The following is a 288,358-nucleotide window of genomic DNA, read 5'->3' on the forward strand; positions in this document are numbered from 1 at the left end:
CAACTACCTTTGGCAATTATTTAAAAACAATATAAAATCGTCGTACCTGACGAACCTTAATTTACAATAATAATTAATTAAAATTGATCCCCTGGATCTATACACGCGCACACTCACTCTAGTCCCCTGGACTTATTTCCACACACACTGATTTTAAATAATAATAAAATGGCGTCTGACCATCAACTTTCCCGCCACACTTTTACAATAATAAATTAATTAATTTGAGAGTAAGAAAATTTATTCATTAATTTATTTTTAATCGACTTTATCACTTTTATCTTTTATCAATTTCCTCCCTTTAACAATTTTCCATATCACTAATAAATTTTCATCGGAGAACTCAACGTCGCGTTTACCCAATACTTCAAATTATGTTCTAATGACTACTTTGCATTTCCGACTCTTTCTTTTCGGTTCAAACCCTTTTATTGTTATTAATTTTAATTATGATAATTTATTAACTAGTTTTATCTAATGATTTTAATTATGAAATAATTTAATTTGATAATTTTATTTATTAATTAATTAAATTTCTCTCTCAGACTTCTCGCGTCTATTACTTTGTCTTAATTAATTTCTTTTTTTTTCGATAATTTTGGTTAAGTAATTTATTTAATTTTAATTATTTATTTTAATTAACGACTAATTTTAACGCGGACTCGACCACGAAATTTCTGGCTTGTGCTCAGCACAATGGGCCTAGAATTTTCTACGACGCAGTAATTCCGGCGATGGCCTGGAATTATCAACGACGCCTAGATCCGGCTAAAAGGCCTGGATCTGATTAGACAACCGTCTGGCTTAAATCAATTTTAGCAAATTTATTCTACGACTAATTAATTTATAACGGGCCTAGACGCGGATTACCCGACGAACGACTAAGTATTTTTACAAAATTAAATTAATATTCTGGCTTGGGCCTAGAACAGTTAATTTAATTAATACCTGAGGTTTATTACTGATGTTTTTCCTTCTGTTGCGGTGTCTCCAGTCCTTTTTCGTCAGGTTCCTTTGTCTCCTTGTTGGTTCCTTTGTCTCGTCTTTTCTCGTTCTCCGCTCTCTTTATCGTCTCCCAATTTCCAAATTTTTACTCCTTCACCTGCGTTTCCAGTATAATTAATAATAGTTATAAAGGATACCGGCTTATGGCCTGGTATCTATAATATTTAGAATTAATATCGCTTGGTTCCACAATTACAGAATCCAAGTAGAATAATTTTAATTACCTGTTTGCGTATTGCGCGTCTGCTGGCTTCGGAGGTCTGTCCGGTTGTGTTTCGGTCTCGATTCTCTTCGACACTTTTCACGGTGCACCCACTCGATTAATTTCGGCAACTTCCGGAAATCTGGAAACTCCTACTTACAACTAGAGAGGGGGATTGACGGACAAGCCCCTACAATTACCACTCCTGGTGACAAGTCGCGCTCTACCCCGGATAACCCTGGAGTAGTTATAGTTTTTACCGACGGCGCGTATACTAGGTAATCGTAGTAACGCGGAAAATTCAAATTTTCCCTGTTACACATATAACTGGAGAGACGCCACGTTGTTAAGTGTCGACTACACTCTATTACGTTATACCTTTGTATTCTCTCGTAATAAATATCACGTTAATGTTTAATCTGGACTTTTATTTATAATTTAAATAGTGATTTAATATATTCCTATAACAATAAATCTTACATATATATATGTATGGATCAGGGATAGGGATTAAAACCTACAGCAAGTCTTCTGAATACTCACTTCTGAAGGATATATTTAGTGACGATACTTTAGGATGAGATTGTAATAATCACTGCCTAAGTTGCCAAATACCAAAGAGCGAAACGTTGTGAGAAATAATAAAAAGAGGAAAGATGGAGAAAGGAACTTGTGGGGTGAGAGGCGTTTCGTCTGAGTACACGATAGCTGAGACTTCTCAGTTAGTGTGTCTATTGTATACCTCACCTAAGACGCCGTGTTAGAAGTTACATGTTGGAAATGTTATATATTGAAACAGGCATAGGGACGAGGTACTACGAGAGGCGCAAATTGTAAATGCCATCTCGCGGAGTAAAGCCGAACCACCACATATATGTATATATATATGCATGGATTATATAAAAATATCGATTAAAACCCTTCTCGGAACTTCAGAGTATCATGGAAGGTATCCTATGTTCTATTCTATCACAATATGTAACTCTATGTCAAATTTCACTAAAATCCCTTGACTCGGTAAGGCGTGATTGACGGACAAACATACAAAATTTCCCATTTATAATATCATACGGACATAAAAAAGTTAGATATAACATTCTTTTTCATGATACCAGCATCGAAACTTCAAGTTTCAGTGTCTCTACAGCCAGTCGGAACAAGCTAATTTCAAGTTGATGCTGCAAACAACTGCTAGCGAATTCGTAACTTACAAATACTTTGATACAGCGGGCATAAACACGCGTGTTTCTTCCGTTGGGAAGAAACATAATTGTTTCTGCCCAGTGTTTACTATATTTAATGTTCATTTGCAGCCTTATTACTCTAATTTGCTTACTTGTCACTTCAGTTTACTCATTTCATTTTTTAAGTGACCGTTTTATTCAACCAAATAAAATTATTAAAAAATGAGTGAAAATAATATTTTTGTCATATTTACTATTTAATAAGTGACTGTAAATTACATATTTCTTATTCTTTAACAGTTCTACGCATCATCAGCTTAAAATTAACTTGTTTCTTACTGACTGCTGACACTGAATCTTGAAGTTCTGATGCAGGTAATCAGGAAAAATATAGTGTGTGACTCAGGATAAAACACGATTTCAGACTGTGGGTGACATCAGCCCTCGCCTGTGGCTCGGGCAGCCAACCTCACCCTAATCTGAAACCGTCTTGTTTCATCCCTTGTCACACAATATACTATTACATACCTACGTATACACAGAAAAAACGAGTCTTGAAAATATTTTAATATTTAATATATTTGAGTAAAAAATACTAATGCAAATCAATAAGTGCATTACTTTTACTATTTATTAGTAAATGTATAGTAAAAATGACAAAACAGTAATTAATACTATATGCTTATTTGAATAATTGCTATTTTATTACTTTTATTACTAATTCATTCGTATTCTTTATTAATCGAATAGAAAATGTTATAAAGAAAATATTAAATTATTACCAAACGTTTAATAATACATTTTAGTATACGATTCGATCTGTACCCTGTAGAAATTTGAAAATTAACTAAAAATTTGCATTAAATACTCTACAGTATACAAAAATTACTAAACGGCTTATAGTTTTTCGGAAGCAGATCGATATAATTAAAAGATCGAGGGGATAGCCTAAACAATTATGTATTACAAGTTCAGAGAACTTCGTGCAAAGGAGATATCGGACCGTCAAACACAGGAAGGGACTCGCGCGCAGATAATCAGGGTTTGAATCTCGATTAAAACAAGTGATTTTTTAAAAATAAGAATTAACACCATTACCAATACAAATGGCACATATAACATTAATAATCAATATAATAACAATGATAGTAAATTGAAAAATTAATAAAAATTTTATTTTATTTATTCCCATTACCACATAGTGAAATTAAATAAATATATAATCAAGTTTACTAATGCAGTTCATATTTATTTCCAGATTTAAATAATAAAAATTACTAAAGGTTGCATGAAAATCAAATTCTTAAGATAGTAAAAATAACACAATTCCAATAGGGTTTTATAATTACAAAGTGAATTTAGTAATTTTAACTCATATTTTAAAGTGAAAGTTGCTAGATTTTTTAAAAATTATTAGAAATACTTGACTAGATCTAAAAACACAAAAAAAAAACATTAATAAAACAACGTGAAGAATATATTTATACCGTAAAATAATTATTATTCTAATAAAAAAAAAAAAAAAAAAATCTTTCACTGGTAAAAGAATATATTATTTTATGCTTACAGCGGCCAAAATACCTACACGGGAAATATAAGATGCTTTAAAGTCTTTCATATATTTTTTTTTTGAAAAAAATTATACATAGGATATCATATAATCTCCCCATATATTTTGGTTTCCATTTGACTAATCTTTGAATAGTTTTTTTGACCATTATGATTAACGTACTTGCAATACTATTCGACTTGCTTTTTAGAATCTCGATTTTGAAATAATGTGATAATTATACCGTTTAAGCGTATGGCATGAAATAAATATATTATTCAACGTGAACGAGACGGTCAAAAATCTCTAATTGTTTTAAGTTAATTATAGAACACTCTAAGTGCTCTGTGTTTGAATAGTGCAATAATTTTTTGTTTTTCAAACAAATTTTGAAGTTAAATTTGATTTTTTTAATTAAAGAATAAAGTTAGTGTCTATGGAGAGGTTACAAATTATCAACTAAAATCAACTACAGACGGTGGCTAAAGTGGAAATTGCGAATTGGTTACGGATACTATATTAATTTGAAAGTGGAAAATGAATTTGTGAAATATTAAAAAACATTTATAATTAAAATATACTTATTATGCTTTAAATGTTATAATTTACTTTTTTTTTATTTATTTACAATTTTTATTCTCAAAATACTTATTTTAAGGCTATATCTTCTCAGCTTCTTTCTATCCCTACCATCTAATTTCCCATACTCTATATCTCTTGATCAATATCCTAAAATCCTGTCCTCAACTCACCATCCTAATCGCAAGAGTGCCTTCTAATTTGCTTCAGGGCAATCCAGACAACTCGTTAACAACCTGACCAAACACTCGCCCGATAAGCGACAAGAAGCATCCAAACTTGGTAACTCTTTTTATCATTTCAGTTTCGAACCCCTTAAATTCTCTCATACTCTTCGATCCCAATCCCATTCAAACATCTTCCCTTTCAACTTTCTCGAAAGTAAAAGCCCCTTCCAACTTCACGCCTCTACATCTTCTACATCTGCAACAATTTCTACCTTCCCTTCTTGCTGTATCGAGAGCACGTTCATTCAACCGAACCTCTATTGCATTAGTTGTTTCATAAACATCAGTATTTACGGAACAACTCGATATTGTATCTCGTGTTAGATAGTTTCTGTTTGAACGTCTACTATCAACTACTTGTACACCTAGTGTTTAGAGATTATAGATTTGAGGTTCTGAATTCTAGGACATTACCAATTCAATTTAAACTTCAGTTACGCGGCAAATGCATTCTATACTCACGACCAAAATCGAGGACTTTGTGATCTTAAGACCTTGGGCCCCAACTGGGATACTCTTGATACTGTTACTAAATCGCGTGAAATTAATGTGGGTTATCAGTTTTATGATTTCCTCATAATTATTCAAAGGAACTTTGTATTGAGTTCTAAAATCGTATACGATATCTACAATTAAAAGATCAATACTTAAAAATAAATAAGTAAAAGTATTTAATTTATAATCATCAGCTATTGATTTTTAATCACCTAAATTATCTCTTTTCGACTATCAGTAAAATTTCAACTACTTCGTGTCAAGTAATCTATCATCAATAATGTGATTACCATCATCAAAAATCTACGGAACGAATTTATCTGTCCTATCCCCGCCATCAATCAACCCTATAAGGAATGTCTCACATTAACGCGAATATAGCGTGCAATAACGAAAGTTGATTTGCCAGAATACCCAAGTGGTATAGAACACATATTTCTTCTGGACCACGTGTACACGTTTTAGTCATGTGTATATATGCGTGATGTACAATGCTCTCCCTTCCCCACCTTACCACGTCACTCTTACCCACCTCGAGTTAAAGTCCTCGGGGATTCAACGTGACGTATGTGGCTACCTGACGAGAGAAAACAATCTTCAAGAACATATCGCCTTTATACCTGCACTATCGCTTGAGACCATGGGCATTCAAAAAGGAATGAAGCGCTTCCAATGTTGGTAAGCGGGACCGAGGGCTAGATATGTGTAGCTATTTTTTTACCCCTTATTGTAGCAATTCAATTTCAACCTTGTCTAAATTCTTATTGCACTCATTTTTCGTAATATATTTTACCCAACAGAAAAATGATAAATAATTCTAAGGTTATTTTGATATTATAGATGGCCATGACCCACATAACTAAATATATTAAATAAATTCCTATGAAATTATTTTTTATAATCTTTTAAACAGTAGAAACAAGTAGAGCACGTTGGATAAATCATACATATTCAGTCGACAACACTTCTACGAGTAGCGGTACCAGTGATCCGTCTAATTTATAGTTTAACTTATCTAAATGCGAACAGCGCTCGCGGTAAGGGTTGATGGGTAAAGGGGTTGCAAATAGGGGGATGGATAAAGGGGTTGAAAGGAAGAGTGGTTTAAGTCAGTGCAATAACTGTAGCAGTAGCTGTCGTAGTATGGGGTAGTAGGAGGTGAAACTTGTACATGGAGTTTGGTTCGATCGGTGAACCGACTAAGATGGTATTCAACCCTTTCGGCTATTTAGCATTCCATCTTCGATTTCCGACAAGCTACCTCCTGCTTCCATCATACCCTACGACACCCTTGTAAACTCGCACCTTGCTCTGAATTCACCGATCACTGTCATGATTTATAATTTTTAATTAATCAAAACACAATTTTATTTTACATTCAAATTTTTTATTATTAAAACAGTAGAGGGCAAAAGGGGGTAAGGTAGACAGTCGGGGGTAAGCAAAAAAATGAGACATTACTTCGTTCATCTTGTACGAGTTTCACTAATGGCGTCGTTATTTTAAAATACCGCGTTCATATTTTTCCGCGGGCTTGGTTAGAACTGCGTGGAGCATGAGGCGTGGGGTGGATGGGGTACTGGGGTTTCAGGGAGACGGGGATAAGAATATGGCGAGCGAATCGAACTTAATCTAAGCCATGCTTTGTCCTACCAAAGTTACCCTCTTATTTTTTTGTTTCCTCTTTACCCCGGTAACCTCAAACACCCAACCACTCCGTGCGACTAAAAACTACCCCTTGATTCTAAATCATGTACGGGATTATGGTGAAGCTTTCTCTACCGTATTTTGAGGGACATTTAAATTCTTATACGCGAATAAATGGCAAAAATTTTACGCGCAATAAAGTATAGATTTCCGTTGGTAGTTTTTTTAGTTTTTTTTTTTTTACGGAAATTAGGGGGGAGGGTGGAAAGCCTGGAGTTCTAATGTATCCAACGGATGGAAAAACGTGGTCATAAAATCATTGATATGAAAATATAATAATACGGTTTGATTCATAATTTATTTACTAATATTTCACCCCTCTCTTTCCTCCTGATACTCTAGAGAATTTTATTTCAAGCGACCTTTATCAAATTTTTTTTATAAAATAAAATTATTCGTTAGAAATTAATAATTGGAATAGAACTGATGAGAAAAGGTGAAAAAATAAAGGATGCTTAATTTTTTTCTCATTCTTTCTCACTCGATGTTGCATTCTTTGTCTTATTTCATTTAACCTTAATACAGAAATGTGTGTATATATTCACCCTAAGCCTCTCACCCCAAAAAACCACCCCCAAAGTTACAGCCGCTTCGGTGCCACAGGCTGTAACTCACCGCCACACGTAGCACCCTTACCGCGTACACATTTACATAAATTATTGATCTCTGAAACACTGGCGCGTCTGCAATGCCATTGCCACACGGTTTCATATATAGAACTTAAGAAAGAGAACAATGTATTTATCTAACTTTTTTTAAGGGTTAAAAAAAGGACACTCCTTAATAAGATAAAACTTAAAATACAAAATCATCTTTATTTCTCTGATATTATCGCAAATTTTTCCTTTGTTTAGATTAGTAATGAATTTAATGTCCATAAAGAACATAAATAATACCCAAGAATTTAACTATTGCAAAAAATCAAGATTATAAGAATTAAAGAAAAATTCTGTAATTATGAAAAATTGGATTTAATTTAAAAGTTGCTAAACGATGAAAAACAATCCGGTAATAAATTAATCAGATCTATGCATCAGATCTAAAATTTTTAAAAGATCTTAGAAGACCTTCGATACTTTCGGCAGATCATCGATGATTTTAGATCTATGGTGATCTCAAAAGATCCCTACACATCTCAGAAGATCATTGAAGACTTCACAATTACCACGCAGATTGAGAAGTTATAAACATCAATTAGTCTTATTAGGGCATCAAAGATTTTCGGAAAAATCAGATCACAGCTCGAACGTAGATCGATATCGATCTTAATCATTTCTTTTCGAGGGCACTGAATAATAAAAATATATTAAATGAATAATTATCAATTCATTGAGTGATTATAAGAATCACGATAGGATAATATTAGATGTAATTACAAATAAACATATAATATTTATTGGTAAATTCTTGTTTGATGAAAATGTAAGTGTCCAAAATTGCTGTAGAAGAAATCAGTTCATAATAAAGTTTTAAAATAAAGTTTGATTACATGAACTTGTATAAGTTAGTTCCTGATATTTGCGCGAGAGTACAGCACGTGTTGGGTATCAGTAGATTGACTTGAATGAATTGTTTTCGTTAACTATAGCATTTTGTTCCTAAAAAAAAATCAATGTCTTGTGTAAGCTTTCAAGAAACACCTCCCTGATTAAACAAAATGATTAAAAATGATTTAAAATGATTTGTTTTTTAATCATTTTAAATACTTTTTAATCCTTCAAATCATTTCTAATCCTGTCTCTTATGGACATTTAACGTGTGAAATCATTTTTAATCATTTTGTTTAATCAGGGCTATAAACTTAAAAAAAAGTTTTCTTTAATTACTTTTTTATTAATTTAATATTTTTTGAAGCATTCAGTCAGTTAAGAAATTTTGTCCAGAGCAGACAACTTATTAAGATATTCAGAAATTTCAATTTTTACCTAAAACAATTTTTATGTCATGCTGAAATTTGTTTACAAAAATAAAAGAAAAAAATGAATTTTTTTAATAAAACCACGTGTTTGGCGTGGGACGTTCTCATACTTATTCTTACTTATTTTCCGAAGTTGAATACTTGTAGTGGAAAGTCATTGCAAATTTTGAATATTGAAAAATATGAACAATTTCACGTCTACTGTTACGAAAAAAACTAATAAACACGACTGAAATTTCATTAGTTCCAAAAAGTGTTGATTAGCGATCTTTAATAGCCATTAATAGTACGATTAGTGAGTCTACTTCACGATTGAAAGAGATATCAGTGTCGATCATGTATCAGGTAAATAAAATTCAAACCTCCAAATTTTATATTTAATCTCTTTATAAACAAAGTAAAAATTTATAAATTGCTCAATTGTCGCGATTAACATTATTTGCATTGTTATGATTATTGAGATTCCTACGATAAATATATAGACATTGAAATTAATCTTAACTATTGAGTCTAAATTTGGCAGAGTGGTGCAAGCTTCAACATTTGCAGCAGAATCCAAGTTCAAGCCCCAGTGATGGTGCGTAATTTTGCATCAATAACAAAATAAATAAACATTAGTTAGTATAAATAGTTATCATAAGTGTATATGATTGGATCCTTTTTTTTGAATTGGGTTACACCGTTGATACTAAGGAATAAGTGCAATAAGCTCATGATACTAAAAATACCGAGAACATTAATTAAGAACACTGAACGCGCTCACTACACTAAAGCATTGGCACGTGAAAATAATAGATCATTAGTTTTTCATTAGTGTTTTCCAATAGTGTTCATTAGCATTTTTTCGTAAGGTTATATAACACAGAATTCATAAATTGTATCGTCACATTCACAACTATTTTGTCATTGACAAGATTTGTTTTTTCTTCTGCCGTCACATAACATAGTAATAAAAAACAAGGAAGAAATCCGATAACAGCTTGAAAGTACCCACCCTCGATATTTATATCACCTAGCTAATAAATCAATTCCAACGAAATGGCAGGGCTGATTCAATGGGTACAGTATAAGCGTGGTAGTAAGGAGGTTGAGTTTGGTTTTTGGTTGCGGGTGCATTCGATCTGAAAATAAGGATTTACATATTCATGCAAGGCTCTCTCATTCGTTGGATACAGAGAGTATGGGGACAAAGTCGAATAGTGAAGTGGTTTTAGGGGTTTCAGGGTTTCTAGGAAGTATGGGGAAGTCAAGCGCGGTTGGTATGAGGCAACTCAACGTGATGCTTTGGATATAGAAAATAAGGGGTTGGAGGTTTGTTGGGGGTTTTAGGAGGTTGTACAGGTTTGGGGGTGAAATTTTAGGCACAAGTGAGTGGGATGAGTATGAAAGAGACATCAACCTATTGGCATTTCCGTTAGATACATTCACACATATATACTAGCTCTTCTGCGCTCTCTCACACACACACACACACATACTCTTGCTCTTGTATCAAGAGTATAGTTTGTAATGGGATTTTCAGGGAAAGCCCGTTGGGAAAAGTGTCGAGTTGTCGCTCGTGACGTATCGGCGCTAAAGCACCTACACTCGAGTGGATTGGAAATGATATTGTACTGTACCAAGACATCCACATAATCCAGCATGTGAATGTGATGATATAAAACACATACCTACAAATCAAAGGAACGATACGAATTATCATTGAAATTCAAAACTCGTACCACTTATTTGAACTTTTTGTTGATTTCGTGGAGAAAAACTTTTTTAGATCTCGAGTGGATTTATTGTTCCCACTACAATTTGTATTATTTAATTTGATACAACGGAATGTGACTGTAAAAATAAAAATTGTCAATTAGACTAAGCGAGATGGAAAGAGCTAAATATTTGATGAACTGTCATACGATAAATATTGATAACATAGGCTGTGAAAATCGGGGTGAATACTGATTTAAACTTAATCCGAATTCACTCCGTCATTTAAGCTTCGGAGTTTCAAATATAAATCACTTTGCATGCGGAGTAAATAGGGATTTTTTTTGAGCGGAGTAGTGATGTGAAGCTGACCGTCACGTCATGGTCACAAGACCGTCAGTGGACCGTTCATAAAATGATGGACCGTCACAATTGTGGGGACATCTTACAAGCGCCCTTATAACTTTTCTATAAATCCAAATTTTGAAACCGCCATTTTCTTCAAAATACCACGAGACAAGAATACGGAAGGAAAAATAAATTTGTCAATCATTTACAAAAAAATCGGTCTATCGGTTAACCCTACGGGCCAGCCCCAAAACTTTCCGCTATTTTCGAGCTTCTTGAGCTCGAAAACTTTGTTGTAAATACATTCAATTTTTTTAGCGGAAAATTAAAAAAAAAAACAAGAGCTAAAAAAGTTGAAACATTTACAAGTAATAAAATACTAAATGCACGTTAGTTTATTTTTTTTTAGTAAATACATGACAAAACCTTAGCAAAAACAAATGTTATCCACGACTTTATACTTTAAATCCGCCCTATAAATATCACGCTCCTTTGGAGCTCTATCGTAGTAGAGAGGGTGGTTTTCCAAAAGATTGGCTCGCGGTATACGTAGAAATCGTTCGTCTCTACTTATTACCTCCAATGTATACATAATATACAAGGATAAGAAGACAACAACGATAACTTCAGTATTTCGTCCCATAGTATCCAGCTTTGAAATCCACCCCCATCTTATATTCTATTGGACTGTAAAAGCAACTGACTATTCGTCATCTTCCAAAGGTTTTTCTTTATTCTTATAAAACAGACCAGACGATTTCGAACTACTAAATATTCCGTTCAATAAGATGATATTTATTTTTATTAAAATTAAAAATATGCAGTCATGCATTTATATACACTGTAAAAAATCCGGAGTGAATCTGGAGTGTATTGGGAGTGAAATAAAATCCGGATTCACTCCGGATTCACTCCGCCACTCGGAGTTCCGGAGTTTAAAAAAAAATCACTCCGCATGCGAAGTGAATTGGGAGTTTTTTTTTAGCGGAGTGATCTCGGAGTGACGCGGATTTTATTTCGATCCCAATTCACTCCGGTCCGGAGTTTTAATACTTAAATAAATTTATATTAATTTATATGAAACTGCTAAACAATGTGTGTGTGTGTGCGAGTGTGTGCAGGTGTTTGTGTGCGTGTATGCAAATGTGTGCATGTGTGCAAATGTGTGCGTGTGTACAAATGTGCGCCTGTGTGCAAATGTGTGCGTGCGTGTGTGTTCGAGTGCGCGTGTGTGCCTAAATATGTATGTGTGTATGTGTGTGCATATCAGCTGATCAATAATGTAATACGCGAAGTTTTACTTCGATTTTATTGAGTGGAGTTATATTTTATTAATAATATTTTCAAAACTCCGCTCCGGAGTGAATTTCACTCCGGAGGGATTAAATTAATAAAAAATTATCTACTCCGCGAAAACTCCCCTGCGGAGTGAATTTCACTCCGAGGGGAGTGAATAATTAAAAATTCATTCACTCCGCATTCACTCCGGATTTAATCCGCATTCACTCCGCGAATTTTTTACAGTGTACAATCATATTAACGGAGATATTCCAATAAAAAAAAAAAGTTTTGTAGTGAATGGATGAAGTTTTCTCTACTGAATCTAGACAAAAGTACCATGCCTAATGATACATAATACATTATACATCTCATCCCTTGTTTTTATATATATTTTATGTTTCGTATACCACTTATGATTAGAAAAAAAGATCCTGTACTTGCATCATTATCACTCCGACAAATAATAATCACCTCTGCAATAGCGATTTTTCTAAAAGCCATGTATTTCACGCTCTGATTATTATCGTCTCGACATTCTTTCATCAAAATAAAAAAAAATTAGAGTTTAATATAAACGAAATGTGTAAATAGAAAAGATGTAAAAATATAGGAATACTGTTATTCATTTCTTTTTTATATTTATTTGGATTTGTTCATCTAAATCATTGAGTGTTTTGAGATATTTATTTGAAGAAATGTTGAAAAGTTCTTCTTTAGGAAACAAATAATTTAGATCTACTACTATAGATCGACGTAGATCTAAGATTCGTCATGGATCAATCTTAAAAGACCTTTGATGATTTCAGTAGATCATCAATGAGCTTAGACTCATGGTGAACTCTAAAGATCTCCAATGATCTTAACAGATCTTCGAAGATTTTACAGTAATATCAATGATGTATTTGAATTCCTGCGGATCTACGCAGATCAAAAAGTTACAAACATTAATTTTCGTTATTAGAGTAACAGATCTTGTCGATTTTCGTCATTTTCTGTGAATTTTCACAAATCTTTGTAGATTAGAAAAAAGTCCCGGCGACTATGAGATCTTCCTTGATCTGCTAGAAGTAACGGAAATCTGATTTTTTTAATAATCAGATCTTCGTAATTCTACTGCAGATCTCCATAGATTCCGGGGATCTCTATTTATAATGGGCGTGGAGTATCAAGTAGTATCCAAATACTTGGCATAAATCATCAGTTCCAGCATTAGCCAAGCAACGAGTAGAAGCAAAAACCGTAAGAATTCCAGTAGGTTTTGTTGGCTAAATCATAATTGAGTGATTTTTGGGGGTTGAAATGAAAAAGCTCGACCATGAGTGGAAAAGTTTTAGATGTGCACTTCGAAAAAATTGTCAGTTAGATGTGGTCACTTAAATACAAGTTACCGTACTAGAAAATGTATGAGAGCTGAATGTAGAATAGAGAGCGATAGTGAATAGAAGGTTTGAACGTTGTTAGAAGGGTTCGATAGTGAAACAAGGGTAGTGTGGGGTATGAAGTGATTGATATACAGACACGCCACAGAGTGCCAACTGGTATATTGCTGACTCTGTCATGTAGAAATGTTTCACTGTGATTTTTGACAATTGACAATGACGTATTTCGTAATTTTGATTTTTAGACGGTGATTTAAGATAATTTTGATTTATAGTTGGTGGATTTGAATTCATAAAATTTATCCTTCTCGATCGATTATTCTAATATATAAATTATGATTATGAAGATCATAACTACCAGAATGAGTTACCTTGAGTCTAATACTTAGATTTCAAATACACCAAGATAAAACAATAAATATTTTCAAGAAAAAATGCATGATTTATGTATTTTAGTTACTTAAATATTGCCAAGCAATTACTTTCTTCAATGAAGTAAAATTATTTTTTACCCAAGTATTTTATTTACTTGCTCAAAACTAAGAACAAACATTTATTTAATCAGCAAAGTATTATCAGACATCTCTTTTTGACTTCCTGCTAAGAAAATTGCGAATTTTCAAAAAAAGGGAAATTATTGCCCGTGTAAAAAAAATTCGTTCCAAAAAGATTCCAAAAAAGTTCCGCATGTGGAACTTCTAAACATGAGACAGATTAGAACTTCAAATGGAACTTTTTTGGAATATTAGTAATTTTGATAGTTAAAAAAAAGTTTTTATGAGCAAATTTAGAGTCAAAAATGGACGTTTTTGGAATTTTATATGGACTTTCCAATTAAAGCTCCAGAATCACCACTTTTGACTTTTTTATGAACTAAAAAAGGCGTTCCAAAAACTTTCCAAAATCACTACTTTTGCATCTTTTGAAGACTAAAGACATTCTAGAAACATGCCAAAATAGTTCAAAAATCAACTTTTGAATTTTTTATAGAACAAAAAAAAAGTCCATGATAACTTCCAAAAAAGTTCCAAGAACGTCCTGTTTTTACTCTAAATTTGCTCATAAAAACTTTTTTTTACTATCAAAATTACTAACGTTCCAAAAAAGTTCCATTCGAAGTTCTAATCTGTCTCACTTTTAGAAGTTCCACGTGCGGAACTTTTTTGGAATCTTTTTGGAACGAATTTTTTTTACACGGGTGGTTTCGGTCCGATTTTCAAAAATCGAATTTCCATCAGATGTCGACGTTTTGAGGTCCTGGGAAGCTATTCTGACTATTCCCAGATGGACGTCCGTGTGTATGTGTGTGCGTGTGTGTGTGTGTGTATGATCTTTTTTTTGTCCGACGATATCTTTGGACCGAATGAACCGATTTGAACGTTCTTGGTGGCAATCGAACGAGCTCACCAAAACTCAGAATTAATTAAATTTTGAGGTAGATCGGTCATGTAGTTTACAAGTTATACGAAGAATAAGAATTAAAAATTTTTTTTGTTTTTGGTTTTTTGCGTATAACTTATAAACCACTTGCCCGATTCACCTCAAAATGTAATCAGTTTTAAGTCTTGTTGAGCCCTTTCAATTGCCACCAAGAACGTTCAAATCGGTTCATTCGGTCCAAAGATATCGTCGGACAAAAATTATAATATTTCAGTAAAGGTATGGCTTACCGGCCTAACAAATTTTTGAGAAGAGTTCAAAAATTTACAAGTAATAATTTTTCCGAGCTCCCTGAGCGCGGAAACAGCGGGAAATTTTGGGGGTGGCCCACAGGGTCAGGCGGTTTTCTAATTTTTTATCTAATTTTCTTCAGATCAATTTTATACCTTAACGAACATTTATTTTTATAGATAAATAATTTTACCCTATCTAAGATTCGAATTTAAGCCGATCACGTGAAACTTATGGCACGCTTTAGGACGCTCAGCTCCGATTGCTGATCGAAAATCTTGTTTTTAATAAATTCTTAAGTTATTCGTCGATGTTTGTCATCGTAAATATTAATATACTCAACAATAATAAAATTTGAATATTTAATAGCTGATAGAAGTAGCTCTCGAAGAATTTAATATATTTTAATTTTTTATCAATACCAATAAGAAATTTCATTTTTACATAAGAACAAATTTTTTTCTTAGTGCACGAATTTTAAATTTTATCTTTCTTCAATTCTTTTTTTTATGTTTAAGCAAATATTAGCTTTCTTGAAGTCTTGATTGTAATGAATTTGAGAACGTATCAACAACATTGAAGAAATTTTTGCTTACCTTAAGTCATTCTTGCTTCTAAATATTGATTACGAAAGTAGAGCAATAGTTTCCTTAAAATAAGCTATCTATTTCATTTTAATAAAAATTAGGGGAGGGTGTGGCAGAGCGGCCCCCATGGGGCAGAGCGGCTCCCTTGAAATTTTGACCAAAAAAAAAATTTTTTTTTTTTCGACTAATTACTATAAATCCGATATGTTTGCGCATTTTTACCCCTACGCATGATATTTGGGGCAAAATGGACAAGCCCAAAATTTTGAACAAGTGATTTTTTCATATTTTTATCGTCAAATTAAAAAAAAATTATCATAATTCCACATTTGTAGCCCTACGCATAACACCTGGGGCAAAATGGACCAGCCGAAACTTCCGAAAAAATAATTTTTTCATATTTTTCGGCCGTTTCTCTATGTAAGAGGCAAATTCGGTCACTAAAAATTTATAAAAATTAAATTTTTTTTTTAGTTGATAAATTTTTGAAATAAAGTAAAATTATAGAATTGATTTTTTTTTTTATTAAATAACAATTAGTAATTAAGGTAATCGAGAGTGAACGATTTTTTACTCTTTAAAAAATTTTTTTCGAGTAATATAAAACCAAAAATAGTTGTCAAGAGAAAGAAATACATTCTTAATGATGAAAACAATTTAAAAAAAAAAAAAAACAAAAAAAAAATTTTTTTATCACTTTTTGAAGGGGGGCCGCTCTGCCCCACAAAAAAAAAAAATTTTTTCAGAATTTTGGCAAAATGTCCATAAATTTGTTCGAAATAGGACAAAAGTAAAGTGATCTTATGGTTGAAAGCCACAAAAAATAATAATTGGCTTAGGGGGGCCGCTCTGCCCCACCCTCCCCTACTTCGATTGAATTTTTTTTTTCTTTCACTGTTTAGAAAAAATTTCTAGCCTTAAAATTTGTGACACAGGCTATTATCGGATCACCCCATATTTATCGCGAACTTATTATCTAAAGTATAGAAATTTAGATTTTTAACTATAAGTTTCCGAGTTCAAGAGCTGAAGCTCTAAAATTATACCTTTCGTCTTATAAAGTATCATTCATAGTATCTTAACGGTCAAGATCTTAGATAGCTTTGCCAAAAGTTTAAGACTTGAGTACTAAAATTTTCGTAAGCTTAATTTAAGATGTTAAATAATTTTTATTTGTTGAAATATTTATTTTTTGAAAAAAAATAAAGCATTCTTAAATAAATATGTTTATCCACGTAAAAATATTCTGTTTAATCTACATTTATCACAAAAAAATCTCATTGATACTTCCCAACAATTTTTTCCATTAAAAAAAACTCTCCATGATAATGAGATACGCGAAGCCGTAGATAGTGAAACGGTTTCAAACGAACGAGCGTCTGACTTTAGCTTCAAGCGGATGACCGCTGTAGATGTATATATATATATATATATATGAAAGAGACTAAAGGTAGTATTAAAGGTTAGCCGGGATAGATGATGAAGAGGGAGACCTGTAGGACGGGGGATTGAGGACGAGATGAGGCCGGTGGGTAGATCCGATCCCCGATATTTGCGCCAGTCCGCTCACGGTACTCAACGAGTACCAGCGTATCTAGAGAAAAGAGTGGACGAGTCTGAGTAAGCTTACTCTCACGAACAATTATATATATATACATATACGTGCCTATGGTTTTATGCTTTAATTCCTTCGACGGATTTAATTCTCATATTCGTATTTGTGGGTATCTCCAACGTTCACCCACTTATCATAAAGCTTACACTACTACACTTTCATCTTCATCTAAAATGCTTTAGTCATACCACTATATCTCTTTTTATGTTAACCCCAAAAGTTCTATACCTCTCAATTCTCAAACCCTCATTTTATTCGTTGCGTCCCATCCTCAGACATCTAATGTGCCATGAGCTTTTAACTGATTTTTTCAATAATTTTTGTTTTAACGTTTTTCTTTGTCTTTCTTCAGTTTGACTTGTGATAATGGAAATTCATCTTTGAAGGTAATGCAATGAAAATGAAGAAAAAATCCTGTTTAGATAATAATTTCGCGAATTTGTTGTCATATTAGTTCGATGACCATGATTGGAAATCAATCAAAGAAATAAATCAGAGAAAATAATTTAGATCTACGTCGATCTGCAGTGGGTCTACGGAGATCTGATTTTCCCGAAATTTAGATGAACGTTACCTCTAGCAGGCCTACAGAGATTTATTTTTGCAGAAGGTCAATTTTATAGCTTTGAAGGCTTTTCTTTTCAAGAGATCTACGAAGATTTATGAAAATTCATCTAATCATCGAAAATCTCCGGTATCCTACAGCAGCCCTAATAAGGAAAACTGCACGGAAAGAATTTTTTGATAAAAATTACTCTGTAATTTCGAGTAATCCTGGGCCGTTGCAAAAAATTGGTATTTTTTGTTTTAAATTTAATATTTTTTGTTTAATTATTAACGTTGCTAGACCATGTTTTACTCTACTACTGAGTAATTTTTTAAAAGTATTATATTTAATCGATTATTGTGAATATCTCATCTTAATCTATCAATTTTTACTCCATGCGATTAATTTTTACTCCCCAATATACCATTCTTTTAAACCCATGAACTGTTTAATGAAAAACTGTTTATAACTCGAATAAATTTTTTTATCTATGGGAGTAATTTTTACTCTAAACTGCAGGGTAATATTTCAGTAGTCTCCGTTAATCTTCGGTTAATATCGGCTTCAATTAAATGTCTTTTATTTTGCTCGCGACAACTTACATGTTACGCACACAAACGTAGGCTTGGAAAAAAAGACGATCTCTGTATCTCTCTATAACTTAATATTTATTTTAAAATTAAAAAAAAATTTGTATCTTTTCTTTTTCAACACAATAAGAGTAATTTTTTTTTTTATTATTTTTCAAAATATTTATTTTAAGTCATATTCTAAGGCAATTAGATGGTTATTAGATTTTTTTATGGAAATTTCAGCCTATTAATTGTAATTTTTATTGTAATTCAATATAAATTTTATAAATCGAATCATCAACTTTTTATCATACTAGACATAACATGCTCGCTTCGCTCGCCTTCATTCTTTCAAAAATCCCGCCACTATCTCAGTCGACCAATCGACAAGCAAATAAAATAGTCACAGAAGTGACGTGAAACGATACGACATCCGGCCATCAACTTTTTAGAAGAGGAACCTACGAGTAAAAATTAAATTAGAGAGAATTTATTTAGACAGCCGCTAGGTGTAATTTTTACTCGCAATTGTGAGTAAAAATTAATCTGATTGATTTTTACTCACTAAAAGAGTAAAATTTCGTAATTCGAAAGTAAAAAGTCGTAATGGCCCAAAATTACTCGATTTAGAGTAATTTTTAGAATAAATAACATGGCAATATTCATACGAAAATTCTTTCCGTGTGGTGTTTATTACTTTTCAATCCTCTTAGATCTACGTAAATCCTAGACAGATCTTGATTGACATTATCGAGAAATCTTCGAAGATCTACTAAGGTCAGTAGAGATAATCAAAGATCACCATAGATCTAAATCATTGACTCTCTGCCTAAATCATTAGAGATATTCTGAGATCTATTCCAAGTTTGAGACGTAAAATCTTCAAAGACCTTCTAAGATCAGTAGAGATTTCTTGAGATCATCAATTCAACTTTTGCGAAAATTAAATTTAATTTAATTCTAAATTTAATCTTCCGTTGGTCGAAATCAACTATACCCTCATACCTTTCAATATCGTTTTTACTAGGTCATATACTCCGACCTGTCCAGTCTCAATGCTTTCTTATTTGAGCTTGTACTTTAGCTAAGTAGTTTCTATACTTATTAATGTATGCGAAAACCAGAATATCTCGACTTTCATACTCTGAACTACCATTTTTCGTTTTCTTTTTCCTTCAACCCTTTTCACCTTCATCCCATGCCACTCGAAATATTATTTCCGACATTGAAAATTCGATTTAATTATAACAAAAATACACGGAAAGAATTTTCGTATGAATATTGCCATGTTATTTATTCTAAAAATTACTCTAAATCGAGTAATTTTGGGCCATTACGACTTTTTACTTTCGAATTACGAAATTTTACTCTTTTAGTGAGTAAAAATCAATCAGATTAATTTTTACTCACAATTGCGAGTAAAAATTACACCTAGCGGCTGTCTAAATAAATTCTCTCTAATTTAATTTTTACTCGTAGGTTATGATAAAAAGTTGATTTAATTTATAAAATTTGTATTGAATTACAATAAAAATTACAATTAATAGGCTGAAATTTTCATAAAAAATCTAAAAATTATCTAATTGCTTTAGAATATGACTTAAAATAAATATTTTGAAAAATAATAAAAAAAAAATTACTCTTATTGTGTTGAAAAAGAAAAGATACAAATTTTTTTTTTAATTTTAAAATAAATATTAAGTTATAGAGAGATACAGAGATCGTCTTTTTTTCCAAGCCTACGTTTGTGTGCGTAACATGTAAGTTGTCGCGAGCAAAATAAAAGACATTTAATTGAAGCCGATATTAACCGAAGATTAACGGAGACTACTGAAATATTACCCTGCAGTTTAGAGTAAAAATTACTCCCATAGATAAAAAAATTTATTCGAGTTATAAACAGTTTTTCATTAAACAGTTCATGGGTTTAAAAGAATGGTATATTGGGGAGTAAAAATTAATCGCATGGAGTAAAAATTGATAGATTAAGATGAGATATTCACAATAATCGATTAAATATAAGACTTTTAAAAAATTACTCAGTAGTAGAGTAAAACATGGTCTAGCAACGTTAATATTTAAACAAAAAATATTAAATTTAAAACAAAAAATACCAATTTTTTGCAACGGCCCAGGATTACTCGAAATTACAGAGTAATTTTTATCAAAAAATTCTTTCCGTGTATGAAACCATTTTTAGTGTTGTAAAAAAAGCAAGTAATCTATTGATGTTGATAAAGTGAGCTGACATTATGACAATTTTTTTTCTAAAAGTGTCGAATAATTAAAAAAGGAAAACTGTCGTATTTTATTTAAAAGAGCGTCTGACGATCTGCAAAAAAAAAGAACAAAACAAAAACGATATACAAGCTTTCATACATTTCAGTAAAAAGGATAAGAGTCAGCAGCGTTAAAGCTGGAAGTAAAAAAAAACAACGAATAAAATAGAATAAAACAGAGATAGATATAAAACATACTCAGGTACATCAATAATATAAGTTTGCGTATAAAAAGCTTGAGTGGGGATGCCCCGGGATGTAAAATAGGATGGGGATGGTATGTGGAGGTATTGCAGAAGGCATTAGAGCTGGAGGAGTGGGAAAAGTATTTAAAGAAGGGTCGAAAGGATAACAAATATGACGTCAATTTTAAGGCACAAGGGAAAGAGAAAGCAATCAACTGCTGGACCCAGACATTTCATCTCTTTAGTTTTTTTAAATTTTTTCTCACTCCTTTCCTCATGCCACCCACCCTCGCACTTTGCTCCCTCTCTACTTGCGTTCCTCTCTACGTTACAAAGACTCGATGACGGTGAACCCACTGCGGCCGCCAAGCCAAGAGTACCGGCAATTTCAATCACCCCTCAGAATTCTAACCATTCTGTCGTGTGTGCGACGGACTTTGAGCTTTGACAAACCTAGAAAATTTACATCCGAAAGAATGATAACGAAAAATTGATGAGATGGGATCATATTATGTAGTTATATATTATTTGTACGAAATAAGGGGAAAATGACAAAACAAATACTCAACAATGCTGTTTTCCGATCTGATTGTGTATCAGATATTTCGTAGCATATAATATTTTTTTATAAGAAGATGCTCACCCAAAACAAACAGCTATTTTTTTTTTGTCATATAAAAATTTGTTGGTGTTAAAGTTTTAAGAACTCTCTCTGCAATAAATAAGTTCAATACAACATTTTTAAAAAGTTGCTCACAAATTTCGAAAATTACACCAATGATTGAAGCTCGGATTTGTTCTTTTATTTTTTCTTTCTCATATCAGCAGTAGTGTATATTTGTAAAATCTAAAATTTAAATATTTAAACTTCGCTTAAAAATTTTGAATTTTTCCGAGTACCGTTTTTGGACGTTTTCAAGTGACTCTAAAACTTACAGCTAAGGTTTGTTGATTTTTTCACCATCTGTTTGTATCATAATGATTGAAAATAGAATCCGAGACAGGAAAAATGAGTTATTTACATGCTTTTATTATTTTAATTGTTACACTGAGAAAAAAAAATAAATCGAAGTAATTATTATTTTCGTTTCCATAAATACTAAAAATAAGTCATTTTTAGTAAAATGATATTGGTAACTCTTCTTTTTGAAAAACTATTTCTTCACTTTAGTACTGATTTTCTGGAAGCATGGATTACGCAAGCAAATATTTTTTCAATTTAGTTGAACGTACTTCAATATATTACAGTTCAAAACTTCGCTAACATAATTATTTGGTTAAGAGGGGGGGGGGGGGGGGGGGTAGGGTTTTTAAATTATTTTTAAAAAAATTTTTTTTTAATTTTTTTTCTGAATGAACAATATGTCAAGAATATTGTGTACAAATTTTAAATCAATCCGAGTAAAACTAACGGAGTTACAGCATTTCAAATGACCGGCCGGTATATCTGATTCTTATACCTGCCCGACCTGCCCCTACATACCCCTAGTAGAAATCAGCTGCAATTTTCTTTGTTCTTCCGAATCCCTTTCTCCGGCAGTGTGTCTTTCAAAGGATGTAAACTGATGACTCAATATAAGTATAAAAATTCATATTCTTTGATTGATAGTTTATTTCAAATTTTCACGAATAAAAAATTTTAAATGGATTTTCCCGAAAACGTTATTTTTAAAGTCCGTGAACATCATAACTCAAAATGTACTGAACCGATCCCTTTGAAAATTTGAACATTACTTCTTCACATAAATCAACAGGTAACTACGAAGAGTTTTTTTTTGTTTTTCATTTTTTTCTATTTTTTAATAACAAATTAACCGCGATTTTTTGAGCTAAAATCGCGTTTTTCACTTCCAAGTGCTGCGAAAAACCGAAAAAAAAAAAAAAAAAAACTCTTCGTGGTTACCTCGAGAAATACATCAACTTTAAAATGCATATCAATTTTTTTTTTTCCGATGATCCGGTAACGAGTTATGATGTTCACCGCAAAACGACTTTTTTTCGAGGCGCCTCCGGAGATTCAACGTCACCAGCTTATTAATCAATATTTTTCGTTGAAAATTTTTTCTGATATTTTTTAAAAGTTGTACAATAATATGTAATTAAGTTTAATGAAATTATATTACTCATCTCGCCGGGAAAAAATCACAAAAATATGCTTTTTTTTCGCCTTTAAAATCCTACCCCTCCCCCCCTTTAAATGAAATAAAAAGAAATTGAGAAAAAATATAATAAAAAATTGAAAAAACATTTTCGATAAAAATTGATGAATAAGAATTTATTAAAATCATGATTGTCAATAAGCCACCGTTGCTGAGCGTGCTAAAGTATAGGTCATAAGTCTCGCGTGATCGATTAAGGTTCGAATCTTTGGTAGGTTAAAATTATTATTTATAAAAAAAAATTTGTTGAGATACGGAACTATTCTGAACAACATTAGATAAGAAAAAAGCATGTCTGATAATATTTTTTTGACAAATTCAAATTCTTTTTTTACAAGGAAGATATCCTAAGTGTCCCTCTTCGATTCCGATGAGACTGAGATATGTTATTCTCCGCCCAAATCTAAGGGACACGTATTTTTTTTTTTAGCTGCGGAAAAACATTTCTAGGGAGTGAAACCACCCCTCAAAGTTTAAGCTCCAAGGGGGGGTTTTTCAAGTTTCGCACACTAGCAGTTTGAATAATCGAATGAGACCAACGACATCATTTTTGTGGTGAAAAATGATGAAAAGTGCCATTGGTTATAATAAAAAATAATTAGAAGAAAAGTTATAAGGGTTGAAATTCACAAAACTTTTATTTTAAAAAAACTATCCAATGGATTTCAACGAAATAAACGGCAATCGACAGAGAAAAAAAAAGTAGAGGAGGATCAAAAGCGAATTCAGAGTATTACGGAATCTCTTGGTTGATTAATAAGAATTAAAGTCTGAAGAAATGTATTTGGACAATGATAATTCTGATTGCTAAAACCAAACATACGAATTAATCACGACTAATTATTTTATTTCGAATCATTAAATAGTAGTACGATATGTAACTTTGGTAAAGAATTTACTACTAAAGTTGTTTCCTACTAAAGCCCTAACGCGTTAGGGCCTCGATTTTATACTATCCCTGCTGCCAACATTACTCACCTCGACCGTATTGGCATAAGGTTCGCCCAAGATACATAAATAACTTTTAAACCTCAAATTCACGTATATGTATATATATATATATATATATATATATATATATATATATATATATATATATATATATATATATATATATATATATATATATATATTAGGGTGATCCAAAAAATAACAAATTTTTTTTTTTTTCTTCCAAACAGGTTCAAAAGTTTCATTTAGATAAAAAAAGACGCCTGTGAAAATTAGAGCTCTTAATATTAACATTAAGAGGTTCCTCATCGCACTTTTCTATTTTCCATAAGAATAACATGGGAAAAATTTTTTTTACGTCTTCTGATTTTTATAAGTAGCTAACGATGCGTCATAGGAATAATTGGCAGGCATATTTTTGAAGGGAATTGAATGCTCTACATAAAAAGATTCCTATCATTTTTTGAGGAATCTATTTGTTCAAAAGTTATTTGAGGTTAAAGTCGAATTCATATTCAATTTTGAGATCTTTTTACTTTTCCGGCGAAACTATCAGACCTATTACAAAATACCATCGGACCTTTTTTGTAGACAATTTTATTCCCTAAAAGTTATTTCGAATAAAGTTTTTTCGAATTCCGCATTGTTTTCTAGTTATTTTTATTTTAATGTGATGCTCATAAAAATATAGTCTTCTGATCGATTTTAAGAGCTTGACATTAAAATAAAAATAACTAGAAAGCAATGCGGAATTCGAAAAAACTTTATTAGAAATAACTTTTAGGGAATAAAATTGTCTACAAAAAAGGTCTGATAATATTTTGTAATAAGTCTGATAGTTTCACCGGAAAAGTAGAAAATCTCAAAATTTAATATGAATTCGACTTCAACCTCAAATAACTCTTGAACAAATAGATTCCGCAAAAAATGATAAGAATCTTTTTTTGTAGAGCATTCAATTCCCTACAAAAATATGCCTACCAATTATTCCTATGACGCATCGTTAGCTACTTATAAAAATCAGAAGACATAAAAAAAATTTTTCCCATGTTATTCTTATGGGAAATAGAAAAGTGCAATGCGGACAATGTTAATATTAATATTAAGAGCTCTAATTTTCACAGGCGTCTTTTTTTATCTAAAAAAAACTTTTGAACCTGTTTGGAAGAAAAAAAAAAAATTTGTTTGTTTTTTGAATCACCCTAATATATATATTCAACACCAAAGTACGTATCTACTGTTTCTTTCAACTCTTTTGAAGTTCTAGTTTTTTAAAATTTTATGTAGAATCACATATTTCAGTGGCAACGAAATCGAGGGTGATCACCTGAAATATCTTCCATGTATAATTAAAAATAAAAAGGTAAGTAAAATATAAAAGAATAATATTACTATTAGGTCCTCGCTGCTAAAAATGTATGAAAACATAATTATTGATGAATTAGAATCAACGCTAACAAAAATATTGATTTTTCTTATTGGTTAATGTAGATGGATTTAGGGTTCGTTTACCCCCTAAACTTGATTTTCAGGAAAAATTGAAAAAGATGTATCCTCTACTTTTTTTTCCTCTGTCGATTTCTGTTTGTTTCGTTAAAATCCATTGGATATAGTTTTTTTAAAATAAAAGTTTTGTGAATTCCAACCCTTTCAACTTTTGTTCTATTTATATTTTATTATAATATCTATGGCAATTCTCATTATTTTTTACCCCGACAATGATGCCGTTGGTCTCGTTTGAATATTCAAACTGCTAGTATGCGAAACTTGAAAAACACTTTTTAGGAGCCTAAACTTTGGGTGGTAGTTTGACCCCCTAGATTTGTTTTTCTGCAGCTAAAAAAAAAAAAAATACGTGTCCCTTAGATTTCGACGGAGAATAACATATCTCATTGAAATCGCCGAGGGACTTTGAGGATACCTTCCTTGTTAGCATCAAGCAAATAAATGAAATATTTGAATAGAGTAATTATATCAATTTATTGAAGAAAATAATTGCTTAGCACTATTTAATTAAATAACTGAAATACAGAAATTAAGTATATTTTTTGGAAATTGACATTTTTTTTTTCACTATATAGGGGAAGGGGGGGGGGGGCAAAACGGGATACTTACCGAAAAATTTAGTTTTTAGGGACATAAATATCGTAAATTGGCTTCATTTTGATTCTATTAGAAATAAATATACCGAATTTTAGACTGCCATCAGAAAAAAAATTTTTATTTTCTGCGGACCAAATGGGATACCCAAAAAAAAAGTAAATTTTTTTTTTTTTTTAAGTGAATAAAATTGATGTAATAATGTCTTTCTAAATTGATGTAAGTAATAAAATTTACGTGTTTCGGACGACGATACTCAATTTATCTGTGATTATTGTGAATAATTTTAGAGATATATCTTTCATTAACGATGAATCAGTTATATATCGTTATCGTTATTTATTATAAATTTTAATACTTATGTTAAAAATAATGATAGTTAGTTTTCATTCCAAAGAAATTATTTTTATAAGAGAAATAATTAAATATTGAATATTAAAAAATTAACATAACTGTTAATAATGTGATATTATAGCACTAAAGTTATAAAATATTACAAAATTATGAAAGTTATAATGTAACAGTTAAAATTATGATGATTACCAATGTTACAGTTTTAGAGTTTTTATTAGTATTATTGTTGTTATTGTTCTTGAGTTAATTAAAGAAATAAATTTCTTAATTTGTGATACTTCATGAAAATAAATTTGTAGTACGATAAAATTTGGACATTTTTTTCATTTATACTTTTCGCAAAAAATATAAAAATTTTTTTTTTTAGCTTTTAATAGTGTAAAATGATACTAGATGTCATTTTTGACCATTTTCGAAAGTTTTTCGAGAAAAAAAAATTTTGACGAAATTTTGAGGGTATCCCATTTTGCCGGCCTATCCCGTTTTGCCCTCCCCCCCCCCCTTCCCCTACAAAAGATGTATTTTAGTGGAATAATAATGATTGTGTTATTAAAATATACAATAATTAAAGTAGTAGCTAGAACCATGCACCGTTTTTATGCCTATGTTAAGGGGCCTTTTTTTGAGAAGGAACAAATGAAAAGTTTTGAATTTGCAATATGTTTTCACTGGAAAAAATAATCGCTAGCTGCTAGCGATTATTTTCATTAGCAGCTAACGATTAAGAATCGTTAGCTGCAAGCGATTATTTCGCTAGCAGTTAGCGATTATTTCTTTAGCAGCTAGCGATTAAAAATCGCTTGCCTGGAAGGGATTTTTTCGCTAGCCGGAAGCGATTTTTTCGCTAGCTGCTAACGATTTTTGCACTAGTAGCTAGTATGGTGTAGGTAGGGGAACCTGGGGCACGAAGGCCCCCCTCAAAAATTTGGTAAAAATTTTTTAACTTCCCGCTAAGAAAATTGAAAATTTTCAAAAATTCGGGAAGTTATTGGTTTCGGTCCGATTTGCAAAAACCGAATTTCTATCAGATTTTGACGTTTTGAGGTTCTAGGAAGCTATCCTGACTAATTTCACGATGATGTCCGAGTGTATGTATGTGTGTACGTACGTACGTATGTAAATATTCATAACTCTTGAACGGATGAACCGATTTTGATCTTTGAGGTGTCATTCGACGCGGCTTGTTAATATCTTGAAGCTGTAAAATTTGAGCTTAATCGGTAGGGTGCGTTCGGAGATATTTCAAAAATAAAATTTTTTCAAAAATGTTTTTTTTGGATAACTTTTAATGTGCTCGATGAATTGATCCCTAAATCGACTGGGCTCTAGAGCTTTATAAGCCGCGTCGAATGCTACCTCAACCATCAAAATCGGTTCATTCGTTCGCAAGATATCGTGGGAGAAAGAAATGCTAAAAAATGTTTTTTTTTAAGACAATGGCATACAAAAGTATTATCGAGCTCGAAGAGCTCGAAAATGTATTTACAATAATGTTTTCGAGCTCAACGAGCTCGAAAAAAGCGGGAAGTTTTGGGGCTGGCTCGCAGGGTTAACCGATAGACCGATTTCTTTTTCATTTTCGGTCAAATCATGATACCTCTGATGTTTTAAAGATGTTTGAAGTTGATCTGTGATATGTGGGGCACAATGGATCACTCGAAAAAAAAATTGTAACGAAAAAAAATTTTTTTTTCCTGGGCACGACGACCCCCTCTCCCGAAAAAGAATAAAAAAAAATTTTTTTGGAGGCCCTCGTGCCCCAGGTTCTCCTACCTACACCGTACTAGCTACTAGCGAAAAAATCGTTAGCAGCTAGTGAAAAAATCGCTTCCGGCTAGCGATTTTTAATTGCTGCCTGCTAACGAAAAAAACGCTTCCAGCAAGCAATTTTTAATCGCTACCTGCTAGCCAAAATATCGCTAGCTGCTAGCGAAATAATCGCTTGCAGCTAGCGATTTTTAATCGCTACCTGCTAGCGAAAATATCGCTAGCAGCTTGCGATTTTTTTTTTTACTGTTGATTTACATCTTACGGTAACTAACAAAAATTTTTTTGACGAAATTTAATAACGATTCATTATTATTATTATTATCACTTGAAGTTTGCGCCTTATAAAAAGAGCGTGGGTGGCCCAGGTGATCTTGACTCTTGAGGACATCTGAAAGCAAAAATTCTTATAATTATCCTTAGTATATATATATAGATATGTCATCTTTTAATATATATTTAAACGGCTATATTTAATATATACTTAAACGGATAAAATACATGCATGGAAAAATGTTAGGTATTATATACTTAGTCATTTGTTTTAATATTGTAAAAATGTACTGTAATATACATCGTTCCCATGTATATTTTTTTTTTTTTTTTAGGGGATTGTATTAGAAAATAATTACAATTTTTTTTGCTGAAGTTGATGGTAATAATCATATTTTTGCCGTGTAATTAATTAAAGATAAAAAAAAATCAGATACTTTGTGAGAATAAAAAGTAAATAAAATAAAACACTTAAAAGAGATGAAAAGATGATAAGTCAAGTAAGAAAATCATCTCTCCCTGAGGAGTAAGAATGAGAAGTCAATGGTGTAACGGCTATGGTGAAAATACCGTGTAAACATTTGCAATGGATTTGCGAGCTATTCAAATGGTTAAATTCTCTTAAGAATTCCGTTTGCACAACCAGGAATCGCAAACCCCTTCTACTACCATTTCACCTCTATCTCTTAAACTCTCTCACCCCTTCGTATTCTTATTCTTATTTTTCTTATTCTAAGGCGGAAATTCGAGCTTTTGTATTTCTAACAATTGATATTCTTTACTCTGTAAAGAAACAGATTTCATCCCTCGCTTGAACAAATACTCAACTTTCAACTCCCTTTTCTACCTTCCGTTCAACCCACCCTCGCTTCATGTCATAAACTGTTTAATATTTTTTTCTTATTTTTTATCATAATTATTGTCAATATTTTTAAAATAAGGCATTCAAGGAGATAAGTAGAAGGTAAAGAGTAATAAAATAAAAATAAAAAAAAATATTTGAATATGGCTTATTTGCGTGCAGCCAAAAAGTTCGATGCAGTATACTGTATTGCATGTTTGTAGGCATTGATAATTGCTTCGCAACTAATTTTTTTTACTTCTTTATATTGTTGTAATATTTTTTTGATAAGTGTGTCTGCATTGAGATAATAAAATTAAATACAAACTTATTCATAAAAAAAAAAAAAAAAATTTTTATCCAAACACCAAATTGCAAGTTATTAATCGGTACTAATAGGTAATTAGGAGGTGCTGGGCAAAACGTTTGCTTGAATTCAGTTTTGATCACTGACTTAAACTGTGAGTTATATGCTAGGAGAACTGAGCTGATTTGAGTCGTGGGAATAACTGAAACAACAGATCTTAGTTTAGTCGCATAGGGCTGCCAGCTTACTACTTGCAGTTCATCTAAATCTGAAAAATATACTGTAACGGAGGTTAAATTTTCTTTACGGAAAAATACTAATGTACACTTATGAAAAGTATTGAAAATTCATTACCTGTATGAAAAAACCATATACTGTCGATAATATAAAAAAAATATATGGTAAATAACTGAACATATATGGCGGCAAAATAATTAATATTGGTTAATATATGATTGATCATACATAATAATTTATACGTTCAATATTATAATAATCCATATCATTTATAATATATGTGATTATATACATGTGATATTGTATCAAAAATTATATGTCCGTTTTATATATTAATTTATAACGTAAAATATATGTTTCATCTTATAAATTAATTTATAATTTCAATATTATTATAATCCATATAATTTATAATATATGTAATTGTATACATATGATATTACATCTCAAATTATATTCTCGTTTTATATATAAACTTATAATTTCAATATTATAATAATTTCGATATTATTATACATAAATAATGTAAAAAATACACTCATACCAAAAATTAAAGGAACAAAAAAATTTTAGAAATTTTAGTGATTTTTGCAAGACTGTAACTTCATGAAAAATAATCGTATCAAGATTTACAAAAAAAACATTTTACAGCTCTTGAAATCTCTAGTTTTATATTTGTGCAAATATATATGAACATATATCTACATAAATATATATTTACATACATTTATACAAATATATGTGAACATATATTTATATAATTATATATTTACATGTATAAATATTATATGTCAGTCATATAATTAAATCATATATCTTATCATATAACTTGAAGTATAGTATAAAATATTATAAGCAATATTTATAAGTTAGCATGTAAAAAAAATCTATTACCGACATATATGTTGCAAATTATAAAATCATATAATATTTCGGCAAAACTTTGTATATGGCTCCATATATGTCTTCTTATAATTCCATATAATTTATCATATATTTCGAATTATACTGAAGCTCATATATTGCTTTTTCATACGGGTAGTGTTAATAAGCGTTTTATTAGTGATCATTAGTGACCATTAGTACTCTGAATAGTGAATCTTACAACAATATTGGATGTGATTAGTGTAAGATAGTGTTGTATTAGTGTCCATTAGTACTTTGACTAATCAATTTTTCAATACTATTGGAAGTGATTAGTGATAATAGTGTTGTATTAGTGTTCATAAGCTGGGGTACTAATCTTACAACACTATTGGAAATGATTAGTGTTAAATAGCGTCTTATAAGTAATCATTAGTAGTCTGAGTAGTGAATCTTACAACATTACTGGAAGTGATAAGTGCTGGCCAGGTTTCAATAGTGCTCGATAGTGATCCGAATAGCCGGTACTACTCTACTGTGAAATTCAAATTAATGTCACTAAACATACTAATGACACTAAACGCACTAATTGCACTAAACGCATTAGTGTTTCTCATTAGTTCTGATGAGTTTTTTTCCGTAAGGGATGAATCGAACGGTAGAACACAAACGACTAAGTTTCAACTTCCTGGATTTAGCACATAGAGTGTGATAGTTGAGCTGACAGCTGCTCTTATAAAAGTATTGAAATTATTGTAAATAATTTCAAAGTCAAAAATTGGAACTTTCTTAGCTATATTATTCTAAAAGAGTGAATCATTCTCTCATTAAGTGCACATTGTATTATACCTATAATTATAGCACGTATTTACTGCATCTCTTATAGATCACTATTAGAATTATTAGTAACTCACTTACATAATTATGATGATTATTGGATGATTTGTGCTGTTACAGACTTATAAAAGAGATTTTCAGAACCTTTACAAGTTACTCCCATATTCCGGGGATGCCTAATAAACCATTATTCCTTATACTTCTTGAAGAGCTCGAAAAAATCAATACATGGAAGAGTATGTTCGAGCTCAGAGAGCTCGAAATTGTATTTACAATACTGTTATTGTACTCAAGAAGCTCAAAAACAGCGGAAAGTTTTAGAGCTGGTCGGCAGGGTCAATCGTTTTTTAGATTTTTTTTTCTTTTTTTTGGTAGTGACGTTTTGTAGTAAACTCAAAATCGATGATTCATTTCCACAATTTATTACTGAATATTTAAAAGCCGACGATAAAAAATAAATCCGTTAAGACTGTGAACAGTAAGTAGACATTAAGCTTTGTTCTACAAAGGTTCTATAAAAATATGGCTTGTGCTTTTTCTTTACTTAATTTCATATACTTTCTACGTCAATTTTAAAAATAATCTTTTTATAGTATTTTAAAAATTTTCTATTTCGAATAATTCAAAAATCAATTACTCTTAGTAAAGACAGCGTCGGTTACCTAGAAATATTACCTTCATTGCATAACTTCTAGGCAGTGCTGCGCTCTAATGAGAAAGTCGCAAACGAATACACAAGCTTAGACGATCAATTTTAAATTTCTTAGCTGGCCAGTCCTCAAATGTCCTACTGTTTTGAAGTTTATAAAAATAAAAATTTATCTTTCTTTGAACTCTTTGAGCAATGAAAAAGATTTTTTAAATCGATAAACGTGAAAAACAGCTCACACTGCTACCGAAATCATACAATTTTCATTGTTTTCAAGCATTTAAAATCATAATTTTATTAATGCACCAATTTAAGCTCTGGAATTCGAATCTTCCTGAGACGAAAAATCGAAACTCATTTTAGCCTCCAACGTAGGTTGAAAAAATTGAAGTAAAACTCAATAAATTATCTTGCAAATGTATTCTAGAACTTTATTTGAACCTTAATACTGCGCTTATTTCTATTTCTTCAATATACACGGAAGAAGAAGAATTCTGACCAGCACGATACGATTTCCTGACTGGGACTAGGACTAGAATGGATCGTGATGGTAGCTACTCAGATCGGTATTTGAACGGTTTAAATCTTTGCATTGCCGAGGTTTTAAGACCTGAGCTAAAGTTTAATCTCTTTCCAGCTCTTTAAATCTCCGTTCTATGTATTAGCCCTGATTAAGAAATCTAATTTGAGATAAATTAAAAAATTTTAATTATCACATACTGTATCACGTCATACACTGTAAAAAATTCGCGGAGTGAATGCAGATTAAATCCGGACTGAATGCGGAGTGAATGAATTTTTAATTATTCACTCCCCTCGGAGCGAAATTCACTCCGCAGGGGAGTTTTCGCGGAGTAGATAATTTTTTATTAATTTAATCCCTCCGGAGTGAAATTCACTCCGGAGCGGAGTTTTAAAAATATTATTAATAAAATATAACTCCACATAATAAAATCGAAGTAAAAATTCGCGTATGACATTATTGATCAGCTGATATGCAAACACATACACACATAAATATTTAGGCACACACATACATATTTAGGCACACACGCACACATTTGCACACACGCACACATTTGCACACACGCACACATTTGCACACACGCACACATTTGCACACACGCACAAATTTGCACACGAGCACACATTTGCACACACGCACAAATTTGCACACACGCCCACATTTGTACACACGCACACATTTGCACACACGCACAAATTTGCACACACGCACAAATTTGCACACACGCACAAATTTGCACACACGCACACATTTGCACACACGCACACATTTGCACACACGCACAAAATTGCACACACGCACACAAACATCTGCACACACCCAAACACACACATGCATGCAAACACACACTCGCACACACACATATTGTTTAGCAGTTTCATATAAATTAATGTAATATATTGAAACTCTGGACAGGAGTGAATTGGGAGTGAAATAAAATCCGCGTCACTCCGAGATCACTCCGCTAAAAAAAAACTCCCAATTCACTCCGCATGCGGAGTGATTTTTTTTAAAACTCCGGAACTCCGAGTGGTGGAGTGAATTCGGATTTTATTTTACTCCCAATTCACTCCGGATTCACTCCGAATTTTTTACAGTGTAAGATTATGATTTAAATTTATTTGAAATAATTAAAAATTCTCAGCTTCGAATAATTTTTTGTCATGAAATTAAAATTTAAAAATATTTTAAAAGATTTGAACTCTCAAATTATTCTAAACCAACTTGAATGAGAACATAACATTGCATAGTTCTAGTTCCTCAGATGATTAGAAACTATTTTAAATGATTTGAACTCACGAATCATTTTTAACTTAATTGAATGACAAAATAATATCGCATATTTCTAGTTCCTCAGAAGATTTAAAACTATTCAAAATGATTTCAACTCTCGAATTATTTAAATTAACGAAGTACTGCTGTTAAGCCTGAAGCATGTGTACGTGCACACCCACATACGGAAATATATACGTGAAGCACACACTTTCGTATTATGAGGAAAGAGAATCAGAACAGGATAAGGAAGGAACTTTCTCTCGATTCCCGTGTAAAAAAAAAAATTCGAACTTCGAAATTTGAAACAATTTCGAACTTTTGAAATATCAAGTTGATGAGAACTATTGAACTATTGTAAACTTTGGTCATTTTTGTGACTAGAATTTAACTTTTTCAATTCCTAAAAAGTTCAAAAAAATTGAAACTTTTTGAACTTTTTTCGAACGTTGAAATTGATAAGACTAATAAAAGAATCTCTTGAAAATTGCAAATTCTAACCATTTCTTAATGGAATCTCAACATATTTGAGAAAAACTCCCAAAAGTCAAATATTCCAAACTTTAATACCAATTAGTAAGAAATGAGTATATTTTCTGAAGACGTCCTTGAAAAATTTTTATTCCGTCTTTCAATTCTATCCTATAATTTTTTTAAGTGTGTATTTTTATTAGCATTATGGTCTTACAAAAGTTCCAAAAATTTCGACAATGTCTCAAATTTTGAAGTTTATGACGAACTTTTCAAACTTCTATGAAATTTTTTTATTACACGGGTTATACCTGAAAAATCATTGCAAAAATCTTTTCCGAAAAGCAGACTGACCATCATTGAGAATGATATTGGCCACGTATTTCAAATCGCTCAGCCATTCCACGTGTATGATGTGTAACTTGTATTTTTTTGGTATTATTTTTGCAGAATAAAAAAAGCAGCCGTAGAGGTTCAAATGCGACTAAATAAAGAGAAAATATCTTACAGAGCAAAATAAAAACCAAATCAATTATTTTCTTGATCGACGCATAGCGTGATGTAATAAGTTCCCAATATACAGCACTCTTCACAATATCAAATAGAAAAGTAATATTTTTCCGATATACATTCGTTAATTGCCTTTGTTCACGTGATACCTTCGACAAAAAAAGTGGTTTATTGAGAATGATTTCAAAATTCATCAGGGACAGGTTTGAGAGTTGAAAAAAAGTTAGGGAGTGAGATCGCGTTTATATCCAATAATTGCATGTTACTTCAAGAATTCTCACAACAAATCGTTATTGTGAAACATTTTTCGTTAAAATACAGTTATTGACGTAAATATTTTGATTCTTCTAGAAAAATATGTCCGAATTCGAAATTTTCTGATTCATTACTTGTGTGATTCCGAAAATCGTTAAATAGCTAGTTCAAGAGGATGATTATTTTAAAACGTTCCGCTGTCTATCAAAGTCCCGGTACACAAACGTTAAGGATTGTTACTCACTTAGGCACAGTAGCAGTAGCAGAAGCAGTAGATAATCGAACAAAGTTAGTCCGACAAAGTTAATCAATCGCTCATGGACACTCGTCTGGCATCGGAGGGTCAGCGAGGTGAGGGTAAGGGGTGTAGAGGGTGAAGAAATAATTTCGTAATCCCGTGAGAATGAACCCAGATTCTGTGCATTTGGTCTCTTATACTGGCGTACCCGTATTTGATTGTTTCATTAGTAAGATGACCTTTGAATTTCTCTTGGGATACCGGTATAAAATTCAGTCTACAATGTCGTATAGGGAATATGTGACACTGAGAGTTTTTAAAGACGTTTTAAATTTGAGGGTTAAAATAAATTCTGGACCTTTATTTATTGGCCAAAAAAATAATTTCAGAGAATCCTTAAAGACTACTGAGAAGATATTAACATAATTCCGAATAATCATTTACAGTCAATACTAATATCTCAATATTTTACTGGGCGTTTTGGCAGGAATGCAGGGGAAGGCACCACGTCCCCTCTTGACCAAGTGATGTATTGACCAATACATGGAGTTGGTGCTATTGGCGAATCCTCTCCAAGCCGGCATAAGGGAAATCGAACGTTTAAAAAGGATCCTTGATCTGATCATTGATCCTAGAGAAACGCCAATAATGAGCTTATGCTCATGACTATATTATAGTAGAAAACACAGAACACTTGCAGTGCGTGTATGCCTGAAATAGGTGAGCAAACGGCCTTCTATAAAAAAAAATGTGAGATTCTGCTCCATTTCATTAATTAATTATCTCAGATCTTATACCAAAGATCTGGTACACAATGAATTAGACATCCGGGCTATCCTTCTTAGGTTTGTTACGCACAGGAGGAATGGGAAGCAGAGTCTAAGGTGGCGGGGTATAACAGGACAAATTTCTCGTCTTTATCCGGGTGTCCTTTTAGTTCTTGTGTCTTCCTGAGTCGGAGTAACGCGTTTCAAGCGTTGGGCCAGTGGTTCGAGTTCGCAGGGGGGTTTGTTTGGGTGGCTTGTGAATTTCTAGTGTATAGGGGTATTAATCCCTATTCTCAATTACCCTTTGTCTTAGGCACCGCTTAGTCCACTTGTTAAGACACCACTACTGTTTGTCTTGAGAAAGAGCAGATAGTACTAAGAAAGGGAGAGTAACTTGGGGGTCGTTTCTGAAGTGAGAAGACTAAGGAAGAGGTTGCTTGGCCGAAGAAAGGGGTAAGATACTAGAGTTGGGGTTACCAAGTGGTCGGTAAGGTTATTTCCGGGGGTTGGTTTACATACGTTTGTTAACCTGAGACGAAGTGCTATGCCGTGTACTACTGATCGTTGCGGTCCAGGGATTCATGTAATTTATATCTAAATAAAATAACTTACGTGTCAACTAAATTTTTTATTTTTTATAACTATAACGATATTACTGAACAGAAGTATTCTTACATAAATCTTAATGTAGTTCTTGCATTGATTTCATGCTGTAGAACCTTTTAATGAAAAATTATCAAATTATCAATGAAATATTCAAAAGCATGATGCGAATTTTTTGACTGAGAGATTTTAATATTACAATGACAAAAAAACATTCCGTATCAGACAGTTAAAGTTTATATCGAAGCCTCTCAAGAGAAAGGAGAGAGGAAAACTTGGTTGTTAGGGACGGAAACAAATTTTGATGCTGGAATTCAACAGTACGACATCATTCGTTCCGGTATTTATGTATGACAATATACTAAAAATATCATCTTATATCGTCTTGTCAACTTTCAATCCCGCGAACTCCCAAAACTTTTTTTTCAGCTTTGGCCAACATAGATTATTTTTTTTCAGTCTTACAAACTTTATAACTCGTTCAAATATATACTTTCAGAAATAATAAATAGAGGAATAAAATGTTTGTGTGTATAAATAATTTAGCGGATATAATATAAAGAAAAATGACGGTGGAGGGGCAAAAAAAGAATAGGGAATTATAATAAACGATCAGGATGTCCGATTAGCTATTGACATGGGACTATATAGTATAGTCTTCAGTCTATGACTCCAATGTAGTACAAGGTGCACCGAATAAATACCTTAAAGTACACATACCTCACCCCTGATAAAATGTTTTTACCCTTCATACGTGAGTGAAGGTTCATATAAATGAATACAGAGTGATGTCCCCGGGGTTAGATATCATTTGGGGTAGAGGTGTATCTTACGGGAATACGGAACATTAATAGTCGTTGTGAGTCTGTATTGCCGTGACAGAAACAAATGGAATGTGGCGATTGATCGATTTATTGTTTCTATATATACTTAGAAAAAGAGAGAGAGAGGAAGAAAGAGGAAATTGGATGCCCATTAATTCAATATCCCATGAGAAAATAAACGTGTTGAATATTGTAAGATACTTTTTATCTATTGATCAATGGTTGAATATGCTATTGAATTTTTCTCTCTTAAGATTAAATACAGAGTTTTGTTGTATAATGAGTGGTGAAGCTTAATATAAGACTTAACGAAACCGGCAATTCTTTTATGACACCTGCTAATTCATACTTTGTATATTTCGCTGAAAATCACGTTAAACTGTTGTGACACCCATAGTATTACGAGACTTGTTAATGACGTCGGTGTTAAAGATTTTTCTATCATTTTAAATAAGTTGACGGGTTTTTTTCACAATAATGTATACATGACTCGTATATGATATTTAAGGGGTTAGGGGCAGTCAGAGACACGAAAAAATGAGAATTTTCAGTAATTTTTTTTTGCTATTAAATCATTTTATTTTACAAAAGTAATAATATGGCATTATTAAACAATGTTTTGACTTGAAGTCACGAAAATTTGAAAAAAAAAAATTTATAATTTTCAAAGTTATAGCTGTCTCTGTTGACCCAGTTTAAAAAAAAGGTCCTTGCGGTGACTGTCATAAGTCCTTGGAGATTCATCTAAAATCAATCGGATGAAAAAAATTAGTTTTATAAATAGATAATCCTGGGCCTGATCGAAGCTTTTTTTTTTTTTTTCAAAAATTAACAAAATGGCGGCTTCAGAAATTTTTTCTAGATTTTTAGGAAAAAATCAACAGTTAATTAAGGCCGCCATTTTGTTAATTTTTGAAAAAAAAAAAAAGCTTCGATCAGGCCCAGGATTATCTATTTATAAAACTAATTTTTTTCATCCGATTGATTTTAGATGAATCTCCAAGGACTTATGACAGTCACCGCAAGGACCTTTTTTTTTAAACTGGGTCAACACAGACAGCTATAACTTTGAAAATTATAAATTTTTTTTTTTTCAAATTTTCGTGACTTCAAGTCAAAACATTGTTTAATAATGCCATATTATTACTTTTCTAAAATAAAATGATTTAATAGCAAAAAAAAATTGTAACTCAAGAATTTTTAGGCTTTCGAAATTAAAGTTGAACACTATATAAAAGAACTACTCTAGTAGTATTGTCAAGAAACTCTTACACAAATCTGTACTTTCAGTCTTCAGTGAGTCTGTATTATGTCTTGGACAAGTCTGAGGCAAGATACTTCCGTAAGATATGTTAAGTAAATCTGTAGTACTTTTTTAAGACAGAATACTTGCTTAGGATGCATTAGCTCAGACTTGCTGCGGAATTGCTTGAGATAGCTGGACATGGCTACTCTCTTCGTTACTTGGTGAACCGTCTATTCAGCATTAGTATAGGAAATTCAATGGCGCCCACTCAATGGTCAATATAATTTTATCCAGTGATATTGTTATTAATTTGTAGCGTTTCAAATTTAAATGATAACTACTGGGTTTGCTACAGGTACTGCGTTGGGCTTGGAGTGACTCGGAAATAATGAAACCCTATATCTTAGGAAATTCTGCAGCAACTCTGACTTAACATTGTTATATAGAATGTATATTGCTTAAGAATTGCTGCAGACTGTTTTTGCAGATTTCTATAAGTCTTTAAAAAGAATCTTAAGTAAGACTCGAATGTGCGATTCATTAAAAGTATACTCGTCATTCTCTTGCGTTTTGAATTAATTATTTCTCTCTCTCCAGTTTAAGTTTCTGATAAACTCATCAATACTCTATATTTAAATATATTCTCTACTTTATAAAATCGATTTAAGATTGAAATTTCTACTATTCAACAATCGATCAGTTCTGAAATAGAGTAACTACAGCCGGCTTCAATGAAAGTCGGATCATATAGTAATCCTCCGAAAACAGTTCATTGATTTAAAATAAATGAAATTTTTAGCTAAATTGTTAAGGAACCCGTTTATCCTCACCCCTTTTCAATTACCTGTTAGAAATACAGAAGTCGAAGCATCGTTCAAATGTAACGTCAAACGGAACGTACAAGTGAAATAGAGAAAGAGATGGAGAGTAAAATGATGCGTGGAAGGGATAAAGGGGTAGTGGCGTCTCCAGTAAGGGTCTGAGGAGGTTGGGGTAGGTTTTTGAACGCCCGGTCCACGGTTGATTTCGATTGAATAATTAATGTTTCATTACGGGGGTGCTCGGGCTTATAAGCGCCTTGCAAACGTTATTCCGTACATTTAGAAAGACTGTTATATATACACAAGCGTAATAGGGGGGTTTGTTTCACCCTCTCAGTATAGAAGTATAGAATTCAGTGAATCTCACAGTCTTTCACCTCCATATACCTATTTCCTATACATATTCAAGTTTAACGATGAAAAGAATTTTGTATCGAGGGTATTGAAGGTGCACCGATAGCACGAGTTTTCACCCCCTCCCATACATCTCACCAACCCTTACTACTTTCTACCTATTTTCAACCCCTTTAAAGATTCGACTACAAGCCTCTTTTTACCAGTATTTTTTCTTTTTTACATCGTCTCAACCGCAAAAAATAGCCGGCTTTAATCTTACTATTTAAGGGTTAAAAGTGATAAAAAAAATATTTGCTTTTGAACAACTAATTTTTTCATTTTTGTTCGTAAATAATTTATTCAGATGATTTTAATTATTAAGAAAATTTTTACTCTGACTAGCTTTCAACCCCTCTTTCTCCCACACGATTAAATATAAACGGTCGGATTATTCTCATTGGAGACTTGAATTGATTTTAAGGCTTCCAACAAAACGACTTTAGGCTTAAAAATTTTATTAGATCTAATTCACAAAAAAAATCCATTGTCCTCTACAGTAACCCTCCACCACATATTTCATAATCGATTTTACTTTCTACTAAATTCAACCCCCGAGAGACGATAGCATTTGAACATCGAGAAAAAACGCGAAAATCGAGGGTTGCATTATTAAAATGCCACCCCATGGCATCTTTTTTAAATGGCTGGGGGTAGTTGGTTGAGTTGGAGTAAAACGTTGGGGGAGAAAGAGGTAAGGGGGAGAGGAGTTCAAACGGGCTCATGTCACCTGAAAAGTCTGTAGGAAAGTAATGTTGGCGCACGTCAATAATTTAGAAAACGAGTTTTTTTTCCTCATCTCCATTGCAAGGAAATTGATAGGGAGACTGTGGTCTGGAGTGCATGAGAGTGAGGCAGAGGAAAATTACGTAAGAAGAGCTTTTGACTTGGAAGTTTTTTAATTTGATGCCATTCAATAATTTAACGTGCTTCTTTTGATTTACTGATCTATCTCATGAGGGCGCATTATATATTATTATTATTATTATTATTATTATTATTATTATTATTATTATTATTATTGTCATTCTATCTTATTGCGATTTTATCCCCTACATTTTCATGTCACTCATTTAAGTTTCTTCAAACTTATTTTTCATGCATCTAAATTGATAAATAATGACAAATGTCGTATTTTTTATCTTCTTTTGCTCTCCAGCCTCACCCCCTACGGTTTGAGAGTGTACGAAATAAATAATGAAAATTATCTGAAGCACGGTAATGCTGGTTTTAAAATAAAATAGTGGCATAAGTATAACTATTATAAGGTCGCGAGAAAGACTGGAGTGGGCGTGAGTTTCACAGGATTCAGGGGTTGGGGGTGTTTGGGAGGGAAGGGGGTGAAAAAAATGAACAAACGTACGAGAATGTCCGTATCAAAATCGCTGCTTGTGTAGGTGCTCATGGAGATTAAAGCGGGCGTGACGTTTAGAAATAGCATCCAGTAAGGTTGGAGAAGGTGGGTGACATGAGTACGTAGCTTACAGTACCGTTATCATGTATCGCGGGCCGAGAACACACGTTACGTGTATATTCCGTAACCCCGTTACACGTATTTTCTCACGGCTCAAGCCCCTGGGGGGTTGGCGTTCAAAGAGGGATGACCGCAGTTTGAGCTAATGTATGTATATTATTTATTTTAATTGTTGACGTTAAAATATCTTTATATCTGAATAGATATTGTGTTTTCTTTTATGTAATTCAAAAAAAATAAATTGGATGAGTTTTTTTCACAAAAAATTTTTACCCTAACTCGAGATGATTTGAAATTATTGAAATTTATTTGAAAGCCATCAGTTTAACTGCTTTTGAATCATCTATATAACACGAGCTCGATGATTTCTTTCAAAATTTGATCAATCGAGGAATAAAAATGGATGAAAAGATCGATTTAAAATTATGCTAGGCTTACGGTGATATATCGAGTCAGTACTATGTTCACTTATGACTCATTTAAGTTGATACGGACACTCCAAATTCATCTGTATTATTAGGTGGATTTTTCTAAAATCTAGCTATTGTATTTGTCCTCATGGTCGATTTTTCGAGGAATTTTGTCATAACCTACTACACGGAAAAAAAAATAGGTGCTGCAACAGGATTCAGTCCTGTGGGAGCAACAGGATAAAATCCTGTCACAGCAACGGGATTTTCAAGTTACAGCACCAGGACACATCCTGTGGGAGCAACAGGACAAAATCCTGTTGCAGCGCCTATTTTTTTTTCCGTGTGTAGTTGGTTGAGTAGGGTTCAAAAATACCATTCGTTAAAAGATTGATATATATATATATATATATATATATATATATTAGGGTGATCCAAAAAATAACAAATTTTTTTTTTTTCTTCCAAACAGGTTCAAAAGTTTTATTTAGATAAAAAATGACGCCTGTGAAAATTAAAGCTCTTAATATTAACATTAAGAGGTTCCTCATCGCACTTTTCTATTTTCCATAAGAATAACATGGAAAAAATTTTTTTTACGTCTTCTGATTTTTATAAGTAGCTAACGATGCGTCATAGGAATAAATGGCAGGCATATTTTTGTAGGGAATTGAATGCTCTACAAAAAAAGATTCTTATCATTTTTTGCGGAATCTATTTGTTCAAAAGTTATTTGAGGTTGAAGTCGAATTCATATTACATTTTGAGATTTTCTTACTTTTCCGGCGAAACTATCAGACCTATTACAAAATATTATTTGACCTTTTTTGTAGACAATTTTATTCCCTAAAAGTTATTTTGAATAAAGTTTTTTCGAATTCCGCATTGTTTTCTAGTTATTTTTATTTTAATGTCAAGCTCTTAAAATCGATCAGAAGACTATTTTTATAAAAATATTTACTATTTTTTATTACAATAAAAATAACTAGAAAACAATGTGGAATTCGAAAAAACTTTATTCAAAATAACTTTTAGGGAATAAAATTGTCTACAAAAAAGGTCCAATGATATTTTGTAATAAGTCTGATAGTTTCGCCGGAAAAGTAAGAAAATCTCAAAAATTAATATCAATTCGACTTCAACCTCAAATAACTTTTGAACAAATAGATTCCGCAAAAAATGATAAGAATCTTTTTTTGTAGATCATTCAATTCCCTACAAAATATGCCTACCAATTATTCCTATGACGCATCGTTAGCTACTTATAAAAATCAGAAGACGTAAAAAAAATTTTTTCCATGTTATTCTTATGGAAAATAGAAAAGTGCGATGAGGAACCTCTTAATGTTAATATTAAGAGCTCTAATTTTCACAGGCGTCTTTTTTTATCTAAATGAAACTTTTGAACCTGTTTGGAAGAAAAAAAAAAAGTTTGTTATTTTTTGGATCACCCTAATATATATATCATGGTTGAGGTAATATTATATTAAATCAATTAAACCAACTAATTATGTTGAATAATTATTCATATATATTATAATATATACACTCATGCCATAAATTGAAGGAACAGAAAAATTTTAGAAATTTTTTAGTGATTTTTGCAAGGCTGTAACTTCATGAAAAATAATCGCATTGAAAAATAAAAAAAGTGTTTTGTAGCTTGAAATCTCTAGTTTCGACGCATTTTTATCAATTTTGTTTTAGACCTTCAGCTATTGCGCAAACATGCACAGAAAAAAAAAAATCTTCTCTCAAGAAAATTTTTCTTCAACCAAGAAATTTTTCAGCGAGTGGAATGAAAACCGAAAATTTCTTGAACGAAGTGAAATAATTTCTTGAATTTTAAATCTTCAATTAAGAAAAAAAATTCTTAAGCCAATACATATTTCATACTTGGTCCAATAATAGAATTACTTGTTTTAAAAACTTGCAGTTTTTAGTTTAATAATAATTTTTCTTAATCTGAGTATGTTATTTACTTAAACCAAGAAATATAAATATTTAGTTCGAGAAAGTTATACACTTAATTAAAGAACTATGATGTTTTGAAACAATAAACGGTACGAACTCGAACTAAAAATAAAGGGAGTTGATTCAAGAAATTTAAACTCTTGGTTTGAGCATAGTGTACTTTCTCTGACCAATCACACGAAAAATCTCAAACCAAGATTACTAGAGTCTCAAGCCAAGAAAGTTTTCTCTTGGATTCTCACTCATAGATGCTCCCTCCTTCGCACCCGAAGGAATGAATACTCCCCACTCTCTCTCTTTCTCACACTAGCACAGCAAATGGATTTTGAGTTCACCTTTTTATTTTAAATAAATTAAAAATTAAATAACCAAATTATATTATTATAATAAATTAATTGATTAATGTCATTATATAATATTAAATAATTTCTCAATTTTTTTTGTAATTAAATTTTTTTTTTTTTTTTTTAACTTTTTTATATTTATGTCGAAATTCATTTATGAACGATTCATACAATCCGTTCAGTATTTTAGTAAAATGTCAAAACTAACATTTTTCTAAAATATTGGCGATAACATTTGTAATATTAATTCTGGGTTTAGGATTTAAAAATGTGACTGACCATAAGCCAGTGTGGTTCAGTATATGTGGGCAAAGTAAACGTAGCCTAGCAAAGGCTGGGATGGCTTAGTTGGGAAAGCTCTCGCGTGACGCCGAATCGATCTGGGTTCGATTCCTCGTTTAAGCGATAATTGTTTTTTCTCAATTTGTTTAAATATTAACTCATTGCGAAACTTGCCCATCCCTTATAAATGCTTCTGATACAGTATTTATTTACTTCACAGCATTGTTTGTAATATTTAAACAAAAAAAAAAATTGTTCATTAAAAAAATGAAACAAAAAAAATAAATTTTTTTAGCTCGATAGATTTATTTGCTTAATTAAAGAAATTAATTTCTTGGCTGAAAATTTTTTTTTTGTTTGCGACAAATAAAAAAATTCTTGGCCCAAGAAAGTTTCTTCTTGGTTTAAAAAATTTTTTTTCTTAGTACAAAAACTTTTTTTTTTAGCTCAAGACATTGTTTCTTGACCCGATAAGGTAACAGTCTTTAGATAAGAAACAAGTTTCTCGAGTTAAAAACAAACTTTCTTGGCCCGAGAAAATAATGCTTTAAACCAAGAACAAACTTTCTTGGGCCAAGAAAGTTTGTTCTTGGTTTAAAACATTATTTTTCATGGTTCAAAAACTTTTTCGTTTCAGCTCAAGATATTTTTTCTTGACTTAAAAACGTAAAAATTTTCAGGCAAAAAAAAAATTTGTTGAATTGAAAAAAAAATCTTCTCGAACCAAAAAAAAATTTTTTGGGACCAAGAAATTTTTTTCTTGGTTTAAAGAATTTATGTTTGAGACTAAGAAAATTATGTCTTCCGCGAAGGAAATAATTTCTTGATCCAAATAATTTTTTTACTTCAATAAAGTAAGAAATTTTGCTTGGTTCAAGAAAAAAATTTCGAAGACATTTTATTTCTTGTTTCAAGATTTCCTTTTTTTCTGTGTGAGAACTACCGCGAGACAAAAATGATCTAAATTTTTTCTTTTCTTTGAATTTTCAAATAAACGCTTCACATTTTCAAATACATTTATTTGAAAATTAAAAAGAAGGTATTTTAAAATTCATAAAAAAGTATTTGAATATTAAAAAACTTGTATTTGAAAATTCAAAAAGAAGTATTTGAAAATCCAAAGTGTTAATTTGAAAATTCAAAAACATGTACTTTAAATTCTATATGAAATTAGTAATGAAATTTCAAGCACAAATGTATGTGTTTATTACGTTATATACACTGGTCACAAAAATTAAGGGATAAAAAAAAAAATTGAAATTTTTTGATGATTTCCAACACACGGAGAAAAAAATATTGCGCTCACCACTCAACGGTATCGTGATATTCACTCTCCTCGGTTGGTTATCCGTTGTATACGGAAAGTGCTGGTCTATCGGATCGTGATTATCACGATCCAGGCGGATCCCGAAATCATAAGATCGTTTCGCTATAGTAACGATCCGTTTTGTTATTATAACTAATTTGAGGTTAAAATAGATAAATTTACAACTTTAACTTCATTACAATTTTATTTTTAGCTGTCATTAATAATCACATATTAATAATTCTAATAGGTGCAATAAAAAATTATTATTTAATATCAAGAAATGTAAAGTAATAGAATATACGTAATTAATTGATGTAAATTTTACCGTCTTTTTTTTGTTTCAAAGATAAATTAAAAAATTAATCGATAAAAAACAGAAATTCTTGCATTAAATAAATAATTAGTATTTTTTCATTGTCGTTGTGTGCGCTTATAATAATAATAATTTTATAAATAAACACTGTATAATTTGCAAGATATGCATTATGAAGTTTAATAATTTGGTTATGAGTGGTGGCGCTTGAGAAGTAGATCGCGATAATCACGATCCGTTTTGATACGATATGGATACGTTAACTGACGATCACTATACATTTAAGTATATGCACCATCCGTAGGATCATTATTATAAGTATCTAGTGTTTCATTCATATCGATATATATATCGTGGTAGTATAGCAATACAATTTAGAACTAATCACGATACACTTGTCGCTCTCCGTTGGTGAGCGATAAACACAATATTTTTTTTTTCCGTGCATGCTGTAACTCGGTGAAAAATAGTCGTAGAAAAAAAATAAAAAAAGGAAATTGTAGCCTCAAGTTAGAAAACGAGCCTAATTTTATATCACGACTTTACACTTTGATATATAACGATCGACTTGTTGAACACGCGAATAACAACGTTTCCAGTTGTCAAAATACAGCTAATATTAAAATAAAGTATAATTTCCACCTGAAACAGTTAACAGAACGTTAAAAACTCAATGTTATCTTGTACATAACGCAAAAAAGTCAACATTCAGTTAATATTTTCGGATAACAAATTATCAGCATTAAAATGGTAATTTTTATTTACGCCCAAATATTCATCATTTATTACACCATATTATAATAACTACTCGCTCACATTTTTTATATTATTTTTTGTTAATATTTTTTTGGTAACTTTAAAATAACTTTTAAAAGGTGATGATCCTGAAGTTAGCAGACATTTAAAAATTTTCGAATTTTCATTTTTCAACAAATCAATTGCAAAAAAATAAAATAAAAATATGCACATGTAAAAAATTTTAAAAACTACAGGTGCAATTTTTTCTAATATTTTTTTTTTTATGTTTTATCGTCTAAGAAAAAATCCAAAAATTATTAGACGTCTGCTAATTTCAGTATCATTAAAAGGTGACTTAAAAATTTCATTTGTCATCATTTTATTAACATTTTAGCATAGCAGACAGTTGACTTGGACCAAAACCTAAAAAAAAAAAAGCATGGCCACTTGAGGGGTATCAGAATTTTTTTCAAATTATTTAAAATTCCCGCGTTAAATATTTCAATTTACGCGCGAGAGTTGCGCAGAAAATGAGAATCCCGCAATGCTTGCGCATTTTCACACTCGCTAACTTCATTGTTGTGAACACACGATAAAGAAAACGTGTTTTGTAATTACACAAAGACATAAACATTTATTTACTGCTATTAAATTTGAAATCATTCATTATTTAAAATTAATAAAAATTAATTTCTATAATAAAAACTCGTATATTTCCTAATTTTTTTTTATCGAATGCTATTTATTTTCCGTGTGCACGTGGAAGTGTTTACATTTTTTCTTGGTTAGGTGATAACTTAAAAATAAATAAAAAAAACATTGACAATAAATAATTATAATGGCATCTTGTACCGATCGACTAAAATTAAATGATCATGAACTATTCAAATTATTAAAAAATGATTTGCCTAAAAGTGATAAAGAAACGCGTAATATTATTGAAATACGTGATGATATTTTGTATGTTTGGAATAACGACAAATGCTGCTTGTTTGTATTAATTATTGGGGATAATTTCAATATATCCGCTCCTTACCAAGTAAGTAAATAATTATTTAATTTACTGCTACTATTTTTATTGAGTAATTGTACATTTTTTTTATTTTATATTTTTTTTAAAAAAATAATTTTAGCAACTAAGGTAAAAAACCCAGTTATTGACCCTGGCCCAGTTTCTGACCTTTTAAACTTTTTTCTTACTCACTAAAAAAACTATAACTTTAAAAAGAAAATTAATTTTTTCTTAATTTATTGTAATTTATTCTGAGCCTAATTAATGACAATTCAAAAAACATAGAAAATATTAACTGAATAAAAACAAATATTTTAGCCATAAGTAGCTGGGAAAGCCATTTATTAAGTAGAGTCTAAACAGTTTACGTTAGGAGGTACGACGATTGAATCTGTGCACTAATTATCATGTAAGTAAAAAAAATTTAACTAAAAATAGATGGATCGATCAATATTTAATTGAAATTTATTTTCATACATTTATAAAACATATTAAATGAGTTTTGTTGTTGAAATGTGAGGGTCAATAACTAGGCTCACTTTTAAAGGTATGGTGGAATTGTTGACCCTAAAATTATAACTTACTGCGAGCGAGGTTGTCTGTTTGATTACATGTCTATAAAATGTAAAAATAGCAATATTTATAATTTTCTTAAATTATTTTCTACTATTATTCACAATACAGTGATAGATTGACATTTAATATTCATTTTTAAAAATAAAAGATCATAATTAGATCTTGAAAGTACGTATTCTTGGAGTGATAAAATTATTGTAAAAATAATGTCAATTTCGATAGTAATTAAATTGTTATGACTCTTTTAGTTAAATAATATTTTTATTATGACAAAATTAATTTTTTTATTGTTTTTTTATTCAAGAGTTTAAAAAAAAAGACAACGAGCTACGATGAAAAATAATGAGAACCGGCGCTAGCTAAAGTGACTTTAATTATTTATATTTTAAATGTTGAAAAATTATGTTTTTGCAATAAGAAATATTTAATTTATTTATCTAAATAATAGTTTTAGTTTATTGAAACTTAGTAAGTACTTCATAACCCAATCATGGTTTGTGTAATTTGAGGCCCAGAAACTAGGCCACTGTGAGAGCCAGAAACTGTGACCTGAAAAATTCTGAGGGTCAGAAACTGAGTCTTTGAATGTCAATCATTAAAACGTCAATTTAAATTATTAATTCAATTGAAATAATTATTTTACGCGCATGACTTTGTTTGACAAATCAAAAACTAGTCAATACTATTATTATTTTTCTCATTAAATTAAATCTTACATCAATTATTGTAGTACAACCCTAACCGGCGCTCTAAAATGTTCAGAAACTGGACCCTTTACCTTGAATATATTTTATCTTTGGTAACATTTGTTCAAATTTTAGGTATATATTAAATGTAAATTGTTAAGTAATTAAGTAATTAAATATTTCTAGCGCATTTATTATCTTTTTTTCAGTGACGATAATAAAACTTTAATATATTACTCAAATATATTTTTATTTTCAATAAAAGTTTGATAATTTTTAAATTTTACAAGATTATCTCTTAACTTGGCTAAGAAATTAATCCAACTTATTTTTTAAAGCCCAGAAAATTATTGGTTTGTATGCGATAAAAATTATTTATTATTTTTATTGAGATTTATTTCATATGCAGCGAAATTTTTCGGAAATTACATGTTGGGTATAAAATGTATACAATAAACCAGCTACCTGCAGTCACTACGTGACTGCCCAAATATCACTACTAAATTTATAAAATACTCAGAAAAAAAGGATTTCTTGCTGCAAAAAATTTTAATTTGCACCAAGAAATTTTATGCATTATTAATTAAATACAAAAATTGTCTTGGGGCGGAAAAGATTTTTTTGGTCAAGAAATAATTTCTTGCACCAAGTAATTTTTTCTAGTTGTAAATAAATTTTTGTTTTCAATTCACAATGCAAAAAATTTCTTGGGGTAAGTAAAAACTTTCTTTAGGCGTGTAAAGATTTTTTGTGTCAATGAATCCTTTTTCTTCTATACACACTTTTTTGGCTTTGAGAAGCTTCCTAAATCCAAAAAAGTATAAATATCTGTTATTTAGGAATAAGTAACGCGACATAAATAATATTGCAATATGTTCAATGACATTTAGTCATATTTAGTGACGGAATAATTAAATTATTAATTTATTTAAAGAAAATAAATACGATCGTCTTTTTCCCGCGAAATTTAAATGTTATTCGAATGATATAGATACATCTATTTATCTCAATACTTGGTAATTAAAAAGAGTTTAAACTATAAAAAGGCACAAATTCAAGTCAAGACCTATCTAATGATACCAATTTCAATAACATTAACTAATTCTATCATATAGATATGGCGGGAACAAAATTTTCCTTATCCTGTTAATAATATAGATAATAATTTGTATCTGTGTTACAAATGATGCTGAAAGTATCCGACACCTGACGACTTTAAGGGCATTCTCAAACAGTACCCTCCATTTTTTTAAAATATGCATTGACTTTAAACTGTCATAACCGTATTAAAATTTTATTAATTAATTAAAAAAAAAAATGAAAACATTAATTGAAAAAAGGACAACGTAGAAATAGTTTCGCCGAGATGTAAAATTAAAAAAAAAATACTTATAGTTGTTATCAATTAGGAGTTATTCGAAATTTGTTGAATAAATTTTAGCCAATGAAATTTAAAAATTCGAATTATAAAATTGACATGACGATTTTACTGGAATTTATTTAACGAATTTTTTTTTGAGAACTCCTAATTGATATCAAGTGTGAATAATTTTTTTTAAAATCTATATATCGAAAAAATTACTTATATGTTGTTTTTTTTTCAATGAACGCTTTATTTTTTTTTTATTTCATTAATAAAATTTTAATACGGTTATGACAGTTGAAAGTCATTGTAAATTTCGCGTGCCAAATGCCAAAAGGACGTATAAAAGTTATACGCCCTTTTGGCTTTGCAAAACCAAAAGGGCGTATAATTTTTTTTTTGGTGCCAATGGTTTTGTAAAGATGTTCTAAGCCTAAAAATGAAAAAAAAATTCCAAAGCCACAAGGGCGTATGTCTCAAATACTAGCTCTCCACCATACGCTCCGCGTGGCGTTGAATATAGGAACGAATATTAAACTTTATTATCTCTAGCTTATAATTATTAATTATTTGGGAATTTTCTAGTTGATTAAAAATTAAAGTTAATAATTATTTTAATTACATTGGACTGTCCAAGATGATGAAAAATTAAAGTTACTACCATTGAAAATGTTGACTTTTTCAAAATTTTTTTTTCATACAAACCTTTTCCGGACAACTTTGAAGACCGTTTTTCGAAATTTTTAAAAATCCTAATTTTTTTTTATACGCCCTTTTGGCTTTAGACCGACAATTTTCTATAGCCAAAAGGGCGTATATCTTGAGATACGCTTTTTTGGTGTTAGTACGTCAAAAATCTTTTTTCTGCAGATCTTTACACAGAAAAAAAAAAATCTTGACTCAAGAAAATTTTTCTTCAACCAAGAAATTTTTCAGCGAGTGGAATGAAAACCGAAAATTTCTTGAACGAAGTGAAATAATTTCTTGAATTTTAAATCTTCAATTAAGAAAAAAAATTCTTAAGCCAATACATATTTCATACTTGGTCCAATAATAGAATCACTTGTTTTAAAAACTTGCAGTTTTTAGTTTAATAATAATTTTTCTTAATCTGAGTATGTTACTTACTTAAACCAAGAAATAAAAATATTTCGTTCGAGAAAGTTATACACTTAATTAAAGAACTATGATGTTTTGAAATAATAAACGGTACGAACTCGAACTAAAAATAAAGGGAGTTGATTCAAGAAATTTAAACTCTTGGTTTGAGCATAGTGTACTTTCTCTGACCAATCACACGAAAAATCTCAAACCAAGATTTCTAGAGTCTCAAGCCAAGAAAGTTTTCTCTTGGATTCTCACTCATAGATGCTCCCTCCTTCGCACCCGAAGGAATGAATACTCCCCACTCTCTCTCTTTCTCACACTAGCGCAGCAAATGGATTTTGAGTTCACCTTTTTATTTTAGATAAATTCAAAATTAAATAACCAAATTATATTATTATAATAAATTAATAGATTAATGTAATTATATAATATTGAATAATTTCTCAATTTTTTTTGTAATTAAATTTTTTTTTTTTTTTAACTTTTTTATATTTATGTCGAAATTCATTTATGAATGATTCATACAATCCGTTCAGTATTTTGGTAAAATGTCAAAACTAACATTTTTCTAAATTATTAGCGATAACATTTGTAATATTAATTCTGGGTTTAGGATTTAAAAATGTGACTGACCATAAGCCAGTGTGGTTCAGTATATGTGGGCAAAGTAAACGTAGCCTAGCAAAGGCTGGGATGGCTTAGTTGGTAAAGCTCTCGCGTGGCGCCGAATCGATCTGGGTTCGATTCCTCGTTTAAGCGATAATTGTTTTTTCTCAATTTGTTTAAATATTTAGCTCATTGCGAAACTTGCCCATCCCTTATAAATGCTTCTGATACAGTATTTATTTGCTTCACAGCATTGTTTGTAATATTTAAACAAAAAAAAAATTGTTCATTAAAAAAATGAAACAAAAAAAATAAATTTTTTTAGCTCGATAGATTTATTTGCTTAATTAAAGAAACTAATTTCTTGGCTGAAAATTTTTTTTTTGTTTGCGACAAATAAAAAAATTCTTGGCCCAAGAAAGTTTCTTCTTGGTTTAAAAAATTTTTTTTCTCAGTACAAAAACTTTTTTTTTTAGCTCAAGACATTGTTTCTTGACTCGATAAGGTAACAGTCTTTAGACAAGAAACAAATTTCTCGAGTTAAAAACAAACTTTCTTGGCCCGAGAAAATAATGCTTTAAACCAAGAGCAAACTTTCTTGGGCCAAGAAAGTTTGTTCTTGGTTTAAAACATTATTTTTCATGGTTCAAAAACTTTTTCGTTTCAGCTCAAGATATTTTTTCTTGACTTAAAAACGTAAAAATTTTCAGCCAAAAAAAAAATTTGTTGAATTGAAAAAAAAATCTTCTCGAACCAAAAAAAAATTTTTTGGGACCAAAAAATTTTTTTCTTGGTTTAAAGAATTTATGTTTTAGACTAAGAAAATTATGTCTTCCGCGAAGGAAATAATTTCTTGATCCAAATAATTTTTTTACTTTAATAAAGTAAGAAATTTTGCTTGGTTCAAGAAAAAAATTTCGAAGACATTTTATTTCTTGTTTCAAGATTTCCTTTTTTTCTGTGTACATTTCGAGCGATTTTAAAAAGAATGGCAACAAAAAAATATTTTATACGCCCTTTTGGCATTGAACCCTATCTAACTGTTGTAATACGCCGTTTTGGCATTTGGCACGCGATTTCTAAAAGGTGGGGAGGGGGCTACTGTCTGAGAATGACCTTTATGTTTTTAATTATCAAATTAATTGTCATCAAAAAAATTAAAAGAAAATTTTGAAAATTCTTTACCTGTATACTTTCAATACAATATATAAATATAAAAAAAGATATACCAAGATATATGGGACATTCCACGTCCGATCGGCCACTTTGGAACCCGACCCTCTTTGAATTGGCTAAAAATTTTATAATTTCTACCCTATCAGAAATACAAAAAAATAATTTCTTAGCACAAGAAATTTTTTGTATTATAAATTGAAGAAAAATTTACTTATGACAAAAAAAAAGTGTTTGTTTTCAATTTATAGTATGTAATAATTTCTCATGACAAGTAAAAACTTTTAGGGACAAGTAAAAATTTCTCCTCCGAAGAAATCCTTTTTTTTTTTGTGAAGGTTTCTCGAAATTTTTAAAAACTTTTTTTACTTGACCAAACAAAAGTTTAGAATTTAAACAAAAAAGCGTTTTTTTTCAATAAGCTAAGGTAAAAAACCAAGTACTTGAACATTTCTGAAAATAGGACCAGTACTACTAGAACAAATTTATATGTTTAATAATTAAAAAATTTTTGCGTTCAATATGATAAATCTTTGTATTGCAATATTGTCTGAAAATTTAGGAAGTAATTGCAATAATTATAATTTTCTTGAATTTAATACTACCATACAATGAATGACCGATTGATGCTTCTTTTCTCATACAGACGATTCAAAGTGATTGAATAAATGACCGGCACGATGTAAGGTAAGGGGCCCAGTTTCTGACCTTTTTATAGAGTGCCGGTTAGGGTTATACTATAATAATTAATGTAAGATTTAATTTAATGAGAAAAATAATAATTCTATCGACTAGCTTATGATGTGTTAAATAAAGTCATGCGCGTAAAATAATTATTTCAATTGAATTAATATTTTAAATTGACGTTTTAAAAATTGACATTCAGAGACTTAGTTTTTGACCCTCAGAATTTTTTAGGTCGCAGTTTCTGATCCTCAAATTACATTAACCACGATTAGGTTATGAAGTACTTATCAAGTTTCAATACACTAAAACTATTATTTAGACAAATAAATTAAACATTTATTATTGCAAAAACACAATTCTTCAATATTTAAAATATAAATAATTAAAGTCACTTTAGCAAGCGCCTGTTCTCATTATTTTTCATCGTAGCTCTTTGTCTTTTCTTTTTAGTCTCTTGAATAAAAAAACAATAAAAAAATTAATTTTGTCATAATAAAAATATTATTCAACTAAAAGAGTTATAACAATTTAAATACTATAAAAATTGACATTATTTTTACAATAATTTTATCACTCCAAGAATACGTACTTTCAAGATCTAATTATGATCTTTTATTTTTAAAAATGAATATACAAAATTAATTTATCACTGTATTGTGAATAATAGTAGAAAATAACTTAATAAAATTATAAATATTGCTATTTTTACATTTTATAGACATGACAGTAAACAGACAACCTCGCTCGCAGTAAGTTATAATTTTAGGGTCAACAACTCCACCATACCTTTAAAATTGAGCCTAATTATTGACCCTCAAATTTCAACAACAAAACTCATTTAAATATGTTTTATAAATGTATGAAAATAAATTTCAATTAGATATTGATCGATCCATCTATTTTTAGTTAAATATTTTTTACTTACATGATAATTAGTGCACAGATTCAATCGTCGTACCTCCTAACGTAAACTGTTTAGACTCTACGTGACAAATGGCTCCCTCAGCCGCATATGGCTAAAATATTTGTTATTATTCAGTTAATATTTTCTATGTTTTTTAAATTGCCATTAATTAGGCTCAGAATAAATTACAATAAATTAAGAAAAAGTAGATTTTCTTTTTAAAGTTATAGTTTTTTAAGTAAATAAGAAAAAAGTTGGAAAGGTCAGAAACGGGGCCAGGGTCAATAACTGGGTATTTTACCTTACGTTACATAAACATTTTTATAATCCTCAAGTAAGTACATTTTTTTTAATTCTTTAAAACCATAAAATTGTCAATCTAAATTATTTTCGCTCAAAAAAATATAAAAATCCTGCAAGAAAAATACGCTGTTGTTTAAAATTTTTCACACTTCTGATTTTTTCAATGATCCAAAAATGTTCATTTTAAAGTTTCCAACTGTCCCAATTTGGGAATGTTCACCGTCATGAACATTTTTGTAACGTATTTTTTTTTTACACGGGAATTGACGTATTTTGCCATTCGAAAATGTTTTCGAGTCTACTTGATTAAATGATCTGAAATTTTTAGGAAAGTTGACTTTAGGAAACAGCCGACAAACTCCTTCGATTGTCCCAAGAACCATTCAAATCGGTTAATTAGTTTAAAAGTTATAAGAAGTTTACACACACACACACACACACACGGTCCGAATAGTTTCATAGGAACTCAAAATGTCGACATCTAATGGAATCTTGATTTTCGCAAATCGGAATGAAACCAATAATTTCCCGACTTTTTGAAAACTTTCAATTTCCATTGCGGAAAGTTGAAAATGTTCGCTTCAAACGGTGCACCCTAATACATCATGTACAATTATGAAAATAATACTGAATGAGTTCACTATCGTAGAAAAAACAAAAAAATATGACGGCGATAATAAAATAAAAATAGAATAATTAAAATAAAATGATATGAAATAAAGGAGAAACATATAAAGCAGAAAAGGTCAACGGGTTACATTAATACCATTGGTTGGTTGAAAGGAAAAGAGTGTGGTAAAGGTATAATTTATAGGAAATGGGTTGTTCGACGCTACTACATAGTAATTTAATTAAAATAAATGTTCTTGCATTCGGTGAATCCAAATGGAGAAACGAAAACTGCCTGGACCACACATATAAAATGCAAATTCAGACCCTCTAGCAAATGATCATAAGGGGTAGGTAGGTTTTATTCAAGGGTTTCGGGGAGATGAGAAACGTGGACAAAAGTTGTGTGTAAAGTATGAAAAAAAAAAAAAAATAATCATGAATCTATATATACCAGGAATTATTCGAGCGTTTTAAGTTGATAAGGAAATCACTTTTTAATATTAATTAGTTTTCTTCAGGTCCGAATAGATTTTTTGGGTCGAGGAAACTAGGGGAAACTGTTCATGAAGGTAATGATGTTCGAGCTATGTAGCGAGTCAGTCAATAATCTTGTTCCGTCAAAATTACACCGTTACTCAATTGAACAATAAAAATGAGGAAATTGTATCATCTGCATTAAAACTGCGAGTTTCAATGCCTGATTTGTCAGTCTAAATAAGCCAATTCCGGACCAATGCAATCTAGCGAACAGAAATTTTTTGAGCTTAAAAAACTCTCGGACTGACGGAAAATACATTGCGCTGAAAAAAAAAAAAAAAGTTTGTCCGACGATATCTCTGGAACGAATCAACCGATTTGAACGTTCTTCATCAAATCGACTTCAAAATCTAATCAGTCCTAGTGAGCCCTTGCGATTACCGCAAAATACATTAAAATCGGTCAACTTTCACGCACCGATGGACAGCCATTTGAAAGTGGTCAAAATAGCTTCCTCGGACCTCAAAAGATCTGATAAAAACTCGACTTTCAAAAATTGGACCGAAACCCAGAACTCACCTTTTTTAGAAAATTTTCAGTTTTCATAGTGGGAAGTTAGAAAAAAAACTGATACATATTTGGGTAAAAGTTGTGAAATAAACGTACGAGAAAATGAAGTCATCTAATGATATGACATCTATCAGCAATAACGAAAAAAACGGGATTGAATTCACCTCTAAGTGATCGATTGATGCGGAAAATCTAATTATGGAATGTTTAATAGTTTTTACGCGAAGTTTATGTTAAAAAAGCTACTTTGCTCGGTAAATATGAGATACTTAACTTGGTTCTTAAAAATAATTTTATGTATTAAACCATCCTGTCGTCATAAAAGAAAAAATTTTATCAAAGTATACCTTTTCTAATATTTTTTTTTTTCTTTTGCAAGTGCAAGCCACTTTAATTGTAATAAAATAACTGAAGCTCATACTTCAAGTGAAATATCAGTCATAAATAATAAAAGTTTGCTTGGGCATTCTCTTAAAACCGGAAGATAGGTGTCGCGATCTTGTTGGCCGCGAAGAATGGCGTCGCTTTTGTGGGGGTTGAATTAGCGGCGACGTAGCAAAGGTAAGGGGTGAAAGAGGAGGGATTTTGAGAGATCGCAGTGGATGTTGAGGGTGTTAGAGAGGACGTACGGGGATTTAAAAGTGTCACAAGGGGTTGGAGAATATACTCTTCGGCTAGTAGTAGTAGTAGAAGTAGATACGACTACTATGTAACGGGGAATAGAGTATTTTATGTTCAAAGAGAGTAGTAACGGAAAGGGGGTATGAAGACAAAGACACTCTCTATTGTCGTCAACTACCGCTATTACCCAACACCATCGGAACTTGCATCCGTTGCTATAACGCGGGAAACTTTGAATCATTTTTATTGCACTGTCTTCGCGAGGAGTTATCTTTGTTGATGTCGAAAAATATGTATTTTATTTCTTTATAGAGAATAAATTGCTGGCATAGACTCATGAAGAGAGTAATGCTGTTTTTATAGTTTCGTTTTACTAAATATTTATTTCTGATTCTCTTCTAATATAAGTGACTTTTATTGCACACCTCAAGCACGAAAACGCTGAGTGTATTCTACAGACGCTCGATTTTTATCGGGTACTTCACTCACTTTGATCATCTCTACGATTTTTAGAGTATATATTGAAATAGGTTGAAACTACATTATCATATAGAAAATTTATAAAGGAATAATTATAATACTGCATAAAAATAATTCTTTATTATTGTATTTTTAAAATAGAAAATATAGTTGAGAGGAGAACTGGTGTTAATTAATTAACTGATTTCTCGTGATCACTATTACTATCGAATAAAACGGTTCACGGACCTAATTTTTTTAACTTCCCGCTTAAAAAATCGACGATTTTCGAAAAATTGGGAAGTTATTGTTTTCAACCCGATTTGCGAAAATCGAAATTTCACCAGATGTCGACGTTTTGAGGTCCTAGGAAGCTATTCTGACTATTTTCAGAATGACGTCCGAGTGTCTGTATGTATGTATGTATGTATGTGTGTGTGTGTGAGTGAGTGTGTATGTATGTGTGAGACTGGTCTATAACTTTTTAACTAATGAACCGATTTGGATCATCAACTTTTCTGAAAATTTCAGATCATTTGATCAAGTAGACTCGAAAATATTGGCAAATTACGAAAAAAAAAATTTTTTTTTTTGGTTTTTCATTGATTTCTCAGAAACGACTTAAACGATCAACTTCAAAATCTAATCAGCTCTAGGACTCAATAAAACGCGTCGAGTGCCGCCTCAACCATCAAAATCGGTCAATTTGTTCGTGAGATATCGTGGGAGAAAGAAATGCTAAAAAACGGTTTTTTCAAAAACAATAGTATACAAAAGTATTTTCGAGCTCGAAGAGCTCGGAAATGTATCTACAACAATGTTTTCTAGCTCTTTGAGCTCAAGGAGCTCGAAAACAGCGGGAAGTTTTGGGGCTGGCCCGCAGGGTCAACCGACAGACAGATTTTTTTTATTATTGTTAGTTTGGTGAATACACGAGTCATTTCGTAAATCACTATCCAACTCTTGTGAGTTTAAGGCCGTCTTGCGTCAGGCTTACTATTAGATAAAATTTCAAATTTTATATTTTTGGCAAGAATAAATCAATAATTATCGTTCTTGGAAATTTCAGTGCATGTTATCAATCATTTGAAAAAGTTATTAACGATTGAAAATGAAAGTTTTAACACATAGTCTCATAGGAAACTATAACTTTTTCTGTCCAACTTTATTATTCTTTATTATTTTTCATAATTTGGAAAATAATCATTCAAACGTGGTATTGTTTTTATTATGGTATTTATTGATATAACTATAAAGACATATTGTAAAATCCAAGAGGTGCCATTTTTCCGTCGTAAATTTTTAGTTACTATTTTATCTATTTTGAATGAGAGTATGTCTCTTCTAGTATTTCATCGTGAGTCAGGCAAATTCCTTTCCCCATTCGATTACTACATTCATAACCCGGGCATTCGCAACTAAAGCCTCCAGAAGGATGACACTAAAAACAAATAAAAATAACAATTTTATAAATTTTAGCATTTGTCACTAACACATTTTTTAACTTTTTCACAAAATTCTTCAGAATTTATAATAATTGCTTACCCAAACACCGTGACATTCGTCGGCTCCATAAGCATAGAAACTACATAAAGCGAAAATTGTCAATAATAAAATTATTTTTGACATTTTGATTTTTAGTCTCTGAAAAATACAGTTAGTAGTTAGATTAAATTAAACTAAACTGCTAATCTATCAAGTCCACAGAAAAAATTAATATTCATTAAGAAAAAAAAAAAACATAAAAAATTTTAGTAAGAAATCGACCAAAATATTCATCTGATTTAAAAATCAATTATATATTTTTCAAGTTATTTAGAGTTTAAGTTATTTTTATACAAACGTTGGAATTTAAGACAATTGGCTTACGCTTAAATCAAGATTCGAGTATTTGCACGTTGGTAGTTCAAAAAACTAACTATGAAATATGATAAATCGCGATATTTGTAATGCGTTTGTTGGCCAATAGCACGCTGTTGTTGCATAATTGTTGTTTCAATTTTATGCTCGATAACTTAAAAAGAAATGCTATCTGCATGCGATGATCTTTGACAAACATTGAACTTATGCATAATGTTGACTTACATCACAATATTCTTGTGGATTACTCTGTCAGTATAATTATTGGAGAAAAGTACATTTAATCTGTGGAAAAATACGTCAAGTATATCGCACGGAAAAACAATCTGGAAAACAGTAGATCCTGCGGACAGGCCCAAAACTTCTCGCTGTTTTCGAGTACAAGCTGATCGAAAACATTATTGTCAAAACACTATTGAGCTCTGCGAAATCGAAAAAATTATTATTACCTTGCACTAAGACAATTTAAAAAATCAACAATAGTTTAAAAAAACAAGTAACTCTTAAATTTTTATATAGGATTATATTTAATGAAACGCATTGATTCGGGCACAAATAAATGAATAATATAATTAATTCAAATGGAAAGTAAAAAGAGTTTTGAATTCGATCATAACATTGAAATATGAAATATCCGAAGAAAATTCAGGAAACAGTCAGAAATTTCGTAAGCCAACAAATCGATTGCAATAGATTATGCGGTCATTACAATACGAGCTGTCGAAGTGCTTGTCCTGCTACAAAAGTTATGAGCCATATACGCGATAAGGGTAGGTTAGGTGTTAGTTAAAACGAAACATCGCTTTTGTTTGATACTGTACCCGTGAGAAAGTTACCTACACACTACTCATATATAAGTATACACAAATACTATTGAACATTTTCTTAAATTAAAATTTGACAACGTCGCATGTGATCTGCCAGTTGCTGTGTAGTGTACTGAGTATATGTTTAAATTTACCGCTCAAATAATTCTACGCATACTCGCGTACAGCGTTGTCAGATTGTTTTTTTCCAATTCACCGACATGTATATTTTTTCATTTATTGTTGAACTTCGCATTGCTATATCTCAACAATGAGATGGTGAATACCCTATTTTTTTTTTTTTTTAAATAAATTCAGGACAAATCCAGTAATTTTCTGTTAGTTTTTTAAAAGTTTCTGACAGTTAGGTTGTTTATTAGAATCACGAACGCGACTTGAAACGCATACTCCTTGTTTGCAATGTTAATGATCCGAATTTTAATTATAAATATTTTGAATTAGAGATGGTCAATCGACTTCAAATTTTAATGGTTATTTTATCTTAATACAGCTCTGTGAACCTGTTAATTGACCCTTGAATTTTTGACCGAAAATTCTTGGGATCGATTGTACTACACAGGTACCGAATCGTACCACCCATATCTCCGTTTGTACCATAATAACTATTGAGATACAGTGAGCCCTTAAAAGGGCTAAAAAGAAAAAAACATTTTTTTTGAAAAACGATCGCTTACAATCATTAATTAGTATTTGTACTCGATTGTACCGTTCTCAATTTTATCGTTTAATTACAATTATTAAGAAAGTTTAACGGCTGCTGAAGGAATATTCTTGCATTCCATTTAGGTCACTAAAAATTTGCAATAATCCATTATACTTTGTAAGTACTCAATTGTACCAGTCGTAAATGCTAACAAAATCCCGATCTAGAGAGCAAATAACACAAGGGTGACTGTAGATATTCTATTGCGATTTGACTGAAACTTTGTGCTCGCCATCAATCAATTGTACTCCGTTAGTACCCAATTGTACCACTTTTAATTGCCTTTTAGAGCACATTCTCATACGCAAACTACATAAGGGCCATAGCAAAAATTCTACTGCTATTCGTCTGGAACTATGCACTCCCCATCAATCGATTTTACTCTGTGAGTACCCAGTTGTACAACTCTCTATTGCGAATAGAAGCACGTTTAAATGGGTAAACGACATGAGGACCATAGTAAAGATTCTACTACTATTCGTCTGGAACTTTGTACTTGACACCAATCAATTGTACTCCGTTAGTACCCAATTGTACCACCTTTAATTGCCTTTTAGAGCACGTTCTCATACGCAAACTACATAAGGGCCATAGCAAAAATTCTACTGCTATTCGTCTGGAACTATGCACTCCCCATCAATCGATTTTACTCTGTGAGTACCCAGTTGTACAACTCTCTATTGCGAATAGAAGCACGTTTAAATGGGTAAACGACATGAGGACCATAGTAAAGATTCTACTACTATTCGTCTGGAACTTTGTACTTGACACCAATCAATTGTACTCCGTTAGTACCCAATTGTACCACCTTTAATTGCCTTTTAGAGCACGTTCTCATACGCAAACTACATAAGGGCCATAGCAAAAATTCTACTGCTATTCGTCTGGAACTATGCACTCCCCATCAATCGATTTTACTCTGTGAGTACCCAGTTGTACAACTCTCTATTGCGAATAGAAGCACGTTTAAATGGGTAAACGACATGAGGGCCATAGTAAAGATTCTACTACTATTCGTCTGGAACTTTGTACTTGACACCAATCAATTGTACTCCGTTAGTACCCAATTGTACCACCTTTAATTGCCTTTTAGAGCACGTTCTCATACGCAAACTACATAAGGGCCATAGCAAAAATTCTACTGCTATTCGTCTGGAACTATGCACTCCCCATCAATCGATTTTACTCTGTGAGTACCCAGTTGTACAACTCTATATTGCGAATGGAAGCACGTTTAAATGGGTAAACGACATGAGGGCCATAGTAAAGATTCTACTACTATTCGTCTGGAACTTTGTACTTGACACCAATCAATTGTACTCCGTAAGAACCCAACTGTACCACTCTCAAATGCAAATATAAGCACGTTTTAATTGGTCCAGAACATAATGGTCCTAGTAGAAGTTCTATTGCTATTTGTCTGGAAATTTGTTCTCGTTTTTTATCAGTTTTACGTCGTGAGAACTCAATTGTGCCACTCTACATTGCAAATAAGAGCACGATCAATCGAAGTGACTTGATAATATCTTTATTTCGTGAACGATTGAGCTTAATCGGTGCAGTGAGTTCGGAGTTGTTCTAAATATAAAATTTTCGAATAAGTTTTTGTTTAAATAACTTTGACCTTAATTATTGGATCGTTTCTAAAGTCTAATCAGCTTTCAAACTCTATAAGTTACGTTGAATACCACGCATCTTTCCGATTTGAAAATTCCAGTGATGACTGTTATATTTAATTATCAGCCAAAAGACAGATTTCATCTGTAAACAAAAATGCCAAGTAAAAAATAATGAAATTTGAAAGTAATACGGATGAATTTGACGAGTCACTATCGACTTAAGTAAGTCATAAATGAATATCGTCCCGACTCGCTAAGCTCATCCGTAACACTTTGAGATTTTATTTTTTTTTTATTACGAAAAAATTATGTTTCAGCTGACTCTAATTTACAACAAAATATCTTAATGCGACCAAAGCTTGCTTAGCAAAAAAATTCTAAAGAAAGCAAAAATGATAATAAATCTAATTATAATACTATAGACAAAGAAATTTTTACATTTTTATTTCACCACTTTCCATTAATTCATTTTAAAGTTCGTCTGTACGAGGAAAGGTATGTTATTTCTTTTATTTCTCATAAAACAACGTTTTTTTCCCTTGATTTTCTGTTTAGGCACTCTAGTGATAATAATAATTATCTTTTATTTCAACGATTGTATAGCCAAAAAAGGTAAAAATGAAAATAGAATTTAAAATATTATAGAATTGATAACAAACACAAGTTTAACGTTAACTAACTTTTGAAGGAGTTATTTTATGAAAAATTCATAAGATAACTTTTTTATAGAGCGTTCAATTTCCTATCAGAATATGCTTCGATCAAATTTTTACGCTCATTTGTTTCTGAGAAAAAAAATTAAAAGTCAAGAGTCTAAAAATTCCATGTTATTTAAATGGGAAATATAAAATGATTTCGGCACGGTTTAATGTGAAAATTAAGAGCCTGTTTGTGTTGGATTTTTTATTTTGTCATAAACTAAAGATTCAGGGGGCGATTGGTAAATAAAAATCGATTTAGGAAATAACGGACACCCTAATATAAATATATGATTTAGGTTAGATTTATCTATATCTATATCTGTCTGTTGCATACGAATTTTTGGTGTACTTTTGAGAAAGACACTTCATTTTGAATTAATTTATATTTGACTGAGTATTGTTTTAACAACTCTTTTTATTTTTCCAAGTATCTGACAATTTGGCTAACCTCAAAATCTAAAATTTAAAAGTGACAGTTTTTTCAAAGCTGTCATGTTTCATTGCTTCTTTAGTCAAATTGATCAATCACTTGACAGAAACTCGATATTATACTAGTCAATTTCTGGTTTAAATCCAGTCAAACTGGTCAGTTACTGGACAAAAACTCAATTTAATTTCTACCAGGGAATCGGTAATAATTATTTAAATCACTAGCAAAAACATCGTTAGTGTCAATAAAGGCTTACACACGGAAAAAAATAACTAGGTGGTGCTACATTAACCAGTCTAGGTGGGTAACCATGAAAAATCATGTTGTTGCAACATGATTTGTCATGTTACTATATACTGAAAAAAAGAAATGTTTGTCCCAAATAAATCATTTTATTTATAATTTGACGGAAATATATAATTTGTTTGAGATAAGTAATTGATATATTTGTGGTAAAGATATTAAATTTGTGACAAATAACCTAAAATTTAGCGATACTCTACATATACACTAGTCACAGAAATTAAAAGATAGAAAAAAAATCCGAAATTTTTAGGTGATTTTCAACATGCTGTAACTCAGTGAAAAATGGTCGTATAAGAAAATTAAAAAAAGCAAATTGTAGCCTCAAGTTTCTCGAAAAATCGCAGCGATTTGAAATTTTCAGGGTTTTTTCAGGACACTTTGAGGTTAAAAAAAAGATGAAGATATCCTTTGTTCATCCGTTATATCCAAAGTTATAGCAAGATTTCCGAATATCCTTAAATTTGTGAATTTTGACCTGTTTTTTACTAAACAATATCGCTTTAAAAAAAATTTTTCTATCAAATGCCACTAATTTTGCCTTATAGAGAATGTTTTCCAGTTTTGAAAACCCTGCTTTCATTCTCTGTACGACCAATACATCCGGAGTTATTGATTATCAAAGCCAAAATGGACTTTTTTGCTTTGATCAATGATAACTCGGCGCCAAATCGTCGTAGAGACTTTTTCAGGCCGCCAAATTAAAGGGCATAAAATTTTCTAGAAAAGTCATACGGTCGGATTATTCAAAAAAATTTATTGACGCCCATAGAGGTATTGAAAGACCAGCAAAAATTTTGAAAATTTTTTTTTCGTTGGTTTTCTTATGATTACTCCGGAACCGTACATGATAAAAAATTTTAAGCTCCAGATCTGAAAACTAGAAACTTGAGGCTACAATTTCCCTTTTTTCATTTTCTTATACGACCATTTTTTACCGAGTTACAGCATGTTGAAAATCACCTAAAAATTTCGGATTTTTTTTCTATCCCTTAATTTCTGTGACCAGTGTATTTGAAGCCCTTATTTATTTGTAGCAATTGGATCATTTCTTTACCACGAATAAATCACTTATTTCACGCAATTAAACTACTCAAATATATTATATCTTTCTTACAATTAAATATTTATTTGGCCATATCCAAATATACGAAATCTGTCGCTCAAATAAATCTTAGTTGGCTCAAATAAATCTTTTTTTCAGTGTAACATGAAAATTCATGTTGTCTCAACATGATTTTGTCATGTTGCGGTAACATGACATTCATGTTGCACCACCTAGTTATTTTTTTCCGTGTAGCATAAGTCGACTCTCTTAGAGTGAATTCGAATCCACCCCTTACTCTTCTCTCATCTGACCTTTTTCTGACCGATGATTTTTTACCTAGAATATCTTGAACCTTTTACTCATCTACGATAACCGCTTTTATCCACTAAATTTTCAAATTAAAGAAGTTATTCCATTTGGGCACCTAAAAGAGTGTAAACGTTCTTTCATTCGTATTATCTTGAAAACGAGCGCGCTTCGGGTAGGCGAGGGTATAGGGAAAAGCGTAGAAGACACTCGGGTTAGCCATTAGATGACAGTAAGGGTGAATTTAAAGTAATTCTTTACTTTTTACCCTTTATCTTTGTTTTTGAAAATCAAATTACGAGCGAAATTCTAATACGAACAAAAAAATATAAATGAGTCTTTACTAAATTGATACTCTTTAGATGGACTATATTTTCTATATTTAATTATTCAATATTTAATAATCAAAGAAAAGAATAAGAAAAAAAATTGTTCATTAAAAAAAAATTTATTACTTTAATTTTTTGTATACATAACATTGAACGGACTATGGCATAAGCTAGAATAGCTCAACTGAAAGAGCACTCGGCGCGTAGTCGACATGGTCTCGGTTCAACTTCCAGATTATTTTAAAGCTTTGAAATAAAAAAATTAATTTCAAATTTAAATTCAGAAAATTTTTCTAATTAGACGAGTTAAAAGTAAACTATAATCTCAAACACTTTGCAAGGGTTTCTTGATCTTGAATCATTTAAATTGTACAAAAATTTTGGGGGGCCCATTTTCCCCCAAATATTTTGAGGCATCCAAAATTTTAGGGGGCCTATTTTTCCCCGAGGCCCATTATGTCCCCCTCTCTCCTGAGAAATTAAAGTCTCAAGTAATGAGAATATAAAGTATACAAAATAATAAATTTAGTTAGCACGTTATTTTGTAAAGCCCTTTACATATAACAATTTCCTATAGGAAACTTGACCAGGAGATTTTTTAAAAATTTTGATATTAGTCACCAGTCAAATTTAATGATATAAAAGTGAATAAATAAATTTTCATGAATATTTATTATTAAAGCAAATATTAAATATTCCTACTGAAATCAATAAAGATTGACTACACGGAGAGAATTTTTTGACGAAAATTACTCTGCAATGTCAAGTAATCCTGGGCCATTCCAAAAAATTCGTATTTTTTATTTCAACTTTTAATATTTTTCATTAACATATTAATATCACTAGACTATATTTTACTCTACTAGTGAGTAATAGTTTAACATCAGATAAAGTGGTATAATTATAGGATTTTATATTCTGTTGGGATCCCATATTTAATCGGTTATCAAAATCGTTCTGATCTTCAGGTACACGGAAAGAAAATTATGGCAGCGGTTCCCACAATTTTGTGAAATTTTTTCCTATACCATCATAGGAATTACGACCATAAATTATGGGAGCGGTTCCTATAATTATAGGAATGTTTCCCATAATCATAGGAATAGTTCCTATAATTATGGGAATGATACCCATAACACTATAGGAATGATTCCTATAATTATAGGAATGATTCCTATAATTATAGGAATGGTTCCTATAATTTATAAGAATACTTTTTATAATATTATAGGACTCATTCCCATAATATTATGGGAATGGTTCCTATAATAGTATGGGAACTATTCCCATAATATTATGGGAATGATTCCCATAATGCAATTGGAATGGTTCCTATACCATTATGGGAATCATTCCCATAATATTATGGGAATAGTTCCCATACTATTATAGGAACCATTCCTATAATATTATGGGAATGGTTCCCATATTATCATGAAAAAATTATTTTAAAGAAGTGTGGTAATCACTTCTACAATACACAGAAATATTATTAAACATAAAAACAAAAATTCAAACATTGAAAAAAAAAATTGTATTTGGCAAAAAAATATTAAAATTTTTAACAAGAATTTTTTGTCAGCTCAAAACATTCAAGAAAATTTAAATTTTGGGAAATTTCTACACTATTGTGCAAAAAAATAATTTTATGATATTATAGGGATGGTTCCCATAACATTATGGGAATAGTTCCCATAATATTATAGGAATAGTTCCTATACCAATATGAGAACCATTCCCATAATGTTATAGGAACTATTCTCATACTATTATGGGAACTATCCCTATAGTAGTATAGGTACTATTCCCATACCATTATGGGAACAATTCCCATAATGCATAGCAAAACTTCCCATAATTTTCTTTCCGTGTACATCATGAAATAATAATTTCTACAGAAACATTTTTTCCTATATTTTTAATTATTTAATATTTAATAATTCAAAAATAATTAATGAAAAAATTGTTCATATGAAAAAAATTGAAATGATAATTTATTTACTAGTCGTTTTATAAAACGATAGAAATAAACACCGAATTTTTTTTGCCAATCCCCAGCGTTGAAATTTATAAGAAAATCGTATTATTCTCTATTTTCATTAACAAACACATTACTTTAATTTAAATAGTTACGGTAAATTAATATTTGTGTCCCTTATTTCATTAATTAGATTTTTTTATTTCTTATCAAATTACTAAAATGCATGTAATTATTCTTACTAATATAAAGCTAATTTGAAATCTCATGAACGTTGGGTTATTTTATAACGCTGGCTGATGATGACGGTAGATGCTTTTACCGTAAAATTAAAATAATAAACGACATCGTTATGAATTCATCTGATTTTCATTTCTATTTCGCAATGATTGCGTATTATCTCGGTAAATTTTATTGAGGGTCGTGTCTATGTTATCTTTTTTCTTTAGATTCCTTAAATCTTTCCGCGTCAAAAATTTTCATAAAATACCAGGATATTGTTTAATAATAAATCATATATGAACTAACATGTTACATTCTCAGTTTCATTAGTTGATTAATTTTAATCAGGGATATGGAGTAGGAGTTTTACTCTTTTTACGAAAAACTCCTCTAGCGAGTACTCCTGTGACTGAATAGCCGAAACTCACTCGCGAGCGATCCCCACTACTTCTCCATCTAGTTGAGCTCCGAGTAAGAGCGAAAGACATTTTTGGTATTTCGCTCCACTCAGGAGTTTTTCGTCGACTCCTTAGAAATGCTCGACTCGCGAGTCGAGTGAGAGCAAGAACTCGTGAAATTATTCCTGAGAGGAGCGAGTCGGTCCAAGACGCTTGACCAAAAACTCCCCCCACCTTTGTTCTTCTCTAAGCTGTCTATACGGAGAGAGAGGTATCTGCTTTACCATAATGAAACACCATATGCTAGCGCCCTAAACTTGTCTTCGTCATAAATTTCAACTTCTTTCTCATGTTCTCATCATATTCACAAAATTTTTTTTTCTTTTTTTGTATGAGCAATAATTTAAAAATTTTTTAAGAAATCGATCCGACAATGTGTTTATCAATAAGTTGCGAATTTCGTTAAATGGATAAATAGCTTATCGTGTCAAGAACGATTATGTAACTAAAATTAATTTTTTTTTCTATCATTAATTTATTAAACTACTTATTCTATTATTAATATTATTATCAATGAAAAAAACTTTAATAAAAAAAACGACTCGACAATGTATAAATGAATCGGAATTTTCATTCGATTCATGTAGAACTCGTCAAGACGATTTTTTTTTTTTATTGACTTACCGTAATGAAAAAAAAAAAAAACTTCATTTTGAAAACGTTGTCGTGATGATTTTTTAAAAAATTATTAATTTATTGTTAATAAAAAAAAAAATTTTACTGTGCGAACATTTTATGTTCATGAGGTCAAAAACGTTCTGAAATTTTGTGAGGTCATTTGAAACTACAAATTCAACGGGAAAAAAAATTTGTTACCAGACAAAAAATCCTACGCGAGTACTTTTTATTAACAAACAAACGCGTTTCACGATGCAACCGCGGAAATAAATGGCTCTAAAATAAAAACTGTTTACAGGATCAGGTCATCTAATAACTTTTATTTCGTAGAGGAAGAATCATAGAAACTGTGTACCGAATTTACCATCAAAATATTCGACACATTTCAATTTATTAATGTTTAAAGTCAAAAACGAAAATTTATGAACAGTGAGCCATAAGTATAACTATTAATAATATTTATATATATTGTATATGGGGCATTCCATGCCAAATCACCGCGGTTTTGACCCGACCCCCTTCGATTTCGCTGAAACTTTGTTATCATTTTTTATCTTACCAAAGACATTTTTCTGAATTTTTTCAGATTTTTTTACCCAACCCAAAAAAAGTTACGGATTTTTGAAAAAAAACCGCTCTTTTTTTTTTAATTGCTATAACTTTCTCACAAATTAACCTTTCGGCACTTTTTTTTTCAAAATTTGTGTTTTTTAATGTAGTTTTAAGAACAAAATACAAAAAAATTTCGGAAGTCACGATATATGAAATATTTCAGTTTTTTCAAAAAAAACCGTCATTTTTTCGAAGTCCGAAAGCGTCGATTCTCAATTTTTTTGTCTAAAAAAAAACTTCAACTAAAACAGTATTTAATCCCGCTATTCACATTTTGTGCCGACTTTCCTTTATATTTTTTTTTTTTTCGATTGAAAATAAAAACATTTCTAAATTTGGCTTATTTTTTATGACTTTGCGCTGAAGTTTTTTTGGATTGTTTTTAAAAGCTCAGAAGTTGAATAAAATTGTACAAAAACAATCGTAAAGTGTATTAGGGACAAGGATTAATTTTTACGCTAACAATATGGTGAAAAAAAATTTTTCAAAAATATTTAATTAATCCATTTGTTTATAAACAATTTATAAACAAATGGCAAGAAAAAATTTGAAAAGTAATCATATAATGCCTAACAAGAATATGAAATCAGTAATAGCTTAAAATTAAAAAAAAATTATTTAACATACATTATTTTTTAATTTTTAATTTTTTTGGTGGTTCTAAAATTAATAATTAATGAAATCAAAATATTGTATAAACTTTCATACTGCCATCTTGTTGAGTATGTTTATAAAAAGGGCTCCAAGAAACAAAAAATTTATAGATTAATTATTTAAACTTTTATGCCGCCTTTTATGACAACACAAACCCGTAAAAAAAATGTTGATTAACAATTGAATAACTTTTTGAATAATGGTGATGTAACTTTTATTACCGCAAAATCATATTCTTTGAAGTGTCTAGATGACTCTAGAATGTTTTCGAATTTTTTAATTGATATTTGATTGCAAAAAAAAATTATTTAAAAACTGCGCTCACTAGAGTGGCGCGCGCATGCCGAAACTGCCACGCAAAAGCTAATTTTTAACGTTAAATTAAAATTATAAATATTGGAACTACGATTCGGGAAGTCGAGAACTTTTTCACTAAAATTTTCTGCTCTTTCAGAAACTTTTCTAATATTTGAGCTAACGCTTATACTTTTTGAGATGTTGCTAAAAAGCTGGACGGCTAGTTTTTTTAATGGTTTTATGTTCATAACAATTGTAATTTTATTTTTCCAAAAAAAAACCAAAAAACGTCTTTTTCTAGACGCCATTCCAGATCGTTTAAGCCATCAAATATATTTTTAGGAGACTTGTAACTATTTTTCGCAGGAACTCATCTTCTCGACTAGACTAAAATAGAATAAAAATACATTATTTAGGTATTTTCATTGATTCGTTTATTAACCATTTGATACGGTATTAATCTTTTTCTTAGACTAGTAAGCCTTTAATTCTGTGCCTATTTAGACAGTCGATCTGAAGGAGTAAACTCCAATCGTGCGTCGGAGCTGACACACACACTTTTTTTTTTGCAATTTTTTGAGATTTTTCATCGTGCCCCTTTTTCCCACATATATGATTTATGGAACTATTTCGTAAATAAGAAAAATAAAATCATTTTATCTATCATATAATTGTTGAAGTAAATAATTATCTAAAAGTAATTAAATATTTTAGAATTGTTAACTATATTCTATACTTTAATATGAATTCTTATTCCCATATAAGAAAAAAAATAAAAAAATAATGGCCTAATCTGGCTCAATTACCAAGTATAGATTATAAATAGAATATTCTAATTTTTGATTCTGTAAGTTATTCGCTAAATAAAATATTCATTTTTTATTGTAATACAAATTTTTTTTGTTCGTATAAAAAAACATCATACAATTTGTATTTATCAACTATTAAAAAATAATAAAATTGAATAACTTATTTATCTAAAGAATAATTTGATAAATAAAATTATTCCACTTTTCTAATATATTTAACAGTTTTAAAAACATATGTATGATTTATCGTTTGTTTTAAAATTAATATTTTTTTCTTCACAAAAATAAATAAAAAAATACTTCAAAATTAAAACAATTTTTTTTTATTAACTGCAACGCCCCATAAATTAAAAAAAAATATATTTAAAACTATTTTCTGTTTATTAAGAACATTATATTAAATTTTCATCAGTGTAGATATAGTAGAATTCAGTGTAGATAAAGTAGAAGTCGCTCCCAAATAGCTATTTCTCAATTTTTACCCCACCACAATTTTAAAGAGTATTCAATTTAAGCATCCAAGTTTCGCTTCTTTCAGGAGTTTTTGCTAGAGGAGTCTCTCTTGAAAAACTCCTCAGTGAGTAACTCGTAGAAGGAGTATTACACCTGACGAGTTACTTTCTCTTGCTCTTCGTTAGAGTTACTCATCATCAGAGCGATGAGTAGGGAGAGTTTAGGCATCTAAACTCTCATGCGTCCGAATCCTACAATGAGTTTAACTCCTAAGGAGTGGGGAGTTATCGAGGAGCGAGTGGCTTTTGAGGAGTAACTCTCTATCCCTGATTTTAATCGTAATTTTTTTTCGATTACTCGAAAACTTTTAGACTTAAGAAAAAAGTAAGCAGAAAAAAAAAATCTTGGCTAAAGATAATTTTTCTTCAACTAAGAAATTTTTAAGCCGGTGGAATGAAATGCGAAAATTTCTTGAACAAAGTAATATAATTTCTTGAAGTTTAAATCTTGAACGAAGAAAAACGTTCTTAAGCCAAGACACATTTCATACTTGGTCCAATAATGGAATTACATGTTTTAAAAATTTGCTTTTCTTGTTGTAATACAAATTTTTCTTAACCTAAGTATGTTGCTTACTTGAACCAAGAAATAAAAATATTTGATTGAAGAAAGTTATACATGTAACTAAAGAACTATGATGTTTTGAAACAATAGACCGCATGAACTTGAACTAAAAATAAAGGTACACGGAAAAAACAATATAGTATACAGAAAAAATTTTTTTGTGACTACAAGATAAAATACCTTACGGTACCAAAACTCTACCTTAATATACGGATAACAAAGCATTCGTTGGGATTACAATGTTTTTATAATGCTAGCAAATTTGTTACATCGTACTTTTTAAATAGTAACTGGGTCCTCCGCAAGTCGTTTATATGGATCTTAAAAACAACATATAGTGTAGGCCCTTCAGTGTCCGAGTGGTCCAAGGCGTCGGACCCTTCGCACTCGAAAGGACTCGGGTTCGAATCCAACTGCCGAACGATTATTATTTTAATCTTTTATTTAAAATTTCTCTTCAAATTTTACGATGTTACATCGTAATTTATATTAAAGAGCTTAAGACTTCGTATTATTTGTCTGAAGTATTATTTCTTAAATGAAATTTCCAACCCTACATCGTAAAAATTACGATGTGAAAAGTCTAGTCCACCAATACAATAATTAATAGGACAAATTACGATGTTAGCATTGTAAATTTAACTAGAATTTTTTTTCCGTGTAGACTGAGTACTATCCCGGACAGTAGTGGATATAGTCTAGATAGTAGTGGATACAGTCTAGATAGCACACAGTACTGTCTGAAATTTTTTTTTTTACAGAAAGTACTCAGTACTATCCTAGAGAGTTGCCATTACTATATTGCTTTTTCTGCGTAGTTGGTTTAAAAAATTTTAACTCTTGGTTTGAGTACAACAATCTCAAACCAAAATTACTAGAGCCCCAAGTCAAGAAAGTTCTGTCTTTGATTCACTCATAGGTGCTCTCTCCTTTCCACTCTAAGGAATGAATACTACTTACGCTCTCTTTCTCGCACAAGCACAGTAAATGGATACTAAGTCCACATTTTTCTTTTAAATAAATTGAAAATTAAATATTTAAATTATATTATTATAATAAATTAATTTGTTAATGTATGTAAATAATATTAAATAATTTCTTAATTTTTTTTTGTGACCGAATTTGTTTTTGTTAAAAACTTTTTCATTTTTATATCGACATTGTTTTATGAAAGATTTATATGATTTGTTCAGTATTTTGCTAAAATGTCGTAACTAACATTTTTCCAAATTATTTCGACTACTCGTCATAGGCCTGGTCTAGGGGACGTAGAGGAAATGTTTCTTGCAATTTCGGTTTTCCCACTACCGTGCGTTTAGTTTTGTTCTCGTCTACCCATTATAAGCCTGTTTTATTTTATATGATTTCAAATGTTGTATTCACGTTCTGTTACATAGTCACAATCCCGATTGTTCTGGTGCTTATAGTGGTAAAATATATAATTCTTATTTTACACTAATAATAATTATAATGCAAAAAATTATAATGTTGACGGTATCAATTACAGTAATAGTAATAATAATTTTATTGATGAAAATAATGTTCAATCAAACCTTTCAATTGTAACAGAAGCTTCAAATGTAATTCATAATTATAATTATAAACAATCAATTATATTTTACTTAATATTGATTCCATTATTCTCCGCGAATAACAGATAGTAAATTTATATCATTAATTTGTCAATTTTTTCCTATTCTTAGTTTATAATTTTGACGATTTTACGAAACTTAAAAGAGTGGTTGAAGGAGAGAAGTTGTTTGGACTCAGTAACTGCTGGTTGAGAAGGAGACTTATTACGGGCAGGCTTATGGCGGGTAGTCGACTGTATAAAGATCAACTGAAAGTAGACAAAGTAACGCCATCTCTCGGTTTATACTTACGAAGGCTCTATAAAAATAGACAAAACAGCGCCATCTCTTAATTTAGTTTTACAAGCATTAACTAACAAGTAAACTAAGTAACGCCATCTTCCGAAAATTTTAATAAACAAAATTAAAATGAAAGAAGAAAACAATACCATCTTTTAACTCATGTATGTAAAAAACATTCAATAATATGTACACAAAAAAATTTCATCGCTCTGTAAATAAGAGAAGCTACTTTTTCTTTACTGCAATATATTAGATAGTGTTAAAAAAATTGACTATTTTTATTATTTTGGAAAACAAAAAATCGATGTAGTATATCTAAACATAAACTGTAAGAAAAAATTTATATAAAAAAAAAAAAATCGACGTATTGGAAAGAATTAATCATTTGAAAACTCCCCACTGTCGTGAATATTTAAAAAGTATAATCTTTTTTTTCAACATTAATAATAATAATAATAATAATAATAATAATAATGATAATGATAATAAATGCACTTGATTTATTATAACGTATACGTTTTAAAACTGAATACAGGTTTAACTTTGAGACTTCGTAATAATGTCGTAACAAATAAAAACCAAGTTATGAATATTTCCAGCAAAAGTTTCACAATTTATAATTTAATATTAAAAATAATTATTTATTGTAAATTACTCTGACGTAAAATGGCCACTTAGCAGAACAGTTATTGCTATGATCTGTGTATCATAAAAAATTGGATCCCGGATAAAGTAGCCTTGGAAAAAATTGTCCCGGAAAAATAGCCCTGATCCGTGATTTTTTTTTTTTTTTTTTTTTTTTTTTTTAAATTAAAAACCCATCCTCTTTCGCAAATAATAAAAAGTTTTATTTTCATCTGGGGCTTCACCCCTGGTCCCCACCAGGGCTTTGCTCCTGGACCCCTTTGGAATACCTTTTTTCCGCGAAAAAAAATTAACGAGGAATTGAAAGACAATGTAAAACATGATACGATCGAATAGTAAGGCAGAATATGAAGTTCCACGTGAGATCGGTAATCAGTTGAAAAATTGATTTTCGAGCCTACTTTTTCCGGGTCTATTTTTTCCTAGTCTTTTTTTTCGATTACCTAAAAAATTATATCATTTGTATATGCTATCGATAACTTTAATAATATGCATCACTAGGGTGGCCCAAGAAAACTCACTTTTTTTTGTGTCTTATGGAAATTCGTTGGTATAACATGTTTAAAGAACCCACTTCAAAAATCAGGTTGATAGAAAATTTTCAAGGAGTTGGTCTAGAATTTCGAAAATAATTGAAATTCGGATTTTTTATTTAATTTTTTCTTTCTCGTGGCAGCAATATTTTCTATCTGCAAAATCGATACCATGCTGCAAATTTTAACTCAAAATATAGATTTTTAAATTTCGCTCAAAAATTTTGAATATAAGTTCATAATATGTAACTAATGAAACTAATTTTATCATTTCACTAAAATATAACTTTTGCATAACCGAAAATATATGAGACAATCTTAAACAATAAAATTGGGTAAGATTTGGAAACCAAACAATCTCAAAATCAAATTAAATAAGAAAAAGTATGTAAATAACTAATTTCTTCTATGCCTCGTGTGCTTTTTTATTCAATACGACACAAATTGATGGTGAAAAAATGAAGTAGTATTAATATTCATCGAGAAATGTTGAAATTCAAGGGTCACTTGAAAACGTCCAAAAGGCAGTACTCGGAAACATTCAAAATTCTTGAGCGTCGATTACATATTTAAATTTTGGGCTGAATTTTTAGCATATTCACGATTTTACAAATCTCAACTATTGCTACTGTGAGAAAGAAAAAAATTTAGAAAATGAAAATCCGGACTTCAATCATTATTGGAATTTTCGAAATTTGTGAGCGAGCCTTTAAAACTTCTTTGTCGAAGATTTTTGAAGAGAGTTCTTAAAACATGTTAAACCAACTAATTTTCATGTGCGATTTAAAAAAAAAATAGTCGGTTTATTGGACCACCCTACGTATCGCGTTCAGTGATATATATTCCTATATCTACTTTAAACTTAGGATGGTGGTATTTACTTACTTAAATTCACTTACCTGTAGCGTCACCGCATCATCATCTCAGGTAATCACGAGTAACTCGACCCATTCTAAAAATCTAATTAAAAACCTCGTAATTCATTTATTTAAAAACCACCTCAACTTAACAATTTACCCATTTTGTCATCAGTGGTATTTTTATTTGTTTATAATCCCGTCTTTCAAATTTCTAAAAACGCCTTTTAATATTTCATCTCTCTTATGTTTACTTATTTCATCATTCCGTATATATTGACTTCATTCTATCCTAATAACCGTCTCTTTAACACCCGAATACGAGGATGAACTACTCATCTACTGAATCACCCAATCTTCATCCCGAGTAAATAAGAGTAACGTAACTCAATCTCGAGATTAAGTTATGAATTCATCAATTAATATCCATCTCTGAAAGTTTATCATGCCAATTCATTACGGCGACATTAAATATCAATAACTCACCCGATTACGTTAAGGGGGGGGGGGGTAGGGTTTTTAAATTATTAAAAAAAAATTTTTTTTTTAATTTTTTTTCTGAATGAACAATATGTCAAGAATATTGTGTACAAATTTTAAATCAATCCGAGTAAAACTAACGGAGTTACAGCGTTTCAAATGACCGGCCGGTATATCTGATTCTTATACCTGCCCGACCTGCCCCTACATACCCCTAGTAGAAATCAGCTGCAATTTTCTTTGTTCTTCCGAATCCCTTTCTCCGGCTGTGTGTCTTTCAAAGGATGTAAACTGATGACTCAATATAAGTATAAAAATTCATATTCTTTGATTGATAGTTTATTTTAAATTTTCACGAATAAAAAACTTTAAATGGATTTTCCCGAAAACGTTATTTTTAAAGTCCGTGAACATCATAACTCAAAATGTACTGAACCGATCCCTTTGAAAATTTGAACATTACTTCTTCACATAAATCAACAGGTAACTACGAAGAGTTTTTTTTTGTTTTTCATTTTTTTCTATTTTTTAATAACAAATTAACCGCGATTTTTTGAGCTAAAATCGCGTTTTTCACTTCCAAGTGCTGCAAAAAATCGAAAAAAAAAAAAAAAAAAAAAAAAAAAAAAAACTCTTCGTGGTTACCTCGAGAAATACATCAACTTTAAAATGCATATCAATTTTTTTTCCGATGATCCGGTAACGAGTTATGATGTTCACCGCAAAACGACTTTTTTTCGAGGCGCCTCCGGAGATTCAACGTCACCAGCTTATCAATCAATATTTTTCATTGAAAATTTTTTCTGATATTCTTTAAAAGTTGTACAATAATATGTGATTAAGTTAAATGAAATCATATTACTCATCTCGCCGGGAAAAAATCACAAAAATATGTTTTTTTTTCGCCTTTAAAACCCTACCCCCCCCCCTTAACGTCCGTTGACCGTTTATTTCAATCATTACTTTATTTTTCTCATGCCACCTCAGATACATGTGCTCCCATTTAGTCACCGCTCCCTCGTATCGCCAAAAGGGAATTATTCCGTTATAAAATCATAGAAGTATATACACAGGTACATAAGACTAGCGGGCCGCAACCTTAAGGTCAAGTAAAAATGACACATAAATCCATTTTCACTCCGGACATACAAATATTTCCATTCACCCTTCGTCCTTTGCCCTTCCCCTTTCATCCTACACTGAAAGACCCATTTAGTTTCGTGCTTTTCGTCTGTTTCCGTATGATACCGGATGTGCTCGAACTTTCTCCTTATTGACTACTATTCAATTTCTACAAGGCGAAATTTCTTCTGTTCAAATTAAGAGAAACTTGTCAAGAACAAGTACACATAATCTTGAAACGCTTAATTTTATTACCGTCTTCATTTATTTATACGATAAAGTTGAACAATGATCTCTTACCCAACAGCATTTCTCCTGAATTTCTTTCTGTATAGACTCAAGATTTTGAGCCTAGAAGACAGTCTGAACTTAAAAATAGCAGAAGCTTGAAGACAGTACAATGTAACAATCAGAGAAAATTAGACATCATATTATAAGATGTCAAAATTTGAAGTTGGAAGTCAATTCCATCTGAAATTGAAATTTGTAATGATCAGAACAAGGGCGCCATAATTAGGCGCGAATAGCTCAACGCGTAAGTCCTGTCGGATCCAACGTATTTTCCTCTACTGACCGCTCCCTCCAATCCACAGAACCTTTTCAGTCAGAACAACTTTTTCATCTAACTGATTCAGTGTACATCAATTATTTCATAAAATCCAGAATTGAATGTAAATATTTATTAGTATTCATTATTCACCCCTCAAGATTTCATAATTCACTTGTTTATCGCATCGACGAAATCTGTCACTCGAGTAAAGGATTAGTTCCTTGCCTCAAAATAAGACACTGCATGTGTTTCGTGCATATTTAATGTAACAACTACAGCCTAACCTCATTATAAGACTGCGTCGGCATGGTAGTGGAAAAATGCTTATAATTCGGGTTCTCGCACTATCGTGCTTTTGGCAGCGTTTTGTATCTGAACCTCGCTTTAAGACTATCGATGTTTTGTTTTGTAAAATAAAAATTTGTTGTATGTAATTGAATAAAGTTTTGAATAAATTTATTACTAATGTCGGGCTTGAAAACATTTTTGTATATGAAAGTAATGTGCGCAAAACGTAAATAAGACGATTGTTAGGGTAAGCGTTTTCGATATTTTTTAACAAATTAAGGGAATGAATTTTATAACGCGGAGTTTTATTATGAGTTGCATTGTGCTACAAAATGTCTAGCATAGAAATCACTTTTTTAAAGCTCAAGAAACTATAATTGTTCTGAGATAATAATTTCATTATTTTTAGTTGTTCTAATAGAGGATTGTAAAGAAAAAAAACAACGGGGCAAAATAGAATTCTATTTTGTAGACAAACAAAATTTGTTTTTGTTCAAAAATGTTTAGTTACGGTTTGTAGAAAAAAGTGAAGCAAGTTGATGAGCCCGGATAGTACGGCCAATTGAAAACTTTCAATAACAAGTAAGCTTTTTTTTTTCAACTGTTCGAAGACAAATAAAATAATAAAGCCAAGAAATAAATCAGAACATTCAAGTTCTAAAGTTCAAGAAGATGTAGTTTATTTTTCTTTCTTTGAAACCGAAATTATTTTGATTCAAATGACGATTAGATGCAGTCGAAGCTCGTTATAAGCGATCCCGTAATAAGCAACTTCCCCTATCGCGCTTTTCATTGCTACTTTAAAGCTCCCCTACTTCTTTTAGACGCTAAAATTTTGGATTGACGCTCGTTATAAGCATCACTCTTATTTGTTTTAAACAAATGTTTTACAAAAATCAATCTTCGTTACGATATTGAATTTCAATTCAATAATATTTGCATGTCATTAACTTTGATCTGTACAGAACATGTCATTGATCAATCTCCACTTATAACGACTAACTTGTGACCATTTACATACGTAACACATACATATAGAGCGTGTGCCGAGCACTAAGATTAAAAAGAAGCCTATCTCTATGATTTTTCTGAGAATTTTTTCCCCAACCCCTGACGGTTGCTTATAACGGGTTTGGACTACGTGTCGGTGGATTGAAGATACATTTGCTAAACAAAGTATTTTTTAAGCATTAATAATATAATTTTATTCGTAAAGAATAACATATGCTTAATTTCAATGTCAGCTAAGACTTCAAAGTTCATTGCAAACATACATCATTTGCTATAATGTATTTATTTTTCTATCTATTGATTATTAAGTCACCCAACTAAACTTGAGTAACATACATACTGTGCCATAATCAGTGATAGTCTCGTCCTGAGTCCGCCAACGGACTCATCAGTAAAACTATGTTAACGCATTATTGCCTTAGCCTAGTATTCGGCTTTTACTAGTACGAACGGAGCCGAAACTCTGTAGTAGGCTGCGCTACACTCCATGTTAATAGAGGGTGGCTGGCCTTTTCTAAACTACTTGCATCTTTATGTTAGGTCAGCTGTTTTACACCATATTATTGATGAAATAACAGAAATATGATTATTTTAATTTACTTAAGAAATTCAAATTATAGCGATGCAAATAGAAATAAAGTTGTAATTATATATTTTTACCCTCGACTGCACGCAATGAAAAGTTAGGGGTATATTTGCCTAACGAGTTCTATTAACTTTTTTTGTTCTATTCCATTTTTCTCGTAATCTAATTTACCTAAAATATTAGTTAACCATACAAAATAATCATAATTTATTGCATGGTTAGACTATCATTTTTCATTTGTAAGCTTATACTCTTAAACATTAAGTCGATTGAAAAATTGATAGGTCAAAAATCCCGCGCTAAAACGAAATAGGATAAATACACCAATAGATGGACACCCCCCAATAGATGGACGAATATTATTTTAATAACCGATTAAATGAAATTTAGGAATGAAAATGTAACATAAAATTTTTTTTTTTTTAACTATATATATTTCTGATGTTAGAAAATAATTTTTTTTCAATTTAATATATGTTATAATCATAAAAAAAATTATTTTTATTTTGACGTGACGACGTTTTGCTTCAAAAGCGCTACCATTACTAAGCATGTGACAGACAACCGGTAAACTATATTTGTTATAACTAATATAAATAAATAAAAAAATAAGATATGTATCATGTGATTATGTTCGTAGTTCATTAACAAATTCATCAATTTTATAATTAACTAATAAAATTGTAAAAATTTAATAAAATTTGCCGTCCATCTATTGGACATAAATTTCTGACCTTAACCGAATAGATGGACATTGGATTTATCGGGTAAATTTTCAATTTTTTTTTTTTTTTTTAAATGGCACGACGTGCCATTCGTCCCACGATTACAGTGAATATAACGGTAATTTTTAAAGAAAATTTCTTTCCGTGTACAAAACATCACTTTTTCGAGCTCGACGGACTCCTTGAGCTAAAAAATCGGAAAATATCGAGGTTCGCCTGCAAGGCAATCGTTTTCCACATTTTTTATGAAAATTTGTGCGATTTCTTGTTACTTTCTACAATTTTTGACTCTTCAAGTGCAAGGTCTGCTTAAGTATCCTCTGTGATTGACGAAATTCTAGTGAATATTTTCAATTCACTATGCAAATATACATGTGGAAAAAGTTTAATCATTGGTATTTACAATTAAGCAACTTGTACTTTTGTAAAATGGCAAGAGACCTTCTTCTGAAAAGTCATCTCAAAAATATTTCAATTATCAGCGTCATTCAAATAATTCCGAAATTTGAAAAAAATATGTAGAGAAAAAATGGCGAAATTTAATACTTAAAAATAACGTACTTAAAATACTGCAACGATGTTAATTAGACACGCGGTATTATTTTTATCCGCAGACTTGGAGTATAATTAAAAGCTCGAGTACGTAAATATCTGTATATACTTTTGGCCATTTCACCCCCTTATTTTTTTCCATAGCATAGTTTTTATCCCGTTATTATTATTAAATTATTTTTTTTTTTTATTTAATTTAGTGTTTACATTTTTTACTTTACAAGTAATGTAAGACTACATTATGAAAAGAAAAGGGCTGGAAATAAAGAAAAGATGTGAGATCCTTGAAAAAAGAACAGTGTATACGTATATACACAATCATATTTTTGTAAGTTAATTTAAAATAATATTTTCTCTAATTTTAATTAGCCCTAGACTAAGTATATATGTATTTTTTCATTTCATCCTGACTATTTTTTGGTATGAATATACACTTTTCTTATTATCCTGGCCCACGTCTTTTTTAATACGTTGTATAATAAGGATAAGTATATAAAGTAGACAGGGTGAATTTAATTAATAATAATTATTATTATTATAATTAGAAAAAAATATTCTCTTTTGGAGAGCAAGAAAAACATTTCTCGTTAGCGGAGATTTTTTAAAACACAGATATTAAATAATTGATATTTTTTTAATCTTCTGCTGAAAAAATTGAAAATGTTGAAAATAAAAATAAAAAAAGGGAATTTATCGATTTCGCTCCGATTTGTGAAAGCTCTGTTTTGAACAGATATCGATCCTTTTAAAGTCCAAGGAAATATTTTAGCTAATTTCAAGATGGTTTCCGAGTGTACCCGCATGGAAAAGCTATATATTGTTTAAAGTATATAAAAAAATATATGGTGAATATGTGATAACTATATAGCGGCAAAAATATCTATATTGAAAAATATATGTTTTTTACATATATTGGATTATATATTTATCATAATATATTTACTTGTATATAATGTTTTGTATTTTTCTACATATATTATCTCATATAATGCTCAATATATTCTTATCATATATGGATAGTATATATATAATTTATAAGTATAATATAATAAACTTGATATATATATATCCATATATTTTGACTTCTATAATTAGTGGTATATAGTCTCTATATAATTGATTATATATGAAAGAATTTATATGATTAAATATATAGTTCGCGGTATATTGGAATTATATTTTTCCAGTATATTAAAACTTATATTTTTCGCAATATATTGAAAATTTTATTTTTTAATATACTTTTTCAATTTCTACACAATTCCACAAAAAAAAGTCAAATTTATTATTTTTTCTCCTTCTTTTAATTGACCTTATATTTACTGGCAATAACCTAAGAAAAGTAAAAAAAGTGCCATATATTTTACAATATATTGGAAACCATATATTTTGCAATATATTGGAAAACATATATAAAAATATAAAAAATACTATATATTAATTAATATACTACTTTCAATATAATATATCAATATAAAAAATATATATTAAAATATATATATAAAACATACATAAAAAGTCATATATTGATAAATATATTGATAATATATTCTAGCAATATATTTTTTTTCAATATATTATCATATATTAATACGGCAAAAATATAAATATTATTTTATATATTGTACAATATATCACATTATAATATTCATATATTCTATCATATATGTTTTCACATATAAAGTTTTTTCATGCGGGTAAGTATGCATGTACGTCTGTACCTAAATAATCTATCACTTTTGAACGGATTGGCCGATTTATCTTTTTGATTCGGCATCCGAGACGGCTTATCAATTCCTAGATTCTGTGAGAAATTGAGTTTGATCGGTACAATATGATTCGAGTTATTACAAAACTAAAATTTTTGAAAAAATAACTTTTTCGAATAACTTTTATCATACTTTATGGATTGAAATGTATTTGTTTCACATCGTTGAACTGAATGATTTTTAAAAATTTTCTACGTTGAGGGCTGGAAAATTGCGTGGAACGTCGAATTAAACATCAGAATCGGTTGGTTGGTTCAAAAGATTCTGGCGACGAAAAATTAACAAAATAACGATTCGTGTCATTGTTTTCAAATAACTCACATTGTAATTTACCAAATGTTCCTAAAATTATACCGGCTCTTCGTCTTTATAGTCTTTTTCAATCGCCATGTGGCGGATTTTGTGTACACACTGTACTATAAATTGTCTTAGTGAAAAGGCTTGCATGTTTAGGTTTCCACTATATTTAAACCTAAACATGCAAATAACCTTTTCAATAAAACAATTTATAGATAAATTGAGAAAAATATAGATAGCCCGAACTGGGAATCGCAGTGCCGAATTATGCACCGCGGAATTATTTTCATTTAGGTTTCCATTTGCGGACATAAACCGCACCCGCACCGAAATGGGAATTCTGCAGAATTGGTTGCAATGGGTTCGTTTGTTTCAATAATATTATCAAAAAAAAATTTGAAAAATCTCGGATATTTCATATACTAACACTCCGATCTGAATTAAAAACTCATGTGACTCTTCTTGTTAATTACATCTATTGATTCTTGTTCGACTACAGTGATTTCATCAAGTATAATCGTAAATGAGAATTTAAAAAACACTCGTTTACCAATTATTTTCGGTTTATCGAACTTTTAAAGCTTATTATCGAAGATACCAATTACCTCAAGGACATTGTTATGCTTGAAAAGCTCTTAATGCTGTCAATAATGTTTTCGAGCTCCTTGGCTGGAAGTTTTGTTGCTGTCCCACAGACTCAACCGGTTTCCAAATTTTCTCAAACTGTTTTGCTGCGACATTCAAAATAACTTCAATCGAGCTCAAAAATGACAGTGTACCAGAGAGTATTTTCGAGCTCGAAGAGCTTGAAGGTGTACAGACAAAATCAATTCTGAGCTCCGTGATCGTAAAAATAGCGAGAACCTTTGAAGTTGACTTACAAAATCAACCGTATTCCAGATTTTGTAGAGTAAATTTGAGAATTATTTTTCCTGACGATAGTGAATTGTTTGGGATCAGTATTATAGAGATGAACCAAATGTTGATTTCTTAATAATTATATCTTGTATCTTCTAAACAAAGTGATTAATTCTAATGTTCATTACAACCAACAAAATTGATCATTATTTTTTAAGTTTCATTCTATTTTTTGATTCAATAATTTGATAGTTTTTGAATAATGAATTTTAAATAGCAAATTTATATCTAAAATACATGACATGATATTTTTTTAATCTCTGTCATACATCAGTATTGAAAAAAATAATATTTATCATTTATAATAAAATAAATCTGCTGCTAATTAGTTATCAGTTCTTGTGCGTCAAAGTCAATTTATTTTTTATTTTGCCTTGGGTAGTAAATGTTGATATTAATGAATGATGATAATAATTCTGAATAAAGAAAAAAAAACGAACCAATGCCACATTGAGAAATATGCTCAGAAAAAACGAATTTTGAAAATTTATAAATAATTAGCATGTCTAAGTGTTAAATACTAACGACATAATAATTATATAACAGACGACTACCAGTCATAAGCCTGAACTTAAGAACGTAGGGGAAATTTTTCTTGGAATTTCAGCCTCCCCACTACCGTGCGTTTTGTTTTGCTCTCGACTGTCCGTTATAAGCCCGTTTTACTTTGTATCATTTTAAGCCTTATATTACGTTTTATTACATACGCCACGATCCTGATTTTTTAGGGAAAAAGGTACAAGTGCTGCGAGAATTTTGTAAAAAAAATTATATCGCATCCATAGTAAGTGGAGATTTTGCTTATAATGTGCATATTTTCCGTAACTTCATCGGAAAGTTTTGTTATGATTTTGTTAGAACTTATCATGATTTTAATGCCAAATATTAGTAATTATATAATTTAACTGAACCCCAATAGTTCTTTCAAGGTATTTTTAAGTGAATTTTTAACTTCCCGCTAAGAAAATTGTAAATTTTCAAAAATTCGGGAAGTTATTGGTTTCAGTCCGATTTACGAAAATCGAATTTCCATCAGATGTCGACGTTTTGAGGTCCTAGGAAGCTATTCTGACTAATTTCAAGATGATGTCCGAGTGTATGTATGTATGTATGTACGTACGTACGTACGTATGTACGTACGTACGTATGTAAATACCTGTATCTTTTGAACGGATGAACCGATTTTGAACTTTAAGGTGCCATTCGACGCGGATTGTCAATATCTTGAAGCCGAGAGAAAATTGAGCTTGATCGGTAGGGCTCGTTCAGAGATATTCCAAAAATAAAGTTTTTTCAAAAATGTTTTTTTTGGATAACTTTTAATGTGCTCGATGGATTCATTCCAAAATGGACTGGGCTCTAGAGCTTTATAAGCCACGTCGAATGTCACCTCAACCATCAAAATCGGTTCATTCGTTCAAGAGAAACCGTTGTCGAAAGAATTAAAAAAAAAAATTTTTTTTATTTTTCCTGAAATATCTCAAAAACGACTCGATAAATCGAATCCAAAATTTTATCAGCTTTAGAACTTGACAAAACGCGTCGATTGCCGCCTCAACCATCAAAATCGGTTAATTCGTTCGCGAGATATCGTGGGAGAAAGAAATGCTAAAAAATGGTTTTTTACAAAACAATGGCATACAAAAGTATTTGCGAGCTCGTAGAGCTCGAAAATGTATTCACAATAGTGTTTTCGAGCTCAACGAGCTCGAAAACAGCGGGAAGTTTTGGGGCTGGCCCGCAGGGTCAACTGACAGACCGATTTTTTTTTTTTTTATTGAAAAGTTAACGAAAATGGAATGTATATAATTCAAAAGTTCATAGGTTGTTCTTTAGAAGAACCTATGCTTCGAAAATCCATAGAAAAATTATAATGTAATTTTTTATGTATCGATGCGTATAAAAATCATGTTGATAGTTATATAAAGTTTGAACACACACACACACACACACACACACACACACACACACACACACAGGTCTTCAGACATATTCTTGAAAATAGTTAGAATAGTTTCTGAGAACCTCAAAACGTCGACATTGATGAAAACTCGATTTGACCTCAAAACGTTGACTCTGATGAAAAAAACTGTACACCAACACCAAAATAAAACTTACTATACTAAAAATAATGAAATTTACTAAATATTTTGCGAAGTTACTAATGCAGCTTAAAATTTTCTTCTACTCTCTTTTTTTCAAAATACTAAATAAAAATAACAAATTTAATCATCATAATACTAAAAGTCTTGAATTTCAATGTCTTTTCTAGTTAACATTTTAGATTTAGTAATTTTAACTGCAATTTTCTAGTATAAATGCCCGACAAATCAAACTTCTTTTTTCCGTGTATATAATTAAAGAATTTCAACAATAGTCAGTACCTAAAGCCTAGTGATATATAGCTTATAAATTTAATCTTATATGAACAAGTGTATATCCGCCATGTTGACATATTTAGATGCATAAATAATACCCAAGACAATGGACAATGTCCAAAACACAAGATCTTGTACAAACCTACGTAGATTATGTATAATACTATATACCTTTAACTTGAGACTTTAGACTAGTACCAAGATTTCAACCCCTTAGTTTATTATCTTATCCCTTTATAAACTCACCACCATAACAACCATACAATTATAATCTTTCTTTCTAACAAATTACCATGATAATACTCACAGCATCTTAAACTTTATTATTATTATCTTCATCAGAAATTATGTATCTTTTAACAATAGAAGTTTTCGAATTCGGTTACTCACAGTAGATAATTGTATGAGCAGCTCACTATTTTTGTCAGAATGACAATTTTTCATTTTATAACCTATTCAGAAAATTGAAAAGTTTTTTAAAAAAAGGGATTAGGGTGCCTAAAAAAATCTACTACTTTTTTTTTAAGTCTCCTTCAAAAATTTGTTGGTTTAACACATTTTAATAACCCTCTTCCAAAATCAGCTGGATACAAAATTTTTAAGGGATCTCTCAAAAATTTTATAAATTTGTGTTTTTTTTCTTTCTCGTGGTATCAATAATTTAGATGTGTAAAATCACGACTATGCTGAAAATTTCAGCCTAAATTTAAAATTTCAAACGTCGCTCAATAATTTTGAATGTTTCCGAATACTGTCTTTTAGAAGTTTTCGAGCCACCCTTGGAATATTACTAATTAAGGATTTTTGATTTTGTCACCATCATTTTTTATCATAATGTATGAAAATAGAATCCGAGACATAGTAAAAATTAATTATTTACTTACTTTTTCTTATTTAATTTGATTTTTAAGTTTCTTGGGTTATTCAAATCTTACCCAATTTTATTATGCAAGCTTGTCTAGTATATTTTCGGTTATGCAAAAGTTATATTTTAGTGAAATGATAATAATTGAGTTATTAAAAAATACAAAAATCAATTCAAAGTATTAGTTACATATTATGAATTATGATATTTAAATTTCTTCAGCAATGTTTACAAGTCTGAATTTTTAGCTCAAATTTTCTGTATGGTATTGATTTTACAAATAGACAATATTTCTGCTTCGAAAATAGAAAAAATTTGAAATAAAAACTCCTAATTCCAATCATTAGTAGATTTAACGAAATTCCTAGATGACCACTTATAGTATATGACACTATAAGGGCAAAAAGTTGATATTACTGCACTACATGACGCGCAGTTCAGGGCTCTCAAATCTTTGCCCATGTAGTGAATAATATTTTTCTTGCTACCCGATCGAAAGTACGGGAAGTATGTTTTATGGAAACTAGATATTTTCCACCAAGGTCTTCAACGATAGCAACTTAGAGGTTTTAAGCTCGTCACATCTGGTAGCTCCACAAATACCAAAGATTAGCACAACCTTAAAATATAAAAATAAAGATAGAAATAAATAAATTAATTAAATACTTGATAAAAATGTTTATAAATACATACCTTATGAACTCAATGGTGGTAGTCCGGTGCATTATTTAAAAATTTCATAACCTCGTTCTATGTTAAGACGGCAGATTTTTGGGCTTATGACCTTTAGCATTATTTTTATTTAGGCCTATTAATTTATAATATTTGTTAATATCGATATTATCTCTGGCCCTCAACGTTGATTTTAGCATAGAACAGACACTCCACAAAGTAGATAGACTTAATCTTACGCTTAAACTTTTGAAATAAACAACTAGATTACTCTCCTCAGACTGTGATAAAGCATTTATATTTTCTTGTTTCCATTTTTGGTAAGTATCCTAGACCAGCATGTATCTGTCAGCGGACTTTTTCGGCAAGATGTCAGTTTCAACGATTAATTGTGCTTCAGTTTCAAAGTTTCTACTAACTTCTTCTTCATCTGTCGATTTATCAGATGATATGTCATTCATTTTTTTATTTTTGTTACACTCCAGTTTCTATTACTTCCTGAATAATATCCACTAATACACATTAGGATTAACTATTCGTAAACAAATTTTGAGGTTATATGAGTGAGAGTATAGCAAAGCTCCGGACTACGTAAGCCGCATCTTTGAATCGAGACTTTTACATGGAGGGCCATGGAGGTGGAGATATTTACAGAGGTTCCATGCGTTTTGAGCACCTGACAAAATATCCCCGACAAAATATCTCTGGACAAAATATCCTCAGTTTTGTGTCAGTTTTTTTGGCTTTTTTCACTATTTTTGCTTTCTTTTCATGGGGATATTTATGGGGACAAAATATCCCCCATAATATTATTATGTAATAGTTGCCACTTTCACTATTTTTGCTATCTTTTCATGGGGATATTTTGTCCGGAGATATTTTGTCGGGGATATTTTGTCAGGTGCTCAAAACGCCTGATACCATTTATAGGAGCTGTACTAGAGTAACCGAGTGGGTCGCGAACGGTAGCATAATCGAAGTCTCATGCATTGAGTACCGGTGCACGGGGCTAAATTTTTATCCCCGCTATAATAGAGGGCGTGCGTGTAGTTTGACTAATGCCTGAAAGTTAGACTTTCTGCCGTATAATCAGAGCCGAAACCACGGACCTTCGACCGAGGTAGTAAGAAAGAAATTTTTTGTTATTAACGCAATCTTATATCAAGGAGGATAGGTTTATATTTGATAGGTTTATATTTGATCACACCTTGACGATTGCTGCGAGAAGAGAGCGAGCCTTTTCTCGTTGCTCAGGCCCAAAATTTTCTTATCTGCCCCTCTATATTTTTCACTTTGGTCGGTGCACGCAGTAGCCTCCCCACTTCTAAGATTTTCTTGTTAACAGATGTTTTGACGTTCGTTTGACTGATTACAAGTTGTAAAATTTCTCTCATGAGTTGAAAAAAAATATTATTTCGAAAATTATAAAAATTAACCGGACGTAACATTACTGTAAACGATAAAAGATTCTAGTATAAGTTTCTATTTAATTATAATACACGTAACGTATTTAAAATTTACAATTATTTGAAAAAAATGACTATTACTAAGTAAACTATAATGAAATAAATAACTTTAGCTATTAGAAAATAAGTTTTATAGTTGTGATACAAATATATAGTCATGTTTATAAAATAAACACTCTTTCTTTTATAAGAGTGTGTCCCTATCTTTATTCATAGATTTGTTTGATGCCTGCCCCCGACCAGCAGCACTCGCTTCGTTCGTGCTGTAAATGCCTGGCAGGCATCGATGTCTTTCAATGCATACATGCAATTGTTTTCGTACTTTCGACCGGGTAGCAAGAAAAATAGTTTACACTTCATGGGCAGAACTTGAGAGCCCTGAACTGCGCGTTATGTTGCCCTCGGCTTCGCCTCCTGTATTGCAGGAATCTCAACTGTCTGCCCTTGTATTGTAATGTACTAATTTTATCAAGTTGATTTTTGACACGAAAAAAATAGTCGGTTTTTTTGGGCTAACCTATTATCTATATATCAATTTTTTAACTCATTTATTGCTCAATGAATCTTCTTATTGATAAAAATTAAACAAAATACTGAAAAGTAAATATAAAAATACACGGTGTGTGTACTCTTAATAACAGTCAGAACAATTAAGCCAACGTTTCCAAGTGATTTAACATTTAATATACCTCTCAAGAGGGTTGATAATAGAGACAGGGAGTGTAAAAAATCACCCCTATAAACTTTCAAGGTTCATCTTTAATTTCAAACATTTTTTTATTCAACTTGACACTACCTTTTTCTTCAAATTCAACTGTCGTTTCTTTCATTCCTTTTACGCTTAACAATTTTTTTTTTTTTCATGTTCTTCTACTCTTATTTAAACGTATTTTTATCCCTACTTATTCTCCTCGTCTCCCTATTTAACTCATCCCCGTTAGCTCATTTTTCTAGTTGTCTTACCGGTCATTAACCAGAAGTTTAAGAAGTAACTAAATGATGTTGACAATTTTTATTACTGAAACGAGTGGGAAAAAAAAATTTAGAAGGAGGTATACTTAAGTGTTAAAGAATGATGAAAAATTTCGAGAACTTGTTGAAGAAATTCGAAAGCTTTTAGATTTTTGAAGATTTTTTTTTCCGAGGCTGTAATTGATAAAAATACATTAATTACTAGATTAGTAGAATTAAATATATTAAGCAATCACCATATTGCTGTACAAGTGATATTGAATATTTTTCACAACCGACTTTCAAATATTCACTCATTGCCCAAATTTCTTTCATAAATTCGATAATGGATGCATTTCTGATCAAAACGCCAATATTGCAGAACTTTCTGCAGATCTGAATTAGTCTGCTAAGAAATTCGCAAGTAATCTATCTAATGGTTTATTAAGTTAACGCACCTAACTGGAGCCTAGTTCAATACATACAGGGGCTTTTTCCTTACTTGTTTTAGGTTAACACACGATGTGTACATTTCCACCTCCCGTCCCAGACAACATCCTTCTACGAAAAATATAATTAAGTGACCAAGGAAAGACGTTAGCAGGAGGTTAGCTTATAGAATCCATCTCATTGACATGCGGTGTCTAACCAAAACTATTACGACTCGAACCTCTTTAGGCCTAACGCTCCTTCCATCTTAGAAAATAAAGATAGTCTGGACAAAGTGAGTTTAGAAAAACCTTCCTTTGGTGCCAGCTTCCTAGACTAGTCACAAGGCCGCTTCAGAATAAAATGGTAACACGGGACTCTGACTTATTGTCCCGTTAAAGTTATTCGAGTGATAAACCCCTTTTCCGAGCTTTTCGGCACTCTGATTTTTCAAGCCAAAACGAAGATGGTGCCGACTCGAAAACCTTCTCATTCATGATTGATTGATGTAACCCAGCTAACTGGAGACCAGTTACTTTCGATGCTCATGCCTTTTTACGGAGGCAGTTTTCTGTGTTCATTTCAGTTATATATGTGTTGCATACATTCTCATCTCCGGTCCCAGACAACTCCTTCAGTCTAAAAATATAATCGCGACTAATGATGGACGTTACTCGGAGGTCAATTCAAAGAACCCGCAGCATCAACATTTGGTGGCTAACAATAACAACTATGACTCCCACCTCTGTGGGTCTAACGCTTTTTCCATCTCAGAAAACAAACAGTCTCTGGACAGGAGGCTCGAAAAAGTCCTCTCGTAGTGTCAGTTCTCTGGAGTGGTCCATGGGCCGCTTCGAGATAAAATTCAGGAAAGTTGACGGCCAATAAACTCTTTCGATTGCCGCAAGAACGGTTTGAATCGATTAATTAGTTTAAAAGTTATAAACGATTCACATGCACACATACACACGCACGCGCATACGTACATACATATATACACTTGGACGAAATTCTGAAAATAGTCAGAATAGCTTCTTAGGACCTCAAAACGAACGGTATGAAAAAGTAATATATGAGCTTCAGTATAATTCAAAATATATGATAACTATATGGAATTATAAGAAGTCATATATGGAGCCATATACAAAATTTTGCCGAAATATTATGTGATTTTATAATTTGCAACATATATATCGGTAATATATTTTTTTTACATGCTAACTTATAAATATTGCTTATAATATTATATACTATACGTTAAGTTATATGATAAGATATATGATTTAATTATATGACTGACATATAATATTTATACATGTAAATATATAATTATATAAATATATGTTCACATATATTTGTATAGATGTATGTAAATATATATTTATATAGATATATGTTTATATATATTTGCACAAATATAAAACTAGAGATTTAAAGCTATAAAATGCTTTTTTTAAAATCTCGATACGATTAATTTTCATGAAGTTACAGTTTTGCAAAAATCACTAAAAAATTTCTAAAATTCTTTTGTTCCTTTAATTTTTGGTATGAGTGTATTTTTAAAATTATTTTATTATAATATTGAAATTATAACTTTACATATAAAACGAGAATATAATTTGAGATGTAATATCATATGTATACAATTACATATATTATAAATTATATGGATTATAATAATATTGAAATTATAAATTAATTTATAAGATGAAACATATATTTTACGTTATAAATTGATATATAAAGCGGCCATATAATTTTTGATACAATATCACATGTATATAATCACATATATTATAAATGATATGGATTATTATAATATTAAACGTATTAATTATTATATATGATAAATCATATATTAATCAATATTCATAATTTTGCCGCCATATATGTTCAGTTATTTACCATATATTTTTTTATATATTATCGACAGTATATGGTTTTTTCATACGGGGATATCTGATGAAAATTTGATTTTCGACAATTGGGGTAAAAACAATAACTTCCCGAATTTTTGAAAATTTACAATTTTCTTAGCGGGAAGTTAAAAAAATTTGATAAACTTTTTATCCTAAGTCACATTTTGAATAATTAAAGAAAGTATAAGATAGTAATAAAAAATATGTGTTTTAAATTAGTAATAATAATGTTAAATATTAAGTATAAAAAAAATTATACTTTTTAATTTTTATTAGTTACCGTATTTTCTTGGTAAGCGTAATAAATGCATAATGCTATGAATATTTTCATCATAACTCTGCCAACTTGTCTCCAAAGGAATTAACCTCCTTAAATTAGCAGTTAGCTTACAGTTTTAGAGTAAAGTCCTTGCGTCTCGTTAAATTACCGTCTCTTAAATATTTTTACCCCTTTCTTATTATACTTTCTTTTTTTTCATCCTCACGTTTTTATTTTATTTCACTGTTTTTTATTCTTTTTTATTTTTTACTTCTGTCAGACTTTTAAATACATCTTGATCACGTGATAAAAAATTTTATAAACTATTTTTTAAAAATAAATAAATATTTAAAGTCAGACAATAAAATGAGAAACAAACAGGATAAAGCTTTTATTTAAGCTTGCAAGGTAAGTGCGCATACTAAATATCATAATATTGTAATGTTAAAAAATTCTAGCGGTATTTAGCTCACTTTAATTAGGAAATCGTGACTTGTTTCTTTAATTTTTTAGTTACGACGACATTTTGGATGTAATACTATTTTTTTTTTTTTTTTTAATTTTTTAAAATAAATTTTACTTTTTTGGCGTAAAAAAAAAATTTATTTGAACGAAAGAATAATGATAATCGATAGCAATTTTTCAGTCGATGTTTGTGGAAAAAAAACATCAACTTTCAGGTGTCTTTCGGTTTTTTAAAATAATTTATTTAATAAAAATTAATTATAAAAAATATCATAGAGACTACCCATAAATTACGTAATGCACTTTTTATACTTTCTAATGGATCCATCACTCTAAAAATAATCAAAATAGCTCCCTAGGATCTGAAAACGTCGACATGTAATGAAATTTCGATTTTTAAAAATCGGACTAAAAACGATAACTTTCTTTTTTTTTTGATAATTTTTAATTTTCTTAGCAGAAAGTTGAAAAAAGGTTACACGAAAAGTCAACAATCATTTGCGTTCCATTACACTATCTTTGATAAACTGCTTTCACACTGTGACAGATCATAACAAATTAGACCCTCCCCCCCACCCGAGGCTACAACAAACTAAACAAAACTGTTCTCTGAAAGAGTCGCCATCATTAGAATTACGGCTTCTTGTCAATGACCGACGTCATTTTTAAAATACATCGAACAGAATTGACAAGGTACATTGTAATTTTGACAAAGCAACAGATTAAGAAATTTAAATTTCTTAGATAAAATTTAATCTTTTCTTTGTCAAAATGCACCTTGTAAATTCTGTTCGATGTATTTTTAAAATTTCTACGTTATCGGTGATTTGTACAATAATTCCATACTGTCCTCATGTTACAATGACATAGTAATTTTTCTGTAAATTTTTGATGTAAAAAATACCGTAAAATTCTCTGAGTGTAATAAAAAAAAAAAAATTCTGCTAAGAAGTTAATTGATATACGTGACTCTGATTTCCCTGTTTAACGAAATCAAAATAAATAAAATTTAATGGTGACCCTCTTCCTCAGTTGAATAGACCTTTGATGGGAATGGGAGCAGGTTCAGGATGGGAACAGGAACTCCTTCTTCTACTCTTTTCAGGATTAGAAATAGTCTCTTTCTCTCCTTCCTCAATTCAATTGGAAATATTATCTGAATATAAAGAAACAAATCAAAATCTCTAATACTTTATTCAATTTCACACGGAAAAAACAGTTCTGTAAAAGTTACAGAAAAAAATCTGTAAAATTTACTGATGACACTATTTGTAAAATTTACAGATAAAATATGTTATTTTGACTAATTAATAAATGTTATTTTTATAAATAACATAATGTAATATTAGCAGATAATATTCTGCAAAAATTACATATTTTTTCTGTAGATTATACAATATTACTTTATGTAATATTTACTTATAGTTTATGTAAAATCTACATGAGTACACTGTAAAAAATCCGGAGTGAATCTGGAGTGAATTCGGATTGAAATTAAATCCGAATTCACTCCGCATTTACTCTGCCACTCGGAGTTCCGGAGTTTTGTGTGCGAGTGTGTATTTGCGTGCATGTGTGTGTTTAGGTGTGTGCAGGTGTGCGTGTGCGTGTGTGCAAATTTGTGCAAATGTGTGCGTGTGTGCAAATGTGTGGGTGTGCGCGTGTGTGCAAATGTGTGCGTGTGTGTACGTTTGCACGCATTTGCACACACGCACACACCCACACATTTGCACACACCCACACATTTGCACACACCCACACATTTGCACACACGCACACATTTGCACACACCCACACAATTGCACACACCCACACAAACACCTGCACACTGATGCACGCAAACACACACTCGCACACAAAACTCCGGATTTTTTACAGTGTATTTGGATAACTTGCTCTGTATTTTTTACATAAATACTTCTGTGAATTTCACAACACTATGTAACTTTTACAGCCTCAAAATGTAAAAATTACAGATTTAGGTTTACAGAACTCACAATGTAAAAATTACATTTTTGGTTCTGTAAAAATTACATAATTTAATTGACTGACAAACATCTGTAAATTTTACAGACTTTTCTGTAACTTTTACAGAACTGTTTTTTCCGTGCATGGTTAAAATTTTAACTTAAAGATGTAACATTTTTCTTATAATTTATCAGTTGTTAATTCACATACTTTATTCGTGATAAAATAATCAGTTTCAGTTTTGTAACAATAATTACGAACTGTAACATTGGATTTTTTAAAATTTCCAAACTTTTTCGGGCGAGCAAAGGGTACGTTAACAAATCATTACTTATTTTGTTTCGAACAATAAATCTGATTGAAATATTCTACAGAACGTCGTAATTAATGATTAATGAAAAAAAAATTTTAAAATAATTAGATAAAACATAAATTATTAAAGATCCAGAATGCGCATAATCGAGAAGTGCATTCAACCTGGGATTCACATTGGTGACGTAAAATCGTAAAACTCTGTGTTCGCACCTTCGGACACGCGCGATAGATATTGTGGGTGGTACCAGGAGACTTCGAAGTATTCTGGAAAGCCCAACCCCAACTGCATCGCTATTTTAGTTGCCAATTAGTATCCACCCCTCAATTTATTCATGAAAAATAATTAGTATCAATTGAAAATTCAAATTTAATTAATTCTTGTTTATTTTTCATTGAAATCAATAATCTATACTGATTTTATTGGTAACATTTTAGTAATTTTAATAATTCGAAAGTATACTATTGAAAAATAGTGGAAAATTTTGAAGCAAAATTATTAACAAGAATTTGAAAAAAAAATTCCAACTATGAGAACTGTGAATTATTTTTACAAATTTCTATGATTTCCCATTGATTAGTTTCTTTTATATTAATATGGGCACTCGGGCGGCCCAAAAACCGACTAATTTTTTTTCTTTAAGTCTTGTATGAAAATTTATTGGTTTAACATAATTTAAGAACCCTCTCCGAAAATCAGCTCGATAAAAAGTTTTCAAGAGGTCGTTGAAAATTTTCAAAGTTCCAAAAATGATTGAAATGCAGATTTTTTTAGTTCTCAATTTTTTCGTTTTCGGGGAAGCAATAGCTTACATTTGTAAAGTCATACATATGCCGAAAATTTCAGGTTAAAATTTTAAAATTCAAACGTAGCTCAAGAGTTTTGAACGTTGCCGAGCACTGCTTTTTGGACTTTTTCGAGCGACCATCGAATATTAATATTAGGGCTTCTCGATTTTCCCACCATTTATTTGTATCACAATGAATAAAAATAAAACCAGAGTGAAAAAAGTTAGTGATTTAAAAACTTTTTCTTTTTTAATTCAATTTATACGGTTTTTGATTAGGTATGGTTATATATAATCAGATATAATTACACGTATAAAATAAAATACATGGGAAAAATTCCTGGCAAAATATATTTTTACAACATAAAAATATGTACAATACCTTGTATTTTCTCATATAGGTTATTTATTATTATTAAAAAAGATTAATACTTTATGAAATTGGATACTTTGTTTAATATTATTCACTTAAAAAAACTTCACTCACGTTTCAATACACAGGTGTCTCTACACCCCTGTAGAAATGTATCACCAGAATTGAATAAATAATAAATACAAAAATGTTGGAAAATCCAAAACTGCACACCTTAATCGCTCATTTTATTTTTAATCACTACTTTTAATATATAATATTAATGTATTTTTCTTTATTATGAACTTTTATTCAACTTACAAATTATCAATTTGATTTTTTTATTTCTTATTTTCAGTTTAATATTTTTTTTTTAATATCCCGCCTTTTGTCTTAGATGTCGCTTTTTTTTCAAACATATTAATACGCTAGTGCTGCCACCAGTAGTTGATATAAAGAAACAATGAAAAAAATAATAACAACAGTAAAAAAATAGCAGCTAAATTGTTCACGAATAATCAGTGTTACGTCGTTAATGAATATCAATTAAACTAAAAGGATTCAGATAGTAATTTTCATAAGGGTTCTTGTGATAAAAAATACAAAGACAATAAAAAAAAAGTTAGGCTGATTAATGGTGTCTATCGAAAGTTATCGTGTTTACGAAGTTTCATACGTAACAATTGACAGCACTGGTTTCTTGAGTTAAAATAATTTATTTTAAACGAATAAAATGATGAATCGACTTAATGTTGGAATTAAATTGTTCCTTAATAAATTCTCGATATGCTAGTATATAATTTTACCTATTTTGGTGGGATAAAAATAGTGTAGAAAGATTTTTATGTGAGTAAAATAGTCGAATAAAAAAAACCGTCCATAAAGCACACCTGCGCTTTCGCGCTTGAGGTGTGCAAAAAAATTCATCTTTGGTGTCACGTCGTATCAATTCAGAAACATATGTAAGGTTATAAAATTCAACTGACATTGCCTTGATCTACACATGTGTGTGCTGAATAATCGAATGCGCGTGCGCAGTCTAGAGATTTTGGTTATGTTAATAAGGCAGCTAAATTCAAAGTGACATCATAAGATAGATAGATTAGTTGTTGGTTCGAATTATTGAGTAGGGATATACTCCGCCCATTTCACTTAAATTCAGTGGCTTAATATGAAAATGAGTGTTTAAATATATATTAAACCACTCGTTTGACCAATCAGAAAGGATTGTATTTTAATATAAAATTTTATGAGCCTGACTTCAGGGAATCAGCCGCGTATTCGTCGACATGAGTTACATACAATATATTTTATAACATACAATTATATTTGTATGGTTTACATATATAATTCATTTCGTTTTATCAATATTTTTTTACATTTTCAGATCCACGCGATGAAAAAAGATTTTATACAATTGTATAGAATTATATATCAATTATATATGGACTATATATAATTATATATAGACTATATATAATTGGATAGAAAAAATGGCCCGATCCAATTGTATACAATTTGTATAGAAAATTGTATACAATTCTATACAAATTGTATACAATTCTATATAATTATATACAATTCTATATATTGCAATTATATAGAAATGTATATAATTATATAGAATTGTATATAAGTTGTATAAAATTGTATATAATTATATAGACTTGTATACAATTTGTGTAGAATCGTATACAATTTCTATACAGTTATATACAATTGGATCGGGCCATTTTTTGTATATAATTTTATACAATTGTATAAAATCTTTTTTCATCGGGCAGTAAAACATTTCTGATAATTTTTAAATTAATTTTTTTTTGCAAGTATGTGTATGCAAGCACACATTCGCGTAAAAAGATGTCATATGTCATATCCTATTATATATATTCATTTCTTTTTGGTTTCAAGTGTCATATAAGATTGTATATAATTAGATATTATTTTCTATAATTGTAGACATGAATAGATATAGTCGAACATAACCATTTTTTCTCGGATAATTATTTATTATAATTTTCTTTTACATTTTCGTTCATGAAAAAGTGTTTGAATTTTTTTTCTTATAGAGCATAAAATTCTGAATGAAGAAAATTTGATGTAATTTTTTCATAAGCGTTGTTTTGAAAATATTAAAAAAAAAGGAATAACTAACGAAAAATCATGAGTCGCGAGGCACGGTATCTTATGCTCATTAAACACTAAAAAATTACTCTATCTCACAAGGAAAATAATTAAAAACCATTAATAACGACAAGTAACACACGAATGATAAAAAGATCATTTTAAATACTCAAAAAACTGTAAAAATCATATGTCTATTAAAAATATATATATATTCCCTAAACGTTTTTAAAAAAATAAATAAAAATATGTTTTTTCCTGTATATCTTGTTCTATTGCTTGAATGTAAAATGTATTTACACTTAGTTAATTTTAAATAAGTGTTGTTAAAACATTCGCATTTTATTTCAATGCCTCTTTATATCTTTACTATACTATCTTTCAAGTCTTTTATTTATTTTATATCCTTTATCTTTTATTACGAGGGTTGGTAAAATAAAAAAATATATTTCGTCTTTTCTTTCTTAGCAAAATGGCAAAAGACACTTACAGTTTTTTCGTTTTTTTTTTTTTTTTCATCTACAAGGGATGAGACTTTCAGTTGACAATTTGAAAGGTAATACGCATCTCTAACTCTGTTATAAATATATAAGTTATGTATGAAAATGTATCTTTTTTTTTAAGACTTTTGAGATTTATAACGTCGAATAAAATTGTTAAAGGTAAAGGAAAAAATTTTTTTTTCAATCTCTTTAGTTATTCATTTCAATATAAGTTAATGACGCTTTATTGTCGGTGGTACTTATGCGGCTTTTATGTGACACTATGGTATATTATTGTGAGGATTGATCAAAGGAAATAAAATAGTAGGCTTTTAAAATATTTTTTTTTCTGTTAAGTGGTTTTTGCTTCGGTATGAAAATCAAAATGGGTAAAATGGACCCTACCTTTATGGAAAAATATCAATGAATACTCTAAGAAAACACTAATGAAAAACTTATGATTTAACATTTTTGAACACTTACACGGAAAGAAAATTATGGCAGCGGTTCCCATAATTTTGTGAAATTTTTTCCTATACCATCATAGGAATTATGACCATAAATTATGGAAGCGGTTCCTATAATTATAGGAATGTTTCCCATAATTATAGGAATAGTTCCTATAATTATGGGAATGATACCCATAACACTACAGGAATGGTTCCTATAATTATAGGAATGGTTCCTATAATTTATAGGAATACTTTCTATAATATTATAGGAACCATTCCCATAATATTATGGGAATGGTTTCTATAATAGTATGGGAACTATTCCCATAATGTTATGGGAATGATTCCCATAATGCAATTGGAATGGTTCGTATACCATTATGGGAATCATTCCCATAATACTATGGGAATAGTTCCCATACTATTATAGGAACCATTCCTATAATATTATGGGAATGGTTCCCATATTATCATGAAAAAATTATTTTAAAGAAGTGTGGTAATCACTTCTACAATACACAGAAATATTATTAAACATAAAAACAAAAATTCAAACATTGAAAAAAAACATCGTATTTGGCAAAAGAACATTAAAATTTTTAACAAGAATTTTTTGTCAGCACAAAACATTCAAGAAAATTCAAATTTTGGGAAATTTATACACTATTGTGCAAAAAAAAAATTTTATGATATTATAGGGATGGTTCCCATAATATTATAGGAATAGTTCCTATACCAATATGGGAACCATTCCCATAATAGTATGGGAATGATTCCCATACCATTATGGGAATGGTTCCTATAATGATATGGGAATGGTTTCCATAGTGGTATGGGAACCATTCCCATATCATAATGGGAACCATTCCCATAATGGTATGGGAACTATTCTCATACTATTATGGGGATGGTTCCCATAATATATGGGAACCATCCCTATAGTAGTATAGGTACTATTCCCATACCATTATGGGAACCATTCCCATAATGCATAGCAAAACTTCCCATAATTTTCTTTCCGTGTTATACTTTACCTTCTTAGCATTCTTAAGGAAGTGTAGTTAGAAATAAAATAGATCAATAGGTTGTGTAATTTTTGAGTTTTTGTCGATACCAACATTCATACTGACGGACATCACAGGTTTTTTTTTTACATTTTTTTTTTTTTTCAATCATATTTTTAAAACAAGTACCGAAAAAATTACGTTCGTTTCATTCATGAACAAATTATCTTTTAAATAGTACGGATTTTGTTTTAGTTGAGCTAGGACCGAGTAAGCGTTAGTAGAAAATGTCTCATTGCTTCGCAATTGAGTTATGCAATAATAATTATTTCTTAATTATATTTATCAGCTCAACAATATAGTCATGAACATGTGATTTCAAAAATTGATTACAGATCACAATTTACACGTGATGAGAAACTGTAAAAAATATATATTAAATGTAAAAGCAATAATTGTCTTTGAAAAAGAAGTAAATGAGATCGAGTGAATGTACTTACTTATTTCAAAGTAACGTATTGTTTTTAGTTCCTTAGGGACCTCATTTTAATCAGTACAAGCCGCTCTATGTCTTATTCAAACTTTCTTGCTCAAGATGCATAAGCTCAGACTTGCTGCAAAATTACATAAGATACCGGGACATGACTGCCCTCTTCGTTACTTCATGAGCCGTCTATTCAGCATCAATACAGTAAATTCAGTGATAATGTTATTAATTTGAAGCACTTTCAATTTAAATGAGGACCACTGGGTTTACTGTAGGTACTGCGTTTGAGATTGGAGTGAGTCGGAGATAAATAAGCCCGATATCTTAAGCAATTCTGCAGCAACTCTGACCTAACATTTGTTTTATGGTACGTCTATTGCTTAAGAATTGCTGCAAACTGTTTATCCAGATTTCTGCAGGCCTTTAAGAAGAATCTTAAGCAAGGCTAGATTAAATCTTTAGCAAGCATACTTATATAATGCATTATTTCCAAATTTTGTTTAAATCTTCGGTAAAAAACTTGCCGAAGGATGTTCGTCAATAACTTGCTTAAGACAAAGTTACTAGAAAGGTGTCTTTTGTATGTTGAGTGTTTTTGGAGTCTTTAGTGTCACAATGCACTTATTCCTACACAAAAAAAAGAGGTTAATATAATTAATATAACCTTACAGGCTAAACCTAGAAATTTTTGTTATTTTCGAAGTCAGAAAACGCTTAGTTTTTTTATTAAACCAAAGAAAATAAATTCAACAAAGAAGTAATTTTTATTGTACGATATTTCTTAAATTAAACGATCGATTTGAACGTTCCTTTACAACAACCGAAAAAAATTTTCAACCTGTTACCATGGCCGAGAGGTAAGTAGGCTTACCGTTCGAACTTGGTAACTGACCAGACGTAGGTTCACATCCTAGTGTTAGCCGAAAAAATCGGTTCTCTGAGATTCGGCCTACCTTCGACCTTACAAAAAACCTCATAATCTCAACGTACCACTCCCAACAGCTTATAGTATATAGTTGCTAATGTTCCCGGAAGTCGAAAAATGACTTATAAATAGAAAAAAAAATTGCTGAGGTTGGACTTTCAATTGCATTAATTTCATTCATTGATAGAATTTATGCTTCTTAACTTAACATGTAACAAAAGTAAGGCTTTTTTTTTCTATAATAGGTATTTCAAGTTATAAAATCATTTTATATAATGGTTTGTAATTTTCTTGTAGTGGTCTAGCTTCAAATCAAATTATTTTTTTTCGAAACTACACGGAGAGAAAAATATCGCCAGATTAAGTATACGCATCGATATTCTGGCTATACGCTGTATAGTCATCTTACTTAACGATACGCCGTATAGCCAATTCAGCTATACAGAGTATCCTCACAGTTGATCGTCGAAATGACGATCCGTATCCTTATTTTAAGCATTTTATGAATCGCTGACATGACTATTGCGCAAACTCTGTATTTAGGTATCCGGCAACCGAGAACGACGATACGTATAGCCAATTTAGCTATACGGATCCTCACGCTGGCGATACAGATACCTATATCAACGAAACTACATATCGTTACAAAGGCTATTCGTCGTATTGTTAAATTTAATAAACGAATACTCAACCTAACCCAAATACGTATCTTTATTTTAACGATTCTATAGATAATTAAATTAATATGAGAGTATTCCTAAATTAGGTATACGAATCGTTATTCTGACGATACGCCAATTGAGGATACATTGGATAGTCATTCTGGCGATATTTTTCTCTCCGTGTAGTTCGATACATATAGCGAGTAACGTCTTTTTGAAGCAAATGTGATAAAAATTATATTCAGTTTGATTCTGAGCTAATGAAATTCTTAAATGGTCCATCTTGATACCACATATCCTTCATATGAAACTTATTTGCGAATAATTCTCTAAATGACTATTGATTCTTTGCAGCAGTTAAAGAACAATAACTTAAAAATTCCCATGTGGACCATTTCATCCCGGGTGTATGTAATTTCAAGTGTCCGGTCAAGTACGACACAATTAAAATAGCTACGTTTACCACGCGCAACCCTTGTCCAATTGTTGGGTGTATAACCCAAGCCGAAAACTCCCCCTTACACCCCCAGAATTCTCTATCCAACTCTTCCAGAAACAGCCCCAGCCCCTTTAAATTCACCTCGAACATCACTGGAGGTTGCATCAACCTCTCGCCCCGTTAAAGGTAAAACATAGAAGCTACTGGTAAGTTTCTTTCCGCTTGGTTGCATTCAGAAAGGGAATTATTTTAATTGCGGACAGCCTCGCTTGGCTACCTACTCGTCGTTGTTCTTCGTCGTATTTTCCATTCCTGGCCAACGTACGAATGTGGAAAAACCACCCTCTTATCCCACCCACACCCTCTTGGACGTCCAGAAAACCTTCTTGTACATGGTTACACGTGAATGTGGTTATTTCTACTTCAATTTAATGTACCCATTTATATTTTGATCGTTCTTTTATGTAATCATATTTTTTTAATAATTATTTTTCAATTCATACATTATTTTTGAATTCAAGTCTTGTATACTTTTTTTTTTTTTCCGTGTTACTTAATTTTTGAGAATGAGATACAAAAATATTAGTTCTCTCAAAGATAGATTCGAAATATTGAAAACTCAAAACGTGAATCAATTCAATTCGTTCAATTCGACGTCCCGTATGGAGAAACCATATACTGTCGATAATATATAAAAAAATATATGGTAAATAACTGAACATATATGGCGGCAAAATTATTAATATTGATTAATATATGATTTATCATATATAATAATTGATACGTTTAATATTATAATAATCCATATCATTTATAATATATGTGATTATATACATGTGATATTGTACCGAAAATTATATGTCCGCTTTATATATTAATTTCTAACGTAAAATATATGTTTCATCCTATAAATTAATTTATAATTTCAATATTATTATAATCCATATAATTTATAATATATGTAATTGTATACATATGATATTACATCTCAAATTATATTCTCGTTTTATATGTAAGCTTATAATTTCAATATTATAATGAAATAATTTTAAAAATACACTCATACCAAAAATTAAAGGAACAAAAGAATTTTAGAAATTTTTTAGTGATTTTTGCAAGACTGTAACTTCATGAAAATTAATCGTATCGAGATTTAAAAAAAAGCATTTTATAGCTTGAAATCTCTAGTTTTATATTTGTGCAAATATATAAACATATGTCTATATAAATATATATTTACATACATTTATACAAATATATGTGAACATATATTTATATAATTATATATTTACATGTATAAATATTATATGTCAGTCATATAATTAAATCATATATCTTATCATATAACTTAACGTATAGTATATAATATTACAAGCAATATTTATAAGTTAGCATGTAAAAAAAATATATTACCGATATATATGTTGCAAATTATAAAATCATATAATATTTCGGCAAAATTTTGTATGTGGCTCCATATATGACTTCTTATAATTCCATATAATTGATCATATATTTCGAATTATACTGAAGCTCATATATTGCTTTTTCGTACGGGATTAAAATAATTACTTAATTTGTTTCTTCAATTCCTTTTCTTTTATTTAACCAAATAATTGCTTTATTGAAGTTATAAATTGTGATAAATTTAAGAACGTATTAACTAAATTGAAGAAATTTTCGCTTGTCTTAAATAATTCATGCTTCTAGAAATTTATTACTAAAGTGTAGCAATAGTTTTCTTAATATAAGAACTGTTGTTAATAAAGCAATTTAATTTTAGAAAAAAAATTATTTATTTTGAGTATTTATGGAAACAAAAAAAAATAATTGCTTGAACTTTTTTTTCTCTCAGTGTGTGAAGTAGCTATACGAATAAATTTTAATGCTCTTTATTTCTTATATAAATTATCTACTTGTTCTCCGATTACCGACATTATTACCACAACATATTCTGTACAAAATTTTCCCCATGATATATTTAAGGTACTAGAGGGACCAGTAAGACAATAGAATTTTATGTCACGTCATGACGAGGTAGTACATATGGATATATACATTTGGCAGGTTACACATTGTTGTAAATTTACTTTTCGTCTTGAAGGTCTTGACAATTGACCAAAGTCGTTGGTAACGCGACTAATACACCCTAGATACTCTTAAATTTGGTAAGACCCTCTTACTGTGCATTATACCCTCATGGATCGTTACGAAATGTAAGCTAAGGGATGGATACCACAAAATACAATACTCTAAATTAGATTATAGTCCTTACTATGAAATAATTTTTTCATTTTCTTAATAATTAATTATTTATTTTGATCAATTCGGCGGCGTACTTTGAAAATATAAAATAGTTGTAAAATTTACGAATTATTTTATTCTGAAGAAAATATAACTGACGGAATTAGATTATAATGGAAAATACATAAGTTATCCGGAATGAAAACCATTTTTTTAAAAACAATTAACTTCATTTTTCTCGAATAATACAAATTGTAATTCCTTATATGTTTCAAAACTTATACCGGCCCTTCGGTTTTATAGTTTTTGATAATCGCTACATAAATTATTGCAATCAGTTGTTTAAATAATATCGTCATAAAAAATTTAGAAAAATCACCGTATTTAACATTTTATACCGGATGTTTCATATATTAACTCGCTGGCTTAATTCCAAGTTCACGTGACTCTTTCTATCGATCATTTCAACAAATTTCTGTTCAAAAAAATATCATTTATCAAGCATAATCGCATTTCAATTTTTTTAACTCTTGGAAATTGATACGAAATGCCACTTTTTCGAAGTCGACAATATCTTTAAAGATGTTGTCGAGCTCAAAAAGCTCGAACATTTATTGTAAACACTATTTTCGAGCTTCTTGAGCCTAGGAAGCTATTCTGACTATTCCCGGGTGGACGTCCGCGTGTGTGTGTGTGTGTGTGTGTGTGTGTGTGTATGTGATCTTTTTTTTGTCCGACGATATCTTTGGAACGAATCAACCGATTTGAACGTACTTGGTGGCAATTGAAAGAGCTCACCAAAACTTAGAATTGTTTAGATTTTGGGGTAGATCGGTCATGTAGTTTACAAGTTATACAAAGAATAAAAATTAAAAAATTTCTTTGTGTTTGGTTTTTTGCATATAACTCATAAACCACTTGCCCGATTTACCTCGAAATGTAATCAGTCTTAAGTCTTGTTGATCCCTTTCGATTGCTACCAAGAACGTTCGAATCGGTTCATTCGTTCCAAAGATATCGTCGGACAAAAATTGTAATTTTTAAGTGAAGGTACGTTTTATCGGCCTAAAAAATTTTTTAGCTCGAAGAGCTCAATAATTTACAAGTAATAATGTTTCCGAGCTCCCTGAGCTCGAAAACAGCGGGAAGTTTTTGGGCTGGCCCGCAGGGTCAGGTGGTTTTTAGTTTTTTTTTATTGGAACTCCGATTGTTTTTTCAATTTTCCAAATAGAACTGTCAGTTTCGTTGGTTATTATGATAACAGAAATTATTAAGAGGTCTACATTAAACAAATGCGATTATGACAGGGATGAAATCAAGTACGAAACTAATTTTTCAGACAGGAACTAATGAGATTTTTTGCTTAGGGAAGAAACTGATCAGTTTGTGCCCGATGAATTGCATCGGTCTGAAATTGACTTGTTTTGACCAGCTGTATACAGACACTGAAACTTTCAGTTTCGATGCTGGTATCAGGAAAATATTATTAAAAGTCGACTGAAAAAATAATGTAACAACGAGAAAATGTTAAATTTAGTGGCGTATAAATTTAAAATATCACGCAAACCATTAGTCGTGGACATAGTATAGCCTTATCCCGTTATCCTTATTCTCCAGAATCGCGACTTACTACTAAAGATACTGAGTAGAAGTAGCAACGTTGGTAATGGTAAGTAAGTAAGAAAACGAGAAAGAGAGTTAGTTATAGGGCGAGAGAAAGATCCGGTAGTTTCATAACTATACGAATATAACCAGGAGTTAAAACCACAGCATGAATGTCGTATCTTACTACTCTTACTCTTGCTGTGCTTTCTACATTTACTTTAAGGTTATATATATATAAATATAAATATATATGTGGCTGGTCGTCTTTAGAACAAGGAGGATCTTATTATCAGACTAAATCCTATTTCAAGAAAACAACAAATGTGTAGGTTGTGTTACATGAACTACAAGAACGTGTGTATACTTTATATCAACAAGACACTGTGGAATTTTAAGAAAAGTAATATTTGTTGCAGTTTTAATTTTTTTATTTATTTACAACAAGAAACAAACTCTGGAGTTTAAAAATATGATAGGGTCATTTAGTAAAATGAAAAAATACGATAACATGACAAATATGTGGGTAAGCGTTCGGCTGGTTTTCAATATGTAAATTCATTGAAGAATAAATTTGTTTATTATTTGAAAAAAATAAAATAAAGTGAACTATCAATGATTTTGGATTCGGAATAACGCCTCTGTTATTTCATTTAATCGAAAGCTACTTTAAATATTTTTTAGATGATTATATTATTATCACTGACGCTCGTGCGTATGCACCTTCGACTCGTCCTTGACGACTGATGATCAATTTAGCCTACTGGTTGCGCAAGTAACTCCTATTGATACAAGCACATAATTCCTTTTGGCTAGAAATACTACACTAATGGAAAAAATTAAAGGATCAAAAAAAAATTCCAAATATTTTTTTGAAAATTTGGTTTTGAAAAAAAACTTTTTTCTTTTTTGGAAATTTAAGCACTGCCTGCAATAAAATTGTAGACAAAGCTCCGAAAAATTTGTTTTTTTCATCCCGTTAAAGATTATGAGCTTTTCAGAGCAATAAACGTGATCCTTTAATTTTTTTTAAAATTTGATCGAGTGAAACAAAAAAACGGCTGGTTGGATTGATCTGGCTCTCTGTATGGTTTTTGTGGACATATTGAACTGTGAAATGCACAGTTAACATTATCGATTTCCACAATATTTTCGTTTCAGCGTTTGATTTTCCGAAAAACCACAAAAAGCCCTTTTTTTGTTGCATTTTTAAATTCATGTGACGATAGGAAAAAGTGTTGTTTTCGAAAAAGCAATGGCTAATCGTTAAAGGGAATTTATTCAAGTTTTTGGAACCCACCATTAACTTTCTGTGCGATCATTGGTTTCTGAGATATCGATAATCAAAGACAAAAGGATCCTTTTCCACTTGAAGCCCGATATCTCGGCGAGAAGTGGACGTATCAAGGTCCATAAAAAAAGAAATCAAAGCTGAATAATGAAGGTATCTGATCCTTATAGTGGTTAAGCAAAAAAAATTTTTTCCATGCCCGAAGACCAAAAAAAAAAAAAATTTTAAAAATTTTTTTGTCGCTTGTTTTTCTAAGATTACTCAAAAACCGCTGACGCTAAAAAATTTTGAAGTTCTAATCCAAAAAGTAGACACTTGGAGCTACAATTTCCTTTTTTTTAATTTCTTGTACGACCATTTCTCTCAAAGAAATGTTAGGGCCTGTTGAAAATCGCCCAAAAATTTGGAATTTTTTTTTATCTTTTAATTTTTTCCATTGGTATATTATTGTTGACTCTACTATTGATTTATCCAAACCCAACTCAAAAAATTGAACCTCCTTTCAGCCTTTAATTTAGACTGAAAAATTCAAATTGAGGCTCAATGAGGTATCTCGAAAATATATTCTAGATCCTCATTTGTACCTCAATACTGCGCTTATTTCCGTTTCTTCGGAGAGGGCAGTCATATCCAGATATCTTGAGCAATTCTGCAGCAAGTCAGAGCTAATGCATCTTGAGCAAGTATCTTGACTTAAGCAAGTATTATTACAGACTTACTTATAACCTATCATACAGAAGTATCTTACTTCAGATTAGTCTAAGATTGATAGTGCAGACTTGCTAAAGACTAAAGATACAGATTTACGTACGACTCCCTTAAAAATGCTACTAGGATTGCGTTAGTAGCCCATCCTTTTATTTCTGTGCAGCATGTAAGGTAAAAGACCTAGTACCTGATCAGGGAACTAGTAGGTGATCATTCCATGTATTTGTATATTGATATTTAGTAAATATAGATATACAAATAGATAAGTGGTCGGGTACTAGTTCACTAATTGGGTACTGGGTGTCTTACCTTACCAGTAGATTGTATCTGAAAACCTATCTATGAAATTCTTGCCCCGACGTAGGCTTGGTTCGCCGAGCATCATCGAGAACATTACTGGCGATGTATTTTAGATCGCTTTGCCACTCCATGTATTTAAAATACCTTGTATTTATTTCAATAATACTTCTGTAGAATAACAAAAATAAGATCCAAGAAGTTTAACTGCAGCTGAGCTTGTTGACTTGAGATCTTTATAAAACGATCGATGAGGCTCATGAGGGTCAAGGGAGATTATATTATGAAATCAAATTTGATAAGCGAATAACAACATGAGGCCATGAAAGCTTGAATAAGACTTAGAGCGGCTTGTACTGGTTCAAATGTGGTTCTATTTGTCGACCCGGGAATATTTATTTTACAACTGAAATTAATACATTAATTTGAAGTAAGTAAGTACACTTGCTCGAATTCAGTCATCTCTGTTTTAAAGACAATTATTGCTTTTACATTCAACTTTAATTTTTTACAGTCTCTCATCACGTGTAAATTGTAGATCTGTAATTAATTTTTGAAATCACATGTTCATGGCTACCCGCATGAAAAAACTTTATATGTGAAAACATATATGAATATTATAATGTGATATATTGTACAATATATAAAATAATATTTATATTTTTGCCGTATTAATATATGATAATATATTGAAAAAAAATATATTGCTAGAATGTATTATCAATATATTTATCAATATATGATTTTTTATGTATGTTTTACATATATATTTTAATATATCTTTTTTATATTGATATATTATATTGAAAGTAGTATATTAATTAATATATAGTATTTTTTATATTTTTTATATATGTTTTCCAATATATTGCAAAATATATGGTTTCCAATATATCGTAAAATATATGGCACTTTTTTTACTTTTCTTAGGTTATTGCCAGTAAATATAAGGTCAATAAAAAGAAGGAGAAAAAAGAATAAATTTGACTTTTTTTTGTGGAATTGTGTAGAAATTAAAAAAGTATATTGAAAAATAAAAATTTCAATATATTGCGAAAAATATAAGTTTTAATGTACTGGAAAAATATAATTCCAATATACCGCGAACCATATATTTAATCATATAAATTCTTTCATATATAATCAATTATATAGAGACCATATACCACTAATTATATGAGTCAAAATATATGGACATATATATCAAGTTTATTATATTATACTTATAAACTATATATATACTATCCATACATGACAAGAATATATTGAGCATTATATGAGATAATATACATAGAAAAATACAAAACATTATATACAAGTAAATATATTATGATAAATATATAATCCAATATATGTAAAAAACATATATTTTTCAATATAGATATTTTTGCCGCTATATATTTATCACATATTCACCATATATTTTGTTATATACTTTTAACAATATATAGCTTTTCCATGCGGGTATATTGTTGAGCTGATGAATGTAATTAAGAAATAATCATTATAATGTAAATACGAATAATATTTTATAATTACTTTAAGTTCGTTATAAATGTTAAAATATATACGTTAATAGCATCAATTATTGAAGATTATGAACGACATTAATAACTAGCTTACTGATAAAATAAAAAAATAAGTAACGTTAATATCGTTTTTAGTTTTTTATCATTCTAGTTATCACCAATTTTAATTATGGTTCGATGTTTAGTCTTCAACCAATTAATTAATTAATTAAGCTGATTCCAAGCTATGCCAATGTAACTGAGTATTAACATATGGAGATAAAAGGCCCGAAAAATATTTCAGAAAATTATACTTGGACGAATTTTGATGATAGTTTATCAGATAATAGTAAATAAATATAATAGTTTCCGTGTGAAAAGCATTCGTTCCAAAACGATTCCAAAAAAGTTCGACGTATGCAACTTCTTAAGGGGGTATTCTGGTCTAGAGACATAAATTTTAGGTAATTTTTGAAGTACTGTAAAAAAAAAGCAAGCAATATTTTTAGTATCAATTTTTTTATACATTATTTATTCACATTAGAAGCATACGGAAAAAAACTAAAGAGTAAAAAAATTCAAAATTCAGTTAGTTATCAGCTGATGAAGTAGGGAGTCTCAAAAATTTGGTGCGTGACCATACCCATGATCTTAACTCTCCTAGCAATCTGAAATTGAAAAATAAGGAAGATTATCAATCTATAATAATGTCGCAATGTCTGGAACTACGGAAAAGATGGAAAAAAATTTTTTTACAAAATGGCAACTGCCTAAAGAAAAAAAAAATTTTTGTACCACTTTTTTGGACATTCTTCGATTTTTTAAAAATAGTAAAAATGAAAATTTGGGGATGGCCGTAGTTCCGGATATAGACAAGTCCCTAAAGAAGACTCTCTTAAAATTTCAAGTAAATCGGTTCGGTAGAACTTGAGAAATCACGGGTATCAGATTCAAAAAGATAGTTCTGAGAAAAACGCATTTAAAGTTTCAAGTAAAATTTTTGCAGTCTAAGTCATAAAATTATATTTTTAACTTACATTTATTCAATCTGCCATTCCTGCTGCATACATCGGACCTTCCTCGACTTCGAAAAAACTATATTCGGCGTTTCTGTTTGACATTCGAGCAGTTCTGGCCTCTGGTTCGATTAGTTGCAGCTCAACCGGTTTGGATGCCAGCTCAGCAAAATACTTATTTTTCCGAAAATAATTTGAATTTTGAAAAATCCTCTCGTAGACATATTCTTAAATAGTTAAACTATGAAAATATGAAAAAAAAAAAATCGATTTTTTTTTATTTCTAGACCAGAATACCCCCTTAAGGGGTATTAACTTGAGACAGATTAGAACTTCGAGTAGTTGTTTTTTGAACTTTTGTGATTATAACATTTTATAACAATTTTCTGTAAAAAATGAATGTTTTTAAAACATATTTCTTAAAACGTAATTTTACTACATTTTACCCTCGTATCAAAAAAGTCCAAAAATCTTGGATTCAGAGCTTTTTGTGAACGTTTTTCAAATCCACAAAACATTTGTATTAGTGTTCGAAAAAAATTGTTAAGCTGTTTTCGGAGCATGAATTTTAATCGCGTTTATGAAAGGGTCAAAAGTGTTGATTTTGGAACTTTTCATAGACGTTATACGATACTTTTGAATTCAATGCTATCTAGTTAAATAACTATCTTTCAACTCACCCTTCAATAACATTTTCAATAATAAATTGCTATCATTAATAGTTGTCAGATCGATAGCACCCTCCCAATCATCACTTTGATACTTCTTCTTATATCGTAATAATCGTTATTTATTTCTATCGTGATATTTTCCTTGATATTGTTTCCCAGTGAGTGCATACGATGATTTTGATTACTATCACGTCTCAAAATATATTATTACGTCATATATATCTTATTTTTTTCGCCAATATATCATTTGTCAAAAGCCCGCAACAAAGAAAGCAGATTAATCTTGATAATTTTTCTTTTATGAATCGGTTCCAATTATTTATTTTCGTCTTTTGATTAATTTCAAAATATATGTTTCTAGTTTAAAACTTCCGAATGATTTAGTCACAAAAGACATCAAATGACCCGTTGGTACGTACAACTGTGAAACATGAAATTCCTAAATAGTCTACAGTCTCGCGGTTTCATCCCTTACTAAACTCTCTTTGCCAACCCAGTAGACCATAAACCCTGGCAACCTATTGCCCGACCCCATTAAAACGCAACAGGTGATTCGTTCTCAATATCAGACAATCCGGTTATTTCTTTTATTATTTTTTATTTCACCGAAAACATCAAATATGAAAACTTTTTTTGGGGGTGCGGGCCTATTTTGCTCCAAATTCAAAGATTTTTAATTTTCAATAGACACGGCATATTGAGATCAAAAACAAGGTAAGAGGCTAGAAAGAAGTTTAAAACAAGTGAGAACCACCAACGATTTAAACCCTTTTTTCTTGAGGGGCCCATTTTCCCCCTCCCCCGCTTCCCCCTATATACTCGCAGGGAAATTGTTAGTTAAAATTACCCAAAAAATTTGATACTGTGAGGACATGTAGTAAGTATCTAAATTTTTTCCATGCACATTGTAAAATATACTATTCGATAGCATGTAAATGAAGTGCAATTTCTACTAACAACATAGTAAAAATTTAGTTTCTGACTAGATGTCTTTACAGTACCAAACTTTATGGGTAATTTTTACTCAAAAATTCTCTGCATGTACCGTCAAAAAATGATTGGGGTATGATTAAAGTATATAATCGATGGTATTTGGCATCAAAATCACAAAAAGTTTAAAGAAAATCATAGCAAATATCTCCCATGAGCTTCTGGAAAGTATGTACAGTATCAGCAAAATCTCCACTTGCTATAGATGCGATGTAATTTTTTCAGAATTTTCACGGCACTTGTACTTTTGTCTTTGAAATTAATGTGTTCAAAAAAAAGACTGGTCAACATTCTTGACTGGCTTACAACCGAGGTTCAATATGCAGAACATCTTATAGATTCCGCAGTAAAATTTTTTTTTACACGGGATAGTAAATTATTTACATATATACATTAGACTGTCTCAAATTAAGCAACTATTTTTTTTTTTTTTTTGAAGAACTTTAAAAAATCGAAATGGTATCTCAAAATATTGTGACAGTTAAAATTTGAACTCTCAATATCGATATTTAGTGGTGGCTATTGATAGTTTTCGATTTTTCATTTAGTAACATGGTAAAAAATACATAACTTCCGAAAAAATCAAGATACAAAAAATTTTTTCCTAAACATTTTGTAGCAAATTTACTGATCTACAAAAAAGGTATTTTATGACTTTTGCATAAATCCAACCATTCACAAGACATCCGACGTCAAAGTTTGGTACAATTCGAAGAACTTGTTTTAAGCTTAAAGTAAAGTTAGAGTAAATTTCGAGATCTTTTTACTTTTCCGGCGAAACTATCGGACTTATCATAAAATGTCATAGAATCTTATATGTAAACAATTTTATTTCCTACAAATTATCACTGAAAAATTTTTTTCAAATTCTGCATTATCTTCTAGTTATTTCAATTTAAATGCCAAGCTCTTAAAATCGATCAGAACACTATTTTTTGGCATTTAAATTGAAATAACTAGAAGATAATGCAGAATTTGAAAAAAATTTTTCAGAGATAATTTGTAGAAAATAAAATTGTTTACATATAAGATTCTATGACATTTTATGATAAGTCCGATAGTTTCGCCGGAAAAGTAAAAAGATCTCGAAATTTACTCTAACTTTACTTTAAGCTCCAATAACTTTTGAACAGATGGATTTATCAAAAAATAATAAGAGATTTATTTTGTAGAGCATTCAATTTCCTACAAAAAACGGTATTGAAAATTGCTAAATTCTCATTAGTTGACATGGTATACAATTCAGAACGAGCAAAAACAAGTTCTTCGAATTGTACCAAACTTTGACGTCGGATATCTTGTGAATAGTTGGATTTATGCAAAAGTCATAAAATACCTTTTTTGTAGATCAGTAAATTTGCTACAAAATGTTTGGATAAAGATTTTTTGTATCTTGATTTTTTCGGAAGTTATGTATTTTTCACCATGATACTAAATGAAAAATCGAAAATTATCAACAGCCACCACTAAATATCAATATTAAGAGCTCAAATTTTAACTGTCACCATATTTTAAGATACCCTTTCGATTTTTTAGTTCTTCGAAAAAAAAAAAAAAATGCTTAATTTGAGACAGTCTAATATACATCTATGCACTCAAACATTATCTCAAAATTAATCAAGATAGCTTCCTAGAGCCTCAAAAATCGTTCAAAACGCAAGTTCTGAAAATCGGACCCAAAGCAATAACTTTTTATTTTTTTTAAATTTTCAATTTTCTTAGCAGAAAAAATTTAAGAATTTGAAATAACTTCATTTCTTCAAGTAACGATTTGAAATAATGAACATGAAACATTCTACATAAGCATAATCTGCATTTTTTTGTCATCCACGCCGATTTGAATAAGTTTTTGAGAGTCATATATTATGGGTTTATGTATATATTTTTTTTTTTTTTCTTTAGATTTATAGTCATTTTTTTTAGATGCTCTGTGTTCATTTGCCGACGGAATATTAACTGAAGTCGATTTATTTCGAGTGATCGTCACGTACCACTGAGACATTTCCGCGTAATCCCATGAGAGTTCGTGTCGTAGGCGTCAATCCCTCTTTTATATACTGATACATCAACGTAAATCCATCTTCAGAAAAAGATATTTTTACGTGGAATTTTATTTATTTCTCTGAATATTTACTAACTATGTTTATTTAACATTTTTTTTTTAATATTTCATAAATAAAACTGTTAATTTAATGATGAATGTCAATCGTGATTCGTCATCATATTGATTGTTTCTTAAATATTTCGGTTCACGCAGATGATTTTGTAGACAAAATTATCCAAATCTTTTAGGTATACACGGAAAGAAAATTATGGGAAGTTTTACTATGCATTATGGGAATAGTTCCCATAATGGTATGGGAATAGTACCTATACTACTATAGGGATGGTTCCCATCTATTATGGGAACCATCCCCATAGTAATATGAGAATAGTTCCCATACCATTATGGGAATGGTTCCCATATTGGTATAGGAACTATTCCTATAATATTATGGGAACTATTCCCATAATGTTATGGGAACCATCCCTATAATATCATAAAATTATTTTTTTGCACAATAGTGTCGAAATTTCCCAAAATTTGAATTTTCTTGAATGTTTTGTGCTGACAAAAAATTCTTGTTGAAAATTTTAATGTTTTTTTGTCAAATACGATTTTTTTTTTCAATGTTTGAATTTTTGTTTTTATGTTTAATAATATTTCTGTGTATTGTAGAAGTGATTACCACACTTTTCTTTAAATCAATTTTTTCATGATAGTATGGGAACCATTCCCATAATATTATAGGAATGGTTCCTATAATAGTATGGGAACTATTCCCATAATATTATGGGAATGATTCCCATAATGGTATACGAACCATTCCAATTGCATTATGGGAATCATTCCCATAATATTATGGGAATAGTTCCCATACTATTATAGGAACCATTCCCATAATATTATAGAAAGTATTCCTATAAATTATAGGAACCATTCCTATAATTATAGGAACCATTTCTATAGTGTTATGGGTATCATTCCCATAATTATAGGAACTATTCCTATAATTATGGGAAACATTCCTACAATTATAGGAACCGCTCCCATAATTTACGGTCGTAATTCCTATGATGGTATAGGAAAAAATTTCACAAAATTATGGGAACCGCTGCCATAATTTTCTTTCCGTGTAATGCTGGAAAAAATTCAGTATTCTTATAAATAAGACTACAGTCAACTACCCGTGATAAGTCTGCCTGCAATAAGTCTCTTTCCCTCAACCGATAGTAGGTTCAACCAACTTGCCTCACTCAACCACTGTTTTTAGTTTCATATAATTCCATATTGTCCTCATGTTGCTATTACTATCATAATTTTTCTATAAAGCTTTTACGTAAAAAATACCACAAAATTCTCTGAGTGTACCAATATAAGTGAATTAATGAATATCTTGATTGTAATTAAATGAAAATACTTATTATAGATGAATGAATAAATAGAATAGGTTAAATAGGATAATAGTATAAGAAGTAACATTGTGATTCTGGTCGTCTACAAACAGTACTAATGATCTAACAGCCAACGGCACTCGGTGACTTCATTTTTATTCTTATACAGAATAAAACGAGTGACTAAAGACACGAGTCACGAAAACTTACTCCAAGTACTACTAATACTAGTAGTAACTACCCGACTATGAGTACGCCATTTTGTCTAACACCCTCTTTTGTACTCAACTCTACACCTCTTAGCCAATATCCCACAATTAGCTTATTCTATTAAACCCGACGACGGTCTCTTGTACAAGTCAATTCATTAAAGTCCACCGTACAACCTCTTACTTGTACGAAATTTCACGTTTTTTGCTCATGGAATTACTTAAAGTAGAAAAAAAACTCTCGCAGTCATTCTATGTCTGCTAATTTAATTTCATTCATGTTTAATTGACTATTCATATTAATGTCTCACATATATTTATTTATTTATATATAAGCATTGACGTTCTAATTAGCAAATTGTCTAACTTAATATTTTACAGTAGGTGATTCTGTGCAACTTTCTGATACTAATAGTCTGAAAAAATATTATTTGAGTAACTTAGACACAAATACGATACATATATTAGATATGGACTCGATTTTTAAATAAAAAAAAATTTTTCAATTACTTTTTTTCGCATAAATGGAGGATTTTCTGAAATGGAGTTAGACCATTTGCTAATTAGAACGTTGACACGGCGGGTCATTCCATGTCGAATCGACCACTTTTGAACCCGTCACTTTTCGATTTGGCTGAAAATTTTTTTTCTTTTTCTACCCCATTATAAAACTATTTTTAAGAAATTTTCGAATTTTTTCTCCCAACCCAAAAAATGTTATGAATTAAAAAAAAAAGGCTTTTTTCCAAAAGCTGTAATTTCTTCAAAAATTGACTATTCGAGACGTTTGTTATTCAAAATTTTCGACTTCAAATGTACTTTCCGAAACAAATACAAAACAATTTTAAGATAAAAAATTCTATGAAATTTTTTACTTTTTGAGACAAATCGCATTTTTCTCGAAATTTGGGCTATTTGTGCAACGGCTAAAATAAACGGAATGACTGCATAAAATCATATGAATACAACATAAAATTGTAATTAACAAGCAAATATTTATTTAATATGATTGTTGCATACTTATATAATTATTATAACTTTGATATTTAAAATAAAATCAAATAAAATTAAAACTTCCCAATCTTGGATTATTATTACACTTTTGGTATTCAAAATTATATATTTAATAATAATTATTAAGTAAATAAATATCAAATTAAAGTAGTGACTAATTATGAGACCAAAAATATTGCTAGATGATCAATAATCCCAAATTAATAAATCATTTTTGTCACTATCACAATTGCTTGTATATATATATACAAACATATAGGTTAGATCAACGCTCGTCACGCATTTAATGCATTGAACGCGCCATGCTCAACTAGCCCCAAATGAGGCAACAAAGTAAAAGTTCAATTATAAAAAAATAATAAGAGTTAAAATAAATAATCACCCGAGTCGAAATATTAGACGTACATTGAACGTTCTTAACGTTTTGAACGTAAATTGAACATTTTGACCATTAAAAACTCAATTTGACAGCTTTCAACTCATTCAAAACGTAAATTGGAGTATCATAAATCGAAAACGTAACTAACACCTATTTAGACTTACAATAAGAAAACATAAGCATACCGAAAAATTTTTTTCATCGATTTTGTACTCCTGGATTATAATCACGTCGATTTCGTAAAATTTTGTTGTCCGCCTCTCTGGCTCTTAAATAAAAAAATTCGTATTTTGAAAAAAAATTTTTTTCAGTTTCATACTTCTATCTTTAACACTATTATATCTTTTCATATATTATGATATCAAGGTTATGAAAATTGTGATTACAAATATAGAAATAAATTAATTAATGTTATCATTAAACTAAAATCATAACTCATGAAATTACCAATTTTTTGTGAACCAAAATTCAAAACAATCGTTCAATTTACGTTTAAAACGTTAAGAACATTCAACTTACGTCTAATATTTCGACTCGGGCATATAGAATCGAAAAAGCAATAATTGAATTATCTTTGAATACTTACGTGATCACGAAAAAGTATTTTTACTCGAGTATAAGAGAAAAATTCTGAAGACCTGTTTTTTTTTTTGACGTAAAAAAAAACAAACCTTTCTATTAATAAGTCTGAGCACCGGGTGGCAATTGATAATCATGCAATGTCTTCTCCTCCCGTAACCCTTTCTTTTCACCATTTAAACTTTTGTTGTAAGTTGTTTAGTTTACGAGATATTTCGATTGCACAACTTGCCCCTATGATCAACTAGCCCCGCTCTACCCTACTATAGTCCAACCTCGTTATAAGACTAAGTCGGGACGGTAAGGAAAATAATTTTTAAAATTCAGGTACCTTTACTATCATTCTTGGAAGTGTTATGCGGCTCAATAATTTGCTGTAATAGAAGATCTGTTGACAAATAAATAGTTCAAAGAATTGAATACGCTAATGGAAAGTCAATTTCTGAGTTAATCATACCGGGCAGAGTAAAAAATAAAAAATATAAAATTTTGTTAATTGAATATTTAGATGAAATAAATTCTTACAGTCGTCTGGAATGAGGAGAAAAAAAAATTTATGTCTGTTATTTATCATTCTCTACTTATCGATACCCTCACAATATTAAAATAAAAAAAACATTAACAAAACTTTCTCGTCTCGTATATAAAATTCCGTTGGTTGTTTTTTTCCTTCTCATCCAGTCGCAAAAAAAAGTCATTACCCGCGAAAGGAAAACGATGGACTCAGTGCTTTATTCGAGGCTTAGATTAAGTCCAAAGAAAAATCTATCCAGTCTCTATAGTCCGTTAGATAGTGTGTATACTCCCGAAAGAAAAAAGAAATAAATAAAAAAAAATAAAAAAACAAGAACGTGGCAATATGGATGTTGTCTCGGAATATCCTCGCAGGATCTCTTTGAAGGGAATGAAGTGATCCAGAGCTGTTGGGTTAGGGTTTGCAGGGGGTATATAAGGATAGTCTCTAACTCAATTTAGATCGAGTGGCGGACATTTGTTATCACCAACACTTACCCATATATCCATCTACCTTTTTATTTCCTATTATTTATCTAGATAAATAAGTCAACTTCTTTAGTTTTATACCTTTAAATCATCATTTTTCTTTTTATCCGTATTCTTATTTAATTTTCTTTATTTTTTATTTAAGTGATGAATTATTCAATGAACAATTCTGCGTAAAAATTTACAGTCGATTAACTTTAAAATAATGTATTACTTACAACATGGGTAGATTGAAAAAATGCACTTTCTTTGGTAAATAAAAAATCTATCAGAAATCACAATGTCTCTAAGCTTAAAACCATTTTCAATCGGATGTTCCGTTGTGGACGAAAATTTTCATTTCTACACTTCAAGTACAGTTTTTTTCTGTACAGTCTCCCTATTCAAAAGTTCCTATGAAATCCACTCAAATGGGTCAAAAACCGCATAAAAAAGCAATGGAATTGTATTGGTTTCTATGTGGTTTTAGATCCATTTGATTGGGCTCTACAGCTAGGCACTTTGGGATACATTAATTAATGTGACGGGACCGAAGTTCACCTCCGTTTCAAGGGAGGCCGTTTCCTCGCTTATTTTAGACACACACGCACTGCGAATATCCTGTCTTTTCTACCTCAAATGTGATTGTAGCGAAATATTGAGCATAAGCGCATTATTGGCATAACCCTAGGATTGATGATCAGATAAAAGATCCTTTTGCGTGTGGATGCTGAGCCATCAGCCACTACGAGTCCGAACCCAGTGAATCCTAAGCACTTGGTTTTTCTTATGCTGGCATGGAGAGGAACCGCCCATAGTACCAATTCTATGTTTTAGTCGACATACCACATTTTGGTCAAGAGAGGACGTGGTTTCTTCCCCTGCCTTCCTTAGAAGATACCGTGTTAGGAACTTTTGGATAGAGCTGTTACGTTCCCGTTATATTTAATTGTGTTATTAAATTAATAATATCGATTGAATTATTCTTTTCAATCTATAGTTTCTGAGACGTTTGAAACGGAATTTTAGATAAGCGTCATAAGAATATCGACGCAGTCTATCCGTGGACACATCAAAGTGTCTAGGTAGATAAGAATTTAACTGCTTCGACATTCTCACAAAGAACCTGACATGCAACACTGTTTCAATTTTTATATATAATGATTGCAGTGTGACAAAAAAAAATCAGTTTTACATGAAGACGAGTTTGATCTGAATAACCTAATTTTGAATTCATTTCAGCATTATTAAAATAAAAATGCTTTCAATGGCATATTGACTTGATTAAATAAATATTTCTTTGAAACTTGATATTTTTTTAAAGTTTTATTCTAAAGTCTCCACTTCTAATACAATGGAATATAAAACCGTCACTTGTTACGTTTAAACGGCAAGAAATTTGAATGGAATATAATTAATAACAATTAATTCCTTGAAACAATAAAAGAAAAATTATAAAACATGAAGTTAAAAAGACGAATAGCGAACGAAATTCAAACGAGTGATGCTGATGATGGCGTTAATGGTTAGTGGTCTTGCTTAGTAATTACACTATAAGGGATTATAAAGGTCGTACAAGTGGCACATGAGAGTTGTTCACTCGAACTTGGCATTCACGCCATTTTCAAGACCCTCTATAATCCATCGTACCTACGTATATATATGAAAATATACATGGGTACTTATTTTTAATTTTTTTCGTCTCGCGGGAATACACAATATAATGTTAAGAGTCGGTATTTATTGTCATTAAATCATTGAATTTTTTTTTGTAACAATATAATAGGGGAGGCCGAAGCTAAAAGTTCCAATTTTAAGAAAATGTTAAATATTTCTGGAAAGTAATTAATTATTTAATCGATAAATAGTACATTTCTATAGGACTAGTTGTAATAGCGTGGGGACAAGTTATTTCGCATGAAATCAAGCTGTTCTCATACACTGAGAGACAGTTATAGTAACTGTTCCCAGTACACTTATGAAATGTCAACCCATAACGTTATGGTAATAATTACTTGGAATTATGAGATATACGCCCATAATTTCTGAGAATAGTTTCCATAATTATGAAACCTACTGCCATAATTATAGTGAAAGTTCTTATATCGTATGCTAATGAAATTATGGCAATGATTACCATGCTCATGGGAAAAGAGCCATAGTCACATAGAAATAAATCCTACATCCACATTGGAACAGTTCCTTGGTAAGTACAAAAGTGAACCCTATACTTCGTAGCAACCACTCCGATAACGTATGTGATATTTTCCTATAACATTGTGGTAATCGTTGCTATACATACGGTATAGTCATAGATGACATGGTAGTGTGGTAACGATTACCATAGTAGTACATGGTAAGAAATATTTTACGGATATCACTATGTCAGTATGGGCGTGAACGCCATACTGCATGGTATCGACGATTTTTATAGGTTATAAAATTTTATGCATAGCTGATTCAACCATTGCGGGAATAGTAACATTGGTGATAGTTGTCGCGGACGCCGCAATGTCAGTATGGCCGTCAGGCCCATACTGCATTGCCGTATCCACATTGCTTCTGGCCGATAAACCTAGTCTAACGACATCTATATAGTTTTGGTGGTAATACGATAGTATACATTGATTGACACGCCAGAAATTATGGCGGGAAAAACTAGTAGCATTGTGCCCTCAGCATTGTAGTATGGGTCTCAGGGCCATGCTGTTTCGCCGTGCCTGCTATGCATACGTGTGAGCAATACAATAGCTCCAGTACTATACAGTATAGTAAATAACGCCATACTTCTGGGGCTCGTTACAATACTATCTTGGAATATTTCACATAGTATTTTAGTATCTGTTTTGATACCATACTAGCATGGTGTTGAACGCCTTGCATTTCTTACCGTGTATGGGAACAGCTACCATAATATTATGGTAATAGTTCACATAATATGAAGAATTTCTGAATATTATGGTAACTATCACTATAAAATATGGTAACAATTGCCATAATATTATGACGCGATTAACATAATGCCATAAGAATAATTACTGTAATTTTATGAGAACTTCTTTGAGACTGGATAGGAATCTAAAACCATATAGATAGGAATAGTAACTATAATTTGTATGGGTGCTATTCTTATAATCGATATTTCAAGAAAACCTGTTACCATACAATTTGGATAACATTCTCATGATATGTTGTAATTATTACCGTAAATTTCTCTCTGCATTAGAGCAAGTCTTTTCCACATTGAGACAAGTTCTTAATTATGAAAAAATGTCAGAACCAAGTGCCCTTGAATCAACAGAACGATTATCGCCAATTTACGGATACAGATATTTAACCAAAATGTTAATTTATGTAGTAAAATATCGTAATAAATGCTCTTATATCTTTGTATGAAATACATAAGATTTATAAAATCCTAATAACTTACGCAAACCCTTACTTAAATTTTTCATCGATCTGATTTTTGAATAGGGTTCTTAAAATATGTTAAACCAACAAATTTTCATATGAGACTTGAAAAAAAAATCTGGAAAATGGTTTACTCTGCAGGATAGCCCCAAAAACTTCCCGTTGTGTTCGAGCTCAAGGAGCTTGAAAATAGTATTGTAAATACATTTTCCAGCTCGAAAATATCCTTCCGTGCATTGGTTGTTATGTCTTGCCATAATTTACACAAAATCGAAAAAATAAAAAACAGAATTTTTCGATCGTAAAGCACACTCTAATGCTTTACATTAAAAGTCATGCAAAAATAATTAGAGAAATTAGGATAATTATTGTTTTGTAAATTTTTTTTCGTTGATATATTCTGAGCTAATCAACTGATTTTGACATATATAAACGCTCGGACGTTATTTTGCAAGTAATCAAAATAATTTCCTAAGACCTCAAAACATCGAAATCTGATGGTAACTCAATTTTCGAAAATTGAACAAAATCAATAGTTTCCCAATTTTTCAAATATTTTCAATTTCCTAAGCCAGTAATTAAAATTTATTTCCATCATATCATTAATTTATTTCTATAAACTAAAAAATATCAATGAATAATAAAAAAATAAACGATAAAAGGGGTAAACGAAATGAGAGGGGTGGTTGTAAAGGGTTAAATTGAGGATTTAGTAGAGGATAGTTGCCTCGACCGAAGGTAGTAGTTAAATGTCGTATACGTGGGCTATAATGCGTTTATTAATGAACACCAAGAATTTCATTAAAGATTGTTTGTATATCAAACTGTCCACTAAATTATCCGATATAACACCCTCTGCTGCGACACTAGAAACTATTGGTTAATCTCATTTCTCACCTCCCTCCCCCTCACCCATCCCTCTTCTTCTCCTACCTCTTCACTCCCTTTTCTACTCCCACTTCTACTTCAGTTTTTATTCTTTTACGAGTCATCAACATTACGAATAATTCACTCTTTTTAATTATCAATGTATTTTATGAATTTATTTTTTATTCTTATTAATGATATACTAAAAATAGTCAAATATTTTATGCTTTATATTTTTTAAGACCTTTAGCAAAATAATGAGCTTCTTGATTATCACTGAGAAGATTAATATTATATAAAATATCTTCTGAAAATGTAACGGTAATTAACACTTGTAATATTGCACATACGAACAATATTTCATATTTATTAGACATTTTGTAAAAAAAATTATTTTTTTTACTTCTGTGCTTCAGTAACTCAGTGTAAATATTATTGATTGTCCATCTACAGTCGAAATTTATTATAAGGAACCGTCAGAGGTTTCGGGGGAAAAAATTCTTGGGAAAATCCAAAATTTAGGCTCCCCTCCATCTTAATTCTTGACGCACGTTCTACATGTGTGCGTTATGTATCTGACTCGTCGCGAGTCGCTCGTTATAAGTATCGTTGAAATTGCGTTAAAAAAACCAATGATCAGTGATAATTCTGTACAAATCGAAGTTAATAATATACAAATGATGTTTACAATCGATAACGTCATGATCCTGGTCTACAGGATGTAGAGGAAGTTTTTCTTGGAATTTCAGTCTCCCCACTACCGTGCGTTTAGTTTGGTTCTCGACTTATACCGCGTTATAAGCCTGTTTCATGTTGTATAATTTTAAACATTGTATTCAAGTTTCGTTACGTATGTCATTATCCTCATTTTTCTAGTGCTTATGGTACTAAAATAAACACATCTTTTTACACTAATAATAATTATAATGTTCAGGGTATTAATTACAATAGGGGAGACCGGGGCAAGACGGCCCACCTGGGGCAAGAAGGCCCACCTCAAAAATTAACCAAAATTTTTTTTTTCTTGTTTTCTTTTGATTATCACAAATTTAGATTATTTACTCATTTTTAGCCCGATACGTGAAACTTGGGGCAAAATGAACCACTCAAAAATTCTAAAAGAAAATGTATTTCATAGTATTATCACCTAGTCATGATTAATTTAATAGAAACATCATTTTTTGGTTAATTATATGGATTTGGATTAAAATAGAGCATTTGAAAAAGTTAAAAAAACCAATAATCAATTTTCTACAGAAGTGAAAAAATGACTCGCATTTGTTACGCGGGAAATTTTTTTACAATTAAAAAAAAAAAAATTTTTTTCAGGAGCTTCACCAAAATTTTGGTGAATTGAGTTCAAGTTGGACAAGAGTAAATCGACTTGATGGTTAAAAGCTACAAATAATCATAACCGGCTTAGGTGGGCCGTCTTGCCCCGGTCTCCCCTAATGATAATAGCAATTTTATTGATCTCAATCAAACCTTTCAATTATAACAGAAGCTTCAAATGTTTAATGTATGAGTAATTGAGTATAATTATGAGCAATGAATTATATTTTACTTAGTATCGATTCAATTATTCTCCGCGAACTATAAATAATAAATTTCCATCAGTGATTTGTCTATTTTTGTTCCTATTCTTAGTTTATTAATTTGACAATTTTAACGGTGGCTTATTACGAGATGTCTAGTACAAAACTCGAAAGAGAGGTTAAGTGGGGTAAGTTGTTTGGAGTCAGGTACTGCCGATCGGGGGGAAGAGGTTTATTACGAGTGGACTTATGACATGTAGTCGACTATAATTGAAATACCACGTATTTAAAAAAAATTTATTATTTTAGAAAATTTGTTTAAAAAAACAGTGATGCTTTTCACGAGCGTTGACATGAAATTTGAGTGTCTGAAACAGTGGGGGAGCTTCAAAATCGTAGCCAATAGCGTGATAGGAGAAGTTGTTTATAACAGGCGTCGACTATAGATTAACAGCAACGATTATTACTTGAGGACTATAAACGCTATCATCACTCAACTTACTGATAAAACAAAAAAATAGGTCACGTTAATTACATGAGAATTTCCGAATTGATTATACATCATTAACATTGTAATTATTTTAATTGTTTCGTAAAATTATTATATTATTTTATATGAATAAGACTTTGCTTGCTCTGTGGAGGAATAAGATTTGTCAATATAATAACCAAAGCAGACAAGCGATTTCCACGAATGCCATCGTGGGTCCGGAGCTTAAACCAATGACGACGAGTGAGGCGCGAGCCTTGGCATCATTCACTGGGGTAACCTAAAATGCAACGTTGACGATCTTTACTACACGGAGAAAAAAACAGTAACCATTGCGGCGCAGAACAGTAATCCAGTCAATGAACGTGTTTGGGCGAAAGATTAGGTATAGTAAGAGCATATTTTACTATACTTATATTTATTCAATTGACTGGATTACTGTTCTGCGCAGTAATGGTTACTGTTCTTTTTTCTCCGTGTATTGGATTTTTTAAAATCGTGCAGAAGACCTACAGAAGTCGAGTACTTTGTTCTAGCAAAGACAAGCTGCTCCTGACTCCTGATCTATTTTAATTAAATATTATACACATTTTGGATAATTGTTAACTTATTTATAACTGCGGAGGTAGGCACGTGAAAGCAAATCCCTCTGGTCTTCTGTCTTGAGCGCTGAAATTCAATATCTCAGATACTTCTTTCCTTCAGGACTAATAATTTGCGACCATACCCTACCTGGAGTCTGTCAACGACCAACCGAAACCAAAGATGGATTTAAAAATTTTAAATTATCTATAAATAACATAAATGGAATTTTATAGAACGTTATAATCGTTTTTTAACTTCCCACTGTAAAAATTTTCCAAAAAAGGGGAGTTCTTCGTTTCTGTCCGATTTTCGAAAACCAAGTTCATTAGATCTTGACGTTTTGAGGTACTAGAAAGCTATTTGAACCATTTTCCGGTGGACGTAAGTCCGCCTGCGTGTGCGTGTGTGTGTGGATGTGTGTAAGCAAACTTTTTTTGTACGACGATATCTCTTGAACGAATCAACAGATTCGAACGTACTTAGCGACAATCGAAAGAGCTCACCAAAACTGAGAACTGATCAGATTTTGAAGTCAATCAAAATATGTAACGTGATTTTCACTACCGGGGATCTACCGGAGTGAGGTCCGAATACACTTACAAGCTGGCAATCTTGTTCAGATCATTTAAAGTTGGGCGCCAGGTGATTCAATAATCACTAATAGACAATTTTCCTGTAATACGGCTCAGGGTATCGAATCGGGGAAAGGTCAGGTACTTACGATTATGTTTAAATAATTTTTCAGATTTAAAAAAAAACTAGCGTATATTCAACCAAATACCATCACGGACAAGATACAGATAATCCGCAGTTCTCCGAAATCTTCGAATTTAATAAAATAATATAACATTATCCTATTTCGATCACTCGTTCAAATCATTACCATTGACCTATTATACGTAATTAATTAAATAATATTCGTTATAATACATACACACATAACAACACACTTCGCTTGTGCATCACAAAAAAAACACGGTTTTGCGCGGTATTCACCACGTCACTTGATCACGTCGCGCCGATGCTTCGGCTAATTCAATTGTTCAATACCACAAACTCGGCTTATTGTTCACCATTCATTATTGTTTGCGACTTTATTCTTCCTTTCACAAATCGAAATTGTTCAAAAATTCAAAACGTGGCCGTTACGTTCAACGTCTCAACCGGATCTCTCTCAATCCATCCGTTCGATCAATTCCTCGATCAAAGTTCAAATTTTTATCATAGATGTCACCAAATTTATTGCTCAACGGAAAACCAGTCATTCTTTCAAATAATTTTAAACCACAGATCGACGTCGAATTTTCCACGTGTTACAATCAATCAGGTAGTTGACAAAGTTCTACGACAAATAGAAATTTGAAAAAATTTTCATTTAAAGTTTGTGTTGCATAAATCGTAAATCGCTCGACTGATTTGTTTCTTTGCATGTTTGCATGTTTAGGTTTCCACTATATTTAAATGGTGTATTACCGTACAATGGACGGTGTGGCTCAATAAGTTATAGATCAAATTGAACGGAATATAGTATAGTGCCGGATAGCTCAACTGGTAGAGCACTCGGCGCGATACCGAGTTGGTCTGGGTTCGATTCTCAGTTCGGGCTATCTATATTTTTCTCAATTTATCTATAAATTGTCTTATTGAGAAGGTTATTTGCATGTTTGCATGTTTAGGTTTCCACTATATTTAAATTAAATATAAATTCTAAGTTTGATAAAATTTAAGTCTTAACAGGCTCTTTCAATTGCCGCGAAGCACGTGTAAATCGGTCAGTTTGTTCCAAAGATATCTTTGGACAGAAATTACTTTTTTCAGTGAAATATATATATTTTTGGTCCAGCCGTTTTCTGAGCTCGAAGAGCTCAAAAGTTTACCTATAATAAGGTTTTCGAGCTCTTTGAGATTTTTTTCTTAACATGCCCCGAAATGACTATAAGTAGCAAGATAACTTTTAGTAATAAATTATATCTGTGAGTACTGTATATTAATTCGCGAATTATAATCATTTAGTAGACCGTACGAAATTAAGATTTTTTTCTTGAAAATATACATTTTTTTCTCTCATTGTACTACAAGTTCAGAGAGCTTCTTAAAGGAGACATATTGCACCGAGAGGCTAAAGTCGTGATTCGCGTGCGGGAGATCAGCGTTCGAATCTCGGTCAATCCAAATGATTTAAAAAAAAAAAAAAAATTGACCCCAACATTAACACACATTAGGGCAGCCCAAACAAACCGATTATTTTTTTCGATCCTCGTTTAAAAATTTTTTGGTTCAATGAATCAGACCAATAATTTTTTTCCATTGAAAAATTAATATTTTCCGAGTGCGACTTAACAAATAATTCTTCTATAAAAATTGATATGCATAAAATAAGTGTATTTGATGTATAAAATATTTAAATATAAAATATTTTTGCTGTAATTTAAATAATAATAATGATTTTTAGTGTTATGGCAATTTTATGTATATTTGTTGGATTTTCCTTGATATATCCCCTCTCAGTTCTCCTCCCACTACGATACTGTACCACCAGCCACCAGCATTACTCTATAATACACAGCACAACCGAGAAATATTATTTAAATTAAACGAGACTAAACTAAGCGAACGAAGAGCATCGAAGTGGGAATGTAGAATAAGAGTAAGTGGGTTGGGAATTATATTTTCTCGTATATCTATATACTAGTTGTTGTAGTAATAGACGGTACCTAAGTATAGTAGTTATAAGGGATGAAATAAGAGTAAGTAAGAGAGTGTAAGTATTAAAGTGTATAGGTGCCGCAATGCCGGCATGCAAATTATTATCGCCGTACGATAATTTAAATGCATATTTTAGCCGCACTATATCATTTTATTATTGCTTTAGCGGCCAAAGTTAAGTCATGGGATACAGAATACCCTGATACACATATATTTATTATAATATAATATTGCTTAATAAATTTTAATTCGATTTATTGTTTTGCACAACGGAAGCGCGAAAGCGTTGAGTGTGCTCTATTGACGCTCGAATTCTTTCAGGTACCTCACTCACTGTCAATCATCTCTATGTTTTTTAGAGTATACTAGCAGACCCGGCCACGCGTTGCTGTTGCTAGGGTTCTTGTCATATTAAACCGAATGGTGTGGCTCAATAAGTTATAGATCAAATTGAATGGAATATAGTATAGTGCTGGATAGCTCAACTGGTAGAGCACACTGCGCGATACCGAATTGGTCTGGGTTCGATTCCCAGTTCGGGCTATCTATATTTTTCTCAATTTATCTATAAATTGTCTTATTGAGAAGGTTAGTTGCATGTTTAGGTTTCCACTATTTTTAAATATAGTGGAAACCTCAACATGCAAACATGCAAATAACCTTCTCAATAAGACAATTTATAGATAAATTGAGAAAAATATAGATAGCCCGAACTGAGAATCGAACCCAGATCAATTCGAACCCACACCAAATTAAAATGAGGGCATGAGGCAAACCTTGCTTTTGCCACTCAATCGAATACAACCAACAACGTGTGATACCAAAAACTGAATATTTAACAATAAAATCAATTAAGGATTTCAATTTTTGTTTGAACACACGTGCAATTATGTCATGGCGATGAATTGCTTGTTGTCCTGGTAATAGTAAAGTTTGTACCTCTTTCCATTTCGGATTACATGTGAATGTAATACACAAATTGTAGCTTATATGAAGTCCTCCTACAGAATAAATCACCGTCGGAAATTGTCGGAAATTTTCGGTTTGTAATGTTAATGTGTAGTAACGGCGTGAGATTAGACTTCTTTTTCTATAGTGGGGGTAAAAACCGACGGCGACTTACTCTCTAGGAGGACTTTAAAACGTTTGTATTTCTAACATAGCGCCATCTATTGAATACTTACTCAATCCAGTCAACAGATATCGTCATCTGTTAGAATCGTTTGGAGCTTACAGATAATTGTGACTGACAAATAATAGACAAATAATTTGTAATAAAATAATATTGCGACTATAAATTGAGATGTAAGCTATCCTATCTTTCAAGTTGGATCAAATTGCACACGGTGTGCCAATCAAATTTAAAATCGGTTCAGTAAAATCGGAGTCCATCGCGGACAAACAACGTGACACGTAATTTTTATATATAAAGATTAAAACAGGTTGAAACTTATATCATCATATAGAGAATTTATTAAGAAGTAATTATAATACAACATAAAGTTGATTCCTTCATATGTTATTTCTTAAATAAATAATTTAGTTGTAGGGAGCCGTGATATCAACTAATTAACTTATTTCTTGTAATCACAATAACTCTTGAGTAGAATGGCTCACGAAGATAATTTTCAACTTCTCGCTAAGAAAATTGAAAATCTCGGGTCAAAAAATTAGATGTGTTTTAAAATAAATGATAAATTCAATTTTTTTTCGTTAATTCAAGTTTGTAAATTGAATTTATTCTATATAGGAATTTAATCTGTTTTTGTCCGTACTAGTCATCATCCAGGCCACACGGAGAAAAAAATATTGTTCTGAGAAGTATACTGTATAGTTACAGTAACAATACAAAAAAGTTATCTACTAGATTGTTACTGAAACGATATACTGCATCATTCTGACAACAATACAGTAGATAGCTCTGAGACCTATACCGTATCGTTCTGAGAGCTAAACCGTATCGTTCTGAGCCCTATCTTTTTTTTTTGGTTTTTTTGAAATTTCTCAAAAACGACTCGATCAATCAATTTCAAAATTTGATCAGCTTTAGAACTTGATAAAACACGTCGATTGCCGCCTCATCCGTCTTAATCGGTCAATTCGTTTACGAGATATCGTTGATTTAAAAAATAGTGAAAAACGTTTTTTTTTCGGATATCTACAAAAAAATTGAATTATTCGATTTCAAAATCTAATCAGCTCTAGAACTTAATAAAACGCGTCGATTGCCGCCTCAACCATCAAAATCGGTTAATTCGTTCGCGAGATATCGTGGGAGAAAGAAATGCTAAAAAATGTTTTTTTTTAAAACAATGGCATAACAAAGTATTATCGAGCTCGAAGAGCTCGAAAATGTATTCACAATAATGTTTTCGAGCTCAACGAGCCCGAAAATAGCGGGAAGTTTTGGGGCTGGCCCGCAGGGTTAACCGATAGACCGATTTTTTTTTAATAAAATCAAAAATGTTCAAGTGATTATTCCCAAAAATTATTTAGCGTTAGAGACTGAGAAAATATCGGCAATGAAATATTTAAAAAATAACAATTTTTCTCATTTTTCTTGGATGAAGCAATATATAATTTATCAAATATACCTAAAACTGAATTGAGTCTATCATTTAACCTTTCGTTACTCGCGTCCACTCGCCCGACGATTTTCATCGCGCGGCGAGCACTGTGCCGCCCATGCAAAAGGGAATGCGACGTTGTCAAATTATAATGCTATAATGAATTATTTCTTACAGTTACAACAGTAAGTTTGGCAACGTGGTCACAAAAATTGAATCGACGATTTAACTCGCATGATGAGCACGGTTCCGCTTTTTCACATTCTTGTAATACATAAATATACTTTTTTTATATTTAAAATGGATATTTATCAATTATAATCATATTTAACAAAAATATAGATTTCAAAAAGAGAATTGGTTAAGTATAAAGTCACAAATACCTATACAGTAATTTTTATTGCAATTTTAGTCAAAAAGGCGGCGTCACGCTCATAGCGCGAGTAACGAAAGGTCAATAAGTCTCTTTCGATCACAACAGATTGTATTACAATCGTCTTGTTAGTTTAAGTAATATTATCGAAAAAATATAAGAAAAATCACTCATTTTTATACTTTTCTTGGATATTTTATAAGCTAACGCTCTGATCTCATTCAAAATTCATTGAACTTCCTATTTAAATTGCATTCATTGATTTTTGTCCGAATTCATTGATTTCATTAAGTAAAGTAGTGAAGAAAACTTAAAAAACTGCTTGTTGAAGCTCAAAGAGCTCAAAAATACGAATATATTAAAAGATATTGCCGAGCTCGTCGAGCTCAAATAGGTATTTTAACGAAAGTGTTTCCGAGCTCGAAAACAGCGGGAAGTTTCTGAGCTGGCCTACAGGGTCAGCCGGTTTTCAGATTTTTTTAATTGCGTCAGTTTAGTGATTACAAGAACTCTGCCGTATATTACAATTCAGCTCTTTATGGTTTAATCGTAATTAAAAAAAACTCCAAAACTTGTAATTCATGAAAAATTCAGCTGCCATTTTTATTTTTACAATTGTTATCTTTTCTTCCTTTTTTCTCTCCATCAACTACTGGCAGCAGCACTAGCATAACAGTGGGATTGAAAAAAGAGCGACACCCAAGACAAAAAGGCGGGATATTTAAAAAAAAATTTTATTAAGAAAAAATAAAACTGAAAATAAGAAAAAAAAATCAAATTAATAATTTATAAGTTGAAATGAACTAAAAATAAAATGAGCGATCAAGGTGTGCACTTTTGGAGTTTACATTTTTCAAAAATATTCTTTATTTAAATTCACAAAAATTGTTGACTATTTGTCAAGTAAGTACATTGAGTAGAGTTTACGATCTGATTCGGATTTGAATTTCGGTACAAAATTAACTCTAACTATTTGAGAATACCCTTCATCTCTTTGTGGCTGGACGAAATTTTTACTGCAAAGAACAAAATTTTTATAAACTATCGAGTAGAATTATTCGTTTATTGGTTGATTGATACTTACTAATAAGAATTGATAATGATGTCACTGATGACAGTGTGGTTTTTATCAGTCAATTCTCGAAACTGAAACAAAAACATTTTTCGTTTTTTCGTTATTGTCATTTAATCGACATTTACTTCCATTCAGTACCGATAGATTATTAAGAATACTTAGAAATTAATAATCTATCGAATATATAGAGTACAATCTGGTTATTAACAACCGATCAGGGTTGTAAGGGACAATTTGTCGAAAATGGTTCTTCTCGCATGACAAAAAAAATAAATGGGACAAATATATGGTATCTTATATTTTTTTGAGATACCAACTGCGGAAGTTGGATTTTCGAGCTATAGGGGAGAGTGGGGTCAATTGAACCAAGGGGCAATTGAACCAGTAAGCTTAAAAAATCGAAAAAATAGAAAAATGAGTCGTTCCCTTAGAATTATATTTTAATACACCAAACCTTAGTCTGACCAAAATTCAGAACCAGTATGATAATTTAATTTTTAAAAATTCAAGTTTTTGTGTTTTTAGGCATCTGAACTTTTTTTTCAGCTCTTGACAAATTGTTCAATAAGTTTTTAAATTTCAAATGTAATCTTAAAATTTTTTTCTGTAATACCTTCTTTCATATATTAGTCATAAATTTCTAATTTTACATCTAGTAAAATAGTTCTTGGATATTTTTTTCTAAACTAATTATTTCAATAAAATCATATGGGGTCAATTGAACCAGTACTCTCGGGGACGGTTGAATCATACGGACCACACTGTGAGCATCAGACATGCGCGCGCATCTTGACTGAATGTGAAAAAAAGCTAAACTAACCAAGAAAAATAGTATATTGCATAGTTAGGATACTAAGATAGTCTTTATGTGGCTAGGGCAATGTTTTCAGCACGAGTCGTAGGGTTACATACACGGGCCGAAGGCAAATAATTGAATTATTTTTTGAAAAATATCTTACCTTATTATTGTGTTTGGCATGTTCTTTAGTTGTCGTGAGTACAAAACATCTTACAGTAACATTTTTTTTAACTGCAACGTCGATGAATCTTTTTCTGGAAGCCACATCTGGATTAGTATTATCAATTACGACAGATTTTCCCTCGTCTAACGACTTTTCCATCATCGTGATGCATTTTTGCCAACTTCCAAGTTTATCTCGATTAATATGATCATATTTTTGTAAATAATTAGCTACCACAAATGATTTTCCACTTCCGGGTCCACCTACCATTATAATTACCTATAAAAAATACGTGTAATTGTTGGCGAGACACTAATTTTAAAGGGATTATCCATGAAAAAGTAAAGAGAGTTTGTACCTCTTGTCCGGATGCCGTTTCGAGAGCATCCGAAGGTTCAAAAACGGTCAGATTTTTGGATTGTTTCGGATCAAATTTAGGCATATCATATTTAGCTTTTCCATAACCCAGAAAATGTTCTTCAGGCGTAAAAAATTTTAACCCAGCATTTATCGCAAATAAACGATCAGCAGATGAATGATCTTTTTTAGCTTTTAACATCCAATTTTTTGGGCGACCTGCAGCATCTCCGACATAAAAACTTGTGTCTTTATTTATTTCGATACCATCATTTTCGTACTCAGATAAATGTTGCAACATTCCTATTGATGGTTTTCGGTTAAGATCTCTAAAACCCGCTATAAAAACCTTTAAAAATGATACTTTTTTTTTAAATGTTCATTATTTTAGCTGACTTATATTCAATAGGAATAGAAAATACAGTAGCAGTAATAGATATTGATGTCGCTTGGCTGTAAAGTGGCGATTTTCCTGAATCTTGGTGTTGCGACATGAGTCAGGCTCATGCCGCGTGTTTATGAAAACTAGGGAAAAGTTTGTTGAACCGAAGGCAAGTGCGTTAACTGACATAAGATTTGGTAAAGAAGCGTCACAAGACTTATAATTAGGCAAATCTCGTAAAATTGTAACTATCTGATTTGTCAATTCGCAATCAAGTTGCATGTAATTTTACCCGGGAAAAAATAGTTGGATCTGATTATATATATATAATTATATTTGAACTGTCAGATATAATTAGATCTAAATAGTGGCAGGATCTTATATATAATTAGATATGATCAGATCTAATCATCAGATATTATCATTGTCTTTAACAAGTTGTTGACGAATGTCCTTCAGCAAGTTTACCACAGAAGATTTAAACAAAATGTTAAATTGGATACAAGTTTTTTTTTGTAAACGTATTTAAAATATAAGTTGATAAATAATATTTTTTTTACAGCTTTTTTCTATTTTTGTCCCACAATACGAAATTAGTCGGGTGTAAAGGCCGCGGTGTTTACTAGTTTGATACTCGATTAAAAAAGCTTCTAATGAATTATTATTGAAGAAATCATTCTTAAAATAACTATAAAAAAAAAATAATGTAAAAGTCTCACCTGGAATGGAACATCCAATTTTTCTGTAATCGCTTCAATTTTACGTTTAAATCCCGCTAGATTGGTGTATCCACTTTCAATACCATTTTGATTAGTAAATATAACAATTTTATGATCATTCTCGAATAGCTCTTTTAATTTTCTTGAAATATTTGGGTATAGTATTTTCCAATCACTTTCATTTTGCGGAAAAACATAACCCGATTTTGTTGTAATTAAAGTACCATCTAAATCATAAGCCGCTATTTTTGACTTGGCTTCACAATTTGAACTTGTCATAATAAACAAACTGTCATTAACTGATTTCCATTTAAATTTTGGGTTTTCAATGACTTGAGTGTTATTCAAATTTTGAGCGGTATTTTTTGAACTTTCACCAGCATCTTGATTCTTTTTATCGACATTTGATGCCCTCTGAACCTGATCACTTGAACTAGTATTTTTCATTTTTTTTGTATTTACTGTGAGATCATCGTCACTGTCGCTATCAAAACTACGTTTTTGACGAGTTGAAATTTTTTTTTCATTTTTATTATCATTTTCAGCAGGCTGGTGGGTATCAATTGAGACAGGGTCAGATGGTGGTGGAATAAATTCAAATTTATGTGGATAATTACCATAAGTCAATTCTAATGTATCGCCATGTTTAGCTATATACTTATGATTTTTTTGGGTTTTAACGCCATTTAATCCGCATGGCTTTTTACCTAATTGTTCGACGGTTATGTATTTGTCATTGTAGTTTGCGTTTAAACGGACTACAATTGATAAAATAAATATTGTTAATAACAGAAGTTGATTGGTCATCCTTTAAACAAAAAATATTCCTATTTTTTAATTCTCTCAAATAATTTAAAACTATAAATTTTTTGGGTGGTAAATTATTTATGAAAAAATAGTATCTTAGATGACTAGTGCCATCGAATCAAATACTCGAGTTTGGAACTTGGGAACCGAGCGTCGGTGACTGTTACCAACCGAACGAATATATAATATTGATGTCACTTATTGTTTACGAAGATTGAATTTTAATATTTCGATTTAAATCAAGAATGTATTCAAATATACGAGTGCGGACGCTCAAATATAACAAAATTTATTCATAAATATATAACACTGTTTTGAAATTATGATTACACGTCGTGCATAAAAAACGGAAAGTATTCTAACAAAATCAATTCAAATTTTTTTACTTAAATGCCTTGACTTCGTATCTGTTATATATAAAGCTGAATAACGTCATAGATGTTAACCGTAATCGTTACGATCCCTACTCCATTCTCATAACAGTTCTTATCTGAATATAAGAATTTTTTTATCTAGTGTCTGACGTCATAATAGCTGATTTAACAAGCAAGAACAAAAAACTATGAAGAAGTATTTAAAAAATCGAATACTAATTTTAGAGATAAAATATTTTTTAATGATTTGAAATGCTTGCTCACGTATTATTAATTTTTAAGTGCTGTATTTATCTTGTAGATAGCGGCTTAAAATTGTTTAAAACATTAGAGGTAAAATTAAATATTCGATATCTCGGGTTCTATTGGATAAAAAATAACGACAAAAAAAAATGATAATATTATTACACTGCAAAAAGAATGGTGTTAAAAATCGACTCAATTTAACACCGCGTGGTGTTAAAATTAAATAACATCGGTGTTATTTGGCGACGTTAAAATGCCGGTGTTAAATCGGTGTAAAAAAAAATCCACGCATAGAAATTAGAAAAAAAAAAAATCTGGGCATCGGTTGGCCCTGCGGGCCAGCCCCAAAACTTCCCGCTGTTTTCGAGCTCCAGGAACCATATAATTATAAATTAACTTATTAATATACTGTATTTTTGCATAACTTCAAATTGTGAAGTCAACAATTTTATAAAAATGTATTCTATTCTAATAATTTCCTGACTTACCCAGTAATTTCAGTCAAATAATTAAAAAATTCCCTGACCGTATGTAGCAATATTAAATCATTGGAAATATTTATTTAATTCAAAATAAAATGGTCTAAGTCAGTTCAATGAATAATCAATCATTGTCGTTAAATGAAACTTTGTTATATTATTTGACAATGTTCATAGGTTTTTTTTATTTATTAAATGAATAATTATTAACTGCCCGCTGAAAAAATTGAAAATTTTCAGAATTCGAGAAGTTATTGGTTTCGGTCCGATTTTCGAAAATCCAATTTCTATCAGATTTTGACGTTTTGAGGTCCCAGGAAGCTATTCTGACTAATTTCAAAATGATGTCCGAGTGTATGTATGTGTGTATGTACGTATGTATGTAAATATCTGTAGCTCTTGAACGGATGAACCGATTTTGATCGTCGAGGTGACATTGACGCGGCTTGTTAATATCTAGAAGCTGTGAAAAATAGAGTTTAATCCATCAAGTGCGTTCGGAGATATTCCAAAAATAAAATTTTTTCAAAAATGTTTTTTTTGTAATAACTTTTAATTTGCTTGATGGATTGATTCCAAAATCTAATCAGCTCTAAAACTTTATAAGCCGCGTCGAATGCCACTCCACCCATCAAAATCGGTCTATTCTTTCAAGAGAAACCGTTAACGAAAGAATTAAAAAAAAAAATTTTTTTTAGTTTTTTTGAAATTTCTCAAAAACGACTGGATAAATCAATTTTAAAATTTGATCAGCTTTAGAACTTGATAAAACGCGTCGATTGCCACCTCAACCGTCTCAATCGGTCAATTCGTTTGAGAGATGTGGTGGAGAAAAAATGGTAAAATACGTTTTTTTAACTTCCCGCTAAGAAAATCGATGATTTTCAAAAGTTTCGGGAAGTTCTTGTTTTCACCCCGATTTTGGAAAATCGAGTAAAAGAAATGGTGAAAAACGGGTTTTTCCAAATATTTTCGAAACGTCTGACCCGATCGATTTCGAATTTTAATCAGCTCTGGAATTCAAGATAACGCGCCGATTGCCACCTCAAACGTCAAAATCGGTTTATTAGTTCAAAAGCTATCGGCGTTAAAAAGTCAAAAAAATAATATTTTATGTTATTTTTTCCGGATGAATTAAATATAATGTACTAAATGTGTCTGAAATTATACTAACACTTCCTCTTAATAGTCTCTTTTGATCATCATATAATGAAATTTAACTTGTTTTTTAGTTTCAACCATATTATCAACAAAAAAGTTGAAAAAACAGTTTTTAATATTTTTCTCAGATATTTCATATATTATTGCTCTGACATGAGTCAAAACTTATTTAAATCTTGATTTTGATCACTGACAGTGATTTCTGCCTCGAAACATTTATTTTATTGAACATAATAGGGAATTAAAATTTAAAAACCGTTCTTCGTTAATAATATTAGATTCTTAAATTTTCAAACTTTAGCATAGAACGTTACTTGTTAGAGCTTGAAAAGCTCATAAAAAAACAATTGCATCCAAAAGTATTTTCGAGCTCGAGGAGCTCAAAAACGTATTCACACACGGAAAGAATTTTCGTATGAATATTGCCATGTTATTTATTCTAAAAATGACTCTAAATCGAGTAATCTTGGGCCATTACGACTTTTTACTTTCGAATTACGAACTTTTACTCTTTCAGTGAGTAAAAATCAATCAGATTAATTTTTACTCACAATTGCGAGTAAAAATTACCCCTAGCGGATGTCTAAATAAATTCTCTCTAATTCAATTTTTACTCGTAGGTTATGATAAAAAGTTGATTATTCAATTTATAAAATTTATATTGAATTACAATATAAATTACAATTAATAGGCTGAAATTTCTATAAAAAATCTAAAAACCATGTAATTGCCTTAGAATATGACTTAAAATAAATATTTTGAAAAAGAACAAAAAAAAATTTTACTCTTATTGTGTTGAAAAAGAAAAAATACAAATTTTTTTTTTTTTTAAATAAATATTAAGTTATAGAGAGATACAGAGATCGTCTTTTTTTCCAGCCCTACGTTTGTGTGCGTAACATGTAAGTTGTCGCGAGCAAAATAAAAGACATTTAATTGAAGCCGATATTAACCGAAGATTAACGGAGACTACTGAAATATTACTCTGCAGTTTAGAGTAAAAATTACTCCCATAGATAAGAAAATTTATTCGAGTTATAAGCAGTTTTTCATCAAACAGTTAATGGGTTTAAAAGAATGGTATATTGGGGAGTAAAAATTAATCGCATGGAGTAAAAATTAATAGATTAAGATGAGATATTCACAATAATCGATTAAATATAAGACTTTTAAAAAATTACTCAGTAGTAGAGTAAAACATAGTCCACACAGAAAAAAAGGATTTCTTGGCGCAAAAAATTTTTTCTTGTTCTAAGAAAATTTTTACTTAACCCAAGAAATTTTTTGTATTATAAAGTGAAAACAAAACTTTTCTTGGGGTAAGAAAAAATTTTCTCGGATCAAGAAAAAAATCTTTTAGGCGAGAAAAAAATTCTTGAGCTAAGAAAAATTTGTTTCTTCAATTTATAATTCAAAATATTTCTTGCGCCAAGAAATTCTTTTTTTCTGTGCAGCAACGTTAATATTGAAACAAAAAATATTAAATTTAAAACAAAAAATACCAATTTTTTGCAACGGCCCAGGATTACTCGAAATTAGAGAGTAATTTTTATCGAAAAATTCTTTCCGTGCAACAATGTTTTCGAGCTCAAGGAGATCGAAAACAGCGGGAAGTTTAAGGGCTGGCCCGCAGGGTCACCCGATAGACCGATTTTTTATTTTAAATTTATGTTTTTACATAACTTACTCTACAATAAAATACAAGCACACTTTTCATTTTCACTAGAATAAATTTCACAAATAAGAAAGTTTCATAGAATATTAATAAAATATTAATCAAGTACGCAAATAATAAATATAGTGAAACTTATTAGTTCAATGCTTATGTATACTTTCAATCTTTTGGTTTTATAACTTGTAGATATGCATGTTAATAGCTTGAAAATGTTGACGATTGGTTTCTATCAAGACTTTTTTTTTTCTAACAACCTTTAGAATTCTAACTGCTTCATTTTCTCGGTATTGGAATCAATTACAATTAATTTTTTTCAAGGCGGTATTACAGTCGCAGTCGTGCTGCGCCACTTTTGGATTAGTTTTGACAGAAAAAAAATTTATCGAATTTTTTCAGACAAAAAAAAAATAAAGTAAAAAAGCTCTTTGAGCTCGAAAACAGCGGAAAGATTTGGGGCTGGCCCGCAGAGCCAACTGTTACCCAAATTTTTTGTATGAAATATTTAAACGCAAATTAAAACTGCACTCAGAAATATATTTAAATTATTCAATTGAAATCTTTAATAGCAAAAATGATCAATCTTTTGTTTAATTAAAATAAAAGTGTTAAAAAAATGTCAAATACTATGATGCTCAAGTAAGTCAGCCAGCATTGGTTAATTTTTGAATTCTTTTTAGAAATGATAAATTATAAAAAAAAAAAAAAACATTGAAAAAAATCGCAGCTGTATTTTCTTCCATTCTCTACAAGTGCATTTTTTTTTTTTTTTAATTTATTTGAAAAAAAAATCCGAAAATTTTTAATTGTCTTTTAACTACAGGATCATAAAATATTTCCCAGACAATTTGTCGATGAAAATAATGAAAATAATAGACAAATAATATTTCAAAATAATATTTTTTTTTTGTCAATCTTTGCCTATTTTACAATATTTTTTTAAAAATTACCAAAATATTAGAATTTTCAAAAAAATTACTTTTGCTTATTACTGAATGTCCAAATAATAAGAAATTTTATTGCAGCTAGTTTTTAAATGTTATAATTAGAAATATTTTACGAGAGTGAAAATTTTGAAATTTTTATTTCTTGTTTTATTACATCCAATTTTTTTTATACTCAGCAATTAAATTTTACTTATCTTTCAATTTGCTTAAAAATTGTTATTTATTTTTTCTCAAATAATAGTTTTTATAGAATCTATAATTTCTATATTTTTTATTATTAAATAGTTAATAATTCAAAAATAAAAAAATAAATCGTTTCTTACAAGGAATTAAAATAAGAATTTAATGTATCAGTCATCTTACAAAAAAATAAAATTAATTATCGAAATTTCTTTCGTCAATTTCTTAAAAGTATTCAAGTAAAAAAAATTTTAATCGAAAATTTCAGTAATTATTTTTTCAAAACTCATATTTCGTAAACGTATAACATAATCTCTATATTTATATACAATACAAAAATTAAATGAAAAAAAAAAAAAAAAAAAACATAAATTTCAATCATAAAAAAAAATTCAATTTTTTTTGTAATAATTTATTATTAAATAATAATTATAAATTAACGATACAGTTTATTTATTTTGCTTTGAATTTAAGGTTATAAATGATATATATTATGTTAGTTTTTATCTGTTCTATGTAACGTAAACATAAAAATACTAACCTTGTTCCCGTGAACATTTCGTGTCAACTATTTTAGTATCGCAACTACGACCGACAGTTATCGATTTTTTATTTGGTAATAAAATTGGCGGATGTAAATTATTATCTGTATAAAAATAACAACTTTTTGTTTCTACACTCATTTTAAAATTTTGACATGTGCGACATTTAAAATATATTGCAAAATAATAATAACATGGATTGGAATGTTAGATATCGTCGAGTTACGGAGAAAATGTCATTCGGGTATCTTCGGTCTGTTTAGTAAACGTTCGAGTTTCAGCTCAAATGTGTTAAATGATTGGGTGACTGCTGTGTATTGAATTATGTGACGTCACAAAATGGCGGGCTTATTTAAATTTCAATATAATAAAAACGCGGGATTTTTTTAATTTATAAAAAGTCAATGAATGGTTGTACTTTTTTTTATCAAAGTTTCCTTTAATTATTCGTCTATACTTTTTCTTTTTTATATTTAAATTTTTCTACAGAAACAAAAACTTTGTTTGTTTTAAATTGTACTAAAATATAAAGAACAAAAATATCATGTAATTTCCAATGTCTTGTTCTACGTGAATTTTGTAACAATAAAATAAAGTTATTATAGATATTCAGGTCAGCTTCTTTGCTAAGTTGTGATAAATTAATTATGATACTGAAGTTAGCCGACGTCCAATAATTTTTGGATTTTTTTTTAAACAATAAATTATTTTAAAAAAATATTTGAAAAAATTGCACCTATAGTTTATTCAATTTTCTACATGTGCATATTTTTATATTTATTTTTTTTTTAAATTAAGTCGTTGAAACAAAAATTTGAAAATTTTTCACTGCCTGCTAACTTCAGGATCATAATTAATTTATAGATGATAATTATATGTAAACAAATATGGAATGGTCATTCTACACTAAGAGACATTTTTATTACATAGAAATAAAATTTATTTGTACTTAGTAAAACACGTATTATGGTCATGCGCAAATAAGAAGTTTACTAAATACGAATAAAAATTTTATTCAAATCCCGTTTCAAATTTTGTTAGTATTTAATACGTGTTTATTAGTACTGCGCACTACTGTTATATAACATTAAAAATTTTTGAAGCTAGTATAAATTCATGAAAAAATCATAAATACACAAATCATATCGAAGAAAACATAATTTTTATTGAAAATTTTCTATTATTAAAAGTCTCTCGTATATATTTTACAAACTTTTTTTTTTTTAATTAACAGCACCCGATGAAAAAAGATTTTATACAATTATATATATAGACTATATATAATTATATATAGACCATATATAATTGGATAGAAAAAATGGCCCGATCCAATTGTATACAATTTGTGTAGAAATTGTATTCAATTTTATACAATTCTATATATTGCAATTATATAGAATTGTATATAGTTATATAGAATTGTATATAATTTGTATAAAATTGTATATAATTATATAGACTTGTATACAGTTAGTATAGAATTGTATACAATTTCTATACAGTTGTATACAATTGGATCGGGCCATTTTTTCTATATAATTTTATACAACTGTATAAAATCTTTTTTCATCGGGCAGTCAGATTTGAAATTTTCATACGAATTAAAGATGGCCGTCATAAAACAAATCTTGCGGTGATTTTAGTAAACACATATTTGTATCTAGCAAAATTTTATTAAATACTAATAAAATTTGATTGAATACTAACGAAATTTTATTAAATGCTAATGAAATTTTATTTTTGATAAAACTCTCAATAAAAACTCAATAAAAATTCTTTTTTTTTCCGGGACACGACGGCCCCCTTCTAAAAAAGCTTATAAAAAGTTTTCGTTTTTTGTTTATTAAGAATAAAAGATTTTAAGCACAAATATACTATTTCCGTACCTGAATAATCCCATGGGCTTCAAATTTATTAAGAAAAAGTTTTATTCAACTGATATAACCTGTTTTTATCTCTCTCTACCCTGATTATGTTTAAAACAGCAAATTTACATCAAATGATTTTTGATTTGTAGTGGAAATAATGTAGTTTAGCTAAATTTAAATTTGAAATTACCGTTGAATAAGATGCAGCTTTATCGACAGTAGTTATAGTCATATGTTTTTAATTTTTCATAGGCTATGTAATTTTATTTTTCGTTACATTTCCCAGTTTTATTGAGATGTTTATTTTTCTATTTTAACCACGTGGTTATATTGTACAATATACGTGATGTATTGGCCTAAAAGAGCTTTAGTGAATACAGGGTGATCCAGAATTACTTTCACAGCGAGAAAATTTAGATAGAGGAGGTGATTCTAAGCATGAAGTTCCTTTGCCACTTTTGAAAATTTTGAGTAGTTTTTGAGTTATTCAACATTTTAATTGACCAATCATATGTGAGGACTGGAATTTAAAAAAAAGTAAAAAAGAATCAATATTAAGTTTGGCAACGACGCAATTATTAACTTCAAGTCATACATAAATTTTTTTTTTCAAAAAGTTCGAATTCTGCAAAAGTTCGAAGAACGAAAACAAAACACGCAATCGCAACCTCAAATATACTCTTATCATAAATTTTTTAAATTTAATTACTGAGAATTGTGAATAATAATAATGGTTTCATCATTAGAGTCAGGACCACGGACAATTAAAGCACAATTATGTTTTTGGGGCATTCCACGCTAAATCGATCACTTTTGAAACAAACCTCTTCTGATTTCACAGATAATTTTTTTTTATTTTCTATCTCACTAAAGGCGTTTCTCATAATTTTTTAAAATTATCTTACCCAATCAGAAAAAAAAAAGTTACTAATTTTTGAGAAAAATTTTTCTTTTATTTTCAAAATTGAAGCCTTATAAGAAATCAAAAATTCAAGATTGAGAATAAGATGAAACTTAAGACCAGAAATAAGACAAAATTTAAGACGAAATTCCGTCTTACTTTTAGTCTTGAATCTTGTCTTACTTTTTGTCTTGGATTTCGTCTTACTTTTTGTCTTGAATTTCGTTTTACTTTTTGTCTTGAATTTGGTCTTATTTTAAGTTCTGATTTTTATCTTATTTCTGGTCTTGAAATTTGTCCTATTCTCAACCTAGAATTTTGTCTTTGATTTTGACTTCTTATAAGTCTTAAATTTTGTCTTATTTCTGGTCTTAAGTTTCATCTTATTCTCAGTCTTGAATTTTTGATTTCTTAAAAGGCTTCAATTTTGAAAATAAAAGAAAAATTTTTCTCAAAAATTAGTAACTTTTTTTTTTCTGATTGGGTAAGATAATTTTAAAAAATTATGAGAAACGCCTTTAGTGAGATAGAAAATAAAAAAAAATTATCTGTGAAATCAGAAGGGGTTTGTTTCAAAAGTGATCGATTTAGCGTGGAATGCCCCAAAAACATAATTGTGCTTTAATTGTCCGTGGTCCTGACTCTAATGATGAAAGCATAATTATTATTCACAATTCTCAGTAATTAAATTTAAAAAATGTATGATAAGAGTATATTTGAGGTTGCGATTGCGTGTTTTGTTTTCGTTCTTCAAACTTTTGCAGAATTCGAACTTTTTGAAAAAAATATTTATGTATGACTTGAAGTTAATAATTGCGTCGTTGCCAAACTTAATATTGATTCTTTTTTACTTTTTTTTAAATTCCAGTCCTCACATATGATTGGTCAATTAAAATGTTGAATAACTCAAAAACTACTCAAAATTTTCAAAAGTGGCAAAGGAACTTCATGCTTAGAATTCCTTCCCGCTGTGAATGTAATTCTGGATCACCCTGTATATTTGATATTCATATATATCAACATATATTTATCCATATATCTTTAGATGTATGATGAAAAAGGATAAAGTTTAATAAATGGAAAATCATACATTTAGAAACATAGTTATCTTGGCCAGATATATATTGTTTGATACTCTTGCATATTGTCTGACATTAATTGAAGAATATAAATTGGTTATCAATTATTTTCGATTTCTCAGATTTTCAAAGCTTAATGTAGAAGGAGTTCGAAAATACCGATGTTTTTTAATGGATTTTTAAGCTCGAAGTACTTAAAAATTTGAACAATACTGTGTAGAAAATAAATGTGTAGAAAAGTTTACTCAAATATCTCCATATCATTTCCTTTCTTCGTTGTAATAAAAATTTTTTTAACTGAAATGAAGATAAATATTTTATTTTTAGTAAAAAGAAAACAAATTTCTCTAATTATTTCAGATTCTGCAGCTAACAGACCCGCCAATTTTTGAAGTAACAACCATTTCAATTAACGAAGCATCGACTCAATTAGTACTCTGGGGTAGCCTTGGTATTGTTATACTCGAATTACCTCGTCGTTGGGGTAAAAATAATTTATTTCAAGGTGGAAAGCAATCGATTTCATGCATGTGAGTATTAATTAATTTATTTAAATTATTTAAATATAAATTTATATTATTTATTATGTTAAAAAGACAAATTCACGCGTCACCTGTATTTTATGACGTTTTTACACTCGGACCTTTTACTTAGCGTAGAGTTAAGTTTAAAGTTCGTGCCAGGAAAGAGAAACGACAGTTAGTAAACTAGCTTCTTCGCCTTGGTGTCTCAAGTAAACTCGAGAGTTGCGCGAGAAAGTGGCCTAGTCTACCCCATCCTGGATATTACATTATTTTGAATACATTATGTCTTTTCTCCTGGAATTATTATACATATAAATTACCTTTATTATGATAATGCTAGACTGCAGATTAGCCGTGACTTTAATGATGAATTAAGTGAAAAAATATGTTTTATTCTTCAATTAAAAATTTATTTAATTAATTTCTTTAAAAAAAAAAAAAAAAATAGATATTTTAAAGAAAAGAAAGATCGACAATCCAAGCGTGCGTACCTCGAACTCACGTTACAATAAAAATGGAGCTTGATTTCTATTTTATATTGGTGTTACTTTTGTGCAGTCAAATGATATCCCTACGAAAAACTCCGTATAGGATTTCACAGGAACCCATTAGAATCCATGTAAGAAAGTATAGATTTATGTAAGAATACATAGGAATTTACATAGAAGTCTGTGGATTTATATAAGAATACATGTAGGAAACCATGGGTATCTGGACTTTTATATATATATGGGAAATCCATGTAGGAACCTGTGGATACTTGGATTTCCATATAGGAACTTGACATAGAAACTTGGATGTATGGATTACATTGTCAGAAATTCACATAGGAATCTGGGTTTCTATATAAGTAATTTCTATAGAATCTGCACGGAAAAAAATAATCAGTAGCAGCTACCGATCGGCGATCGGTTTTCTTGAAAAAAAAAAAAAAAAAAATTCCAAACCCGTAGACCAGAAAAACAAAACCAAAAATTTTAGAAAATTTTTTTCTCAAGCTTTATACTTAAGATTTTAAGCTTGAATTTTTTTTTTTTACTTTTCCGATACGACTACTTTTCACGAAAATGCAGCCTTCCAAAAATCACTAAGAAATTTATAAAAATTTTTTGTTCCTTTGATTTTTTGGATAAGTGTTTATAATTAGATACGATTATATATACTTGAACATGATTAAATATAATTATATATCACCATACAGAAATTCGGATAGAATCATATACTCATGCCAAAAATTAAAGGAACAAAAAAATTTTTTTAATTTTTTAGTGATTTTTGCAAGACTGTAACTTTGTGAAAAATATTCGTATCGAGATTTAAAACAAAAGCATTTTATAGCGTGAAATCTATAGTTTCAGTGCATTTTGATAAATAATTTTATAGATGTACGACTTTTGCGTAAACATGAGAAATATCGCGAGACAAAAATTTTCAAATTTTTTTTTTTTCCCAAAGAGTCCATGGGCCGTAGAAAAATTTTTTCCAGATAAACTAATGCACCAAAACTAGAGATTCTAAGCTATAAAACGCCTTTTTTAAATTCTCGATACGATTATTTTTCACGAAGTTACAGCCTTGCAAAAATCACTAAAAAATTTGTTTGTTCCTTAAATTTTTGGCATGAGTGTATATGGTCACTTCCAATTATATATAATTAGATGTGATCATTTTTTCTCGGGATTAGATAGAAAACTACAGAGTTATTGCTCAAACGAATCAGTATCCCTATGAATAAAACTCTTACTAGCAGCAATAGTGGTTTAGGCTACATGTGAACTAAGGAGCGAATAATTTGACGATCATATTGTCGCGAAATAAGCGTTAGGCTTATGATGCATTGACATGACTACGAGTGTGGTGATCGCTACGAGCCGACAATCGAGGTATCATAACCTTAAAGTAAATGACGTAATCATGATTGTTATGATCGCTTTCAAGTCCACCTGTAGAATACGTTATTTTTTGCAAGCCTTGCTATGAAAGTTCAATTTTCGAGAGATAAAAAATCAAAATTTTATTTTAAATCAAACTTTTCAAAGAAATTGCCTATCGCATACGATACATATCACATGGGCGACAAAAAGTAACACGTTGTCGCAACGTGTGGTGTCGTTTCACTCGCTTCAAGTACAATCACGTCGTTAATTATAGAGAGAAAAATTAAATGAAGTCACCGGTCGTGACACCTTATGACTACGTTAGTATCCCTGATTAAACAAAACGATTGGTGACGATGAAAACTGTTTTAATCGTTTTAAATCATCATGAATCGTCAATTGATGATTAAAGAGGATTAAAAACGATTAAATTTTTAACCGTTTTAAATCGTTTTTAATCTTCATGCAGGATCAGAAATTGCTATGTTTCATTTTACGATTAAAGACGATTTATAACGATTAAAAATTTCAAATCGTCTTAAATCGTCTTTAATCTTCGTGCGGAACCAGAAATTGCAATATTATTTTACGATTAAAAACGATTCATGACGATTTGAAATTTTCGATCGCATGAATCGTCTTTAATCGTGAAATAATATTGCAATTTCTGGTTCCGCATGCAGATTAAAAACGATTTATGACGATTCGACAGTTTAATCGCCATTAATCGTTTTTAATCGTAAAATAATAAATCTTCTTTTGACGATTAGAGACAATTAAATGTGAAAAACCATGACGATTATGACGATTAAAGACGATTAATAATGATTAAATTTTTAATCGTCACAAATCGTTTTGTTTAATCAGAGATAGTAAAGTTAAAAATGTAAAGTTATAGGCTATTTAGCGCGCAAGTGCAGTTAAGTAAATAAAATGTAAAGGCAAGGCTGAAAATATTTGGCGCTTCCAACACAACTTACAGCGCTCAGAAATTGAACTTTCAAATCAGGTGTTGCGAAAATAATATTGTCAAACAGATGGCTGTGGACTTTACCCTGATGTTACCGCCCTGGATATTTTACTACATTCGACGCGGCTTGTCAATATCTAAAAGCTGTGAAAAATTGAGCTAGATCGGTAGGGCTAGTTTCAAAAACAACTTATTTTTAGTATTTTTGAAATTTCTCAAAAACGACTAGATAAATCCATTCTAAAATCTGATCAGCTTTAGAACTGATTAAAACACGTCTATTGCCACCTCAACCGTCTCAATCGGTCAATTTATTTGAGAGATATCGTTGGAGAAAAAATGGTAAAAAAGTATTTTCGAGCCCGAAGAGTTCGACAATGTATTCACAACAATTTTTCGAGCTCCCTGAGCTCGAAAACAGCAGGAAGTTTTGGGGCTGGCCCGCAGGGTCAACCAATAGACCGATTTTGTAAGTTGTAAACTAATTAGTAGCATGATTTTAAAAATACTGGTGTAATTAAAGTGACGTATGTTTTTATCTTATCAATAAGCTAGACCTATATCACTTATTATTCTCAATTAATGTTCATAGCTACAAATATCTGTGTACAGTTGATACTTAAAGTAATTCAGTTACATTTAATTACTGAAGCACAAGATTAAAAAAATCATTTTTTACCAAAATGTGTAATAAATATAATATATTGTTCGTGTGTTCAATATTTCAAGTGTTAATTATCGCTACATTATCAGAAGATGTTCTATATACTATTCGCCTTCCTAATGATAATCAAGAAGCTCAATATTTTGCTAAAGAAGGTTTTAAAAAATTTATAGCGACCAAACGCCACTCCAAGGAATATGTGGTTAAAAAAATTTATAATACAGAATTAAAACTCACTCGTGATGAGAGACGGTACAGAATATTTTCTGAACATCGGATGACTAATTGTCCGAAAGGACAATATAGTGAGTCATGTGATTATAAGGATAGGCCAAGAAAATATTATTGTGAGATCGATGCTTGGACAAAAGCCGCTGAACCTATTCAAATTAAATGTGGAACCACGAAAATGTATACATATTATTACTATGAGTGGATAAACGAAGGAAAATTACCATAATGAACCCTTGGAACCGATAACAAAAACTCAATATAAATATCAATCCAATATGTAATATCAAGAATTGTAATAAAAGTTTATGAATCATTGCAATGAAAATTTTAACAAATGAGATTTTTTTCCTATTAATAAAGTTTTTGTTGCATGTAAAGTTCGATGATATTTTGGTTGGCATTGTTGGATTTTAAATTAAATTCTTATTCGCTTAAAAGCTCATGAGGGCATGGTATTTTTTTTTTGTTTGTAAATTATTGTGTATTGTTTTTTTAACATCCTGCTATGAAAATCGACGAAATAGGGTGTTATTTTAAACAATTTTAATAAAAAAATTTTAAAACAAACAATGAAGCACAGAACAATAATATATTTTGTTATGCCTTGGTAAACTTTTGGTATTTTCTTGAATAATAACGATACTCAAATTTTAATTTTAATAAAATTTCACTTATTTATTGAGAAATAACACAGAAAACTTCACTTCAAATGTATTACAAATATATTGGTAGTAAATTGATTTGAATGTCTTACAACTATAATAATAATATTTATAATTATAGAAACTAAGGAATGATACTTCTATTCTATTTAAATCAAAGTTATCCTTAATTAATAATTTTGTAATTATTCTTAATTCTTTCGGTCCTTCTTTGTGACTGACTACCGGCAGTCAGCGATTGCAGGTGAGCGAGCGTAAGAACATCACTGTCAGCACTTTTGGAAGTGACCGTGAAAATAATGTACGGAGGCATAACAATGTATCCTTTCTCTAAATAATGATTCTAATACATTAGATCACATTTCGGATCTAATTGAGTGTCTTATTTTATTATTTTTTTAACTTCCCGCTAAAAAAATCGACGATTTTCAAAAAATTCGGGAACTTATTGGTTTCACCCCGATTTTCAAAAACCGGGTTTTCATCATATGTCGACATTTAAAGGTGCTAGGATGCGATTCTGATCTTTTCAGAGCGATGTCTGCATGTGTGTGTGTGTTTGTGTGTGTATGTATTTGTGTGACCGGTCTATAACTTTTTCTGAAAATTTCAGATCATTTGATTAAGTAGACTCGAAAATATTGGCGAATTACGAAAAAAAAAATTTGTTTTTTTTGTTTTTTATTGATTTTTTAGAAACGACTTATACAATCAACTTCAAAATCTAATCAGCTCTAGAATTCAATGAAACGCGTCGATTGCCGCCTTAGCCACCTCAATCGGATAATTCGTTCGAGAGTTATCGTGGGAGAAAAAAATGGCACGAAACGGTTTTTTGCGAATATCTTTGAAACAACTAAACTAAACAATTCCAAAATCTGATCAGCTTTGGAATTTATTAAAACGCGTCGATTGTCACCACAACCATCAAAATCGGTCAATTCATTCACGAGATATCGTGGAAGAAAGAAATGCTAAACAACGGTTGTTTCGAAAACAATGGCTTACAAAAGTATTTTCGAGCTCATAGAGCTCAAAAACAGCGGGAAGTTTTGGGGCTGGCCCGCAGGGTCAACCGATAGATAGATTTTTTTTGCTATAAACTATTTTTTTTACCGCTCAAATCGGTAAATTCTCATATTCACTTTTTAATTCAGTGGATTCTAATATTCACATATTCATATAGTGAATATTCACTAATTCTGCGTGGTGCAATTCTAGCATTGACAATAAGTGAATATGCACTTGAAATTAGTGGAAAATCACTAATTCATGTCTATAGAGAGAAAGTAATGACTAAAACTAAAATGAGCCATTAAGGTTAGCACTTATGGATTTCCAAACATTTTATTTGAACTATTGAGATTCGAACTTCGTGTTATTAATTTTTTCATATTGCTTACTATTATAATAGTATCTTATACATCATATGGAATCGGTATTACATTCGATTGTGGGTTTGCGACACAAGCGAAGCGAGTGCTGCCAACACACAACAGTATATAATAAAAGTGTTTTTTCATGCTGACGCTTGACGCTGCTTTTTAGCGTCAAATTCGGTCCCGTGATGAGAATCCAACATGTACGCCATCCAGAAAAAATGTAGCGATAAATTATAGCGTTTAGCGTCAAATTTAAGCGACAAATAATACACGAGTATCGAAAGTCGATGTATCGATGTCAAGTCTTTCATATGTTATTATACTACAACCCGGACTAAAAAATTTGACCTGATTTTAGTCTGATTGGACTATTTGATCTGATTTTGATCTTTTATGGAAATTTTAAGCTGTTTTCGACCTGCTACTTTAAAAAACAAACGCGTTACGAGCAGACTAAATTAGATTAATTCATGAACTTTAAAAAATTTTAGTTCTGAAAATTTACAAGGACAAAACTAGATTAAATCATGGACTTATAAAATTTTTATTTATAGGCAATATTTATGAAAAAATATTAAGTTGCAGAATTGATTATGTTTTATTTACTATTTATTTACTATCTTTTGTTTAAAAATGTCGGCAGTTAATGACAATTTGATAGCTTAATTTTTTAGTTGTCTTCATTGAATATTTATATCATTGAATAAAAGTGATAAAACAACTCTTAAAATGTCAAGAATTTTCTCTTATTTACTGGATAAAATTGAAAATATTTTGGCATAAGAAAACATCAAAATTCTTGTGCTACGGAGAAAAATATTGGCTCGAAATCTACCAATTTTTGTTATGCTGTCGACCAAACTTGAAACAGAAAGTAAAGTATCCAAAAAGTTACTATATGCTCTTGTAAAAAATTATTATGCTGCATCAAAATTATTATAATGTATGGAAGTAATTGATATTGAAGCTCATCGATAAGTTTCTCGCGCGTAATAAGTAATGTGATACAGTATAATCATTTTTTGTAAGAGCACGATAATTTTTTAGATGCTTTACTCCCTGTTTCAAGTTCAGTCGACAGCATTGTAAAAATTGGTAGGTTTTGAGCCAACATTTTCTCTCTGTGACATATTATTATGGAAGCGCATTAGCATGTTTTAAATACCAAGAAAATTAAAATAAATTAATAAATCTAGATTATTATTATTATTTATATTTATCAAAAGTCCTGTATTTGTCCTTAAAAACAATTGATGTTTTTGGAAATAACAATGTAATTAAGTGATATGTTTTTATCTTATCAATAAGTTACACGTTGATATTATTTATTTTCCTGAAGTAATTCCTATTGTTACTTATATCTATATACAATTAATAATACTTACGGTAATTCAGTTACAATAAATTAGTCAAGCACAAGAGTAAAAATAATTTTCTGTCCGAAATGTGTAAAAAGTACAATATATTGTTCGTATGTACAATATTACAAGTGTTAATTATCGGTACATTGTCAGAAGATGTTTTATATACTGTTCGCCTTCCTAATACTAACCAAGAAGCTCAATATTTTACTAAAGAAAGTATGAAAAAATATTTATCAACCAAGTACCATTTCGGAGAATATGTGGTTGACAAAATATATAATACTGAATTAAAACTCACGCGTAATGAGAGACGGTATAGAATATTCTCCGGACTCCGACAGACTAGTTGTCCTAAAGGACAATATAGTGAATCATGTAATTATAAGGCCTGGCCAGTACAATATTATTGTGAAATCAATGTTTGGACAAAAGCCGCTGAACCTATTCAAATTAAATGTGGAACCACGAAAACGTTGACGTATTATTGGTTTGAGTGGGAAAACGAAGGTAAATTGCCGTACTGAATCCGTGAATCTGATAATGAAAACTCAAAATAAATATGTTGTATCAGAAATTACAATAAAAGAATCGAATCGTTGAAATGAAAATTTTAATAACTGAGATTTTTTATACTTTTTTTTTCCTATTCACAAAGTTTTTGTTAGGAGTAAAGTTTGATGATATTTTGGCTATCGTTGTTGTATTTTCAATCGAATTCTTATTCGCTCGAAAGTTCATGAGGGCGCAGTATTTTGTGAATTATTGTATATAATTTTTTTAACATCCCGCTATGAAAATCGACGATTTTTCCCAGTTTAAGGTAATTGTATAAAATTCTGTAATATTTTATACAATTTTATAGAATTTCACGACATGAAATTAATGAAATTCTATAAAACTTTATAAAGTTCGATTAAATTTTATAAATATTCATTCTATATCATAAAATTTCATTAAATGTAGATCCAGTTCTAACATAAAAATTTTTTAAAATTTTATAAAATTCTAACATTTTCTAAAAGTTCATAATGTTTCATAAAATTGTATAAACGTTTTATCAAGATTTATGAAATTTTATGAAATAATATCAAACTGCTTACCATATTTTTGCAGAAAATATATCAAGTCCAATAAAAATCTGTCGAATTTTATAAAATTTCAGAAAATTGTTAAAATTCTATAAATTTTTATAGAAATCTATGAGCTCGACTCCGCTATTGACATGAATGAATTTCTGAAAATTTTTTTAGTTTTGTAAAATTTAATAAAATTTAAATTCTTGGCAATAACGATTATGTTTTTTTCCATTTTATAAAAATTGGTGAAATTGTACAAAGTTCTGTAGAATTTTTACAAATTTTAGAAAATTCCATTAGACTTTACCTTAATTCCTTACATTAGATCGAAAATTTATTTTTTAAGCTTTGAAATTTTGTAGCTCTCGGTGGGACCAATAATTTCGAATGTTCAAGACACATTCTCATGGGAAATTTGACGCTCTACAAAAAAGGTCTCTAATAATTTTTCGATATTTTTATATCTTCAAAAGTAATTCGAAGTTAAAATTAGATTGACGATAAATTTTTACATTTTTTAAATTTTTTGACTCAACCATCAACTTTATCCGAAAATTTTAGAGGTCACTTTTTGTAGAGCATTTTATTTCCTACAACTTACCTTGGAGAAAATTTTCGATATTTCTCATAAGTCGTAAGTTATTCGCAATTAACTGAAAATTCAATGTAATTAATTTTGAGCAACAAAATTTAGATTATTTAAGAAAAATTCCAGTTAATTGCAAATAACATACGACCTAAGTGAAATATCGAAAATTTTCTTTGAGATAAGTTGTAGGAAATAAAATGTTCTACAAAAAATGTCCTCTAAAATTTTCGGATAAAGTTGATGGTTGAGTCAAAAAATTTAAAAAATGTAAAAATTTATCGTCAATCTAATTTTAACTTCGAATTACTTTTGAAGAAATAAAAATATCGAAAAATTATAAGAGACTTTTTTTGTAGAGCGTCAAATTTCCCATAAGAATATATCTTGAACATTCGAAAGTATTGGTCCCACCGTGAGCTACAAAATTCCAAAGCTTAACAAATAAATTTTCCCATGTTATTTAAACGGGAAATAGAAAATCGCGATGCGGCAGTTGTGTGAGATCGAAAAAAAATGTCTCTCAGAATTAGTTTCAGTGTGCAGTATTTTATTTTATTTTACTTTATTTTTAAGTGCCATAAATTCAAGGGTTAGGATAAGGAATATTGTCAAAATGTGCCGGACAGATTGTCGCCAGATTCGAGCGACGTAGTCGTAGGTTATAAAGTTATAGTTCACTGTAGTTACTTAGGATGAGAGGAAAAAATATTGTAAGTACGTACGAGCGGGGTAATAAACCCAGGTATGAGGATTTTAGATGTAAGTTGTAAGAGCGTTTTAGTTAGTAGTCTTCGACGAGAGCTGACCGACGTTGGTAGTCTCTGGATTGTATTTCTACTTTGCTTTTCAATAAATGCAACACACATTATAATTTACTCCCTGTCCTGTGATACCTTTTACTAACCAGTATCTAATACTTATATCACCATCAATAATACGATACTACAATTGGGGGCTCGTTCGGGATTACAGCGATCAGGAACATTATTTGTGTGTGTGAAAGTTAGTCAGTGAAGTTTGTTTCGATTTAGTGGAGTGCATAAACTTAGTGACACAATGGAAGAAGTGATTGACCAGGTCGCAAGAGATGTAGGTGCGATACAGTTGGATGAGAATCAACTGGAGCGAATGACGGTCGTTCAGCTCAAAGAGGAGCTCAGGCGGCGGCGTCTCCGGACGACAGGTCGAAAAGCTGAATTGATAGCTAAGTTAAGAGCAGCGTTGCTGGTCGAAAGAGAGCAAATGGCTGACGACGCCGAAGAGGAAGAGGAAGCCGACGAAGAAGACGAAGGTCATGAAGAAGACGACGCTGAAGAGGCCAACGCTATTAGACGCATAGACGAGCATATAGGAGGCAGACACCACCGAAACCCTGCTGTTGGTGGCCGCAGAATTAATCACAACGTTGACGACGACGATGCTGATGATGAGCGCATTCGTAACGCGACACCTGTGATTCGTAGACGAGAAAATGTATCACAACGTGTGCTGTTAACTTTTAAAGACGTGGAGGGTTCGTTGAAAAAATTCAATGGAGATAAACAGGAAAACGTTCGACGATGGTTGGAAGACTTCGAGGAGATGGCTTCCTTGTGCCAATGGAACGAGATCCAAAAAATTGCATATGCCAAACGGCTATTGGGGGGCTCAGCTAGGTTGTTTGTAGAGTATGAGCGTTGTGCGAAGACCTGGACTAAGCTGAAGGAGGCATTGACGGACGAGTTCGAGAAAACGGTGGATACTCTAAAAGTCCACCGAGAACTAACTAGAAGAAAGAAAAAGCCCGACGAAACATATCAGGAATACGCCTATAAAATGATGCAGATAGCCGATCAAGCGAGTTTCGACGCGCGAACCACCATTCGGTATATTATAGAAGGTATTCCTGATGACGCATCGAACAAACAAATGTTGTACGGTGCGAAAAATATGCGGCAATTGAAAGAAAAGCTAGAGGAGTACGAGGAAATGAAGGATGCGATGCCGAAGTCGAAGATGCGTCCAATAGACAAGAGAGACGACAAATCAGCGCACGACAGGAAGAAGGTCGGAGGACCAGCGGCCAAAGCTACAAAGCGTTGCTATAACTGCGGCGCTGAGGATCATGTGAGTGCGGTGTGTCCTGCTAAAGAAAAAGGCAAAAAGTGTTTTAAGTGCAGTGAGTTTGGGCACATTGCATCAGAGTGCCAGGCCAAACCTAAAGATGTATACACAGTGTCACGACCGAAGAAAGAAAAATATAAGAAACAGGTGGAGATTAAGGACCGTAAGATATTAGTTTTAGTTGACACTGGTAGCGATTTAACTTTAATGCGTGAGAGTGTGTATGAAAGTTTGGGAGCGCCTCGGTTGCAGAAAAAACAGGTATGTTTTGAGGGCCTTGGGTCCGAAATGAATGAAACAATAGGCATGTTTACCGCTAATATGCGGGTAGAAAAGGATAGGTTTACCGTAGATTTTCATGTTGTACCTGATACCATACTTAAATACTCTGTCCTGCTCGGCACCGATTTTCTTGACGAAATTGAATTGCGTGTGCGACGAGGAGAGGTAACATTTGTTAAACTAGACGACAATGACGACACTAACGCTGACGGGTCAAAGCGGCCCCACATTTTTAAGATTAATGTAATTAACGAGGGACCTGAAATAGACTTATCTCACATTGATAGCAAAGAATGCCAACTAGAAATTAATAAAATGGTCGAGACTTACAAACCGGTAGCAACTCGTGATGTTGGCATGCGAGCAAAAATTATTTTAAAGTCAGACCAAGTGGTAGCATCACGGCCTCGTAGACTAGCTCCGTCAGAACGCAAAGAAGTGAGTGACTTGATGCAGGTATGGACGAACGAAGGTATTATCCGACCGTCAAACTCTGAATACGCGAGTCCTATCGTTCTAGTAAAGAAAAAAGACGGTACAATTCGAGTATGTGTCGATTATAGAAAATTAAACCAGCTGATTCTGAGACCTTTGTCCCCATTGCCACTCATTGAAGACCAAATAGACGCGCTTGCCGAAGGCGTATACTTTACGGTGCTAGATTTGAAAAACGGATTTTTTCATGTACCTGTCGAAGAGGAGAGTCGGAAGTATACGGCGTTCGTAACACCAGACGGTCAATACGAATTTTTGAAATTGCCGTTCGGGTTGTGTATTTCTCCTGCCATTTTTCAACAGTATGTGAACGCGGTCTTCAAAGAGTTGTTACGATCAGGAATTATGGTAATTTACATGGATGACATTATAATTATCGCAGCTACACCAAAAGAAGCCCTCGACAGACTGAAGCGCGTGTTAGAAGTCGCGGCTCAGTATGGATTAATAATCAAGTGGGAAAAATGTCAGTTCTTAAAAACAACAGTAGAATATCTCGGGCATGTAATATCAAAGGGTACGGTGAAGCCATCGGAATATAAAACGTTGGCTGTAAGAAATTTTCCGCAGCCGAATACAATTAAGACAGTCCAGAGTTTTCTCGGCTTAACAGGGTACTTTCGGAAGTTCATACCTGGATACTCACTGATTGCTCGACCCTTGACTGACCTGCTTAAAAAGGACGTTAGATTCTACTTTGGAGAGAGAGAGACGAACGCATTTAAAACTTTAAAGGCTGCATTAACATGCGGACCTGTTCTGAAGATATATCGGGTGGGAGCAGAGACAGAGCTGCATACGGATGCGTCATGTTTGGGATATGGCGCTATCCTGATGCAGAAGGACAATGAAGACGGTAAATTTCACCCAGTGTATTTTGCAAGTGGTAAGACCACTGAGGCCGAATCTAAATACTGCAGTTATGAGTTAGAGGTACTGGCAATCGTGAAAGCGTTGGAAAAATTCAGAGTGTATTTGTTAGGTATTAAATTTAAAATTGTAACCGATTGTCAGGCATTCGCAGCTACGATGCGAAAAGAAAAATTATGTTTGCGAGTAGCAAGATGGGTGTTGCTGTTGGAGGATTTCGATTATGAAGTAGTGCATAGACCGGGAAAAAATATGCCGCATGTAGACGCACTGAGTCGAAACCCTCTACCAGTAACACTATTCATTGGTGAGAATGATAACGGCTTGATTGCGCGGTTGAGAAGTGCCCAAGAAAAAGATGAAGATTTGAAACCAGTTATAGAGGCCGCAACGCGCAATGAAGCCGATGATTTTATGATAAAAAATAAATTATTATATAAGAGTGTCGGAGGAGATGTATTAGTTGTAGTACCTAAGAGTATGGAAGTGCAAATTATTCGCCGAGCCCACGACCGGGGACATTTCGGAATCAACAAGACCGAGGCTATTGTCAAAAAGGATTTTTGGTTCAAAGGAATGCGGGAAAAAGTCGAGCAGGTAGTTTCGAGCTGTTTGGACTGTATCTTGGCAGAGCGGAAGCAAGGTAAACAAGAGGGACTGCTGCACTCCATAGACAAGGGTGATACTCCTCTCGATACCTACCATATTGACCACGTGGGTCCCATGGCTAATACAAAAAAAAGGTATAACCACATCTTCGTTGTTATCGATGCTTTCAGTAAGTTTGTGTGGTTGTATCCAACGAGGTCTACCGATGCTAGTGAAGTGATTGCTCGATTAAGTAGTCAAGCAAATATTTTTGGAAACCCAAGAAGGATCATCTCTGATCGTGGAGCAGCTTTTACATCTAATATGTTCCGGGAATACTGCGTGAGTCAAAATATAGAGCATGCACTAATTACCACCGGGCTCCCCCGAGGAAATGGCCAAGTGGAACGGGTTAATCGGACACTCATACCGTTGCTAACAAAGATGACGGCTCCTACACCTGAATACTGGTACAGGCATGTCGACGCGGTACAGAGATATTTGAACGCTACTCCAAATCGAAGCACCGGGAAAGCGCCGTGTCAATTGTTGTTGGGCGTAGCAATGAGGCTGAAAGAGGATCTGGACTTGAAAGAGTTGCTGGAACGCGAGTGGACTGCACAGTTCGAGGAAGAACGCGAGGAGTTAAGGAGAGCAGCACGGGAACAAATCAAGAAGACGCAGGAACAAAACCGTAAAGGGTACAATAAGAATCGCAAGCCAGCAAGTGACTATAAAGAAGGTGACTTAGTGGCTATCCAGCGTACCCAGTTTGGGCCTGGATTAAAATTAAAAGGGAAGTTCTTGGGTCCGTATCGCGTTTCTCGGGTGCTGCGTAATGATAGATACCTGGTCGAAAAGGTTGGAGAGCACGAGGGGCCAGCGCGGACATCTACATCAGCTGACCACATGAAAAGCTGGGGAATAGGTTCCCGAAACAGTGACAGTAAGGAATAGAACCCGTGCAACATTTGAGGACAAATGTATTATTGGATGGCCGAGTGTGAGATCGAAAAAAAATGTCTCTCAGAATTAGTTTCAGTGTGCAGTATTTTATTTTATTTTACTTTATTTTTAAGTGCCATAAATTCAAGGGTTAGGATAAGGAATATTGTCAAAATGTGCCGGACAGATTGTCGCCAGATTCGAGCGACGTAGTCGTAGGTTGTAAAGTTATAGTTCACTGTAGTTACTTAGGATGAGAGGAAAAAATATTGTAAGTACGTACGAGCGGGGTAATAAACCCAGGTATGAGGATTTTAGATGTAAGTTGTAAGAGCGTTTTAGTTAGTAGTCTTCGACGAGAGCTGACCGACGTTGGTAGTCTCTGGATTGTATTTCTACTTTGCTTTTCAATAAATGCAACACACATTATAATTTACTCCCTGTCCTGTGATACCTTTTACTAACCAGTATCTAATACTTATATCACCATCAATAATACGATACTACAGTTGTTTATATTAATATTAAGAGCTCAAACTTTCACAGTATTTTTTTTACGTCATTTCCAACAATATTTTCGATATAATGAAGAAAAAAAAATTAGTCGATTCTTTTGAATCAGTCTAATATATATATGAGACTGTGTGTTTAGTTAAATCCTTCCTTGCTTTTCAATTTTAGTTTTGTTCACATATAATGCTGAATGTTTTTGAAATAAGAAATATGTAATCAAAAAATTCTGCTGAGACTAGTCCACACTATGCTGCTGCGATGCTAAAGAAAAAAAAAAGGATGATAGACATACAGAATTGAAGAGACTTAAATTTAAATACACGACACGCATTTCACCCTCGTAACCAAATAAAACTCAACACCGAAAAGAGACATCTGTTGGTTCTTTTAATTACCATACTACGTGAACTAATTAACAAAAAATTTAAAAAATAATACAATAAATTGAGTCTTATAAAAATTTGCACTTCTTGATTTTCGAAACAATTGATTAAAGTCGACTGTAAAAAAAATTATCCGGTATGACTGACGATCAAATTTATTAAATGAAGTTTCCGCTGTTATCGAGCTCTTCGAGTTTGAAAAGACTCTTGAGTACATTCGTTTAGTTTGAGTTCTTCTAAACTAAAAACAGACTTTTTTATTATAATGATCGGTCTGTGTTCAATTGTTTCTAAGGACAAGAACAGAATTTACTTGCTATAATTTTTAGTCTGTTTTTAATCGCCTTTAGATCAAAAATAGGACTAATTTACAAATATAAATAATGATAATATAGATTCATAAATGTATTTCAATTTTATTGATATTTGAAATATGCTATTGCGCTTTCGTAATAAGATGTCACAAAAATTTTTATGGATACTAATGCCAAAATATTTTCGATTTTATCCAGTAAATAAGAAAAATTTCTTGACATTTTAAGAGTTATTTTATTACTTTTATTCAAAATTATAAATATTCAGACAAGACAACTAAAAAATAAAGCTGTCAAACTTTCATTAACTGCCGACATTTTTAAACGAAAAACATTAAATAAATATAGTAAACAAAACATAATCAATTCTGTAACTTAATATATTTTTTATAAATATTGCCCATAAATAAAAATGTTACAAGTCCATGACTGTTACGTGTGAGCTTACACCTTAATGTTCTTACTGCGTAACCGATCTTACCGTGCCTAGCTCAGCGTCTCTAGAAATTTAATAGGATGTTATAAAGGGTGTGGGTCGCTCAGTGAAGGAATGACTATATGTGAATTTAATGGATATTTGTTTATTGGGCGTCCCCAAAATATGGGAGTACCCAGAAAAGGCCCTGAGAGTCTCTTTTACAAATCTAAGATAGCATAAATGAATCGGATACTAATACAATATTTTCATTCAACAATAGCGGCATTAAACGTATTCTTATAGTGATCTGTAATTAAAGCGGTAAAATAAGAGAGATATAATATTTATGCACGAACAGACGACTATTGGAATCAGCTTAACTATGGTAACTAACTCTTCTTCTGCAATTGCATCCTCTGCTTCCAAAATATCACTCCGCCGTTTCCCATTAGAACTCTTTTCGTGCTGCATAAGAAAATATCCCTTCGCAGTCTCCAACGGAACTCTTTTTTTCCCACAGTCAAAACTGCTGACCACGCGAAACGTCTGCTCATCGCATTGTCTTTATAAAAGTAAGACTTAATACAACTAATGTAATGCGATATTTATGTGCAGCTGTGTAGCGCCTAATGAAACTACTATAAAATGTATTGCTTTCTGAACTAAAATATATCTATCTATTATTTGTTAATTAGTATTAGACGGATGGGCGTCAGCTCACCCGTCACAATGACTTAATCTAGTTTTGTCCTTGCAAATTTTCAGAACTAAAATTTTTTAAAGTTCAAGAAATAATATAGTTTTGTCTGCCCGTAACGCAATTGTTTTTTAAAACAACAGATCAAAAACAGCTTAAAATTTTTATAAAAGATCAAAAACAGATCAAATAGTTCAATTAGACTAAAATCAGATCAAATTTTTCGACTCGAGAGCGTCATCTCAAAAAGTTAAGTTATCTTCTACAATTACCCCTGAATACTTTGTCTTACGCACTTTTTCTATTTCGATATCATTTAATCTAATGTAAGGAATTAAGGTAAAGTCTGATGGAATTTCCTAAAATTTGTAAAAATTCTACAGAACTTTGTACAATTTCACCAATTTTTATAAAATGGAAAAAAACATAATCGTTATTGCCATGAATTTAAATTTTATTAAATTTTACAAAACTAAAAAAATTTCCAGAATTTCATTCATTTCAATAGCGGAGTCGAGCTCATAGATTTCTATAAAAATTTATGGAATTTTAACAATTTTCTGAAATTTTATAAAATTCGACAGATTTTTATTGGACTTGATATATTTTCTGCAAAAATATGGTAAGCAGTTTGATATTATTTCATAAAATTTCATAAATCTTGATAAAACGTTTATACAATTTTATGAAACATTATGAACTTTTAGAAAATGTTAGAATTTTATAAAATTTTAAAAAATTTTTATCTTAGGACTGGATCTACATTTTACGAAATTTTATGATATAGAATGAATATTTATAAAATTTTATCGAACTTTATAAAGTTTTATAGAATTTTATTAATTTCATGTCGTGAAATTCTATAAAATTGTATAAAATATTACAGAATTTTATACAATTACCTTAAACTGGAAAAAATCGTCGATTTTCATAGCGGGATATTAAAAAAATTATATACAATAATTCACAAAATACCGCGCCCTCATGAACTTTCGAGCGAATAAGAATTCGATTGAAAATACAATAACGATAGCCAAAATATCATCAAACTTTACTCCTAACAAAAACTTTGTGAATAGGAAAAAAAAAGTATAAAAAATCTCAGTTATTAAAATTTTCATTTCAACGATTTGATACTTTTATTGTAATTTCTGATACAACATATTTATTTTGAGTTTTCAATATCAGATTCACGAATCCAGGGCGGCAATTTACCTTCGATTTTCCACTCAAACCAATAATACTCCAACGTTTTCATGGTTCTACATTTAATTTGAATAGGTTCAGCGGCTTTTGTCCAAACATCGATCTTACAATAATGTCTTCGTTGCCGTTTGCCATTATCACATGACTCACTATATTGTCCTCTAGGACAATAAGTCATCCGATGTTCAGAAAATATTTTATACCGTCTCTCATCACGCGTGAGTCTTAATTCTATACTATATATTTTTTCAACCACATATTCCATGGAAGTGTGTTCGTATGCTCTATATTTTTTAAAACCTTCTGTAGCAAAATATTGAGCTTCTTGATTATCATTAGGAAGGCGAATATCATATAGAAAACTTTCTGTTAATGTAGCGATAATTAACACTGGAAATATTGAACACACGAACAATAAATTATATTTATTACACATTTTGGTCAAAAATTAATTTTTTACTCTTGTGCTTCAGTAATTAATTGGAACTGAATTACCTTAAGTATCCACTGTACACAGATATTTGTAGCAATGAACATTACTTGGGAATTCCCATTTTTCATAATAAGTGATATACGACTAGCTTATCGATAAGATAAAAACATACGTCGCTTCAATTACACCAGTATTTTTAAAATCATGCTAATTATTAGTTTACAACTTAAAAAAAATTTTACTGTCGTCAAACCATAACTGTGATGGGGTATGATGTAATATGTATTATATGCGATAGGCAATATCTTTGAAAAGTTTTATTTAAAATAAAATTTTGATTTTTTATTTCTCGAAAATTGAACTTTCATAGCAGGGTTTGCAAAAAATAACGTATTCTACGGGTGGACTTGAATGCGATCATGACAATCATAAACACGTCATTTACTTGAAGGTTATCCCGACTAGAAATTTTGGTGAGGCTTGCCGAAAAATCAGTTTGTCATAAACTAGGCTTGCCTAACTAAGACAAGCCTAATTCGTATCTTATCAGATCTTCATGAGGTAAAACGAACATTGGCATGTCGAAAAAATTCCAGATTCGATTGTGATCACCAAACTCTGTGGATTGCTGAAGTATGGCATATTATTGGAATTCCTGACTGGTAGGTAGCAACGATAACTATACTATATGTATCCCGACTGGAATTCCAGTGCGGCATGCCGAAATACCGATTTGGGACAAATGAGGCTTTCCGAAATACGGCAAGCCTAATTTGAACCTTGTCTGGTCTTTATGAGGAAAGTCGAAACTCGATATACCAACGCTTTTCCAAACATGGTTGTTATTAGGAAGTTTCGGTTGAGCGTAAGTTCAGTGTATCTTTGGAATTCCTGACTAAAACGCAATGAGGATGACCAAAGGCTTGCCAAAGCTAGGTATGTCAAATTTGGCTATTATTAGGAAAGTCTTCGTCATTGCCTAAATTAGGTATATCTTTGGAATTCCTGGCTGGTACCGAATAATATGTAAATAGCATAAATCAACTTCGGAGCCACAATCGGTAAAGTAGCGTAGTTATTAACAGTCAGACGGTTTTTCAAGAGTCTTCTATAGAGATCTTCGATACCATATGGGCGTTCACGCCCATACTGGCATAGTGATATCCGCAAAATATTTCTCACCGTGTACGGCTCGTAGCGACCACCACACTCGTCCTCATGTCAATGCATCATAAGCCTAACGCTTATTTCGCGACAATATGATTTTCAAATTATTCGCTCCTTAGTTCACATGTAGCATAAACTACTATTGCTGCAAGTAAGAGTTTTATTCATAGGGATTCTGATTCGTTTGAGCTATAACTCTGTAGTTTTGTATCCAACCCCGAGAAAAAATTATCATATCTAACTATGTATAATTGGAAGTGGCCATATACACTCATGCCAAAAATTGAAGGAACAAAAATTTTTTTTTAATTTTTTAGTGATTTTTGTCTCGCGATATTTTTCATGTTTACGCAAAAGTCGTACCTCTAAAAAAATATTTATCAAAATGCACAGAAACTAGAGATTTCAAGCTATAAAATGCTTTTTTTAAAATCTCGATACGATTATTTTTCACAAAGTTACAGCCTTGCAAAAATCACTAAAAAATTTAAAAAAATTTTTTGTTTTTTTAATTTTTGGCATGAGTGTATGATTAGATCCGAATTTCTGTATGGTAATATATGGTAATATATGAATATATTGAATCATGTCTAAGGATATATAATCGTATCTAATTATAATCACTTATCCAAAAAATCAAAGGAACAAATAATTTTTATAAATTTCTTAGTGATTTTTGGAAGGCCGCATTTTCGTGAAAAATGGTCGTATAACTTAAGCAAATTTTCTATAAGTCTCGTTTTCGATTTAGAATGAAAAAAAAAATTTTTTTCATCCTTAAAATTTATTTAAAAAACGTACAAAAAATTACTTTGTATGGTTTTTTAGTCAATCAACCGCTACTCTATAAATATTGATAGAGAGGTTAATGTTTCCAAGTGGTTTTACAGCTAAATATAATCCTAAAAGTTCTGAAAATTTTCAAATCGATCCATTGAACCATTTTTCCGGACCGATTGATCAAAGTTTTGCAAAACAATTGAATCTTTTATTTGTGAAACTTTGAGCAATTACCTCGGAAAAACGGTTCGATGGATCAATACGAAAATTAACAGGGTTATTAAGGGTAATATTTGGAGGTTAGTGAGAGTATTGTTACGTATAGTGCTGACAGCAATACGGATCGTGGATGGGACTAGAATGGATTGCGACGGTAGCTCTCCATATCGCACCTTCTACGATACTCAAATCACTTTCCAGTAGATCGTGCCAATCACAATATTTTATTCTTCGTGTAGGGAACTTATTAAAGTATTCAAAGCCGCCTTCCGATTTACCATGCGATCATTGGTAATTAATTAATTAATGTAACGGGGCTGTTAGACCCACCTCCGTTTGACGGGAGGCCAATACCTCGCCTTTTTGGGCATACTCGCGTTGCGTGGTCCCTATTTATATAATCAACTATAGATTATAAAAGCAAAATATGAGCATAAGCTCACATTAGCAGACCCCTTTAGAGATGCAGTGCATGTGGGTGCTTCACCAGCAGCCCCCACGAAGCCTACACCAACTGGACCCTTAAGCACTCCTCCCATCTCAGGAAATAGAGAGACTCTAGTCAGAGTGGGGCTTGGATGGTCCACCCGTGGTACCAGTATCCTGAACTGGTAGGCAGGCTACTACGACTAAGTGGTGGGTAGCAACGTCATCCCAAGCCTTCTAGCTGTCTCCACTTTATGAGCACTTGATATATGGACGACAACTAAAAGTTGTCTTCCTAGGCAATATCAAGTGCTTTTACTACCACCCACTGATGGTGTTATGTAAGGGTATTAATGAGCCTCTGTCCACCTGGTTACTGACCAACCAGCATGGGCTGGCCTGACCCTCGCAGCGGTAGCACTTAGCTTCGTAATGGTTTGTGCGCACGAATGCGCGCTACCAGAAGTACTAGTCCCAGAACCCACTAAGAGGGGGCTACATACTTGGAAAGGGTGCCCCTAGGGGGCGCGAGTGACCCTTTCTGGGGCGATAATTGGTAATTAATTAATTAATTAATGTAACGGGACCTAAGTCCACCTCCTCCACGGAAGCCGATACCTCGCCCTTTTGGGCATACTCGCGTTGTGTGTGGTTCCTATTTTTATAATCAACTCCACCATATATTATAAAAGCGAAATATGAACATAAGCCCACATTAGCTTACCCATTAGGCATGCATTGCATGTGGGTGCCTCATCGACAACCAGCACGAGACCGACCTCATTTGGACCCAAACACTCCTCCCATCTCAGGAAATAGAGAGACTCTGGTCGAAGTGGGGCTTGGAATGGATCCCCCATGGTACCAGACTTCAGCTCTGGTGAACTGCTTGCTTAGGATTAGTGGTGGGGTGCGCAAGTTCGTCCCCAACCCATAAGGGCTACCTCCACTTAGGAATATAATCACCAAGATTTCGAACATGCCATTATACAAACTTGCCCTCATCCATCACTTAGTGATCTCTTCTCTACGAGTTTTTTGTGGACGCCATGATGTTTTAAGGCACAAAATGGCGGAGGTAGGTCCCGTCGCCAGAAGCGATAATTGGTAGCTGAGATATCAATGATTAAAGTCAAAAGGATCCTTAATTAATTAAAGCTGCATAAAATCTCTAACTGACCTATGAATTGATTTAGCTGAATAAAAATTTCTAAGGCCCGTGGACTCTGAAAGAAGCAAAAGATTCTGAAAATTTTTATCTAGCGGTATTTATCATGATTGCGCAAGTTAATTTTCCGTATCTTTCTAAAAATTACAAATAATTTTAATAAACCACTATAGTGTAAAGAAGTTCGGAAATCCCGGCGGTGAGTCGGCAGAATTCCTAAGAAGTTCATATTTGTGTCAAAGTAGGACTTCCGGATGGAAACTATATTTTATCGCAACATATGTTGAGAATTTCAGTCTAAAGAAAGGAATATCATCAGAACTTCTATAATTGCAAAAAGATGTCCTGAAAAAAATAATGTGAAATTTCCCAGATAAAAGAAAAGATTTTATTACAAAACGGATTTCTCCCCGACTAGAAATTTCAGTCCGTTTTTTATTAGCTCCGGATTAGGCATGTCGAATTCCGAGTTCGCGCCAAATGAGGCAGCTGCATAAGGCTCGCATCACGAAAATAACAAAATTGGTCTTACGGCAAGCCTAACTGAAATTTCTAGTCGGGGCACATGGTTCCGTATACGGACCGCTATAGCGTAGCGGTATTATATCGTTGGTCTCTCGCGCATCTAGTGTGTTAGCCTAACACTGTTAGGTTCAAATCCTCCGTAGGGTAGTATCGAAAATCCAATTCTCAGAGAGAAGCCCGGGTCAAAAAATTAGATCTGTTTTAAAATAAATGATAAATTTAAATATTTTTTCTTTAATTCAAGTGTATAAGTCGTATTTATTTTATATAGAAATTTAATCTGTTTTTGTCCGTACTATTCCTTATCCAGGCCAATATCAGACTTAATTTCGTATGATATTTAGTCTGTTTTAAATCGGGTTTAGACTAAAAACAGACCTTTTTATTATAATTATTGGTCTGTGTTCAATTGTTTTTAAGGACAAATACAGGAATTTTTATAAATATAAATAATAATAATAATAATAATAATCGAAATTTATTCATTGGTTTTAATTTTCTTGGTATTTAAAACATGCTAATGCGCTTCCATAATAAGATGTCACACAGAGAAAAATGTTGGCTCGAAACCTACCAATTTTTACAATGCTGTCGACTAAACTTGAAACAGGAAGTAAAGCATCCGAAAAATTATCGTGCTCTTACAAAAAATGATTATACTGTATCACATTACTTATTACGCGCGAGAAACTTATCGATAAGCTTCAATATCAATTACTTTCATTCATTATAATAATTTTGATGCGGCATAATAATTTTTTACAAGAGCATATAGTAATTTTTTGGATACTTTACTTTCTGTTTCAAGTTTGGTCGACAGCATAATAAAAATTGGTAGATTTTGAGCCAACATTTTTCTCCGTAGCACAAGAATTTTGATGTTTTTTTCTGCCAAAATATTTTCAATTTTATCCAGTAAATAAGAAAAAATTCTTGACATTTTAAGAGTTGTTTTATCACTTTTATTCAATGATATAAATATTTAATGAAGACAACTAAAAAATTAAGCTGTCAAATTTTCATTAACTGCCGACATTTTTAAACAAAAGATAGTAAATAAATAGTAAATAAAACATTATCAATTCTGCAACTTAATATTTTTTCATAAATATTGCCTATAAATAAAAATTTTATAAGTCCATGATTTAATCTAGTTTTGTCCTTGTAAATTTTCAGAACTGAAATTTTTTGAAGTTCACGAATTAATCTAATTTAGTCTACTCGTAACGCAATTGTTTTTTAAAGCAGCAGGTCGAAAACAGCTTAAAGTTTTCATAAAAGATCAAAAACAGATCACATAGTCCAATTAGACTAAAATCAGGTCAAATTTTTCAGTCTGGGTAGATCAAAAACAGATTAAAATTTTTATATAAGTTCAATAACAGACCAAGTAGTCCAAATGCAGTCCAGTTAGACTAAAATCAGATCAAATTTTTCGACCCGGGAGGGCTAGACCATGTAGGTATGATATTAATATGTTAATGCAATACAAATGTAATTACCCTTGTACTTCACTTGAATTGAGAATTAATAAAAAAATAAATTAATTTTTTGAATTTACCATCATTAAACTAATTGCAGGCGCTCAACTAATATAACAGCTGAAACTATGAATTCTTAATAGTGGTTACTATATTTATATTGTGATGATAATTATATCGAATTAGGTTTGCTAACTATAGAAGTATGGTTGTCATAACAATTTTCTTCTGAACATGCTGAATAAGACACTATTAAATTTCCTTCTAAATAATCACCTTGACTATTTTTTTCTGTTATTGTTAACTAATATCATATCAGTTAACGAAACTGCAGTTAAGAGTTGAGGTCCTATTCAACTATAATTTTTATAGTTCAGAAAACTATTTTTTTCTCTCAGAGTGGACGAAGGGTTAATACTAAAAAAAATATTTTAGCGGGTAATCGCTGGAACTTTTACATTCTTATTTCTCTCTTTCGTTATTTGTTATTGTATATACACAACATGTAAAAATCGTTTATTATTTTATTTTGTTTTTCAAAGCTTGAGACATATAAGTATAATCGTTATTTGATATACTATCTATTTTTAATTAACATCATTGCCACGTATCTGTAATTACAAGTACATTAAATTATGTCACTTAGCTTATCTTGAAAATAAAGTAATTAGTTTTGTGATAAAATACATGTAAGTTATTATTTTCACAGAATAAAATAATAAAATTTGGAAAATCCAAAAGTGCACGACTCATAATGCTCATTTATTATGAAATAATAAAATAATAATAAAAAAATGGCGGAAAACACGAATAAATTAAAAATATATACAATTTGTAATGTTTTTTTTTAAACTTCCCGCTAAGAAAATTGCAAATTTTAAAAAAAAGGGAAGTTATTGGTTTCGTTCCGATTTTCGGAAATCGAGTTTTCATCAGATGTCAACGTTTTAAGGTCCTCGGAAGCTATTCTGACTATTCCCAGATGGACGTCCGTGTGTATGTGTGTGTGTGTGTGATCTTTTTTTGTCCGATGATATCTTTGGAACGAATCAACCGATTTGAACGTACTTGGTGGCAATCGAAAGAGCTCACCAAAGCTTAGAGTTGAATAGATTTTGGGGTAGATCGGTCATGTAGTTTACAAGTTATACGAAGAATAGAAATTGAAAATTTTTTTTGTTTTTGGTTTTTTGCATATAACTCATAAACCACTTGCTCGATTTACCTCAAAATATAATCAGTTCTAAATCTTGGTAAGCCTTTTCGATTGCTACCAATAACCTTCAAATCGATTGATTCGTTCCAAAGATATCGTCGGACAAAAATTATATATTTTCAGTAAAATCTGTGTTTTATTGGTACTAATATATTCCGTGTACACTGTAAAAAATCCGGAGTGAATCCGGAGTGAATTCGGATTGAAATTAAACCCGAATTCACTCCGCATTCACTCCGCCACTCGGAGTTCCGGAGTTTTTAAAAAAATCACTCCGCATGCGGAGTGAATTGGGAGTTTTTTTTTAGCGGAGTGATTGCGGAGTGACGCGGATTTTATTTCACTCTCAATTCACTCCGGTCCGGAGTTTTAATACTTAAATAAATTTATATTAATTTATATTAAACTGCTAAACAATGTGTGTGTGTGCATGTGTGTGTTTGAGAGTGTGCAGGTGTTTGTGTTTGTGTGTGCGAATGTGTGCTTGTGTGTGTTCGGATGTGTGCAAATATCTGCGTGTGAGTCCGCGTGTGTGCAAATGTGTGCATGAGTGCAAATGTGTGCGTGTGTACGTGTGTGCACATGTGGGCGTGTGTGCAAATGTGTGCATGTGTGTGCGTGTGTGTGCAAATGTGTGCATGCGTGCAAATGTGTGTGTGTGTGTGTGTGTGTGTGTGTGCAAATGTGTGCGGGCGTGTGTGTGCGAGTGCGCGTGTGTGCGAGTGCGCGTGTGTGTCTGAATATGTGTGCGCGTATCAGCTGATCAATTATGTAATACGCGAGTTTTTACTTCGATTTCATTGAGTGGAGTTATTTTTTATTAATAATATTTACAAAACTCCGCTCCGGAGTGAATCTCACTCCGGAGGGATTAAATTAATAAAAAATTATCTACTCCGCGAAAACTCCCCTGCGGAGTGAATTTCACTCCGAGGGGAGTGAATAATTAAAAATTCATTCACTCCGCATTCACTCCGGATTTAATCCGCATTCACTCCGCGAATTTTTTACAGTGTATATATATATATATATATACAGTGTATATATATATATATATATATCCTTTATTAATTTTAATTTGTGTTTTATACATTTTATTTAATGCGTGTAGATTTTTTTTATAGATAGAATAAATAATAAAAAGGGGGATGTGAAAAAGAGTGTGTAGGTATCATGAGTCAAGTGTGCGTGGTCGCGAGAGATTAGCCGCAAAGTTATATTGGGATTACACATGTAAACCATTAAGTTAAATCATTTTACGCTTTTTTTATTGTCGTTTTTTTAAATTAATGAGAGTGACAATTTAAAGAGTGGTTTTTCGTTGGACACGATTCAGAAAAAAAAGTTTTTATTACACTGTAAAAAATCACCGGGGTAAGTCCAAGCGGTGTAGGTGTTAAAATCGGGGGTGTTAAATTTCAACACCGAGAGCGGTGTGAAAATAACGCCGCCGCAGGTGTAAATATTCAGTACCGGCGCAGTTTACCCCGCTTTGACACTGGTTTAATACCGGTATTTTAACACCGCCGAATCACGCCTCCTACACTGGTGTAATTTCATTTTAACACCGGGCGGTGTTAAAATGTCCATTTTTAACACCGCTCTTTTTACTTCTTTATTGGAGCGTGAAAATACTAGACCATTAGTATTTTCTAATCATGGTCATTAGTATTTTTCCGTAAAGGTTATATTAGACTTCTCGGTCACACCGTTTCGATTATAAATTTTTCACGTAAAAAATACCGTAAAATTTTCTGTGTTTTTTCAAACTTAATTCAGATATTCTTTGAAAAAAGGCAAATCGTACAAAATTACTAATCGATCAGTCAATCATTAGATGGGCAATCCGGATACACGCTTTTTAAAAATCGATGGCGAGACGTCCCGAGTCGAAAAATTTGATCTGATTTTAGTCAGATTGGACTATTTGATCTGATTTTGATTTTTTATGAAAATTTTAAGCTGTTTTCGACCTGCTACTTTAAAAAACAAACGCGTTACGAGCAGACTAAATTAGATTAATTCGTGAACTTTAAAAAATTTTAGTTCTGAAAATTTGCAAGGACAAAACTAGATTAAATCATGGACTTATAAAATTTTTATTTATGGGCAATATTTATGAAAAAATATTAAGTTGCAGAATTGATTATGTTTTATTTACTAGTTATTTACTATCTTTTGTTTAAAAATGTCGGCAGTTAATGAAAATTTGACAGCTTAGTTTTTTAGTTGTCTTCATTGAATATTTATACCATTGAATAAAAGTGCTAAAACAACTTTTAAAGTGTCAAGAATTTTCTCTTATTTACTGGATAAAATTGAAAATATTTTGGCATAAGAAAACATCAAAATTCTTGTGCTATGGAGAAAAATGTTGGCTCGAAATCTACCAATTTTTATTATGCTGTCGACCAAACTTGAAACAGAAAGTAAAGTATCCAAAAAATTACTATACTCTTATAATAAATTATTATGCTGTATCAAAATTATCATAATGTATGGAAGTAATTAATATTGAAGCTCATTGATAAGTTTCTCGCGCGTAATAAGTAATGTGATACAGTATAATCATTTTTTGTAAGAGCACGATAATTTTTTGGATGCTTTACTCCCTGTTTCAAGTTTAGTCGACAGCATTGTAAAAATTGGTAGGTTTCGAGCCAACATTTTCTCTGTGTGACATCTTATTATGGAAGCGCATTAGCATGTTTTAAATACCAAGAAAATTAAAATAAATTAATAAATCTAGATTATTATTATTATTATTATTATTTATATTTATAAAAAGTCCTGTATTTGTCCTTAAAAACAATTGAACACAGGCCAATAATTATAATAAAAAAGTCTGTTTTTAGTCTAAACGCGATTTAAAACAGACTAAATATTATACGAAAATAAGTCTGATATTGGCCTGGATAAGGAATAGTACGGGCAAGAACAGATTAAATTCTTATATAAAATAAATACGATTTATAAACTTGAATTAAAGGAAAAATATTTGAATTTATCATTTATTTTAAAACAGATCAACTTTTTTGACCCGGGGTAATTACTCCATTAATAACGCAATTTATTCTTGAAGTTGGTTATGTGACCAAAAGAGAATAAATAAACCTTCTTCATAAGCTCTGTCGTCAATACTTATTATTTTGTATCATGAATTCGTACATTGTATAGTTGTAGTAAAGAGTGGTTGTGATATTGCTTAGGTCAGACATAATATGAGTCCAAGACATAGCGTTAATTTAGCGAATCTCTCAGCGTCGTCGAAATATCTTTGGCGCTCTCATCGTAGCTCACCGGCTGAGAATTAACGGTTTTAGTTGTGCCGACACACAAGTTGTCCCAAGTCTTCTCAACGAGTGAACAGCCTGGATGAGTGGGTGTGTGGGTATCAAAAGGTGTAGGGTGAAGTTGTGAGTAAGAAGAGTAAGAGTAAAGAGCAAAAGGGATGAAGAGTGAGTACGAAGAAGCTCGCGCGCACAACCCATGAATTACGACTGAAGCATCCGGGGATATCAACACAACCGCCGTACCTCGTTGTTGTTATTATTATTATTATTATTATTATTATTGTTATTATTATCATTATTATTATTACTATATATATTTTGCGCAACATCCCGATTTTATGGGCAACACAGTCACAAGACTTCCGTTCTACAGGCGTTACTTTTTATTTATTTATTTATTTTTTAAAAGAAGAAAAATAATTTGAAAACTGTACAGGATAAAATTATTTTTACTGATTAGTTTTTTATTATTAATTTAATTGTTTAAAGTCAATAATTTTTTTTTTAATTAACGAGGATGGTATTTGGTTCTTTGAACTTGTCTGTTATTTGAAATGAATTCTGCTTTTTGAATTCAAAGAAATTGAAATTTTACGCTAACAAATTTAGTTCTTAAAGCGGAAGTTGAGGCGTTGTTTAAATAACTATAGTTTCACAAAGTATAGATTTTTTTTACACAAAAGATTCGAATTCGACTCAAAGTTATAAATATTTGGACTTCATTAATAAATTCTATAAAAATAAAAACATAATTCTTAGAATAATCATAACATCATCAACTTAAACAAATTTAAATTGATTCAGTTTGTGTTTGTGATTTTCTAAAGTAATTTAGTTATTTAACTCGATAATTTTTTCTTTCCCATTGAAACCCGCATGGAAAAGTCATATATTGTTAAAAGTATATAAAAAAATATATGGTGAATATGTGATAAATATATAGCGGCCAAAATATCTATATTGAAAAATATATGTTTTTTACATATATTGGATTATATATTTATAATAATATATTTACTTGGATATAATGTTTTGTATTTTTCTATATATATTATCTCATATAATGCTCAATATATTTTTATCATATATGGATAGTATATATATAATTTATAAGTATAATATAATAAACTTGATATATATATCCATATATTTTGACTCCTATAATTAGTGGTATATGGTCTCTATATAATTGATTATATATGAAAGAATTTATATGATTAAATATATGGTTCGCGGTATATTGGAATTATATTTTTCCAGTATATTAAAATTTATATCTTTCGCAATATATTGAAATTTTATTTTTTCAATATACTTTTTCAATTTCTACACAATTCCACATAAAAAAGTCAAATTTATTATTTTTTCTCCTTCTTTTCATTGACCTTATAATTACTGGCAATAACCTAAGAAAAGTAAAAAAAGTGCCATATATTTTACAATATATTGGAAACCATATATTTTGCAATATATTAGAAAACATATATAAAAAATATAAAAAATACTATATATTAATTAATATACTACTTTCAATATAATATATCAATATAAAAAAGATATATTAAAATATATATGTAAAACATACATAAAAAGTCATAGATTGATAAATACATTGATAATATATTCTAGCAATATATTGTTTTTCAATATATTATCATATATTAATACGGAAAAAATATAAATATTATTTTATGTATTGTACAATATATCACATTATAATATTCATATATTCTATCATATATGTTTTCACATATAAAGTTTTTGCATGCGGGAACTCATATAACGTTGAAATAATTAAATTACTCCGTTGATTCAAATACTGACGAGTTGACTCAACTCTTCATAATGTTGAATGAACCACTGGTAATTTGGTGAATGATTATCAATAGGTTCGAATCGAAGACAGCTTAGTTTTTACAACGACATGGGTCGTTGATAACCGCAATTCCAAAAATGGCAATTCTTTCAAATAACTGCTTGTTTAATTCGCCGTATCTAGATTCCTACCGGCGTCCAGCCAATGGCGGCATCGCTTTTTTTTCGCAATTTAATATTATTTTAAAAATAATTACTAATAAAGCAACCCTGATAAGGATTTGATGAGGATATCCTAGTAAGGACCTGATGAGGTACTCCTTATAAGGATTCAATGAGGAAATCCTGGTAAGGACATGATAAGGCAATCCTGATAAGGACCTCATGGATCTTAAGCGTTATATCCATATCAGTTCCTCGTCAGGATAACCTGATCTGAACCTTATTTGAAATAAGGTTAACCTGATAAGGACCTCGTCAGGTCCTTATGAAAAATTCTAGTCGGGAAGTCTATGATTTTTCGAAGAAATTTCTCTCCTACAACTCTTGATAGTTGCTTACAACGAGATTGGACTCATTATCCGCATATATAGGGGAGGGGGGGGGGGCAAAAGGGGGTACCTAAGGAAATACTAAGTCTTCGAGGACTAAAATACGCTAAATCTTTTTGTTTTTAGTGATATTCGAGGTAAATAGACAAAATTTTTAGCTGCCGTTAAAAAATAAAATTTTTATTTTTGGCGGGCAAAACGGGGTACCCTCAAAAAAAGTTGAAAAAAAAAAATTTCTGAAAATTGATCAAATTTTATTACTTGAATCTTTTATATGTAATATACATAAAGAAAAATTACATTTCTCATCATTGGTGGACACGAAGGCAAAAAAAAAATTTTTTGTGGGGCAGAGAGGCTTCCCTCCAAAAAATGATATTTTTTTTTTTTTTTTTTTTTTTTAAATTGTTTTCATTATTAAGAATGTATTTCTTTCTCTTGACAACTATTTTTGGTTTTATAATACTCAAGAAAATTTTTTTTTAAGTGTAATAAATCGTTTCCCTTCGATTAGCTTAATTACTAATTGCTATTTAATAAAAAAAAACAATTCTGTATTTCTTATTTGACATTATTTTGAACCCAAAAAACGTGTTTTTTTATTTTTTAGATTGCAGATTATTTTGCATTATTTAAAATATTTTATCAATAAAACAATAAAATATTATTTTCGAATATCTTTAGTGGCCAAATTTGCCCCAGCTATAACAAATCAGCCGAAAAACGGATTAATGTATTATATTTTATTTAATTTGACGATAAAAATATAAAAGAATCATATTTTCAAAATTTTCGGCTGGTCCATTTTACCCTAGGTGTTATGGGTAAGGCTAAAAATGCGGAATTATATCAAATTTTTTTTAATTTAACGATAAAAATTTGAAAGAATCATTTTTTCAGGATTTTCAGCTGGTCCATTCTGCCCCAGGTGTCAAGCGTAGGGCTAAAAGTGCGCAAATATATCGGATTTATACTAATTAGACGAAAAAAAAAAATTTTTTTTTTTCATAAAATTTTGAGGGTACCCCGTTTTGCCCCCCCCCCCCCTTCCCCTATGTATTATAAAAATTAATTAAAAAATGCCACTATCGATTTCAAATAATTTTATTTATTTTACAAAAATAAACAACGAATAAATAAAAAAATAGTTTTCCATATTCGCAAATGGAGATTGACAACGTGATTTTTCTTCGTGTCCTTGTTATTATATTTTCATGCTCATTTTTTTCACTTTACCAATAATAAATCCTCTCTCGATATATTGTGTGCGTTACACACAATATACTGACATATCGTTCATTAAACACCGCCGCGAATGCGGTCTCAAATGTCCGTAGTCCGTGAGTTTAATAAATGCAAGAAAAACGAGTAAAGAGAAGTAAAGAGAAGAGTTTTTGTTTCCCGTTGGTAAAAATAAAAAGCAAATAAATAAATAAAAAAGATAAAAAATTGAGGGTTAGAGTTAACGAGTGGAATGAAGAGGATGTGAGCGAAATATATTCGAAGGGTGTAGTGGACTCTGTAGCAGTCAACACCAAGTATTATAAAATACTGTTTGATCGTGTTTGCGCGTGTCTTGTCTTTTTTTATCCTATTTTTGCTTTACTTTCTTTTTGTGTAATGGGTTTCTGTTCTCTTTTGTTTCATTTTTTTTTATGTGCGCGCGTGACAACGCGAGTCTATCGTAAATTTTTTTCCATCCCCTTGTATATTGTATGTCCACTACCAACTACCATCACTACTACAAGACCTGGCATTTACGCAGTGCATACGGTGCATTATCGAATTTGTCGTGGTTATTTTTATGATCCCACAGTCCTGTTATTTATTAGTCTTTGTTGCTGTTTTGATACTGCGATAGATGGGATTTAATAAATAAATTTTTTTTTTTTTAGTAATTTTATTTAATAAATCCTATTTTTTATTCTGTTAAATATATCAATTTATTTATATAAAAAAATAAATCATTTTAAATTTTATCAAAAAATCTTAAGTATAATAAATTTGATATATAGAGAACGAAGGGGGGGGGGGGTGCTGCCAAAATTTTATAAAAAATTTGAAAACCGGCTGACCCTTTAGGCCAGCCCGGAAACTTCCCGTTGTTTTCAAGAAGCTCGAAAACAATTTTCGTCCAAATACGTATTCGTGCTCGACGAGCTGGGCAATGTCTTTTTATATATTCGTATTTTTGAGCTCTTTGAGCTTCAATAAGCAGTTTTTTAAGTTTTCTTCACTACTTTACTTAATGAAATCAATGAATTGGGACAAAAATTAATGAATGCAATTTAAATAGAAAATTCAATGAGTTTTGAATCAGATCAGAGCGTTAATGTATTAACCCAGATAGCAAAATGACATCTTGATGAATTCTGAATGAATTCCTATTTATGATTCGGACGTCTCATCAACATCTTAAAGAAGTCTTTAAGAAGTTCTCAAGATGTCGAATCAGCCACCTGGCGAACTCAGTAAGACGTCTTTAAAAAGAGTTCTTTTTTCTGATTTCGCAAATAAGACTTCAGTATGAATATACCATGACGTCTTTAAGGAGCTCCTAACTTTGACTTCATAAAGAAGTTTAAAAAAGAATACATTTAGTCGTCACAAAACTGACGTCTTATTTATGGAGTATTCAAGAACTCTCAATTAAGAGTTCTTAAAAATGACACCTTTAAGATGTCATTTTAAGACTTCTTGAGGACGCCTTCAAAAAGAGGTCGTAAAGCTGTCATCGACTTGAATGCTGTCTGGGAAATATCCAAGAAAAGTATAAAAACGAGTGATTTTACTCATATTTTTTCGATAATATTACTTAAACTAACGAATCAATTGCAATAAAATCTGTAGTGATCGAAAGGGACTCAGTGATGGGCATACTTAAGTACATTTGTATTTTAAGTACTAATTAAGTAATAAATACTTTGATATATATTATAATTTTTTTTTTGTAGAGTAAAAATATGCAAGTAATTAATAATTCAAACAAGTGTTAAATACTACATACCAAAGTACTTAGTATTTTATTTATTATCTAATTACAAATACTTTTAATTTTTCCTAGTACTCAATACAGTAGTATTTAGTATTTGATTTTTCAACTCAATAAGAATACTTTTGTATTAGAACGGTTCAAATACTAAGTACATTTGTACTGAGATTAAAAGTTGTATTTAAGTACTAGATCATTGGTATTTCTGACAAAAAATAATTAAAAACTCCGAGAGTATTTTTTAGATTGACTATAGAAGTTAAACCAATAATAAATTAAAACGATTCAACTTTTTAACTCTAAAAGAACTTTTTATTTAAAATTTCATGTCAATAAAAAAAGTTTTTATTTTTTTAAGAACCCGTAAAGAAATGATGTTATAAAATTTCATATAATCATTTTTGCACGGGTATATAAAAATGATTGATTAGATTACTGCTTGAAGCTGAAACATAAACTGTACGCAAGTGCACTTATTTGAACTAAACAGTATAAATTTGACAATAATATATTAATATCATCTAATGAATAAATTTGAATATTAAAATCTTAGGAGTGCAATAATATATTCAAAAATTATAATTTTAAGTCTCAATCGTCGTATGTAAAGTTCTGGTAGTGATAGAATAAGTATTAAAATTTCTTTTTTTTTAAATAGATACTGTGGGAATTATAGTACTTATTCAATTTTAAGTCCTAATTACAATTATACTTAGTGCTTATATCAAATTTAAGTAAAAAGTACAATAGTCTTTAGTACTTACTAAAACTTTCAAGTACCAAGTACAATCTATTTAGTATAGATAAATCTTCAAAAATACTAAGTTACAAACTATTTAGTACTTTTTCTGTTTCTGAGGATAAGTATTTTTTAGACATGTACCAGGAATTAATTTGGGTTTCAAGTCAAATTTCACTTAAATACTCAGTATTTACTAAATCCTATTTTGCCCATCCGTGGTAGAGTCAATTCAATTTTCGGTATATTTAATAAATTATATATTGAGTTATCCAGAGAAAGTACACGGAAAAAAAAGTATAGCTCCTCGAACGATCTAAAGTATAGTAACTCGTAGATCGTTACTACAACGATACGTATACTTATGGTAACAATACCGTATCGTTCCTGTAACTATCTATTAGATAGCAGTGAGTCCTATACGACTTTCCGTAGTCGTCACCTCACACGGCACCGTCTAACCTAACTAAACATCTATTTTCGCGCCAACTGTTTTGAATATTGTATAATTGTTGCTAGCAGACGTTTAATAAAAAAAATAGTGTAAAAAATAATTGTGATGTTGAAATATGGACCCGTGGGTAATTGAAAAATTAACAGAGTAGAATCTCCATAACTATGTTGATACATTTATTGATAAGTATTTTTTTGTATTTTGTAATCAAATATACATTCATAACCAAAAATCTAAATATTATATATAGTCGATGTTTTATAATTTAAATGTGATACGTAAATAAAAGAAAAATAATTAATAGAAAAATGAGAACTAAATCATTATTTAATTCAAAATAAAATTACTAATAAATAAACTCAAACAATTGAAAGATATATTTATATTTAAAATTTATTTAGACTATAACTAACAAATAAATCAGTATTATAAATTATTTTTTTTAATCAAAGTTATTTGTTTATTATTTATTTATGAATGATGAAGGTTTTTAAATGTCTCATATAATTTGCAACGTGCGTGACGTCAGATAGGGCTCAGAACGATACCGTCTAGGTCTCAGAGCTATCTAACGTATTGTTGTCAGAGCGATACAGTAGATCGTCGCAATAACAATCTAGTAGATAAGTAATGCGTATTGTTACTGTAACTATACGGTATACTTCTGAGAACTATATTTATTTGTCCTTATGAGGACACTTGTTATTTTTTAAATATTTAATCGTCGATATTTTTTGAACTAGTAGACCGATCTTGACGTTTGAGATGGCATTTGATGTAGTTATCTGAAAAAAACATGTTGGAAATAATTTTATTTTTGGAATATCTCTGAACGTACCGTACCGATTATGCTCAATTATGCTTAAAGATCTTTATATGCTTTGCAATTAACAAAATAATAACGATGCACGATAATAAATTATCGGCCTAGTATCTAAGTTAATTGACAATTTACTTGAGGTCGGATTCCTAGTACCTTTATTAATGACGGATTACTTATCGCCACGTCGGAGTCGGATTTGTGCAATAAGATTGCGGTCTATCGACGTCGCTTACGCGGACCGTAGAAATCGAGAAACACTAAGGCCCTGAGCCACGGTGATCAGGCTTTTTTTAAACTTCGTTTTGGCAATTGATGGGGAGTTTGGGATGACCATTCATTGGTGAAAAGTGACAACAGTTTGTCATTTATTCGTTAAACTTATTGCAGATATTTTCCCACTATTCTTAGGCGCATAATAGGTGGAAAAGCTGACGCTGCGTTTTCGCGCGCTTTTAAAAAGAATCCTATGGGTTCAAATGCATCCCACATTGATTTTTTTGATAGGGGAGGCTTATAACAGATTGTCTAGTACAAAACTCAAAAGTGAGGTCAAGTGGGAGAATTTTTTTGGACTCAGTAACTACCGGTTGAGGGGAAGAGGCTTATTACAGGTGGACTTATGACAGGTAGTTAATTGAATACACGGACACCTATCAGAAATTAGTCATAATAGTTTCCTATAGGACCTCAAAACTTGATTTTCGAAAATCGGACTGAAACCAACAGCTGACCTTTTTTTGATACTATTCAATTTCCAAAGTGAGAAATTAAAAAAAAAGTTCATAGTATAAAATAAATATTTTTATACCCTACTGTGCTTATTAATCTGAAAACTACAGTAAAGCTAATAAAATTTATAATACCATTTATATTAGCTTGTGACTTAATCCAGAGAATAGTTAAAATTAAACAAAAACATTTGAATGAAATTCATAGACAATTGTCGTCGGGAAGTTTGTATATTTTCCCGCGTGTGGGATTTTAGTGTATTAATTCGACAACGAATTGCAAATAAAAGCAACAACGTAGTCAGCAAGATCGTGTCTCTCACGCTTAGATATGACGACAAGAAGAAAAGAAGAGTGAGGTATGCAGAGACACTGGAAGAGAAAGAGAAAGAATGAGGGAATGGAAATTCTCTGAGCTAATTATTGTTTTAAGGATTACCGTTTATGTGTTTATTATGCGACTGTTTCCTCTCTCCCAGTTTCTATCTCCTCCCGGTTTTCTTGCTTCAACGTATAATATTTGTTACTCTGATGCTTAAATTCAGCTGGCTGTGTGGCCAGAGAGTTCCAAATCCACCTCAAGCCGGCCTAAGGTTATGAATAATTCCTTGCTCACTTACTCGCTTTTCATATCATATAAATACTGTCAACTATTTATGATTAAAAAAAAATTAATTAAAAAAAAATGTTTTCTTCAATTTTTTCTAATTAAATTTTAATTTTATTTATTTTTATAGACAATTATCTACACTTCAAACAGAAATTAAGAGATATAAAAAAAAATTGTAAATTTTTTAGCGATTTTCAACATGCTGTGACTCAGAGGAAAATAGTCGCACAGCAGAAGAAAAAAAGCAAATCGTAGCTTCAAGTTTCTAGTTTTTAGATCTGACCTTTAAAATTTTTTATCATGCACGGTTCCAGAGTAATCCTAAGAAAACCACCGCAAAAAAAAATTTTCCGAATTTTAGCTCGTCTTAAAAAATGTCTATGGGCTTCAATAAACTTTTTTTTAATAATCTAACCTTCTGACTCTTTTAGGCAATTTTATGTCCTTTAATATGTCGCCCTCAAAAAGTCTTTACGATGATTTGGCGCGGAATTATCATTGATCAACCCATGCAGGAGCTGCCAGAGTTGAACGACGGGGCCTTACTCGGCCCAGCACTGGGGAACCTAGCTTTGGCACACCTATATTGGCCCATGCTTAGCTCAAGATTGGGTACTCAGTCCTGGCCGTTACAATGATTACCCGGGCTTGGACCAAGACTGGATTCCCCTGTCTTGGCTATCCAATGGCAAGCCAGGCTTGGGCCAAGGTAGGATTACCCAAGTTTGGCTATACCTATGGTTTAATAAGTAGATCATATAAATGTATCAGTTCAACATTAGTAGGTTCGTCCAGTAGCTACCGTTTGGACCTAACAATCAGAAGAACGGCAGTTAACGTCCAGAGCCCAGCAGAATTTTCACTGAGTTTTTCCACATCATTTACCCCCTTAAATAGTTTAAACGTTAATGATCATGAACTCTACGAGGTCCTGGGCCAGGACTGGCAACGAAGTATGGGCCAGGTCTGGCACCAAGCATGGGCCAGGTCTAGCAACCAGGACTCGCCCTGTGTTATCATTCCAGACTTCTTCTAAGGCTGGGCCAAGGCCGGCTTACAAGCTTGGCCCAAAGTTCTATATACTTGGGCCAAGTCTGGGCCCGTCGCACTTTCCTCCCTGGTAAAGCAAAAAAGTCTATTTTGGCTTTGACAATCAATAACTCAGGACATATTGGTCGTACAAGGAATGGAAGTAGGGTTTTGAAAATTTTAAAACATCCTCTATAAGACACATTAAGGAACATTTGGAAATCTTGGTATAACTTCGGATATAACGTATAAACAAAGGAAACCGTCGGTTTTTTTAACCTTAAAGTGTCCTGAAAAAACCCTGAAAATTTCAAAGCGCTGCGATTTTTCTTTCTTAGTGTTCCGAAGCTTCAAATTTATCGTTTTTGCCTAAAATCGCATAATGAGCGATTATTCGGTTTTCAATCATTTCTTCAATGTCAAAAAGTTTTTTTTAGTGACAAGCTTTATTTCTTTAATCAAAAATTAATTTTAAATTTTTGCATTAATTTCATGGGGTTTTCTTTCATATGAGACGTTTGTACACAAAGCGTGGAACTGCGATAACATATTTATCACTTTTTTCGCGGTTTACTCGACATTTAATTAAATAGTCGACAAATAAAATTCGTTCGGGATCATGTATTTTTTTTATTTAGAGTTTTTACCCATCCAAGATAATTTATCTATGAAATTTAATAACATTTCATTTATTTACCCTACTATCACATAGGTTGCGCATTTAAAAGTGTAAGCTATTGTCCAACATGCTTTTTTAACCGCGCCTCCGTGTCAGTTCCCAATTATTCGTAAATTTCCAAATGATATTGAAAAGCCAAATTATTAGTGGATTTTCAAATTATTTAAAAAATCTGAGTGTTCTTCAATTATTGTGACAATTTTTTTATAATTTATCATAAGTAAGATAAAAATTTAATGTCCGAAGTTTGAACCTAATTTCGAATTTAATCGAATAATGCAAAAGTTTTAAAATAATTCGGAAACTTCCGAATAATTTGATTTTTTTTTAATTCTAATTATTCGATTCAAATTTCGGATTAAATGTTTCTTGTTCGATCGGATTCAAACATCTCGAGTATTTAACTCATTTTTATCGGCCTTAAAAAATATTTTGGACACAGAAAAAATTATAGTTGAGAGATTTTTATTTAAAAAAAAATTTTTTAGTTTATTTACGGGAAAAAATGATTAAGGAATTAGTTTATAATTACCTTTATTCGAGAGGTTCGTCAACATAAAGTTTTTATTGCTTCTTGTCTATTTTTTCAGGCCCAATAAATTATTAATCACTTAATAACAACCTGTTTTTCTAAGGTCTCAAATTTTAAGTAACGCGAAATTTGATCGTCTAATAATAATTAAAGACAATTAGGTAATAACGATTACAGGAAAAAGTGTGTAAGTCCTAAAGAGACCTGTGAGAATAGATTAGATATGATAATGGCTTAAGTGTCGCATGTGTTGTTGATGAGATAATTAGTATTCACACCAGTACGTTTTGGTAACTTGGAACTTTTGTTTAAAAGCCTCCGATCTCTTCAGACGTTATGCCGTTCGCTAATTTTATAACCGTCTAAATGACGTAATAACATATTATTACTTTGTAATTTAATTTCTTCTTTACGCCTGGTATTATTTAAAGAAAACAAAAAAATTATATTTTTATTTCTAATTGCTCAAACTTAAAAAAATAATATTTATATGAATGAGTAGATATAAACACATTTAAAGTATAAATGCAGAGTCGCGGTATGAAGATTTTATAGGATTAACCAAATGGCGGCAATAATGGCGATTATTAGGATTATGATATCAGAGGCGTGAAGTAGCTTCACTTGGTATGATGATGCCACTTACCAGTCGAGCTGAATATAACTACTGCATCGCTGGCAAGCATAGAACACTATCCAACCGAAATCCTTACTTCAGGACAGTGGATTATAGTCATTACGTTATTCTCCGCCTGACTCTTTACACTTTTCTTGTACTCCCATTAAAAAATTTAACAAAAATAAGTCGTAAAATATTAGTTGATACAATTCAACTACACTGAGAGAAAAAAAATCTATCTTTTCAAGAAAAAATCCTTGATTTAAGTATTTTAGTTACTTAAATAGTTCCAAGCAATTATTTTCTTCAATCAAGTAAAAAAATCATTTTATTTAAGTATTTAATTTACTTGCTTAACACAAAAAAAAAGTCTGTCTATCGATTGACCCTGTGGACCAGCACTAAAACTTCCCGCTATTTTCGGGCTCTTTGAGCTCGAAAATATTTTTGTATGCCGTTGTTTTCGAAAAAAACGTTTTTTACCATTTTTTTCTCTAACAATATCTCTCGAACGAATTGACCAATTGAGACGGTTAAGGTGGCAACCGACGCGTCCCATACGAAAAAAATATATGGGGCATTCCACGCCAAATCGACCACTTTTGACTAGGGTTTCACACGAGACGAAACGAGGCGAGAATTTCAAACTCTCGTCTCGATCTCGTGAATTGAAAAAAATCAGACACTCGTCTCGATCTCGGTCTCGTCTCGTTACAGCCTGTCTCGTATCGTCTCGTCAAATCTCGTTAATTGCTGTTATGTGCGGAAAAAAATAAAAAATGTCAAATTACAATATAATGTCACGTTTATAAAATGATTCATTTGGAGAGGAGAGGGTGGGGCAAGAAGGCCCCCCTGAAAATTTGATCAAAAAAAATTTTTTTTTTCTTCTTATTACTGTAACTCGATATATGTGCGCATTTTTAGCCCTACACATGTAACCTGGGGCAAAATGAACCAGCCGAAAATTCTGAAAAAATGATTTTTTCATATTTTTATCACCAAGTTATAAAAAATGTAATATACTTATCCATTTCTATGCTGATTCTATATACCTGGGGTGAATTTGGCCACTGAAGATATTCGAAAATAATAATCTCGGTCTCTTATTGGGATTTTCACTGCTAGCATCTACACTCAACGACATTTTTGCTTGAACTAAATTTGAAAATATTTTAAAGCTAATATTTGTGTAGTTGGTTGAAAAAAAAAAAAAAAAAAATTACTCTCACGAAAAGACTTATAGGTAGTAACAGCAAAAAAAAAAGACAAAATGTGGCGATATTTTCCAAAGGGTTTTCTGAGGACGATTGGAAGACAAGAGTGATGTGTAGAAAAAAAAGTAAGAAAAAATTTTTCTATGGTATGTCAATTTTTTTTTAAATTGACATGTTTTCATCACGTACTTTTTTGATTTTGAATGAATTCGAATAAATAATTATTTTCAACCTTAGAAAAATGTTAAGCCTACATCATATGATTTTTCTTTTCCGTATTATTCGAATTTATATAATTTATATATTAATATATATGTATACGTATTAGAATGGCAAAAAAAACCAACTATTTTTTTTTTTTTTTTTAAGTATCGTATATAAGATTTTGTTGTTTATCACATTTTAAGAACCATTTCCAAAAAATCAATCAGCCTGATAAAAAATTTTCAAGAAGTCGCTCGCGAAATTAGAAAATTCGAAAAATGATCAATATTGGGATATTTCTCTAAGATTTTTTTTCTTGTAGCATCGATAGTTTCTATCCTCAAAACCAATACTATACTAGAAGTTTCAGCTCGAAAAATAAATTTTTGAATGTTGCTTATGAATTTCGAATGTTGATTCATAATATGTAACTACTCCATTGGATTAATTTTTTGAGTTTTTTATAATTCAATTATTATCATTGCACCGAAATACAACGTCCTGTATTAAAAAAAAAGAAATATGTAAATAATATATACTTTCTTTCATATCTCGAGTTTTATTTTTGTTTATCACGATACCAACGTGTAATAATAAAAATAATGAAAAAATAGAGGAGCTTTGATATTCGTATTTAAAAGTCGCTTACAAACATAAACTATTGCTGTCACAAGAAAGAAAATTACAAAAAAATAAAAATCTGTATTTTGAAATTTCCGAAATTCGTGGGCGACTTTTAAAAATTTTTTATCAAGCTAATTTTTTGAGAGGATTCTTAAAATGTGTTAAGTCAAGAAATTCTTATTCGAGACTAGAAAAAAAAAAAAAAAAAAAAAAAAAAAATAGTCCGTTTTTCGCCACCCTATATATTCAAAAATTCTTTACTTCAAAAATCGATGTGAAAAAATAGGTAAGAGAACATTGTATTGCGGTTCATTTTCACTTGAGATTTTATTTTTTCAAGTAAGTTAAATACTGAAAACGCAAAATTATAGCCTTGGATATTTTACAGATGGTCACCATATTTTACGTTTCATAAGTGTATAGTTACCTACAAACATTTTTTTTTGTTTAAGAAAAAAATTAACCGTTGATATTTCTTGTCTATTTATTTCCCGGCTGAAAAAATTTCGACGAGACAAAAAACGAGACTCTCGGGTCTCGCAGTATGTGGTCTCGGTATCGTCAAAATAATTTTGGAAGTGTATCGTCTCGGTCTCGTCTCGTAAAATCGAGACGAGACGAGACGAGACGAGAAAAATCTCGATCTCGTGTGAAACCCTACTTTTGACCCCGACCCCTCTAGATTTGCCTGAAAATTTTTTTTCCTTTTCTACCCTATTAAAATCATTTTACAGGAAATTAACAAATTTTTTTACTCAACCCAAAAAAAGTTATGGGTTTTTCAAAAATAAGGCTTTTATTTTTCCAAATAGCTATAACTTCTTCAAAAATTGACTAATTGGGACGTTTTTTTTTTTTTAATTTTTCTCTTCAAATGTATTTTTCAGAAAAAAATACAAAAAAATTAAAAAATATTAAACTCTACAAAATTTTCGGCTTTTTTGAGAAAAACCATAATTTTTTTAAAGTTCGTCATTTTTTATTTCCTCAAAAAAAAGTTCAATTTACTCTGCGATTTTTCCCGCCAATTCCAGAGTGGGCGGACTTTTTCTTCATTTTTTTTTTATCAATTGAAAAAAAAAAATTTGCCCAGTTGGGCTTATTTTACAAAATATCACTCTGGAAATTTTTGAGGATTTATGGACGACTTCAGTGTTTGACAAATTGAAATGAAGAAATTAATTGGAAGTGGTAATCCTCAAAAAAATTTGGATTTTTTTCAAAAAATTGAAAAAAAAAATAGAAGATACATATAAATAATTTTACTGTAATTTTTTTTAAAAACTACACCTGAAATTGAAGAGAAAAACAAAATTGCCATTTGGCTTATTTTTGACCATTTGGTTGATTTCGAAAAATAAATCTAACGCACATCGCTATTTCAAAAGCCTGTAACTTGGTCAAAAATACACCAAATGGCGATTTTATTTTTCATTCTCTTTAATTGCAGGTGTTTAACAAATTAATATTTTTCTTTCTTTTTCAATGCTCAAATTCGGTTATTAATTCAGCATTAATAGTTTTATTGTTTTGCAATGGAGAATTTATAAGATTGATTGATTTTCCGTCTTTGATTTTTAATACTTCGCATAAGCATCCACTTCTACATTCTTTTTTCGAAGATCATTTCCAGAAAATATTTAAGGTTATAAAACAAACGATGAAAAAAAAATTAATAAAATTTATTTTTATTGGAAGAATGGTGGTTGGAAGGTATAGAGAATATAATATTTGGGATCGAGAATAGGATAATATTTGTAACACTTTATTTAACTTTATTTAACAATGAATAACTATTGAAGCAATACAAAATACAATAATAATAACTGAATGAACTTGAATAAATGAATGTATATATTTAAGTAATGTGATCGTCACGAGAACAGGATTGACACTGAAGTTGACTATTGTTACTAGTAGACCTAAAAGTATAGAGAGTACCTGAGGTCATAAACTGGACCCTTTCCAGCCACTCTTTTACGCCTACACTTATATTAGTGTATATATAGATGTATATATATTAGGGTGATTCAAAAAACAAGCAAATTTTTTTTTTTCTTCCAAACAGGTTCAAAAGTTTCGTATAGATAAAAAAAGACTCCTATGAAAATTAGAGCTCTTAATATTAATATTAACATTGTCCGCATTGCACTTTTCTATTTCCCATAAGAATAACATGGAAAAAATTTTTTTTGTGTCTTCTGATTTTTATAAGTAGCTAACGATGCGTCATAGGAATAATTGGCAGGCATGTCTTTGTAGGGAATTGAATGCTCTACAAAAAAAGATTCTTATCATTTTTTGCGGAATCTATTTATTCAAAAGTTATTTGAGGTTGAAGTCGAATTCATATTAAATTTTGAGTTTTTCTTACTTTTCCGGCGAAACTATCAGACCTATTACAAAATATCATGGGACCTTTTTTGTAGACAATTTTATTCCCTAGAAGTTATACCGAATAAAGTTTTTTCGAATTCCGCATTGTTTTCTAGTTATTTTCATTTTAATGTCATGCTCATAAAAAAAATAGTCTTGTAATCGATTTTAAGAGCCCTAATATATATCGCGTTACAGATGCCATAAGGGCATATAACAAGTTATATGCCCTTATGGCACCCCGGAACCATAAGGGCATATAAATTTTTTTTTTTGCATTTCTGCACATTTCGGACGAAAATACATCGATTCCCGAAAAAAATTTTTTTTATATGCCCTTATGGCTCCCGGGACCCACCTCGGATGCCATAAGGGCATATAAAAAAAAATTCTGTTATTTTTTCTAAGTCCAAGAAAATTTTTAGTTAGGCAAAAATTTTTTTTTGCATTTCTGCACATTTCGGACAAAAATACATCAATTCCTGAAAAAAAATTTTTTTGATACGCCCTTATGGCTCCCGGGACTCACCTCGGATGCCATAAGGGCGTATCAAAAAAATTTTTTTTCAGGAATTGATGTATTTTTGTCCGAAATGTGCAGAAATGCAAAAAAAAATTTTTGCCTAACTAAAAATTTTCTTGGACTTAGAAAAAATAACAGAATTTTTTTTATATGCCCTTCTGGCATCCGAAGTGGGTCACGGAAGCCATAAGGGCATATAAAATTTTTTTTTAGCATTTCTCCACATTTCGGACAAAACTACGTCGATTCCCGAAAAAAAAATTTTTATATGCCCTTATGGCTTTTCACCAGGACCTTTTGCCGGTATATGCCCTTATGGCATCTGTAACGCGATATATATGTAGATGTATTGGTGTCGTTGCTTTATACCAACAATTTTTATTTACAGTAATCACAATCTGAATCGTCTTTCATCACAACTATCATCATCAGAAGTACGTCGTGTCCGTTGGCATCCAGGATCACCAAATGACTCACATCTACTTATTCTCACTTCGGAAAACTCATTCCAGTAATTAAATAATTTATTTTTTTATCAATTATTTACAAAACTAAAAATATTTATTTATAGATTGTTTGAATGTCCTTTGGGTAATAAACCAAAATTGATAAAAAATTGGAAAGTTGGACCCACCCCAATGCTATCTCCATCAAAAACACTTCCAAATATTGAATCACTTGGTGAGACTGCAGTTGATTTTGATTTTTCAACTCCGACAATTCCGTCTAATAATTATAATAAATACGGAAAGTTTGGAAATTTTACAAAAGAAACCCCACATTGGAGTGACATTGAATGGCCAATATTAGTATTACGTGGCGATGGAAATGTATTTTTGATTTACGGAAACATCTTATCAAACTCGTAAGTATCTTTTTGTTCTGTTCTTATCCCGGGTCACAAAATTAGATCTGTTTTAAAATAAATGATAAATTCGAATATTTTTTCTTTAATTCAAAATTATAAATCGTATTTATTTTATATAAGAATTTAATCTGTTTTTCCCCGTACTATTCCTTATCCAGGCTAATATCAGACTTATTTTCGTATGATATTTAGTCTGTTTTAAATCGCGTTTAAATTAAAAACAGACTTTTTTAACTTCCCGCTAAGAAAATTGTAAATTTTCAAAAATTCGGGAAGTTATTGGTTTCGGTCCGATTTTCGAAAATCGAATTTTCATCAGATGTCGCCGTTTTGAGGTCCTAGGAAACTATTCTGACTAATTTCACGATGATGTCCGAGTGTATGTATGTATGCATGTACGTACGTACGTACGTATGTAAATACCTGTATTTTTTGAACGGATGAACCGATTTTGAACTTTAAGGTGTCATTCGACGCGGCTTGTCAATATCTTGAAGCTGTAAGAAAATTGAGCTTGATCGGTAGGGCTCGTTCAGAGATATTCCAAAAATAAAATTTTTTCAAAAGTGTTTTTTTTGGATAACTTTTAATGGGCTCAATGGATGGATTCCAAAATGGACTGGGCTCTAGAGCTTTATAAGCCGCGTCGAATGCCACCCCAACCATCAAAATCGGTTCATTCGTTCAAGAGAAACCGTTGTCGAAAGAATTAAAAAAAAAATTTTTTTTTATTTTTTCTGAAATATCTCAAAAACGACTCGATCAATCGAATTCAAAATTTGATCAGCTTTAGAACTTGATAAAACGCGTCGATTGCCACCTCAACCGTCTCAATCGGTTTATTCGTTTGAGAGATATCGTTGGAGAAAAAATGGTGAAAAACTTTTCTTTTCGAAAACAACAGCATACAAACGTATTTTCGAGCTCGAAGAGCTTGAAAATGTATTCACACTAATGTTTTCGAGGTTTTTGAGCTCAAAAACAGCGGGAAGTTTTGGAGCTGGCCCGCGGGGTCAACTGACAGACCAATTTTTATTATAATTATTGGTCTGTGTTCAATTATTTTTAAGGACAAAAACAGACTTTATTTTCTATAATATTTAGTCTGTGTTCAATTGTTTTTAAGGACAAATACAGGACTTTTTATAAATATAAATAATAATAATAATAATAATTTAGATTTATTAATTTATTTTAATTTTCTTGGTATTTAAAACATGCTAATGCGCTTCCATAATAAGATGTCACAGAGAGAAAATGTTGGCTCGAAACCTACCAATTTTTACAATGCTGTCGACTAAACTTGAAACAGGGAGTAAAGCATCCAAAAAATTATCGTGCTCTTACAAAAAATGATTATACTGTATCACATTACTTATTACGCGCGAGAAACTTATCGATGAGCTTCAATATCAATTACTTCCATACATTATAATAATTTTGATGCAGCATAATAATTTTTTATAAGAGTATAGTAATTTTTTGGATACTTTACTTTCTGTTTCAAGTTTGGTCGACAGTATAATAAAAATTGGTAGATTTCGAGCCAACATTTTTCTCCGTAGCACAAGAATTTTGATGTTTTCTTATGCCAAAATATTTTCAATTTTATCCAGTAAATAAGAGAAAATTCTTGACATTTTAAGAGTTGTTTTATCACTTTTATTCAATGATATAAATATTCAATGAAGACAACTAAAAAATTAAGCTGTCAAATTTTCATTAACTGCCGACATTTTTAAACAAAAGATAGTAAATAAATAGTAAATAAAACATAATCAATTCTGCAACTTAATATTTTTTCATAAATATTGCCCATGAATAAAAATTTTATAAGTCCATGATTTAATCTAGTTTTGTCCTTGTAAATTTTCAGAACTAAAATTTTTTGAAGTTCACGAATTAATCTAATTCAGTCTGCTTGTAACGCATTTGTTTTTTAAAGTAGCAGGTCGAAAACAGCTTAAAATTTTCATAAAAGATCAAAATTAGATCAAATAGTCCAATCAGACTGAAATCAGGTCAAATTTTTCAGTCCGGGTAGATCAAAAACAGATTAAAATTTTTATCGAAGTTCAATAACAGAACAAGTAGTCCAAATACAGTCCAGTTAGACTAAAATCAGATCAAATTTTTCGACCCGGGTAATATTTTGTCGTTTTCAAGAAATATATCGCATCTCAGATGCCATAATATCTTATAGTTACATCCCTCATGGCATCCAAGAACCATAAGGGTGCACAAAAAAAAATTTTAATTGAATCAACGATTTTTGTTTGTTTATTTAAAATCAAAAAAATATTTAAAAATATAAATATCACGAAAGTCAAATTACACAAAGCACACATTTGACACTTGTGGTATCGATAGTACTACTTTAAACGTACATTAATTATTTCATAGTAAAATATCACAGGAGCACAATACTAATGTTAATTATTCGTTAACAGAAATCAAAAACCATTGGTGCAAGGCTCATTATCAATTTATCCCGCGTCATTCGACAATTACGGAGTCGATTCATGCTCAATAGTCTGTCTACCAACAAGTCCACCTCTGATAGCTATTGCCACGTCTACAGGTCTTATTCACCACGCAATTTTATTGCGTGATAATTCCAGTACCGCTAACATTGACAATCAAATTAAAAATATTTCATCAACTGAGGATTCAACTTTAAATCAGCAAGATGACGATTCACAAAAACAATTTGATAGAAAAAAAACTTGGTCCGAGTATGGATCTAATTACAGTCTTCACACTCCCGATGATGGTTTGTTTGTTTTCGAAACAATTGAAATGCAGTTGGGATTACTCTTTAGTGACAATGACAAAAAATACAATTGTTTTATTAATTTACACCGTGATCGTGGTAATAAGGGCCGTTATTTTTGCACGCATAATGCTGGAGTGCACATGATTACATTGCCTGTGGTATCGCAATTGATGGATTATTTAAATTGCTCTGAAGGCAAGTATATTTTTATTTCTTTTTGTGGATAATTTTCACGGAGTTGAATCTTAGTCGTTTGCCTTTTAAAAAAAAATCCTTAAAGAAACCCAGCTTAGATTCCTACATGTCGTCCCGCATGGAAAAGCTATATATTGTTAAAAGTATATAAAAAAATATATGGTGAATATGTGATAAATATATAGCGGCAAAAATATCTATATTGAAAAATATATGTTTTTTACATATATTGGATTATATATTTATCATAATATATTTACTTGTATATAATGTTTTGTATTTTTCTATATATATTATCTCATATAATGCTCAATATATTCTTATCATATATGGACAGTATATATATAATTTATAAGTATAATATAATAAACTTGATATATATATCCATATATTTTGACTCATATAATTAGTGGTATATGGTCTCTATGTAATTGATTATATATGAAAGAATTTATATGATTAAATATATGGTTCGCGGTATATTGGAATGATATTTTTCCAGTATATTAAAACTTATATTTTTCGCAATATATTGAAAATTTTATTTTTTCAATATACTTTTTCAATTTTTACACAATTCCACAAAAAAAAAGTCAAATTTATTATTTTTTCTCCTTCTTTTCATTGATCTTATTATTACTGGCAATAACCTAAGAAAAGTAAAAAAAGTGCCATATATTTTACGATATATTGGAAACCATATATTTTGCAATATATTGGAAAACATATATAAAAAATATAAAAAATACTATATATTAATTAATATACTACTTTCAATATAATATATCAATATAAAAAAGATATATTAAAATATATATATGTTAAACATACATAAAAAGTCATATATTGATAAATATATTGATAATATATTCTAGCAATATATTTTTTTTCAATATATTATCATATATTAATACGGCAAAAATATAAATATTATTTTATATATTGTACAATATATCACATTATAATATTCATATATTCTATCATATATGTTTTCACATATAAAGTTTTTTCATGCGGGGTTTACCGATGGATTTTCATATGGTTGCCTATAGGAATCCAGCATAGATTCCTGCCGTACTATGAACGGTGTGGCTCAGTGGAAATGGATAAATTGAATGAAATTCAGCATAAGCCTACACAGAAAAAAAGGATTTCGTGGCGCAAAAAATTTTTTCTTGTTCCAATAAATTTTTTGTATTATAAATAGAAAACAAAAATTTTCTTAACGTGAGAAAAAATTATTGAGCCAAGAAAAATTTTTGTCTTCAATTCATAATACAAAATATTTCTTGCGCCAAAAAATCCTTTTTCTCTGTGTCGATAGCTCAGCTAGTAGAACACTCGGCGCTTAACCGACACGGTCTGGATTCGATTCCCAGTTCGAGTTATCCAATTATCTTCCGCAATTTATTTATAAACTATTTGTTGAGAAGGCCCCTTATCCTTCCTAAGCCCCTCCTATCCTGTCTCTCCTTCCTTAGGGTACTTGAACACTTTGGAAAGCTAAAAAATACAACATTTTCAATTAGGATATTGCACACCTAGGGCAGAAAAGGAAGAAATGTCTCAGATCACATGTAATTATTGGCCGTGGTAAAGCCGAGGTCAACAAACGTGTGAACAAAACGGCGTCTTCAAAAGAAAGGTCCCTTACGTGACAATTTACCACAATTTGCCGAAAATAAAAAATGGCGGTTCTTCGAAAATAAGGTTGAAAAAGAAACCCCGTTTGTCACTATTCTCTGCTAAAAAAAAATGTTATAATTAATTATTTCTCGGCATGGTGTGGTAAATTGTCATACAAAACATCTAAATGAACAAAACAAGACCAAAAACATTGAAATCGGTCGAGTAGTTTCGGAGATTAACTATCCGCCATTTGAAAAAAAAGTAGTTTCGAGAAAAACGCGTTTAAAGTTATTACTCACTTTCACTAATTTCTTTATGTTAGAATTCGAATTTAAAAAAAAAAAAACATTTTTGGGGATGATTTTTAAAAATGAAAGGATTGAGAAAATGCAAAAAAAACCATTTTTTTTAATTTATAAAGTGGTCAAGTATCTTACTACAAGAATTTCGAAACGTTCTACGTATATATTCCCGTATATATATATATACTAGACTGGGCCAAAATAATTGACTATTTTTTTTTTTCATAGCTATATCGAAAATAGTATTCAGAATGACAAAAAAAAAATTTCATGAAAGTTTGAGCCCTTAAAATTAATTTTAAGAGGTCTATCATCGCAATTTTTAATTTTAATTCATAATTTGATGTTTTACGTCAGAACTGCTAAAACATTCGAGTAAAAAAAATTCATTTCCAATTATTCTTATGTAAAATTAAATTCCCTACAAAAAAGGTCTGATTAAAAATTTTCGTCAGACAAGCCGTTTCCGATTAATTAAGCTTAACAAATTGATATATTTTTTCGATTTAACATTTTTACTTTTGAATTTTGTAACTGACAAATCAATAAATATCTAATAAAGACCATGACAGATTTTCGAAAGAAATTTAAGGCTCTACAAAAAAGGCCTCTTAACATATTTTGCTAAATTCACTCCTTCGAAAGTTATTTACGTTATTGAAATCGTTTTGACTCAAATTCAACCTTGAATAACTTTCGAAGGAGTGAATTTAGCAAAAAATGTTAAGAGGCCTTTTTTGTAGAGCATTAAATTTCCTTTAAGAATCTGTCATGATCTTTTTTAGATATTTCTTGATTTGTCAGTTACAAAATTCAAAAGTAAAAATGTTAAATCGAAAAAATATATCAATTTATTAAGCTCAATTAATCGGAAACGGCTTGTCTGACGAAAATTTTCAATCAGACCTTTTTTGTAGGGAATTTAATTTTACATAAGAATAATTGGAAATGAATTTTTTTTACTCGAATGTTTTAGCAGTTCTGACGTAAAACATCAAATTATGAATTAAAATTAAAAATTGCGATGATAGACCTCTTAAAATTAATTTTAAGGGCTCAAACTTTCATGAAATTTTTTTTTTGTCATTCTGAATACTATTTTCGATATAGCTATGAAAAAAAAAAAATAGTCAATTTTTTTGGCCCAGTCTAATATATACACTGTAAAAAATTCGCGGAGTGAATGCGGATTAAATCCGGAGTGAATGCGGAGTGAATGAATTTTTGATTATTCACTCCCCTCGGAGTGAATTTCACTCCGAAGCGGAGTTTTGTAAATATTATTGATAAAAAATAACTCCACTCAATAAAATCGAAGTAAAAACTCGCGAATTACATAATTGATCAGCTGATACGTACACACATACGCACACACATATTTAGACACACACGCGCACTCGCACACACACGCACGCACACATTTGCACACACACACATTTGTACACACATGCACACATTTGCACACACACGCACACACGCACACATTTGCACACACACACACACACACACACACGCACACACATTTGCACACATGCACACATTTGCATACACGCGGACACACACGCAGATATTTGCACACATCCGAACACACACAAGCACACATTCGCACACACGCACACAAACACCTGCACACACCCAAACACACATGCACGCAAACACACACTCGCACACACACACACATTGTTTAGCAGTTTAATATAAATTCATTTAACCGTTCAGCACCCGCGTTAGAGCAACGTAAAACATTACCCGCGTGATGAGAGAAAGTCTCACGCTTCGGCGCACCGTAAATTTTAAGTTAAATAAAACAAAAATATTATGCACTTTCCTAGTTATGACGTATTTATAATTTATTTGAATATTTCGCTTATTTTTATTTTTAAATTTTCTATAATGTACTTGTTTTTTAACTTTTTAATTTTGTAAGTAATGACAGATGTAACGGCTGAAAAAAATGGCGGTGATTGCCGAAAAGATTCGGAACTGTCCGAACTGAGCCGAACCGTATTAATTTTTACGCCTTACTTTACTCGCGTGATGAGAAAAAGTCTCATGGCTTTTTCAAATAAATCTTTTAAAAATATTTTTTATGTTCGAAATAATTTTCAAATTTCAAAATCATAAAAAGCATGAAATTTTATTAAGATAAAAAAAATTTCACTAGGTCATTCCATTTGAAATTACTTTGAAAAAAATATTCGAAGTCAAGTGTGAGAAAAAAACTCATAGCGCGGGTGCTGAAGGGTTAAGTATTAAAACTCCGGACCGGGGTGAATTGGGAGTGAAATAAAATCCGTGTCACTCCGCAATCACTCCGCTAAAAAAAACTCTCAATTCACTCCGCATGCGGAGTGATTTTTTTTTAAAACTCCGGAACTTCGAGTGGCGGAGTGAATTCGGATTTAATTTCACTCCGAATCCACTCCGGATTCACTCCAGATTTTTTACAGAGTATATACATATAGGGGAAAGGGGGGCAAAAGGGGATAGGGTAGGCAAAACGGGGTACCCCCAAAATTTGATAAAAAAAAATTTTATATTTTAAATGGTTTTTAAACATTCCAAAATCACTTCTGTAAATATAATTAAGCGTTACTTTGAATTTTTTTTGGTAAACTTTTTCAAAAATCAATTGTCAGTTAAAAAATATTAATGACGTTTGTTTTATGATAAAAACTATTAAAAATTTTTTTTCTTATTTTGTATCCAATAAATATGTAAAATATAATTTTTCTTCATGTAAATTACTTTTAAAAAAATTCAACTTAATCAAATTCGTTTAAAATCCAGAAATTTTTTTTTTTTACCTTTCTTAGGGGGTACCCTACTTTGCCCGCAGAAATGAAAAATTTTTTTTTTCAACCGTAGCTGAAAATTTCTTCTATTTACTTTGAATATCATTAAAAAAAAAAGATTTAGCGTATTTGAGTCCTCGAAAACTTGGTATTTCCTTAAGTACCCCTTTTTGCCCTTCCTTCCCCTATATATATATATATATATATATATATATATATATATATATATATATATATATATTAGACTGGGCCAAAAAAATTGACTATTTTTTTTTTTCATAGCTATATCGAAAATAGTATTCAGAATGACAAAAAAAAAATTTCATGAAAGTTTGAGCCCTTAAAATTAATTTTAAGAGGTCTATCATCGCAATTTTTAATTTTAATTCATAATTTGATGTTTTACGTCAGAACTGCTAAAACATTCGAGTAAAAAAAATTCATTTCCAATTATTCTTATGTAAAATTAAATTCCCTACAAAAAAGGTCTGATTGAAAATTTTCGTCAGACAAGCCGTTTCCGATTAATTGAGCTTAATAAATTGATATATTTTTTCGATTTAACATTTTTACTTTTGAATTTTGTAACTGACAAATCAAGAAATATCTAAAAAAGATCATGACAGATTCTTAAAGGAAATTTAATGCTCTACAAAAAAGGCCTCTTAACATTTTTTGCTAAATTCACTCCTTCGAAAGTTATTCAAGGTTGAATTTGAGTCAAAACGATTTCAATAACGTAAATAACTTTCGAAGGAGTGAATTTAGCAAAATATGTTAAGAGGCCTTTTTTGTAGAGCCTTAAATTTCTTTCGAAAATCTGTCATGGTCTTTATTAGATATTTATTGATTTGTCAGTTACAAAATTCAAAAGTAAAAATGTTAAATCGAAAAAATATATCAATTTGTTAAGCTTAATTAATCGGAAACGGCTTGTCTGACGAAAATTTTTAATCAGACCTTTTTTGTAGGGAATTTAATTTTACATAAGAATAATTGGAAATGAATTTTTTTTACTCGAATGTTTTAGCAGTTCTGACGTAAAACATCAAATTATGAATTAAAATTAAAAATTGCGATGATAGACCTCTTAAAATTAATTTTAAGGGCTCAAACTTTCATGAAATTTTTTTTTTGTCATTCTGAATAATATTTTCGATATAGCTATGAAAAAAAAAAATAGTCAATTATTTTGGCCCAGTCTAGTATATATATATATATGTGTGTGTGTGTGTGTGTGAATACACACTTTTCTGCTTTACATCATCATTTAATATAATTTTTTCTCAGTACCCCACATAAAAAAATATATATCTGAAAATACATGCCAGCAAAATAGCATACATACGACAATACTAAAGATATTATAAGCCGCACATGTACTATTTTACCGCAATATATTTTTTTTCGTGCGGGATGGATTCCTATACAATTTTACATGGGTTTTTTTTATTGGCTTATCAATTTTGTAAATTCATTACATATATTTTTATTTGTTTTCATTAATTCATTACAGAAAATATCGATTTATATTTACCGTCGTCAATTAAACCATCAACATCGCAGTATTTGATCTGCACACGTACGAAACATACGGAAGCTGATGAAGCAACACCAGTATTAGGATTTGGATTGCTACAACAACCAACCCCGATTGTTATCGCTCTACTGTATTCTGGAATTGTCGTTAATTTTTCTGTCATAGATTTTGACTGCCCGTCTGCTGTCGATAGCGATGAACCAGTTATTAATTCAAATAACACGGTGTGTATGAACATTTCAATACGTTTTTGTATTCCGGTAATCAAGTTCTTTTATTTAAATACTCACATACTTTTATTACAATTCAAATAATTTTATCTGAACTTAAATTTTTGAATTTTTGACAAAATTTATACTTTCGAAAAAGTAATCATGTGGGTATTCAAATTAAAGAGCTGAGTGAACTGAACCTGAAAACGATACCGCTTATGAGAAATTTATTAGGAAGTAAAATGTATATAAAATGACAAACAACTTTTAATTTTAGGTAACACGAGAATCTTTTGAGAATCATATTAAAAATCTTTTGAAACATAATTCGACATCACAACCGATCACTAAATTGGGCATGACATCAACTTTAAATGGAAAAGAATGTTTTGAGGTAAATTATTTATGAAGCAATTCAATATATATAAATATATATAGGGTGGCCCAAAGAAACCAACTATTGGGGCCTTATGAGAGATCTAAATAAAATGTAGGCAACGCAACAAATGCAAGCTAATCTTAAAACAAACTCAGACAATAATGAAATATATACATCCAATAGCTTATACATTAGGGTGTTTCAGAAAAAACAATTTTTTTTTTTGGTATTCAAAAATTGAAAGTATAGCTGAAAATAAAAATTTTGGTGCCAATCCGAGCTCTTAATAATAATATTAAGGTTTGCCTCAATCCATTTTTCTATTTTCCATTTAAATAACACGGGAAAAAAAATTTTTTTTTTTTAGAATTTTCCAGCTCATAAACCAATTAACGGATTTTTATGTACACCAAATGGTTTTGTAGGAAATTGAACGCTCTACAAAAAAAGTCTCTTATTATTTTTTGATAAATCCTACTGTTCAAAAGTTATTTAAGTTTCCAGTCAAATTTATAGTAAATTTTGAGATTTTTTTACTTTTCCGGCGAAACCATCAGTCTTATTACAAAATGTCATGAATACTTTTTTGTAGGTAATTTTATTCCTAACAAATTATTACGAATAAAATTTTTCGAAATTCCGCATTGTTTTCAATTTGTTGTCATTTCAATGTCAAGCTCTTAAAATTAATCAGAAATCTATTTTTTTAAGAGCTTGACATTGAAATGGATATAACTTGAAAACAACGTAGAATTTCGAAAAATTTTATTCGTAATAATTTGTAAGGAATAAAATTATCTACAAAAAAGTTCTTATGATATGTTTTGATAAGACTGATAGTTTCACCGGAAAAGTAAAAAAATCTCAAAATTTACTATAAATTTGACTGGAAACTTAAATAACTTTTGAATAGTAGAATTTATCAAAAAATGATAAGAGACATTTTTTGTAGAGCGTTCAATTTCCGATAAAAACAATTGTTGTGCATAAAAATCCGTAAGTTGGTTTATGAGCTGGAAAATTCTAAAAAAAAAATTTTTTTTTTCCGAGTTATTTAAATGGAAAATAGAAAAATGGATTGAGGCAAACCTTAATATCATTATTAAGAGCTTGGAATGATACCAAAATTTTAATTTTTAGTTATACTTTCAATTTTTGGATACCATAAAAAAAAAAATTGTTTTTTTTTTTTTGAAACACTCTATTATACATTACATTAAATAAAGTACAAATCGAAATAAAAATTTTTAATTTATGTAGCATTCTCACTGTAATAGTAAAATGTTATATTTAAACAAAAACCCAGTTAAAAAGATGAAAAAAAACAAATAGTATGGCTGACAAACTCTTTAAAAGTATCTACGTTTAATTTTGCAATAAATGGACGATTCACATTATGCTACGATGTGAACAGAAATTCAGCCATCGGTAAGGTAAATCTTGTTAGGTAAATAACTAAGTAATGGAGCAAGCTACCCTGATAGCCTGAGTTGGTCGTCAAAAAGCTGGTATTCAATAGTTTCCCTGCTTAAAAAAATCCGATAGATTCTTATAGCTGTATGTATAAGGCCCTATATTATTCAACTACACTTATCCAAAAAATTAAAGGAACAAAAAAATTTTATAAATTCTTTAGTGATTTTTGGAAGGCTGTTTCGTGAAAAATGATCGTATCGAAAAAATAAAAAAAGCAAATTGAAGTTTAAAATCTCTAATTCAAAGATTTTCCAGAAAAATAATTTTTTGAGCCGCGATTTTTGCGGAATCATAAGAAATAGGTCGATACAAAATTTTTCTAAATTTTTTGGTTTTGTTTTTTAAATCTACGGGGCCGGGAAAATTTTTTTCGAAAAAACCAATTCATGGTTCGTTTAGGAAAATTATTCATCTAAAATTTGCTTTTTTTGTTTCTCTGTACGACAATTCGCTGCTGAGATATCAGCCTTCAAATGAAAAAGGATTCTTTTGTTTCTGATTATCGATATCTCAGCAAAAATCTTTGAAATCCGATTAGGATCCGATTGAGTTTAATTAGAATGAATCGGTTAAATTATTTAAACTTCATTAAGTCAAAAAAATTTGTAATTTTATTCTATATATAATTAATTATCAGATAATTTAAACAATTGTATGGTTACTGGAAATAAAGAAATTGTTTAAATCCAATTATATCTTAACCCAGGAAACCAGAGTTTCAGCTGAAAAATTTAAATGAAACTTTTGACATCTCGATGACGTACAGTATATATAAAAAATTCAGTTCAACGTTTTAGCTCTTTTATACGTAAAATAACATATAAATTTGACGTAAAATTGAAGCTGCTATTTTACATTAAGTTTACATGTAATTTTACGTCTGAGAGAGAGCAAATAATTGAAATAAAATTTTTTATGTGTACTATCGGTCATCGAGATGTCAAATGTTTCATCTCAATTTTTGAGTGACATGATGATGTTGATCATCTAGAGAGTTCTCATGGAAGTTAATTTTTGATTTCACGTATACGTTAAATATCTGTTTAAATTTAACTGTTGGTTGAGCTCAACTGGCCATTTGGGTAAGCTTGCTCCATTACTGAGTTAGTTACCTAACAAGATTTACCTTACTGACGGTTGAATTACTGTTCGCATTGTCCCTGATAGCCAAATTGGCCGCAACTTGTCGACAACCTACTGCCGTTATCTGTCGCCAAGTTGGCCGCCAAAATTGGTATTTCCAAAGTTGATAGACACTTTCTGAGAAAGTTGGTGGCCAAAAGTTGGCAATCCATAAGTTGACGGAACGTTGCCTTCAATTTTCTTAGAAACCTGTCTTCGAATTGCGACTCTTCACTGGCAATTCTGAGAAAGTTGGCAGTAACCTGTAGCCAAAAGTTGCAAAAGCTAGAGTTGTTGACAACTTGTCGTCAAGATGATCGCAAACTGATGAATACCAACTTTTTGACGAGCAACTCGTGCTGTTGAGGCAAATTGGCAAGCAATTTGGTGGCAATCTATTGCCGCAACCTGTCGCCAAGTTGCCCGCAAAAGTTGGCATTTCCATAAATTGATGGCAACTTTCTGAGAAAGTTGGTGACAAAAGTTGGCATTACGTTATTTGAAAAAAAAGTTGCCTACAATTTTGTTAGACTGTTGTCGACAGGTTGCGACAGTATATTGTTGTCAACTTTCGGGGAAACTTATATAGTCAACAGTTACAAAAGCTGAAAGTTGTCGACAACTTGTCATTAATTTGGTCGCAACTCATGTACACCAACTTTCTGATTAAAAACTCTGGCTATCAGGGAATGTGAATCGTCCATTTATTGCAAAATTAAACTTAGATGGTTGAGAAATCCGATTTACTTCAATAGGATTTAATCGAAAATTTCCGATTGAATCCTATTAGAGTGAATCGAAAATTTCCGAAAAATATATTATTTTCCGATTGAAATCTATTGATTCATATTCAAAATTTTTATCGGAATGAATCGGTTCCAATCGGGAAATGATAACGAAATAAAAGTATTATTTTCCGATTGGAACCGATTCATTCCGATTAAAAATTTTGAATGGGATTCAATCGGAAAATAATATTTGTATTTTTATGCATTTTTCCGATTGAAACCGATTCATTGCGATTATACTCAATCGGATATTTCAATCGGAATTCTTAACCAGGGGTGACATATAAGCTATTGGATGTATATTAGACCGGTTCAAAAAAATCGACTATTTTTTTTTTTTCAAAACCCGCAGTGAAATATCTTCCTAGTCATGAAAAAAGAAGCCTGTGGAAACGGGAGCTCTTAATATCAATTTTGAAAGGTCGCTCATCTTAAATTTCTATTTTACGTTTAAATATAACATGGAAAAAAAAACTTTTATAGTTTGGAATTTTTCACCTTGGCAATGGCTCATTGTACGAATAAGCCCAGCATATATTTTTATAGAGAATTTAACGCTCTACAAAAAAAGTCTCGTATCATTTTTCGACAAATCCATCTGTTCAAAAGTTATTGGAGCTCGAATTCAAGTAAGAGTAAATTTTGAGATCTTTTTACTTTTCCGGCAAAACTATCATACTTATTATAAAATGTCATCAAATCATTTTTGTAGACAATTTTATTTTTTACAAATTATCATTGATAAATTTTTTTCAAATTCTGCATTGTTTTCTAGTTATTTCCATTTCGATACCAAGCTCTTAAAATCGATCAGAACACCATTTTTATAGGAGCTCGGCATTAAAATGGAAATAACTAGAAAAAAATGGAGAATTTGAAAAAAATTTATCAATGATAATTTGTAGAAAATAAAATTGTCTACAAAAATGAATCAATGACATTTTATAATAAGTATGATAGTTTTGCCGGAAAAGTAAAAAGATCTCAAAATTTACTCTTACTTGAATTCGAGCTCCAATAACTTTTGAACAGATGGATTTGTCGAAAAATGATACGAGACTTTTTTTGTAGAGCGTTAAATTTCCTACAAAAATATATGCTGGGCTTATTCGTACAATGAGCCATTGCCGAGGTGAAAAATTCCAAACTATAAAAGTTTTTTCTTCCATGTTATTTAAACGTAAAATAGAAATTTACGATGATCGACCTTTCAAAATTGATATTAAGAGCTCCCGTTTCCACAGGCTTCTTTTTTCATGACTAGGAAGATATTTCACTGCGGGTTTTGAAAAAAAAAAAATAGTCGATTTTTTTGAACTGGTCTAATGTATATATTTTATTATTGTCTAAGTTTGTTTTAAGATTAGCTTGCATTTGTTGCGCTGCCTACATTTTCTTTAGATCTCTCATATGGCTCCCAACTATTTACACACCTCAAGCCCGAACGCAATTTTACTTTGAGTTTTGTAAAAGTTTTGATTTTTTTTAACGTTTCGAGATTATTTCTCGGATTGAAATTTTTTTTTTTTCAAATTTAGTTCAAAATTGTTTAATTTTTTTCTCCGTGGCATATAAAAAAAAATATATATTCGGTTATTTTGGGCCACCTCAATTTATATTTTTGTAATTCAAAACTTTAATATTTTTTTGCATAGACAAAATATTAGACTAATAATAATTTTAATAATCAACAGTTCCTCGATTGTGTAACAAATGTATTACGTGGAAATTATTTCGTAAAACACGATCGTGTTCGCAATGAAATTGGTAAAAAAGTACGAGCTTTAAAGGCTTTAAAAATTCATCAATTAAATGAATTAAATAATTTGATGCAAATAAAAGCCGAATTACACGATAAAGCTCAACATTTAGCCGAACGTTATGAAGACATAAAAGAACATCAAGAAGAATTAACTCGACGGTAATATTTCATTTTTATTTCATAAACAAACCGAAAAAAAAGTAAACATAATTTTTTACTACAGTAATTGATTATTGTAATAATTTTTTTTTTTTTTAGATCAAGAGAAGTTTTGAGGCAAATTAATCACAAAGAATTAACAGCTGCTGAACGTACAGAAGCTTTAGAATTGAAAGAGTTAAACAGTAAAGTCGATGAATTTAAAGGAAAATTTGACCGATTGAAAAATAAAGTTGATAATCAATTGATCAAAAACGACTTGTCTATTGACGAAAGTAATCAAGATATTAGTAATGTTGTTGGTGTTAATAAAAAAACTCAGTTGATTTTGGGGGAAAAACAGGAGGAAGTTATTAAAAAAAGTTTACGTAAAATGTAAGTATACGGAGAAAAAAAAACAGTAACCATTGCTGCGCAATGCAATAAAACTGCATTAAATAAAAAAAGATCGATTTTCAATTTATGTGACATTTAAAAAAATTATAAAATTTTATTTCAGGGGTGACAGTATTGCTGAATTGATTGGACAAGTCAAAATACTTGAAGAAGATTTAGAAGTTTGAATAAAAAAATTTTTTTACTTTTCATTTTTTTTTTATACGTTTGAAATAAAAATATAATCAATAATTACATCAATGTATCCTCAATAATAAATATTCTTTTGACAAAAAAACGTGTTTTATTTATTCATTACTATTATTATTATTTTAATATCTAAAAAAAAAAATCTGAGAAACGATTGACCCTGCGAGCCAGTCCCAATACTTCCCGCGGTTTTCGAGCTCTTTGAGCTCGACAATACCTTCATATACATTGGTATTTTTGAGCTCTTCGAGCTCGAAAAAAGTGACTGTTAAAACCAGAATAGAGAAAACAAAAAAAATAATAAGAAAAAAAAAATTATTTATAAAATATAATAAAAAAGAAAAAAATTTAGAACACAAAAAAAAGTTTCAATTTTTTTTTTTCTTCGATTTTTTTTGACATTTTTTGGAAATTTTCTATTTTTTATGTTATTTCCTTGCATTTGCTGAGTCACCAACGCAAAAATTTGAGAAAAGTCCAAAAAAAATAATTTTTTCATTTTGATTATGATTACACAATTAAAGGAACAAAACTTGCTCCTTTAATTGTTTAGCTAAACTTTGATCGATGATTCCCAAAAAACGGTTCGATAGATCAATTTAAAAATTTACAGGGGTCTTGAAGGTACATTAAGCTAAAAAAGTCCCTGGCAACATTATTTTTTTTATCAATATTTGCAGAGTAGCGTTGATTTACTAAAACACCAAAAAAAGTCATTTTTTTGTACTTACTTCTAATGGGTGTTAGAAATAAAAAAAATTTTTTTTTTTCAAAAAATGATGACAGAGTCTTGTAGGGAATTTATTCAAGTTTTCACCGCCGCCCTTCAACTTTCTGTGCGATCATTGGTACCTGAAATATCGATGATCAAAGCCAAAAGGATCATTTTCTGTTTGTAGGCTGATATCTCTGCGACAATTCGTCCTACGAGGTTAAAAAAAAAACCAAATTGAAGCTGAATAAATTTGCTAAACGAACTATGCATTCGTTTAGTTAAAAGAATTTTTTCGCGGTCCGTGGGCTCTTCGGAAAAAAAAAAAATTCAGAAATTTTTTGTCTCGCGGTCTTTCTCATGTTTGCGCAATAATCGGAGATTTTAAAAAATTTTGAAAAAATGCACAAAAACTAGAGATTTCAAGCTGTAAAATGCATTTTTTGAAATCTCGATACGATCATTTTTCACCAAGTTACAGCCTTCCAAAAATCACTAGAAAATTTATGAAATTTTTTTGCTACTTTAGTTTTTTGCATTAGTGTAGAACATAAAAAATAATTAATAAACATACTAAAACCCTTAGTGTGAAGATTAGATTAGATTAGATTAGATAGTAAATTTATTGTCCAGGGTTGTTGAACAAAATACAGAATATATAAAGTAGGTAATAATAATAAGCAGATAATTAACATAAAAAAAAGTATAAAGAGATTTCCGTACATAGAAAAAAAATTTTATATCATTCATACATCATACAGGATTGTATGATGTGAGTGTGGTCACGTAATGAAGAATTTCGTCGCCCATGGCTCATCAGTTTTCAGCAGCCAAGAGTCCAGATCACGCTTGAACGTAGAAGTAGGGATGGTAAAGTCGACTTCGATTTTAATCGAAAATCGATTTTTCACTCAAAATAATCGATTTTTTACAATCGAACTATCGTCATCGAAATCGATTGATAATCGACTTCAAGCTTCCGACTTTAGTACGGTTGACGTCGCAACAGCAGCGCACCAAAGTCCGCAGATGCTATTTTCATGCAAATGGAAAATATAAAGACGAGATCTGTTCACGCAGAGAATTTTACAGTATTTTTTGCATCAAAAATTTATACACAAATTACTATAGTCATAGTAACATGAGGACAGTATGGAATTATTGTACAAATTATCAATACTGTAGAAATTTTTGAAATACATCGAACAGAATTCACAAGGTGCATTGTAATTTTGACAAAGCAACAAGTAAAATTCATACCAACTGCATAGTCAAATTTACCAGGCTAAATCAGAATATTTAGTATGCAGTTGGTATAAATTTTGTTTGTTGCTTTTTCAAAATTACAAATGCACCTTGTAAATTCTGTTCGATGTATTTTAAAAATTTCTACAGTATCATTTGTTACTATGATCAAAATGTCCTCATGTTACTATGACTATAGTAATTTTTCTATAAATTTTTGATGCAAAAAATACCGTAAAATTCTCTGTGTGTGATTATGCCTAATAACTTATCGCTAGTAACACATAACTGTTTACATTTTTTTAATAACTCTCTCATGACTACATATTTTTTAGTACTAATAGTCTTTTTTACCGCTGTTTGCAATTTAAATTTCCAAATAAGTTCCTGTGATTCATAACAAACACCAAATCAACAAATATGTCAAGTATAAACGATAAGTACGGAGAAATCATTTAGATCTAATAGGTTTGAGTGTTTGTTTTCGAATATTTTAAATTGTTGTTCTTGTATGTTGATATAGCTTAAAAGTATGGATATGTTGAAATAAAAGTTACAATATAAATATAAGTTTTGAATCTTTGTCTTTTAAGTAAATTATCATATTGTATGCAATAGTTTGCTTGAATGATAGAATAACCGAAAAAATCGATTAAAATCGATTGTGAACAACGATTAATCGATTCTTATAATTACAAAAATTACGATTAATCGAAAAATCGAAAATCGATTTTTTGAATTCCGTTTCCATCCTTACGTAGAAGCACTACGTACTGACCTCAGTGCATCAGGTAGGTAATTCCATAAGTATGGGGCAGCAGCAGCAAATGAGTATTTGTAAGCCTGAGTGCGATGGTTGGGAATAACCAGTCTATTAAAACTGCGGTTTGATTCTTGAGTGGCCTAGAGGCAGAATACACTGCCAGAAGTTCAGTTAGGTAAGATGGGGCACGTTCAATAAAAGCTTTGCGCACAATTATTAAAACTCCACGTGCTCTGGCCATGCTGACAGTAGGCCAACCCAGATTTATTCTAGCCTGAGTGATAGGAGAGTCCCAGGGCAGACCCAGTATAGATCTATGTCTTTGTTTACCAATCGCTGCAGCTTAAGATCAAGTCCCGAGCCGATACCAAGATATACAGCAGCACAATAATTAACATGTGGAAGCAGAAGAGCATTTACCAGAGTTTCCCGCATGAAAATAACATATATTTTGATTATATATAAAAAAATATACCGTAAATATATAATTTTATAAAACGGCAAAAATGTATAATAAAATATAATATTTATATAAATTCAAAGTTATACTTTGATTTATAATTTAAATTATAAAAAAATATATACATATTTTCATAATATGTAATATAATTATAAAATATAATTTTTAACTTATAAAATTCATTATAAATTTACATATATTGGAATGATATATAATAGAATATATTTTTTTATATATTAAATATTATATTGTTAAATATATTTTTTTATATAATTGACGTTGGAGAATCTCAAGATATTGAATTGTATATTGTATTATATAGTACATTATATATCTAAAAATATAAAATAAAATATGAAAAATAAAGACTTTCAGTTTGACGATGATTGTGAGTATCAATGAGAATATATTTTATTCGAGTAAATTAAGTATGTAGATCGAACTTGAAAGGAAGTTTGTAGAGAGAGTCGTTATGACTATAAATTTTCATTTATATGATTAATTTTTAATATAAAAAAATAATTACTCAAAATAAAATAAGTTTTAGAGGATACCGAAAGAGCATTCATGGAACTGAAAATTTTTCGAAGCACAAAAGTGTCATGTATATCTTTTAATATATACAAGCTTATATACGAGCATTATATATTATATTATACTGTTAATAATATAATTTGAATTATAAAATCATAATATATATAAACCTATAAATGAATACTATATAATGACATATATTTTTTTTATATAATCTAATATTATATGGAGTTTTTATAATGATAATATATGCCAAAATATAAAATTATATATTATATTGATATACTTTTAAAATATAAAATTTTATATTGAAAACGGCAAAAAAGTAGTTATTTTTAAATATATAATTATTTATATTCTAAATTATACTATAATATAATATAATAAATATTAGTTTTTTTCATGCGGGTTTCCTCATGTTTACGTCGATGTAGTTGCGTAGGCCATATAGGGTAAGAGAACCAGTACCCCCTGATTAAAAAAAGTGATTTAAAACGATTCGAAATAAAAAATTTTAAATACTTTTTAATGCTTTTGAATACCTTGAATACTTTTGAATCTCTCTTCTTATGGGCATTTAACATTGCAAATCTTTTTAAATCGCTTTTTTTAATCAGGGCCCAGCCCCAAACCAGTAGCCAGCCACTTTATGTTGAATTACATCTATATATATTTTTAGCCAATGTTAAAGTATATCCCCGGCTGGCTACTTGTTACGGGCTGGGTACTGGTGCTCTTACCCTATGTGGGGCATTCCACGCCAAATCGAACGGTTTCAAAAATTGTTTTTTCCGATTTTCTTAATTTTTTTGTATTTTTTAGTAGCCCTCAAAAAGGCGTCCTGGTAAATTTTGAGATTTTTTTTATTAATGGTTCAAAAAATATCGAATTATCAAAAAAACCGCTCCCTGATTAAACAAAACGATATGTGACGATTAAAAATTTAATCTTCATTAATCGTCATGGTTTTTTTTCACATTTAATCGTCAAAAGACGTTTTATTATTTTACGATTAAAAACGATTAATGACGATTAAAATTTCAAATCGTCATAAATGGTTTTTAATCTCCATACGAAACCAGAAATTGCAATATTATTTTACGATTAAATACGATTTGAAATTTTTAATCATAATTAAATCAGAAATGAATTGTAATTACAATTGATTTCTGTTTTATTGTAAATTTTTTTTTGTTATTAATGCGAAATAAATGTTGGATTTCAAAAATTTTTGATGAATAATGAAGTATATTGTTATTTAAATAGGAAAGGAGACCCCCCTTTGCGTCAGCTCAATTTTTGAGATATTTACCTCAAACTTTAGGAAAATTTTTTTTAACTTCCCGCTAAGAAAATTGAAAATTTTCAAAAATTCGGGAAGTTATTGGTTTCGGTCCGATTTGCAAAAATCGAATTTCCATCAGATGTCGACGTTTTGAGGTTCTAGGAAACTATTCTGACTAATTTCACGATGATGTCCGAGTGTATGTATGTGTGTACGTACGTACGTACGTATGTATGTTTGTAAATATTCATAACTCTTGAACGGATGAAACGATTTTGATCTTTGAGGTGTCATTCGACGCGGCTTGTTAATGTCTTGAAGCCGTAAAAATTTGAACTTAATCGGTAGGGTGCGTTCAGAGATATTTCAAAAATAAAATTTTTTCGAAAATGTTTTATTTGGATAACTTTTAATTTGCTCGATGGATTGATTCCAAAATCTAATCAGCTCTAAAACTCTATAAGCCGCGTCGAATGCCACCTCAACCATCAAAATCGGTTAATTCGATCGCGAGATATCGTGGGAGAAAGAAATGCTAAAAAACGTTTTTTTTCAAAAACGACAGCACACAAACGTATTTTCGAGCTCGATCCGCTTTTTTCATTGAATAAAATAATAATTACTGAACAAAATTACTCAAAACTAATATGTTCTTCTTTATATAAGTCATTGAAAGTGATTGCTAAAAAATCGTCATGTTCGCTGGTATTACGATATACTTACACGATGTAGATACAACGTATCACGTAAATACTTATTTTTGAGCTAATGATTGAACATAATTGTAAATAAATATATAAAAAACGCTCATTCATTCATTATTTTGGATTCTAAATTTTTAAACTTTGACATAAACCCTAACCCTTTTGAGCTTGAAAAGCTCTTAAAAAAGGGAAACAAAGGTATCTTCGAGCTTGAAGAGCTCGAAAATATATTCACAACAAAGTTTTAAAGATCAAGGAGCTCGAAAACGGCATGAAGTTTTAGGGCTGGCCCGCAGGGTCAACCGATAGACAGATTTCTTTTTTAAATTTATGATTTTTTTCAACAACAAATACTATCTCTAAAATTTTTTGGAATTCAATGAAAACTTATGAAATTTTATCAGATCATTTTTAGAACAAAATATTGTGGAATTATTCTTTCACCAAATGGATTTTCATAAACGTTTAAATACTAATTTAATTACCAATTTTCCACTACTGACGCCAGACAGATAAAGTACTTAAGTTATATACGAAAGTGTTTGGTATATATGTATTTTAGTTAATAGATAATACTATACAAACATTGTACTTAATATTTAATGCTTCAAAAATGTCATTACCTTAAATGATATATTTATATCTATACCTGTACCTGAATACACTCTATGCTAGAGAAAGCAGTAGACATACGGGTGTAATTATATGTCTCCAAATAGTCCCTTTGTCTTTTCTTATCTACACAAACTCTTAGGATTAATTTTAAGATGGGTCTAAATGGGAAGGTCATGAATGATCTAAAGTATTCATTGACCCTTACCATTAAAATCTAATTACCGATATTTGAGTACAACTGGATACAAAATCCCCTCCCTAAAGTATGTTGCAGTATATTCAAACCCCGGTCCCAAAAATTTTAACATCATTCAGTTTCATACTTTCAACCGAGTTGTCTCTGGGTTCAAATAAAATTTTCAAAACTCTAAACCACAAGTTTTTACACTTTAAAAGTTAATATTCATCATGAGTGTTCAGTGTTCTGGTTCAAGTCCGTGTGACGTGGAAACTGGGTTCAAACGAAGTGCGGATACTTTCGAAGTTGAGCCTGATGCTCAATCAAAAAGAGCCAAAACTGAAGAAGTAAGTGAACCGGCAACAACTTCTTCACTTCATTGTGGAATCGACGGAAATATAAACTTCCGCCCAGTGAGCTGCCAAAGGGTTAGGCCGACAATTACCATCAATATCAAGACAAAAATGGTGCCTATCCAGAGGAAGGTTCCGGTGCCACAACCCGTCATCGTGGAGAAGGAGGTGGAACTGATCACGGTTCCGAAGGCAGTGAAGCCAGCTCTGCAGAATCGAGATTTGAGAATATTGAAACCAGTTGTCCATAGCCACGAAATGTCTGGCCTTTGCTCAGTAATGTAAACAACCATGTTGTTTACTTGTAAATATTTTTTTGTATGTATGAATATTATACCTTTTAGAAAATTATTCAACACGCGATAAAAGAGTTGAGTCGTTAATTGGGTTCAGTAAAAATTTAATTATTTTTACTTAAAACAATCATTGACTAATCTTCTTTTCTCGAGTGTGCGGAACGCAATTGATGATACCTCCTCGTGGTGCGTTCTGGGCATTGATAAATTTTTTTATAAAATGTTTTATAAATTAATTTATCTTTGGCAAAATCATCAAACTTAATTTTAATATGTAGTTTTAACTAAATTTTAATAACGTTACATTTGAAGCGTTTAAAAATCTTTTTTTTGAAAAAAAAAACGTCCCAAAGAGTCAATTTTTAAAGAAGTTAATAGTTATTTCAAAAAATGAAAGCCTTTTTTTTTAAAAAAAACTCATCATTTTTCTCGGGTATTTAACTAAATGCTGTTCAATATATCTTGCAAAACATCGTTTGTTGATAGGACATCATTTTACATCGAATTTGTTAATTTCCGTACTGTTCGCATTCTATCTCATCGTAGATATTTTCGATTAAATTTAGGTTTGGTACCATTCCGAGCTCTTCATAATTATATTAAGGTTTGCCTCAATCCATTTTTCTATTTTCCATTTAAATAACACGGGAAAAAAATAATTTTTTTTTTTAGAATTCTCCAGCTCATAAACCAATCAACGGATTTTCATGCACACCTAATGTTTTCGTAGGAAATTGAACGCTCTACAAAAAAAGTATCCTATATAGTAAATTTTGAGATCTTTTACTTTTCCGGCAAAACTATCAGTCTTATCAAAAAATATAACAGGAGTTTTTTTGTAGATAATTTTATTTTTTACAAATTACTACGAATAAAGTTTTTCATTATTCTGCGTTGTTTTCAAGTTATTTCTATTTCAATGTCAAGCTCTTAAAAAAATAGATTTCTGATTGATCGGAACAGTAAATAAATCCCAAAATTTATTATAAATTTGACTTGAAGCGTAAATAAATTTTGAACATAATCGGGAATAAAAATTTAGAAACCGCTTCTTCATTAATAATTTTCGATCCTTAACTTGTCTAACTCTAGCAAAAAACGTAACATGGTAGAAATAGAAAAGCTCATAAAAAATAATCGCGGTTAATAGAATTTTCGAGCTCGACGAGCTCGAAAATATATTCGCAGTAATGTTTTCAAGCTCCTTGAGCTCGAAAACAGCGGGAAGTTTGGGGCTGGCCCGCAGATTCGACCGACGCCCAGATTTTTTTTGCATGTTATTCAAATGGGAAATTTCAAATGGCTACCGAAACCTTTTAAAACTGAGCTAAAAATTTGGCCCAAAGGGAGAATTTTTTTCTCGATACATAAGTCCTTTTTAAGACATGAATTCGATAGGTTGGTTTTTTTGGCTCACCCTAATGTATATATATTTTAATCATTGATACGTACAGAGTAATACCACATTCAAATCTATGTATTTACTATGTACATATTAGGGTGGTCCTTATTTTGGACATTTTCGAATTTTTATGCTCCCAGAGGTTCATGTGGTTCGAAATAAATAAAAAAAAATATCCTCAAAGTTTCAGGTCTCTATCTCAATTTTAACCCGTGCCGCACAGCGATGCAAGTTTCCCATTTAAATAACACGGGGTTTTAGGCATTGAACAATTAATTTTTTATTCCGGCTAAAGTAATTGTTCGAAAAATTTGAAACTCTGTAAAATTTATCCTTATATTACCAGCTGCTCCTCAGAATTTTTACAGATTTTCAGCTACTATAAATTTGGGGGTACAGCATGATGAAAAAAAAGAAAAAAATTATTTTTTTATTTTTAGCTAAAATTTTTTCAAATAACATATGAAATCACTCTGCATCTTTATGAGAAGTTCTTATTTTTTTTCATTCTCGCAACTAAGTGGGTGAACGGCATATCTTTGTTGCACTAATACAGTAATCAGGAACTTTGCATTAGTGTGCAGTAAAGTGTTTCTTAAAAGGATTTTTTGAATTTATTACGATCACTTTACAAACGGCTTCAATTGCGATAGAAAAAAATTCCCTCGCAGATTTGAATCACGGTGGAAACACCGTGGAAGTGTAAACACCGTGGATCCACCGTGGTTACACGGTGGGTTTGTTCCATTTCACCACCGGGTATACACCGTGTATCCACTGTGATTACGCGGTGTATCCACCGTGATTCCACGGTGTTTCCACTGTGATTACGCGGTGCATCCACCGTGATTCCACGGTGGCTTTGTGCTATTTCACCACCGTGGTTCCACGGTGTATCCACCGCGTAATCACAGTGGAAACACCGTGTATACACAGTGGTCAAGCCACCGTAGAATCACGGTGGATACACCGCGTAATCACAGTGGTAAAATGGAACAAACCCACCGTGTTTCCACCGTGATTCAAATCTGCGAGGGTTCCCTTAAAAAGTTTGAGCTCTTAATTCCAACGGGATCACGTGCCGCAAATTTTGTTTTTGTGATTTTTCAAGTTTATTATATTTATTTATAGAAGAGATCTATTTTATTAATAATTTATTATAGTTAGAAAATTGTAAATAAATAATTATTACGATATTATAATACACAAAACTATCAACCTTTTGTTTATTATTTATTGCTTAAAACAAATAATAAACTTAAAGGTGACCAACTTATTTAAGCAAATATTGAAAGAAATTTAATTTATTGATAATATTTATTGAATGTTAAACTAAGGCGTAATATGATTAGTGGCATAGATATACCGATCTCAGATATTAATTGAATGCATTATGTATTTATGAAAAAGACACAAAGTCAAATAACATAAAAAATAAAATTTCTTGAAAAAATCCCAAAAAAAATTTTGCGGTAACTCTTCCCGTTAGAATTAAGAGCCTAAACTTTAAGGGAATTGTTTCTGTTGTAATTGAAACCATTTTGAGAGGTGATCGTAATAAATTCGAAAAATTTTTTAAAGATACACTCTACTGCACATCAACGCACTATTGTCTTATTTAGCGAAGTGCGCTTTAATTTTTTGAAAATATTTGTTTGTTCATAAGAAAAACTCGTCCAAAGCTCCTGATTACTGTATTAGTGCAACAAAGATATACCGTTCACCCACTTAGGTGCGAGAGTGAAAAAAAGTAAGAACTTCTGATAAGGATGCAGAGTGGTTTGATATGTTATTTGAAAAAAATTTCAGAAAGAAATAAAAAAAATTTTTTTTCTTTTTTTTCATTATGCTGTACACCCAAAATTATAGTCGCTGAAAATCTGTAAAAATTCTGAGGAGCAGCTGCTAATATAAGGATAAAGTCTACAGAGTTTCAAATTTTTCGAACAATTACTTTAGCCGGAGTAAAAAATTAATTGTTCAATGCCAAAAACCCCGTGTTATTTAAATGAGAAACTTACATCGCTGTGCGGCACGGGTTAAAATTAAGAAAGAGACCTGAAACTTTGAGGATATTTTTTTTTATTTATTTCGAACCACATAAGCCTCTGGGAGCATAAAAATTCGAAAATGTCCAAAATAAGGACCACCCTAGTATATATGTATATAAAAAAAAAAATATATATATTTTGTCATGGTCAGCTAATTTATAACCAATCATACAACAAAAAAAATATAAAAATAATAGTGAATGCAGTATGCACATATGTATATATGTATATTAGAATGAGCCAAAAAAACCAACCTATCGAATTTACGTCTTAAAAAGGACTTATATATCGAGAAAGAAATTCTCCCATTGGGCAAAATTTTTAGCTCAATTTTAAAAGGTGTCGGTAGCCATTTGAAATTTCCCATTTAAATAACATGCAAAAAAAATTTTTTTGATTAAAAATATCATAACTTTTGAACCATGTGACACGAAAATTCGGCTCTAGAATATTCTTGTAGAGCATAAAATTTCTCAAAAGAAAGTCCTGGGAGTCGAATTTGTAAACTTGATATTTCGTATACTAACAGGCTATCAAAATCTAGAGTAAACAGAATCATACAAATTTAAGGCTTTATTTGGATTTTCCAAATACTTGTCTGTTATTGTGATCGATAACAAAATATTATTTGTTGCAACGTGGATATTGCTGGTGATTTCATTGCACTACATGTAGAACAAATTTTCTCGCAGTATTAATATTTTTAATAATAAAGCCTTAAATTTTTATGATTCTATTTACTCTAAACTTCGATGGCCTGTTAGTATACGAAATATCAAGTTTACAAATTCGACTCCCAGGACTTTTTTTTAAGAAATTTGATGCCACACCAGAATATTCTAGAGCCGAATTTTTATCTAACACGGTTCAAAAGCTATAATATTTCTAATCAAAAAAATTTTTAACTTCCCGCAAAGAAATTGTAAATTTTCAAAAATTCGGGAAGTTATTGGTTTCGGTCCGATTTACGAAAATCGTATTTCCATCAGATGTCGACGTTTTGAGGTCCTAGGAAGCTATTCTGATTAATTTCAAGATGATGTCCGAGTGTATGTATGTATATATGTACATACGTACGTATGTATCTTTTGAACGAATGAACCGATTTTGAACTTTAAGGTATCATTCGATGCGGCTTGTCAATATCTTGAAGCTGTAAGAAAATTGAGCTTGATCGGTAGGGTTTGTTCAGAGATATTCCAAAAATAGAATTTTTTCAAAAATGTTTTTTTTCAATAACTTTTAATGTGCTCAATGGATTGATTCCAAAATAGACTGAGCTCTAGAAGTATATAAGCCGCGTCGAATGCCACTTCAACCATCAAAATCGGTTCATTCGTTCAAGAGAAACCGTTGTCGAAACAATTAAAAAAAAAAATTTTTTTTATTTTTTCTGAAATATCTCAAAAACGACTCGATAAATCGAATTCAAAATTTGATCAGCTTTAGAACTTAATTAAACGCGTCGATTTCCACCTCAACCGTCTCAATCGGTTTATTCGTTTGAGAGATATCATTGGAGAAAAAATGGTAAAAAACGTTTTTTTTCAAAAACGACAGCACACAAACGTATTTTCGAGCTCGATCCGCTTTTTTCATTGAATAAAATAATAATTACTGAACAAAATTACTCAAAACTAATATGTTCTTCTTTATATAAGTCATTGAAAGTGATTGCTAAAAAATCGTCATGTTCGCTGGTATCACGATATACTTACACGATGTAGATACAACGTATCACGTAAATACTTATTTTTGAGCTAATTATTGAACATAATTGTAAATAAATATATAAAAAACGCTCATTCATTCATTATTTTGGATTCTAAATTTTTAAACTTCAACATAAACCCTAACCCTTTTGAGCTTGAAAAGCTCTTAAAAAAGGGAAACAAAGGTATCTTCGAGCTTAAAGAGCTCGAAAATATATTCACAACAAAGTTTTAAAGATCAAGGAGCTCGAAAACGGCGTGAAGTTTTAGGGCTGGCCCGCAGGGTCAACCGATAGACAGATTTCTTTTTTAAATTTATGATTTTTTTCAACAACAAATACTATCTCTAAATTTTTTTGGAATTCAATGAAAACTTATGAAATTTTATCAGATCATTTTTAGAACAAAATATTGTGGAATTATTCTTTCACCGAATGGATTTTCATAAACGTTTAAATACTAATTTAATTACCAATTTTCCACTACTGACGCCAGACAGATAAAGTATTTAAGTTATATACGAAAGTGTTTGGTATATTTGTATTTTAGTTAATAGATAATACTATACAAACATTGTACTTAATATTTAATGCTTCAAAAATGTCATTACCTTAAATGATATATTTATATCTATACCTGTACCTGAATACACTCTTTGCCAGAGAAAGCAGCAGATATACGGGTGTAATTATATGTCTCCAAATAGTCCCTTTGTCTTTTCTAATCTACACAAACTCTTAGGATTAATTTTAAGATGGGTCTAAATGGGAAGGTCATGAATGATCTAAAGTATTCATTGACCCTTACCATTAAAATCTAATTACCGATATCTGAGTACAACTGGATACAAAATCCCCTCCCTAAAGTATGTTGCAGTATATTCAAACCCCGGTCCCAAAAATTTTAACATCATTCAGTTTCATACTTTCAACCGAGTTGTCTCTGGGTTCAAATAAAATTTTCAAAACTCTAAACCACAAGTTTTTACACTTTAAAAGTTAATATTCATCATGAGTGTTCAGTGTTCTGGTTCAAGTCCGTGTGATGTGGAAACTGGGTTCAAACGAAGTGCGGATACTTTCGAAGTTGAGCCTGATGCTGAATCAAAAAGAGCCAAAACTGAAGAAGTAAGTGAACCGGCAACAACTTCTTCACTTCATTGTGGAATCGACGGAAATATAAACTTCCGCCCAGTGAGCTGCCAAAGGGTTAGGCCGACAATTACCATCAATATCAAGACAAAAATGGTGCCTATCCAGAGGAAGGTTCCGGTGCCACAACCCGTCATCGTGGAGAAGGAGGTGGAATTGATCACGGTTCCGAAGGGAGTGAAGCCAGCTCTGCAGAATCGAGATTTAAGAATATTGAAACCAGTTGTCCATAGCCACGAAATGTCTGGCCTTTGCTCAGTAATGTAAACAACCATGTTGTTTACTTGTAAATATTTTATGTATGTATGAATATTATACCTTTTAGAAAATTATTCAACACGCGATAAAAGAGTTGAGTCGTTAATTGGGTTCAGTAAAAATTTAATTATTTTTACTTAAAACAATCATTGACTAATCTTCTTTTCTCGAGTGTGCGGAACGCAATTGATGATACCTCCTCGTGGTGCGTTCTGGGCATTGATAAATTTTTTTATAAAATGTTTTATAAATTAATTAATCTTTGGCAAAATCATCAAACTTAATTTTAGTATGTAGTTTTAACTAAAATTTAATAACGTTACATCTGAAGCGTTTAAAAATCTTTTTTTTTGAAAAAAAAATGTCCCAAAGAGTCAATTTTTAAAGAAGTTAATAGCTATTTCAAAAAATGAAAGCCTTTTTTTTTAAAAAAAACTCATCATTTTTCTCGGGTATTTAACTAAATGCTGTTCAATATATTTTGCAAAACATCGTTTGTTGATAGGACATCATTTTACATCGAATTTGTTAATTTCCGTACTGTTCGCATTCTATCTCATCGTAGATATTTTCGATTAAATTTAGGTTTGGTACCATTCCGAGCTCTTCATAATTATATTAAGGTTTGCCTCAATCCATTTTCTATTTTCCATTTAAATAACACGGGAAAAAAATAATTTTTTTTTTAGAATTCTCCAGCTCATAAACCAATCAACGGATTTTCATGCACACCCAATGTTTTCGTAGGAAATTGAACGCTCTACAAAAAAAGTATCCCATCATTTTTTGATAAATCCTACTGTTCAAAAGTTATTTAAGCTTAATGTCAAATTTATAGTAAATTTTGAGATCTTTTACTTTTCCGGCAAAACTATCAGTCTTATCAAAAAATATAACAGGAGTTTTTTTGTAGATAATTTTATTTTTTACAAATTACTACGAATAAAGTTTTTCAATATTCTGCGTTGTTTTCAAGTTATTTCTATTTCAATGTCAAGCTCTTAAAAAAATAGATTTCTGATTGATCGGAACAGTAAATAAATCCCAAAATTTACTATAAGTTTGACTTGAAGCGTAAATAAATTTTGAACATAATCGGGAATAAAAATTTAGAAACCGCTTCTTCATTAATAATTTTCGATCCTTAACTTGTCAAACTTTAGCAAAAAACGTAACATGGTAGAACTTGAAAAGCTCATAAAAAATAATCGCAGTTAATAGAATTTTCGAGCTCGACGAGTTCGAAAATATATTCGCAGTAATGTTTTCAAGCTCCTTGAGCTCGAAAACAGCGGGAAGTTTGGGGCTGGCCCGCAGAGTCAACCGACGCCCAGATTTTTTTTGCATGTTATTCAAATGGGAAATTTCAAATGGCTACCGACACCTTTTAAATCTGAGCTAAAAATTTGGCCAAAAGGGAGAATTTTTTTCTCGATATATAGGTCCTTTTTAAGACATAAATTTGATAGGTTGGTTTTTTTGGCTCACCCTAATGTATATATATTTTAATCATTGATACGTACAGAGTAATACCACATTCAAATCTATGTATTTACTATGTACATTTACTTTCAGTTTAGGCATACCCCACACCGGCACTTCTCTTTCTAACGCCGAAGAGGGAGGGGCAAGAGAGGATCCCCAATTTCACGAGTAAGACTAAAACACATCAGTATTAGTCCTCCTATTTCTTTATTTTTTTATTTCCATTCGAGACCCGCAGTCGCGTGATTTATGAGCTATAAGAACTCGGTGCTGACATCATTCTTTGTCACCGAACAATTTTGGCTGTTCACCGAAAGCTCTCGTTTTAATTACCAAACGATTCCTTTTTCTATTTGCTTACAATTGTGACCGGTAGCAGCACTAACGCTTTAGAACTCTTTTTTTAACGACAATGATCGCAATTTTACTTTTCGGAATTCACCATTTTATGTACTCTTTGTAGACGTCCGAACTAATTCTCTACTACCTCTGGTGCTCAACGGTACCCCTTAAATGTCACCCTTCCATCCGTCGACTTGGAGGTCAAGCCAAGGTGACGCGTGTCGTTGTACCAGAAAAGACAAGCTATTTGTTTGACCAACTAAGGCGACAGCTTCCAGAACCTTCTTACGCTAAAATTGCATAACTTCTTACCCTTCCAAGGGAATGCTGAACCCTTCGGATAACTGTCATCCGTAATAAAAATATTTTATATGAAAAGAAATAACTAAATACTGAATAATTAGAAGATATAATTTAGATATTAACTATTTTTTCTCTCACCTTGATTTAACCTTTATTTAACCTCAGCTACCACACGTGCGGTATAGAACCGCAAGAGGAGAAGTACGTCAGAAGTCACTCGAAAACCCATAAAAACTAAGCTCTAGTACAGCTTGCATTTGTATTTTTGTACAAGAGCAAGGACTCGGGCCATGATTTATGATATTTCCCCTCGATTTCGGACTATATAAACTCGCGGTTTTTCAGTCTAATTTTCCAGTCCACTCGGTTCAGTCGAGTCTAAGCCTCAGTCGCGATTTAACATCTTCGCTCGTCTCTTTTAAAATGTTACTCTGTGAACCTCTCAACGCTCCAAATATTATTAATCCACGCAGTCAGCCTAGAGGCACTAATCAAATAGAAATCGAACGTGGAATCCCTGTCTTGCTCATCATACGATTTGCAATAACTGAACGATCTTCCAACCAATACCCGGGTCGAAAAATTTGATCTGATTTTAGTCTAACTGGACTGTTTTTGGACTACTTGGTCTGTTATTGAAGTTCGATAAAAATTTTAATCTGTTTTTGATCTACCCGGACTGAAAAATTTAACCTGATTTTAGTCTGATTGGACTATTTGATCTGATTTTGATCTTTTATGAAAATTATAAGCTGTTTTCGACCTGCTACTTTAAAAAACAAACGCGTTACGAGCAGACTAAATTAGATTAATTCGTGAACTTTAAAAAATTTTAGTTCTGAAAATTTACAAGTACAAAACTAGATTAAATCATGGACTTATAAAATTTTTATTTATGGGCAATATTTATGAAAAAATATTAAGTTGCAGAATTGATTATGTTTTATTTACTATTTATTTACTATCTTTTGTTTAAAAATGTCGGCAGTTAATGAAAATTTGACAGCTTAATTTTTTAGTTGTCTTCAATGAATATTTATATCATTGAATAAAAGTGATAAAACAACTCTAAAAATGTCAAGAATTTTCTCTTATTTACTGGATAAAATTGAAAATATTTTGGCATAAGAAAACATCAAAATTCTTGTGCTACGGAGAAAAATGTTGGCTCGAAATCTACCAATATTTATTATGCTGTCGACCAAACTTGAAACAGAAATTAAAGTATCCAAAAAATTACTATACTCTTATAAAAAATTATTATGCTGCATTAAAATTATTATAATGTATGGAAGTAATTGATATCAAAGCTCATCGATAAGTTTCTCGCGCGTAATAAGTAATGTGATACAGTATAATCATTTTTTGTAAGAGCACGATAATTTTTCGGATGCTTTACTTCCTGTTTCAAGTTTAGTCGACAGCAGTGTAAAAATTGGTAGGTTTCGAGCCAACATTTTCTCTGTGTGACATCTTATTATGGAAGCGCATTAGCATGTTTTAAATACCAAGAAAATTAAAATAAATTAATAAATCTAGATTATTATTATTTATATTTATAAAAAATCCTGTATTTGTCCTTAAAAACAATTGAACACAGACCTTTAATTATAATAAAAAAGTCTGTTTTTAGTCTAAACGCGATTTAAAACAGACTAAATATCATACGAAAATAAGTCTGATATTAGCCTGGATAAGGAATAGTACAGGCAAAAACAGATTAAATTCTTATATAAAATAAATACGATTTATAAACTTGAATTAAAGGAAAAATATTTGAATTTATCATTTATTTTAAAACAGATCTAATTTTTTGACCCGGGTAACAACTTAATTATACAACAAAAGCTGAATAAAATTCGGGCGGGCCCCGATCACACAGAAGTATATTGCACAGAGAGGTAATTGCGCAGATTCAATTTACACATGTAAATATTGCACAAAAACCTTTAGCACAGATGAAGATTGCTCATAGCATTTTTTTACGCAGATCCCGTTTGCACATAATTAATTATAATTTTACCATCTGTGATATAGATTATATAAACAACTTCACGAAAATGACATTAGATGGATAAGAATCGTCAAATGATCCATCATCAAGATTTTCAAATCATTAAAAACCCAATATTCAAATTTTGAATTGATTTTTAAATTAAAAATCCAAAACTTTCAATTCAAATTTATAGTAAATTGAAAATTTTTTCACTTTGCTGGCGAAACTATTAGATGTATCACAAATTTTCACAAATTCTTAAATAAAATTGATCGATTTATCAAGACCTGCGACAGCGCCATGAGAACTTCACGACACTCTCAAGTGATAATAAGTCAGAAGTTCGAAACCTCAGTCAATTATCGCTTTTTTTTAATTATTTATTAAAAAAACATATAAATAAATTATTCAACTAATATACTTAAATACGTTAAATATATCAATATTTAAAACATTATTTTCTTATCTCAGTATAACTTCGGTATAAATTGTTCAAAAACATACCTAAATTATTATTATGGATGAGTATAGTTTGAGTATACTTTTAGAATTCTACTGGAAACATACCGAAGTCATACTCAAATACCAGGTATGATTTAGACATTTTTCGTCGTAACCGAATTCGCTAGGGATTTCAGAAATTTTATAACTTTATTGTAATATGTATATGGAGTAGGGTTGAAAATTTATTAACGCAAAAACCTTTAATAAAATATTGAAAATTGAATTTTAATTTCAAATCATTAAATTAAAAATTTGTCAATTCATATGGGATTGAAAATTGGAGACATTATAATTTTGAATTGAAAGGTTTGGATTTTTAATTTAAAAATCAATTCAAAATTTTAATAATGGGTTTGTAATAATTTGAAATTTTTTATAATGGAATATTTGACAATTCTTATCCATCTAATGTCATTTTCGTGAAGTTATTTATATAATCTGTATCACAGATGGTTAAATTATAATTAATTCTGTGCGAACGGGATCTGTGTAAAAAAATGCTGTGGGCAATCTTCATTTGTGCTAAAGGTTTTTGTGCAATCATTCCATGTGTAAATTGATTCTCCGTAATTACCCCTCTGTGCAATATACTTCTGTGTGATCGGGGCCCGCCCTAAAATTCGTAAAATCAACTGTAAGTTCTCAAGTTCTTGTTTATTTTTTTAAAACAATTCTTCAAACTGATTACTATTTCATACTCGTTACAGTAACGACGAGGTCTCCGTCGCCCGTAAAGGACTTAAGTGTCTTGACTCAAAATAAGAGACTGAACATTAGACTGATTCAAAAAAAATCGACTAATTTTTTTTTCTTCATTATATCGAAAATATTGTTGGAAATGACGAAAAGAAAATACTGTGAAAGTTTGAGCTCTTAATATTAATATAAACAACTGCCGCATCGCGATTTTCTATTTCCCGTTTAAATAACATGGGAAAATTTATTTTTTAAGCTTTGGAATTTTGTAGCTCACGGTGGGACCGATACTTTCAAATGTTCAAGACATATTCTTATGGGAAATTTGACGCTCTACAAAAAAGGTCTCTTATAATTTTTCGATATTTTTATTTCTTCTAAAGTAATTCGAAGTTAAAGTTAGATTGACGATAAATTCCCACATTTTTCAATTTTTTTGACGCAACCATCAACTTTATCCGAAAATTTTAGAGGACATTTTTTGTAGAGCATTTTATTTCCTACAACTTATCTCGGAAAAAATTTTCGATACATCGCTCAAGTCGTATGTTATTTGCAATTAACTGAAAATTTTCTTAAATAATCTAAATTTTGTTGCTCAAAATTAATTATATTAAATTTTCAGTTAATTGTGAATAACTTACGACTTATGCGAAATATCGAAAATTTTCTCTGAGATAAGTTGTAGGAAATAAAATACTCTACAAAAAATGTTCTCTGAAATTTTCGGATAAAGTTGATAGTTGCGTCAAAAAAATTAAAAAATGTGGGAATTTATCGTCAATCTAACTTTAACTTCGAATTACTTTGGAAGAAATAAAAATATCGAAAAATTATAAGACCTTTTTTGTAGAGCGTCAAATTTCCCATAAGAATATGTCTTGAACATTTGAAAGTATCGGTCCCACCGTGAGCTACAAAATTCCAAAGCTTAAAAAATAAATTTTCCCATGATATTTAAACGGGAAATAGAAAATCGCGATGCGGCAGTTATTTATATTAATATTAAGAGCTCAAACTTTCACAGTATTTTTTTTTCGTCATTTCTAACAATATTTTCGATATAATGAAGAAAAAAAAAATTAGTCGATTTTTTTAAATCAGTCTACTGTACATCGCGTTACTAAAACCATAAGGGCGTATCTTAAAATATACGCCCTTTTGGTTCTGCAGAACCAAAAGGGCGTATAAAAAATTTTTTTTTCTCCAATCAATGTAAAAATGTTCAAAACATTAAAATCTATAGAAAAGACGAAAAAAAATTTTTTTTTTGTTATACGCCCTTTTGGTTTTAAGAAAAAAATTTTTTAAAGTCATAAGGGCGTATCCTGTTTTTTCGATTTATTATTAATTATAGGTCAGAGTAAGAAAAAAAATTGTCAAGGTAATAAAAATTATCACTCCACAACTAAATTTATCTCAACAAATATTTATTTAAGTGAAAAAACGAATGAAAAATAAAGAAAAACAAATTCATCAGGGTATTAGTCCTATGCCATCTCCATCGTCAGGATCATCTATACCTAAGATTATAAAAAAAAAAGACTTTTTTCATTCTTGAATTATACATATTTTTTACATTAATTGTTGAATTAAAAAAATTATAATAAACTTAAGATTCAATCAAAATTAAATAAAAAAATTCATTTTTTTACTTAAATAAATATTTTTTGAGATAAATTAAGTTGTGGACTGATAATTTTTATTACCCTGGCAATTTTTTTTTTAACTCTGACCTATAATTGATAATAAATCGAAAAAACAGGATACGCCCTTATGACTTTAAAAAATTTTTTTCTTAAAACCAAAAGGGCGTATAACAAAAAAAATTTTTTTTTTCGTTTTTCCATAGATTTTAATGTTTTCAGCATTTTTACATTGATTGGAGCAAAAAAAAATTTTTTTATACGCTCTTTTGGTTCTGCAGAACCAAAAGGCCGTATATTTTGAGATACGCCCTTATGGTTTTAGTAACGCGACATGATAATTGTCTTTATTTAGCATGTTAGAAGTAACAGTGGCATTTCGTATTAACCTCCGAGAACTCGAAAAATTTAAAATCATCAATAGTGATCGTTTTTTCAAGTTTTGCTCACGATTGTGCTTGATAAATTAAATGTTTTTGAACAGAAATTAATAGCCATAATCAATAGGAAGAATTACATGAACTTCGAATTGAACCAACGAGTTAATATATGAAACACCGGAACAAACGTCGGAAATAGTGATTTTTCAAAAATTTTGATGATGATATTATTTAACCCTTAGCGGTCACATGGAGTAACTAGTTACTCCAGACTCAAAAAAAGTAAGATTAGAGGTCTAAAACCTTTGAATTTGTGGCGGACTCGTAGCCTCACTCACGCCTCTGCTGCCGAGTACACCAACGAAAGCTACCAAGACGCATCGAGCCGCAATAACGCCTGCACTTACCATAGCTTAGAAATTATGTTAATAAATACACAATTATTTTTTTATGAGAGTAAAAACCGTAATTTATTTATTGAATATCATTATAACTTTTGAAGTTAAAAAAAAAAATTATTTATGGCAATTAACTAAATTTTATAAATTCGATTTTGATCAGTTGAAAAATGGCGATTCGAATGATAAAAAATGATGAAAATAATTTATATGAACAACAAATTAGAAATAATAAATAACTAAATTTGTTTATTTTTTATTTTAATTAATTATTGAAAAATAATTAAATATTTAAATATTGATGCCGGCAGATTGGAGATAATTTTTCAGATGCATTGCATTAGCTGGAGGAAGTTGTTGTAATATATTGTTCAATTGTGCTGGTTGTAATTTACTGAGTCCTTGGACTAAATGTAATCGTACATCAACAATTGCTGCAACAAAATAATTTTGTTAAATTTTTAATATTTCTTTTGTACAGTCGTATCCAATTAACTTGGACAGTTAGTCTACAAAGAAGCGGAATAAATTATAAATATTACTTTAATTTCCATCAAATCAAGAAATACTTAATTCAATTTTGCATTAAATAATTAAACAGTTAAGTTATTTTTTTTATAATTGAGTAAATAAGTTGAACAAAATGAATAACACATTGATATTTATGAAGACAAATTTTTCGGATAATTGCGACTGCATGGCGCTGACTTTAGGAATTCATAGTCTACTTGCCCTACTACAAAACTTTGTGGCGAAAAATTGCCGTAGTCAAATAAAAAACTGAATAAAATAGAGAAAAATCTCGTGAATCTTCCGGTACAAAAACCCGGCAAAAAAAGGTGTAATTTTTTTTGTTTTTAACAAAAACGTTTTGCAAGTAAAGCCTCAGTCTACTTTAACGGAATACTGGATAAAGATTTTTCTCATGCAGTTAATGAAATGTACAAAATAAAATAATTCAATCTTTTATAAATCGTTTGGTCACAAAGTTTATACGAAAATGTTAATTATTAATTATGAAAATAATTATTTAATTTAATCAACACAAAAAAATACTAGCCTAACAGCTGCTGTTTGTACCGACGTGGTCTGCGCATCTCCATAGTGAGGAGAAGTTGCGCGCGTCGCCATGACTTATTTAAAATTCCAAGCACAATATATATTAATAATTTTATCAATTGTTATAAAAATTTCTCATTTATTAATTGAATTTATAGTATTAAAATAAATAATTGCCTGAAATAAAATAATTCACGCGCTTGGAATCTTAAATAAATCATGGCGACGCGCGCAACTTCTCCCCACTATGGATATGCGCAGACCACATCGGTACAAACAGCAGCTGTTAGGCTAGTATTTTTTTGTGTTGATTAAATTAAATAATTATTTTCATAATTACTAATTAATATTTTCGTATGAACTTTGTGATCAAACGATTTATAGAAGATTGAATTATTTTATTTTGTACATTTCATTAACTGCATGAGAAAAATCTTTATCCAGTATTCCGTTAAAGTAGACTGAGGCTTTACTTGCAAAACGTTTTTGTTAATAACAAAAAAATTACACCTTTTTTTGCCGAGTTTTTGTACCGGGAGATTAACGAGATTTTTCTCTATTTTATCCAATTTTTTATTTGACTACGGCAATTTTTCGCCACAAAGTTTCGTAGTAGGGCAAGTAGACTATTCAATGGCGTTTTAATCTTGCTTGTTAATTGTGTAAAATGTTGAAGACAACTAGCGACATCGAGTATAATACTCTCGTTTGGTTGGTAGCGGTCGCTGACGCTTGGGTTCCCAAAACCCGAAGTCAAGTATAATACTCGATGTCACTAGTTATTAAAAATACTATTTTAAGTCACAAACAGCAAAAAATAATTAAACTATTACTAAAAAAAAAAAAAAATGCCTACCTTCCAATGGATCTTTCTTAGGATTTTTAGCACAAATTAATTGACTGTAAGCAGCTTGATAACCAGGATTATCGTCAACTTCTGGTATAAAATCATCACCATTAACAGTATTGTCTTGTGGTAATTCAAAAAATTCGATCAAACTTGCCAGTAATTTTGGATAAAAAATATTATATGAACTTTCAATCATTGCCGGACAATCAGTTAATATATTTGAAATACCAACGGCTGCTATTTTACGTTCGATATCACCGGATACTTTTTGTAAGTCGGCTATAATTACACGTTCGACGACCATACCAAACATTTGAGGCTGAATATCGTCAATTATTTGGATGAAATTTGTTGCTCCGTATTTAATTATGTAGTATGCAAAGAAAACAATCAAATTTTTTACAAATTTTGTTGTTTTGCTGGATGACAACCGTTGAAATAGTAAGACAAAGATTTGTTTTACATATGGTTGAAGTGTTTCACTGTGGAAAAATTAAAATATATATTAGTAAGCAGTAATCGGCACTAACGATATTTTCACTAGTGATTTAAATATTTATTGAGTACGATTATTACCAAAATAATATTGATAAATTTTTTGAATTGTAATTTTTTAAAAATTTAAATTCGATAACAAAAACCATTTTGATTATTTATGAAATAACTAATCACTTCAGGAACATCACTGATTTCATAAAAAATTTATCAAAAGTATTAAAAATTTTAAATATTTATACGTTTTCTAATTGTGTGAAAATAAATACGAAATGTTTGAATAATAAGTAATTTGCAATAAAAATATTCCTAACCATTTAGATCGTTAGTAATTAAAAAAAAAATTTTATTAATTATGTCGATACTCGATAGTCAGCAAAAAATATACTACTGGTTATTCAAATATTTAGTAAATTAAAAAAAATATTTTCTCTTTACAAAAATAAGTATTCAAGTTTAGCAGAATTTTGAACAAACAAAATGCGCTGAGCTAAAAGTTATTTTTTTAAATCGTTTAATTATGACCATTTTTTTTAATTACTACTTTTTAGATTTTAAATTAAAATTTGAACGCAAATTAAAACTGCACTCAGAACTATATTTACATTATTCAATTGAATTCTTTATTAGCAAAAATGATCAATCTCCTGTTTAAATAAAATAAAAGTGTTAAAAAAAATATCAAATATTTCAAAATAATTATTTTTTTCTGTAAATGTTTGAGTACTTGACAATGTTTTTTAAATATTTTTCAAATATTAGAATTTTAAAAAATACTATTTTTTTTTATTACTGAATATTTAACTAATTAAATATTATGTTGTGTGACAAGGGATGAAACAAGACGATTTCAGACTAGGGTGAAGTTGGCTGACATCACCCGCAGTCTGAAATCGTGTTTTTTCCTGAGTCACACACTATATTTTTCATGATTACCTGTATCGGAACTTCACGATTTAGTGTCCACAGTAAGGTGTTTCAGAAAAAACAAATTTTTTTTTGGTATTCAAAAATTGAAAGTATACCTGAAAATAAAAATTTTGGTGCCAATCTGAGCTCTTAATAATAATATTAAGGTTTGCCTCAATCCACTTTTCTATTTTCCATTTAAATAACACGGGAAAAAAAAATTTTTTTTTTTTAGAATTATCCAGCTCATAAACCAATTAACGGATTTTTATACCCAACAAATTTTTTTGTAGTAAATTGAACGCTCTACAAAAAATGTCTCTTATAATTTTTTGATAAATCCCACTGTTCAAAAGTTATTTAAGCTTCAAGTCAAATTTATAGTAAATTTGGAGATTTTTTTACTTTTTGGCGAAACTATCAGTCTTATTACAAAATGTCATAGAAACTTTTTTGTAGGTAATTTTATTCCTAACAAATTATTATGAATAAAATTTTTCGAAATTCCGCATTGTTTTCAATTTATTTTAATTTCAATGTCAAGCTCTTAAAATTAATCAGGAATCTATTTTTTTAAGAGCTTGACATTGAAATGGAAATAACTTGAAAACAACGCAGAATTTCGAAAAACTTTATTGGTAATAATTTGTAAGGAATAAAATTATCTACAAAAAAGTTTCTATGATATTTTTTGATAAGACTGATAGTTTCGCCGGAAAAGTAAAAAAATCTCAAAATTTACTTTAAATTTGACTTGAAGCTTAAATAACTTTTGAACAGTGGGATTTATCAAAAAATGATAAGAGACTTTTTTTGTAGAGCGTTCAATTTCCTACAAAAAAATTAGGTGTGCATGAAAATCCGTTGATTGGTTTATGAGCTGGAGAATTCTAAAAAAAAAATTATTTTTTTCCCGTGTTATTTAAATGGAAAATAGAAAAATGGATTGAGGCAAACCTTAATATCATTATTAAGAGCTCGGAATGGTACCAAAATTTTTATTTTTTGTTATACTTTCAATTTTTGGATACCATAAAAAAAAAATTGTTTTTTTTTTTATGAAACACCCTAGTCCACAGCCAGTAAAAAACAAGTTAATTTCAAGCCGATGATGCGGAGAACTGTTAGAGTATGAGAAATTTGTGATTTACAGTCACTTATTAAATAATAAATAAGACAAAAATATTATTTTTACTCATTTTTTATTAATTTTATTTGGCTAATTAAAACTGTCACTTAAAAAATAAAATGAGTAAACTAAAGTGACAAGTAAACAAATGAGAGTAATAACAATAGTCGTTCCGATGAAAGCTTGGGATTTTTTCCCACCACGGTTTCTTCCCTCACCCTTTAAATGTTGGTTTGGCACATGCGCACATTTAATGACGCATGCGCCCATTCTAATATTATGGTGGTGGCGGAAGAAACTGGAGCTTTTGTTGGGACCACTATAACGCTGGGCAGAAACAATTGTTTTTTTCCTAAGGGAAGAAACACGCATGTTTCTGCCTGCTGTATGCAGGTATTTGTGAATTAAGAATTCGCTAGCAGTCGTTTGCAGTATCGGCTTGAAATGAGCTTGTTTCGACTGGCTGTAGAGACATTAAAACTCTAAGTTTCGAAGCTGATATCATGAAAAATATTTTACGAGAATAGTGAAAATTTTATAGTACTTTTTATTTCTTGTTTTACTAAATCTAATTTAACACTAATCACTTTCAATAGTGTTGCAAAATTCACTAGTCGGAGTACTAATGATCACTAACAAACACTGATTGACCCTAATGAATTTCCAATAGCGTTCATTAGTTTTTTTCCGTAAGAATATGTCGCTGACTTCAGACATTTCATAGCGTTTTTCTTTGTGCATTTTTTACGTAAATTATTGTATACATCTGGTGACATCGAGTATTATATTTTCGTGTGTTGGCACACGCGAGTATAATACCGATTCTACAATATGTATAAGATACCATTAATGCATTAGTCGTTTTACAAAATAATAAAATTCAATACCGAAAATTATTTCTGCCAAAATCTGCTAGTATTATTAACTTTTTTAATACGACTCAAAATAATTTTATTGGTGATATAAATGTTATGTTTTTTTTCTTAAAATGATCAACTTACGGTGGAAAATGCTGTATGATTGCTTGCATTAACAAAAATCCCTCATTGTCATTTGCTTTAGATGCAATTAATTTCTGGAAAACTCCCAATAATCCACTGGTTTTATCCTGCGCAATTATTTGATGTGCCCCTAAATTAACGTAAGCTTGCAGTAAACGATTTAATGGATGTATATTTCCCTGACGATCAAACAAAGACGGTGCCAAAAGACAGGGGAATAATGACATGTAACTTTCAGGAACTTCAGAGCCTGCTCTTAATTCCAGTAACAATGCAAGTATTTGAAAAACATATGGAATAAATTCTTGAATATCTTGAGTAAGTATTCCTTGAAATATTGGAAATAATACAGCTTCAAATGATTCTATGGCAGCCATATTTGACTTACAAACAATTCTATAATTACAAAAAATAAGTAAATTTTAATTATTCATTTCTGTAATATTTTATGGTTTTTCTTTTTTTTCACGAAACGATTGAATTTATGCAAATTATAAAAACTTTTTTTTGCAGAGAATTTAACGATTTACAGAAAAAGAACCAATAGCATTTTTACGCACAATTAATATTTACAAAGATATTTTACTGCGAAATTAATTTTAAAAAAACGTTCATTAAATTTACACTAAAAAAAATAACGAATCAAGAAAAATTTATTCGAGTCAAAAATATCATTATCAAAAAAAAATTTTCTTGGTTCGAAAACATTTTTTTTCTGAAAGTTTATATATTCTTGGGTCAAGGAAGTATTTCCTCAATTGAGAAATTTTAACCCTTCGTCACTCGCTCAATGAGCGCAGCGCCGCCTTTTTTACAATTATGCGATTTTCTCATAATTACGGTGACGGATGACGTCGAAAAAATTAGAATACTTGAATTAGACATTCTAAAAGAATTTCTAGCATTAGCCGCTCCTAAGAAATAAATTATTTTGTTAAAAAAAAATATTTTCATGCGAAAGAAATTGAAAAGCGGCGCGACGCCGCCCAGTGCGAGTTAGTAACCGGTAAATGTCCGCCGCGCGCTGCTGCCAACTTGTGTGTGGTAATATTCTCTTGTACGATATAGATATATAAATATTTAGGTTTGACATTTAGGTATTCTCTCTTAATGGAGATACATTTTTTATTAATAATTAAGAATAATTCTACGCGTAATAAGTATTTTGTCACAAACAAAAATATGTTATTTAAATATTAATTATTATATTTATAAATATATATTTATATTATATGTAATTTGTGTATAATATTCAAGAAGAATTTCGAGGTTACAACCACAACAGGTAATTGAATTTTATTTTGTTTTTAATTAATTTTGAGTTAAAATAATGAAAAAATTCTAGTAACAATAGAAGCATTATTAATAGTTATAGAATTAATAATATTAACAATAATAATAATAATAATAATATCAACAATAAATAATTTATTTAAATACATTTGAGTAATAATTTTATGAGCAAGCGATTTTTTAATAAAATTGTTGTTAAAAAAGATTTAATTTTAATTGAAACGGAGTAATTCCTAATAAAAAAAATTAAAAACAAAATGGGAAATCTATCTTTTATTTTTTAATTTCGATAAATTAATTACTAAAAAAAATTTCATTTAGATTATTTTTTATATAGATTTAGCAATCTGAAAAAAGTGGCAACAGCGCGCTTGATTTAACACGGCGGCGCAGCGCTCACCGCGCAAGTGACGAAGAATGAAAAAGTGATGCGGGTGACGAAGGGTTAATTCTCGACTCGAGTATAATTTTCTTTAGAGAACTTCAAACTATTGTTCCAATAGTATTACTGACTTAAATGAAGAGTAGTAAAAACTCAGTTCAAGAAAATCAGTCTTTTGAAATTTTAGTTTTAAAATACCCCCGGTTGGCTGTCCAAATCATGGAGAATAAAGAGGCCTCTACACCGGTTTCCATAGTATTTAAAGTTAAAATTCTATTTGCTAATATTTCGGAACTATGTTAGCCTAGTGAATAGCAAACACGTTTCGTAACTCAAAGAACGCGAGTTCAATCCAGTTCGAAGTCGATATTTTTAAAAAATAAAGTTGGAACGTAAAAATATTGATAGATAGTACAATTTCGTAACATAGTATTGAGATTTTACGAGATATAATCTAAAAATATGATCAGAAATTGAAGAAGTGACAAATTCGGATTTAAGTCTCAAAGTTCTCAATGAGGTTTTAGAGGATCAATTTAGAATTTGAAGATTGACAACAGTATAGAAAGTTATCTTAGTTTAGTCCTCAAAGTAGTAGTTATGACCAACTTTACCACTTTGAGGACTAAACTGGAATAACATAACCTAGATTAGAGCCTCAAAAGACTCAAAATATGAAGGAATACTTTTATCCGCATTTGAATCTCAAAAGTCTCATTCGAAGTATTCTCTCGCTTCTCTTTTCTTATCTAAAATTTTCAAAATTCGGAATATAACTTTTAATTCGTTGAGGATTTTGAGGACTTAATTATAATTTAAAATCGATAAATTATTCGCATTTACATCCATAGTTATCAGTGAGGATTTTTAGTACTAAGGTAAAAGCATTAATTATTGACGGGGGTCCAATTATTGACGCCCTATCCTATTTTAGAACATATTTAATTACCTACTATATTAATAATGATCGTATGCATTTTTAAACAATCTGTATAATTTAAGAAATCGAAAAAAAATTATTGTTAGTGAAAAATATTAAATATTCATTAATAAAAAAAAATAAAATTCATTCGAGTCTATCGAAACAGCTTGTGAGCGTCAATTTTCTTAACTATTGCGGTTAGAAAAGCAGTATTTTGAAATGATGATTTTCAAGTATTTTTTCCATCTAATCACATCAACTTTTTTTTTATAAATAAATAAAATATAAAAAATTAACAATATCATCTATTTACAGTAAATTATATGCTTTTTAATTTTAAAATAGTGGATGTCAATAATTAGTACATAATATTGAAGTTGTATCTCATATTGACAGGTCAGTACACAGCACCATAACGTGTTTTTTTTTCAAACATAAATCCATTAAAAACTTAAACCATAATATTCGAGAACCCACGCTGTCATATGTATAATATTAAATTGTTATAAAAAAAATGATTAATTGATTTTTATTTAATTAAAAAACATTTTTATTAGTTTCGTATTTAAAATAAAGGTGATTGAAAAATATTATAAAATAAATATTTATTTAATTAAATTAAAAATTAACCTCATTTTCAAAAAGTAAATATAAAGTTCAACAGATCAGTGACGTATGCGCATTAAGGGTGTCAATAATTGGAGCAACAGCATGTCAATAGTTAGATCAGTCGGGTTTTTAACCTGTCAATAATTGGTGTATCCGGGTAACTTATTTTATCGCTTTAAATTAATTAGTAAATGTAATTTATTATTATAAAAAAATATGAATTTGTTTAGTTAAAAGACTAAATAAGAATGTTAAAATTAAAATTCAATTATATTAATCGTTAATATGTTTAAAAAAATGGAATTACAATCTTGTCTCTTATAGTGTCAATAATTGGTGCTTTTACCTTAGAGTTACTTTCTGGGCGCCAATTAAAACATCAAAGGAATTGAGACTTTTGAGGACTAAACAAGAATTTGTTTTTTGACTTGGGTATTCCTCAAAACTTGTATTTAATAACTTATATGTAGGATCCGGAAGTTGAAAATAAATAAAAATTGTTACCTTATAGATAAACTGAGAGTTTCAAATAAAAAGTGATTGAAATTAGGACGACTTGGATTACCCGCAACAATTGTCAATTTCTCAGTCAATTTTGGTAGTAATTCACCAAGATAAGGTAATATATTGTCTTTCAAAACACCAAAGCTACGCATTATTGCTTTCATCGCGTATTCATTTTCATCTGAATTTGGCATTGACAAAATATTAAATAATCCATTCAATAAATTTGACGCTAATGGCAGTACTTCTTCAACTTTAACTCTGTAATAAATAGTATTTATTAATTAATTTTGATTATTTATTTAATTATAATAATTACAATAATAAAACTTACAGTGACGAATGATCAGGATTTTTGAGTGACAATATTTTATCAATTGCACACGCTGCGTAAGTATGCACAACGATACTTGATGCTCCTAAATGTCTAATAATATCCGGAAGACAACTGACAACAATTTCACGGGGTAAAATTGAACGGAATGTCATTATAAATTTAATTGAACTCGCTTTAATAACTGGCAATTCATTAACTGCAATCAATAATCAATTTTTTACTTTTGATTTCATTTTGTTTCATTTAGGGTAAGTTTGGGTATTACTGCGGACGCCGTTATAACTGTGGTTTACATTTAAAATTAAATAATTTAATAAGATACAAGCAACCTACAATTACGTGACTGCTCGATTAATCGATAATTATCATTACTAAATTTATTGAATACTGTTTTAATTTAATTGTTTATTAAAGCCTTAGTTTAGTAAGAAAAGTCTTATAATTAATCCACATGCTTATTGATTTCGATAATTGTATAATCATGGGATTTAAAAAAAACTACACACGGTCAAATTTTCTTACTAGTCGCCTGTAATACATATTTTTATTTTTTTTCTAAAATACACTTATCCAAAAAATTAAAGGAACAAAAAAATTTTGTAAATTTTTTAGTGATTTTTGTTTTTTTCTTTGCTTTTTTTGTTTTTTCGATACGATCATTTTTCACGAAAATACAGCCTTCCAAAAATCACTAAAAAATTTATAAAATTTTTTTGTTCCTTTAATTTTTTGGATAAGTGTATTTTACCTACGATGAAAATACGACAAAGTGATCAAAAATTTTAAGGGTTAATCAAAAGACTTTTGCCTGTCAGTGATTCAAAAAAATTAATTGTCTAATCTCAAAATTTTTTTTATTTTTTATGCCTATAGATAGGCAAGAGGATTAAGGTATCTTATACGCTCCAGACATTGACGATTAATGTAAGTAAGAGTTTATTTATGAAAGTCTGTTGCTGAAACTTTGAACGCGTTTTTCGAAAACAGCATTTTTACGGTCAGCTCGGGTCATAACTTTTTTTCTATTCAACCTATTGGTCTGAAACTTAAACTGGTTATTCTACACACTTGTAGTTTTCGTCGGAACTAGAATTAATTTTTTTCACCCCTAACTTTCCATTTTACAACCGTTTTTGTGCGAGAAGAAATGACTTTTTTTTCATTTTGTTCGCCATTTTGTTTTTCGTTGATAAAATTTCATAATTGTTCTAACCAGAATGACATATCTATAGATTAAGACTAATTAAGAATTTGTGATTTCAGATGTCCGCAAGAGTCAAAATCACCCGGGCCATCCATGCACTTTTTTTTTAGGCACCAACTTCAAGTGATAATAATAATAATTTTATTTATAAAAAAAAATGTTTGTTAAGGTAAAAAACTATTCTGATCAATATTAGAAAAAAGAAGCATGACTAATAAAATTTTCTCGACAAAAACAAATTTTTTTCTTAGTATTAAGGGGGGGGGGGTAGGGTTTTTAAATTATTTAAAAAATTTTTTTTTTTCTGAATGAACAATATGTCAAGAATATTGTGTACAAATTTTAAATCAATCCGAGTAAAACTAACGGAATTATGGCGTTTCAAATGACCGGTCGGTATATCTGATTCTTATACCTGCCCGACCTGCCCCTACATACCCCTAGTAGAAATCAGCTGCAATTTTCTTTGTTCTTCCGAATCCCTATCTCCGGCTGTGTGTCTTTCAAAGGATGTAAACTGATGACTCAATATAAGTATAAAAATTCATATTCTTTGATTGATAGTTTATTTCAAATTTTCACGAATAAAAAACTTTAAATGGATTTTCCCGAAAACGTTATTTTTAAAGTCCGTGAACATCATAACTCAAAATGTACTGAACCGATCCCTTTGAAAATTTGAACATTACTTCTTCACATAAATCAACAGGTAACTACGAAGAGTTTTTTTTTGTTTTTCATTTTTTTCTATTTTTTAATAACAAATTAATCGCGATTTTTTGAGCTAAAATCGCGTTTTTCACTTCCAAGTGCTGCAAAAAATAAAAAAAAAAAAAAAAAAAACTCTTCGTGGTTACCTCGAGAAATACGTCAACTTTAAAATGCATATCAATTTTTTTTTTTCCGATGATCCGGTAACGAGTTATAATGTTCACCGCAAAACGACTTTTTTTCGAGGCGCCTCCGGAGATTCAACGTCACCAGCTTATTAATCAATATTTTTCGTTGAAAATTTTTTCTGATATTCTTTAAAAGTTGTACAATAATATGTGATTAAGTTTAATGAAATTATATTACTCATCTCGCCGGGAAAAAAATCACAAAAATATGCTTTTTTTTCACCTTTAAATCGCTACCCCCCCCCCCCCTTAAGTAAAAAAAATACTTGAATAAAGTAATTATTTTACTTGATTAAAGAAAATAATTGCTTGTTAATATTTGGGTAACTAAAATACCTAAATCAAGCATTTTTTCTTAAAAACATAAAGTTTTTTCTCCCAGTGTGGTTAGCTAATAAAATATCAGCTATTAGAAATAAAAAAAAAACAATTATTACCATTAGGTTTGGCTAGTTCTGTTAAAATATGCTGACTTGCAAACTGAGGAATCGGCACGAATTCATTACTCTGAGTGACACCATGTTTTTGTGTTTGGCCTTTACTCGCAGAACTGGTAACCAAATATATGACAGCATCTTTTTTACGCCAATTTTCAACTGGTTTTATGGCATACTCTTCTAATCTTTGCATAACATAAACGCCGAAAATGTCCATAACTTTAGCGCCAAAATATTTGGCAAGTACTTTAACTAAATCACAAGCAGCACGACGTCTTGTATCGACGTCACTTCCTTCAACATCACGACGAATATATTCTTCGGGATTGTCTTCAAATAATTCATTGTCTGATTCACGGAATTCAATGTTTGGAGTTATTAAGTTTGTACAGATATTGCGAAGTGTTTCAGGATCTTCGAAGAGAGTACGGTAATGAGCACGATCGGCAACAGTTACAAGAAATTGCAATGAATTAGATATTACCTGCAAATAATATAAACTAATTAGAAATTAGAGAAATAAAAATTTTTTGGCATTTGGTTTTTTTTTTTTTACTATAACTGACATATTAAATTATTATATTAATTTATTAATGAAAAACAGTATTGCACACCTCAAGCGCGAAAGCACTGAGGGTGCTTTCTGAACGGTTTTTTTTTTTACACTGATAGAAAAACTATCTTGATTCAAGAAAAATTTTTTCTTCAAAATGTGGTTCTTGTTTCAAAATTTTTAATTGTTTTAATTCAAGAAATAAGTCCTTGAACCAAAAAATTGAAATTCTCGGATAGAGAAAAAAAATTCTTTGTTTGAGAATTTGATTTTTCGACGAAGCCTTTTTTGTTTTGAAACAAAATTCTGACATATTTCGTTCAAGAATTTCTTGCTCTTGGATTAAGATAGGCAAAATCTAGGTTTAACACATTACTGACTCGTTTCGAGAATGGCGCGGTTTTTAAATCAAGATATCAATTTACTCAGCTTGAAAAAAAACTTTTTTTTTTATTTTAAAAATAAAAAGTTTTAAAGTGATTTTTTAGGACTACATTCATTTACTTCAGATATGTTAAAGTAGAAATTTATTTTTAAAAAAATTTTTTTTTCATTACTTTAAAAACATCTTCTATCAAGGAATTATTACTTGAACCAAAAATTTAAAGTTCTTAAAATAATAATACGACATTTTTAGTTGAAGACAAGTGGTCTTGCTTGAAGAATTCGATAGTATCGATTGAAGATAATATAGTTTCGGATCAAGACACGAGAGTTATCTATCGAAGATACAAAATCTATAGAGCCAAGAAAATCTAAATCAAGACAAGAATTTCTTGAAGCAAGACAATTGGTTTTCTTTAGAAATAAATTCTTGGCTCAAGAAAATATTTCTTGAGTCAATATAAATTTTCTATCAGTGTATGTTCAAGTTATCAAATATTTTATAATTAAAAATTTTAAAAACTATAATTTAAAAAATTGATTATAATTAAACGACTTGAAAAAATAACTTTTAGTCCGCGCATTTCGTTTGTTTAAAATCCTGCTAGTTTTGAATACTTATTTTTTGGAGAGGAAATATTTTTTATCAAATATCCATATAATTAATAAAATTTATTTTCTAGTTACTAATTATCGAAATTTTTAGGAATATTTTATTGCAAATTACTTATCATTGGCAATTTAATAAAAAATCAAAATAGCTTTTGTTGTTCAATTAAAATTTAAAGAAACGAGCAACCTGCAGTCACTACGTGGCTGCCCAAATATCACTACTAAATTTATAAAATACTCAGAAAAAAAAGATTTCTTGCCGCAAAAAATTTTATGCATTATGAATTAAATACAAAAATTGTCTTGGGGCGAGAAAAGATTTCTTTGGTCAAGAAATAATTACTTGCAGTAAGTAATTTTTTCTAGTTTTAAATAAATTTTGGTTTTCAATTCACAATGCAAAAAATTTCTTGGGGTAAGTAAAAATTTTCTTTAGGCGAGTAAAGATTTTTTGTGTCAATGAATCCTTTTTTTTTTTATGTACACTTTTTTGGCTTTGAGAAGCTTCCTAAATCCAAAAAGGAGTATAAAAATCTGTTATTTTGGAATAAGTAACGCGATATAAATAATATAGCTATAAATTCAGTGACCTTCAGTCATATTTAGTGACAGAATAATTAAAGTATTAATTTATTTAAAGAAAATAAATACGATCTTTTTTTTCGCGTAATTTAAATGTAATTCGAATGATATAGATAAATCTATTTATCTCAATACTTGGCAATTAAAAAGAGTTTAAACTATGAAAGGGTACAAATTCAAGTCAATACCTATCTAAAGATACCAATTTCAATAACCCGACTAGAATTTCTTCCTGATTTGCCTGAAGTACCATAAGGACCTTATCAGGTTAATATAAGGTTTGCCTTATTAGGACAAACCTGACAAGTTCCTTGTCAGGACCTCGTCAGGATATCCCTATCCGAAAAAAAGTTATTTGCTATCGGGTCAACCTGATGAGTTCCTGATCAGGGCCTCGTCAGGATATTCTTATTCAAAAAAAAGTTATTTGCCATCGGGTCAACCTGACGAGTTCCAGATCAGGACCTCGTCAGGATATCCTTATTCAAAAAATAGTATATTACACACCGAGGGAAGTAAAGTAAGAAATGTCTCAGATCACATGTAATTGTTGGCCGAGGCGAAGCCTAGGATAGGTCAGGATATCCTTATTCAAAAAAAAGTTATTTGTCATCGGGTTAACCTGACGAGTTCCTGATCAGGACCTTATCTGGATATCTTTATTCAAAAAAAAGTTATCCCATCCCTTTAAATATTTCATTTACAGGCTAAAAATTGAAAAAAGTACAAAAGAATATTATATAAAAATCACGTCAATCATTGTAGCACAGATTTTTTACCTCTTCATTAGTTTTTCTTTGACATCATAATGAATATTATATTTACACTTTCAAGATCACTTGTGTATGTCAGCCCAGTGGATAGCATCGAGGACTTTGATTCGAAAGGACGCAGGTTCGAGCTCAGCAGTTATCGGGATTTTTTCATCAATAATAAATATGTTTACTCCCTCTAATTAATGCTCTCAATACAATAGATAACGTTCTCGATCGAATTAAAATTCTCTTATTTTTTTTTTTGCAATTAAATATTTTTTTAAAAATAATTACTAATAAGGTAATCCTGATAAGGATTTGATGAGGATCTCATGGTAAGGACCTGATAAGGCAATCCTGATAAGGACGTGATGAGGATATCCTGGTAAGGTCCTGATAAGGCAATCCCGATAAGGACCTCATGGGTCTTAAGCGTTACATCCATATCAGGATCCTCGTCAGGATACCCTGATCGGGACCTTATTTGAAATAAGGTTAACCCGATAAGGACCTCATCAGGCCCTTATAAAAAATTCTAGTCGGGAACATTAACTAATTCTATCATATAGATATGGCGGGAACAAAATTTTCCTTATTCTCTTAATAATGTAGATTATAATTCAAAAAATTTATCAATATTATTTTAGTAATAATCGGTAATAATTATATAAATCAATAGCAAAAATATCGTTAGTGCCGATTACTGCAATCTGTTATGTATCAGCACTAGAGCGATTCGTTTTGAACGACTATTTTTTTTTTTCACTCCCACTTGAAAATATTGTTACAGACATGGAAAAAAAAATTCCCTGCAAGTTTCAGCCCTTAATTTTAACTTTGAGTACTTTATATTTGATTTTGAAGTTTTCCCATTTAAAATACATAGGAAAGTTGGGATTTTTTTTTTAACTCTCTATAACTCAGCCGCATTTCAAGTTATCGGGTCGCCGTTTGCGGCATTTTGTAGTTAATTTAATACTCTTCAAAAGTATCCGTAATAATTTTACTCGGACTCTAATTGTTTTTTCTGTATTCGTTCTGAAAATAAATTTTTTAATAATAATTTTGGTTATTAGTTGATATTAACTAAATAACGAAATTTACAGAAAAAGTGCAGATAACGATTTTTTAGGAAATTTTATTCGCTACAAAAAAGGTCCTCTTAGTTAAGTGGCTTAAGTTCTTCGTTCACGTGATACAGGGATTTTAGTAATTTTGTAAATAAAATATTTGTCAAAAAATTCCACCAAATGTTATTTCATTTCAATTTTAAATCAGTAAATAATTTTCCTTTCATTAATTTGATCCAGTCATTAAAATCAGAAGGGGTCAAATTGATGAACTTCGGAAAAATTTTTGACATATATTTTATTTACAAAATTACTAAAATCCCTATATTACGTGAACGGAGAACTTGAGCCACTTAACTAAGAGGACCTTTCTGTAGCGAATAAAATTTCCTAAAAAATCGTTATCTGCACTTTTTCTGTAAATTTCGTTATTTAGTTAATATCAACTAATAACCAAAATTATTATTAAAAAATTTATTTTCAGAACGAATACAGAAAAAACAATTAGAGTCCGAGTAAAATTATTACGGATACTTTTGAAGAGTATTAAATTAACTACAAAATGCCGCAAACGGCGACCCGATAACTTGAAATGCGGCTGAGTTATAGAGAGTTAAAAAAAAAATCCCAACTTTCCTATGTATTTTAAATGGGAAAACTTCAAAATCAAATATAAAGTACTTAAAATTAAAATTAAGGGCTGCAACTTGCAGGGAATTTTTTTTTCAATGTCTATAACAATATTTTCAAGTGGGAGTGAAAAAAACAAATAGTCGTTCAAAACGAATCACCCTAATCAGCACCAATGATTATTAACTTTATTTATTGGTTGATCTATTTTCTTATTACAGATAAGTTATTAAGGGGGGGGGGGGTAGGGTTTTTAGTAGAAATCAGCTGCAATTTTCTTTGTTCTTCCGAATCCCTTTCTTCGACTGTGTGTCTTTCAAAGGATGTAAACTGATGACTCAATATAAGTATAAAAATTCATATTCTTTTATTGATAGTTTATTTCAAATTTTCACTAATAAAAAACGTCAAATGGATTTTCCCGAAAACGTTATTTTTAAAGTCCGTGAACATCATAACTCAAAATGTACTGAACCGATCCTTTTGAAAATTTGAACATTACTTCTTCACATAAATCAACAGGTAACATCGAGGAGTTTTTTTTTGTTTTTCATTTTTTTCTATTTTTTAATAATAAATTAACCGTGATTTTTTGAGCTAAAATAGCGTTTTTCACTTCCAAGTGTTGCAAAAAATCGAAAAAAAAAAACTCTTCGTGGTTACCTCGAGAAATACATCAACTGTAAAATGCATATCAATTTTTTTTTTTTCCGATGATCCGGTAACGAGTTATGATGTTCACCGCAAAACGACTTTTTTTCGAGGCGCCTCCGGAGATCCAACGTCACCGGCTTATTAATCAATATTTTTCGTTGAAAATTTTTTCTGATATTCTTTAAAAGTTGTACAATAATATGTGATTAAGTTTAATGAAATTATATGACTCATCTCGGCGGGAAAAAAATCACAAAAATGTGATTTTTTCGCCTTTAAAACTCTACCCCCCCCCTTAAGGAATTATAAAAAAAATGTAAATAAAATAATTTACCGTATCATTTTTCGCTTGTTGCCCAGTAGTATTTAGTAATTTCCAAATAGCATCCAAAAATTGTGGGACGTATTTTTGGAACTCTTCATCGTATTTTTGTGCGTACAAAACAATATTATCACAAACTTGTGATTTTAATTGTTCAATAACACCAGGTTCATCATCATCATCTGTTTGTAATGCTGGTACATTAACTGTTAATAAACGATGGAAATTTCTCATCCATGGATCCATATTATCTTCGAAAAATTCTGGTAAATCTTGAAAATTTAGTGAATAAAATACTTTTGACAATATAGTTAATGAATTATAAATCACTTTAAGTGCTTCGTTATTATTTGCATGGACATCTGTTAAATTCATTGTTGCCTAAATAATAATAACGATAGTTACATTAATAATAATAATAGTATTGCATAGTAATAAAAATATAATTATTAATTCTAAAAGTGTATTTTTATTGTGCCGGTAAAACAAAAAGTAGATTTTATGAATTTATTCTTATTTTTGAAAACTTAAATATGGCAGGAGTGCAAAAAGAAACAATACACAGAACAAAAGAATTTCTTGGCGCAAGAAAAATTTTGCATTATAAATAGAAATCAAAAATTCTAGGACTTGAAAAAATTTTTTGCGCCAAGAAATTCTTTTTGTTGGTGTAAATGAAAAGTAATCTATTATTAATTGTTTTTTCAATGAGTAATTTAACTTATTGAGAATATTAATTTAAAAAAACAAAAAAAATTAATCCGTAATGTAAAATTTGGGATTCTTATAAAAAAAAATTAATAATGTAAATTTTAGGAATATAAAAAAGAAAATAATCCATAATAGAAATTTTGTACATAAATAAATAATACATGTATTTATATAAAAAATATAAATAAATTCATAAAATAAAATTTTATAATTACGATAAAAAAAAAAATCTGTTCATTGGTTGGCCCTGCGGGCTAGCCCCAAAACTTCGGAGGAGCTCGAAAACATTAGTGTAATTATATTTTCGAGCTCAAAGATACTCTTGCGTACGATTGTTTTTTATGAGCATTTCAAGTTATAACAAGTTACGTTTTAAGTTAAAGTTTATAAATTTATGAATCGGAAACCATTAATAAAAACGTGTTTTTTAATTTTTATTCTATTATATTCAATAAAATAAATGGATTCCCTCAGAAATCAATGTAAGTGATCAAAATAAAGATTGAAATTAGTTTTGACTCAAATCAGAGCGTTAATATACAAAATATCGGAAAAAAATATTAAAAACGGTGTTTTTTTAATTTTTTGTGGATAATATGATTTGAACTAAAGAACGAGTTACATTACTGTACGTAGTGATCCAAAGAGACTATAAGCACAAAGAGTTAGCATGATTTAGAATATATTTTAGTACATTATATGTCCGTATGAAAAAACAATATATGATTAAAATATATAAAAATTATATATCGGAAAGCTATTGTTTCCACCCCGATTTTCAAAAATCGAGTTTTCATCAGATCTCGATGTTTTGAGGTCCTAGGAAGCTCCTATTCTGACTATTTTTAGAATGATGTCCGAGTGTATGTATGTGTGTGCGTGTGTGTGTGTAAAGTCTGTAACTTTTTAACTAATGAATCGATTTGGATGGTTAAGGTGGCAATCGAAAGAGCTTGTTGGCCATCAAGTTTCCTGAAAATTTCAGATCATTTGATCAAGTAGACTCGAAAATATTTGCGAATTATGAAAAAAACAATTCTTTTTTTCGGTTTGTTTTTATTTCTCAGAGACGCCTTGAACGATTGACTTCAAAATCTAGTCCGCTCTAGAATTCAATTAAACGCGCCGATCGCCACCTCAAACGTCAAAATCAGTTAATTAGTTCAAAATATATCGGCGTTGAAAAGTTAAAAAAATAACATTTAATGTTAATTTTTCCGGATGAATCAAAATATAATGTACTGAAATGTGTCTGAAATCATATCAACTCTTCCTCTTTATAGTCTCTTTCGATCATCATATAATGTCAGCTAACTTTTTTTTTACACGCAGAGAATTTTACGGTATTTTTTGCATCAAAAATTTATAGAAAAATTACTATAGTCATTAGGGTGTGTCATTTTAAGGCTGTATTTTTTTTTTCTACTGCTATACCAGAAAATCTGGTAGTATAAAGAAAATAAAAAATTATGCTGCTGGGCTGAAGGGTTTAAGTCCAATAGCGGCTTAGTTCATCAAAAAATTCGATTTCCCATTTAAATAACACGGGAAATTTTTTTTTTTAACTTTGAGTATTTTTAACTCGTGAACAAATCAATAGATCGAATTGACTAATACATATTTTTATAGGAAATTGAACGCTCTACAAAAAATGTTTCTTATCATTTTTCGATCAATCCATCTGTTTTAAAGTTATAAAAGTTCGAAGTCAAGTTGTAGTAAATTTCGAGATCTTTTTACTTTTCCGGCAAAAATATCATACTTATCACAAAATATTGTAGGATCTTTTTTGTAGACAATTTTATTTCCTACAAATTATTATCAGTAAAATTTTTTCAAATTCCGCATTGTTTTCTAGTTATTTTCATTTCAATGTCAAGCTCCTGAAATCGATCAGAACACTACTTTTCTAAGTATAGTCATAGTAACATAAGGACAGTATGGAATTATTGTACAAATTACTGATACTGTAGAAATTTTTAAAATACATCGAACAGAATTTACAAGGTGCATTGTAATTTTGACAAAGCAACAGATAAAATTTATACCAACTGCGTAGTAAAATTTATTAGGTTAAATCAGAATATTTAGTATGCAGTTGGTATAAATTTAATCTGTTGCTTTGTCAAAATTACAATGCACCTTGTAAATTCTGTTCGATGTATTTTAAAAATTTCTACAGTATCGGTAATTTTCACAATAATTCCATACTGTCGTCATGTCAAAACTCATTCAAATCTTGATTTTTTCCACTGACATTGATTTCTGCCTCAATACATTTATTTTATTGAACATAATGAAATGAATATTCGGCAGTGCAGGATCCTAAAATCCACCAAATTCAACAAAAACTATGTGATAAATGGACCTAAAAATAGGATATGCAATCTAGTCAACTCTATGCATAGTAGGGTGTTTCAGAAAAAACAAATTTTTTTTTGGTATTCAAAAATTGTAAGTATACCTGAAAATAAAAATTTTGGTGCCAATCCGAGCTCTTAATAATAATATTAAGGTTTGCCTCAATCCATTTTTCTATTTTTCATTTAAATAACATAGGAAAAAATTTTTTTTTTTTTAGAATTTTCTAGCTTATAGACCAACTCAACGGATTTATATGCGCAATGAAACTTTGTGTAGAAAATTGAATGCTCTACAAAAAAAGTCTCTTATCATTTTTCGATAAATCCCACTGTTCAAAAGTTATTTAAGTTTCAAATCAAATTTATAGTAAATTTTGAGATCTTTTCCCTTTCTGGCGAAACTATCAGTCTTATTACAAAATGTCATATAAACTTTTTTGTAGGTAATTTTATTCATTACAAATTATTACGAATAAAATTTTTCGAAATTCCGCATTGTCTTCAATTTATTTTCATTTCAATGTCAAGCTCTTAAAATTAATCAGAAATCTACTTTTTTAAGAGCTTGACATTGAAATGGAAATAACTTGAAAACAACGCAGAATTTCGAAAAACTTTATTTTTAATCATTTGTAAGGAATAAAATTATCTACAAAAAAATTAATGTGACATTTTTTGATAAGACTGATAGTTTCGCCGGAAAAGTAAAAAAATCTCAAAATTTACTATAAGTTTGACTTGAAGCTTAAATAACTTTTGAACCGTGGGATTTATCGAAAAATGATAAGAGACTTTTTTTGTAGTGCGTTCAATTTCCTACAAAAAAATTTGTTGTGCATAAAAATCCGTTGATTGGCTTATGAGCTGGAAAATTCTAAAAAAAAAAAATTTTTTTTCCCGTGTTATTTAAATGGAAAATAGAAAAATGGATTGAGACAAACCTTAATATCATTATTAAGAGCTCGGAATGGTACCAAAATTTTTATTTTTAGTTATACTTTCAATTTTTGGATACCATAAAAAAAAAAATTGTTTTTTTTTTTTGAAACACCCTAATGCATAGTGATGTCAACTTCTTCCAAGGGTCATACCAGAATTTTCGCTCTTTTATTAGAGAACGATTACTAAAATACTAGCTGTTCACACACAGTAACTTTCAAGCAACCAATTTTCTTTATTTTCTTTCACAAACAGTTAGATTCGATATTGTATAGCAATCTAGCTCTATTATCTCATATATTGTACATTGTATTAAAGTTAACCTATGTTAAGATGATGTATAGTGCCGATTGGCGTAATAAGTAAATAAATAAATAAATAATCGGGAATAAAAATTAAAAAACTGCTTCTTCATTAATGATTTTCGATTCTTAAATTTTTAAACTTTAGCATAAAACGTAACTTGTTAGAGCTTGAAAACCTAAAAAAAATCGCATGTAATAGCATTTTCGAGCTCCTTGAGCTCGAAAATAGCAGGAAGTTTCGGGCCAGCCGACGCCCAGATTTTTTTATATACTTTAGCCGTCTCGTTAATGATAGTTAATAATTCTAATGAACTTAAATTCTTATGATTTTCAAAAAGACTTTTAATTAACTCTATGAATCCGTTATATTTTTTTTTCTCTTTTGCTAGGCTTTAATGCCTAGGTGGCCTATGATTAGATCCCGTACAGCCAATACAGGATATGTTACTATCAAATTTTTTTTAGAAGAATCAACAGGCGACTGATTGAATATGTTTATTAAATTTATCAACTATTTCGAGGTCAGACCATAAGTTTCTATTAAATTGTTAATTTATACGTACGAGAAATAAATCAGTGAGAGGCTTAGCAAATTTGTCAAGAACAAATTTAATTTCTGTCCATAAACTCTGACTTTTAAATTCATAACGATAACGTTTGAATAGTGAATGTGCTGTATGAAGTACACCATTGATAATATGAAAATCTCCAGTATTAAATTTTTCCACCATCTGATCAATTAAATCAGGCCACTTGTCCGGGAAATCATAACGTCCAATTATTGATACGGCGTCTGATAATTGTTTTTGTATTGAATCAGGCGAATGTAACATTAAATTTACAATTAATTTTTTAATTGCATCACGATCTGCTGCATGTATTCGATCTGGCATGTCTTCTTCCTGTAATAATTAATTTAAAAATTAAGTATTTAATTATGAATCAAATAAATTGATTTATGACTTAAATTTCCATGGTGTTTTTATAGAGAATAAAAAAAACAAAAGCTATCGATTAGAGTTTTGATACTATTTTTGAAATTTTAACTCTAACTAAAAATTACTGTCTGTTGATTGAGTAGAAAATGATCACCCCGATAACCAGTTGAGTTCACCCTGATAGCCACACTTTGCTCAGCAAACCCTGATACCCAGAGTTTCTGATCAGAAAGTTGGTGTACCTGAGTTGCGACCAACTTGACGACAACTTTCAGCTTGTGTAACTGTTGCCGACAATCTACTGCCGCAACCTGTCACCAAGTTTCTGAGCAACTTGTAGCCAAGTTGTCGGCAACAGTTACACGAGCTGAAAGTTGTCGACAAGTTGCTCGGAAAGTTGCCATCAACTTATGGAAATGCTGACTTTTGCGGCCAACTTGGCGACAGGTTGCGGAAGTAGATTGTCGGCAAGTTGCGGGCAACTTGGCTATCAGGGTGAGTTCTACAGTGAAATATTTTCGGCTAACTTAACAAATTTCTGGCATGCCTTGGCTGGATAATACTTGCGTGCAAGTTGATGCAAATCAACTGCTGACATCTGAATGTAATTTGACAGAAAAACTTGCCGTCAATTTGAAGTAAAATTTTTAATTAACTTAACGTCATTGTTTGACAGTAACACTTGTAGTCAAATTGAATTCAAATTACAGACAATTTACTGTAACTGTTTGCTCTCCAACACTTTCCTTAAAGTTGGCTTCAGAATACAGCAGTAGCTTAAAGCTTAGCTTGTGGTTAAAGTGGCTGTCAGTGTACGTTAAATTGCCTTGATAGCCGCCTTAACCATAAGTTAAATTTAAGCTACTGCTGTATTCTGAAGCCAATTTAAAGGAAAGTGTTGGAGAGCGAACAGTTACGGTTAAGTTGACAGCAAATTGTCTGTAACTTGAATTCAATTTGACTACAAGTGTTACTGTCAAACAATGACGTTAAGTTGATTAAAAATTTAACTTAAAATTGACGGCAAGTTTTTCTGTCAAATTACATTCAGACGGCAGTTGATTAGCATCAACTTGCACGCAAGTATTTTTCAGCCAAGGCATGCCAGAAACTTGTTAAGTTAGCCGAAAATGTTTCACTGTAGAACTTGCTGAGCAAAATGTAGCTATCAGGGATGAAATCCTGATAGCCAAATTGACCTTAATTTAACGTAAATTTACTGCCGCAACTTGAATGTCAAATATTTGAAGCGCATGATACATGTCAACTTGCTGTCGATTTAAAAGTAACTTTTACTCTTTAAATTTTCTTTTGGAAGAAGTTGATGGCAATTTTCAGTACCAATTTGCCTTCAAATTGCGGCAGCAAGTTGACGTTATGTAAGTTAACTTGTATCATTCAGTTCCAGTTGTTGTCAGAAGTAAATATTTCGGAAATCTTAAGTTGACAGAAATTTGACGTCAAAGAGATTGAAATTGCCTAGTCCAAATTTTTTCATGATTAAGTCAATTTATCAAGGACTTTAAAAAAAATTTACATTTGAAATAAAAAAATTTTTACTCTGATCGCAAAGTTGGCGTCAATTTACTGCCGCAATTTAATGTCAAAATGATTTAAATAATTGGGCGTGGTCAGTTTAAAGAATTTTCTAATCTATGGGCGTATTTGACCGAACTAAGTCCTTAGAAAACTTAGTAAGATTGACGTCAATCTACTGCCTCAACTTGTTGCCAAGTTGACAATAAAAGTTTTCTTCAAGTTGGCGTCAACTTATGACATCGCCAAAGATCAATATTTAATTGAAATTTATTTTAATACATTTATAAAACATATTAAAATGAGTTTTGTTGTTGAAATTTAAGGGTCAATAACTAGGCTCAATTTTAAAGGTATGGTGGAGTTGTTGACCCTAAAATTATAACTTACTGCTAGCGAGGTTGTCTATTTGATTACATGTCTATAAAATGTAAAAATAGCAATATTTATAATTTTCTTAAATTATTTCCTACTATTATTCATAATACAGTAATTAATTAACATTTAATATTCATTTTTAAAAATAAAAGATCATAATTAGATCTTGAAAGTACGTATTCCTGGAGTGATAAAATTATTGTGAAAATAATGTCAATTTCGATAGTATTTAAATTGTTATGACTCTTTTAGTTAAATAATATTTTTATTATGACAAAATTAATTTTTTTATTATTTTTTTATTCAAGAGTTCAAACAAAAAGACAACGAGCTACGATGAAAAATAATGAGAACAGGCGCTAGCTAAAGTGACTTTAATTATTTATATTTTAAATGTTGAAAAATTATGTTTTTGCAATAAGAAATATTTAATTTATTTATCTAAATAATAGTTTTAGTTTATTAAAACTTGGTAAGTACTTCATAACGTAATCATGGTTAATGTAATTTGAGGGTCAGAAACTAGGCCACTGTGAGGTTCTGAAACTGACCTAAGAAATTCCGAGGGTCAGAAACTAAGTCTCTGAATGTCAATTTTTATAACGTCAATTTAAAATGTTAATTCAATTGAAATAATTATTTTACGCGCATGAATTTATTTGACAAATCATAAACTAGATAGAATTATTATTTTTCTCATAAATTAAATCTAATATTAATTATTATAGTATAGCCTAGGGCGTTTCAAAAAAAACAAGAATTTTTTTTTTTCTCGGAACCAGACTCAAAAGCTTTGTTTAGATGCCAAAATAGGCCTCTGAAAATATGAGCCCTTAATATTAATATTAAGGTAGTCCGCATTGCACTTTTTGATTTCCCATAAGGAGAACACAGGAAAAAAAAATTTTTTTTCTTCTGATTTTTGAAACTAATGAACCGTAAATTACATTGTAATGTCCATCACATATTTTTGTAGAGAATTGAACGCTCTACAAAAAAAGTCTCTTATCATTTTTTGATAAATTCGTCTGCACGAAAGTTATTGGAGCTGGAAGTCAAATCTACAGAAAATTTCAAGATCTTTTTACTTTTCCAGCAAAACTATCAGACTTATCAAAAAATGTCATAGGACTTTTTTTGTAGACAACTTTATTCCCTACAAATTATTTTCAATAAAGTTAATTCAAATTCCGCATTGTTTTCTAGTTATTTTCATTTTAATGCCAAGCTCATAAAAATAATAGTTTTCTAATCGATTTTGAGAACTTAACGTTAAAATGAAAATAACTAGAAAACAATGCGGAATTTGAATTAACTTTATTGAAAATAATTTGTAGGGAATAAAGTTGTCTACAAAAAAAAGTCCTATGACATTTTTTGATAAGTCTGATAGTTTTGCTGGAAAAGTAAAAAGATCTCGAAATTTTCTGTAGATTTGACTTCCAGCTCCAATAACTTTCGTGCAGACGAATTTATCAAAAAATGATAAGAGACTTTTTTTGTAGAGCGTTCAATTCCCTACAAAAATATGTGATGGACATTACAATGTAATTTACGGTTCATTAGTTTCAAAAATCAGAAGAAAAAAAATTTTTTTTTCCTGTGTTATTCTTATGGAAAATCAAAAAGTGCAATGCGGACTACCTTAATATTAATATTAAGGGCTCATATTTTCAGAGGCCTATTTTGGCATCTAAACGAAACTTTTGAGTCTGGTTCCGAGAAAAAAAAAAATTCTTGTTTTTTTTTAAACGCCCTAGTATAGCCCCAACCTGCACTCTAAAAAGGTCAGAAACTGGGCCCTTTACCTTACAACTTTAGTACCATACTTTTAGCACCATAAATATTTCGAATGCTACTGAGTATTTGTGTATAAAAATAAAATGCAATACTTACAACTTTCCAATTACGTTTTATGTAATTTTTAAATGCAACAGCACCAGCAACTCGTATTGTTGAATCATAATCTTGTTTACCAATCAAATGTAACAGTAAAGCTGGATAATTTTGATTTGTTTCTATTGATTCTAAAAATTTTTCAGCTTAAAAAAAAATAAAATTTTCATTATTAACGATGTCACTTTTTTTTATTATTCATAACTAATCATTAAGATTAAACTTTATAGTAATTATTAATATTATTAGTGACTGTCACTATTATTTATCGTTAAATTTAATTTTACTATAAAAAAAAATTATGGAAGAAAAAAAATTGTATTTTATTTACTGATGCTATTAATAAAATTATAATTATAATATATAATTGCGTTTAAATATAAAGAATCATTAAAATATAGTATTTAGAGGTTACTCATACCTGGACGACGAATATTTACGTCAGGACTAAGTGTCTGTTTTAAGTAATTACTTAAAGTTAGTATATTACGTTCTTCTATTTCCATTTTAATTATTTAATAATAATTGAGTATTTATTTCAATTAAATCTAATTTGTGTATCTAAATAATTTGTTTTTAATGCAAGAATAGTATAAAATAATAAAACATACGAATACGAGTAATTTGTGTAAAATTAAGCCGGCATTTTGCGCCAAATTTTTTTTTTTCGAGGTCGCGGCTGTTGTGCGACACGGGCGCGACCTAGTTAAAAATTTATTGCGCGCGCTTTTGTAATTGGCGCGTAATTTGAATTTTTGTAATGGAGGATTTATTTATATATTAGGGGCTCCAAAAAAAATCGATATTTTTTTTTCTATTGGCCGTTATAAAAAAAGTTTCTATAGGACGTCAAAAGGACGATTTTTTTTTTAATTTTAAAAGGTGGCGCTCGCTCTTTGATTTTTCCTATGCATGGGAATTTAATTTTTTTTATAAAAAATCTTATAACTTCATTTGCCCCCTGATAGCCAGTTGAGCTCAACCAACAGTCAAATTGAGCGTAAATTTGACGTCAGATATCTGATTAAAAAAGTGAATTGAAAAGTATTGAAAAAGATGAGAAATGAATCCTTTCGAATACTTTCTATACCCCAAGGTTTTCATTTTGACATAAAATGAATACTTTTCAATCCCAAAATAATAAAAGAATTTCTGAACTTCCGAGGAATTGAAAAAGATTCAAATGAATTGATATTTTTAATCTTTCTGAATCCTTCTCAATACCTAAATAATCCGACATTTCGGATCAAGTGTGGGATTGAAAAAGATTGAAATGAATTGAAATTTTTTAATCTTTCTGAATCCTTCTCAATGCCTAAATAATCCTATATTTCGGGTCATGTGTGGGATTGAAAAAGATTGAAATGAATTGAACTTTTTGAATCTTTCCGAATCCTTCTCAATACCTAAATAATCCGACATTCGGATCAAGTGTGGGATTGAAAAAGATTGAAATGAATTGAAATTTTTGAATCTTTCCGAATCCTTCTCAATACCTAAATTGGAATGATGAAATATTGAATTCTTTTCAATACTTTCGAATTCCACTTTGGAATTGGAAAGTATTCAAACGATCGAAACTTCAATTCCATTCAATACTTTCCAAAACCGCCGAGGGATTGAAAAGAATTGAAATAATTTTCAATACTTTTCAATTCACTTTTTTAATCAGGGATTAAAGCCGCTATTTGACGTACTCAAGACATCAAAAATTGAGTAGCAAAATTTGACTGCAGTACCCTGATAGCTACACCTTACTCAGTAAATTCAAGTTACAGACAATTTACTGTCAACTTAAAGGTAACTGCTTGCACTCCAACACTTTCCTTTAAATTACCTTTAGAATACGGCAGTAATAGCTTATAGTTAACTTACGGTTAGGGTGGCTATCAGGATTGTTTAGATTCGATTTTACCATTTCAGAAGATAATTTTGACGTTCACTAGATAATGCTGTTTTGTAAATTCCATCACTAGATGGTGAAAGTAGAAGAATCTATATATTTTAAATTGATGAATTTCATGTTCTACTATAAATACTATACTATAAAGATCATGAATTCTTTAAAAATTATATAATATCGCATTAACTCTTATAAAATTGTATAAAATTTCTTACGAGTTAAAAATTTTATAGCTCAAAGTTCGAGCCAAGCAACCGCCAGAATAAACTAATAGATCATATAGGACTGAATCAGAATTTTCAATTATTTTTTCCGCAACTTAATATTTTTGTTAAATAATTATTGTCTGTAAAATTAAAATAAATTTTATCGAGCAATTTTCGGTGTTGAATTTTATAAAAATATATTTTCATAGTGTCTCTAGCAAATTGATTGGTCAGAATAAATCTTTATACAACTACAAGAGTGTATCTAGTTGTACTTTTCATCTTAATAAAAGATATTCTAAATGATAATTAATAACAGAAAAATTTAATTTTATTGAGTAACATACACGTATGATTTGAAAAATTAACATTCTGCGTAATTTAGTAATTATAAAAGGGAAAGATTCATATTTTTTTTTTTTTTTTTTTTTTTTTCAGTATATATATGTATATTAAGGCCTTGGGCATTCCCAATCCAGCCAATCGAGTCGAATTCGTATACGAATCAAATTCACATCTCCATCAAATCAAATTCAATATTTAAACCAGATCAAATTCATCATCGGCGACGGGACGAACCTCAGGGCCGAAAGACCTCACACTCTTTGTGTGAAAAATTCTTTCGGCAACCGCTGGGATTCGAACCCACGCCTGGCCAGTGATCAAGTTCGAGAGGCCTAGATCTTACGCCTTAGACTGCTCGGCCATGGTCACCGGTTGAAAGATTCATATTAAAGAGAAGCCAGCTCGCGACATCTAGCAAATATTCAACAAAGTAAATTCAAAAATCAAAAGGTAACAAATATCTCTACACTTGAGGTCTTGTTGACGTCATTTGTTGCGACTCAAATTTTGATGTCTCACAGTCGTCAAATAGCAGCTTTAAGATTACGTCAAATTTATGCGAAATTTGACGTCAAAGAGCGCACAAAAGTTGAACTGAAATTTTTTTTGTGTACCGTACCTCACTGAGACAACAAACCCCTGATAGCCAAGTTGGCCGCGACTTGACGACAACTTACTGCCGCAACCTGTCGCCAAGTTGGCCGCAAAAGTTGGCACTTCCATAAGTTGACGACCTTTTTCCGAGAAACTTGTCAACAACTTTCAACTCGTGTAACTGTTGCCGACAAGTTGCTTAGAAACTTGACGACAGGTTGCGGCAGTAGATTGTCGACAAGTTGCTGAGCAACTTGTAGCCAACTTGTCATCAACAGTTTCACAGTATGAAGTTGCCGCCAAGTTGCTAACAAGTTGGTCGCAACTCATGTACACCAAAACTTGGGTAGACATCAGTGACCCATAATCCGATTACCCAGATCTATGTTTGCCCGGAATTGTTTTATTCAGAATCCGTTTACACAGAATTCTGTGTAAAAGAATTCTGTGTAAGCGGATTCTGAGTAAAAGAATTCTGGGCAAACATAGATCTGGGTAATCGGGGAGCCAGAGACGTCCCTTCCCGGAATGTAGATTAGAGGGTACAGTCGACTCTGTCTAAAGGTTCTCTGCCTAAAGGTTCCCGCTGTCTATAGGATCCAGAATACATTGCTTAAAGGTTCCCGGATATTCCCCCACCCGTTTTCTCGAGTGACGAATCACAATTCAGTTTTCGAGCGCTAGCTTTAAATGCACGTTTTTTTGAGGTTATGTTTACTGCGCAATGTGTTCGTTTTAGCGTGCGCCTCGGCGCTCGAGGGGAATATATTGTAGGGGAAGTGCTGATGGTGGGGAGGGAACCTTTAGGCAATGGTCCTGTCCCGACGTGGAACCTTTAGACAGAGTCGACTGTAACTTACATGAAAGGAAAGCAGTAGACGTATACTTTGATCGTAAAATAATTATTCAAATAGATTTAATGTAAAATTAAATTAATTACAAACTTTGGTCTATAAAAAACGTTCCACGTTAGAAAAAATCACAACGATGAAAAATTCGATCGAAGGAAAATTTTTCGAAAAAATAATGAACAGAAAAGTACTCTACCTACAGAACGCAGTGGGTGATCGTTATTACTGATCACGGTCGATAATATAAATTGAAGATCAGAGAGAAAGAGGGCGCACTATTCAATTTACAAATTTAATTTGTGTTATGAAATTATGTAGACAGGATAATAAAAAATAATAGAATAATAGACAATAAATATTATTAATTAAATTACAACTTCTACTAAACTATTTTTTGATATTTAAATCTGAATTTTTTTTTCAATATTATAATTGAATATATATTATCTTTAATAAATAATTATGAAATAAACAATTTTTTTTCTCTTTAAATTTTATTCATAATTAAAAATATAGTAATTAAATGACGTACATTTCCACATTCTGAATTTGTTAAGCTTGTAGATAAAAAGTAATACATCATTTTAAAAAATTTTTTAGCTTTAAAATGACGTTAATAATAGTATGAGTATCAGAATGACACACTTATCAAATTTATTAAATTAAAAAACTTATACGTACATATTAATACATAATACAAAAATATTATTTGGCTTAAAATTACGCTTGCAATTGTATCAGTCATTGAAGATCATACTCATCCAAATTATTAAATCATCAAACTTGTACGCACAAATTATAATGTAAATAAAGAAAAATTGTTTAACTTTAAATTACCCTTACAATTGCATGACTTATTTAAGATTATACTCATCAGAATTGTTACATCCCGGGTAAAAAACTTTATATATAATTATATATAATTTATATATAATCATATATAATTTCTATATAATTATATATAGTTATATACAATTATATATAATTATATATAATTTATATATAATTATATATGTAAATTGGCCTTATATAATTATATATAATTTTGTATAGTTATATATAATTATATATAGTTATATATAATTGTATATAACTATATATAATTATATATGATTATATATAAATTATATATAATTTATATATAGTTATATATAATTATATATAAATTATATATAATCATATATAATTTATATATAATTATATATGGAAATTGGCCTTATGTAATTATATATAATTATATAAGGCCAATTTCCATATATAATTATATATAATTATATATAAACTTTCTTACCCGGGATTACTCAATTTTTACGCACAAATTCTTATAAATAAACAAATAATATTATTTAGCGATAAATGACGCTTACAAAGACAGTATATCTGCTAATTCTTCCCAAATATCATCACTTTCTTCGGCCATTACCTTTTTTCAATATGATATATATATTAATGAACATTATTATTTATTTTATTATGTAAATAACTTTTGAAATATTTTCAAATCACTTATTTGCTTGCGTCACTAATTTTATATTAATGATAAACGAGCATTACACATCTTGATGGATAAAAATTAAACGATTTTGATGATCATTATCTTGTTCATTAATAGTAATGTAAAAATTTTCATTAACTGCAACTAATAACACACTGAAAAAAATAATCGCTAGCTGCTAGCGATTTTTTTCTTTAGCAGGTAGCGATTAAAAATCGCTTGCTGGAAGCGGTTTTTTCTTTAGCAGGGAGCGATTAAAAATCGCTTGCTGGAAGCGATTTTTTCGCTAGCGGGTAGCGATTAAAAATACTGTTTTTATCAGTAAAATAAATTTATAAATATACATATTCATGTATATATATATATATATATATATATATATATATATATATATATATATATATATATATATATATATTTATATATATATTAGACTGATTCAAAAAAATCGACTAATTTTTTTTTTCTTCATTATATCGAAAATATTGTTGGAAATGACGAAAAAAAAATATTGTGAAAGTTTGAGCTCTAAACATTAATATTAACAACTGCCGCATCGCGATTTTCTATTTCCCGTTTAAATAACATGGGAAAATTTATTTTTTAAGCTTTGGAATTTTGTAGCTCTCGGTGAGACCAATACTTTTGAATGTTCAAGACATATTCTTATGGGAAATTTGACGCTCTACAAAAAAGGTCTCTTATAATTTTTCGATATTTTTATTTCTTCAAAAGTAATTCGAAGTTAAAATTAGATTGACGATAAATTTTTACATTTTTAAATTTTTTGAAGCAACCATCAACTTTATCCGAAAAATTTAGAGGACATTTTTTGTAGAGCATTTTATTTCCTGCAACTTATCTCGGAGAAAATTTTCGACATTTCTCATACGTCGTAAGTTATTCGCAATTAACTGAAAATTTAATATAATTAATTTTAAGCAACAAAATTTAGATTATTTAAGAAAATTTTCAGTTAATTGCAAATAATATACGACTTGAGTGAAATATCGAAAATTTTCTCTAAGATAAGTTGTAGGAAATAAAATGCTCTACAAAAAATGTCCTCTAAAATTTTCGGATAAAGTTGATGGTTGCGTCAAAAAATTTAAAAAATGTAAAATTTTATCGTCAATCTAACTTTAACTTCGAATTACTTTCGAAGAAATGAAAATATTGAAAAATTATAAGAGACCTTTTTTGTAGAGCGTCAAATTTCCCATAAGAATATGTCTTGAACATTCGAAAGTATTGGTCCCACCGAGAGCTACAAAATTCCAAAGTTTAAAAAATAAATTTTTCCATGTTATTTAAACGGGAAATAGAAAATCGCGATGCGGCAGTTGTTTATATTAATATTAAGAGCTCAAACTTTCACCGTATTTTTTTTTCGTCATTTCCAACAATATTTTCGATATAATGAAGAAAAAGAAAATTAGTCGATTTTTTTGAATCAGTCTAATATATATATATATATATATGTGTATATATATATATATATATATATATATATATATATATAAATTAATTTTACTGATAAAAACAGTATTTTTAATCACTCCCTGCTAAAGAAAAAATCGCTTCAAGCAAGCGATTTTTAATCGCTACCTGCTAGCGAAAAAATCGCTACTCGCTAGCGATTTTTAATCGCTCCCTGCTAAAGAAATAATCGCTTCCAGCTAGCGAAAAAATCGCGTCCAGCAAGCGATTTTTAATCGCTACCTGCTAAAGAAAAAATCGCTTCCAGCTAGCGAAAAAATCGCCTCCAGCAAGCGATTTTTAATCGCTAGCTGCTAAAGAAAAGAATCGCTAGCAGCTAGCGATTATTTTTTTCAGTGCATGACTCATTTGTGATCAAGCATGATCATGCATGACTCATTCTAGATCAAGCTTGCGCATGCATTAAGTTTGAAATAATTGTATCCAGAGATATTATCCATCAGGAAAGGTCATGCTTGAGCATGCTCTATTATGCATGACCATGCATGGTTCATACTTGATCATGCATAACTCATTCATGGCCAGGCATGACTCATTGGTGATCAAGCATGATCATGCTCGGCTCATTCTAGATTAGACTTGCTCATAACTTACGTTATGAATAATTGTCTACAGAGATATTATTTATCAGGAAAGGTCATGATTGAGCATGCTCTGTCATGCATGACCATACTTGGTTCATACTTGATCATGTATAACTCATTTGTGATCAAGCATGATCATGCATGATTCATTCTAGATCAGGCTTGCTCATGACTTACGTTAGAAATCATTGTATCTCGAGTTTTTTATATATAGTGGAAACCCATTTAAATATAGTGAAAACCTAAACATGCAAACCTCTCAATAAGACAATTTATAGATAAATTGAGAAAAATATAGATAGCCCGAACTGGGAATCGAACCCAGACCAATTCGGAATCGCGCCGAGTGCTCTACCAGTTGAGCTATCCGGCACTATACTATATTCCATTCAATTTGATCTATAACTAATTGAGCCACACCGTCCATCGTACGGTAATACACCATTTAAATATAGTGGAAAACTAAACATATTAATAGTTAAATAAATAAAAAAACAATTTGTATTCATAAATATTAATTGTTTAATGCATTAAGTGAATAATATGTTAAAAACAGTTTTTAATGAAAGTTCAAAATAAAAGAACCAATGAAAATTGATAAATTACTCTCTATCATTTGTATAGTACGATTAATTATATACCTTAGTTTCTAATACTTACAGCAACATCTTTCAAATAAATAAGCTATGGGAATGCATGTTCATGCATAATAACGCGTGCTCATGTATGGGAATGCCTGATCGTATTTTTCATAAGCAGCCAATATTTAAATACGACAAACCCGGGAAAAAATGATCAGACCTGACCATGCCTGTTCATGTATGATCAGGCCTGAAATTAGACCTTATCATGCCTGTTCATGTATGATTAGGCCTGAAATTAGACATGATCAGGCCTGATCATGCCTGTCCATGCCTGGTCATGTCTATTCATGCCTGGTCATGTCTATTCATGCCTGGTCATGTCTGAAGCGCTAAATACGCTCATGCCTGATCATACCTGTCCATGCCTGGTCATGTCTGTTCATGCCTGTTCATGTCTGAAGCGTTAAATACGCTCAGGCCTGATCATACCTGTCCATGCCTGTTCATGCCTAGTCATATATGTTCATGTCTGTTCATGGCTGTTCATGTCTGCTCATAGATCTAAAATTTTGTTGACCAAGAATCTATCACGTATAAGATTTTTATTACTTGAAGTTCATACGAAACTAATTTTTTAACTAAATCTCTTAGGTCAGTGGGTAGCGAGTTACACTTTCGAGCGCAAGGTCCACGGTTCAAATCCTGTACACGCCCGAATTTTTTATTTTTTTTATTTTTATAGCAATAATTATATACATGTATAATTGAATATAGTTATACATAATTATATATAATTATATAGGGCCATTTTTTATATGTAATTTTCTTACCCGGATGGGCATGAACAGACATGAACATACCTGATCAGGCCTGAACATGCCTGATCAGGCCTGGTCAGGCATGGTCATTTTTCATGTCTGATCAGGCCTGAAGACTCATGCCTGTTCATGTCTGATCAGGTCTGATCATTTTTTCCCAGGAAACGTGCTCGAGAGGAATCACAGATTATAAAATCATATGACTGCTCAGGGAAGATCATGCATGATAATGTATGATCATGCATGATAATGTATGATCATGCATGATAATGTATGGTCATGCATGATAATGTATGGTCATGCATGATCATGCCTGGCCAAAATCCAGGTCTGATCATGCATGACTGGGCACGATCATGGCTTCTCAGGCAGGATCATGCATGGTCATGACTGCTCAAGCAAAATCATGCCTGTTCATGTCTGGCCAAAATTCAGGCCTGATCATGCATGAGATTTAAGCCTGCTCAGGCATGATCATGCATGCTGATTTTTTCCCGGGTTCATTTATGGCATAATTTACATATACAAAGTTGTTGTGTTTCACTCTGTTCTTTTTCACTTCAATTATAAACGTATAATATTTTTTTTTGAATAATTTACATTTCGACTTGTAACGGGGTTAAATTTAAATTTTCAACTTTAAATCAACCTGATTTCCCGCGGTTGATTAATTACCCATAGTACCCCATATGCGTTACTATTTCATCGACTTGTCACCGGGCGCGCTAATTTAAGGGGCTCGTCCCAAAGACCCAATAAGGAAATAAGTTGAAGTGGTGGATTTTCCGATAAGGGCCGAAAGATCGCGAACTTAGATTTGATAAGTGAGTGCACGAGGTGAAGACACACACAGTCGGACGGACCGGCAGAACAGTTGGACGGGTGACCGCACGGGAACTATTGAGAAGAATTACGAGGTGGACAGTAACGAGCGACGGGAAAACGGAAATCGGCGGGAAGGCTGTAAGAAGTAAAGGACGTCACGATCAATCGGATAAAGAAAATTAAACATAGGTAAATAAATCGTCAGCAAGTGGCCACAAATTATTAATTAACTAATTGAGAAAGAATAATTAAATTAATTCGTGGGCAGTCGCCGTTTCCGGTTTAATTATATTAAAATATAAATGGTCGGCAAGAAGAACAGAATTCAAAATAAATTTACACGCGGTCCGTCTGATAAATTCTCGGCAAGAGGGCCAGAATTTCTTAAACATTAATTATATAAATTAAAAAGTTTAATTTCTCGGCAGGAGGGCCAGAAATTATAAATACTAAATCTAATATTAAGAAAGTGTATATAGTAAATTAATCAATTTATTTAATAAGAAAAATATAAAAATACAAAATTCAAAATATTGAAAATTGAAAGAAAAGTAAAAGTGCTGTGAAAATAGTGATAACGATAAAACTATAATAAATTAAAATTAATATAAATGGAGTCAGTTCTTGATATGAAATTTGGGTATTAACATGAAGACTAGTTGTAATTGAATTAGAGAGAGATAGCGTCAGTCGTTGGCGTCAGTTTTTCAGCGTCACAAAATTCTTTACTCAAAAACTGATGTTTGAAAAACTGAAAGTATATAAAATTGTCGTGTTGATAAAGTGTCGCTAATTAAATGTAAAAGAAATAAAATTGTAGAATCATTAAATGTATAAATTAAAAATTACGGATAGAAATTTAGTCCAGCGGACACATAAATAAAATTGAGATTAAATAAAATTGTGCGTGAAATTAATCGGGAAAATAATGAATTTTAAACGTGTGTGTGAGTGTGAATAAGTCCTGGGGACTCGAGTATTAAAACGTGTGTGTGTGTGCGTAAAATTAAAATATTCCAGGGGAATAATCTTTTAAAATAATAGATCCAGGGGATCTGGCAAGTTGCCAATTGGTTTTATTCGATCCAGGGGATCAGGCCGGTGGCCAAATTAGTTATAAAAGTCTAGGGGACTCTTTCGTATAGTTCATCAAGTCCGGTGGACAAAATTTTATTAGTTGTTACCCCCATGGAAATAAAATATATAAAAAATATATTTCATGATGTATGTGAAATATATGTGGCATATTAATAAAGTATATAAAATTTATAATTAAAATACATGTGAAATATACGCACATATATTTCACATATATTTTACATATAAAATAAATATATTTCAAATACATAACTTTTGGCCGTTTTTCGTATATAAAAAATATATTTTTTATATAGTCAAAATGTATATCACATATATTTTATTTGTATATAATGTAGAATATATATTAAATATATTTTCGTTATTTAGGCAGATCTTTGGTGTTCGGGTGGGGGGGGGGGATTGGAGCAACAAATAATGACTAAAAAATCCAAATGGTTCAGGCTGGAGTACCGAGGGATCTAGATGTCAGATTGTCCGATGATAGAATAGCTCAGATGGACCAGTTGGATTTTTTAGTTATTATTTTTCTGCTTCCCCCACCCCCTACAAAAAGATCTGAGCCATTCTATCATCGGACAATCTGACATCTAGATCCCTCGGTACTCCAGCCTGAACCATTTGGATTTTTTAGTCATTATTTGTTGCTCCAATCCCCCCCCCCCACCCGAACACCAAAGATCTGCCTAAATAACGAAAATATATTTAATATATATTCTACATTATATACAAATAAAATATATGTGATATACATTTTGACTATATAAAAAATATATTTTTTATATACGAAAAACGGCCAAAAGTTATGTATTTGAAATATATTTATTTTATATGTAAAATATATGTGAAATATATGTGCGTATATTTCACATGTATTTTAATTATAAATTTTATATACTTTATTTATATGCCACATATATTTCACATACATCATGAAATATATTTTTTATATATTTTATTTCCATGGGGGTAAGAATAAAAGTCCGGTGGACAAACGTGTTAAAAATAGTTATAAGTAAAAGAAAAGCCCGGTGGGCATAATTGTGATTCGGTAAATAAAATTTGAAATTATATTGATTAAAATTGTGTATAAAAATTAATTTAATCCCTCAACCTCCTCACTCTTATATATTTCAACGACCCTGATTTCATATTATAACATCTCCGGTTCTGGAAGGCCGAGTCTTATCTTCCAGTGGCGCCCTTATTAAGATCAATTAATAAAGGGGCCAAACTTGGCAAGGTTGAGATAAACCCTGTTATAGACTATCCGTCGTTTCATATACATTTTACGTTCGAATATTTTTCAGTTGGGTGGAGTTTCTGGCACCCAGCTCTAGCTAGTAATAAACCTAGTGACCAACAATAGTATGTACACAAAAAAATTACTACAAACTAGTGCGCTGTTGCCGTACTGCCGCATTTATTTTTTAATCACTTATTTTATTAAAAAAAAAGTTATTTGATTAAAAAAAAATTTTTTTTACGATTTAATGCAATAATAATAAAAATATATTGTGTTAATTCTTAAAACTAAGTCAATTTATAATATATTCTATCAATGAAATTTTGGTGTGTAGTAGTTGTAATCTTGCAAAAATACAAAAGAAAATTTACGAGATTCCCTAGAAAGATAATCGGTCTTGAACCTCCTTAAGGCTGGGCCGCACCTAACGAAGTCCTGAATTTAAGAATTCTAATTACTTTTTGAATATTTATGGGACTCGGATGATGAAAATCTTCCGAGGAAGTTCGTCTTCGGCTTTTAGTCGGAAGCTAATAAAATTGCTGTTATGATAATTATTTAATAAATAATTAGAATTCTTAAATTCAGGACTTCGTTAGGTGCGGCCCAGCCTTAAGCTGTGAGTGATGCTAAAATGATGCGAAGGAAGGGGAACTTTTCGTCCGCAATCTGGCTGCACTCATCGTAGTGTTTCGTAGTCGGGCCGTCGAGGAAATTGCATAACGTAAGTATCCATTAATATTTAAACAATCCTCTTATTTACTGAAAATTTATTATCGTCAATTTATAATTTTGTTAATTAACTTGGTCTTTAATTATATTTTTTTAAATATTTATCGAAGATTGTTAGGTCCGCCGCTTAATTTTTAATTCTTTATCCGGGATTTCTCCGTTTGGTAGCGATAGTAATTTTTGGACAAGCGGGTTGGAGGGTGCGGACAACAATAAAGAATACGAGGAAGAAATTATCTTCCTATAATTTATTATTTATAGTGGATCTTTTCGAAAATTAAGAACCCAAACGTCTTCAAAGAGACTGGTGCTCTTGTTTGAGCCAAAAGTATTTTATGATGATAGAAAAATAGCTCTTTCACCTACCTTTCGATGTCAATTCTTCTAGTGCGGCAGCTATTATCCCTCCAGGACTAAACAGCTCACTCGACCTTCCTGAGAGTTGGTAGAATGGGTGCGGCTGGGTTGGTAGGCTGACATCTTATGTACTACTTTCGAATAAAACCGTAAGGTTGGACCCTGATTTAAAAAAGCGATTTAAAACGATTTGCAATGTTAAATGCCCATAAGAAGAGGGATTGAAAAGTATTCAAGGTATTCAAAAGCATTAAAAAGCATTTAAAATTTTTTATTTCAAATCGTTTTAAATCGCTTTTTTTAATCAGGGCGAGTGAAGAACTTGATCTTTTCCCAGTAAACACATTGACGTAAATTTGACGTCAGAGTGACGTTACGCTATGTCATCATTTACGTAAGGTATAAGTCACGAATGAGTCAGGTGTGACTCATTATTTCCCACTTTTTTACGTAAGATTATGATGTAAAACTAATGACGTATGCATGATGTAAATGTGATGTCTGTGTGACCTTCTATGACGTCAATATGACATATAGGTGATGTCAAAATTATCAATTCGGAAAAAATATTTTGAAAAAGAAAAAAATAAAATGAAATACCGAATTTTTTATTTGATTATTACTGCGCGAACGCATTGTGAATTCTGAAACGAGATTAGATAACGATAAATGATGAAAAAATCCTGGGCGTCTGCTGGGCTCGAACACGGCTCCTCTTGGCTGGGAGTCCTGAACGTTGCTCACTGGTCCACATCACGAGAGTTCAAATCTCGTGCTTAATTGATGTATTTAGAGTGAAATGCCGGAAAAGACAGAGTTAATAAGTTTTCGTGATGGATTTTTACAAAGTTTAAAAAACTCCATGAACTTATATGAAATTTTATAGAAGCAATATTTGTCGACCTCGATGATAATTGTATAAAATTTCATTAAGTTTCATCAAATTTTTTAATTTTTTGTTGTGATGTGAAATTTAAAAAATCTTAAATAAAATTTTGCGAATCATTAAATAATTTCACAAAATCGTATGAAATTCAATCGATTGAAAAATTGTGATACTAAACTTTAAAATCATAATAGCAAAAGAGTTCAAACTGTCGTTACATTTTCTTTGTCATCCTAAATGATATTTTCGATATATCATTTAAAAAAATAAAGTTAATTTTTTTATACTCACGCTAATGTTTTAATCTAAAACGTCTGAATGATCTATTATCGAGTTTATCGATTACTTTGACCCCAAAAATGTTCGACGTTTAGTTGTTATTTTTACACATTTACACATGTTTGAAAATTCATTCTATGATTGTTTTATTTCAATAAATAGATGATAAAAAACTATGACTCGGACATTACATCAGCATTGCGTAAAATACTGACTTGTCACTGATGTAAAGATATGATTTAAGAGTGACATCCACATTACGTATAACCGTGACTTTGCTACTGAAATAAATGTATGATTTTAAAATTACGTCATTATGATATACGATAATGACTTTATTACTACGTAATAATGTGATGTAGATTCTATGTCAAACGTACGTAATACATAAGTCATAACTGTGACATAGTACAAGAGTCATGCTTACATCAATATGATGTCACAAGCTTTACATCATATTAAAGTCATATAGAACGTCAGATTGACATCAAATTTACATCAGATGTCGTGACATTGATATGACCTACGTATGACGTCAAAATAAGGTCATGTGTTCACTGGGAATTATTAATTATTTCAATTTACAACGTTTTTACTGAACGTCACTTGTTCACTCTAGTTTTTCACAACTTTTTATTTTATTTATAATATAGGATTATTTATCCTTAACAGATATTTTTATTAAGATTTTAATATATATTTAATGCGTCCTTTTTCACACCCGAAAAGTGGTTTTATGCGCAAATTAACTCGGCACGAGATGGAATCGCAAATTCACGTGATTTGCGTCACTGGTTCGATCGTACCGGATGGTTTTTAAAATCCGACAAATATTGTACTAGACGAACGATTACTACAGTTGCGTCAGATCGAATTTTAGATCAATATTTGAGGCTTTTTAATACAAAATTTAAATCCCTTACTGACTTTTCAACGCCTAGGGCGGATTCCTGCAGTAAGGTTAATAGAATTTAGCAATCTTTGACTATTTCTTATTGACTTTTCGACGCAGATGCGGATTCCTGCAATAGGGTTTAAGTTAAAAATTATTAAAAATCTTCTTATTGACTTTTCAACGCCTAGGGCGGATTCCTGCAATAAGAGTATACGAAATTTTCGACGTTCGAATATTCGCGGACCGTAAGTTTTATGAACCGACTAGTCCTGAGCTATGGGTGCTCAGGCTTTTTATAAACTTTGGTTGGTGATTTGATGGGGAATTTATAATTATTGTCATTGGTGGAAAGTGACGACAGTTTATTGTTTATTCGTTAAACTTATTGCAGGTGTCTTCCCGCTATTCTTTGCCACATAAAAAAGGTGAAAAGGCTGACGCTGCGTTTTCGCGCGCTTTGCAAAGAGGAGCTCAGAAATAATTATTAAAATAAAAAAAAAATTATTTGGACAAAACAAGCTTAACAACTTATGGTTTTTTTAAATTTCGCTTCGCTATGTGGCTTATTCACAATTTTTTTTTTTTTTCGCTAATTTTCAATTGAAATTAATTGCAAACAATTATCTTCTTTATTGTATTTATTATAAAACTAAACAATTCACTTGATTTTGTCATAAATTTCAATTTTTTAACTTCCCGCTGAGAAAATCGACAATTTTCAAAAAATTCGGGAAGTTATTAGTCCAGTCGAGTTAGGCCTATAAAGTAACTCTTGCTTGCGAAAATTCCTGGCAGGCCAATTTTATCACAGAATGATTCAGAATATGCTAAAACTACGACAACCGAAATAATCCAACAAAAAAGTGCTTAGCAAATATGTTCTTTTATAAAAAAATGTTCAAAATTCCAGTTTTACGCAAATATTTAACAAACTATAGCATATGGACAAAAGAAACCCTTATCAAATTGAAAGAAAAAAAAATAATGAATAAAATGAGACCTTATTTAAGTTCCTACGAGCTGTAGTTTGTAAATTATTTAAATGTTAATTAATTTTCTCGTCAACTTGATGTTATTTTTAATACATCAGCTGTTCCGACGCCGAAACTTGCCGAAGCATGACGATGCATGACGAAGCTGCGCACGCGCTCTTTCGGGAAATTTGAAATTTGAAAAATTACTTTTAATTTTCGAGCTAAAAGATATTTATATTTTGTTTAACGAAAAAATCAAATAGTAATTAAATTTTTACTCCTATAAAAAATAATAAAATGGATCAATTCATAGCTTAAATGTTTTCTAAGAATATTAAAAATTAAAAATATTTATTTTTTCGTAATTTATTTTATTTTTTATTAAAATCGGCTTCTCAGAATTTTCGATACTTCTGTCATTACTAATTGTAATATCTTTTTAATTTGTCTACGCTCTAACAATCGAAATTTGAGTCATTTAGAACAAATTATTTTCAGCTTACGCACAAACGTCCTTTCATGCCAAATTGTATTGAATTAATACTTTTGTTGGAATAACTAATTTTATGGAAATATTTAAAATTTTGCAGTAATGCATGATATGTATATATTTAATTATAAGCTTACTTTTATTTATAATTTTAGGATATTATAATAATAAAACAATCGATTTAACACTGAAAAAATGAAATAATATTGTCCAAACAAGAATTTCTTGGTTCGAAAAATCCGTTTCAATTATTTATTTTATTATTATCAATTATCAATTTCTTCAGAAAAGAGCATCAAATTTATTTATTTATTTTATGAATCTGATATGATATTGTGGGTAAACAAAAGAATAGCTGTGCTTAAATTAAAAAAAAATTATTTCCATCAATTCTACAAATTCTTAAGACAAAGTTATATATTCTCGAAAATGATCAGGTATATATGTTCTTGTGTCAAGTAAATATTCTTAATAAAAGTATTTTTTTTCTCAGTGTAATAAAAAATAAAATAAATTACGAAAAAAAAAATATTTTTCATTTTTAATATTCTTAGAAAACATTTAAGCTATGAATTGATCCATTTTATTATTTTTATAGGAGTAAAAATTTAATTACTATTTAATTTTTTCGTTAAACAAAATATAAATACATTTTAGCTAAAAAATTAAAAGTAATTTTTCAAATTTCAAATTCACGAACGAGCGCGCGCGCAGCTTCGTCATGCATCGTCACGCTTCGGCGTCGAAACAGCTGATGTATTAAAAATAACATCAAGTTGACGAGAAAATTAATTAACATTTAAATAATTTACAAACTACAGCTCGTAGGAACTTAAATAAGGGCTCATTTTATTCATTTTTTTTTTCTTTCAATTTTATAAGGGTTTTTTTTTGTCCATATGCTATAGTTTGTTAAATGTTTGCGTAAAACTGGAAGTTGGACCATTTTTTTATAAAAAAACATATTTGCTAAGCACTTTTTTGTTGGATTTTTTCGGTTGTCGTAGTTTTAGCATATTCTGAATCATTCTGTGAAAAAATTAGCCTGCCAGGAATTTTTCCGAACAAGAATCCTTATCTCGACTGGACTATATTGGTTTCACCCCGATTTTCAAAAACCGGGTTTTCATCATATGTCGACATTTAAAGGTGCTAGGATGCTATTCTGTCGTTTTCAGAGCGATGTATGTATGTATGTATGTATGTATTAGGGTGATTCAAAAAACAAACAAATTTTTTTTTTTTCTTTCAAACAGGTTCAAAAGTTTCGTTTAGATAAAAAAAGACGCCTGTGAAAATTAGAGCTCTCAATATTAATATTAACATTGTCCGCATTGCACTTTTCTATTTCCCATAAGAATCACATGGGAAAAATTTTTTTTATGTCTTCTAATTTTTATAAGTAGCTAACGATGCGTTATAGGAATAATTGGCAGGCATATTTTTATAGGGAATTGAATGCTCTACAAAAAAAGATTCTTATCATTTTTTGCGGAATCTATTTGTTCAAAAGTTATTTGAAGTTGAAGTCGAATTCATATTAAATTTTGAGTTTTTCTTACTTTTCCGGCAAAACTATCAGACCTATTACAAAATATCATGGGACCTTTTTTGTAGATGACTTTATTCTCTAGAAGTTATACCGAATAAAGTTTTTTCGAGTTCCGCATTGTTTTCTAGTTATTTTTATTTTAATGTCAAGCTCTTAAAATCGATCAGAAGACTATTTTTTTTATAAGCATGACATTAAAATGAAAATAACTAGAAAACAATGCGGAATTCGAAAAAACTTTATTCGGTACAACTTCTAGGGAATGATATTTTGTAATAGGTCTGATAGTTTCGCCGAAAAAGTAAGAAAAACTCAAAATTTAATATGAATTCGACTTCAACCTCAAATAACTTTTGAACAAATAGATTCCGCAAAAAATGATAAGAATCTTTTTTTGTAGAGCATTCAATTCCCTATAAAATTATGCCTGCCAATTATTCCTATAACGCATCGTTAGCTACTTATAAAAATCAGAAGACATGAAAAAAATTTTTTCCCATGTTATTTTTATGAGAAATAGAAAAGTGCAATGCGGGCAATGTTAATATTAATATTATAGAGCTCTAATTTTTACAGGCGCCTTTTTTTATCTAAACGAAACTTTTGAACCTGTTTGGAAGAAAAAAAAAATTTGTTTGTTTTTTGAATCACCCTAATGTATATATAATCGCCGAGGTGATTTAAAAGTATTCGAATTTTGACATTTCGAATCCTTTAAAATACTTTTAAATACCGTATAAGGATCTTCTGAACTTTGATTTTCAAAAAAAAATTAGACCATTTAGTCAAATAAACTCTGAGATATTTAAGAAATACGAAAAAAAAAAAAATTTTTTTTTTCGTTTTTTTTTTTGATATTGTGAAAACTATTGGATCGATCAATTCCAAAATCTAATCAGCTCTAGAACTCGATAAAAGCTTTTGTTGCCACCAATAACGTCTCAATCAGATACTCCGTTCAAAAGATATCGTCGACGAAAGAAACAGTAGAAAACGGTTTTTTGCAAATATCGTCAAAACGACTAATCCAATCATTCTCAAAATTTTATCAGCTCTAGACTTCAATAAAACGCGCCGATTGTCACCTCAACCGTCTTAATCGGATAATCCGTTCGCGAGGTATCGTCGACGAAAGAATGAAAAAAAATCGTTTTTTTTGTTTTTCGTGAATATTTCGGAAACTATCGAATCGATCAATTCAAAAATCTAATCAGCACTAGAACTCAATAAAAGCTTTTGATTGCTACCTCAACCGTCTCAATCGGTTAATTCGTTCGCGGGATATCGTGGGGAAAGAATTGGTAAAAAACGGTTTATTCGAAAACAATGGAATACAAACGTATTTTCGAGCTCGAAAATGTATTCACAACAATGTTTACGAGCTTAAGGAGCTTGAAAACAGCGGGAAGTTTTAGGGCTGGCCCGCAGGGCCAACCGATAGACAGATTTTTTTTTTCCGCTGTGCGAAACGAAGTTGCCGCTTTCCGACTCTTTCGTGGAGGAATAGTATATTACACACCGAGGGAAGTAAAGTAAGGAATGTCTCAGATCACATGTAATTGTAACAAACATGTGATCTGAGGCTTTCATATTTCCTTCCCGAAAAGTGTATGCTATTTTTCACCTCGACGGAGGCGGAAAGTGGCAACTTCGTTTTGCACAGCGGGACGAAAGTTGACGCTTTCCGCCCGGAGGTGAGAAAAATAGTATACACTCCTTGGGCAGTAAATGAAAAATCTTCAGATCACATGTTTGTTACAATTACATGTGATCTGAGACATTTATTACTTTACTGCCTTAGGTGTGTAAAATACTATAGTTCCCAAATTTATTTTTTCTTTTATAAATCCTGTCAAGTCGTTTATTCCCGATGAAAAAAAAATTTAAACAATTATATATGGGGCATTCCATGCCAAATCACCGAGGTTTCGGCCCGACCCCCTTCGATTTCGCTGAAAATTTTTTATCATTTTCTACCCTACCAAAGACATTTTCCTGAATTTTTTCAGATTTTTTTACCCAACCCAAAAAAAGTTACGAATTTTTGAAAAAAAACGCTCTTTTTTTTCAAATTGCTGTAACTTTGACACAAATTGACCTTTTGGCACTTTTTTTTTTTGAAAATTTTTGTTTTTAATTGTAGTTTTCAGAAAAAAATACAAAAAATTTTTCGGAAGTCAAGATATATAAAATATTTCAGTTTTTTCAATAAAACCGTAATTTTTTCGAAGTCAGAAACCTTCGATTCTCAATTTTTTTGTCTCAAAAAAAACTTCAACCAAGACAGTATTTAACCCCGCCATTCCCATTTTGTGCTGACTTTCCTTTATATTTTTTTTTTTCGATTGAAATTAAAAAAATTTCTAAATTTGGCTTATTTTTATGACTTTGCGCTGAAGTTTCTTTGGATTGTTTTTAAAAGCTCAGAAGTTGATTAAAATTGGACCAAAACAACCGTAAAGTGTATTCGGGGCAAAGATTGATTTTTTCGGAAGGAAATTCCCAATTTTTAAATACAGTGAAACCTAAACCTACAATTAACCTTCTCAATAAGACAATTTATAGATAAACTGAGAAAAATATCGATAGCCCGAACTGAGAATCGAACTTAGACCATGTCGGTATCGCGCCGAGTGCTCTACCAGTTGAGATATCCGGTACTATACTATATTCCGTTCAATTTGATCTAAAATTGTCTATAAGGCTATCGATATTTTTCTCAGTTTATCTATAAATTGTCTTATTGAGAAGGTTAATTGTAGGTTTAGGTTTCACTGTATTTAAAAATTGGGAATTTCCTTCCGAAAAAATCAATCCTTGCCCCGAATACACTTTACGGTTGTTTTGGTCCAATTTTATTCAACTTCTGAGCTTTTAAAAACAATCCAAAGAAACTTCAGCGCCAAGTCATAAAAATAAGCCAAATTTAGAAATTTTTTTAATTTCAATCGAAAAAAAAAAATATAAAGGAAAGTCGGCACAAAATGGGAATGGCGGGGTTGAATACTGTCTTGGTTGAAGTTTTTTTTGAGACAAAAAAATTGAGAATCGAAGGTTTCCGACTTCGAAAAAATTGCGGTTTTATTGAAAAAACTGAAATATTTTATATATCTTGACTTCCGAAAAATTTTTTGTATTTTTTTCTGAAAACTACAATTAAAAACAAAAATTTTCAAAAAAAAAAAGTGCCAAAAGGTCAATTTGTGTCAAAGTTACAGCAATTTGAAAAAAAAAAGAGCGTTTTTTTTCAAAAATTCGTAACTTTTTTTGGGTTGGGTAAAAAAATCTGAAAAAATTCAGGAAAATGTCTTTGGTAGGGTAGAAAATGATAAAAAATTTTCAGCGAAATCGAAGGGGGTCGGGCCGAAACCTCGGTGATTTGGCATGGAATGCCCCATATAGACTATATAAATTGGATAGAAAAAATGGCCCGATCCAATTGTTTACAATTTGTATAGAAATTGTATACAATTCTATACAAATTGTATACAATTCTATATAATTATATACAATTCTGTATATTGCAATTATATAGAATTGTATATAAATATATAGAATTGTATACAATTTGTATAAAATTGTATATAATTATATAGACTTGTATACATTTTGTATAGAATTGTATACAATTTTTATACAGTTGTATACAATTGGATCGGGTCATTTTTTGTATATAATTTTATACAATTGTATAAAATCTTTTTTCATCGGGTTCTGTTTTATCGAGTCATTTTTATACACCATACATAACTTATTGTTAATTTCTCATTTTATTTATTTTAAAGGATGGAGGTCGGTTTGCCAGATGAAATTCAAAGATACAAACTCTTATGTACTTACACATCGTCGATACGTGAACACAAAGTTGCTTCAGATGTCGACTTACAAGAGCTTGCAGCGCTTACACAAAATTTCAGCAGAGTGGAGTTAAAAGAGTTGGTAAGAGTTGCTGAGGACAAAGCCATGAATAAAGTAATAAAAGTCTCGAGTGAAGGGGAATTGGACCTTTCGGCGATGGGAAAACTTATGGTGTCAAGAGCAGACTTTCTGCATGCACTTGAGAATGAGGTAAAGCCAGCATTTGGTAGAGTTACAGTAGTGGACCACTTACTCGCTCGTGGCATCATCAACTGGGGACGTCCCGTGGCTGAAATAATTGCCGCAAGTAGTACGGAGATCCGTAGGAGAAGAGCTTCCGAATCAATCGATCCTGTCACTATTCTGCTGGAGGGTCCTCCCAACAGTGGAAAGACTGCACTGGCTGCACAAATCGCTAAAAACTCAGACTTTCCCTTTGTCAAAGTTTTCACTCCCGACGACATGATCGGATACTCTGTGACCGCCAAGTGTATCTCGATGCGTAATTTGTTCGACGATGCTTCTCGCTCTCAGCTGAGTTGTATTCTGGTTGACAATATTGAACGTCTAATAGATTATGAACCAATCGGTCCGAACTATTCCTATGAGACATTTCAGGCATTGAGAGTGTTTTTGAAATATCGACTACCCCGCGGTATAAAATTACTTGTAATCTGTACCACCAGTAACAGGTATCCTATCAAAAAAAATTACTTAATCCAATAAATGTTTTTTTTTGTTTTCTCAACGTAAATTCATAAATGTAAATTATTTAATAATTTCAGACAACTTTTTTGGGACTTGGAATTGTTACCAGCATTTGATACCATTCTTCATGTACCGAATTTATCAAAACCCGATCATTTGTTAGCAGTATTAGAAGACCAAGATGTATTTACCAAGTCAGAACTTTTGAGCTTGCATGCAAAACTTCAAGGAAAAAAGTATGAAAAAAATGCTGACTACTAGTTTAAACGTTCGAGTATGTTCAATAATTAATAATTAAATATTTGAATGAATTACAGAGTCTCCATTGGCATCAAGAAACTATTGAAAGTGATAGACTTGGCCCGAAAAGTGGACCCGAGCAATCGAATGACTGAATTCTTATCAGAACTCAAAGAGCAAGGTGGTCTTGAATAAAATCTCCTCGACAAAGAATTCTGTGCAATTTATTGTAATAATTTATCTATCATGTATTCCATACTTTACTAGATAAAGAATTACCGCTATTTCTTACATCAATACCAGAGTATTGATGTAATACGCGTCGATAAATTGTGAACTAAACAATTGGTTTTTTTTACAATTTTTCTAAATTGGAACAAAAAATGGGACAAAAGTTTTTTTTTTTTATTTTTCTTTTTCGCGCCACTTATCTACTGAGTTACACTAAAAATTGGAATTTTTAAATGCGCCCTGTAATACTGATAAACTGTGTTTAGATTTGTTGACTACATATTTATTTAATTCAAATTGAATTAATTTACCTTCACTGCGCGTGCCAAATTTTTGGTGTGTAGAGCCCCAAGGTCGCTCATTACGTGCCGGAAATAAGGTCCATTATTTTATTCAATAACTAGCTGTTACCCGCCCGCTTTGCTGGGCATTTTGTAATTTTAGATTACTTGATATTATGGCACGCCGTTTTACTATTTAATTTTAATGCCATGAAATTTTTCATCTGAATAAAAAATAATTCTATTTTTAAAATTTGAAGAAATATTTTAAATTATATTTTTAACTTCCCGCTAAGAAAATTGTAAATTTTCAAAAATTCGGGAAGTTATTGGTTTCGGTCCGATTTACGAAAATTGAATTTCCATCAGATGTCGACGTTTAGAGGTCCTAGGAAGCTATACTGACTAATTTCAAGATGATGTCCGAGTGTATGTATGTATGTATGTACGTACGTATGTAAATACCTGTATCTTTTGAACGGATGAACCGATTTTGAACTTTAAGGTGTCATTCGACGCGGATTGTCAATATCTTGAAGCCGAGAGAAAATTGAGCTTGATCGGTAGGGCTCGTTCAGAGATATTCCAAAAATAAAGTTTTTTCAAAAATGTTTTTTTTGGATAACTTTTGATGTGCTCGATGGATTAATTCCAAAATGGACTGGGCTCTAGAGCTTTATAAGCCGCGTTGAATGCCACCTCAACCATCAAAATCGGTTCATTCGTTCAAGAGAAACCGTTGTCGAAAGAATTAAAAAAAAAAAAATTTTTTATTTTTCCTGAAATATCTCGAAAACGACTTGATAAATCGAATCCAAAATTTGATCAGCTTTAGAACTTGACAAAACGCGTCGATTGCCGCCTCAACCATCAAAATCGGTTAATTCGTTCGCGAGATATCGTGGGAGAAAGAAATGCTAAAAAATGGTTTTTTACAAAACAATGGCATACAAAAGTATTTTCGAGCTCGAAGAGCTCGAAAATGTATTCACAATAGTGTTTTTGAGCTCAACGAGCTTGAAAACAGCGGAAAGTTTTGGGGCTGGCCCGCAGGGTCAACTTATAGACCGATTTTTTTTTTTATAAATATCGAATTCTTTTAATTTTATAGTATTTAATAAAATAATTATTCTTATAGCTTAGTCTTGAGTATATATAGTATTGAATAGCATCAAGTAACAGATTAAATATTTAGTTCCGAATGCGTGTGGTGGCTGAGTGGGCTAAAGTACATGACTTAAGCTGCTTTTTAATCGAAGGGTCGGCAGTTCGAGTCCCATCAATACGTTAAAAAAAAATAAAATTCCTTCTTTACCGAGGGGAAAAAATTAGCATGTAATCCTCCAGAGGAATTACATGAAGTCGTACAAAGGGATAATAAATAATTTTTTTAAACAAGAAAAATTATTTATTGAAAAACCAAGATTAGGATTATTTTTGCTATTATAATATTATTATTAATTTTATTACTATTATCTTTGAATCAATAAATATAGGATCTCACTATTGCCCCTAAATCTCGATGAAAACTAAGCAGATCCAGGATTAAATGATTAAGAAATCACAGTAATATTACTGTCAACTCACAGCGATATTATTGTGATTTCACGAAGAATCTATAGTAAGACTGCTGTGAAATCACTATATGATGACGGTATTATTACCGAGAAATCATGACTGAAACACTGCAGATCCAGGATAAACTGATAGTGGAATCACTGTAAATACACAGTAATACCACTGTCAATTTACAGCTATACTACTGTAAATTAACTGTAATGCTATTGTGATTCTACTATGAATCGATGGTGAAATCATCATAAAATTACCATTGGATGGTAATAAAATCACAGTAAGCAAATAGCACAAAATCACAGTGATTTCACTGTCATTTCACCATGGGTTCACTATCTTTCCACTATGATCTCACCGAAATTTCACCATGATTTCGAAGTAATTCCGAATCCGCGAGAGGTGCGTCATAAGCGACCTCGAAAAATTGATAGTGCAGAAATTACGATAATTATACTCGTGCTTCGTCCTCAAGATTAGTAACCTGAAATAATTTTACAACATGTAGTACCACGCAAGAGGTACCACAACACGCTTAATTTGAGAGCATATAGTTTGAAAAAACTGACTGCTGCGCCCCTGCTTTCCGTTCCTCGGCGCCATATTCCACATTCACGTTTTAGTGCTTTACCACAATACACGCATTCATCGCTATCATGGGAAAAAGCAAGAAAAGGAAGCATTCCAAGGATTCTTGATATTACATCCTTAAAAAAATTAGGAAATTAGAGAAAAAATAAAGAGCAAATACAGAGATACATCATCATCGTCAGAACATTCCGAAGAGGAATATTCAAACCAGTCAGGTATACATAACCTAACTTATAGTAGTGAATTCTTACACCTTATAAACGGGTTCAGAGCAGTTTATGGGGCTGTCTCGAAAACCGAAAAATTAATTTAGTACAGGGCAGCTTCTGGGGTAGACCCACAATACCATATAATTAAGGTATATCTATGTGTACGTCTATTCACACGTCTTATATACCAACGACTATTTAGTCAAAGATAACTGAGAATTATCTCTAACAAAAATTAAAACATGAACAAAAATATATATATGTGTGTGTATATGTGTATATATATATATATATATATATATATATATATATATATATATATATATATATATATATATATATATATATATATATATATATATATATATATAATTATTGGTATTTAATTACGCAAAAAAAAAAAAAAAAAAGTTTACATCGTTCGGCATTTACAGGTGACCATATACCAGAGACGCCAAACGACAGGGCTCCATCACTTCCGCCGATCACCAGGGGACCAATTTTACCGACTGACAAACCTTCGAACAAAAAGGACAAAGAGGGCACAACGACCGATGATCCACCAAATTAAAATGACCAGTCAAACGTCTTTTCCGAAACACCTCCAGATATTATGAAGGAATCAGAGGTTGAAATCCCTACTGTTGAGCAGGATATTTTGGAGATTCTTGGGAAAGATCCCTCGAAAATAGAAAAACATGGATCGGATTTCCACACGGAAATAGCCACACGATTTCAGTACTGGTCTACGTTGGGCATCAACAAGTAGAACCGAAAAGAATTAAATAAGAAATATTTAATTCCAAGAAACTGCCCTTGCATTAACGCTCCTTTAATTAACCCAGAAATTAAAGCAGCACTGTCAGATACCGTAGTGAAAAGAGACAAAGGCATCGAAGCCAAACAGAAACAACTCGCTTCAGCGATCTCTTGTGTCGGAGGTGTAACGGGGTAAATTGGGTCATTCTATTGACCAAAATTGTGATTTATCACTGATAGCCACCTACCTTACCTGCTACCCCAATTAAGCATTCGATTAAGTTTTTCGACTTGTCGCCGGGCGCGCTAATAGAAAATACTCTCACGCTAGGCCCAATTATAATTAATCAGGGAGGGGTTTTCCGATCATTGCCGAAAATAATCGAGAGAAATTAATAAAACTAGAAGACAGCAGTGGAAAAGGACAGTAGTGACCGGAACGACCAGACTGACTAGACGTTCAGGACAGAGTCCATAGGATCGGGCAAACATCCAGACGCCCAAAGTTTCAACCAGGAAGCACCGAGCCGGGATGACCAAGTAACCACCAGGACAACTACACGGAATAGGACAATTACATGGACCAGGACAATAACCAGACCAGGACAATTAATACTGGACAATCGACGGTGTAAGAATTCAGCATAAATCGTAATAAGTATTTTACAGAAATATTTCCAGAATATTCATTAATTAAATACGCAGTTATACGTCGTGTCTGCGAAATATTGTCGTGTCTATTTTCGTGTAATATGCAATCGGAAATCGGTCTTAACATAATTAGCTTTGTTATTTCCAGGCAGGTTGTATAAAGCATCGCCGGAAAATTCTTCAGGAATTTTCCAGGCAGTTTGTGAAAGGCATTCGCCGGAAATGCAATCGCGATCTAGTCAGAATTATCTAGTCACTAATATTAGGATAAAATAATTATAATTAATTTAAGTAATTAATAAAATCAATTAATAAAGTATAAACGTTAAAGGTGTCGTAAAGTAAAACGTGTTCAAGTTTTGAGTATTGGATATAGAGTCGGTGATTTGAATGTTAAGCGGTAAAATAAAATAATCCTAAAACCGTCTTAACAAAATGATTAATTAAATTGATAAAGAAAGTGGTAGTGGTTATAAGAAATTAATGTTAATTGATCAGTGATTTTAAAGTGTAGTAATTAATTATATGAGAATTAATTTTAGTCGGAAAATAGGTAATGAAATTTTATATTGTAAAGTGTGTGAGTGTGGATAGTGTAATTATGGAATTTGTTAATAAGTAAATAAGGTTTTATTCACGTAGAGGGTCAAGGTGACCGCGTGAAATAGTTATTAAGGTTTTGTAATCACGTAGAGGGTCCAGGGGACCGCGTGAATTAATTAGTTAAGGTTTTATATCGCGTAGAGGATCTAGGGGACCGCGCGGGGAAAATATTAGCCACGTAGAGGGTCTTGTCGGCCGCGTGGAAAATAGTTAAGAAAAGTGGTGTGTGTATTATAGTCCAGGGGACTCAGAGTGAGTGTGTGTGTGATATGCCAAAGGTAACGGCTATATTTTAAACTATTGCGGGTCATTAATAAAATAAAAAGGTTTATATAAAAAGGTTTAATAAGGTAATAAAAGGTTATAAGAATAAAGGTTTAAATAAATATTGTCAAGGTTTAAATAAATAAAGGTTAAAATTGTTAATTGTGAAATAAATTAATTAATTATAAATTATCCTTCCTCTTCCTTCTCTTACAAATCTATTTTACATCGACCCTGACGATCCAAGATCCGGCTCTGGGAGGCCGTTATTACTTCCAGTGGCGCCCTTTGTAAGGACGACCAGAGTAGCAGCTTAGCCCTGTTATAGAGGAGCTATCTCTCACTTGATTAACTCAAAAGAGAAGGATAATGTATTACTAGGGCAACTTATGGACGCTGGATGTCTCTTGTGTGATCTTCAATACACAGAGTCAATTACACGCCGTAATTTCGTTTTTTATTCAGTTAAAAAAGAGTTTAAAGACCAACTATTGACTAAAAAAATAGACAAACACCTATTTGGTGAAAACTTAGCGAATACGTTAAAAACAGCAAAAGCAGTTTCAAAATCCGCAGCTAAGATGAAAGACGATACCAGTCCTAGTATAAAAACCCTGAAAAAGACAGAAAAACCTCTGGCTTCCAGGGATTTAAACTCCAAAGCTCCGGTTCCGCTTCGCAGGCAATCGGGTCCAATGAGGAGCTCTGGGCCTGCTTCTTGACATCATCAGCCAACAAACTCGTTCAAGAAATCATCGAGTCGTCAGAAGACATATCGACTTAAATACGGTAAAATATGCTAGTCGTTTATCACTTTTTTATAAACAATGGACACTCCTCACAAATGATCAAACTATTCTATCCTGAATAAAACGATATGAATTAAGATTTTCTCGGCCTGTAAGGCAAAATCTTATTCCTCAGACACCAGAGTTAACGGAGTCAGAGGAGTATTTTATGAAGGAAGCTATATGCAAGCTTCTAGCAATCGGAGCGATTTCCGAATGCACGCCCTGCAGCGATCAATTTGTGTCCAGTGTCTTTTTAACACCAAAACCGGGTGGAAAATTTAGATTTATTTTAAACCTGAAGGCTCTTAATAGATATATAGATACTGACCATTTCAAAATTGAAGACTTACGTACTGTTTTAAAGCTAATTTCTAGAGGCGACTTTATGTGCACTATAGATCTTAAGGACGCTTATTTATCAATAAAAGTACACTCACAAAGTAGGAGGTTCTTAAGATTTATTTGGAAAAATAAACTATACGAATTTAACGCTCTTCCGTTTGGTTAAACCAGGCTCCACAGATTTTTACAAAACTAATTAAACCCGTAATAAGACTTTTACGGCTGGCAGATTTTTTATCGTCAATTTATTTAGACGACTTTTTCTTACTAGGCAGAAACAAAAAAGAATGTTTAGACAATGCCAATACTACCAAAAAATTACTCATTGCCCTGGGCTTCATTATTAATGATGAAAAAAGCAAATTAATACTCTTTATTTCCTGTAAATATTTAGGTTTCGTTATAAACACTCAGGATTTTAAAATCACCTTGCCTTCAGACAAAAAAATAGCCATTAAGGCTGAATTACAAAAATTTATGAAAATAAATCGCTGTAAAATCAGAAAATTAGCACATCTTGTTGGTATTCTAGTTGCAGCTTGTCCCGCTGTAGAATACGGGTGGTTATATACGAAACAATTAGAGCGCTGTAAATTCCTAAGTCTTAAGAGAGGTAACAATTATGAAAAATACATAAACATGCCTAGTTCAGTCGTACCAGACCTTAAATGGTGGTTAGAAGTCATCGACAATACCTTCAGCAGTATTAAGGTTAATGAATATCAGGTAGAGATTTTCACTGACGCTTCAACTACGGGTTGGGGATCAGCTTGCGGACCTGATAGAACGGGAGGAAAGTGGTCAGAGGATAAACGAAAGCAACATATCAACTCTCTTGAATTACAGGCGGCATTCTTCGGCTTAAAATGTTTCGCCAAAGACCTAAAAAATTGTCAAATTTTAATGCGTATTGATAATTCAACCGCTATATCATATATCAACCGTATGGGAGGCATCAAATATCCCCACCTCAATAAGATCGTTCGAGACATTT

The 288,358-nt window shown here is 30.6% G+C and overlaps 4 protein-coding genes and 2 long non-coding RNA genes across 7 annotated transcripts; 3 read left to right on the forward strand and 3 right to left on the reverse strand.

Annotated features, from left to right (window-relative positions):
* The first annotated feature begins 47,710 nt into the window (after positions 1 to 47,710).
* LOC130677255 (nuclear pore complex protein Nup88) lies at positions 47,711 to 209,999 on the forward strand. Its single transcript, XM_057483940.1, has 10 exons — positions 47,711 to 48,173; positions 148,317 to 148,486; positions 193,724 to 193,846; positions 193,907 to 194,200; positions 196,654 to 197,174; positions 203,417 to 203,664; positions 203,930 to 204,046; positions 209,112 to 209,338; positions 209,438 to 209,713; positions 209,838 to 209,999. The coding sequence occupies exons 1-10, from the start codon at positions 47,973 to 47,975 to the stop codon at positions 209,899 to 209,901; spliced, it is 2,241 nt and encodes a 746-aa protein (XP_057339923.1). The 5' UTR covers positions 47,711 to 47,972; the 3' UTR covers positions 209,902 to 209,999.
* Positions 59,510 to 60,290, reverse strand: LOC130677257 (uncharacterized). The gene is made up of 3 exons (XR_008991559.1): positions 60,160 to 60,290; positions 59,836 to 59,934; positions 59,510 to 59,731 (listed from the first exon to the last, which is right to left on the reverse strand). It is a non-coding gene; the product is annotated as an uncharacterized LOC130677257 (long non-coding RNA).
* On the reverse strand, positions 135,029 to 144,331 carry LOC130677256 (uncharacterized protein F21D5.5). Of its 2 annotated transcripts, none has more exons than XM_057483941.1 (6): positions 144,108 to 144,331; positions 137,701 to 138,458; positions 136,601 to 136,948; positions 136,240 to 136,521; positions 135,290 to 135,351; positions 135,029 to 135,221 (listed from the first exon to the last, which is right to left on the reverse strand). In XM_057483941.1, exons 1-6 carry the CDS (start codon positions 144,247 to 144,249, stop codon positions 135,098 to 135,100), a joined length of 1,716 nt encoding a protein of 571 aa, XP_057339924.1. In that variant the 5' UTR covers positions 144,250 to 144,331; the 3' UTR covers positions 135,029 to 135,097. The 2 variants fall into 2 exon arrangements, with proteins under 2 accessions (XP_057339924.1, XP_057339925.1); XM_057483942.1 differs by having other exon boundaries at positions 135,030 to 135,221; positions 137,701 to 138,508; positions 144,108 to 144,256.
* Positions 210,000 to 231,640: 21,641 nt separating the features above from the next.
* LOC130677364 (exportin-2) lies at positions 231,641 to 258,701 on the reverse strand. The gene is made up of 10 exons (XM_057484108.1): positions 258,472 to 258,701; positions 258,051 to 258,196; positions 253,866 to 254,204; positions 248,997 to 249,365; positions 243,423 to 243,906; positions 240,880 to 241,078; positions 240,546 to 240,806; positions 236,836 to 237,231; positions 233,308 to 233,783; positions 231,641 to 231,826 (listed from the first exon to the last, which is right to left on the reverse strand). Exons 1-10 carry the CDS (start codon positions 258,554 to 258,556, stop codon positions 231,684 to 231,686), a joined length of 2,898 nt encoding a protein of 965 aa, XP_057340091.1. The 5' UTR covers positions 258,557 to 258,701; the 3' UTR covers positions 231,641 to 231,683.
* On the forward strand, positions 240,995 to 242,302 carry LOC130677366 (uncharacterized). The gene is made up of 3 exons (XR_008991584.1): positions 240,995 to 241,130; positions 241,756 to 241,806; positions 242,146 to 242,302. It is a non-coding gene; the product is annotated as an uncharacterized LOC130677366 (long non-coding RNA).
* Positions 258,702 to 270,726: 12,025 nt separating the features above from the next.
* On the forward strand, positions 270,727 to 281,790 carry LOC130677358 (vesicle-fusing ATPase 1-like). The gene is made up of 4 exons (XM_057484098.1): positions 270,727 to 270,823; positions 280,050 to 280,814; positions 280,908 to 281,066; positions 281,148 to 281,790. Exons 2-4 carry the CDS (start codon positions 280,051 to 280,053, stop codon positions 281,263 to 281,265), a joined length of 1,041 nt encoding a protein of 346 aa, XP_057340081.1. The 5' UTR covers positions 270,727 to 270,823; position 280,050; the 3' UTR covers positions 281,266 to 281,790.
* The last annotated feature ends 6,568 nt before the right edge of the window (positions 281,791 to 288,358 follow it).

The sequence above is a fragment of the Microplitis mediator genome, chromosome 11 (genome assembly GCF_029852145.1).
Source record: "Microplitis mediator isolate UGA2020A chromosome 11, iyMicMedi2.1, whole genome shotgun sequence".
Lineage (NCBI taxonomy): Eukaryota > Metazoa > Arthropoda > Insecta > Hymenoptera > Braconidae > Microplitis > Microplitis mediator.

Bases quoted from the DNA above. Each gene is read 5' to 3' on its own strand.
- LOC130677255 (XM_057483940.1), top strand. From the start codon at position 47,973: ATGGCATCTTGTACCGATCGACTAAAATTAAATGATCATGAACTATTC. The intron at 148,487-193,723 runs GTGAGTATTAAT...TTTTATTTACAG, and splicing joins AAGCAATCGATTTCATGCAT to TAATCACAATCTGAATCGTC. The intron at 203,665-203,929 runs GTGTGTATGAAC...TTTTAATTTTAG, and splicing joins TTATTAATTCAAATAACACG to GTAACACGAGAATCTTTTGA.
- LOC130677358 (XM_057484098.1), top strand. From the start codon at position 280,051: ATGGAGGTCGGTTTGCCAGATGAAATTCAAAGATACAAACTCTTATGT. The intron at 280,815-280,907 runs GTATCCTATCAA...TAATAATTTCAG, and splicing joins ATCTGTACCACCAGTAACAG to ACAACTTTTTTGGGACTTGG. The intron at 281,067-281,147 runs GTATGAAAAAAA...AATGAATTACAG, and splicing joins GCAAAACTTCAAGGAAAAAA to AGTCTCCATTGGCATCAAGA.
- LOC130677256 (XM_057483941.1), bottom strand. From the start codon at position 144,249: ATGAGTGTAGAAACAAAAAGTTGTTATTTTTATACAGATAATAATTTA. The intron at 136,949-137,700 runs GTGAGACTTTTA...TCATTTTTAAAG, and splicing joins AATTGGATGTTCCATTCCAG to GTTTTTATAGCGGGTTTTAG. The intron at 135,352-136,239 runs GTAAGATATTTT...TTTTTGTTTCAG, and splicing joins ATGCCAAACACAATAATAAG to TTTCGAGAATTGACTGATAA.
- LOC130677364 (XM_057484108.1), bottom strand. From the start codon at position 258,556: ATGGAAATAGAAGAACGTAATATACTAACTTTAAGTAATTACTTAAAA. The intron at 254,205-258,050 runs GTAAGTATTGCA...TAATTATTACAG, and splicing joins TAAAACGTAATTGGAAAGTT to GAAGAAGACATGCCAGATCG. The intron at 241,079-243,422 runs GTAATAATTGTT...TATTGATTGCAG, and splicing joins AGAACTAGCCAAACCTAATG to TTAATGAATTGCCAGTTATT.